General features: G+C 34.9%; 2 protein-coding genes across 3 annotated transcripts; one reads left to right on the top strand and one right to left on the bottom strand.

Moving 5' to 3' along the window:
* Positions 1–41043: 41043 nt before the first annotated feature.
* On the bottom strand, positions 41044–71476 carry LOC138694645 (DC-STAMP domain-containing protein 2-like). The gene is made up of 12 exons (XM_069818624.1): positions 71382–71476; positions 62068–62207; positions 61496–61631; positions 60299–60449; positions 60042–60201; positions 57362–57625; positions 56089–56302; positions 53593–53746; positions 49054–49222; positions 45006–45170; positions 42483–42729; positions 41044–41341 (listed from the first exon to the last, which is right to left on the bottom strand). The coding sequence occupies exons 1-12, from the start codon at positions 71474–71476 to the stop codon at positions 41116–41118; spliced, it is 2121 nt and encodes a 706-aa protein (XP_069674725.1). The 3' UTR covers positions 41044–41115.
* Positions 71477–74039: 2563 nt separating this feature from the next.
* Positions 74040–264250, top strand: didum (dilute class unconventional myosin). Of its 2 annotated transcripts, none has more exons than XM_069832090.1 (32): positions 74040–74302; positions 183331–183435; positions 185861–186029; positions 189837–189981; positions 193354–193510; positions 195352–195571; positions 198683–198924; positions 202443–202574; positions 203168–203383; positions 204046–204186; positions 205741–205947; positions 208131–208259; positions 210132–210328; positions 212265–212376; positions 213690–213901; positions 215903–216077; positions 217442–217663; positions 220756–221074; positions 225143–225387; positions 226895–227038; positions 229329–229472; positions 234086–234185; positions 243249–243438; positions 246150–246348; positions 248525–248618; positions 248707–248874; positions 251067–251416; positions 252958–253215; positions 255489–255623; positions 257419–257541; positions 260488–260604; positions 262778–264250. In XM_069832090.1, the coding sequence occupies exons 1-32, from the start codon at positions 74276–74278 to the stop codon at positions 262901–262903; spliced, it is 5520 nt and encodes a 1839-aa protein (XP_069688191.1). In that variant the 5' UTR covers positions 74040–74275; the 3' UTR covers positions 262904–264250. The 2 variants fall into 2 exon arrangements, with proteins under 2 accessions (XP_069688191.1, XP_069688190.1); XM_069832089.1 differs by lacking the exon at positions 74040–74302 and adding an exon at positions 151109–151308 and having other exon boundaries at positions 262778–263050.
* The last annotated feature ends 3200 nt before the right edge of the window (positions 264251–267450 follow it).

Here is a 267450-nt window from a genome sequence, read left to right as displayed (position 1 = left end):
ATTTTGCATTATCATACAAACGAAACAGACGGGTTAAGTTGTGCTGTAGCTGTTAAGTGTCCATCGGTGGATCTTTTTATTCTTATTTTAGTAGGTTATTTTACGACGCTTTATCAACATCTTAGGTTATTTAGCGTCTGAATGAGATGGTGATAATGCCACTGAAATGAGTCTGGGATCCAGCACCGAAAGTTACCTAGCATTTGCTCATATTGGGTTGAGGGAAAACCCCGGAAAAAACCTCAACCAGGTAACTCCCCCCGACCAGGAATCGAACCCAGACCACCTGGTTTCGCGGCCAAACGCGCTAACCGTTACTCCACAGGTGTGGACCTGTAAGTGGATTTTTTTTTATTTTAATAGGTTATTTTACGACGCTTTATCAACATCTTAGGTTATTTAGCGTCTGAATGAGATGAAGGTGATAATGCCAGTGAAATGAGTCCGGGGTCCAACACCGAAAGTTACCCAGCATTTGCTCATATTGGGTTGAGGGAAACCCCCGGAAAATACCTCAACCAGGTAACTTGCCCCGATCGGAAATCGAACCCGGGCACCTGGTTTCGCGGCCAGATGCGCTAACCGTTACTCCACAAGTGTGGACTCATCAGTGGATCTCTTGCTGTAAGCACAACAGCAAAAATTACCCACGTTTGGGAGAAATTAATGTACTTCATAAAGTGAAAGTATCCAATATGTCATAACAACTAAAAATTAATCGTGAATTGCAGAACCTCGTATGTCCATTTGAATACATTTTTCAGAAGACACAAAAAAACTGATTATTATCTTTGGTGTTTTAGAATTACTATACTTTTTATTAAAGCATAATAATAAGATGTAGTGTTTGACATACATGGACTTGAATGTTTTCTTTAGTATTTTCTAAAAAAAAATTCTGAATTGACTGGACATGTGTAGTTTCTGCAATTCATGACTGGTAACAATTATTGAATTCCTTTAAAACAATTTTCAGGGAATGAATACTCAAGGGAGTCCGCCGAGTTAGCTCTGTGGTAGCGTTTCTGCCTCTAGACTAGCCGGCCTGGGTTCGATTCATGTAAAATTTCTACCTCGGGAAAGATGGCGTTCGGTCAGCGCGTCTGGCTGCGAAACCAGGTGGCTCGGTTTCGAATCCCGGTCGGGGCAAGTTACCGGGTTGAAGTTTTTTCCGGGGATTTCCCTCAACCCAATACGAGCGAATGCTGGGTAACTTTCGGTGCTGGACCCCGAACTCATTTCACCGGCATTATCACCTTCATATCATTCAGACGCTAAATAACCTAGATGTTGATACAGCGTCGTAAAATAACCCAATACAATAAAAAAAAAGATGGCGTTGCATAACTTCTAATCACTAAATTGTGCACCACTATGTATGTATTTATTTACACTGCAAGTGGGCAAGCACCCAGTGGCAGTGGTATATACAATATAAACAATACACAATAAAATTTACAATACACAATACAATTTTACAACACATATACAATTTTATACACAATACAATAAGAATACACAATACAATAAGAATACACAATACAATTTAACACAATAATAATAAAACATAAATAAAATACCTAATTTTACAATACAACCTACATAATTATGTATAGATCCTACATAAGATTCAATAGTCTTTCACTTTACTCTCATCTCATTCCCTGTAGTGGCACTATGACGCATTTCACTGACACTTTAGCACACATTTCACTGACATTCTGTAACACATTTCACTGACACTATAGAACACATTTCATTGACGCTATAAATTATCACTGATCGAAACTGTTCACTGCACTGTAAAACCATAACTTCACTGACTCACCTCGCTTCACTGATACAACAGTTCAAATAAGTCAAATAATTACATCCTTATGCATACTTATAAACAGAACTACATTTAAACTAAACATTTCTAGTCTAAGGCCCTCTTACACGCTATTTTTAAATAATTTACAATTCAAACCAAGGAAGTAAACTCGTCAGGCTAGATAAATACATGTCAACTTAAAAAATTAAATGTTGAATGCCACCTTAATTTTAATTTTCACTTTATACACAACTTTTTAAGTTATTCTTGAATCTCCTTAAGGAAGAACAGCCCTCAAAGACTGCTGCAGGTAGGTCATTCCAATCATTTATAGTTCTATTTAAAAATGAGAATTTACCTACATCCGTTTTCTGTTTCCTACATTTGATTTTAAAATCATGATCGTTCCTACCATAGTACGTTGGCTTTTCTATCCGAGCCGTTATGTCTACCCATACTTTCTGACCTAGATGTGCTCTATACAATGATGTTATTCTAGTTTTCATACGTCTGTTTTCCAAAGTTTCCCATTTAAGTTCTTTTATCGTATCGTTTCCATTTTCTCTTTTACCTTTAACAAATTTAGCTGCCCTATACTGGATTCTTTCTAAGGAATTTATCTGATATATTCTATAGGGATCCCAACATGTAGTTCCGTATTCCATTAACGGTCGCACTAACGTTAGATATGCTATTTCCCTCGATTTGGGGCTAGCCTTTCTCAAGATTCTCATAATAAAGTGAAGTGCCCTCCATGCTTTACCCGTAACATTATCAACATGCTCTCCCCAAGAAAGTTTGGAGTTTAAATACACTCCTAGGTATTTACAACATTGTTCTTGCGGAATTACAACACCACTGAATTCGTAATTAAGACTAGTTTCCTCTCGGGTTTTACAAAATGTTATAGATTTACTTTTAGAACCATTTATTTTCATCCTATGCTTTAACGCCCAGTTATAAATTTTATTCAAGTCTGTTTGAATAGCATCTACATCCGAATTATTTCTAATCTTTCCATAGATAATGCAGTCGTCTGCAAATAGCCTCACATTTGATGTAATATTCTGGCATAGGTCATTTACGTATATTATAAAGAGTAATGGACCCAGAACGCTGCCCTGTGGCACCCCTGAACTTATATTTCCAACTTCCGATATTTCATGACCTACTCTAACTCTCTGGGTTCTACCTTTTAAGAATTCTTGGATCCATAGCACCACTCTTTTATCTATTCCTAGCCTACTTAACTTATCTATTAATATGTCATGTGGCACCAAATCAAATGCTTTCGAAAAATCAATCACAACTGCATCGATTCTTCCGCCTCTATCTACCTCTTCAGCTAGATCCTGAACCAGCGACGTAATTTGACTATCACATGAGAAGCCTTCCCTAGAACCATGCTGGCGGTTGTAAAACCAGTCTTTCGCATTTAGAACATGACGAATATAATCCGATATCAAATGCTCCATGACTTTACATACGACAGATGTAAGGCTAATCGGTCTGTAGTTTCCGACATCTAATTTATTTCCACCTTTATGTATGGGTACTACTATAGCTGATTTCCAGTCACATGGAATAGGTGCATTGTTTATGGAAACATGAAATGTACGCATTAAGTATGGAATTATGGCCTCGGAACCTAATTTAAGAATCTCTGTAGCAATACTATCTGGTCCTCGAGACTTCCGATTTTTTAATTTCGTTATTCTCCCTCTAACCCCTTTTGAAGTTATTTTTAAAGTCGAATTTGGTTCACATTCACGGTCTGTGACACAACCACTCCTATCAGCGGGATTATTATTATTATTATTATTATTATTATTATTATTATTATTATTATTATTATTATTATTATTATTATTATTGAAAACCGAAATGAAATAGGAATTTAATAAGTCGGCCTTTTCTTTGTCATCAGTTATACTTTCTCCGTTCTGATTTCGTAAAAGCACTACTCCATTTTTTCCTTTTCTCCTGCGTACATAATTATAAAACTGTCTCCAATTGTTACTTTCATCTTCTTTTAAAATAGTTTTTAGAAAATTTTCCTGAGCTAACCTTTTTTCACACTCAAGTTTCTTAATTAATTCGACATATTTTTCCCAATGCTCATGGCTTCGTTTACGTTTACTAAAAGCGCGCCTTGTCTTTTTCTTTAAGTAGCGAATATAATTAGTGTAATATTCTGGGTCCGGATTTTTCTTAATTATTTTAGAAGGTACACATTTTACTAATGCCTCGAAAATTATACTCTTAAATTTATGCCACACATTTTCCATATTTCCTTCAGTCCTTAGAAAGTCATCATGCTTTTGTCGTAGAAACGTTTGTAATTCATGGACATCGGTTTTGTTAAAATTCCAGACAGACAGTGGACTTGACCTCGGATTTACTGTGTTTTCCCAGAAGATTTCTAATAAGACGCTATTGTGATCACTTATTTTATGGAGACTTTTAGAGTTGACAAAGAGAGAGACAGGTCTTAGTAGGTAAACATCTAAGAGGGCACTATGCCTGGGTTAAATCCCAAATCTCTCCGCTGCGCATATGAAGAGAAGGCATATGTCACTGTTGATAGTGATTCGTCCGTCGGATGGGGACGTTAAGCCTGGTGACTCCCTTGGTGTTATTCGACAGGAGTAGGCTACGTGCCGGCACCGGATTTCTTCTTCTCCCTCCCTCACATTCATCATCATCCTCACCCATTTCCTACACTACACTTACACGAACACTTACACATACACTCACCCTAGTACACGATATAACTCTTCACAGATGCATATGATGCATAACGTGGCCCGCCGAAGCAATTTGAAAATGGGTCACAATCCTGCCATCTATCCGCTATATGAGGAACCCGAATCACTTAAGTGAAGTGGGTAGGCATTAGATACACACACACAATATTGAGAAGGGCAATTTCTTTTACCTTCTTAACTACTTTAATGTAGGTGATAGGTCTATTAAGCCAAGAAATTGAAAAAGTACACAAATATACAAAAATGTAAAACTATATGATTGATATAGTTATTTAATTCCTAAAATTTCTTTAAATCAATAAACAAACAAAACAAAAAAAATCGAAGGAAAGTAAACTGAATTCTGTACTAATAATCTGCAATTCACAGTAATATATTGCCACAGTAAAATTTATACCGAACAATGGACGTGTGGGGTTTCTGTACCACTTGAAAGGCCTATGCATGAATATTTTTTATTGGGTTATTTTACGACGCTGTATCAACATCTAGGTAATTTAGCGTCTGAATGATATGAAGGTGATAATGCCGGTGAAATGAGTCCGGGGTCCAACACCGAAAGTTACCCAGCATTTGCTCTTATTGGGTTGAGGGAAAACCTCGGAAAAAACCTCAACCAGATAACTTGCCCCGACCGGGATTCGAACCCGGGCCACCTGGTTTCGCGGCCAGACGCGCTGACCGTTACTCCACAGGTGTGTACTGCATGAATATTAGGCGTACGGCCATATGAGGAACTGAATTTGAGAAAAAATGTAACTTGGGGGTTTCTGAAATTCACGATTCAAATGTTTTAAAGTGCGTTACAAATTCTCCGCAACAGCGTTTCGTAGCGAGTCCAGTGTAGGCAATGACTCATGCAAGCAACTCCTGAGTAAGAAAACTCTTCCAGAAAATTAACACCCAAGATTGCTTAACACTTCGAGATTTCCAAAACTTGTGCATCTATAGAAAATAGTTATTTATGGTACTTGTGAGGTAAGTGCATCTTTATTGCACGAGTGGAAAGATTTAAGCACGAGGCGTCAGCCGAGTGCTTAAATTACACGAGCGCAATAAAGAATACGCTCACAAGTACCATACGTAATTTTATCCATGACCATAAAGAAAAAAATATTTTTTATGAAAGAAAATATGTTGAAAATAAATCCTCATATAATCACTAGACCCCGGAGAAAGTATTGCTTACAGGGAAACGCGCGATGTAGTATAGCTAATGTTTATGAACCGAGGGCTCTTGCACGCGTCACTGTGCAGGTAGGAGTAGTGCAGGCGTAGCTTAGTACAATGCAGTCAAAAGTAAATGAACACGGGTCTTCAGAATGCCGAGACCTAAAGTACGCAAGATAGAAGCACTAAGGAAATACGTTCGTCAATAAAATGTGTTTTCCATCCATGGTAATGAACTGTTTTGTGAATTGTGTCACGTGAAATTGGCAGCCGACATGGCATGCAACGTTAAGAAGCATATAAATAGCAATAAGCATAAACGCGCATGTAAAAGACAACAGAATTTAAGCAAGGTGCAGCACGAATCTCCTTCACAATTAGACTACTTGAACGAACATTTTACGATTATATGTGTGACGCGTTTATTGCTTCAAATATTCCGTTAAACAAATTAGAAAACGCGAAACTCCTTGGCTTTTCAGAAAAGTACACTGGAAGACAAATTCCTAAAGAAGCAACACTGCGGAAGAAGTATGTGCAACATGCATATGAGAAATGTCTGCGTGAAGTGAAGTGTAAATTACAAAATGAGAATATATGGTTTCTATAGATGATAGCATGGACTCCGTTGGACGTCACGTTGCAAATGTGGTTGTGGGTGCCCTTAGTGCGGAATGTTGTTGTAGACCCTATCTCTTAATGAGTGAAGTGTTAGAGAGGGTTAATTATTCCACCATATGTGAACTTTTTGGTAGTGCTGTGTGTGCAATTCAAAATGTGTTACTCTGCTGCTAGCGATATGAAGAAATCTGCTAAGTTTCTTGAAACACGTTATCCGAACATGATACACGTTACATGTCTTGCACATGCATATCATAGTTCATTGTAACGCATCAATACGTAAATAATATTATTACCAGTATATCAAGTACAATGAAATATTTAGGTCGCTTAATGAGAATAAAATTAGAATTGCACTTTGTAAGCTTCATAGCTAATCATTGGAAACCAGTCAAAAGGACGCACAAATAATGAAACTCTCATGTATTACTTTATTTCTCATGAACCAAACTGTACTACTGCCAACGTCACGCTGTCTAGCGTTATTTACCCCATCCCTCTCAAAGCAGGTATGCAATGTTGCATACTAAGCTGATAGCAATACTTTTCCTGGGGCCTAATAATCACGTATCATGGCATGGATTTTAGAATCGACACGTGTACTAGATAGGTTGTGATTTAGGAGGCCATGATTAGTGAAGAAGGGTATCTAAGGCGTTGGATAAATAACAAATTATTTATTTTATTTTTAAATTTATCATTGTTCCGTATTCTCTCCGCAATCATATTGTATTTTTAATTTAACCTCTGCTTTATATTCTGGATCCTAGTGGGCAGCTGTAGATTTCGGCCAGATGTCCCAAATTGTGGAATTTGTGTAATTATATATATATATTTTTTTTTTCATTTTAAACGTGTATTTTCGTCTTTTTGAAGTTTCAGGGATTATTTAGAAGTGTTCACGGGACTAATGTGATTAAAATAATTTCACATTTTACTTCTGTAAATTTAAGAGGAATATTAAAATGTAATTAATCATCATGTCTGTATAGTTCAGTTGACTAACGCGTGTTGTTATAAAATCTTGTAAACGCAATTTTTTACCTTTGTAATTTCAAGTCTCCTCGCCTCCCAAAAGGTAAATTATTACAAATTTAAAAAAACGTATTACGTAGATATGAATGCAATGCTCAAATTACGACGTAGTAGATAGAGAAAAGAGAAGGAGATTGAGTGTATGTATATTTAAGAAATGGTAACAAAGAAGTAGAGATAGTGACATCTAGTAACTAATATATTAACTTCTTGAGTAATAGTTGAATGGAAAAGTATACGTGTGTGCCCAGGTACTAGGAAAATACTAATGAACTGTGAGATAAAGTTCAAACTGTGAGGTAAAGTCTTTATCTCACTAGTGGAATAAAGTAATGTTGAATAAAATCCTACTTTACAAACGCAAAAGTATTTAGTAAAGACATGTTTTTCGTTATGGTCATGGATAAAAACTCTTACAATTGAAATCCTATAAAATGACTATCGTTCATGAACAGCGCAGAGTCTTCCTTACCTTGTTGTAAGAGCAATTGTTTGTAACTGAATCAGGTTCACGACGACGTAAACATTGACGTAATCACATTTTTAGGAGGAAACTTGATTTTACCATCAAGGAAGAGTAAATTAGCAAAATAACAGACAGTCTACTGGAATTTTGAAAAGCTAAATATTTTACAGGAAAGTGCCACTTCATGATTCTAAAATCGGATCTCATGTGCTATTCAAAGTGAACGAATTCGTAATTGTTAAATGAGCTTGTGCTGCTCACCTACACAGATGCCGCAGCATACATGGTTGTTGCAATGGCGTTGCTTAAGGTGTTCTATTCCTTTATGTTACACATGACGTGTCTTGCCAAATGAACCGCGTAGCAGAACAAGTAAGGGTAGTATTTCTTAGGGTCAATAAATTAATCTCTACGGTGAAGTAAGTTTTCATTAAGGCACCGTCAAGGATACAGGCTTTCAGAGAAGAGCTCCCAGATATTTCTCTGTCACTTCAACTAGTTCTTACCCGATCAGGTACATGGTTAAAAGCAGCAGATCCATAAATTCATAAAAAAAATCTAACCGGTCTCTCTTTAATAAGGGGCTGAAACATGGAACAGCTTTGCAGTTTTCATGGCATTAAAATAACATGCTTCAATTAAAGACTCAACTTCTTTTGCTTGCTTGTTTTCATTTATTTTTTAGAAAGACATTCGTCCATAACTTCTATGACAACTTTTATCCTGACAGAAAACCTCTTACATTGTCCTCACACAAATTCTAAATAGATTTGAAACCAGGAATGCATTTTTAGAGTGTAATGATATAAAGCAGCGTTTCTCAAACAATGGTCCGCGGACCACCTGTGGTCCTCGAGGTCTGCCCTTGTGGTCATTCAAAAAAGACAGAAGAAAAAATAAAATTCAAACGAATTGCATATCACACTATAGCTTAAAATCTCAGAGTTTGGAAATGACACATGGCAATCGAATTTCACATTTTCTCCCAGTACTGACATTTTATGAAATTTATTACCCTACCCGTCTATCGACTTTCCATTCTACTCTCTTTACTTTATAATTCATATATGTTTATTTTAATTTTCTGTCAACAAATTTATGTAAACATTTAATATTGTAAAATTCATTTAGGAGAGTATACTGAGTCCTTCTAGGCTACCTCCAATGGGAGACAGTTAACAATTTAAATTTAAAGAGGGATTTAAAGCACTTTACACGTGGTGTTTATCGCCATCTTTTCCCTGCATATCTGGCGCCGCGCCTGTAACCCAGTCAGGGACCACCCGAATTCATAAAACAGAGGACCAAAGTACCGAATCTTAATTCAATTTAAAAATATAAGTATACTGGTATTAAAATATGCTACGAAAATGTTAAATTTGCTTTCGAAGGGAACAAGAGTAAGGTGGTCCGCGGAACTGTTCTGACTTTAAAAAGTGGTCCACACTTCAAAACAGTTTGAGAAACGCTGATATAAAGTATTGTAGTTCTTGAATGTTCCGTTGTACCGTAAATTGAATTCTCAATATATAATTAAATAAAAATACCCTTTAAATATCTCTAAAAGACATCTAGAATAAGTGTCGCGGCCATCGGCGTGGCTCAGTCGGTTAAGGCGCTTGCCTGCCGGTCTGAAGTTGCGTTCAGGCGCGGGTTCGATCCCCGCTTGGGCTGATTACCTGGTTGGTTTTTTCCGAGGTTTTCCCCAACCGTAAGGTAAATGTCAGGTAATCTATGGCGAATCCTCGGCTTCATCTCGCCAAATACGATCTCGCTATAACCAGTCTCGTCGACGCTAAATAACCTCGTAGTTGATACAGCGTCGTTAAATAACCAACTAAAAAAATAAGTGTCCTCTTTCCTCCGAATTCGTACACTCCAGGTTAAAAAATCGACAGTTTCATAGGTTTACTATGCTGCATATGCCATCAACTGTCGATAAGGAAAATAAGGGGAATACAAGGGGAACGAGAGGGATAGATGGAGAACAAGAGAGATAGGAGGAGAACAAAGGGATATGAAGAGAGTAAGAAGATTATAAGGAGAATAAGGGAAAGACAAGAAAAACTGGGGGAAGATAAGGAGAACAAGGACAAGACAGAGGAAAAAGGGCAAGACAAGAAGAGACAAGGAGGATAAGGGGAAGACAGTGAGGAAAAGGATAATAAATGAAGGGGAAAAGAAATGAAAGAAGTTCAAGGTTAATGAAAGAGAACAAGGGAAATATAAGAATACTAGAGGAATGAAGGGAATACAAGGAGAATAAGGGAAATATGAGGGGAAAGGGGGAATACAAGGAATACAAAGAGAATAAGAGGAGTACAAGGACAACAAGGAAACAAGGAGAAAAGGAATGCAAGGAGAAGAAGGGGAATACAAAGGAAAGCAGAGAATATAAGAAGAACAAAGAGACGGCAGGGAGAAAGGGTAGACAGGGAGAACCAGTGAAAGATAGGGAGAACAAGGGAAAGATACGGTTCACAAGGGGAAGGCAAGAGGAATAAAGGGAAGTCAGAGAGAATAAGGGCAAGGCAGAGAGGAAAAGTGGTAGATAAGGAGAACAAGGGGAAGACAGGGGGAACAAGGGAAAGGCAGGGTTCACAAGGGGAAGGCAAGAGGAATAAAGGGAAGTCAGAGAGAATAAGGGCAAGGCAGAGAGGAAAAATGGTAGATAAGGAGAACAAGGGGAAGACAGGGGGAACAAGGGGAAGATAGGGGAAACAAGGGAAAGACAGGGTTCACAAGGGGAAGACAAGAGGAATAAAGGGACGTCAGAGAGAATAAGGGCAAGGCAGAGAGGAAAAGGGGTAGATAGGGAGAACAAGGGGAAAACAGGGAACAAAGGAAAGACAGGGTTGACAAGGGGAAGACAAGAGGAATAAAGGGACGTCAGAGAGAATAAGGACAAGGCAGATAGGAGAAGGGGTAGATAGGGAGAACAAAGGGAAGACAGGGAACAAGGGAAAGACAGGGTTCACAAGGGGAAGACAAGAGGAATAAAGGGACGTCAGAGAGAATAAGGGCAAGGCAGAGAGGAGAAGAGGTAAGGGAGAACAAGGGGAAGACAGGGGGAACAAGGGAAAGACAGGGTTCACAAGGGGAAGACAAGAGGAATAAAGGGACGTCAGAGAGAATAAGGACAAGGCAGAGAGGAGAAGGGGTAGATAGGGAGAACAAAGGGAAGACAGGGGGAACAAGGGAAAGACAGGGTTCACAAGGGGAAGATAAGAGGAATAAAGGGACGTCAGAGAGAATAAGGACAAGGCAGAGAGGAGAAGGGGTAGATAGGGAGAACAAGGGGAAGACAGGGAACAAGGAGGATACAGAGAGAACATGGAGAATACAAGGAGAATAAGCCGACGACAAGAAGAACAAGGGGAAGACTAGGAGACCAAAGTGAAAACGAGGAAACATGGGGAAGACAAGGAGAACAGGCGAAAGTCAAGGAGTACAAGAGGAAGACAAAGAGAATAAGGGGGAGACAGGAGAAGAGGGGACTACAAGGAGAGAGGGTGGCATTTCTATGTGATGGTCAATTCCAAAATTACGTCAAAACCATTGCGCAATACGAGCATACCGTAGATTCCAGGAGTTGTCAGGACACCACTCTTGAACCAAAACAGAGCAGAATATCACATTTACAATGAATTAAAATGTATTTTCTAGCGATATTGGAGTTTATACTTATTGTTGTTTCAACACAAATGAAAGTTACTTCTTAAAATTACATAAACAACGCATTTTTCCAAATGTATTTTTATACAGTAAACCTACGCAAAAAAGAAGGTTCTTTCACAATGGTATAATGAGTTCCGATTCTTGGTACAATCTGTGACATTTATGATGGATATAGAATTAGGAAACTTACAAAAATTCAATATCACATTTTAAACGTTTCGTCAGGGCCACTTAACCGGGTAATGTCGCAACTTTATGCACAAATATACATCAATATCGTTTCCTCATTTTGCTCGCGATTATTATTTATCACTACTTAAAAATCTGCCAAGAGATAGAATTATAGAGCTGTTTCTTAACATGTTGAGCAAGGCGCAAAGGGCATCAGAGAGAATTTTATCACCTGTAGAGCTGTTGTTTGGTCAACTGTCCAAAGACAGGTTTGAACCTTATAAGTGATACCAGTAAGGCATCACGTATGAGGTAACTAAACTAGGAGATAATGATGTCGAGGTTAGGTAATTTCGTGATAATTTAAGTTTATTAAAAACATTACAAAAACAAATAATACTGTCGATACGACAACATATCAGTTTATCGATCCTCTCGAGTGTTTGTTGCATAAGTTGTACAGATTAAAATTAAAGTAAGGAAAATTAGGCAGCTAGAAGAGATAAAAATAGTAACAGTGTTACAAAACTTTCGATGAAGTTGAGATTAATTTATTGTTGATCGAATGAAAGAACGAAATGACTGTTAGATAAATTCTTCAAGAATCCAGTTATCAACTTATCAGCTACCATAACAAGAGTTGTAAGCAATTGATATAGCGTTTCTCCGTGGATACGATTTTCACGTTGAAAAATGTTATGAGTATACCACAGCCTAGTATATACAGTTACGAAGCTCAATACGTAGTAAATATACATCCATAGATAGTTGCTAACCACTAGGATCGCTAATATCGCTTCATTACAGACAATACGAAATAGTACCGGCATAGTCTATTGTTCCTAGCACCCTCACAACTCAAGCTTCGTAACTGTATATACTAGACTGTGAGTATATAGTCCCGTCGCTCTAATTTCCGGCAGCCAATCGCGTTGCAGGTCGGCTACATTTAAATGTGTGCGTCTTGTGATTCGCTGATGAAGACGTTATTCATTTCTTAAGGCTAGATAAATACTTAATATAATCGCCCGCCATTTTGTCTCTTTCGTTGGCGTTCGCAGAAAGCACACGAAGACGTTATTTGCCGCTCAATTATTTGCTGAATTACAGTGCGTTTGATTTATTATCATAGGAGCTACGACATGATAATGTTTAACGTTGTGGCAAATAGATTCCTCGTCCGGTAGCTCGGCAACGTAAGAACAAAAATGGCGAACGATACTACCTACCTAGACTTTATAGAGCCTTCACTTCCTAAGACGTAAGCAAAGAGGAGGAGTCACGCTGGGAATAACAGCGTCGCGACTATATCAATACAGCTGCACCATCAGTTGACTGGGAGTCACCTTGGTAGCTCAGTTGACAAAGACTGCAGTCCGGAGCTCAAATCTAGACGATGACGGAGTCGTGTTTGTGGTGGACAATGCGAAAGTTGTGAGAGTTATTCTTGTGGTTTCTCCCGTTTTTCTCTCATCATTGAACATTCTCCACAATTCCCTTTTATTACACTAGTGAACAAAATAAAACTTCAAAACCCCGAATGAAATAGGCTAATTCTTATGCAAATTTACTCGATGATTCTCAAAATAGCTGTTAAAAGTATCCTATCACGTACTAGTTCTAAGATGTATTCGTACTTATATTTTATTATTTACGAAAATTCGTAAAATTATATGACCCTAAAACAGTATGCTTTAATTCAGTACAAAGGCCATTTTTAAAATAACAATGAAAGAAGTAATGCAATCATTGCAGGATCTGCACATTGTTTAATATGAAAACCATGCATTAACATACTTGAAGCTCTATCTCAGACGTGTTTCGTTGTGCACTACGAGTATATTTTTTAGCCCAGGCATGGATGTAAGGTAGGGGAGATAAAAATGATCGAATTCACTCCTTCACAATATTTCGGACGTAGCTGCTATCTTTAGGCTACATCAGCGGATATCTACTGTATATGAACTTACCTTCTCTTCCGCTTATGGATGTACAAAAATAATACGCCATGTCATTATATTAAACATTTCAAATCAAGTGAAATACGTAATATAGGCATTCATATGGTCACTGTGGCTTAGCATTCATTATAAATAATCACTTATAAACTCTAGATCGCCTATAGTGTTTGGTCAGGACGAGTCTGTCTATATTAGGATGAATACTATTACTACACAAACGTAGAGCAGTTACGGGTTGATAGGCTGTTAGACGTGTACGAACAATATTTTTCATCGGGTTCATTTTATATTTAAAAAAATGTTCGCAGACATAAGTGGATTAAAAAATTGCCAGCATCTTAGCTGCGAAATTATGTAAGTTTGGAGACTTGTCATTTGGTGGTAATTCATACAATTCCTTGTCGGTTTTACCCGGAATTTGAACTGTGTCTCGCCAATACGTTTGAAATGCGATAAATTGATCGGACTGCATTTTCAACTAGAAGTGTCTGTGAGTTGGCTTTTCCATTAAAACATTGTTTTTTTTTCTTTAGATTCTTGAAAACTTCCTCACTATTTCAACCTGCACAACAAATTAAATTGAAATAATATATTGTTTTATCACATGTAGGTAATAATTATTTTATTAATATAAACCATTTTAACAATTCCATTTTAAACTCTTACCTGTAAGTTTATGTTTTCAAAAATCCTTGTTATGTTCAAGATCGAAGTGCCGTCTGATATTATAATGTTTTTTTTTTATATAAACCTCAACTGAACAGTTGAGGCATTGAGCTTTGCTTTTATCTATAATAATAAAATAGTCTTGTTACCATGCTTCTTGGAAATTAAATCGAAACTTACAACTTATTCGCTATATTCCACCACTTTACACTTTCCTGATTAGAACGCTGTGGCGCATAGTTCAACCTCTGGCTGCTGTACATATACATAGGTAGAATACAGGTATTTGTGGAGGGAAAAGAGAAGGGCTGATGTATACAGTGTCCACGCGGGAACATAGTGTCCATGCCTGCTCTAGCCCCTATATTCACTTTCACCCTCCCGTTTGAGGAACCAGCAACAATTTCCCAACGTGCTGTATGCTAGTATCCCTGGCAACGTTCTTTTCATCTGAGGAATGTTCTGGTGGAAACACTCATTTGCTCATGGCATACAGCTCTAAGTTTTTTCCATAAAACTACCAAAATGAAAGAGAAAAAAGAAAATTGTAAAAGACATTCGACAACCAATATTTTTTTTTTAGCTTCTTGGTAGTTAAAACGCTGAAAATATTCATAATTTTCTTTCTTTTTATTCCCCAGATAGCATTTTCTACTGATTTAAATTATTGCCATGCGGATAATTCAGTACACATGGTTTTAATTAACAACCACAAATACTTTCAACAAAAAAAAAAAAAGCGTTTGATATTTACTCGCACGGATATTTTAATACATTAGTGTAGGTCCCCTTCCACTTGTTATCAATATAGCACCCTAGAGGTCCAGGTCGTAATACTTGAGAAACGGACCATTTTCCTAGTAATTCGTTTTGGACCTCTCGCATTTTGTTTTGGTAGTTAGTAGGCCTAGAGAGAAAGGAGATGTGCTTCCACTAGTGTAGTTCTTCTGGAAATTCTCCCATTTTCCACTCTAGCCTACTAATTACCAACATGACATGGGAGAGGTCCAGGATGAATTACTAGGGAAATGTTTCATTTGACAAAGATCTACGAAAACACAAACTTGTATTTTAAGAGTATAAACTCTGTTTCTTGTTTTGCGTTTTCTCTGTTTCGGCTTCAATTCGCCTCTTCAGCCAGAGAAGTGTGATGACAAAAATTCTGTCTATCACTACTCTAGGACAGAGTGGAAAAGGGAAAGATCTCTAACGAGAAATCCCAAATTGTAGAGTTTGATACACCTCCACAAATGCTATTGCTTTTCCTTTTGACTTACGTCTTTTGGCTTTGCTTTGCAAATGAAAAGATTTATCTTCCGTCTACGGAAGTGAGTGTTAGTTCCTTGTAGTGTGCTCTACTACGTTATCTCAGCGGTGGCCCTGTGACATATTGGCCATACGACCAGAGGGGTTCGGAATGTGTGCGTTTCAAATCAAGAGTTGGTGCACAGATATGCACCTTTCTGTACACTGTATTGAACTGTAAGTCGGTATGAAAGGAGTAGGTAAAACATGACAAAGAAAGAAAGAAAGAAAGAAAGAAAGAAAGAAAGAAAACTAATTATTAGAAATAATGAATAATTATTTTATGTGGATTTGTGCATATTTAATGACATACGTATACTCGCATAGTAGAATTGAAAGTAAAGTTATACAGGGACATCACTTTATTTTTACCAACATTTTTAACATTAACCTGGCTATACTCGGAAACACTGTTACCCCCTTCCATTACAGGAGTTTGATGTTACTAGTGCAATAAGTAAACAAATCATTTTACTAGCTATAGGAGGAGAGAAAAGTAGTGTAGCCATTTATGTTACAGGGAAATACGATATTAGGATTTTCAGTTTGATCATTACTTTTACGGTATTTTATCAAAATACAGTAGAGTAGTAACATTTTTTTTTTTACAAACTCAACTCTTCAGGCGGTTTTATTCATTATATAATGGCTACTTTATTCAGCATATTACCGCACTTTCGGTAACTCTAATCTTCACTTCAAAGTTATTCAGTCATGCTACAAACCGTAGCTGTGCGAAATAAGCAGAGCCGGGTATTTACGGAGATCGCGAAAATCACGACATAATAGGTATAAAATAGATTTTTACTAATCTTTACGAATTAAGTGATTCTGATTAATAATATGCGATAAAACAATCGCGAAATGGAGTTCTAATAGCGAAATATGGACACATTCGCGAATTATTATTATTATAGTGTCGTTTTATAGCGAATTTCATATTCTGAATTCTTTTTCCGGACATTTTTTTATTTGAATTTGTTGCACATTCAAGTAGGCTACATTACATGGTATTCCAGGTGTTCTCATTACATTAGTGAACTCAAAAGACGGAGAATTCAACATTTCACTAATAATTTGAAAGTATTAATTTGAGGGCTACAAGTTTTTTTTTTTCGTTTTTAATGAATATGTGTTAAATACAGTCTCAATCCAACAAATATTGTCTATTGGCCATACCGCACCTTTACCAGAATCCAATGAACCTTTAATGTTATTTATTTGGAAAGTATTATTCATACTGAGTTAATACTCCAATTTCAAAAAATTGTATTTTCCAAAATTTCCATTAATATCCAACAAAAGTACAAATCAATCTCCAACAATCTCTGCCGACACCAATATTAAAAAACACAAATGATAAAATTAATCTCAATAAATACCTGCCCCTGGAAATAAGCTTCATATAGCTCTTCCTTCTATGGAAAACGCAACCATATTTCTGAAACACACTATACTCTGTACTGTTTACTTCACTGCTAGCAGACTTCGAATGCAACAGCGGCCGTAAGTTTGTGTGGCTGACGGGAGCAAGGACATTACTGCAAGGGGTGGGAGTCAAGTACATTCAGAAACGCAGGTACAATAAAAATGCAAGTAAAAATAAAGTGATGTCCCTGTATATCTTACTCTTTAGGATTATGAAATATGTAGACTCCCTTCCAAAAAATTATTTTCGATTATTCACTCATTAAAGCGACTGAAGCACTTTCTTCCTGATAAACTAAAATTAATCCCTGTACAAACACTCGTGATGCCACATTTCGACTACTGCGATATTATATTATTAAGCAACCTAAATACAAATTTGAGCAGCAGACTACAACGTGTGCATAATGCGTGAGTCCATTACATTTGCAATATTCGTAAGTATGGTCATATATCCCCGTCTTTCCAAACTCTGTCTTGGTTAAGGCTAAGCGACCGAGGAGCCCTGCATTCTCTTATCCTCTTATTCCAAATTCTACGCATCGCTACCCCAACCTACATGGCTTCTCGTTTTCAAAATTTATTCTCATATCACCAGCTAAGTACCACATCTCATCACAACAATTTACTCATTATACCTTACCACAAGACATCTTTATATTTATCTTATACAGTTTCACTTGCTAGAAATTGGAACTCGCTTCAGAGTGATGTAAAGGGTTGTTGGACAGTAACTTCATTTAGTTCAAAATTACATAAATTCTTGCTTAACAGATTAGTTACTGATTAATATTTGTTATTTATAATGAAAGTAACATCTGTCCATTCTTATTATTAGCCCTACCATTAATTTCTTTAAATACGAGTAGAATACAAAACCTCTAATGACAAAATCTCATTACGTTGGGTTGGGGACAACTGGCCACATAGGCAACTCGCCACATAATTGAAGTTCGTATCAAAGATAATTCGCCACATAATTGAAATTCGTATCAAAGACAATTCGCCACATAATTGAAATTCGTATCAAAGACAATTAACCACACATTAAAAGTCAAGGCAATACTCAAATTCGCAACAATTTATAAAATATTTCTATGGTAACACAAGACAAATCCAGAAGCTGTAAACTAATTAGCAACTATGGCGGAAGAAATTCGCTTCGCAAAATCAGAAAGAGGCTCTGACAAATTAATATATCTTGGCTACATGTACACGAGACTCAGAGAAAATAAGAATGGAGTTGTTTGGCGCTGTGACATGCGTGTCGGGTGTAATGCAACAGTCACGTTATCAGAAGATGGAAGCAGTGTCGTCAAAGAACCGTCTGAACACAAGAATCATTCTGCAGACTGGGGAAGGTTTAAGGCAAAGGAATGTGTAGAGAACATGAAGGCAAGAGCGGGGTCTTCCCGAGAACCAACGTCTGCCATTATTCAAAATGAGTTACAGCGTATTGCAGCGAAGCCAATGTGAATCTACCGAAGAAACCATGTATTAAAAAAACTGTGCGCCGTGCCAGGAAGCTGCACCTACCACCTGAACCAAGGAATACTGACGAACTGAACGCTATAGCCGACAGATATACTACGACAGTACAAGGAGAAAGGTGGTTGTATTTTGAACCGGACGACAACGTGAAAGTTATCATTAGACTTCGTTGAATTGCCACACGCAGCATGCTATCAGGTTGCCGATGTACAGTATAGAGGAGGTGAGCGGCCGCCCGGTCTCGTAGTATAAGCAGTTCATGTTAAGAGTTGTGACCGGTCAAACTGATGTATACCTATGCAAGCACTTGTTTTTGCATTACTGTGGTTGGAATAGTCAAAGCTTAACATTTGTTCAGTGCAGACAAGAATTCAATCAAACATACTACAATGAGAGTGTTGCTGTTCCAAACAATTGCCCCTGGAATACCCTTACCCACGCAGCCAGTCTTGACCCGTTGGGGAACGTGGTTGGATGCTGTTAATTATTATGCTGAACATTATGGCAAAATAATGCAGGTAAATGATGCACTGGATAGCACAGACGGTTCCGCTGTTGTAGCTGTAAAATCATTGCCTTCTGAATAACTATTGAAAGATATTCTGTTAATTGATTCTAATTTTAAAATCCTGTTAGAATCGTCTAAACTACAACTCTCAGAAGCCCATAATATAATGGATAAAGTATCACAAACCGTTATCCAAAATAATAATTCACTAATTTCAGAAAAAGTGAAATGTAAGTTGAGAAATATTATTGCTAATATTCTGCCTCTTCACAACTTCGTATTATAAATTATGTACTATCAGGTCACGACAAGACATCTGAAGTTGGTGTACTAAAAAGTAGTGACTTTCCGTTCTTCAAATATGTATTACGTATTACATCGTGTGATGTTCAACGTACATTTTCCCTAAATAAAAACTGTTTAAGCGACCATCGGAGGAGGTTACTTCGCAGTCGCTCAAAATGTACGTAACTCTTCACTGCAATGCACATATTCAAGGATGATGTGAGTATCTTACATTAAATTTTAAGAGTTAATATATCTCACTATAAAATAATTGTGTATTTACATGTTTAGACATTTCCTACTTCAATGATCATTATATTTCTTGAATGCAGGGTACAGGTTTTATTGTAACCGCAGTATACTGCTCAGTGTTTACATGGGAGGCATACTCTATTCTTTACACGTCCCCTTCTCATACAGTCTATACCTCGTGCGCAGTAAACCTTGCGATTCTCGTGGCAATTCCACGAAGTCTGGTTATCATATTTGTCACTAATTCACATTTAAATAAACTGTTACAGTCCCATTTTTGGATAATGGACGGTGTGGCAAATTGTCTATCTGTGGCGAATTGTCCGTATTACCAATTTTCTGTGGCCAATTGTCCGGAACCGCATTACATTCAACGTCGCAAATTTCTAGCGCAATAATTAACAATAGATCCCTATTAGAAACAACAACAACAACCAAATTTCTTGGCTTAAAAATCGATAATGTGTTAAATTGGAAAAATCATATTAAAGAAATTACCCCCAAACTAAATTCAGCTTGTTTTGCTATTAGATCTATGCAAAAGATAGTAAATATCAATACCTTAAAAACAATATACTTTGCATACTTCCACTCGGTAATGAGTTTTGGAATAATATTCTGGGGAAATTCCACAGATAGTAACAATATATTTCTATTACAAAAAAGAGTAATTAGAATAATAGTAGGTGCCAAATCTAGGGAATCGTGTAGGACTATTTTAAAAAAACTACAAATAATGCCCATGGCTTGTCAGTATATCCTTTCATTACTAGTCTTCCTCGTATATAATCATGAAAACTTTGTAACTAATTCAACAGTTCATAGCATAAATACACGTCAACAAGTGACTTTCATACTCCATCGGCAAGTCTATCGTGCTATCAAAAAGGAGTGCGTTATATGGCAGTAAAAATTTTTAATAGCCTCCCTATCGATATAAAAAATGAAACTCAAAACATAAAATTATTTAGGGCCAAATTAAAGAAGTACCTAATTTCTCACGCCTTCTATTCTGTAAGTGAATTCATGACATTCAATAACACTTCATGAAATTGATACTAAAACTATGTGTTGTACTAGTAGACTATATTGTAAATCTCGTCTGTATATATTTCATCTAGACTGTGACTATAAATTAAGACTTTATAATAGTATTAAGTTTTTTGACTTGTTCCATATTCTAGCTGTAAGCATGTATGAATACCATGGAATGTTAATAAATACAATACAATACAATTAATATTATTGTCGTTGTATCAGTATATTTTAGATTTACATTTTGCTCCCTATAACATAGTCCTAGAAAACTACTATTAAATTAATTATCATCATTTAACCAACTAGCTATCTCAACTTAATTATATAATTCTTTACATATTGCATATAGAGTGAACAGAATTACATTAAGCCTTGGTTTTTCTGAACCGACGCATGCGACATGCGAGGTGCGAGGCCCCCCTCGCACAAATCTGGACTACAAGAGAGATAGTGAAAAGTAAAGAAGGTAAACTTGCGAATTCTAAATGAGGCAATAGAGCAAGTGGAATAAAACTTATCGGAAATCATTTTTAAACAAACTTTTGTTACGTAATATTTTTCATAAAAATCAATAATAAGCAAGATATTTCGATTTATTTATTTCAGGTCTTCTTATAACCCCCCTTTTAAATAAAGTATTTTGAATTTCATATAGCCTAAAATCTAAGTTAGAACAAACTTAATTTATATTCCAATTTTCATATAAATCGTTTCAGCCATTATTGCGTGAAAAGATAATAAACATCCAGGCAGAGACAGACAGACAGACGTAGAAACAAAAATGTCAAAAAAGCGACTTTTGGTCTCAGGATGGTTAATTACACATATTGACACCAATTATTTTTGAAAAAGCGAAAATTACCAGAAAAGTTTTGGTTATAGATTTATTATTAATAGGTATAGAAAAAAACTGTTATGTTTTATTTAACGACGCTTGCAACTGCCGAGGTTATATCAGCGTCGCCGGTGTGCCGGAATTTTGTCTCGCAGGAGTTCTTTTACATCCCAGTAAATCTACTGACATGAGCCTGTCTCATTTAAGCACACTTAAATGTCAATGACCTGGTCCGAGATCGAACCCGCAACCTCGGATATAGAAGGCCAGCGCTATACCAGCTGGGCCAACCAGGCCGACTTATTAATATAAAGGATTGTATTCTATAGATAGATGTATTCTAGGAAATAAAATTAATTTGTATTAACGTTGCGTCAAATTCATTTTTATAATGAATTAAAACCGTATAATCGATTTTTACTGTCAATAATATTCCTTGACTTTCATGCTCTACCTAAACATGATGTTTGCCGATTGCAGGAGACTTGCTCCGCGTGTTATATCTAAGTAGGTAAACATTGGCTTTCTCCTATATCGACGGAGAAGTGTAGTTGATACAGCGTCGTTAAATAACCAAGTAAAAATATAATAAAATATAGTAAGTGGTACATTTTGAAATCATATGTTTAAGAAAATCCCATTTTCCGCTTATAACGTAGGCTATTCTCTCTTATAACACGTTTTTCATCTTGATTTTCAAGAGCGTTATGCCGAGATTTTACTGTATATACATGTCGAAAACATGAGGATGCTTCACTTAACACCCAGTACGAGTCCATTTGGTGATTGCTAAATTGATAAGGTGAGTTCCTGTAAATATTTTTTCCAGCTAGGTGTGTTCCTGTAAATAGGCTGTTTTCCCAACTAATTCACCGTCTTTATGGAAAACAAAAACAGCCAACGTTTCACACACCTGCCAATTTATTGTATAGACTACTCCATTCTTATGACTCCGTGGCCGGTTTTGAGTAATTATTTTACGAAAAATGATGTAGGCATACTTTAAAATACTGATTGAACTATTGGATCACTTTTCTGCCAGTAGTAATTTCCCAAGAATTCAAATATTTACGGTTGGTTAAGAAACAGGAGGTGCTTTTCATAAAAATAGTTATTTATGGTACTTGTGAGGTAAGTGCATCTTTATTGCACGAGTGGAAATATTTAAGCACGAGGCGTCAGCCGAGTGCTTAAATTACACGAGTGCAATAAAGATGCACTTACCTCACAAGTACCATACGTAATTTTATCCATGACCATAACGAAAAATTATGTTTTATAAAAGAAAATATGTTGAAAATAAGTCCTCATGTAATCACATACCATGGCATGGATTTTAGAATCAATACGTTACTAGGTAGGTCATGATGTAGGAGGCCATGATTAGTAAAGAATGGTATCTAAGGCGTTGGATAAATAACAAATTATAATTAATTATATAATTTTAATATATATATTTTCACTTTAAAAGTGCATTTTCGTCTTTTTGAAGTTTCAGGGATTATTTAGAAGTGTTCACGGAACTAATGTGATTAAAATAATTTCACATTTTACTTCTGTAAACTTAAGAGGAATATTAAAACTTAATTAATCATCGTGTCTGTTTAGCTCAGTTGGCTAACGCGTGTTGTTTTAAAATTTTAAAATCCTATAAACCCAACTTCGTAGGTTCAAGTCTCCTCGCATCCCAAAAGGTAAATTATTACAAAATTTTAAAAAGATGCATATTAGATATGGATGTAATGTACAAATTACGACGTAGCAGATAGAGAAAAGAGAAAGAGATTGAGTGTATGTATATTTAAGAAATGGTAATAAAGAAGTAGAGGTAGTGACATCTAGTAACTAATATATTAACTTCTTGAGTAATAGTTCAATGGAAAAGTATACGTGTGTACCCGGGTACTAGGAAAATACTAATGAACTGTGAGATAAAGTTCAAACTGTGAGGTAAAGTCTTTATCTCACTAGTGAAATAAAGTAATGTTGAATAAAAGCCTACTTTACAAACGCAAAAGTATTTAGTAAAGGCATGTTTTTCGTTATGGTCATGGATAAAATAAATTATGGTTCATTTAACGACGCTCGCAACTGCCGAGGTTATAATATCAGCGCTCGCCGATGTGCCGGAATTTTGTCCCGCAGGAATTCTTTCACATGCCAGTAAATTTACTGACATGAGCCTCTCGCATTTAAGCACACTTAAATGCCATCGAACTGGAGCGGAATCGAACCCGCAACTTCGAGCACAGAAGGCCAGCGTTATACCGACTGCGCTAACAGGCCGACTGCTTTTTTTGACGTAACATTGAACAAGAGAGAACAATTCCGGTTAACAAATACTTGATACATTTTCTTCGCAGAAGTCTTAGCAATAAGACAAGCCCTGATTTCTATTAAAAAATACTACTAATTCAACAATTCCTTTATTTTCAGATTTAAAAAGTGCACTAAAAATATAGGATCTCCTAAAATAGCCTAGGTTGTTTAGAGATTACCTGCAAATATTTTGTAAATATACTGCACCAAAAAATAATCATATTCAATTATTCTGGATTCTAGGCCATAAAAGTATCCCGGAAAACGAGATAGCAGACGCCTTACCTAAGGACGCGATCAACCTCGATGTTGCTTGTAATTTCCTAACTCCCATTAATGACTTGTTTAATTTTTTTGTAATTAACCCAAAACACTTACACAGGAATAAATAGTCGTATATCATAACTAAGGTTCGGATAAAGTAGCTGTATCAGGATAGGCTGTATAGCTGTATAGGATAGGGTCTTGATTTGTCTTACTTCAGACTAAGTAAACACTACCTCCTTCCACTAGCTAAAACTCTTATCTGCTGGGAAGAGCACTGCCTACCCCCAGCTAAAACATCAGTGCAGGACAGTATATCCGATAGGAACTGAATGTATGTCGTCACTACTGTCGACTACAACTAGTTAATGTTTGTAAACAAAACACACGGACCAAGGATGCCTATCCGAACCTTAATCATAACATAATATTCTCTTTAACACTGACTCCGGAATATTTATTCCGTATCCGTAAGTCTTACACTGCTATGTGGGAGTGCGGAGAGTTTGGAGATTCAAATCACAAGCCATAGAGAGAATAACAGCATAACACTAAGCGAAATATTATAACACCCTGGAGTATTCAGGCTCTGATACATAATCAAAAATCAAGACACTAAGGGCCCTATTTATAGACATTCATAGCGCGGGCTTTCGGTGGATGATCAGCGAACTAACGTTTTTCGTATTCATAAACCAGTGTTAGCGATATGATATTAATCCTGTTTAGCACGCTCGTAGCGCGGGCTAGCGAAATGTCTATGAATAGCACCCTAAGGGTCGTATTCATAAACATTCTTAACGCGGGCTTCCGGTGAATGATCAGCGAACTAACGTGTTTCGTATTCATAAACCAATGTTAGCGATATGATATATGAATCCCGTACAAGTAAAGGCTGGTTAACAATAAACCGGGAACGGAAACGACAACGAGAACGAGAACGGAAATAATGTTAAAATAAATGTATTTAAATGTCAACATTCATAATTAACTATTGTGAATGCTCACATTTAAATACATTTATTTTAACATTATTTCCGTTCTCGTTCTTGTTGTCGTTTCCGTTTCCGGCTTATTGTGAACTAGCCTTAACCAGTCGATAGCCGGGGCTAGTTTAGCACGCTTGTAACGTGGGCTAGCGAAATGTCTATGAATAGCACTGTACGATGCAAAATGAAACTACAGCATAGCATAGCATAGGCCTACGCCATACATAGGCTACCTACTTAAATCAGACACACGAGACAATTTATTAACTTTACATAAAGTTCAAACAGTTCTAACGGACGTTAATATTGTTCGTAGAACTGATAGTGCGTCGATAAAGAAAGTGAAGTGAAGCAGTCTTTCATTCGTAGGCCTAACAGCTTTGAGATGATGAACCATAGGGGATAGCACAGAACAAGGGGAGAGGGAAAAAACACGAACATTACATGATGCAGTCCTCCTACAATTTCGACAGCACATACCATCTATAGGCTATACTCAATTCCAGATCAGAAAAAACTAACAAACAAAAATTTTATTCGAAATATATTACACTGTTGTGATATGTAACGTGATTTGTGATCGCGCAGCGCGCAAACTACAGATATGACAACCACAGCTACTAAAGTCCTGCCGCTCTTATTTCTGGCAGCCAATCACGTTGCAAGTCGGCTACATTTAAACGTGTGCGTCTTGTCATTCGCTGCTGATGATGTTATGCACTTCCTAAGGCTCGATAAATACTTAATATAATCGCCCGCCATTTTGGCTCTTTCGTTGGCGTTCACAGAAAGCACACGAGGACAGTATTTGCCGCTCAGTTATTTACTCAATTACAGTGCGTTTGATTTATTATCATAGGAACTACGACATGATAATGTTTAACGGTGTGGCAAATAGATTCCTCGTATGGTAGCTCAGCAACGAAAGAACAAAAATGGCGAACGATACTACCTACCTAGACTTTATAGAGCCTTCACTTCCTGAGGCGTAAGCAAATAGGAGTAGTCACGCCAGAAATAACAGCGACGCGACTAGAAATAGAACGTCTGTAACCATTGTTGCATATAGTAAGCTTCGGCCAGCATTCATATTAACTAACCATGTAGATTGCATATGAAAGTGCATGAATAATGTGAAATACGTATTAAATTAAACAGTTTTGTTTAACAGATGGATTCTAAAAAGAGAGAGAGAGAGAGAGAGAGAGAGGGAGAGAGAGAGAGAGAGAGAGAGAGAGAGAGAGAGAGAGAGAGAGAGAGGAAATGTATAAAATGTGTAGTGTGAAAAAAAAGACTATGAGAAACCAAATATTTAGGTTCCTTTATCATTTTCTTTTCATTTTCGACGCAACATCATTTCATCACAGAAACAGATGTTAAATAGAGCATTATAATACTTTTACTGCCTGTAGAATTCCCTAAACTGATCATATGTTTAAAATAAAATTGACAAAAGTTATTTTAGCTCTTTGACAACGTCCAGATGAAAAAATTTTAATTGTTGGAAACAACATATTTATTTACACTAATATTTGCATAACCTTCTGTAACTGATGATAAAGAAATTATATTTAAATGATAATTATTCATAATCCCTACATTAACATTTTAACAAATTATTTTTTTTTTCCTTAAACGTTACAATTGAGTTGGTCATAAACATTTTGTTGAATACGTTACTTTCTGCCCTTTACCTAACTTGTCTCTTGAAACATGTATTATCAGTGTAATTACATTAACAATGAATAATATTATCACTATTTAAGGTTCATATTCATTAAAATAACTAAATACCACCATGTCCATTTTCGTGCAGATAGCCAAATCAGTTAATTTGTTCCTCATCATCTGAAACACGATCATTATATTGATGAAGGGTTCCGGATTCGTAAGATGACCTCCGACTCTTAATTCTGCGTCTAGAAATTTGATTGTTTGGTATTTGATGCACATTAACACTTGTACTGGGTGAGTTGATGTTTTGCTCAGAAGTAAGTTTTGCTTTCTTATCTTGTTGGATTGCTTTCTGAAGTGGAATATTTCCTTCCGTTCCTTTTGTATTAAGCTGCTGACACTTGTTATTGGCATACTGCTGACTTGAACTTGGAGTCATTGCTTGAATCTCCACAGCTTCTACAGAATCATGCACCCTTGGAACAATGTCAGGTGTCATCTCTGTGCTGGCAGACGGTTGGATTCTGTTCTCTGTATCTTTTTGAGGTATTATTTGTCTTTTGTCAGACTGAATTAAATCGGGTGGCATTTTACCATAACTATGTTTTCTTTTACGAAGTTGAAGTTCATCTTCTAATTCGTTAACAAGATTGAAATACGCTTCGTGACCCTGATAGGCAAAGCTATCAAACGAATACAGTGGAGGTCTTCCTGGGATGGGTGACTGTCGTGAGCACTCTTCGGTCTGTATGCTGCAGCTTGTTGTATCATCTGATGATGTTGGATATTCTGAACTTCCCATATGACTTTTGTTTTCCTGCTCACAGAATCTTGCACCAGCCCCGTCATTATATTTCATACCTCTTAGATCTGATCTTCTAATACTTGAAGTTGCAGATTTTTTTTCACCGAAATGTTGCAAATATTTTCCTTTATTACTATTCTTTTTATTGCTTTCTTTCGAGGGTAGTTTTCGTGATTTTTCCAATTCTTGTAGTGGTATACTTGAAAATGTTTCCTGTTGTAGTGGTTCGAAGCTTGTGATGTGTGGTAATGTTGATGAAATCGGGTATTTGCATTCTGAAGGTGATTTGGATTCTTCAGTATTACTTATTTCACTGTTGGGTGAGGTAGTCCTTACAGAACTTAACTTATATTTGTCATTTCTTTCAGATGTCTGCATTTCAGAACTTTCAGACGATAATATTTCTTCATTACTATCATCTCGGACTTCACCATAACGACTTTCAAACCCTGAAAATGTAGACTGTGCTCCCTTCAATTTCTCTAAATGTTGTTCACTGTTGTGTCCTGAAGATATGGATTCCACTTCAACTAGGTCAGACCTGAAAGCTTCCTTTTGCTTGAATCTTGGGTCACATTGAGTTTTGTGCATGTATGGAGCATGTGTTGATTTGGTCACTCCCTCTCTTCTCTCCTTATTAAGAACATATTCAGTTAAAACTTTAGGTGGGTTTTTATGTGTCTTGGCTATTCGTATGAACATTTTCATGAGGGAATTCTTCAATTGAGCCCTCTGTAAATATTGAAAGAAACTAATATGAGCTAAAATATAAAATTACATATGAAATGTATTTACGTATTTACTGTATCTCACGTTAAATTTCACAGAGCATGATAACAGTGATGGCAATGATACGTGGTGGTTGTGGTGATGGTGGTGGTGCAGGAAGAGGGACAAGAATAAGGAAAATACAAAACAAGAATAATGACAACAAGAATATGAAAATTATCAAGAACAAAAATAAAAACAAGAGTTAGACTAATGGGTAATATATAGGCTAAACAAAAAAAACAATGAGAATAAAAACAAAAATTCATTCATTCATTCATTCATTCATTCATTCATTCTTTCTTTCTTTCTTTTATTTATTCATTCTCACCATCCACCCACTTATTCAACAATACAATAATTTATTTGGTGTAATTAAAATTTCTGTGTATGGTTGTGAAACTTGGACCCTCACTTCGAGAGGAGAACAGAGGTGTAAGGGTGTTCGAGAATGAGGTGCTTAGGGAAATATTTGCGGCTAAGAGGGATGAAGTCACAGAAGATTGAGAAAGTTACACAACGCAGAACTGCACTCATTGTATATTCTTCACCTAACATAATTAAATCCAGACTTTGAGATGGGTAGGGCGTGTAGCACGTATGAGTGAGTCCAGAAATGCATATAGAGGTTAGTTGGAAGGTCTGAGGGGAAAAAAACCTTTGGGGAGGCCGAGACGTAAATGGGAAAACAATATTAAAGTTGATTTGAGGAAAATGAGATATAATGCTAGGAACTAGATAAATCTTGCTCAGAATAGGGATTGAGGCGGGCTTATGTGAGAGTGGCAATGAACCTCCGGGTTCTTTAGAAGCTATTTAAATAAGTACGGTAATTAAAATTGTATGACTACTGAGTTTTTACCAGTCCTGTTTCTGTTTCTTGTGACGTTGATGCAGAAGATGTCGTTTCAGTTTTTCCTAACTTTGCTCTGTCCAGTTTCATTTCATCTCTTGAATGCAATGGCACCGAAGACATTTCACTCCGTGTTTCATTTTCGTTATCTTCATCATATTCATGTAAAAGTGATGTTTCCTCAGATTCAGAAGCTGCAACATGTTCTTGGCGCTTTCTTCTATAGCTTGATGCTAAGAGACTGGAAGTGCTTCCTTCAGTGTCAGAACTCGAACTGTCAGACTGCATCAATATTAACAAAAAGTAATTATAATTAAGCTTATATTTAAATTGTGGTTAAAGGCACTAAGTGTTTCAGTACAAACTATTTTCATTCATACTCAAATGCTGCTGACATAATACTTTTTGAGAGTAAAAAATACATATAATCCATTGCAACATTATGGCTACGAGGATAAATGTGTGGTTGCGCGGTAAAAAAGGCATGTCATAAATTGCGAGTTTTTCTAGGGTAATTCTTCTTGGGTTCTCAGCCAGGTAAGTTGGATAGTTGCTTCCAAGTTTTCGATGTCTAGCTCTGCCATCTTCTTCAATCCCTGTCATTGAAAGCTTGGGAGCAACTATCCAACTTATTTGGCTGAAAACCCGAGAAGAATTATGATATTCAATTCGGGAAAGTCTACAGCAAAAACAAAGTTTGAATTGAGGATAAATATCATTATGATGAGCTGAAAATCTGACACTTTACAGCATTATGGAAGAGGATAGACATATGCCCTTTATAACATCTGAATAAGTACATATTTTTAATCACATGGAGGTCATAACTCAAACCATTAATTTCTGGCTTAAGTCCTCTTTTTACTGCGCATAATAAAAATACGGATTGAAAATTTGTCTTTCTCATGGTTATTAGTAATATTTACATATATACTTTTTTTTTTAATGGTGCAGGTGTTACGTGCTGTCTCTTCTCACTTTATAGATCTCTTGAGTATGGAACAACAAGTTTTGATAGAGAAATCATTGCAATAAGTGAAAGTCTCAGGAATCTTCTATGCCACATCAGTAAATTTAGGAATGCAGTTATATTGTCAGACTCCAAAGCAGCTATTCTATCAATAGTCTCTAAACACACACCTTCATCTCAAACAGCAGAAATAACTAAAATGCTCTCTCAATTAATATCACTCAATAAAAGAATTTTATTCCAATGGATACCATCCCATTGTGGAATCCTGGGAAACGAGAATGCGGATGCTTTAGCAAAGAAGGGCAGCACTGCTACTTACAGACCTGTTACTAAATCTACGTATTACTCTGTAAAAAGATTCATTAAATCTACATACTTAGACTTCAACAAACAAAATTTGATAACACAATCCCAAGGGAAAAAATGGAACTCTCTGTATCAAAATCCACAGTTAATTCCCGATTTACCACGAAAATCGTCTGTAGCTGCATTTAGATTGGCAACAGGCCATGATTGTTTGGCCAAACACCTGCATAGAATTGGAATATATCAGTCCCCTAACTGTCCATTGTGCAACTCAAACCAAGAAATGGATTCGGATCACCTCAAAATCTGTGCTTCAGTGGCTGGTCACGATAATATCTTTGAAAAATATTGGAGTGCAAGAGGTCAAATGACTTTATTGTCAAACGCCTGGCCTTAGAAAACAACAACAACAACTTTTTTTTTAATTTTCAGTGTAATAATATAGAAAATTTCACTTTAAAATCATCTTTTCTTTAGGTAAGGCTTTGTTAATCACTGATAAATAATTTTCACTTTGTAGACACTTGATCACAAAAATACAGGAGACTTGGTCACGACAATGTTTAGTGCAATCTTTTTGATACGTGAAGCCAGGATTTATTGATGGTGTGATTTATATTTATAATATAAAACTATTGATTTAATTATAACACAAATATGATTTAGGCCACATCATTGAGTAAAATAATATTTAAAAATATGCATGTTTTTTTAGTTTTAACTTATTTATATTTGTCACCAGGATGCGACAGAACATTATATATATATATATATATATATATATATATATATATATATATATATATATATATCTTACTGTTCAAACTAAAGAAACTCTTCACAATCAGTCACAATTTTATTGATTAATGAATGAATGAATGAATATATTTGTCTTTAAGCAATATACCTTTTGGTGAGGCAGCACTTCACATTATTAGTATACAGTGCCATCTCCCTGTTTTATAACGCCTCTCATACAAATCATTTAGGACCAAAAAAAAAAGTTCCTGGAAATAAGTTACCGGTATTTCCTATATGTAAAGTAAAAGCAAACAATGGTAGGTAGTTGAATCTGAAGAAAAATTAAATTATGGTTTATTTAACGATGCTTGCAACTGCAGAGATTATATTAGCATCGCCAGTGTGCCAGAATTTTGTCCTGCAGAAGTGCTTTTACATGCCAGTAAATCTACTGACATGAGCCTGTCGCATTTAAACACACTTAAATACCATCAACCTGGGCAGGGATCGAACCCGCAACTTCGAGCACAGAAGGCCAATTGAATCTGAAGATGTAAAACTATTTCACTTCAGATGATCTCATAGAGTGCAAAATTAGTTAGGATATTAAGATATATCGATCATATGAGAAGACAAAGAGGAAGGCAGAAAATAGAAAAGATTGGAGAAAGCTGGATTTGCAGTGAAAAACCTACCCTTGGGCAGAACATTGACTGAATGAATGAACATAAGCTTGATGAAAACTGAGTAAATATAGGAATCTTTTCTACTAAATGACGTCCACACGGCTAGCACGTCTGGCCGTGAAACCAAGTGGCCCAGGTTCGAATCCTGGTTGGGGCAAGTTACCTGGTTGATGTTTTTTCCGGGGTTTTCCCTCAACCCAATTTGAGCAAATGCTGGGTAACTTTCGGTACTGGACCCCGAACTCATTTCACTGGTATTATTACCTTCATCTCATTCAGATGCTAAATAACCTAAGATGTTGATACAGCATCGTAAAATAACCTACTACTTTAAAAATCTACTAAATGACACACTATTCCACATTGAGGTAGTCAAGGAAAATGTATACAGTACTTAAATGGAGACATTAACAAATATAAAATATATGAAGTACTACTTTTCTCATGGTTTTTGAACACAATTTACAAATGCAAAAACTCCTTAAACTTGCACTACCACAAATAACGACTTTTTAGACTTCACATGAAAATGATCTTATACAATATTTTTTTGCTACAATTTATTTTTTTTATTTTTTTGCTATATTCATGAAAAAATCACTACCGGTATGCGGATGACAAATGCGGAAATCTGAAACAATTCACCACTGGATTTATCTCGAAAAAACTAATAAAGATAAGATATAATATGATTTCTTTGTATGTAAGGAAGATATGGCTGAAGCACGCAAGCAGCTAAAGCTAAGTGTCATTTCATAAGATCATTGACTGTTTGTAATATCGATAATCGTAGACTTGTTCATTTTGCCTCTAATCCATATCCGGACTTTTTATCAAAGCCAAGTCGTACCGCGGACATTTTGTCACACTTTGACAGAAAGTAACAATGAAAATACGTCACTAAATTGTATGTTTAATCGGACGTTCTGTCATGCTTTACCAGTACTGAACTTTTGTTACAGTCAGGATATACTACTAACAACAAAATGGCTGTGGTCACTATCGTCACACCTCCATTTAATACCATCTTTCATGGATTTGTGTTTCAGGAACATGTACCCTTTATAAATTAGTTTCTTACCCCAACTGAGGTAGGTATAAACTTTGTAATTACATCCATTGCCATAGCTCTGAAATTTCGTGTCTTTGCAACTGTGAATTTGATATACGATCTGAAATGTTTTCATGGAAGATATTCACATTTCCCGTTTGGGGTCGTTGCAAAGCTGAGGAATGTAAAGAGGAAATCAAGAGATTAGCTACCAGTTCGGTACAATCTACATCTTTCATTGTGCAAAATGTAGTTGCAGGAAGATCCAGCGAGACAATTAATATAAAGTTTTCTAAGAAGGAATCATTGAAGTGAGCCTAAGGCAGATTAAAAGGCTTAACTTGCCTCCTGAACCAACTTGTATTAAAGAAATTGAAGAACTCCCTCAGAAGTATAAGGAAACTAAAGAAGGGAAATGGTGGCTGCTCCATTTTAATGCATACACACAAGTGTTAATATTTTCTCGGACAACGACATAGATACCGTATGTTAGGAAGATCAAATTACTGGATTTGTGATGGGAATGTTAAGGTTGCACCCAAAATAACCATGCAGTTGTATACTATACATTGCAACATAAGAGATTCATTTTTCCCAGTTGTTTTGGCCTTGACAAAATGAAGGATAAAGAAACGTGTAATGAAATGTTCCGTGTTCTTAAGCAGAAAATTACTGGATTTGTGATGGGAATGTTAAGGTTGCACCTAAAATAACCATGCAGTTGTATACTATACATTGCAACATAAGAGATTCATTTTTCCCAGTTGTTTTGGCCTTGACAAAATGAAGGATAAAGAAACGTGTAATGAAATGTTCCGTGTTCTTAAGCAGAAAACTTCACAAAAGCTTGGAAAGTCTCCAACCTGATTGGACTACGAAATTGCTGCCATATCAGATATTCTTATCTCGGAAATTGCTGGGTGTTTATTTTATTTTTGACAAAGTACGTGGCGTAAGAATCAAGTTGAAGGTTTAATGGCGCAGTACATGACTGAGGACAACGTAGAAATTCGCGCACAGTCTCTCTCTCTCTTTCTCTCTCTCTCATTGCTTTGGCCTTTGTTCCGATGGAGCAAGTCCCTGAGGTGTTCGAGATGTTGAGAGACGAAGTCAGTGATGACTTGCAAGTAATTTGGGATTTCCATGAGGTGAAGTATGTTCTTTATGCCACTTTATGGTAATTTGTTAAAAACTCATCAATCAATATAACAATATATTGCCCTGGATGATGATCTACGTTGACTCAAGCGTAAATAAGGCCATTACATTTAACAAGAAAACCAACGTAGAACTGCTTACACTGAACACTAGTACTAAATTGTTTTGAAGAAGATTCAAATGAGAGGAAAATTACTATTGGCAGTGGATCTATTTTGTACAATGATGACATGTAACGTACAAAGAACGAATATTTTTAAAGGCTTTTTTACCCGATAAGGAAGGAATTATGTAATTTAGCTGATTAAAATAGGATACACGGCATTAATAAAAATTAAGCTCGACAAATTTTTGACAATAACAACTAAAATTTTTTAACTATGGACAGAGAGGCAAAAGGGATTTTCTCCTGAATATTTTCGTGTGTGTATGTCTGAAAGAGACGACAAGTACAAAGTTAAAAGCTCTCTTTAAATTTTATGGTTTCGAGATTTATATCAGTGGTTATGCTACAAAGAAAATTCAATATAAATTATAATTTATCATTACATCCAGCCACTGGAACTACGATACCTTGAATAATTAATTTGTAATTAATCATATATTGAAGACGTAAGGCAAATGCCAGATAATCTTTTGGCGAATCCTTGGACCTCACCTCATCTCACTACATCTCACGATGAAAGAGTAATGGAATGGAGAAAAATTCTCTCCGGCGCCGGGATTTGAACCCGGGTTTTCAGCTCTACGTGCTGACGCTTTATCCACTAAGCCACACCGGATTCTACCCCGGCATCGGAAGAATCGTCTCAGTTTTAAGTTCCAACTCTTGGGTTCCCTCTGGTGGCTGCCCTCTGCACTACGTCATAGATATCTATGAACCTAGGACCGAAGTCCACACATGTGCTGAGGTGCACTCGTAATGAGTGACTAGTTGGCCGGGATCAGACGGAATAAGCGCCGTCTTAAATCACGAAGTGATTTACGCTTATCATATATATTATTATCAGGGAACGGATTTATATGGACTAAAAATATATGAAATATGTAAATATATATGTAGTTATTTTTACCAAAATATGGAATTAAATATGGATTTTTACCAAAATATGGAATTAAATATGGACTTAAAATTATAAAAAAATGACTATGTACGTTAAATATTGGTACATTTTAATCAAACTAAACAAAAAATATAATGGACGTACCTTATCTTCCAATGTAGTTTCAACAAAACACAATTTTTATTGTCTGTTACCATAACAATAGGTTACAAACATTTCTTTCAAGTGCTGAAAAGTGAATCTTCTTCTATTGTCTCTGAGGATAGATTTATACTGACTAAAAGAGCGTTCGACGTCACAAGAAGTAACTGGTACATAATTCAATTTCACAATGTCTGCTGGGGATAAGTCCAAGTTAATCTTCACTGTTGATTCACCACTCATCACAGCAACAACCTTTTGTAGTTCTTCATATCCAGGGTTTTTTGAAAGTACAGTGTCCACCTTAGCTCTTACTGCATCTGCAACTTTACCTCTACCACGATTCAGTTGTTCCACAGTACTATTTATAATTTCAAAACTTTCAGATAGTGAAAGGTGCCTATTTTGGAGACTTTTGAGCGTTTTTATGATGCATGAAAATGTATGCTGAATGTGAGCTAAGTCATTCTTCACACTTATGTCACAGGTAGCTGTTTTCGCAGTATCAATTGAGACTGCATCTTCAGAGTCCAATGCAAGGAGAACATTGTTAATAGAGTCTATATGTTCGGCATAATATTCAACTGCTTCTAGCCATGTACCCCATCTAGTTAAAATTGGCTTTGGTGGCAATGGAATTTCAGGGTACATTTCTTTCAACACGTTAACTCTACTGGGAGCTTTGAGAAATACTTTTTTCACTGATGAAATCAACAAATCTACTTTAGGGAAATTGTCTCTGACCACTTCTGCCACACGATGAAATGCATGCGCCACACAAGTAAAATGAGTCAATTTAGGATATACAACAGATAATGCTTGTCCAGCTTTGACCATATAAGGGGCAGCATCGCTAATAAAGAATAACACATTATCGTACATAATACCCTTTGGCCACAGGATACCCATAGCTTCGTTGAACAGTTTAACTATAGTTTTGTTATTGCACTTTTCTAGAACATCACAATGTAAAAGAATTCGTTCAGAATATTGTTCACTTAACAAACCGATAACTACATTACCAACAAGTCTACCTTCTTTGTCGGGAGTCTCATCAATGGAAACCCAAATTGAACTATCTTTAATTTCATCTCTTATCTTCTGTATTGTCTCATCGTAGATGGATGGAGCATACGTCTTCCTAAGTGTTGACTCATCCGGGATTGTATGTTGAGTATATTTTTCAAGGAATTCCCTGAAGACCTTATTCTTTAGTTTGTAGAGAGGAATATCAGCAGAGATGAGAGAACGGCACAGGTCGATGTTAAACTCAGATCTTACATTCGATGTTGTTGGTTGTGTTAAAAACAATTGTCTCTGCTTGGAATTTAGTTGTTTGTTGGCCTGATGTTTACTAGTTGTAATGTGTTGTTGCACCAGGAACTTTTGTGTAGATGATACTGCACACTGACACAAATTACAAAATAATATTTTATTGTCAGTTGATAAACCATCTTCTTTAAATTCTGAAATGTAACTTGTTAGTTTTGATTTTAAATTGACTGAATGACGTACTTTTGGCATATTTACCGTCTTTATAGTATGATTTACAAAACTGAACCTATGTGTACTCTGACTGGCATTTAACTGTTGAGCTGCACAACTGAAGTCTGTTAAAAATTTTAAATTAAATTAATACAGTTTTGTAACTTACTTTCCCATTGTTGATAGGACTGCTAATTTTCAAATAACTCTGATGTTAAAGGGATTACTGAACATGTGTTTAAATCTCTATTGTTGAAATGTATTTTTAAAAGTTAATGGAATTTTGTTTTGTTTTATTGTTAAACCTAATATAATATGGACTGTTTTATATGAAATATGGAAAATATATGGAAATTAACGAAAATATGTACTAAACTCTAAAATATGGAAAAATATGGAAAATAAAAGTAGGATTTTTCAACCCTACACATTGTGAAACATAAAGATAATGCAAAATATAAATTATATTAGCTTTATAAGTAAATATGTATTTACATATAAATCCTTTCCCTGATTATTATTATAATGTACCGAAGTACATATGATATTTCCATGCAGATATTCTGCGTCATCATACGATGAAAGAGTAATGGAATGGAGAAAAATTCTCTCCGGTGCCGGGATTTGAACCCGGGTTTTCAGCTCTACGTGCTGACGCTTTATCCACTAAGCCACACCGGATTCTACCCCGGCGTAGGAAGAATCGTCTCAGTTTTAAGTTCCAACTCTTGGGTTCCCTCTGGTGGCCGCCCTCTGCACTACGTCATAGATATCTATGAACCTAGGACCGAAGTCCACACATGTGCTGAGGTGCACTCTTAATGAGTGACTAGTTGGCCGGGATCCGACGGAATAAGCGCCGTCTTAAATCACGAAGTGATTTACGCATATCATATATATTATTATAATGTACCGAAGTAAATATGATATTTCCATGCAGATATTTTGCGTCATCATACGATGAAAGAGTAATGGAACGCCAAAATATTGTAAAAAATTGTAGAAAATTGTAAAATATTGTAAAAATTGTAATTGTAATTGTAATCTTGTAAAATTTTGACTTGTTCCACATCTTAAAGCTTCATTGCTAATGTAAGATCTATGGAATATAATAAATTAAATCAAATGACATGAAATGTGCAAGTATGTACAGATTATACAGTAAGTAGTTAAGCAGAATTTAGCTAGTGATACTCTTCTTTTCTGCAATACCTTTAACAATGCAGTATGATTATCTGAACATTAACTACTGACTGGATCATTTCTATTTCATTTTTATATTTTTTTGTTTACTGTTTTTTAATTTATATTTTTAGGGCTGCATTGATTTTTAGAAATTCCACAGTTGTTCAACTCTCATAGCAATTTCTAGTCTGTCTCCTTAATTAATTATATTACTCAGCATATTATAATGTTTCTTACCTTAACTGCCAACGGGGGATGAATCCGTATTTTAGAACTACTTAAAGAATGATGATTTCTTGAAGTAATTTTTGTTGAAGTAGTTGCAGGATTGTATTCTGCATTATTTCTTAACCTTTTATATTCTTCTCCTTTCATCAGAAGACCTTGGCATCCACCATTGGCGTCAGGATTTTCTTGGAAGAGGTTAGGATGTGTTTCATTTTCAGATTGCGGAACAAATTCTTGGTTGCTTCTCTGTGTCAGTTCCGTTTCATTTTTGCAAACTACAGACGTGTCTGCTCTTGGATACAAAATGTCCCTGTGACCATAAATAATCGACATTTCAGATATTTCTTCTGGCTTTCTGTGTGTATAATGTGAAGATAAAGTTCTTGATACTGGACATGAAGTTTCCTTTTCCATTAAAATGTCGAATGAACATGTTTTTAATGTTTTAGGCTTGCCTTCTCTTATAGAATGACCATCTAACATTCTTGGCATTATATGAGGAGTATCACCAATAGCCATACTTTTCAGATTTTCAGATCTTAAAAACATTTTCGATTTTGCTTGCAAAGGTTCTTGCGTTTGAAATTGCCTTAGAAATGAAGACGATGTTAATTTTTTCGAGGGCTCTTTTTCTTGTAAAAGTGCAGTAGGTTGTGATGTTATTACATATTTAGTAGTATGCTCTGTGCTTACAGATGCTGGTTCAATATTTGCTGCTAAAAGGTCATAGTCTGATATTTCTGTATCTGTTTCACTTGAAATTGTTGAGATAGAAGTTTCAGTGTCAGCTTCAAGCATTTTTTGAGTTTCCTCATCTGTTCCTTCCTCTTTTTGCTTTTTACTGAAAAACATGAACATTGTTGTAATAGTGGAAGTGTTTACAGGAAAGGGAACTTTCTTTTTCTTTTCCTTTTTCGAACTTTCCTTCCTCTTTCTCGAGCTTTTCTTTCCGATCAATCTTTTCCTTTTATTCTCTGTATCCGTAAGCTTCTTTTCTTCATTTTCTTCTGCCTAAAACAGAAATTTAACGTCTGAGATACTAATGTTAATGACAATCTTCGTACTACTTGTTTCTATTCTAATATAGGAGCTTGAACGTCTATGATAGGAGATGGAAATTGATTAACAATCTGTGAACTGGCCGAAAGATTATGAGAAGAATAATTTTGTATACAAAATTGGATTTAAAAAATGAAGATATTCTGGAAGAACTCAATTTTAAATTAATTAAATTGGAAACAATCATCTTCAGTGATTTAGTTATAACAGAAAAGCCATGCTGAACTATAATCCACATGATTTCAGCGGGCCATCTGCTGAAGACTAGGAGTTGAAACCAGGGGCGTATTTTACGGGCTACCGGGGCTCCCGGCGGTAGCCCAAGGAAATTACAAAAGAAAAGGTTTATAATATAACATAATGTAATAATTTTGTATTATTAGTTTTACCATAGTAATTAAAATTAAAGTAATTGTTAGATATATTTTGTGTAATAATAGGGTCAGTGGTAGTCCAAACCCTTTAACCAGTATACGCCACTGGTTGAAACAAATGTTGGAGACCCAACCGATGCAATCAAATCTGTTCAGCAGCCTTCCACTCAAGAGTCTGTACCATATTATGCAGGATACAAAGCTTTGGACTGACTGTTAAAATGAATTAAACCCCACATTTATCTTTTCTATCTCCGGTGTTCTTTTGGTTTTTCTCTACTTTAATTTTAACGTTTTATATAGAAAAAGTACTCTAATTTATACAATAGAATACATCCAATTGCATTTCATTTTTCTGAGCGTTCATTATAGAGGTATGGAGACTTTTGCAGTGGTGAAAATCTTTTAATATATTTGACTATGGACTTACTTCTGTTTCAGAAGGCTGCAGCTGGTTGAATATTTGTGTGGATGTGGGCTCAAAAACAGACTGTGCCTCCACATCTCGGAATGAAGGACGAGTTGCCAGTGCTTCCTTTCCAACATTGACGTCATTATCAATGTCATATTGATAGCTGTATGAAAGTACAGATGAAGCCCGGCTTCTATTAGATTCATCTCCAGATACTATTCCAGTCTCAGTGTTATCTGGATGTTTCTTCTTTAGAGTGCTAGACCTTCTTCGATTTTTGTCATAGGGCTGTAATCCTTTGTCATCATCATCATCATCGTCGTCTGATGAATCTCTTAACAAAGAAAACATTAGAGAGACATGAATAAATATCTCATATAGGTCTATCTCCATCTAAGCAATGAAAATTAAAATTACAATTCTTCGATATAGTCAAAACACAAACTTTAACATGGAGTTTTCATATGCACAACGTTTTGAAATATTTCAGTATGAAAGTTTCTCGTAACAAATCGAAAGTAATAACTACGGTTTGGATAAAGTAGCTGTATCAGGATAAGCATCCTTGGTCTGTGCGTTTTGTTTACAAACTTTAACTGCTGGGAAGAGCGCTCCCCACTTCCTAACTAAAACAGTGAATGGACAGTACAGCCCTAGTTAATCTTTATGTAGAAAAATCATTATTTTACATGTAATGATAGTGAGGTATTTGATTGTTTAATAGATGGATTTTGAATTTCTTTTTGAATTTTGACAACTCGATTAGGGTCCATCGGAATCCCAGGAGTAACTCCCATACATTTTCGAGAACTTCCATAAAATTATACCGGTACTAATTAAATTCGCGAACTCACGGACTTATGACATTAATATGTTTTGAGTATTATTGTGATTTTATATCAAATTTTTAAAAATCGATTTGCATACCAATACACATAGGTAAAGAGGACATATACACACAAGTGCGTGCACTCTGGTGAATAAGTTGTTTCTTGGAAAATATCATAATATCTGCGCCATAAAGGCGTGAGATATTTAGCGTTTACATATATATCATTAAATTTCAATGATGTGATTATATTTTATCTTTTACCTTTCAATGCTTATGTCAGACAGATCTCCATACTCTATAGGCTTCTTGCAAATAGGACATATGTTCTTGAGGTCAGCAAAGCACGCCACACAATACTGACCAATGCAGTTTGGTGTAGGACAGATTATTAATTGTTGTTTACTTCCTTTCTTCACAACTCGGCCACATAGAAGACAAGATTTCTGACTGCTCTTTCCAAGAATGATGTTAAGAAAGGGAAACCTTCAAATGCCAATAAATAAAATAAAAATCTAGTCACATTTTGCAAAATGTTACTGTACATTTGAAAGATCTGTGAAAAATTAAATTCTCAAACCATGAGAAATGCGACACGAGGGTCACAACCTAGTGCTGATAATTATATTCACAAAAATCTCTTAAATAAGGTCTAATGATTCGTAAGCAGTGTGTGCAGTTGCAGAATCCTGCTGAGAAAAAGAATCATCAAGATGTTGCTGAAATGACAAAAGATGCTAACAGAGAAGGAAATCTAGTACCAGTATGTTTCGGACATTGCTAGACACCTACAAAAAAATACAGATGGTCAAAGGCAGAAGAAATAAATGACCGAAATTACAATGATTTTAATGTATGGTGTGAAGTAGGGAAATTCCAGCCGCAGAAATGTTACAGATAAGAAACACAGAAGAAGGAGTACTACCCTCATCGAGGACAGTTCGAATGACATTGAACATTGCTTGCAAAATTCTTTTAATAATTGCTATGTCGTCTTTCACAGGAAATGAGTATATCTTACAGTTCTGTCCGAAATGCTACAAAGCTTTTTAAGTTAAAGCCTTAAACATTTACAATGGCGCAAAACTACGACGTGGTGATCCTGTAATGAGGTCTTGTTTTTGTGAGTAGGTTTTAAATGGAGTGCATGACAGCGAAATTGACCCTAATCTTCTTCTGTTTTCAGACGAGACTTGGTTTGTCAATACACGAAGATATGTGGAACAAGAAAGCAGACAGTTTCAGTGTTTCCTTGCTTTTAGTTATATGAGTAAATTACGTTTTAATTTCTTATAATTAATAATATTTTGAATTAATAGTCAGAGGACTGTCGAACCACTGATAACTCATACTCTCCATAACCTGCCCTTGGGAACTTTATGACAGATAGTGAAGTATCCGCTTTGTAGTAAAGAAGAAAATAAATAATTAATCAATTTACTCTGTATGTTTTATTTACCATAACCTACCGGTATTTGCTTCCTGATGTAGGATTTGCTCATAATATTCAGATCTAATTACTACTGAAAAATGTATTTATAATAATTGTAAAATGGCATTCAGTAATAAAGAATGATTCTATTGTAGGCAATTTTACAATATTTCATACAGTCAAAATAATACTGACCGTTCACGAAGTCGGTCCAAGAGGCTCACTTTCTCAATGGCACCTTCCTTGTCCTTCCCGAACTTTCTCCTGAGCTGTCTTCTGGCAAACTTGAGGAAACCGCCACGCGACCTTAGGATGTGATTGTAAAGCCACACTGCTCTCTGTCTAGCTCTATCTGGATAGTAGTAGCACATCACCACATGTCGCATTCTTAAGCCATATGGCTCCAATAATGCCAGCAACCAGCATAGTAACATTACAGCCACTGCCAATTTGAAGTACGACATTTTAGTACAGAGAAAGTATTTGAGTAAATTTGTTTAAATTGTAGTTAATTAAAAATATTAACAAAATTGTAGTGGTGATAGCAGCAGTGGCGGTGGCAGTGGCTTTTGTCGAGCTTGTCATTATACAGATGAATTAAATGACGTCGTCTCTGAATGCTACTCTTTATCGAACTTGTAACTGACAACTGGAAATAATCATCTGTCGACATTTAGCAATAGCATTAACTTAATCAACATTCCTACAAATTTTAAAAATAAAATCCTTCATTAGTGCTCAAAAACAACCTGTATTGTAGGTGGCATTAATTTGTGAATAAACAGTTCACTTTATGTAAAAAAGACAAAGACACAAATTGTTCATCTTTTTAATAGATCTTTATCAGACTAGATCAGATATACATTCCTTTAACACTAGAAATAAAGATAAATTAGAGTACACAAGGTGCAGATTGAGCGTGAGCTCAAATACTTGCTTTTTTAATGGCATAAATATATTTAACATGTTACCATTGGAGACGAAAAAGATACCGATAAATAGGTTTAAGTCCTGCATACATATATGGTTGCTGAACAGACCTTTCTATTAAGTGAATGAATTCATGGAGTGTGATGTAAATATTGTATTTTAGAAATGTAACTCTTTCTTTATATTTTAATGTTTCTCTTTGTATTTTAATTATTCCTTTCGTCCTTATATAAATGTGTTAACCTACAGCATACTCTGTTTATCTCTCAGTGTTTGTTTTGTTATTTCTCAGTGTTTGTTTATTTGCCTATGTATGCTTCTTTGCTTATAATTATTTATTTGTCTATATTTATTTGTGCTAAGTTTGTTTGTGCATGTGTGAGTGTATGTGTGCGTGTGTATATTATCAAACCTGACGATGTCATATCCAGGACTTGTGCACTGGTTTCTGACAAATTATTATTATTATTATTATTATTATTATTATTATTATTATTATTATTATTATTATTATTATTATTATTATTATTATTATTTATCGCAACATTCATAGTAAACCTTAAATTTTTAATGAGATATGAAAACATTGGCAACAAAATTTTTCACAAAATTGATTTTTTATTGGTTGAACTACGCATTGCAGAAATAGTTATTTATGGTACTTGTGAGGTAAGTGCATCTTTATTGCACGAGTGGAAAGATTTAAGCACGAGGTGTCAGCCAAGTGCTTAAATTACACGAGTGCAATGAAGATCACGCTCACAAGTACCATACGTAATTTTATCCATGACCATAACGAAAAATTATGTTTTATAAAAGAAAATATGTTGAAAATAAGTCCTCATGTAATCACATACCATGGCATGGATTTTAGAATCAATACGTGTACTAGGTAGGTCATGATGTAGGAGGCCATGATTAGTAAAGAATGGTATCTAAGGCGTTGGAAAAATATCAAATTATAATTAATTATATAATTTTAATATATATTTTTTCACTTTAAACGTGTATTTTCGTCTTTTTGAAGTTTCAGGGATTATTTAACACGAGTAAGTCCACTAGTTCATCAATTAATTTATATTTAGAAGTGTTCACGGGACTATTGTGATTAAAATAATTTCACATTTTACTTCTGTAAACTTAAGAGGAATATTAAAACTTAATTAATCATTATGTCTGTTTAGCTCAGTTGGCTAACGCGTGTTTTAAAATCCTATAAACCCAACTTCGCAGGTTCAAGTCTCCTCGCATCCCAAAAGGTAAATTATTACAAAATTTTAAAAAGGATGCATATTAGATATGGATGTAATGTACAAATTACGACGTAGCAGATAGAGAAAAGAGAAGGAGATTGAGTGTATGTATATTTAAGAAATGGTAATAAAGAAGTGACATCTAGTGACTAATATATTAACTTCTTGAGTAATAGTTCAATGGAAAAGTATATGCGTGTACCCGGGTACTAGGAAAATACTAATGAACTGTGAGATAAAGTTCAAACTGTGAGGTAAAGTCTTTATCTCACTAGTGAAATAAAGTAATGTTGAATAAAAGCCTACTTTACAAACGCAAAAGTATTTAGTAAAGGCATGTTTTTCGTTATGGTCATTGATAAAATATTTTATTAAAAGTATTGGTTTTATTTCATACAAAGAACCTACTGTTAAAATTAATTCACTCAAACTCCTAACATCCTGTATATATATATATTTAATTCCTAATTAATAATCTCTTTTCATACACATGCTATGGAAGATTTTTTCATTTCATACAGTGACAGAGACATACCTATCTGTATGTATCTTCCATAATCTGGTGGAATTGGGTCAGGAAGACATGGCACTGTATCAACTTCCATCTTGATACCAAGTGGTTTAAATGCCTTTGCTACACTTCGAAGAAGATCTGCCATTAACCCTTCGCCTTCTATATGGACTCCTACTGTGTTTGGAGCTGAAACATAGACCTAACCATGAATGCCAAACAAATTCATATATAAATATAATATACACACATACACACGAAACCATGAACTTCAATAACACTTACAATGGCTTATAGAGAACCCTGAGGTTTATTGCTGTCCTCACATAAGTCCGCCATGCCTTATAGAGAACCCTGAGGTTTATTGCTGTCCTCACATAAGTCCGCCATGGCTTATAGAGAACCCTGAGGTTTATTGCTGTCCTCACATAAGTCCGCCATGGCTTATAGAGAACCCTGAGGTTTATTGCTGTCCTCACATAAGTCCGCCATCAGTCCCTATTCTGAATAAAATTAATCCAGCCCCTATCATCATATCCCATCTCCCTCAAATCCATTTTAATATTATCCTCCCATCTATTTCTCGGCCTCCCCAAAGGTCTTTTTAATTTCATCACTTGCTACACTCTATTTTCTTGCATTTCTTTATGAATATTGCAAGTGTTGACTGCACAAACCCATAGTTTTAGCCACTTAAATTTGTTTCAGTCCTATATTTAAATCACTAAATGCAGCTAATTATGTCTTCAAACTGATGTGTTTTCGTGTTACACCTACCATTACAGTCGAATGTGAAAGGTGCCAGGCAGTCAGGAAGACAGTCGCAGAAATCATAAAGGCAAATTCATGCCCTTGAAACAGGTAGAGTTCTAGTGTAACACACTCCTTGCTCGGAATGCTATGCCAAGATCGATTAACGAAAATATGAACGAAAGTAGACGAAATAACGGAAAACATCTTCAAGAGGGCGATACCAAATAAAAAGTGAATAGTATTGAACATGAAAACCAAGTAAATTTAAGAAATATATATTATAATGCTCTGGCATTCCAACAATATTTCTCCAAAATTGACCATCGCTGTAATGATGGATAAAACCAGTGCTTTTTTTCTGGCCCTTTTTGCTGTACTTTTCATCATGGAATCGTTAAATGTGTTAATAATTAGGTGTTTAACATTTTTCTTTGAACTCCGCTTAGGCACTGAAGTTGTTAAAGTTAGACGAAAAGGAGATTAAAAGCGACAGAATTCCCTTGCACTGGATAGTAATCATCTCCCCAACCACAATAATGTAATTTATACAGAGTTCTACCATCTTTTGCTCCAGAAGAAAAGCATTGGATAAAACATATTGAAAATATAGGAAATTTATTGTTGCAACAGGGTTTATCGTTATATTGAGGTTTTCATTGTACAGAAGTTCGTATGTATCCTACTAAACTCCATGTCATCTTTATCATTTTCAACAGTTAAAAGATTGATCAACTCAAAATTTCAAGATATGACATCATACCATTTCCATGAAATTTCAAATAGTAAAGAAATGGGAGTATCTCAATGTACAACAAAATATAATTCCTAAGTACCGTAGATGGAAGGATAATATTAAAATGGATTTGAGGGAGGTGGAATATGATGATATAGAGACTAGATTAATCTTGCACAGGATAGGGACCGATGGCAGGCTTATGTAAGGGTGGCAATGAACCTCCGGGTTCCTTAAAAGCCATTTGTAAGTAAGTAAGTAATTAAATACTGTACCAGTATCCAAGAAAAAGTGCAATTGCATCCTTTTAATTACTCATAGGGCATGACTATTTGTCCAAAATCTTTAACAAAATTGGAATTATTTCTTCACCACATTGTCCACTGTGCAGTCTTCAGGAAGAAATGGATCAGAATCATCTTCAGCAATATCCAGTCCTTTCCTCTAAACCCACTGTGTGAGAAATATTGGACAGCAAGAGAATTAATGGCTTTATTGCCAAGAACTCAGCATAGTTAACAACAACAACAACAACACAGCTGCTCTAGATGCTGAGTTATTACTGTGAGAGGCCAAGTGGCACGACTAATTTTGTACTCAGACCCATAGCAATAAGAGGTGCGTCATTGGGTGTGGCCACACTTTGATCCATGGCTTAACTACTAACAACATTAGGATTCGACTTTGGCTCATAGTCTTGGTACAGTAAGCATTTGAAATTCTGTTATTTTTCGTTTCCTCACAGATCCTGAAATGGGTGCTCATACTTGGTAAATATTCTAGGTGAAAAAATGTGTACCGGTATATGTTGGGGTAATTATTTATCATTATCTTTAACGCTGTTGATTGCTTCTAAATAGGCCAAAAGATACGTATTTTATTTTTATTTTTAATGTAATGACAACTAGTGATAATAATGATTGATCATGTAGAACTATTTAAAAAACTGCAAATAATGTCCATGGCTTGTCAATATGTTTTTCATTAATAATCTTCCTCGTATGTAATCGTGAAAACTTTGTAACTAATTCTACAGTTCATAGCATAAATACGCGTCAAAAAATAACTTTCATACTGCATTGGCAAGTCTATTGTGCTATCAAAAAGGAGTGCGTTATATGGCAGTAAAAATTTTTAATAGCCTCCCTATCGATATAAAAATGAAACTCAAAACATAAGATTATTTAGGGCCAAATTAAAGAAGTACCTAATTTCTCACGCCTTCTACTTTGTAGATGAATTCATGACATTCAACAATGCGTCATGAAATTGATACTAAGATTTTGTGTTGTACTAGTGGACTATATTGTGAACCTCTTCTGTATATATTTCAACTAGACTGTGACTATAAATTAAGACTTTATAATAGTATTAAGTATTCTAGCTGTGAAGCAATGTACGAATACCATGGAATGTTAATAAATACAATACAATACAGTACCGGTACAATACAATACAATATAACTGCTACTACATTGCAGGCCACATGATGTGATGAAAGCCAGTTGTGCAACTGCAAGTAGGCCTAGTTAAATATGCTGCTTAGCAGTATTAAATTGGGTACACTGTACATTTCAGAGTAAAAATATGTCCTTAATGGAAATGAAACAGAATGAATACCTTGTTTACTTTACACTGTCAGGAAGTTATAAGCTTAAAGTGATTTATTTTCTTTTATTTACTCAAGCACAAACTCTATAGAACTGCAAAAGTACGCGTCAAAATGTAAAGAACATTTGAATTATTTGTTACACGTTTGAATAATACGAGTATATACATACCAGTACACTAAGTTTCCTTAATTTTGTTAGCTTTTAATTTTAAAATACATACTGTATTTTAGTACCCCACTGTTTATATAAAGCTATGTATCTATAACACAATCGTATCACCCATAGCGAAATGCAGGCCATCAGCATAGTCTTGGGTTAACAATTTGTGATAAGAGAACTTGTGATGTGAGATTGTGTTCAGGCATGGGCTGGAATCCCATTTGGACTGATTACCCGGTTGAGGCTTTTTCTTTGTTTTTCCTACCAGTAGTAATCTCACAGCAAATCCTTAACTCACTTCTCTAATTACGGTAATTTACATTTTAATACAAAAACGTACACAGAAAACAATGGTACCAGTAAGTTAAGAAGCTGCGGGCTCAGAATGACAAGGTTCCATCTGACATTTTTAACAAAAATGATATTTTTGTTGCATTGAATTCTACTACTTCACAGCTATCTACCATATAAATTATATGTTGATTTCCCAATTATTGTTCGTGATAAAGTTAGTTTGAAAAAGTTCTTATCTGCATTTATTTTATTAACAACCAAACTTTTAAAATGCTCTCCTGTAAAATTTACTAAACACTAGATAGAACTTTGTCATTCTGAACCCTCGAAGCCACAACAAAGATACGGTACCTTAACTACACATTCGTGAGTTAGTTATTTTGTAATTCTAAAGAGAAAGTATTTTAATGTGTCAACTTGCTTATTCATCAAGCAATTAAAATTCTCAATATTAATATTCTGATTATGCAGTGTAGAGAAGAGAATGAAGCCTTCATATAAATATACGGTATGAACTTACCTTCTACTGTTGTCTGTACACTGCCATGTTGTCGAATAAGCGATAGAAGCCAATAAAGGCAGTAATCAGTCAGCATATGAATGCAGAGTTTGAATGTTGTAATTCCCAGAAACACTGCAGACTTGGCCAATTGAACCTTCTCCGCTTTTGCAAGACGAAAAGACTTCGCCTAAATGTTGAAAATACATTGTAAAATGAAGTGACTTTGCCTGAATTGTAATATGGGTCATTCCTTATTAAATTAGCAAACGAGGTGTAGCAACTAAATTTTATATTTAATTCAAAATTGGTATACATAATATGAATTCACTACCGGTACCTACGTAGGTTAATAACATTTTTCATTATAAAATGTGCTGATGTTTAGGAATGGGATACTTTCTGTAAAGAGAAGTGTCTGCTAAACATTCAGATAAAGTAACGTATTTCAAATTTAATTAAATTATCTCTATGAAAAACTGGCCTGTAGATCTTGTATACATGCATTCAACTACTGAAATAGTTAAATTCATCGTGATTTGTAAATGTAAGATACTAGTACAGGTATTTGGAGATTGGTTAATTAATATCTGTTATTTCGAATAAAAAATCTTTCATGTTCATAATAATGCTAACAAAGCAAAAGTTACTGAAAGTTGGCAGAGTTATTAAAAGGTTTATTTCTGCAGCAATTTCCAACTGTTTGCAACCGTCATCAGCATGTGCATATCAACTTTAGTATACTAGTAATGTAATTCGTAAATAAAAAAAAAAAAAATTCAGACCCTTTTCTCGCTTCAAAGTTCATATAATCACACTTTAGCGAAATTATTTTCAGACAGATTAGTGTAACAGTGACATTTCAAAAGGAATGAAACTTGTTACTTTCACATAAGCTGGTACATGAGCAATAAAATATATTTTATTCGATCTGAAAAATTAAATATCTTAGTCTGGAAATATTTCGTGATTCATTGATGAAAAAAGTCTGTTATTTCTGGATGAAATCTCAAACAATTCGGCCAAAACCACGAGCAAAAAACAGACAAACATTTAACACTATCAAATGTGAACATTTAAGCTGTAGGAAGTCTTTTTTATCTAGAAAATATTCATTTTCGCATTTATATCTGGAATGTTTTAAAAATGTTAAGATATAATTGAATTAACTAAAATACTGAAATTCTATGTTGGACAAAAGATGCAAGGTCAAGTATAAAAAAATATTTTGAGATTTCTTCTGGAACAATTACTGATTTTACTTCTACTTCAGACCATCTGTAATAACAATCAAGCAGAGATGGTCATTAAGACTTTTTTTTTCCTCCACACAAGCAATTTCTGCATTATTTCTGTCTCTAAATCATAAAACAATGCTGTAAATAGCACTACCATTTAGGCACTTTGGCAGTGTTTGCTTTCATATAGTTTGCATAACTGTCGCTTCTTAAAATTTTCTTGTAGGCTGTACCTACCATTGTTTTTAAACGTTTTCTAAATTAGCAAAAACCATACATTTTAAAGAAAAATATCTGCAGAAATAAACATAAGAAAATAACTATTCTTTATTTTGCTTCATTATTTTATATCCCCTCTGCGATTTTTCAAATAGGCTAATGTTATCCCGTAAAGATATAAAATTTTCTTCATTATATGAGACTCATTCAGAAAATAATATTTATGCAGCTGGCGAAACCAGGACTGTTTATACATAGTTTCTTTCTCCACTCAAGGACAAAATGACCCAATAATAATTGAAGACCTCTTTTGAATAACGGTGTAACCAACAAATCTATAATACACATTTCAGGATAAAAGAAAATAATTTCATGGGCATATTTCGTTGGGCCTATTTTTACTAGCAGAATAATATTTGATTAATCAAAGATACAAGTTTATTCAGCTATTAGATGCATTCATTTATTGTTATAAATGACTGTTTCAAAATTACTTTGTCCACTGAAGTCACATTTTTCATTTATTTGATGTTACACCCTTTTGCGAGGGAGGTCTTCAATTCTGTTTGTTTTTGATCGCACTGGAGGTTACTACGAGTTGATACGTCATGTTTAAATTAATGAGTCTACACCTTTTGTGAAATATGGTCCGTAATGATGTTTTCGAATTTAAGGAGTTAGATACAGCTTACAGCAGTAAAATTTTGGAAATATTCAACCTTTTTTTCCTCCATTACTGTATCTGCTATATGAAAAAAATATTTTTACGATTAAAAAAAATTATTTACATTTTTTTTTAATTCAGTTCATTGTGCAATGATAAAGCGTTTCCCACATAACTCAAAAACGATCCAACATTCTGTTATTAAAATTTTTGTGTATATTTATGCATGTAATATCTTCCATTATGATGCAAGATCACTTTTCTACCATTGATAAATTGTGTGATAAAAAATAAATTCTTTTAAAAAATGGTCAAATATCAGTATTTTCTTCTAACACAAAATAAAAAAAAATATATTATTTATTAAGGAATGTAGTTGAAAGAGCATGGTATTGTAAACATGAGTTTCAGCAATAAAATAAAAGAGAGAAAATATGAAAAAGTTAACAAGTTTATGAGTTATGAGGGAAACGCTTCATCACTGCACAGTAAACTGTCACCATTTTGAATTTTGAAAAAAAAAATATAAATAATTTTTTTAAATCGTAAAAATATATTTTTTTAATGTAGCAGAAGAACAGTGTTTTACACATACCAATTTTAATTATTGTACAAGATACAGTAATGGAGGGAAAAAATGTTGAATATTTCCAAAAAATTTTACTGCTGTAAGCTTACCTAACCTCTTAATAAGTATTATCTACATAAATGAAATTCACACTCAAATTTTGTTAGGTTTATGGATAGAATGTGATGAATTAAAGTATGGTGAGAAAATGGATTAGAATGTTTAATAAAGAAAGAAAGAACGTTCATGAAAGAGGGAGTAATGATCACCCATCTCTGATCGATTTACTGTAGAAAGTTTATGACTAAAATTTCTTTGGATACACGATTAACGATTATTTATAAATTTCATTATTTTGTTGTGTGACATTTTAACTGAATACGTGCACGTCAAAATTCTGTATGTTGAAATGGCTGCTCAAAATGCTGCAATATGTCCACAAAATAAAATATATGGGATAAAGAAAATACAAGTAAAATCTTTGTGCAAGAATAATCATGTGCGCCGTTTTCTGGGGATGTCAGAAAATTTTCTTGGTAGCTTTCATCCCACAAAGCACGACAATCAGTGCATTCTGAAAAAAGTTACGACGTGCGATAGAAAAAAAGGAATAGCCAAGTGAGTTCCGGCTAATGTATTGTTGCATGACATCACACCACAGGAATTTCTCGATATCACAGTCATCTGCTCTACAACTTGGAATTTGTGTAGAACAATTTCCATTATTTCTGCACCTCAAGAAAAATCATAGTCAGAGGTTGAACAGTGATCATCAGGTGAATAAGAGCATCAACAATTCGTTCATGTCACAGGTGGTCGATTTCTGTGCAGAGAATACCTTCAAATTACTGGTCAGTTTTCATTATCGTGATATTTAACTGTTCATCTACCTATAATAGTATACCAAGGTACAAGATAGCCATAACATTCAAGGGAAAATAAATTAAAATATTTTTCTAGTAGATGTTCTGAAGTGACTAAATCTAATGACTAGGGACCGGATTTTAAAGGGAATCCCTTTTTTTTTTATTTCAACACGAAACATGAAATAATTAATTATGATGTTCAAAAAATTATCTTCCACCGATCAAATTATGTGGTTTTGACTTAACTTTTTTTCCCTTTTGCAGTCTATATTCCCTTTTTCTCCCCTTTTTAAAAACATCTCTTATTTTGGTCCTTTTTTGACAGAATATCGCAAACATTTAGATAATTTTCCTATATTTTTTCCGATAGGCCTACAACTTCCTGAGCAAGCGAAAATAAAAATATCGTTCTTCTTCTGATTCCACACATTGAAAAACTAATAAGTGTGCTGATATAAAGTTCAGGATAAAAATAAAATTTTCACCTCTGGTTTCAGTTGATAATGAGAGATCATTTTCTGTTTATAAAGACATGGTGCATTCAAAGAGACAGAATCATATTGAAACATGTTAAAATGTTGAATGTGATCAAATACAACACTTTCCTTATATTGTGAAGCGATAAATATAAGCTTATGTGTGCTATGTGTATCCATGAATGTGCTGAAGTGTATTTTCAATTAAAATAGCACCCTCTTGAGAGAGTAATATAGTCCTTTTTGAAGTCCTTTTTTGACCATATGAAATACAACACTTTCCTTATGTTATGAAGAGATAAATGTAAGATTGTGTGTGCCATGTATATCCATGAATGTGCTGAAGTGTGTTTTGGGGAGTAATATAGTCCTTTTTCAAGTCCTTCTTCTTTTTGGCTATAACTTTCCCTTTTTTTGTCCTTTTTTTTATGAAAAATTTTCCCTTTAAAATCCGGTTTCTACTAATGACATCAATCTTTTATTCTTTTTTTAAACTAAAATCCAAATATTTTGGATGATTATAACTTACTATGATGTACTGGCTCTTTTCTCTTCTGTTGAGTGGTATAACTGTTTCTAGATCATTTTTAGCACGTTGAAGGTCTATATCACGGAAATCCTTAGTAATGAATCGATTGTCAAATCTATCATTTTTCATAAACTTGAGTCGATACTGGATCACCCTGAAACATAGTTTCGTTCATAACATCTTGTAGATTTTTGAATTGATCACCTAATTGTATTCAGTACGGTACTGGTATTCAGTATTTTTATGAATGCAGAAACTAGAATGTCGCTTCACATTCATAATAGTTTTCAGAGAACTGAGGTGTCCACGATTGTTGGTTTGTGGAATGTTTTTCTTACCCATTACATCAACATTTCGGCATTTCGTGATGCTTTCATCTTCATACAGATGTGGATAACTAAAATGCATTACATGTATTTCAATCACTACTTAAAACATCTTAGGAAAGGAAACCATTCATTATAATATAAGAGGTCACACAAACTATTATAGAGAGAGCATAAACAAAGCAGCAGCAGAAAACAGCTCTTAGATCATAGGAGTAATATTTTATAACAAATTACCTAAATATTTAAAGAATGTACAGTATAATACTTTTAATCTGAAACTCAAAAAATACTTACTAGAAAAATGTCTATATTGACTACCACAGTTATTGCATTGAGTTTACTTTGTTTCATATTACTATTATGTTCTGGAGTTGTGTATTTTTTTATATTGTATTAATCATTTGAAATGCGTGTTATTATTCGGTTGAGAAGCTTGTCATCTAGTCTGCTGTCAAAAAATCTGAAAGTTAGAATTTATAAAACAGTTATATTACCGGTTGTTCTGTATGGTTGCGAAACCTGGACTTTCACTTTGAGAGAGGAACAGAGATTAAGGGTGTTTGAGAATAAGATTCATAGGAAAATATCTGAGGCTAAGAGGGATGACAATACAAGAGAATGGAGAAAGTTACACACTGCAGAACTGCACGCATTGTATTCTTCACCTGACATAATTAGGAACATTAAATCCAGACGTTTGAGATGGGCAGGGCATGTAGCACGTATGGGCGAATCCAAAAATGTATATAGAGTATTATTTGGGGGACTGAAGGGAAAAAGACCTTTGGGGAGGCCGAGACGTAGATGGGAGGATAATATTAAAATGAATTTGAGGGAAGTGGGATATGATGATAGAGAGTGGATTAATCTTGCACAGGATAGGGACCAATGACATTTATGTGAGGGCGGCAATGAACCTGCGGGTTCCTTAAAAGCCATTTGTAAGTAAGTAAGTAGTAGACCTACTCTTGCAAATACAAATATTAAGCATTGTCAGTGCAGCTTAATATCAATTAAAATTACCGGTACTTCTCTAATACTAAATACTTACAATTAAATACCAGTACACTTCTTAAAAATATGCTTATACTACAGAGTAATTGATACAATATTTATAAACATAAATACAACTCAGTAAAATTAACACAATGTTAGAAATATGTATATTATACTAGGCTATAAGCAATAAGGAATTATTATTATTATTATTATTATTATTATTATTATTATTATTATTATTATTATTTCTATTTTATTATTATTATTATTATTATTATTATTATTATTATTATTATTATTATTATTATTATTATTGATACAGATAGAAGATTTCTGTACTATATTCCTTCTAAACTTAATCACTTGGCTACCTACAGAACATTGTCATGCTATCAGATTCTAAAGCAGCTGTTCAAGCAATAGCTTTTACTGCTTATTCCAAAATGAGGGAAGGGAGGAAGGGAAATACAATGCATGATATAACAATTTCAGAACTTAAGGTAAAATTATGGCTTATAGTGGACTCCGGCTTATTGTTGAATAAGAAGAAACGAAAAGGCTGTTGCACTGGCTAAGAGGGGATTTAAAATCATACAAGAACAGAAATTATCATATAAATCTATCAAGGGAATAATAAAAGAAAACTACTGGTAACCGCAACTTCAATTTTCAACTGCTAGCAGAAGAAAATATCTAGGTGGATAAAATTTTTTAAGGAATCTAACTTAATTTTGGAATTATCTCTATAATCCGCTGTTATCAAATTTAGACTTATAACTGGTCATGACTGCTTGACATAAAATTTGCACTTTTAATTTACCAAATAGTCTACTGTGCAGTACCAAAGAGGAAATGACCGTGGAGTATTAGGTAGCGTAAGGTATTTGATAAATTCTAAAGAAATAAATTATATGACGATATCACTTTTAAATATTGGGAAACGAGAAAGAAAATGGCTATTGTTAAATTCAGAGCATTACGTACATAAGTACATAGAATACAGTATTATTATTATTATTATTATTATTATTATTATTATTATTATTATTATTATTATTATTATTATTATTATTACAACTTACTGTATAACATACCTACACTAGTAAATAATTAAAGTGTTACTACTTAGATGTAGGCTAATTTATGTTATACATTTTTCAATACCTACTTGAAAATCATTGTTAGGAATAGAAGACTAAAGGCAAAACCCATCCAATCAAAGATAGTGAGAAACTTTTCTGTACGTTGACGTATTTCAGCCACCAATGACGCTGCAATCTCTCTCATTGAGATTGATTGTTGTGTTTCAAAATGAAAAGAATGTTTAAAATCCACTGAGACGTAGAAAATGTTTCGAATATGATCCACAAACGATTTTACTTCTGAAAAGTAAAGAATATAAATGAAAACCCAGTTAGGATTTGGATAGCATACCGATATTGCTTCCTGAGAACATTAGCCGGCAAAAATGTAATATAGCGAACGCCAGTAGGGGAAGTTATCCCCACCCACATGAAATGTGCATTCGACTCAACACTAGCCTATCACGTAGAGTGTGTGGTGAGCTTGTAGGGGAAAAGTGGAAAGGGGTCATGGGCGGAGCTTAGCGTTCGCCGTATTACGTTTTTACCCATTAGCTTACTATGTTTTATCATATGTAGGCTAATCATCAGAGAAATACTGATATTAGATAGGTACTATAAACTTTGTCTTTTGTATAGTAAATTAAAGTGAAAATACCATTTATCTATGATTAGTATCTAAACTAGTATTTCTTTCACCATCCTTAGCAACCTAAAGATAACAGTGAATAAAATATTTTACATCACTCACTTCATGACAACCAACACATTAGCTACAAATAGCAAAAGCCTACAATTTGAAATTAAATTTAGATACCAGTAATGGATAAAATAATGCATAGCATACGAGAGTAAAAAGAGATTTTATGCACTAGTGGAAATTATCATCCTCAACTTTGCCTTGGTTGCTAAACTTCCCACTCAATGATAAAATCTAATTTGACTCTCTTATGCTATAAATTACTATTATACACACTGGAAATGTACTGTAAATTGGCCATAAAACAAAATAAATATCCTAAATAAATAAATCATAAGATCATCCATGTTTCTGATTTCAAATAACAGAAAGTAGGCTGCTTATGAAATTGAGAAAAAAATAATAGGTACACTTTTAAAAATATGTTCAGTGCGTCTGATATCATGGTTTAATTTTTTTTAATGATCAAGTTTACCCAGTTTACGGAACACAAAATAATTAATTTCATAAGAAATAGAAGACATTGCCCCACCCCACCCCAGAAGCAGGAACTGAAATGACGCCCTGTGTTTGGTGAAAAGAATTTTACATTAAGAATAAAATTTACTTATTTTTCTTCACTACACTAATTACATTGTTGTTAATGAAATCCGACTTACTTTTTTTAACTACACCAATTACATTGTTGTTAATGAAATCCAACAGCATGCATATTAAATCAAAAATCTTGACAACGTAGCAAACAATTGAAACTACATATGTAAGTGAACACATCCAATTAAAAAGAGGTCCAAGTTTGGCTTGGCAGTCTGTAACTGCACCATCAAATACTCGCATGCATCTCTGAAATGGCGTTCCAACTTTCTTGTTACAAATATTGACAATGTTTCCAAGCCACTGAATCACAGATTTAATAACCCGTACTGAAAAATAAAGAAATAAATAAGAACTCTTTACTCAGTCATTTTAAAGTTAATTGAAGGATAGCAATCTGACATATTTGTAGGATTAATATTTCATTTACTGTCAGGGCCGCCTAGAAGGGGGGGCAAAGGGGGCAAGTGCATATGGGCCCGTGAGAAGTAAGGGCCCGTCAGATTAAGTGAGTCTGATTACTTTCTATTACCACGAATAATTTTATTATTCACAGATACATACCGGTATTATAAAATTTTGTAAGAGCATTATTTGTTACATGAATCTGACATATTAATCAACAATAGTAGAATTAATACAAATTAGCACTTCATTATGTAAATATTTAACTTTTATATAGTAGAATATTGGTTTCCCACATTAACAATCATCGACACGACACTTGAGGGCTCCGGGATTTTCCTGAAATATGTTCCCATTGCTTGTACCGAATACGTTCAATTGGCTTGTCCTCTTAACTACCAACCCCTGTCAGCTCACCGCAATATGCTAGTGGGCTTTTCCAAATCCAAGCCGGAGGATTACGTTTCCTTTTCAGTAGAGCCTATATAGTATGTTTCGTGACGAAACTTTCGTCTTTTCGTTGTCGTTTTTCTAGTAAATTCTGCTCATTAGTGTTACCAGTGGACAATGGACAAGCAGAAGGATAAGTCAGGAGCTGAAAAGTGCAAGGAGAGACAGAAAAATTGGAAGATATTAAGAAATGAAGTAGAACTTTGTTCGAAGTTGGTATGAAATTGACCGACCTTGGAAAACTAAAAAGTAGCAGACAAATTATGTCATTGAATGTGTTGTTCGAAAACAAGAGCCTTTCCAAAAACAGTATTACAGTATTTTCAAAACTCAAGAATGGAGAATGTATTCCCAGGGACTGGCTAGTGTGGAGTGAAACAAATCAGGGAAAATAGTACAGTGACTGATTTGTTTCTTTCCACACTAGCCAGTCTCTGGGAACACATTCTCCATTCTTGAGTTTTGGAAATAATACTGGAAAGGCTCTTGTTCCGTCACTTAGAAGGTTATTAGGCAGGTTGTGGGTAATTTTTTGAACAAAACATTCAATGACACAATTTGTCTGCCACTTTTTAGTTTTCAAAGGTCGCATATTACTTGCCAGGACTCAGAATTAGGAACTGGTATGTGTAAATTTGTTTCACTTGCACATATTAACACATCATTTTTACTATTGTTTGCTTGTTCTGATTCAATACCGGTACTACTGTTATTAGATTTTTTTTTCTAAACAGCCACAATCATCAGTATTCATTTCTAAGCATGAACTGTCTTCATATTTGACAACCTGAAAAGACGGGCTTGAGATTGGTTTATTTCCTGCATTTTCACTACCAATGCTCAATTTCACACCAACTTCAAACAAAATGAAGGAAATAAAATGTATTCAGAGTAACAATATGCCAAGAAAGACTGAGTAACCTTGGCCTCCTTAATCTGGAGAGCGATCTTGCTAGGTCTTTAAATTTTGATGATATAATTGATGATTTTGCATCAATAAAGTCAAGGAGAGTTGTTTGTTGATGTTGGCCTGAAAGTCAGAAATTACAGCTGTTTAAGAATAGTGTTTTATGAAAACGAAAAGACGAAAGTTTCGTCACGAAACATACTATGTAGGCCCTACTGAAAAAGAAGCGTGATGAATATAATATATTGTGCTAATGTGAAGTTTTGCTAAAAGGTTTCAATGTAACAACAGTGTATATTTTTAAATTCGTATCTGTGTATGGGGTTATCTTTTATTTATTTTGCAAATAATTATTATGGTCAGAATAAATTGGTAACTTGTCATTTTTAACTATTTTTCAATGGGGCCCGAGCACAATATTGCACAGGGGCCCATAAATCCTGTTGGCGGCCCTGTTTACCATATAGGAAAGGTTCTAGTATCAGTTTTTTGGGGACAAACATGGAATAGTTATAATACAGTACTAAGAAAAAGATAAAATTGTGAAGGGAACGGATTATTTTTCATTATTAACTAAACATCGGAAAAAAAAATTGTGGAGAAATGGATGTAGCCTACTCTTCTTACAAGAAAATGCACCCATTCACAAGTCTGATTGCATTACAGAAAATTGATATGTTTATTTTGAATTTATTCGTCAGATTTAGTCTACACAGATTAATTTCCAAAATTTAAAAAAGCTTTCATTGAATTAATCAGTAATAAATACTACAGAAGAGTGGTTTGCAGGCTAAAACAACATTTTTTAAAGGCTTAGAATTATTATTTTATAACCATTGTGCTAAGTGTATAGAATTGAAAGGTAATTACCGTATATGTTAAATAAATAAAATTTTGTTTTGCAATATTGGTAAAGTAACTTTTTCCTTACTAGGATAAGAACTACCAGTAATCAATACCACGTCATATTATGTTTAGCTTACATATGCTAACAATGATCCTCTTAATTGCCAGTAATATATCTTTTATCTTCTTTACTATAAGTTTTATTATCTTCATAACTTTACGAAAAGCATCTTTTATGGCCATAAATGGTTTCTTGATTGCTTCAATAATCTGTCGTACAGCTACTTTGAGTTGTTCCTGAAGTAAAGTAGACAAACTTGTAAATCTCTTGCATTTAAAGAAATGTAGAATTAAAATTATAATGTATTAATGTCGTACCTAGTAAATTTATTACCTGTCCACAGGCTAAAGATTCAAACATTATTTCTGTATTGCGTAGGGTATTTTTAGCTGGACCAGTCAGTGCTAGCACAAATGCAAAAGCCATCAGAGCTTGTCGACCACGTTTGGAGAAGAATTGAGGTAGAAGTAAAAACACTATCACTCTAAACAGAGAACAACAGTACAGCAATATTTGATCAATTACAATGAAATTTGTAAAAATATTTATGTTTTGATATTAGTTCACTCTTTAAGAAATGTTTATCTTTAAAGAACAAATAAGAATGAATAGACCTAATAACATTTTAGAACATCGGTAAGGTAACAATTTTAAAATCAACAACGTAGGAAAATACTACTCGTACATTATTTCGTTAGTCATAATGTAATATCAAGACTTCTCTCACTTCATGAGAAAATCGGTACTGAGTAGCAGTAGGGACGTTAGTCTTAGGCCTACGTTCTGGTCACCTTTGATCAGAATGAAACATTCTGCTACGGTATCATAAATTTTTCTGTCAGAGGCTGAATGAACCCCAGGACCATATGGACCATAATGTGGCCAGGAAGGATTAGATCATTGGAAAAAATCCATGATTCTATCGGGAATCGAACCAGCGACCTTGTAACTTATATTGAAATGCCTTACCCGAGACACTTACGCACGTCTCACAATTTACTTGTGCTAATTATACATATTAAAAATTAAATGAACCATTAGTACCTGCAAAATAACACGACATTGAATGTGTAGGCAGTCAAAAGATGAAACTTTCATTTAGTAGGCCTACTAAAAATGTATTTTAAAGTGCAAAGGTTAAAGCGTACGGTCTTACTATAGAGTAACAGACAAAATTAATAATTCATATCTTTAACTTTTCATATCCTGTGACTTAGATACTTGAATTTGCATCATTTTATCAGTAAGATTTTCAATTTCATGTAATCTAATTCAGACATGATCATGTCAGTTTATGGAACTTGGTATTAAGTACCCATTGTCTTTTATCCAGAATTTTTAATGAGCTACTTACTATTGTAGCTATACAGTATAAACGTCTCCTACTGTTAGAAGATCCCGGGATTAAAAAATAGTTGTGATATATTGGATATAATTTTTCAAATATTGTTCACTAATTTTGGAACATAAAACCAAATTTGCACATAGTACAATTATTTATAATGTCCTGTTACGTTGCACTTTACTTACCTTACTACGTGAGAGAATGCCAAACCCAGAGTAAGAATGAGCCCAAAAAACATACACCATAAAGTTGCTCCAGTCAGAGAAAAGTTCAACTGAATGATGAAGAACATGAAGAATACGTATGTGAGAAGAATACCACCTGTGTGCATAAACAATTAAATCATATGATTGCAAACCATTTAAAAATACTCTAACCGAGCAAGATGGTTCAGTGGTAAAACACTAGACTTGCTTTCGAGAGGTCTCGGGTTCAAATCCCGGGATTTTTGGTGATTTTTCTCGATCATAAAATAATTAGAAATTTAGTTATTTTAAGGCTAAGTGCCTGTTTGGTCCCCATTTCCATTGTAAAACATAGACATAGGCTTAATGTTTCTCAAGATCTCAATCCCTACTGATTGTAGGGCCTACATGGTTGACATGTCTCCTGATATGGCAGTTATCCATTGTATCAAAAACAACGCAGTACTACCACTTTAGTCAGTCGACAGTAGCGAAATGATCTTGCAGTTAAACCAACTACAAATAAAACTCTGGATTAACATACTACATGCATTTTCTTTACGTTACCGTACCAAAAAATCCCAAAATACTCTTTGCAATATAATTCTCGAATGATCCATCCATACGCAGTTTGGTGCAAAATTGCTGTAAACGATTGTCTGGTGACAACATGCATATTCGTCTCAGAAAATAGCGTGTGTTACGGCGGCATCTGTGAAGTAATGAAATTTTATGTCAGTAATTTTAGTGATGCAATGGAATACATTTCCTTTATGCAAGTTGGATTTTAGTCTTTCTTGCATGGAACCATATTAGGCTATATGCCTTTGTATACTTATCGAATATATTTTATGAAAAACAGACAGCATGTAAGTTAAAAACTGAGTAGAAATAACAGGTCGCGAATCGTTCACTTAAGTGCCTACTAACATAGTGCATGCTAAGCTAAGCGAAAATAAGCTTAGAAACAATCTATCCTACAGTAGCAAGCTTCATTTACCTTACCAGTACCGGTACTGTAATTACTTTCACTGAATATTTTCATCATATAAGCCTTCAAAAGCAACCGGGATGCCATCCCGCCCCGCCTCAAGCTCTGTAAATATATACCGGTACTAAGTTTATTTTCGTGTAGCATACACTCTGCTAGGGTTTACATAAACGATTACTGACCTGTTATATATATTTCAATTTTCATATCCGTTACAGTATTCAGTTTAACAATATTAGTGATGAGATTGTGGAATCCCCAACATCACTAATTTTTTTCTAGCTTTTATACGTAAATAGACCCATACAAGAAAGACTTAGAAACATTCGCCATAAAGAAGAGGTACCGTAAGTCAAATCGCTTGTCAGTGATTAGTAAACAAGTAAACTAAAACTATGGTACAGTACCATAAACAAAAAACAGTGACAAGGTTTCATTAACTTTTGCAATATTTTATTTAGGTAATTACGTATGTTAATCTATAATCCAATGTTAGAAATGAGTAAAAATAATTAGGATTTAAGTTTATATTAGGTATAATATTTCAATGTGGAATAAAAATCAATACCAGTAATTTGATATTATGTGTATTTATAAATGTAGTAAAAAACAAGTAAAATGTTAAAGTAAGCAAAGAAGCTGATCACTTTTGCACTATCAAATATCCTGTCTTTCATTAAGTAAATTATAACATAATATAATTACAGTATGAAATTTTCGTCACTTGCTACATCTAAAATTATTAGCTATAACTTAATGTAGGTATTTTCTGAAGCAATATAAATCTTAACGTTAATACCAGGTAAATGGACACATCTGCTACCATTTTCCAAATATATTTATGAAAGTAGCTTTGAAGTGATAATAAATTTCCATCTAATGTTCAGGTGGTAATAAATTTCCATCTAATGTTTAGAAATATCATATACCTTGACCAGAAATGATGATACTTATCAGCTATTGTATAAACTGGTGTAAGTCCATCATGGATCCTTATCGCATTTTCTTTTTCATGCTCATATCTCTTTAACTTTCTTCCAATTCTATATGCTTTGTAAGCTAGAATACAAAATGACATTCTGAAAATTATTATATTAGTCACGGAAAAATGATATACAGAGTATGCAGATGAGTTTCTCTCATGACAACAACCATTCAAGTTGCTATGGCAATAAGTTTTCGTTAATTTTGACAAATTATTTCTTTCATATTTTTATTTTAAACACTGCCTGCTTGAACGCATCTGATGGCTGGTTATATTGCCTTCTCGTAAGACCATTCAACAATGCTTTCGCTGAAATGGTGTTTGGCAGCACCTAATATACTATGTTTATCTGTATGTCTGCTCCAAACTACGTAAAAAAATAAAAAAAACTAGTTCTATCTATTTTGTGTCTTAGGAATAATAACCATCAGAAACTTGTGTCAGAAACTCTTGTGGATAAATTCGTGAAACCTCTGCTTAGTAATGTAAGAAAGTTATACGTAGAAAAAGTTTTACAGTTTTCTTGTTCTTTCAAGAGCAAAGAGTATAATGGATTAATGAAGAGGAGGAAGAAGAAGCTATTAGAATCGAGAAACAGAGTAATATCACAGTCTAGTATATACAGTCACGAAGCTCAATACGTAGGGAATATGCATCCATAGATAGTAGCTAACCACTAGGATCGCTAATATCTCCTCATTACAGACAATGCAAAATAGTACCGGCACAGTCTATTGTTCCTAGCACCCTCACAACTCAAGCTTCGTGACTGTATATACTAGACAGTGATAATATTTTAATTACGTGCTACAAACATAAAGCATAGGACCTATATCCACAAGCAACTTTACTGGCAAAGTCTGTGGATACCCAGAGTACCACAATTGGCTGCCATTATTATTCCATTTCAACAAGCTTGGGATAGGAAAATTTAAAGTAAACCTCATTTGAGGCCAGTGTTCGTGGCCCTTAAAATTTAAAATATTTGACTCTGATTTAGGCTACATTCATTCCCCATACAACTATATACGTCAAATAGCGCATGCTGGAATAACAATGGCTGATTTGTCGGCATTTCCAATGCAAAGGATTGCAATACTCTGGATATCAATGGATTCTATTCACTGGTTGGCAGGAGCAGCCATCTAGCGACAATTTTTTTCTATTCATGTTACATGTTCGACCATTGGATGAACAGGCAGTATAAGCAGCCATCGAATGCATGGATGCGTTCGAGCAGATGGTGATTTTAAATTATAAAATTATTAATGTCATAACTAATTACCACGACTAGGTGGGTTTTTTTTTTTTAGTGGCATCAAAATTCTGGATTCAGGCCATTTGTTTTCTGGCATCTCAATATAAAACCCACCTTTGGTTAAACTTTTATAGGTCACCAGTGTAGATCAGGCTGTAAATGTATTTGCTTGATGATTCGGAATTGCACTGAGATGTGGGTACAATTTCCGCTTGAACTGATTATCTGTTCCCCCCCCCACCCCACCCCAAGGTTTTTGCCAGCTGTAAGGTGATCCCGATAATCATTTGCGAATCTTCGGCCTCATCAGGCCAAATATCATCTCACTATCACCAATTTCATTGAAACTGAGTTAAGTGTTTAGGATGTGCTCGGGGTGTGTTTGTATGTTTGCAAATTTCATATTGTTCTAGAGTGTCAAGTTTCTGGTTTTTGGGCTAGATGTGTAGTATTTTCATGTCAGTGTCTATGTTGCTGTAGTTTTGGTTGGAGTTTGTGATGTGTTCTGCGTAGGTTGAATTGTTATGTAGTTTGCTTATGGCTGTGATATGTTCCTTGTAACGTGTTTGAAATGATCTTCAATACACACACCCTTTTCGACACAATCATGAACACATCCTACCATATAACAGGAACCAGAAGATAATGCGGGATCTTCACTAGGCTTTGGACAATGAAGAACAACACTTCGAAACTAGTCAGCGAGGTAATTTCCTAAAAATTAACACAGTAAAAAAATTGAAAAGTTAATCAGTCAGTAGTTATTTATTAGGGGACAATATTCACATTCATGTTCATATTCATTTATTGCATCCAACTGATCACATACATGATATGGAACATGTCAAAAGTAACACATAATTACTAAGCTACAACAGAATTAAAATATAACATACAAAATTTCAACATTAATTATAAAATAATTTCAACATTAACAAATACCAGTAATAACCACAAGAACAGATATAACACTTTACATGACAAATCACATTTCATTTAGCAGTCTGGAGTCAATTTCGACCAATGCATCCTTCATGAGAAGACATCCTTCTCGAAGTCAGGATCTGGAAAAGAGAAAGTAAAATTTTTTAAGTAAGGCATTCTCTTTCTATTCAGTTATGGTAATTTTCAATAAATTCTTCCATACTGTAAAAGCATTTTTTGATTAAAATTTTGTAAACAGCTTTCTTAAATTTTTGATGTGCAGATATTTCTTTAAGATAGTTTGTTAGGCCATTATACATAAGAAGACCAGCATGAATGAAACTGTTTTTATATAGAATTGTGTTAAAACTTTCAATAAAAATATTATCTTTATTTTTCGTATTGTGCTGGTGTGTGTCTGAATTTGTAGGAAAGCTATACAAATTATATTTGTTAAAATTTAAGGTTTTATAAATATAAATACAGGATAATGACAAGACATGTAATTTTATGGCCTGCTGGTGGTAGTTTGAGATACTTGAATTATGACTCTAATAGCTCTATTTTGTAGTTTAAATTTATTATTTATTTATTTATTTGAATATACATTTTCTTGAACCCTATTTTACCCGAAAGTACATTAGGGTTATAGTTATAGCCTGAGTTTATATTATTATAATGAGAATTCATTTGACGTGGGTAACCCAGTCTTGCTACTTAAAATTAACACATATCTACTACAATAATTTGAATTATTTACAGGTTCTTAAATTAATTACATATAAAATTACATTGACGTGGGTAACCCAGTCTTGCTACTTAAAATTAACACTTATATATACTACAATAATTTGAATTATTTACAAGTTCTTAAATATATTACATATAGACTTACATTGACGTGGGTAACCCAGTCTTGCTATTTACAATTAACAATTATATATACTACAATAATTAGAATTATTTACAAGTTCTTAAATATATTACATATAAAATTACAAAACTCTTTATAGCAGCACGTTTTTGTGAACAAATTGAATAGTGGTTTGTCATATATTATATTGCAAAAATGTAAATGTCCGACCAAAATAAATCTTTTGTTTTCGAACACTGGACAATGAAACAGAAGGTGATCCACAGTCTGCTCTTCCTCACAGATACATAAATAGCCATTGTCCTTATGCAATTTAAATCGTTCTAGGTAAGCCCCAAATTTCCCATGACCCGATAAAAATTGTGTTAATATAAAATCCGGTATAATTTGGTTTCTATTTAAGCGGGTGTTTAAATTTTTGGATTGCATTAGGTGAATTACCCCAAGAGATTATGTCATACATTAGGATAGAGAGAAAGTATGCAAAGTATAGTGTGCGAGCAGATTCAATAGATGCTGCTCTTATTTGTAATCGCAAGGCAAAGCAAATTTTACTTAATTGTTTCCCTAGTTCCTGAAGGTATAATTACGGACCATTTTAAATGTTCATCTAGCCACATACCAAGAAATTTTGTATTGTTAGAATATTGAATTGTTTCTTTTTGACACTCTATGACTGGCCACTCAGAATTATTGTTTTGTGAATGATGACTATGGTTTTCGACTTATTGATTACCGGTACCTACCCATGTAGGAAATATGTACTAACCCCATTTCTCAATTCCAGTGCTTACACTGAAGAATGCTACAATGCAGCATACATTGAAACAAGATATGTGTGAAACATACATTTGACCTGTGGAAAAGAAGATAACCCCTGCTTGTCAGTACGCCTAAGACTTAAAGTTCAAACAGCAATATCAGTAAATTATTGCAATGGCTGTTCTTCATAATACTGCAAGAGAGAATAAAATGCACCAAGAAATCATACCAGTTGAAGATAATCAAATGTCTGTAATTATAATGGAGATATGACTGGTGACATGATTAGAAGAGCTGTCATTACCAGTGTTTTCATTCATATTAAAAAAATAATAGCCACAAATCTTTTATAAGCTACATTTGTGTAAAATAACACGAACAGTTTCAATGGTAGTTCACCATATAGAATACTACTACATAGTCAATATACATTGCTGCAAATAATTATAAACTATAATTTTATTGTTACATGTCTGTTACAGTACAATGATTATTGCAACATTATTCATAAAATATCATAAATACGTAAAATTACATGGGAAGACTATATATTTTACAGGCCTACTGGTGATTTTCAATGTTGTTTATCGTAAAAATTATTACCTGTATCAAGGCTGCTTGGAAAAGAAGTTCAGTGATAAGGTAACTAGTTATAAGTAAAATTTGTGAAAAAAAATACTGTTGGTAGATAAAACCTACATAATTATTCAGTAAGTGGTGATTATTTTTATAAATGATTGATTAAATGGCAAACTTACTAGTGTTAAATTGTATAAGAACTTGTGGCTTACAGCTGTTTCGGTGCATCCTTCACACCATCATCAGAGCCTACTAGATCTCGGCGTCATCTCGACATCGCTGCCTGCTGTAGGGGTGCCCTCAAATTAGAAAACTTCTGCTAGATAAAGACTTTGAGAAAAAGTTAAGTGCTAAGAAACTAGTGGCTTGGATGGTCTTTTGTGCTGTAGTTAATGGTTTTCTTGGCAATAATAAAGCTGAAAATTGTATTGTATTGTATTTATTTATTCCCTGTACAATCAATTGAGGGGTTTGCCGGAAGAAAGGCAGATAGACCTCTACACCCTTCTTCAGGAAAACGGTTTAAAATCTAGTGAATAATTCGCTAATTATAGTAGCGAAATTTTGTTTTGATTGTACTGTACATACCTGCAGGACAGGGCTGCGTGCATGCGTGCGTGCGCGATTTAGTCAGTCAGTCTACAAGTAGAGCTAGTGCTGCGCGTTACCGCATACTGTACTGTGTGTTTTCTCTTGGTAGAGACTAAGCAAATATATATAATTCAATTTAGTCAGTCCAGTTGTTTCCTTTGACTACTTTTTATGTTCATTATTGTCCTTACTTTAAGAGTAAACAAACTTATGAAACTCATAGATTCAGACGGAAATATTTTATGTTCTACGAGTATAAAGAGATTTGTTACAATATTCAGAGTTTTGGGCTTATTGTTACCAGGATTATACAAAGAATAAATATTATTTATTTATGTTCACACAAAATGGAGATTTTCTTTTTCTGTTATATTCAGAGATTTTGCTTTGCGCACTTAATGTCTACTTCAGGATACTGAAATAATGTAAATTACTTTAGAAGTAGATAATAAATGTCATAAAATGTATTTTTGTTTCAATTCCATGTGAAATTTAAACCTGAAATCTACATTAAATCCCCTAAGCAAATCATTATATGGATAAAGGGCTTATAGACCGAAGTTTTATATGGGACAAATATAAGGAAATTTAATAATATAAATTGCCCAAATGCTACAAAACATTTATACTCGCTAAGATTTTTAATTTAATGTATAATTTTGTTCACTATCTGTATAACATTTCATTCAGGTGCGTTTTAAAATCTTAGATTGCCTGTATCTCAATTCACCATATTGACGTATATGCCCTTTTTCCGGCAAACCCCTCAATTACAGATTATAGGTTCGTCATTAGATACAAACACAAAATACAAACACACACACAAAATAAGATTTCTAGTACTAGTATGAATTTAATTTTAACACTCTTAAGTTTTCCAAAGAACAGTAAAACTACCAAAAGACACAATAAATAACAATATACAGGTACATAATACATTTTCAGTTTACAAGACATTAAAATAAATAGACTAACATAGATTAGGTAAAAACAAGATAGGCCTACACAATGAGATTACATTAAACAAGTTTATCATCTGAGGTGATTTATTTGGAGAGCGATTGAATCATTAAGAACAAAGAGACTTCACCTTAGTTATTCTGTACATTTATTATTAATATTGTTTGGAAAAAAATAATGTGCAACAGTAATGAAGGTAGATATTCTACTTTATAGCTTTAATGTAAGAAATCAGTAATTTTGAATGGCATGAACTGGAGCAAAATAGTTTTTACCCTGGTTTTGAAACCTTCATAATTTAAATGTTTAATATCCCCAGGTATCTTGTTATATAATAAGATACCTGTATGAGAAGTACTGTTAAGATTTTTGGTAATAGTATGAAAATTTATATGCAAGTTGTTGGCAGTTCTTGTGTTATGGTTATGAATTTCAGAGTTCCTTTTAAAATAGTTAAGATTTTTATGAATGAAGCAAACTGTTTCTAGAATGTAGATCCAGGGGAGTGGTATAATATTTAATTCTTGAAAAATTTCTTTGTTTGGAGTCCATAGAGGGACTTGTTTTATTATTTTTATTATTTTCTTTTGAAGTTAAAAATATTTTTATAGCTTCAGAGGACATACCTCAAAGCATTACACCATATGAAAGAATGGAATGTACATGGGCATAGTAACCTACTTTTAAAGTTGAAAGAGATATGCTTTTCGTATTATATAAAATTAGTGCAAGAACTATTAGATATCAACAACTAGGATGTCGAATGTCGCTAAAAATACATTTCCTGCATTCCCATCTTGATTTTTTCACTCAAAACAAGCTGTGTGCACAACGAACATGAGAAGAGATTCTATCAGGATATTAAAAAAATAGAGCAAAGGTATCGAGAAAGATGGGATCCTCACATGATGGGCGACTACTGCTAGTTTTGGTTAGAGAAAGTGACAGATCCACAAAAAGCAGCGGCGTGCAGTGATGACGTTTTCAGGGAAGCAATTCCATGGAAACACTGTATGTAGGCAACAGGCATCGAAGTCCAGTCGAGCAATGGCATACATACAGGCACCGCTTCCCTTTACATCACGCTACCGCAAGCCACTGACAAAAAGGAAAAAGTGTCTAACTGTAAGTGTTCCAGTTTATACAAGATAAAAAATAATATACGCTATATACTTCAGTTTACTGACAAACAGCTGACAAGAGTGTTCTTTAGACGATACTCTTCTTTTTAATCATAATTTAAAATAATTTATATATAATTAAATTACAGTTTAATAAGTTATTAAAGAACTAGTGATTTTTACTACATTAAATGGAAATTCATGACAACTCTTTCGATATCAGCATAAATTTAGAGCTGTCTGTTATTTTTTCTGTAAAATTCATGTATTCTCTTACTTATACTGGTTAATAAAATAATTGGATTGATGTTAATATCAATATTACATGTAAAATAAAACAGAATTGTGTGTTTTTGGGCGAAGTATACTTCACCTCTGTTACACAAAAACGACACTTTTTACTATCATTTCCATGTTCAGGAGAATCGATTTAGTAGTGTTGAACCGAGCTCATGCGTTTCGCATGGGACTCACATTCGGGAGGTCTGTGGTTCGATTCCCGGACCGATCAACTTGACTGATTTTTCCGTGGTTTTCCATATGGTAGTTACTTAGGCAAATGTCGGATTGGAATTTTCATTGCCACGGTCATTTCCCTTCCCCATCTGTGTAGAAAAAGAATTTAGATTTCATATCATTCATTTTTTTCATCTCATTCCACAGACATATTCAGGTCAAGACGCATGTCTTCATCCGCTTACGGGATGGGGCATCCTCTCTGCAACCATCCCTGGGTTCCCAGTCTTCCGCAATATCTCTGCCAGAATTCATTCCTTAATTGCAAAGGGCGTTTCGACACCTTGGAAGGGCCGTTGGACTGGATCCTGTGCTGCTTAATCACCTTGGCGGTATGAACTTAGGGTGGGGGAGGTAGGGGGCCCCCATTGGGTGAGCAGGTGAGAGGTCACATGCGGCCAGTGGGCTGGTACACTTCATTCTCATTCATCCCATAAATTCCGGGTGCAAAATAGGCCTCAGCATGGCAAAGGATTGCTCCTAACCTAACCTTCCCCTAGCCACCGTTACCTAACCTAACCTAGTAGAGATGACCTGATTTTTTTTCCATGTTACAGACAAAAAGTTGAAATTTGCCGAGTAGTGTTATTAACGAAAATTCAAGAAAAAGATACTTATCATTTTCTGTGAAATTACTGGCTCGTTTTACACATTTATTTTCCATATTTGCGTAAATACAGACACAAGGACCAATATGTGCGCTTGGCATACTGTACGTCACAGCTACGTCACACGTCGTGAGTTTGCTTATCTGTTACATGTTAACACCTCCCAGTGGAAGGCAATGTTTGTTTCCAGAACACTATCTGCTCGCAGCCCCCTTGCCTCACTCCACTCCTTCACACAAGCGTTGTAACAGTCAACAAGCGCAGAGATTGGTCTCTGGTATTTATAACACAGACTTCCAACTTTACAAAACTCGCGCAACAATGCAAAACAACCAATTACATTAAAATTAAATAAACATGTTTCAAGTATGAATAGTGTCATCTAGCACCGCAAAAGAGAATGCGCGTCCGGAAAGTAAGTTCCCTTGGGGCCATTTAGAGAAAGAAAACACAATTTCATGGACAGATTTACTGGAACAGATACAGCGATTGTTGAGCTATTTTTCAACATATTTCCCACCGAAACTGAGACATTCCTCATACCATGGGATCAACTTTTGTATCCCCGTGTCGTAGAAGTCTGCTGCCTGAGATCAGAACCAGTATGAGACAGCTGTCTGCACCTCTCTAATTCTGTCACTGTGAATATGCTGCCAGTGTTATTTTTCTGCACGATAACGCTCAGCCACATACGGCTCGGCACATAACATCTTATGCGCGAGTTCCACTGGGAGGTGTTTCAAGATCCATCCTACAGCTCGGATATCGTTCCCAGTGATTACCATCGTTTCTTACACTTCAAGAAATTCCTGCCTGGTAGCCTGGTTAACATTTTCACAGTGACAGAGATGTGCAGACGGCTGTAACACACTGGCTCCGATCCCAGGCGGCAGACTTCTACGACACAGGGATACAAAAGTTGAACCCACGGTATGATGTCTCAATTCTGGTAGGGAATATGTTGAAAAATAGCTCAACAATTGCTGAAGGCTACCTGTTCCAATAAATCTTTCTGTGAAATTGTGTTTTCTATCTCTAAATAGCCCCAGGGAAACTTAATTTCTGGACGTTCCTCGTAATTACCAATCCATTAACTACTGTTTATGCCTATATTGAAGCCAAGTTAATTTTCTAACCACTATAAAAAAGAAAAAGAAAATACGCTACCACTACTAAAAGTATGTGAAGGCATATAATGGCTTTGCCTACGAGCACAGCAAATGGTTTTCTGTTTGCTTTAGTTGGGAAATTATTTAGTCCAATTAGATCTGTTTAATTTTATAACTGTAATTTTGAGTAATGAAATATTAAAGTTTTGCTACCGTGTGTATTATAGTCAATTTTCGAAAAAAAAAAAAATCAAACCCCCCCCTTCCCCAGAACTAAATTTTGGCTGCACCACTGCAATTACAATAACAAAATAATCAACTCTTTGGACTAGTGTAGGCCTACATTGTAAGCTTAAATAAATACCAAGAGGAGTAGAATCTATTTCTACTCCTCTTGATAAATACCTACAGATAAATACATGTAATATCATAGTCAAACTTATGAATTGTACCGTAATTGCTATTGACTGTTAAAAAAAATAATTTTGTGATAAAGACCCTCTTAACACAAAATGTTGTTTAAACTTAACTTCTTATGAAAAGATAGCCGTATTAACTATTGTTATAAAAATGAATAATATTTTTCCAGTCGCATGGTCGTAAGAATGTTGTTATTACTTTATTTTTAGATAAGTAAATGGATTTTACAGTAATATTGTTGGTTGCTATTGACAACGGGACGTAAATAACATTGTCTTCCCTAGGAAAGTAAAGCAAAAATATGTTTCGTTCAACAATCGTAAAGCAACAAACAGAAGAATACTACTTGAAACTCAATGATCCTTCCAATAGTTATGGTATTCTATACGATGTAGATTTAAGAAATATATTTTTATTACGTAAAGTATGGGGGTGGAAAAAACATATGCAATTCGTGAGTTAAGTAAAATTTACTAGTCTCGAACTATATGAACTGTCAATATCATATGATCTTTACTCGGTTTATGTAGTACTTGTCATTTGTTTTGTTTTCTGTTTAACAGATGTCTCTAGTTTCGTTTCAAAGATTTAAAGAAGGAAGACTGTCAATATTGATTACTGAACAGTAGATGTGGTTAGAAGCGTTTATTATTTAACTTATTAATACCGTACAAATGCATGAAATGTATAATTTTAGAAATATTATGCGAAATTCATTCAGTATATTTACACAAATACCTATTATTATCTATCATATGTTTTGTTGAGTGTGTAATATCTTGCCGCTGATACTACGACAGTATTTAAACAGCTGCAAAGATACGTTGACTGTTGTCAGGTCACTACTTTAGTAAATGTAGCTCGTTTGGTATAAAGGCAACGAATCGTTATTTATCGTATCTTTTTGAGTGCTGAATTGTGTTCGTGTTTGTGTATGGAGTGTGTATTTATGAACTGTTTGAAACGATGAATCTTACGTCATACGGTATTATGTGCAATATGTAGGAGTTAATTTCGGCAATGGCCCACGCACACTTCGGCAAATGGACAGGTGTTTAACATTTTCCATTATTTGAAATAACATGTCTACAAGGGAGTTATATACGAAGGTAGGTTTTTTTATATCCATATTAGCAGTAGCCTATATAAAGATTGGGTCAGCATTTGTAATGTTATGTTTATGTCACGAATCAGAAACTCAATTAAGCGTCTCATGTAGACAGGCATGGGGTGGCTTTGTATAGCAATTTTATGTTTATGAGATTGACAATGTAAGTAGCAAGTGAATAATTATCATTATTTTGAGACAGTTTTTGGTTGGTATACGTAGGTAGCGTGTTCAAACAATTTAGGCCTGCAGGTTTAATATGTAGTCAAGTGAATTTTTGGGAAAATGGGGGGGGGGGTATCATACAGTAATAATTATGCAGAAAATTTAATGACATAGGCTACTATGATACAGGACTTAAATCTGTAGAGGTTCTGATGAAAGTTCTCACTTTTAGAAATCCCCGCTTCAGAAATTAGGTTTTGACATGCGATTTGTCAGCTTCAATAATACCGGTATCGGTACAGTACTTTTTATTAATTCTGGAGGAAAACCTATCCCTGAATTTTAGAAGTTCTGAGCATGTATAATTATTTTTTATTAAATTTTAATAATTTATATGCGTAGGTGGTGGGGGCGGACTATGGTTTTACATGTTTTTAGATTTTTAAAGTTTTACGTACTTTAAGGCTTAGGTTTAGGTTAGATCAGGTTAGTTTTGCTTGGGTTGGGTTAGGTTAGGTTGTGATAGGTTACATTAGGTTACTTTCGAAATTATGTTTCCGAAATTTTGTTGTATTAGCTACCGTTCGAAAATCTAGCATATAATGGTCGTTTGTGGGGAGGGGGGGGGATGAAAATCGTGGGGTGGTCGTCCTTCAGAACAGCCTACCATCTAAATATCGTCTACCATCGGATATCTTCTTCTGCCTCGAACTTTTCTCCCATTCACCATTCCTTCCATTGCATCCTTTAGTAGGCAATTGCTTCTCAGCCAGTGAGCCAGCCAATTCCCTTTTCTCATCTAGATCAATTTCAGCATCATGCTTTCTTCAGTCACCCTTTCTGACACAGTTTAATTTCTTATTCAAATACTCTATTCACGCTCCATATCCACATTTCAAATGCTTCTAGTCGTTTCTCTTCACTTCGTCGTATTGTCCATGTTTCTGCACTATACAATGTCACACTCCACACAAAACATTTCACTAGTCTCTTAGTTCTTTTTTCAGATGTCCGCAGAAGACGCTCCTTTTTGTAGCGTCTGATCGTGAGGATTGTATTGCATAGCTGTTAGTTGAGAGGTTAGCAAAGTGACACGAGGTCGAGGAATGTGACAACGTTAGAGTGGATTGAATGAGACGATAGCTAAGTGATGTGAGGCCGAGGAATATAATCCTGCCAGAATAAACAAGTGCCGAGTACGTAGAAAAATGGGAAAATGTGACGATGCAGTATAATCTATATAGTTCATAACTTATCTATCCCCTCATCTAACCAACCCTAACCTCGTCACATTCTTCGGCCTGCTGTTACTTAGCTAATCCGTCGTCTAAACCACACTAACCTTGTTCCAGCCCTCGATCTTCTGTCACTTAGCTATCCCCTCATCTAACTCACTCTAACCTTATCATAGTTCTCGCCTCCTGTCACTTAGCTATCCCCTCATCTAACCAACCCTAACTTTGTCATAACCCTCGATCTCCTGTCACTTAGCTATCCCCTCATCTAACACACTCTAAACTTATCACAGTCATCGCCTGTCACTTAGCTATCCCCTCATCTAAACCTCAATTAACCTTGTCACAGCCCTCGATCTCCTGTCACTTAGCAATCCCCTCACCTAAACGACACTAACCTTCTTACAGCCATCGATCTCCTGTCGCTTATCCTCATCAAACCCACTCTAACCTTATCACAGTTCTGGCCTTCTGTCACTTAGCTATCACCTCATCTAACCCACTCTAACCTTATAACAGTCCCCGCCTCCTGTCACTTAGCTATCTCCTCATCTAACCAACACTAACCTTGTTCCAGCCCTCGATCTTCTGTCACTTAGCTATCCCCTCATCTAAACCACACTAAACTTGTCACAGCCCTCGATCTCCTGTCACTTAGCTATCCCCTCATCTAACCAACCCTAACCTTGTTCCAGCCCTCGATCTTCTGTCACTTAGCTATCCCCTCATCTAACTCACTCTAACCTTATCACAGTTCTCGCCTCCTGTCACTTAGCTATCCCCTCATCTAACCAACCCTAACCTTGTCACAGCCCTCGATCTCCTGTTACTTAGCTATCTCCTCACCTAAAAGACACTAACCTTCTTACAGCCCTCGATCTCCTGTCGCTTATCTATACCCTCATCAAACCCACTCTAACCTTATCACAGTACTCGCCTTCTGTCACTTAGCTATCCCCTCATCTAACCAACCCTAACCTTGTTCCAGCCCTCGATCTTCTGTCACTTAGCTATCCCCTCATCTAACCAACCCTAACGTTGTCACATTCTTCGGCCTGCTGTTACTTAGCTATCCTCTAATCTAACCAACCCTATCCTTGTCACATTCTTTGGCCTGCTGTTACTTATCTATCCCAACATCTAACCAACCCTAACCTTGTCACATTCTTCGGCCTGCTGTTACTTAGCTATCCTCTCATTTAACCAACCCTAACCTTGTCACATTCTTCGGCCTGCTGTTACTTAGCAATCCTCTTATCTAACAAACCCTAACCTTGTTACATTTTTCGGCCTCCTGTTACTTAGCTATCCCATCATCTAACCAACCCTAACCTTGTCACATTCTTCGGCCTGCTGTCACTTAGCTATCCCATCATCTAACCAATCCTAACCTTGTCACATTCTTCGACCTGCTGTCACTTAGCTATCCCCTCATCTAACCAACCCTAACCTTGTCACATTCTTCGGCCTGCTGATACTTAGCTATCCCCTCATCTAACCAACCCTAACCTTGTCACATTCTTCGGCCTGCTGCCACTTAGCTATCCCCTCATCTAACCAACCCTAACCTTGTCACATTCTTCGGCCTGCTGTTACTTAGCTATCCCCTCATCTAACCAACCCTAACCTTGTCACATTCTTCGGCCTGCTGTTTCTTAGCTATCCCCTCATCTAACCAACCCTAACCTTGTCACATTCTTCGGCCTGCTGTTACTTATCTATCCCAACATCTAACCAACCCTAACCTTGTCACATTCTTCGGCCTGCTGTTACTTAGCTATCCCCTCATCTAACCAACCCTAACCTTGTCACATTCTTCGGCCTGCTGTTACTTAGCTATCCTCTCATCTAACCAACCCTAACCTTGTCATATTCTTCGGCCTCCTGTTACTTATCTATCCCCTCATCTAACCAACCCTATTCTTGTCACATTCTTCGGCCTGCTGTTACTTAGCTATCCCCTCATCTAACCAACCCTAACCTTGTCACATTCTTCGGCCTCCTGTTACTTATCTATCCCAACATCTAACCAACCCTAACCTTGTCACATTCTTCGGCCTGCTGTTACTTATCTATCCCCTCATCTAACCAACCCTAACCTTGTCACATTCTTCGGCCTGCTGTTACTTAGCTATCCTCTCATCTAACCAACCCTAACCTTGTCACATTCTTCGGCCTCCTGTTACTTATCTATCCCCTCATCTAACCAACCCTAACCTTGTCACATTCTTCGGCCTGCTGTTACTTAGCTATCCCCTCATCTAACCAACTCTAATCTTGTCACATTCTTCGGCCTGCTGTTACTTAGCTATCCCCTCATCTAACCAACCATAACCTTGTCACATTCTTCGGCCTGCTGTTACTTAGCTATCCTCTCATCTAACCAACCCTAACCTTGTCACATTCTTCGGCCTGCTGTTACTTATCTATCCCCTCATCTAACCAACCCTAACCTTGTCACATTCTTCGGCCTGCTGTTACTTAGCTATCCTCTCATCTAACCAACCCTATCCTTGTCACATTCTTCGGCCTGCTGTTACTTAGCTATCCCCTCATCTAACCAACCCTATCCTTGTCACATTCTTCGGCCTGCTGTTACTTAGCTATTCCCTCATCTAACCAACCCTAACCTTGTCACATTCTTCGGCCTCCTGTTACTTAGCTATCCCCTCATCTAACCAACCCTAACCTTGTCACATTCTTCGGCCTGCTGTTACTTAGCTATCCTCTCATCTAACCAACCCTATGCTTGTCACATTCTTCGGCCTGCTGTTACTTAGCTATCCCCTCATCTAACCAACCCTATCCTTGTCACATTCTTCGGCCTGCTGTTACTTAGCTATTCCCTCATCTAACCAACCCTAACCTTGTCACATTCTTCGGCCTCCTGTTACTTAGCTATCCCCTCATCTAACCAACCCTAACCTTGTCACATTCTTCGGCCTCCTGTTACTTAGCTATCCCCTCATTTAACCAACCCTAACCTTGTCACATTCTTCGGCCTGCTATTACTTGGCTATCCTCTGATCTAACCAACCCTAACCTTGTTACATTTTTCGGCCTCCTGTTACTTAGCTATCCTATCATCTAACCAACCCTAACCTTGTCACATTATTCGGCCTGCTGTCACTTAGCTATCCCATCATCTAACCAACCCTAACCTTGTCAAATTCTTCGGCCTGCTGTTACTTAGCTATCCCATCATCTAACCAACCCTAACCTTGTCACATTCTTCGGCCTGCTGTCACTTAGCTATCCCACCATCTAACCAACCCTAACCTTGTCACATTCTTCGGCCTGCTGGTACTTAGCTATCCCATCATCTAACCAACCCTAACGTTGTTACATTCGTCGGCCTCCTGTTACTTAGCTATCCCCTCATCTAACCAACCCTAACCTTGTCGCATTCTTCAGTCTGCTGTTACTTAGCTATCCCCTCATCTAATCAACCCTAACCTTGTCACATTCTTCGGCCTGCTGTTACTTAGCTATCCCCTCATCTAACCAACCCTAACCTTGTCTCATTCTTCGGCCTGCTGTTACTTATCTATCCCCTTATCTAACCAACCTAACCTTGTCACATTCTTCGACCTGCTGTCACTTAGCTATCCCCTCATCTAACCAACTCTAACCTTGTCACAATCTTCGGCCTGCTGTTACTTAGCTATCCCCTCATCTAACCAACCCTAACCTTGTCACATTCTTCGGCCTCCTGTTACTTAGCTATCCCCTCATCTAACCAACCCTAACCTTGTCACATTCTTCGCCCTGCTGTCACTTAGCTATCCCCTCATCTCACTCACTCTAACCTTGTTCCAGCCCTCGATCTCCTGTCACTTAGCTATCCCCTCATCTAACCCACTCTAACCTTATCACAGTCCTCGCTTCCTGTCACTTAGCTATCCCCTCATCTAACCAACCCTAATCTTGTCACATTTTTCGCCCTGCTGTCACTTAGCTATCCCCTCATCTAACCAACCCTAAACTTGTCACATTCTTCGCTCTGCTGTTACTTAGCTATCCCCTCATCTAACCAACCCTAACCTTGTCACAGTCTTCGGCCTCCTGTTACTTAGCTATCCCCTCATCTAACCCACTCTAACCTTATCACAGTCCTCGCCTCCTGTCACTATCCCCTCATCTAACTAACCCTAACCTTGTCACATTCTTCGGCCTGCTGTCACTTAGCTATCCCCCCATCTAACTCACTCTAACCTTGTCGCAGTCCTTGCCTCCTGTTATTTAGGTATCCCTCATCAAACCCACTCCAATCTTATCTCAGGCCTCGGCCTCTGGCCTCTGTTGCCTGGCGGTTATCCCTTCGTATCTAACCCACTCACTGTTTCATTCTAATTTTATCCGATTAAACTGCCTGTTACATTAAAGAAATGGTAGACAGGTTGCATCCTTTACTACGGTTGATCAAGCCATCTATCTAATTAGGGAAGCCCACAATGTAGACTACCATAAAAGAAGACGGGTCAGACTGAAGAAGTAAAACCTTTTGAGAAAAATGTTCGATTTTTGCTACATCGGATGTAAACAGCCACGGTAGGCCTACAGGTATGCCACTGTTTCCAGTTGACCATGACTATCAACATCCGCGAAAGAACATTCAGGAGAAGGCTCAGTCAGTGCTGGAGAGCTACCACAGGTCCTCTTCTCTGCACATCATCGCAGAAACTACGAGTTTACATTTCCGACTTCATGCAGTCACAGAGAAAGAAGTCCAATGGTGTTAGGTCTGGGAACCGGGCTGGCCAGCCAATGGGACCACCCCTTTCAATCCACATACCTGGAAAATGGTGATCTAACCATTGGCATACTGGAAGTCTGAATTGCGCTGGAGCACTGTTTAGTTGATACCATAGTTGCCTGGCCAGCCCGGTCCCCAGACCTAAAACCATTGGACTTCTTTCTCTGGGGCTGCATGAAGAAGAAAGTGTACCAAACGGCGATAGCAAGCAGGGAAGAGCTCGTTGCAAAGATTAACACGGCTGCAATGGAGATACACCAGCACGAATTGGATAATGTGCAGCGACAGGGGAGACGGCATGCTGAAGTGTGGGTTCATGCGAGAAGGGACATTTTGAGTGAGAACTGACAATTAGCCTACCTTCTCTCAAGCAGACAGGTCCATTAGGTGTGGAATCAAATGGGGTTAGATACGGTATGTCATATTCGTGTAACTCGGAAACGGGGATGAATATTGAAAAAGTGTATTAGGATTTTTTGTTGCAAATAAGGTCCTGAATCACCTCTCTGAGGATTGACCTGACCTTTTGATGCACCCTGTACAGTATTTTAGGCTTGTTTTGATGTTGGTATTCCCGAATTGCAGGAATGGGTAGTTGCACATACCCATATACAGTATTTCGATATTCAGAGGAAGTAGTAAGTCATAAAGCTGTGTGCAAAGTGGAACATTCATTTCAATTTAACTCGAAATGGAGATATTCAACTTCTGGCTTCTGAGGTAAGATTTGGAGGCGGCTGTATTATGTTATGATTTCCAACGACAAGGAAACAAGCTTTCCTCTGTCGATAATGGGTCTATCACAGCAGCACGCTACATCGTTGAGCGCCTTGCTTATCATGCGATTGCATTTTCAGTAGGTATTCGTACAAGGAAACATCATCCTCATGCAAAATAATGCACATCCTCATGCATCTTTGTGTGTGTCCATCGGTAAAAGTCTACTCGTAAAATGCGACTTGAGCCATTGTTGCTCGAACGCAGCGAAATATACGATAAAACATTTGAAGCTTAGGATAAAAGATGTCTGTCTCAGAATCATACCTAATCTCTTCCCTCCTCTCACTTCTTGTCTCTTGTCTGTCTCCTTTCTTGTACTGTACTATCTAAACTGTTACATCTTATGTCACTCACAACCCTAATACAGAGCGATCTAAAAGTCGCGCACATTTTAATAATACGTTCACATATATTTGTAAAGATGAATTTATTACGTTTACTTACATCAGTTTTCACATGAGTTACATTATTTTTCACAACATATGCTAAATATGACAGTAATGCATGTAAGAACTCTTTTTTACCATGCGGCCACTTTTTTGAGCACGCGTGCATTGATGTTGTTACGTTCCTCTTTAGTTCCTCGTGTGTGCGGCCTGTTTTTGTATATCCTTCCTTTAAGATAACTCCACAGGAAGAAATCTGTGGACGTCAAATCAGGGGAACATGGGGACCATAATCCTTGAGAAATGATACGCTCACTAAAAAAACTCGCGCAAAAACTGCATGGTTTCATTAGATGTGATATGTGCATTGTCCTGCTGGAACCAACAATCACGTTCATCATTGTCAAGAAGCGCTGATCCACATTTCTTAAAACTGGCGATTAATCTCGTTATGGTTGAATTGTTAGACACTACCACATCCGGATAATTTTACGAAATCCGTCTACAACACGTGCATAAGAACGACTGGAAAAATAATGTTCAACAATGAAAACTCGTTGCTCTTGGGAAAAGGACATGTTTGCCGAGCAATAAACAAAGGACTACTTCAAGCGTCAATGTATACATATACATCACAATGACGTCTAGGTTTGTGCTGTTAATACCCATAATGCTACTTAGCGGTAGCCGATAGCCCTTTCCAACTGCACTACTCAATATAGACACTATAATTTTAATGTGCGCGACTTTTGGATCGCTCTGTATTATATTCTATCCACAGTATACGGAACCCGAACCATGCAAGTGAAGTGGGTAGGCATTAGTCACACATACACACATAATTGTAAATGTACTTATTAGTGAAGGTGATAGGATTCGAACCAGCACTGCCCATACGTCAAAACATCATTTCAAAGCTTTAGACCACTGACCTACAGAAGCAGTTGAGGAAATGATAAATATTTTCATATTTCCTATGAACACCTATGTTTTACGTCACAGCTGACGTACGAGATTAAAGTAATATGTCAAGCTATTATTGATTAAAATAGGAAAGAAATAGGCTTTATAAGGATAGGAAATATTAGTCACAACTCACACAGACAGCATTGAATACAGGACACATAGGCCACTTAACAATGGCAGCTACTTAGGCTAGAGACTGACAAATTTCGAATGGGTTGTGCGGGAGATTAACTAAATGACTCGTAGTCGAGGCCTGGGACAAGGCTAGAGTGGGTTAGATGAGGGGATAGCTTAGTGATACGAGACTGAGGACTGTAACAAGGTTAGAGTGTATTTGATTAGGGGATGGATAAGTGACAGAAGGCGAGGACTGTGACAAGGTTAGAGTAGGTTGATGATGGGATAGTTAAGTGACAGGAAACAGATAAGGTTAGAGTGAGTTAGATGAGGTAATAGTTATTGGAAAAGGCCTTATTTCACCTTCACTTTTTCCTAGTTTCGAGCTATTCTAGTAAGTAAAACAAAAAATCTTTTTATTCTTTATGTAAATGCTCGTATTTTAAACATAGTGCTATTAAAGGCATGCCTTTAGGCAATGTTGCATCCAAAAACAGCATATTATGTGCCTGTCTCGTACATAATCAAGATTAGTTGTATTGTGCCAAAATGCTAGAAATATATAATTGATTGCAAGACTTGGGATTTTCCACGAGTCCAGAGTATTCATTCAACTCCCATGAAATTGTTTCCCATATCAGACGTACGCGGTAGGTATACCTGGTACTAACCCCAAGCAGATGGTCCTAATTCTCATGTGAAGCGACGGAGTTGGTTTAATTCAACCAATTAAACATACATATCGTCGTTGTTCCTGCAATAATTCCTATGTGACATATTTATCGATTTTCGGATTTTTGCTCTATTAAATACCTTAAATAGTGATACAGCAAATAATAAAATCTCCTGTATGTAATTATCAGGGAAAGGGATTTGGAGTATTATAACGAATGGTGAAACGTAGTATAGATATTCGTAGCTCAGTGACTGTCAAGCGAGCTGCGTGGACGAGTACAGTCCACTTCATACAAACTTACACGCAACGTGCTGTAAACGTATTTCAGAATAAACATATAGAATAGTTTAATGACACATAATCTGCATTTCATTTTGAACTACATGTGCTTTTCTTGGCAATGCACAAGACACCAATAAACAACTTTACAAATATACATAGTTAAATATCAATCTCTGCGTCCTCGCGTGTCAGTGGAAATGTTGATGGCTGATAGACAGTTGTCTTCTGTGCGGAACTCGCCTCTGAATATGTGTGTTTTTCTGTCAGGAGCGTGTTAAATTAAAACCTTTATTTACAATATCATGAAATATGATAATATGTATACAACGTATACTACAATATTTATAATATATGTAATATACTACAATATTTACAATATAGCCTAATATAGTATCATTAAATGTTGAACAAAATGTAGAACCAAACGAAATGGCATTTTCAATTAATGCTTTGTTTTGTTCATGAAACAATTATTCCTGCTGTGCCTTGTTATAATAAATTGTAAATATTACTGTATTTTCAAATTTTCAAAATGCAACTTTGCTCTGTTGCAAGGAAGGAAATTTTTTAACATGGAAAAATTCCGCTCTACATCTGTAGGGACAATTGGAGAGTACTTAAAACAAGATATGTCAATTAAATTCACATGTTGAATGACGTGATTGGGACACGTCCTTGTTAGTACATCTGAAATCCGACTAAGGATACCGTAACCATAATTTTTAATCAAAACTCTTTTCGTTTTTTTTACCAACACGCTTTCCTACTTCACCTTCTACTGCACTCAGTTTATTTAAAATAGTCCTCATAATATTTATTTGCTCAACTAGTTCTACTCCTGACTTTTCTAATTGAATAATGGCATCCGGTAAATATCCAAAATTTGGCTTAATATCCACGACTTCTTTCTCGACTGTTCTATCATTTAGCAGTTCCTGGCGTATTTGAATCGCAGCGGCATCATTAGGATCGAAAGACTGGACCACTTTCTTCACAGATTGAAGGTGATGTGCGTAATAATTGCAAGCTTCTAACCATGACCCCCATCTCTTAAGGACTGGACATGGGGGAAGCGACAATTTAGGGAATTGTTTCCTGAATTTTGATACTCGATCTGGAGATTTTACAAATATAGTCTTTCAATTTTGTATTGTTAGTTGGTTTCACTTTCCGCATTGTACCCGCACTTCACTACTCTGAACTGCAAACCTGCATGTTGAAGTTCTTATGCGACAACTGTCCCGTTCACCTGTTGTTGACGTGCAGAGAGCTCCGAATGTGGCATGGAGGAGACGACTTGATATAAAGGGTTGTAAACAAATGGCTGTGTAGATGCCAATACTAGCTTTTACTGCTCCAAATTCCGTTCCCTAGTAATTATATTTCTTTGTTTCGAAAATGTAAGAATTCACAGTCTCCTATGTACGGCTGCCATAGGATGAATAAATGTGTTTTCTCTTCCTACAGAAAAATTTTATATTTTGCACATGGCGTTATTGCAGGAACAACGACGATAATATGTACGATAGTGAGATTCGAAACATTCCTGAAAGATGTTGCCACCGTACGCACACCACATACGTCTGATTAACAACCTATTTCACCCCATCCCAAAGTAACGTTAAGTAACCTTAAGCTAAGTTAACCTAATCTTTCCTCCAACAGATACCTATTCCGTAACCAAACCATCCAACCCTATTACACACCTCGGTGCTATACAAATCCAAGGTAGCCTATTCTTTGCACAAGAGATAGTTTTGCCCTGATGAAACCCTCTAACCTTGTCATTGAACTAAGGACTGTAAGCCAAATCAAGCTAATCTAATCATTTGTACAGGGGAGACCTATCTTCTCAACACACCCTCTAACCTGAACTAGGGACTAAGCCATACAAGCAAAACTAATCGGTCTTCAAGGGATAACTGCTGTGTGCAACTGCAGGTCAGTGCGTGCATTAACGACGGATTCTAGACTTTACCCCAAGTTGTAGTGCAAGAATGGGACAACATTCCTCAAGACACGGTCGCCTCTAGTAGAAGGTTGAAAGGCTCAACTTAGCAACACTGTGTCGTCTGCTCCTGTCAGTCATACTACTGTCACACTTCACTAACAGAACCGAAGAGTTTTAATGTTAATATCAGAAGAAAACTGTTAAAAAGTTAATCATATGTCGTACAAGGAGTCAGTATTGTCTTATTTTTTATACTCTGTATGCCTCATTTATTTTTGACCTGCTGTTCACATTTTATTATGCTTTTTTCTTTCTTTCTTTCTCTATGTTATATATTATGTCTGATTTCTTCTTACTTGTTGTTTACATTTTATTATTATTATTATTATTATTATTATTATTATTATTATTATTATTATTATCATCTTATTCAGTTTTGTGTGTAAAATTGTAGTGTACTTTGTAAATTTGTAGTGTTTTGTAATGCAGTTTTTACTCCTGGTTGAGTGTTAGAGAAGGCCGTATGGCCTTAACTCTGCCAGGTTAAATAAATCATTATTATTATTGTTGTTGTTGTTATTATTATTATTATTATTATTATTATTATTATTATTATTATTATGTATTTTGGTTTGTAGGCAGATATATACATTTGCAAAAAAGTAAAGTAATCGTTTTATATATTTTTAAAATTTTGAATAATGTCATCTCATAAAAAATGCTGTAATTTAATGCGAAGATTCCTGAGGGGTATGTCACGTCTTCATTATTTTTCACGTTATTTCCTACATGCTATAGTTACATATTATTTATAAACATATTCCGTTTCATTATGTACAAAATTCAAACACGTACAATTCATAGGCGTGAGTATTAAACATTTTGTTACATTGTACTTTATTTAGGTCATAGGCATATGTCGGTTTTCCGCCAGAATTAATGGATCTATCCAGTTAGGCTAGGCCACCTTTTTCAAACTTCAGTAATGTTAATAACACTTACGAAAAGTCACTGTATATATCTTAAAAGGAGTGATCTTGTAAATCGTGCGCTAGTTTTTTAAGTGGTGGTTAAGAGGATTAGAGACCTTTAGCGGTACCGAAGGGAAAATACTGAATGGCATCTGAAAGAAGTGGGGCATGGCTTTTATATTTATAAACTATAGCGAGGAACAGTATTAACTTTTAGCACCTAAAATTCCGGAATCATGACATTTGGTCGCCCATGCATATTAATATATCGAATGCTACGTGAGAAGCATTATACTGGCTCTCTGAAGAGAGTAACACGCATTATGGGTCTATTAACTTTCAAACGCATGTTAGGCTAATTGTGTTATATTAAAAAAAAAGTAACTGTAGGAATAAATTTGTTAAATATATATTTTTAATTTGATAATTCTATAAATAAACAGCTATTGGTAACAGCTAACTTACGTAATCCACCACTGCCACACCTTGTGATTTGTATCAGCTACTTCTCCATCCCTACTCTTCAAACGTGGACTGAAGTGTTTGCGGGCTGCATTCAGCAGTGTTTGGGTGCTATCTATTGCTTTGGTCACCATTCCCTGATATGCTTCTCTTCAGAACAACTTTAGATCAATACTGTTAACACATTATTAATTAAGAAAACGTGCTCAATGCGTTCATTCATAATTCCATATCGTGATCAGATCAGCAATCATGAGTTAAGCTTAAAATACCCGTTCAGATCTGATAAATGATGAAAATGTTCAGTGTAGTGCTTTCTTGTCCATGTGGACTATTTTGATCCTTGACATTCTTCTGTTTGTGACAGCCAATTTATCCTTGGGTAGGCCTTCTGTTTAATTTTGTTCATTAGTTTAAATATAATTCTTTCATCTTCCCCGAGTGCAGTTGGGGTTCAAAGAAGCCACGGAACTGCACACGAGGAAGTTGTATGAGCTATTTGTATATGTAATTTTGCTTTGATATCTTTTTTTTTGTTAACTCTATAGCATCTATTAGTGCTTTATGGTTGTGCTAATAGATGGAGTTACTTGTCAACAATATGACTCTGAAACTTGGTTGAGGTTACTGTCTAGCGACAGTCAAGATATATTGTATTTTTTATTTATTTTTTTTTAAAGATTGGCTAATTAATATTAACCCGGCACACTCACATTACACACTCACATTCATACAAATTTCCAGACTCTAGACACCCAGGTAATTTTTCTTCTTGAAGAAAAATCTTGATCTTGATTTTAGGCCTATATTTTATGTAGAAGTGTATAGGGTAAAGGTTGGTAATGTGATACGAGTAATATTGTGATAGTTCTTTTTGAGAATTTATTGCAATTTTACTGAGCGAGAGAAGCACCGGTTTTGTGCAGAAACATGTCCACGAAGATTCCCTTAATACGTTGACGCAAAAAACTGATCTTCCTCTCTCTCAGTAAAATTGTAATAAAATCTCAAAAATAACTATCACAATATTACCAACCTTTACCCTACCCTGGTACACTTTTTAAAAGCCTCATTCCTACCACCACAATTTTTTCGGTCATACTCGTTTGTTCTTTTTATAATTTCACAGAAATATAGAAGTATCGAAACTGCTATAATTTTATACAACTGTAAACGTGATTCCATATCCAATTTTATCAGTGCAAAGAATTTTTTCGTCTTGGACGATAGATTCAGAATTAATTTCGGTGCAGAATGTGTATTGTTTTAAGGGGACCTTACAGTTGGACAACCTGGTATTACAGGTAACGAAGAGGCTGATGTTTTGTCTAAAAATGGAATTTTAGCCCTCCTCTTTTTGTATCAATGCCTTTCATTCTCTTTACAGTAAGTAAAGATCATATTAAGAGATTCCAAAGGGCTGCAATGAAAAGTATCAGCAATGAAACTGACTCTATCTTTCTTAATTGTAAGAGATTGAGCAGGCCTCCAGTTATGGACGACAGATTTTCGGAATGACGATAAATGCAAAATGTACCAAAATGCTGTCAAAATAAGTAATTTTGTGCTTAAAATCATGTTAGGCCTAATTACTGCAGTTTTTTAATCCGCGATAAAATGCGAAATGTGGTTTTTCGAAATAACATTTTATGAGACTTTTTGTGTTATTGTAAAATAAAATCTGAATCTTGGTTAACGGCCCTGCCACATACAGGTTCTTACATTTTTTTTTTTTAGTTTGGTTACTTTTAGAGTATGAATAGTGCAGGAATGTAGCCTACTTGAGACTCTTTGTTGTTATCTGTACAGTTATTTCGAGTTTTCAACTAATCTGTCTGGTGCTGGTGGCAGAATATTGGCTGCCTATGTGATCTCTCTCTATGTCCAGTGTTCACTCGTAAATAAGTTGGGTGATTGTGATTAATGAAGTCCGGAATTTTAGGTGCTAAAAGTTAAGTATGACACTGAGTGTAGATGAATTGATGTGGGTCAGTGAGGAGGGTTTTAAACCTAGTTCATAAGATTCCGATATGTAATAATTGACAACAGAGTCACAAGAACTGGACAATGGATCTTATGAACCGTGCGCTAATTTGCAAGTGGTGGTTAAGAGGATTAAAGACTTTTATCGGTACCAAAGGGAAAATATTGAATGATAAGAATGGGATCTCAAAGAAGTGGGGGCATGGCTTCTATACTGTATTTATAAACTATAGCGAGGAACAATATTAACTTCTAGCACCGAAAATTCCGGGCTCTAATGATTAACAAGATGAATACGTTTCTTTGGTTATTTATTATTTTCAAACATTTTAACTGGAAAATGTAGAAAAGTACCTGTTAACGCATTGATGACATTGAATTTCTACCACCAAACTTTCCATAAAAAATGTTCCATCCCAAAACCCTACAAAATGGTAAACTATGTCATAGAAAGTGCTATAAAATAGTAAATTTTATTGTTAAAGTGCTAAATTTTTTATTTTAAGTTGTTAAAATTTATCATCTTTACCTATAGATATTAACAGGTCTCTGTCACCTGAAAAAAAAAAAAAAAAAAAAAGAACACGCGAGTCCTGGACGTCATCGATGGTCATGTGTGTAGGCGTTATGTAAAGAAAAAAGAAATTCCTTCACTCGACTCTGTACTTCAATTGTCGTACTTAGGATGAAGGCAGATGCAAGAATTTAAAGAAGATTAAAGTAATTAACCTCTGGGTGTTTAGAACTGATTTTGGATGTACAATGGGCCAGATTGCTCCAAGACAATACTAAGTTGCCCTGGAAAAGAATAATACTAATAATTGCGATAATTTTCAGCTAACGGCTACAGTAAACTCGAATCTTTTGATTTTGTGGTCACATTGTCGATTTATTTTAAAGTGTCTTAAGGAAGATCTTCCTTTTCAAGTCTACATTATTTTAAGGCTTTTTCAATTTCTAAAATTATCTACTGAATTACGACAAAAGTGGTTTCTATTATGCGTAATTTCAGAGATTTATTTGCAGACTGTATAGAATGGTGGATCTGTTCCCCCATTATTTCCAAGGAATTCAAGTAGTCTAGAAAACAATAGGGGAAAGTGTTACATTGTGGCTGAGTGCAGAAGTAGCCTGTACTTAACAGACTGTGTTTCCTCACAGTTTCCTACTTCATGTTATAATATGTTTGAAAAGTCGAGATAATGTGCGATATCTGAAATCGATTTGGCAATATAGGTGTATTAGAATCCTTCAGCATTTTATTCATACTGTACTCGAATCCTAAGTAGAGGTGGCGAAGCCAGTATTTAAAGAGTGGATAGGCAGAACGTAGTATATTACTGTGTTATCAGTGGAGAAAATTTTATTCCTGTCGCTAAGAGACTTTTAAAAGTAGCTAAATTATTGAAAGTCGCTAAAAATTACATTTAAACAATTCACAATACAAAAGTTTGCCGCTGAAAAATTGGTGAAAGTTGTTAGATGTACTTACTTATTGGCTCTTAAGGAACCCGGAGGTTCATTTCCGCTCTCACATAAGCTCGCCATTGGTCCCTGTCCTGAGCTAGATTAATCCAGTCTCTATCATCATATCCCACCTCCCTCAAATCCATCTTAATATTATCTTCCCATCTACTTCTCGCCCTCCCCAAAGGTCTTTTTCCCTCCGGCCTCCCAACTAACATTCTATATGCATTTCTGGATTCGCCCATACGTGCTACATGCCATGCCCATCTCAAACATTTGGATTTAATGTTCCTAATTATGTCAGGTGAAGAATACAATGCGTGCAGTTCTGTGTTGTGTAACTTTCTTCAGTCTCCTGTAACTTCATCCCTCTTAGCCGCAAATATTTTCCTAGGGTGCTATTCATGACATTTCGATAGCCCGCGCTACGAGCGTGCTAAACTAGCCCCGGCTATCGACTGGTTACTTGTACAGGATTCATATATCATATATCATATATCATATCATATCATATCATATCATATCATATATCATATCATATCATATATCATATCATATCATATATCATATCATATATCATATCATATCATATCATATCATATCATATCATATCATATATCATATCATATCATATATCATATCATATCGCTAACATTGGTTTATGAATACGAAAAACGTTAGTTCGCTGATCATCCACCGGAAGCCCGCGCTAAGAATGTCTATGAATACGGCCCCTAAGCACCTTATTCTCAAACACCCTTAACCTATGTTCCTCTCTCAAAGTGAGAGTCCAAGTTTCACAACCATACAGAACAACCGGTAATATAACTGTTTTATAAATTCTAACTTTAAGATTTTTTGACTGCAGACTGGGTGATAAGAGCTTCTCAACCGAATAACAACAGGCATTTCCCATATTTATTTTGCGTTTAATTTCCTCCCGAGTATCATTTATATTTGTTACTGTTGCTCCCAGGTATTTGAATTTTTCCACCTCTTCAAACGATAAATTTCCAATTTTTATATTTCCATTTCGTACAATATTCTGGTCACGAGACATAATCATATACTTTGTCTTTTCGGGATTTACTTCCAAATCTATCTCCTTACTTGCTTCAAGTAAAATTTCCGTATTTTCCCTAATCGTTTGTGGATTTTCTCCTAACATATTCAGGTCATCCGCATAGACAAGCAGCTGATCTAACCCGTTCAATTCCAAACCGTCTCTGTTATCCTGGACTTTCCTAATGGCATACTCTGGAGCAAAGTTAAAAAGTAAAGGTGATAGTGCATCGCCTTGCTTTAGGCCACAGTGAATTGGAAACGCATCTGACAAACTGAACTATACGGATTCTGCTGTAAGTTTCACTGAGACACGTTTTAATTAATCGAACTAGTTCCTTGGGAATACCAAATTCAATAAGAATATCATATAAAACATCTCTCTTAACCGAGTCATATGCCTCTTTGAAATCTATAAATAACTGATGCACTGTACCCTTATACTCCCATTTTTTCTCCATTATCTGTCGAATACAAAATATCTGATGAAGTAGTTAGATGTAGGTACGCTAAATTGGCAACACTGACTTCAAGTGCGGTGTTGTGTAAAATTGTGTGAAATTAAAATACATTTAAAACTACACTACACACTAGAAATAGAAAACAATAAATCCATAAATTTCTTAGACGTCAGAATAACAAGAACAGACAACAAACATAAGTTCAAAATAGACGGGAAACCCACTACTACGATAACGCTTACACACAACACCTCCAATCACCCCACACAACACAAACACGCAGCATTTCAATCCACGATACACAGACTCATCAACATTCCTATGAGCCAACAAGACTATAAGGAAGAAATACACACTATCAAATAAATAAATAAATAAATAAATAAATAAATAAATAAATAAATAAATAAATAAATGAATAAATGAATAAATAAATAAATCGTTATTAATTTTCACGGGGTCTTGCAGATTTGCGACACCACTTTTTCCACTATTTTATTAGATCCAGTTGAAGGCCACGCGAGCTTAGCACGCGACATGGTTTTGATAGGTACTGTTAATTTTTAGAAAGTAATTGCTCAAATGAATATAACATGAACACAAGCTATCTACAACGCAAAGTAAACAAGAACTCAACTGTAGTAAAAACGGCCTACTGGTATAACCACAGATCCTAAACATGCGATATGACCACAGATGTTAAAGCGTGTATAAATAAAACCTAAAAAATTACAGTAGGCCTTGAATGAGTGAAATTATGATAGTCTGAGTCATAGTACAAAGAAAAATTTTGTAAATGACAAGAGATCAGAGAAAGCCTAATCTTACAAGATGTGTGCAGATCATTTCACACCTTGCCGCGATAACAAATTAATATACAAGATCTCCGGGAATGAATGGTTGGTTTCCATGAAGTTATTGTGAAATACTTATTATGCATAATGGATTGAAAGTGCGTTTATTTAATTCAGTAGGTAACTAACAACATTAGTTGTAAGTACTGTATGCGCACCATAACAACACGATAAGCATCGTAAAGATATTAAATTTCAGTTCGCACGCAGGAATTTCTGGAGTAACGCTTGTAGTTGGTTGTCTGATTCTTTCCTTGAGGACAACATGCGCAATGTTCTCACTGTAAACTTCATTTTTGATATAACCCGGATGAAGAAGTCTAATGGGATAAGATCAGGACTATTGCAGGTTACGGAATGGGTACATTTCTGCCAATCTAACGCTCTGTAAATCGATGACTCAATTCTTCTTGGACATGATTCTCAAAGGGGGGCGATGCTCATCTTCTTGAAAGATGATCTGAAATCCAGCGTCTTCCATTTGTTTGGTTTGAGGAAACAGAAATTTCTGTAGCATGTCCATATAAGCAGTGTGGTTAATGTTGATTTCAATAAAGAAAAAGGCTCCAAACCTTAGGACAGGAATGCTGAACTGGCGAGAGAGGGGTGGAAGCATTGGGAAAGCGTTGGTACCCTGTCCACAGTCCACCGGCGTTGAATGACGTCTCTGTAACTCGTATACTCTATCACATAACATAGACACTGAATACAAATCCCCTCCCCTCCCCTCCCCTCCCCTCCCCTACCAAGTCATTGACGCGTAGGGTGAAAGGAAGGGATTAGTGACGTATTCCGGCTTGTGACGTACGCTCCAATTGATGTCCAGCTCTGCAAGCCTGTTTTAGGAGTATTTAGAATGTGTTCGTGTGTGACGTATGGATTTTCGGTGTTCCAAATGCGGTAGTTATGCCGAGTCACACACTGTTGATACGGAATGTTGCCTCTTCTTATCTAGAAATCCTGATCATCGTCAGTTCTTTGTAGGCCTAGTCTCGTCTGAATCGCCGTTGTATAGTGAGTCGCGGCCTCCATTCATTATACACGCTGAATCAAAGTGATCTCTTTTCTTTTATGTTGAGATAAACACAAGATAATATTTGTTACTCAGTCAAATGACAAATCAATGTAAAATAATGACTTATATTATATGGTCATTAAGTTTTATATATATGAGCTGCAAATTGCAAACTTTTTCGCCCATTGAGACATCTTCAGGCACAATTATACAATATCTCAATATCAAACTATGTAGCTATTACATTGATGGTAGATAAACTGTTTGAGATTAATGGTGTACAAAACATCTCATAATTAAAATGTAATATTACAAGTCATAAATTAAAATAATGTTAAAAATCACGTAGTGTTGTAATTAAACTTCATAATATTCTGTAGAACTCTTGTTCAGTAGAGTCCAATAAGTGATGAATTATGTGTCGTTTGAACGTGGCAACTGTATAGATCACTATAAAACAATATGTTAAAAACCACGTAGTGTTGTAATTAAACTTCAAAATATTCTGTGGAATTCTTGTTCAGTAGAGTCCAATGAGTGATGAACAAGAGTTCCACAGAATATTATGAAGTTTAATTACAACACTACGTGGTTTTTAACATTATTTTAATTTATGACTTGTAATATTACATTTTAATTATGAGATGTTTTGTACACCATTAATCTTAAACAGTTTATCTACCACCAATGTAATAGCTACATAGTCTGATATTGAGATATTGTATAATTGTGCCTGAAGATGCCTGAATGGGCGAAAACGTTTGCAATTTGTAGCTCATGTATATAAAACTTAATGACCATATAATATGTCATTATTTTACATTGATTTGTCATTTGACTGAGTAACAAATATTATATTGTGTTTATCTATATTAATTGACAATCTGAATATTTCCAACATGCTTTCTAAGTTTTATGTTGAGGTTGTGTTATAATACTTCTCTATTTTTTTTCGCTCCAAACAAAAGAAAGAAGTACCGGTTCTCTAATAATAAACTTTCAGCATTTTCAAATGATATGTATTTGTCAATTCCACGTAGATAACAATGCAAAAAAGGTAAAACACAAAGCGGACCGCTTGTCTAATAAATGAACGCGGCTACTATACCAGAATCATCCTGTACGATACCTATCGCATCGAATCGGTGTGCTTCTGGGAATCTATGAATATTCGTCCCGGAAAAATCGTACCGCGACAGTTCGTCCCAAACTATTTGTCAAAACGCGTTTCGGTACCGCTACAATATTTGTACCATGACAAATCGTTCCAAAGTATTTGTTTGTACCAAGTAAGTCATAAATATTGCCAGTTTACTGTCGGCATTGAAAGAGAGGAGCCACCGTCTGCCGTCCTTATAAATTTGGAAACGGTCTGGTATGACTTCCAAATTATCCAAGGATTTAGGCTCGGGAGATAAATTTCCTTTACGAACCCTTTGCACCAAACGATATATGGTTCGTACGTCTCACTTGACACCACAGTGAAATGACGATTCACTATTGAAGTTGTTGCTTTGTTGGATGACTGCGCTCACTCTTTGATCTCTGCTAAAACTTCGATTGCTCTACACTTGCCCCAATCAGGAGCATGCCTATGATCATTTTCGTTTAGAACTTGATGTGATCCTACTTCTAAATGAACTCTAGCAGAACATTCTCCTCTTCTTTCACATCTCAATCCTGTTTCCTTCCTTCCTTCCTTCCTTCCTTCCTTCCTTCCTTCCTTCCTTCCTTCCTTCCTTCCCTATGCTTAGTGTACAAATATCCTTTCCAAATTAATTTGGTTTTGACTTTCTGAGATTATGGTGAGATATGGACGGTCCATGATGTTTAACCAGTTTGTACAACGAATTTTGATTTTGTTTTAAATTTTCGCCTGTTGTTAAGCAACCGCTAAGAATTATTGCTAGACAATTGCTTAATTATTGAAATTTCTTACTTATTGAAATTTCGCAATGGGACAGTATATCGTCGTAAGTCGTAGATTCGGGACAAATATTCTTGAAACAGTTTGGGACAAATTATTATTCTTGGGACGAATTGTCGTGGTACAAATTATATTCTTGGGACGAATTGTCGGGGTACATATTTCTCGGTAAAATTTATCGGAATTCCGCTTCTGGGCTATCCGTTTCGTTTATCGTACATTTCTCAGCCCCCGCAAATGTGTGTGAATTTAATGTTAGTCGTTAAAGTAGTTTGTAAGTTGGCAAATATAATTCCAATTTGAAAAACGTTATGTTCCTTGCATTTTGTGAATCAGTAAAGATTCTAAGGCGTTAATTCAGAACAAATGTAAAGGTGCTTTATTGAAGATGTTTAATTGTTGTAAACGACCTATAAAAACTATACAAATGGCTTTTAAGGAACCCGGAGGTTCATTGCCGCCCTCACATAAGCCGCCATCGATCCCTATCCTGTGCAAGATTAATCCAGTCTCTATCATCATATTATCCCACCTCCCTCAAATCCATTTTAATATTATCCTCTCATCTACGTCTCGGCCTCCCCAAAGGTTTTTTTCCCTCCGGTCTCCTAACTAATACTCTATATGCATTTCTGGATTCGCCCATACGTGCTACATGCCCAGCCCATCTCAAACGTGTGGATTTAATGTTTCTAATTATATATCAGGTGAAGAATACAATGCGTGCAGTTCTGCGTTGTGTAACTTTCTCCATTCTCCTGTAACTTCATCCCTCTTAGCCCCCAAATATTTTCCTAAGAGCCTTATTCTTAAACACCCTTAATCTCTGCTCCTCTCTCAAAGTGAGAGTCCAAGTTTCACAACCATACAGAACAGCCGGTAATATAACGTATTTTCCATATTTATTCTGCATTTAATTTCCTCCCTAGTGTCATTCGTATTTGTTACTCCTATAAAAACTGTGCGTTACTAAAATTGCAAACGTTTATTAAGTCTCTTAAAACAATCCATATAGACTCGTGGCACAATTAAAACTACACTAAATTTGAAAAGTTGTAGAAACAGAATACAAGAGAAGGAAACCTTTAACATTAATTTTCCGAATCCATTCATGCTCCCAAGGTCTCTCATAGGACACGATAATTGCTATTCCCTTGAAGTGGATTGAGATATCCGTGACTCTATGTAATTGTTTCTGTTGTGAATCGGTTCATTAACCTCTCCCACTGCTGAGAGTGTGGGAACGAGCTGGATATGCTAAATAGCAAAACAATGTCTACCGTTATGATGCATGTATTTACTAGAGCATCACTTTTTCCACCTTGACTTTCTCTGCATCTTTCCTTTCTTTGTTCTTCACAAAATTATCTTTTGTAGATGTCTACTACTTTCGTAAAGACATTGTAATACTGCAATAAATCTATTAAAGTTTTATTACATTCAATTCAATTTGGACAAGCCACTTCTAAGTTTACTGAACTGCTGAACTAGTTCTTGAATTGATGAACAGCAATAAAGGAGTTGCTTTGCTTAATTACTTCTCCAAATCCATACAACCTTTAAGATATTGAGGGCCATAATTTTTTTCCAGAAGAACCAGAGGAATAAAAATAATAAACGTAGAGAATCTGAAATACTTAAATCAAAAGTTGAAAATTTTATTCTTGCGCAATAAGTTAAAAAAAAGAAAAGAAAAATAAATTATACCAAGTTACGAGAATGCCTGAATTCCATTTTCAGCAGATATATTGTGCTATGTCGAAAATGTCTATACATTCTAAATTTAATTTTTTTTTCCAGTGATAGTGTGTTATAATAAAATGTAAATTTAAGTCTTATAAAGGTTGCTGCTATTGAAAACCTATTCCATACGAAAATGGTTTTACTGTTAATCCATGGCTACTCTCTGTAAACTTGAAAGGTAATAAATGAAATAGTTTCATTTTTTCGTAATAATTATTCTGAATGTAAATAATTTAAAGACAATCTTGTAGGCCTATCTTTCTAGACGAAAAGTTACATTTTCTTTTAAAAATGTAGTGTATATGCATTTTCTTTCTTAGGAATTATAACCATTAAGAGCAAATGCTGGGTAATTTTCGGTGCTGGACTCTGGACTCATCTCGCTAGCATTACCACCTTCATCTCACCCAGACGCTAGATAACCATAGCAGTTGATAAAGCGTCGTAAAATTAATTGTTTTTTGCCCAAGGGCAGATATTTCACTGCAAACCCAGCATCTACAATCTTTCCTATTTACAATCTTCCTCTTAGTCTCCGCATACGATCAATATATCTTAATGTCGTCTATCATCTGTTATCTTCTTCCGCCCCGAACTTTTCTTCCGTTCACCATTCCTTCCAGTGCTTCCTTCAGGAGACAGTTTCTCCTCAGCCAGTGACCCAACCAATTCCTTTTTTTCGTCCTTATCAGCTTTAGCATCATTCTTTCTTCACCCATTCTTCCCAACACAGCTTCATTTCTTATTCTGTCTGTCCATTTCACATGCTCCATTCTTCTCCATATCCACATTTCAAATGCTTCTATTTGCTTCTCTTCATTTCGTCATAATGTCCATGTTTCTGCCCCCATACAAAGCCACACTCCATACAAAGCACTTCACTAGTCTCTTCCTTAGTTCTTTTTCCAAAGGTCCGCAGAAGATGCTCCTTTTTCTATTAAAAGCTTCCTTGGCCATTGCTATCCTCCTTTTGACTTCCTGGCAGCAGCTCATGTTACTGCTTATATTACACCCAAGTATTTGAAGCTGTCCACTTGCTCTACTACCTCCTTTAGAATCCATAAGTTTACCTTCTTTATTTTTCTTCCGATAACCATAGTCTTCGTCTTATTTGCATTTATCTTTGTCCCATACTGCTTACAGCTGTCATTCAGCTCCAGTAGCATATGCCTTAGTATTGTCTCCTCTTCTGCTAACAACGCCGTATCAACAAATCTTATACACTTTATTCTTCTTCCTCTTACTATCAACCTTCTGTGTTCTGAAAACAACCAATTAAAAAGAACTTATTTATGTACTGAGATTAGAGGTCATTTTTTAAATTACTCCGCAAGACCTACGTATAAAATTCGAGGAACACAACGAGAAGATTTAGATGTAATTTTCATGAGAGTGATTCTTGTTTTCATCTGTAAAATCTGAGTTAACAAGAGACCTCTGTAAGGCTTCTTCGGGATAATTTCGTTCTCATTTGTCATTTTATTTTATCCTTCCTACATTATTGCCTTGTGTCAAACATCTGTGTCGTTTCTTTACTTAAATACTACCTACCGTAAGGCGATGACAAAATATTATCGGAGTAGAACAATATTGATTAATTTCAGTAGTAGTATTTAATTATAGAACTAGACATTATATATACACACAAAGAGCCTTCATCTCGGCTCCCGGTCGGAAATACGCGCATCAGACATGCTTGGGTGGCCGGCATACATTGCTTCAATATCGATCCTTAACGTCCCGCGTATTTTTCACTCGTATAACTTCGATTAATAATAACATGCACACGGTTATGTAACTGTTGCGTATACTATGGTCTCCTAAAATTGTAATAGTTAATTGATTTTTGACTTACGAGTTTGCAAAATTAAAGAATTTGGATTGTCCTCTCTACACGCTCAGCTTAGTGTAACTATAGGCGATAGAAATTCCTGTAGATGCTCTTGTATTTAGAAATTTGCTCGGTTCGTATTTGTCACATGCGGTTATGCAAGAACATGACTCATAAGTGGTTAATGCTCTGATAAGATTGTGCACGTACCTTGAAGTACTTGTATACAAAGGTAAAACTCTGAAAGTGAGCACAACTGGCCACATGCTCGTGGAGAGATGATTATGTGATCACAGTGACGTAGGAGCACTGTTGAGGAAAGTGCAGGACATAAGACAAGGGCCAGTCCTTGGCGAGAATCGAACCCAGGGTCTCTAGATTTATAACTGATAACGATACCACTCGAGCCACAGACCACTCAACTCTCACTTAGCCTATCCCTTATATTATGACTAGGACCAGGAAGTTCTTGCCCTAAAAACCTACTAAATATGCATGCAAGTATTCCTTTGAAAACCTTAAAATATGTCAATAAATATGCACTAATAAAATTCTATATTTCTTGATATTACTAATAAATAAATAATTAGCGGTGGTGGTGGTGGTGGAGGTAGAGAAGAAACTGCCTATTGAAGGTTGTACTGGAAGGAACGGTGAACGGGAGAAGAGTTCGGGCAGAAGAAGATATCAGATGATAGACGACATTAAAATATATGCATCGTATGAGGAGACAAAGAGGAAGGAAGAAAATAGGAAAGGTTGGAGAAAGTTGGGTTAGCAGTGAAAGACCTGCCCTTGGAGAGAACAATGAATAATAATAATAATAATAATAATAATAATAATAATAATAATAATAATAATAATAATAATGATAATACATTAATGTACTAACATTAACTTATAGGTTAAATTAGATGGGATTAAACTTGCTACATTATTGTTGAGAGCGAGATATTACCACAGTCTAGTATATACAGTCACGAAGCTCAATACGTAGTAAATATGCATCCATAGATAGTTGCTAACCACTAGGATCGCTAATATCTCCTCATTACAGACAATGCGAAATAGTACCGGCACAGACTATTGTTCCTAGCACCCTCACAACTCAAGCTTCGTGACTGTATATACTAGACTGTGATATTACTGTGCCGTGAGATTCGCTTGGTGTGCTGCGAAAGTTTCAATAATTCTCTGGTAAAAATAATTATAATAATTTCACTCAATACCAGTTTTCAAAAACAGAATATGATGCTTTTATTTTAAAAATCAAAACTATGCATTTTTATGCAACAAAAAATCAGCTTTAATGAGCTTAAACGCGAAAATATGCCACAATATGCTATCTTGAAATATTATGCATTTATAAAAAGAAACAAAATATACAAATAAATACAACATAAAATGTGGTTCGATAAGCTTAAATGCTGATGAATCGTGAAGATAATTTTATTAATCAGAAATTAATTACAGCCAATGGAAAAAATATATGCAAATGCATGAAATTTCTGGCGCTAATTATGACAATTCGAAGTAATTAATTCGGTGCGAAATTACGTTTCTCTAGTCGTCGGAACTATTTGGGTATAACAGATCTGAATATGCTGCATACAGTAACAGTGAGTATCGATGATTGCAGTCCATGTGAAGTGCTACCTTTATCTATGTATCTTTACATCAGTGCTATAAAGGTATTCTGTTTGTTGCCACTAACGAGGATTTAATGAACATAGTGATCGTGACGTACCATATACAAGCCGGAGTAGATAAGATTGCTTGTGCGTTTACTATATGGACGGACCACTTGATGAAGATCTTTTGTTCCTTGTAAAATATAACACAACCTGAACCACACCCATCGCTGCTTATATATGGCGGCCGGGTAGCTCAGTTGGTAGAGCAGCTGGCTACGGACTGGAAGTGACAGGATTTTTTCTAGTTGCCAAACTTTCAGAACGGCCCCGAGGTTCACTCAGCCTCCTATAAAATTGAGTACCGGGTCTTTCCCGGGGGGTAAAAGGCGGTCAGAGCGTGGTGCCGATCACACCACCTCATTCTAGTGCCGAGGTCATGGAAAGCATGGGGCTCTACCTCCATGCCCCCCAAGTGCCTTCATGGCATGTTACGGGGATACCTTTACCTTACGTTATAGACTAACTTAAAAGACTGAATTATACTAGGAATTAATCGTGTAGACTTTAGATCGTATGAATATCGACATTTGCCTGAAAGTATTATGTTCACGTTATGGGAGCCCAGGCTACCTTCCAAATGTCCAGTGGCCTCGATGTTGGAAATCACTCCGTCATTGCCTGAGAAATTGCTAGCCAGTTTTCTGGAACTCGAAATATTCTCTCGAAGTGATGACTTCTTTCTTGAATGAATGTTTTGAATGTTGCTATATATTCCCATAAAACGGCGAAGTTTTTGTAATGCTGACAGTTTCAACATGTGGTAGCATTATCCTGCTTGAAATATCGGCATTTCATTAACACATCCAAAAATTGACTGCATACTCGTAGAAAACTGGTTAAATTATTTTACGTGCACTGATTGCACTCTATGTTCTATTTTCACATCATGGAAGGCAACCTGTTGTCACCCGAATTCTGATATTGCGTACGAAATTTTTTACGATATGTTTTTCGTAATTTATGCTTAAAAATCGCATAAGTCTATGAATGTCTGTGTTGCCCAAAATACATACTAACGTCGCTTTTCACCTGATCACACAAAAGATTGCAATGCTTTATTGTTTTTATATAAATACAAAAAATAAAAAAATAGGTGTTACTAGTAACTTATACAATAATGAAATATCTTAATATGTCCCACAGAGTGCTTCTTACAAGTCTCATATTTTTTATTCCAAAAGCAAATACAAATATACAGGGTGATTTCGTTCAAAGTGTACAAACTGCAGGAGATGATTCCTGAAAGGATAAGGAACAAAAATTGTATAATGAATATACGTCGGGAAATGCATAGGTTCTGTGCTATAAGCATTTATTTATTCATTCCTTCAACAATACTACAATGCAATGCACGACACAGTGTCATTAGGCCACAGTTAGAGGAGGTGTTCGAAGTGACTCCCACGGGCCTCAAGGCATGCGTGTACGCGCCATAGCAGAGACTGCTGCACACGTTCAAATATTCCAGGCTGCATCCAGATGGCGTCACAGGCAGCGCGAATGTGCTGTTCCAGTGTCTGCACATCCGGGATGGGTTCAGCATACACGTATGCTTTGAGATGCCCCCACAGGTAGAAATCTAACGGGTTGAGGTCAGGTAACCGAGAAGGCCATGGAATTGGACCTCCTCGTCCGATCCATCGATCGGGGATGATGTTGTTAAGATGCCTACGGTCCTAGACAAACACGTCCACGTTAGATTTAGTCGGCACTACCACTGAAGCGGATGTTACCGATACAAATGCTCGCTACCGTCATGGGGAACAGTACCGCTCTCTAGTGAGGAAAACATGCATTCCCCGACCTACGTTCATTATACAAATTTTTGTTCTTTATTCTTTCAGGAATCATCTCCTGCAGTTTGTACACTTTGAACGAAATCACATTGTACATATATTAAGATTATTGTCCTATTTGCAGAGTTCCTCGTGCTTGTGATAGATTGCATAATTTAGGAATAACAGATATAATTATATTTTATAAGTCTTAAACAGTTCAAAGACATCAGCTGTGATACATTTTTTAAAATAATATAGCTTATTTACATTGTGTTGGCTTGTATTACGATTATTGTTGTGTTAAGAGTATTATTGTATTAAGATTTATATTATATTTATATTTGGATTTGATGTTTCAACTTCTGTTCCTTTATATCTTTATATGTTGAAGTCTCTTGTACTTATATAATTAGATTTGCCTTTGTCTCCATAAATTTATAAATATACATTTGCAATTTTTTGTATGAAATAATTCATATTGTGTTGCGTTTATCATGTTTATGTTAAGATCTTAAAATATATAAATGATAAATAAACAAACAAATAAACAAATGAATAAATAAAAGTAAATAAATAAATACATTAATTAAATATGCATAAAATAAAAAGTTAAAAATAATAAATTGAATAAATAAAAAATAAATAAAATAAATACTGGTACTGCTTGCTTTCCTGATGCAGCCCCAATTAAACACTGAATGGATCATATTATATGTGCTGCGCGGTTTAGACTTTGTGCAATTTCTGTGTTTCAGATTAACTGCGTAACAAAGTTTTAATTTGTCCTCTGAAACTGGTTCACTTAGAAGGAAATTAAATTCCAGCCTGTCTAACTTTCAAGTTGGAAACATTCGTTGAACGCCAGCATTCCGTACAACTAATAGGCTTATGCTGAGGCAAGAAGTACCAGCATTTTCCTATTACAGTACATATTTTATACTCGGTAACATTTATCTGAAGATACTAATTTTATATATATTTCAACAAACTATGTTTTTTAATGGGCATAGGTCTATGTTGACATTAATTCCTCTTCAATCTTTTCCTCCCCCTTCTTTTATCTTGAATTGGGAATTTTTTATCGGTGTTCAGTTCTACCATGTTAGCCGTTGGATCCAAAGCTCGCGGGTTGAAACCCGGTCGAAACGATGAATTTTAAAGGTCAATTAATTAAATCCTTGGCATGGTTCTCTCGGAGAAGCAACTAAATCTATGGGTGTCGACTCCCAAGTCGTAATGTAGGCATACTGTAAATGAAAGAACTCTGTTCATGGATAAATGGTTTCAGGTAAAATTTGTTGGCTATGGGGCGTTCAGAGCACAAGGGAATCAAGTCCACTTTTGGTCAATTGGGAGAAATTTGTCTGTATATACCTTAGATGAGGCTACTTTCAGAGCATAACAGAATCATGTCCTTACAATCTATGTAATGGTGCAGATGTTTAAAACCACACTTACCTTTAATGGGTTATTAACTATACGTAAAGATTTAAAGTCTAATTTTCTGGGAAGTTTATTTTTGTGACTTGATTCCCTTGTGCTCTGAACGCCCCATATCTCGCTCACGTGAAATTTCGATAAGAATAACCTCTGCATTTGAATGGGTCGTTAAGATTTTATACTGCTACCTGCGCTACTGCTGTTGCTAGTTGAAGTATGACTACCACTTTGTGGGTTCGGTCTTGGGTCTCTAGCACACTGCTCAGAAAATCAAACACGTTGTAAAAATACTGGTTGTCATCACTGTCATCAGTAGACAGTGGATGCGGGATGACTTAAGGAAAAGTGAAGTTGTTTCGTATCGGAGTATATGGCACGTGCCGCGCCGTCCGTCCTTTGTGTACCTAGCGAGTACAGCAGCGTACAAAACGAATGAACCCCGATCTGTTTATAGTAGCATTGCAACGCAATGTGTGCAGTTGTGTTATCCTGCTCAATCTATTTAGTATGCGTTGAATATGTTGTGCTGATCCATTCATAATGGCAAAACGTTAAATTCGCTCAAAGATACGAAATGCAATTAAGAAGTATGAGAGTGACATTTTATGTATTAACGAAGACAATATCGTGTGTAATGTATGTAAAATTGAAATGAAAACCAGAACAACTCAGGCTATAGAGAAACATTGCAACAATAGATCGCACAGGAATTGCGTTGAAATGAAATCTGAGGAAACATCATCATCATCCTCATTTAGTTATGCGGGCCTAACGACAGTGCAACATGATGTTCAGTACAAATATTCCTCTAAAGAAATTGAGTGATCCCCATTTTACAGGTTTTCTTCAGAAATTGTCTCGATACAAAAACTGTTTAAGCGATAGGCGACGACGATTCAGCTGCGACAACTTACGAGAATATATCGTCGTTTACTGCAACGCTGGTAAGTGCATCGATGATGACGAGGACTGAACCTTGCAAGGTATGTACTACAGTACGTTATTTTTCTTTTCCTTCTGACTGTACGGAGATACAGTAACATGTTGGCGTCGTCTGTTTACGTTTAAAACCTGTTCAGCCAATGGTCTGAATGAAAAAAATGTAACATATAGTAAATGTGCACTTACATTCAACGATAAGTCATCCAGCATCCACTGTTCAGTCATCAGTTTGTTACAAATAATATACTTCACTGCTACATGGACATTTCCATCGTTTTATATGTACTTTGAATTATACGATTTATACGTCATAGTCCTTGCTCGTTTTACTCAATGGCCAATAGAAAACCAGCATTTATTACCGAACAATATTGTGGGCTTGTTAACTTGTGGTTTGAAATCCAATTTCAAGTTGACGTCACATGATGTCTTTTGCATAATCACTTGCAGCGCTAATATTTACATAATCTTGAGCTTGTCATTGTTTAACTATTACACAGAGGATGCAGTCTCAGCTTATTGCTGATGTGGGGAATCTGGTCAGTGTTTGTTTTGATGAATCTGTTGTCAGAGCATCCGTAGCTTATGAATTAAGGATACGAGTGAAGTTCTGTTCCTTTGTAATTGATGTGATTATAAAACTTTGTCTCTAATTTTAAATCTGTCTCTTGTAGTTTCTGCTCGTTAAAACAGTGCTTTTGACGTTTCGTTTTTTTTTTTCAACTAATGTTTCCGAATCTCTGAAACTTACAGCAGAGTTCGTATAGGCCAGTTTCTATCTGATGCTTTTCCAATTCACTGCGGGCTGAAGCAGGGAGATGCACTGTCACCTTTACTTTTTAACTTCGCTCTAGAGTATGCCATTAGGAAAGTTCAGGATAACAGAGAGGGTTACATCAGCTTCTTGTCTATGCGGATGACGTGAATATGTTAGGAGAAAATCCACAAACGATTAGGGAAAACGCGGAAATTCTACTTGAAGCAAGTAAAACGATAGGGTTGGAAGTAAATCCCGAAAAGACTAAGTATATGATTATGTCTCGTGACCAGAATATTGTACGAAATGGAACTATAAAAATTGGAGATTTATCCTTCGAAGAGGTGGAAAAATTCAAATATCTTGGAGCAACAGTAACAAATATAAATGACACTCAGGAGGAAATTAAACGCAGAATAAATATGGGAAATGCATGTTATTATTCGGTTGAGAAGCTTTTGTCATCTAGTCTGCTGTCAAAAAATCTGAAAGTTAGAATTTATAAAACAGTTATATTACCGATTGTTCTGTTTGGTTGTGAAACTTGGACTCTAACTTTGAGAGAGGAACAGAGATTAAGGGTGTTTGAGAATAAGGCTGTTAGGAAAATATTTGGGGCTAAGAGGGATGAAGTTACAGGAGAATGGAGAGAGTTACACAGCGCAGAGCTGCACGCATTGTATTCTTCACGTGACATAATTAGGAACATTAAATCCAGACGTTTGAGATGAGCAGGGCATGTAGCACGTATGGGCGAATCCAGAAATACATATAGAGTGTTAGTTGGGAGGCCGGAGGGAAAAAAACCTCTGGGGAGGCCGAGACGTAGATGGGAGGATATTAAAATGGATTTGAGGGAGATGGGATATGATGGTAGAGACTGGATTAATCTTGCTCAGGATAGGGACCACTGGCGGGCTTATGTGAGGGCGGCAATGAACCTCCGGGTTCCTTAAAAGCCAGTAAGTTAGTTTCCGAATCTCAAAATGTTCACTAGCCTTGGAACAGTTCCTATACTTGGAGCATTAGCGTTAGGAAATTCACCTCGAAACGGTTTCAATTGTCCTACCAAATGACCCAGTTGTAACAAATTAATGTATTGTACAGAACTCGTCGTAAAGAATATTTAGTACGCGGTATTTCGATGTCTTCATCACTAAAACTCTAAGCCCGTACACTATTGGATAACTGAATTCTTCACACTAAAGAAACATTACTTATCTCACAAAGACAGAAACACTAAAACACTAAAATCATGCAACTGTAAGCTTATTCGCTTAATGCAGAAATGATTGAATACTGCTGAACAGGCAAGGCACTCGATTAAGCGTAGCTTGACCTTGCCGGCTGGCGATATGATCACACCCGAGAACATCAGGATAGGTTACTTACAAATTAATAATTTCATTGTACTATTACGTAGGTTTACATTAGCCGAGCAGCTGCAACGCACTACGTCGAGTATCCAAGCTCACGACCGAAATCTGCAGTGGCGAAGGGTGGTATATTTACTAGGTAGGCAGTGGCGTTTTAGTTTTTCTTACCATCATTACTGAATATTTTATAGCTTATACTGCAGTTATCACTAATAAAGTCTATACTACTACTGTCACTAACATTAGCCTGCTGCTACAATATTATAGGCCTACTGTACTCTAACCAGGAGAAAGTCTCAGGGGAATGTGACGCAGAAGAGTAATGCTGTGAATGAATGTCATAAGGGCACATATGTGGGTACACGCATCTCCATTGGCTAACTCTCACAGCACAAACGATAACACTGATACATATTTATACTACCCTAGTTACAAAATTAGATCACGGTTAATTTCCTGGTCTTTTAATCCCTCCATACAGGAAATAACATATACAGGAGAGCGCATGTTTTTTAAACTGACGTTATAATGGTAATATTATCTATCTACTCCGCTCCAATAGATGACGCAATAATAAGCACATTCCTTTCACGGTTAATCTCCTGGTTGGAGAACAGTATATTATAATTATTTATCATTATCGTACCGGTAATGCAGTTCCATTAATTCGCTCTGCTACACAGATTCTAAGGAAGTACTTTCGGAAAAGGAAATCAAATTAAGGTGTCTGAATTTTGACATCTCATCTTAATTAACTGTCTTGTAAATAAGTGTAACGCGCCTATCCATTTCTGCAAAAGTGGCTATTACACTGTCTTTGAATTCTGGTAGTCTGGCAAAGTTTCACAGTAGTTCTTTTTCTATAGAGAGCATACTTAGATTCGACAGTATTTTGTTTGTCATATTATAGTTCCTTAAAATATGTTTTCACCTTTCCGGAAGACTCATTGCACGCTTAAGCCTTGGTTTTTCTGAACCAACGTATGCGACGTGCGAGGCCCGCCTCGCCTCGCACAAATCCGGACTACAGGAGAGATAGTGAGTGGTTTCTATAGCTGCGAGGCGCGCAGACCTCGTGTAGTCCGGATTTGTGCAAGGCGGGCCTCGCATCTCGCATTCGTCGGTTCAGAAAAACCAAGGCTTTACTGGAAGTAGAAGTAACAGGGACGGACTGACAACAGTGGCTTCAATAATTTTATGGTTTATTTGTAAATTTACGAATAGATTTTTCATCTTTCTGGTACAAATTTAAACTGGTTTGCTTATTTTTTAACACGATTTTTTTTCAAATGTTATTCAATAAATACGCCACAGAGTCGAAACAAGGACTGTTAAAATCACAAATCATCGTGAAAATGTCTGATAAATAACTGATTAAGCAGAAAGTTTGGTTTAACTGACAGAAGCAAAGAGCAGAAAAACAAGTCAACAATATATCAATAGACACGTCTTTTGAGTGTCATAAACCACGTGCTAGCAGCAATGAGGCAGCAGAGTTACGAGTACCAGACCCGCTTCTTTTTCAATGGGATTTGGGAAATGTTCGCATTTCACTTAGATGTACGGCAGTTTGTCTTACTCACCGTCTCACTGTGAGGGATCTAGTTTCATCGAAGTAACTAAAAAAGTAAAATAAATGAGTAAATAAATTACTATTACGCAACGCACGTTCTATTTTACTTCTAGACCTACATTAACGTAGCAGATGCTGTCTACCCTGTCTCCCCGTACGTCTCACTACTGGAAATCTGTATGACCGGAATTCAGAATTCGACGAGTAAAACGTTGAATTTGTTGTAAGCAAAGACGGTGGGACAGGTTTTCTCTTGGTAGACTACTCCTATTTCTCATGTCATTGATCATTCCGCCATTTCTGCAGTCATTTGTCACCCATAAAATAAAATAAATGGACGAAGTCATACTATTCTGCATTGTGCCCACTGACCTCTTGTTTTTCGTCAAACCCAAAATATTAGGATTTATTATTTATACTTACCCATGAGTTTGGTATAATATTCTTACGATGTACCGAAGTATATATGATACTTCCGTGCAGGAATTGTGCGTTACCATATGATGAAGGAAGGGTAGAACAGAAAAATTCTCTCCGGCACCGGGACTTAAACCCGGGTTTTCATCTCTATGTGCTAACGCTTTATCCACTAAGCCACACCGGATTCCAGTTCCGATTCCGGATAGAATCCCCTCCTCAGTTTAAGTTCTATCTCTCAGTTTTCTCTTTGGTGGCCTACCCTCATGTACTGTGTCACAGAATATATGACAGTGGCACAATCTCCAACGCACTATGTACAGAGGTGCACTCATTACGAGTGACTAAGTGGCAGGGATCCGACGGAATGAGCGTCGTCTTGATTCACTAATTGATTACTTACGCATATCATATTATTATGATGTACCGAAGTACATATGATATTTCCGTGCAGGAATTCTGCCTTGTATGATGATGTAATTTAATAATTTATTTTTCCCGGTAAAGAATTTAATTTATTAATGGAAATTTAATGGAAGTAATTCTGATTTATTATTGTTAAAATTTTGCTGTTGAACTCGGTTAAAGATGTTAAAAATACTTCATAGCGGTATTCTTTTAACGTGGGGCACAAGTGGGCACCTATTCGAGAAAAATGTCGGTTACCATTTCTGTATTACTCTAAACGCAAGTTGCTCCTTACCGGAATCACGCCGATACAACCCGCAACATGTTATTGCTCCCTATCTAGGCCGAAGGATATCATTATTAAATAAAATAAATGAAGTTTGAATAGCATCGCACTGTAGGCTACATGCATTACATTCAAGATAATACAGTATTAGTAGCTTGCGCAACGAATGCTGCATTTATTTTCTTACGCTGGTTACAATATTGTTGTTTAATGATTATGCTAAGATGATTCTCATCAAGCATCAAGCGGTGACCTACTAATATTTTAAATCACACAACCGCCAACCATTTAAACATTCCATGCAATTCTAGAGATTCTTGGTATTAATGTATCTCTTTTCAGTTTTCTTGTTCTTTGCTTTGTGACATCCTTGCCATTCTGTTTCGTTGTTCTTTATGCTGTTCCTGGTCTTGGCATTCTTCTTCTCCCCCTGCTCAACGTTGTTCCCATTCTCCTCACTTTCTCCATTGTCGTTGTTCTCCATAGTCTCGACATTGTTTCACTTTCCGCCTGTTGCTATTGTACTCTTCCTCGTCGGTCTCGTCACTTTTCACACCAACACTCTATTTGTACGAGACTAGGGAGACAAAAGTAAATTTATTGATAATTTGATTCCGTCCGTTGTCTTTGAATACTACTTAATTTTACTTCCCATCATGCTGAATACTTTGCAGTTTCAAGGATGATTCTTGAAATAATAATAATAATAATAATAATAATAATAATAATAATAATAATAATAATAATAATATCCGAGATAAAAATTCTTTTATCTGAAACATTTCATAGCGTGTTTTTGGAAAGCCATTGATTTAATTCCCAATATGTTCAGTCATTTTAAGAGACCAGTGTTTTATGATAAACTATTCAAAGAATTTTAGTTTTATCAACAGTAATCTCACTAGAGGTTTTGATTTATCTAGAGAAAATCAAAACTCGAGTGGGATTTAATTGGCTACTACACGATTAGAAGAAAGTATATAAAGATAGAAGAAATAAAGTACTCTAATACAATAAAATATTAATTGACTTACCGAAATTCTACTTCACTGATGTTAGCTTCACAAAAACGTTTGAACGGAACCGTCATTTTCAGTTTACTGTCTATGCTGTAAACAAATGACGAGCGCAAAGCATGTTTTATAGTATCATAAAGAATTTGCAGTTTGAAATGTTGGCAAACAAAGAAACAAATTGTAGGAAGGTGATAAAAACAGGAGAAAGTATATAAAGATTAGAAGAAATAAAGTACTCTAATACAATAAAATATATTATTAATTGACTTGCTAAAATTCTGTTTCACTAATGTTATCTTCACCAAAATGTTTGAACGGAGTCGCCATTTTCAGTCGATTATCAATGCGGGAAACAAATTACGATCGCAAAGCATGTTTTATAGTACCGGTACCGTAAAGAATTAGCAGTTTGAAATGTTGGCAAACAAAGAAACAAATGCTACGGTAGTGGTAAAAACAAATGCTAGAAAAGCGATAAAATTAAACAAATGCTAAGAAAGCGATAAAATTGTGCGATAAGCAGCCATGATTGGTTGAAAGAAGTCCTTTCGTACCGTTTTATTGGTCAAAAGTAGTGTGACGTAGTAAAAGTTTAGTAGTATTTTAAACAGCTCTCTTTTTTTATTTATCCTACAAAGGTCAACTGCAAATATTCAATGCTCGGTTTTTTACCTTCAACTTCCGATGCACGATGTTTTAACAAAAATAATTAAAATTTTGTGTAGTCTAGTCATACATTTCTGTACTAGTTTACGTATATACCGATAATAATATGACCTATTCACTGTTATAGTTTGTCAAGTGCTTGGCTTAGGGAAGTTACACAGATAGAAGCGTAACTTTTCACATATCAAATATCACATCTCAGAATGCATATATTTTTCAACTTCAGTGAATTCAGAGAGATACCGCACACAAATACTAGCACCGTGTTTTTTTTTATCGTTGTTAGGTAATATACAAAATGCATATTTTTGACTAGATTCTTTCACAGCACACTGTCCGAGATTCTTTGCAATTAATATAATTATTATTATGTTATTATTATTATTATTATTATTATTATTATTATTATTATTATTATTATTATCGTTGTTGCTATAATTCAATTCAATTTATTAAGCCATTAGATATACAGTGTTAGGCTTCGTCACAAATACACATAAACACACATAATTGAAAACAGTAACGTTAGAATGAAAACACAAAACATTTTGAAACTCTAAATAAAAATTAATTAAAACACTTCACTCTTAATGTATTATTTGTAACTAAATGTAAATAACTTTATTTATTAAAAAACAATTTCATATGAATTTATGTTAAGAAACTCATCTACAGAGTAGAAGGACTAATTAAAGTCAATTATAAAATCTAGTTTTGAAACTATTGTTTGGCAACTTATTGACCGGGAAGCTTATTATATAATTTCATTCCCATGACAGAAAAATTTGTACTAGTTTTATATAATCTACAGTATGGAATAATATATAATTTGTTCGCTATTTCTAATTTCATGATCATGTATATTGGCTACTAATGAGTAATTGTCTGTATTATGTCGCGTGTAAAGGACTAGGTCGTATATATAGCCTATAAATTTATGACTGTAAACATCTGTGATTGCTTGAAAAGTGGTCGACAGTGTTCAAGATAGTTTGATTGACGTAGAATTCTAATGACTTTCTTTTGCAAAATCAAGACACTCCCAATTTTTCTACCATTTCCCCAGAAAATTAAGGCATACCGGATTATCGACTGAAAGAACGAAAAGTAGGCACATCTTAAATAATTTTGAGAAACGCAAGTCACTAATTTCTTTAATAAATATATAACTCTTGATAACTTTGTGCATATATATTCAATATGTACTTCCTAAGTTGAATTGGAGTCTATAAAAAGTCCTAGAAATTTGGTATAGTTTTGTATGTTGAAGTTACGTTGATAGTCTTTCTTTGATTAAGCAAGAATCCATTAGATTCAAACCATAAAGCCATCTGTGATAGAATATCGTTGGTTAGAGCATGTAATTCATTCAGAGCAGAGCTAGAACATAAGAAAGTAGTGTCATCAGCATACATAATTGTTATAGCTTTAATGAAATCAGGAAGATCATTAATTGCTATTAAGAATTGCTATAATTACTATAATGTAGCGCATAAAGGAAGCGGAGGACAATGCTTCTACAATATTGGTATTTCATGGCATTGTGCCAAAGGTGACAATATTACCGTTAAAGGTACATGGTTGGCTGTAAGAACCTGTGGCATAAAATACTGGAGCCCCTTTTTATCTCTCTGAAATTTATTGTATCCCACGAGGTAACTTTTAAGGTTTTTACAGGCATTTCTGTGCTTTCCAAGTTATATCATTAATCATTTGGCTGATATTAGTTGTACAGTATATAGCGTGTTTCTAAGAGCTCATGCTACAAGCACGCCTGAAAAAAGTCATTTCTAGGAAAAGATTGTACTGCAAAGTTAATGAGGGAATTACGCTGGCACACTGACGCTAAAGAAAAGGAAACGTAAAGAGTTGTAGCAGTACAGGTCATTAGGAGAGAACGAGGTGAAATGGAGAGTCTTCCAGCGTTAGCCTATGTGGCATTGCATACCGTCCGGGCTCTTGCGATGGTGGGGGCGGTGGGGGTGAAGGAGAAGAAAGACACGTAGCAATGTGGGCGGTGAAGGTGATGGTGCATACACACACTGGTCTGACAACTAGTCACCCACCTTCTCTACAACCTGTCAGCTGGTATTGAGCATGTGAAGCAACAACCCATGAGAAAAGATGTAGAGCTATATTATGTCTTCCTTTTCCTTATACAGTAATTACTGGATAGGTGGTTGTAAGAACCAATCAGTAAAGAGAAACATTGCAAAATGGAGAAATTTCACCATAATGAACTGCTTTTGAAATGGAGGAAAAACTGCATGTACACGAATTGTAGATGATTCTACGGGAGAAGTGCTCGTGGTTTACGTTCCTTCCATGTACAAAGTTCTTGGAGTCTAACGATATTGTTAGATGCCTACAGACAGGACTGTGCAGTCGGAGTCTGTAAAAATGTTCAGACTTTGACCTGGTTATAAAATTCCGAAGAAAACGCTATTTAACACTTTCGCTATTATAAGAACCGCCAGCGGAATTGAAGAATACGGAAATTGTTTTGCTCTATGCCTCTTATGTGGGAATAGTGGTTTGTAACTTAGTAGATTTCTGCTGTAACTTACAATAACCATTATATTTGCACTTGTATAATTGAGGACCGTTTTTGCAAAACTTGCTAACTGCAAAATTTTCAAAATTGTGATTTTGATGGATTCGTTAACATAAGGCAGACCTCTACATGATGTTCAAAGCGTCTTAGTAAAATTGGGTTATTTCTCTTCATTGCAGTGTGTCAAAGTGTGATCGTTTTTTCAAAACTTGCTTTCTCCTATAAGTAAGACATACAGCAAAACTTGCTTACTCTAGTGTTTTGTCTCTCCTGTGAAATTTAGTTTTTCAGTCAGCAAGTTTTGCAAAACGGTCCTCAATTATAAACTAGATGCTTAGAGCAACGTGACAATTCAGTGGTAGTGGTGAAATGTCACGTGTATTCCTTCAATTTATCACTGTACGGTTACTGTTACTGACAAATAAGGAATGTTTTTGAAAGACCGTAGCAGACTCTATCGATCTCTATATCAGAATGTCTTTTGTGTATTTGGTTTTGTATACAGTTCTGAAAGCTGTATTGTATACGTATATAAAATATAAAATTGATATAAAAGTAGTACTGCTAGTTTTATTATGTTTAAATATCCTTTTAAAATTAAACTATAGCACATAATACAGCACTGAATTCTGTACGTTCCAATGAAGGTAAAAAAGCAACATCAACTATAACAAAAATCATTCATAAAATAAAAACAAATAAACTAAAAATTACCTTAAACATAAATACTATTTATAGAATATATATAGGGTGATTCATAAATACCTGTAAAAATTTTGTGGGTGTAATGTAAAGGTAAAATTAAAATGTTCTATACAACTTTTCCCAAAAATCCTTACTTTCAGAGTTATGATGCAAAATGTCCTATCTTGGTAAGTGTCAAAAACATGGACCAGTAAAACATTCGGATGTGTAATACTCGCCTACATAGCGACTGCGTTAGATGTTTGTTATTCGTATACCCCTATTACGTACAGTTGATTTCGACCTGATAAGACTTCGTTTACTGTACGTAGGTATTTACTGACCTTAGCGTTTTACATACCCCGTTCAACTCATTCCGAACTGTTTCATAGCTATTTTGATGTCACTGCTGTAGTTATGCTACGTTCAGAATTTGAGTGGCATAAACGAGCGCCTTCAGACGACCTCAAAGGTAGAAGTCTGGTGATCTGGCTGGCCAAGCAAGTGGTGTTGCAGATCTATCTTACCGTACACAACTGAAGCCTACTGAACTAACAACAAAATGAATGTGTAGCTACGGGACGTGGTGACTGTAGGAACTGCAACAGTGCCATACAACTGAACATACCTACGTACAGTAAACAAAGTCCTATTAGGTCGGAATCAACTGTAGTGGGGTGAACGAAAGAAACATCTACCGCAGTCGCTGTGTATGCGAACGTGACACAACCGAAGGCTTTACTGGCCCGTGTTTTTTATGCCTGGCAAGATATGGCACTATGCATCATAACTCTGAAAGTAAGTATTTACGGGAAAAGTTGTATAGAACATTTTAGTTTTATTTTTACCTCTATATTACACCCACAAAGTTTTATAGGTATTTATGAATCACCCTGTGTATATACATGTGTGTGTGTGTATATATATATATATATATATATATATATATATATGTGTGTGTGTGTATGTGTGTGTGTGTGTGTGTCTGTTGTTTGAAAGGGACATTAAAAGAAATTATGAGGAAAAAATGCTTGTGGATAGGTATCTTCGGAGTACTTCAGTTTTAGAATGCTCTCGTAACTTAAGAAATACTAATGACCATCATAACAAAATAGCATTAAAAAGAGATATTTCATTGTGATAACTAAGCTGCGGATTTATGCCTATATGCCTATTTTAATCCTTAACCTGAAGACGCAAGATTTTAGGTTACATATCCATTTTATGGCATTGTGAGTAATGTGCGAATTCTATAGTGCCCATAATTGCCTATTTCACTAGTAAATGTCTATTTGCTTATAAATAACTAAAATTTGCCTAAATATCCGAATTATATATTATACTTGAATTTATTGATCATTATATCTATGTTTTTTTAATCTGTAATTTGTTTATTTTTTATCCAGCATAGGGCAGTGATATAGAACTATCGATAATTCTGTGTGTTACGTTTCACTGCCACCAGAGTGCGGAGAAATCTTATAATTTAAAATCAACCAATAAGAAAAAATTGTATTTCGAAAGCCGCATGAATCATTGGTGGTAGTTGACTAGGGTAGTTGTTTTAAACTGTGTATCCGTTTTGTGAGTTTGTGAGTTGAGTTTTCTGCTGTAATACGTGGAGATATGCCAAAGCAAAAGTCATCAGAAGCACTGATAGGAGAAGACATTGACATTACTGCGTTCTCACTGGTTTGGTCCCCAGTAGAGATTGGATCCCTGAAGTATTGTCCCATCACTTCATGTGAAGTGGAAGGGAGTTTCTCCCAACTTAAGAACATACAGAGAATAAACATCAGTGCTCATTACAACATTTGGAGGAATATTTAGTTATTCACTGGCATAATGACATTCCTATAAAAACTAATGTATAATGCTACGCTATGATCGTGTTAGCCATTAAGAATTAGAAATTGTTAGTGCCTTTTTAAATGCCTATTTTCGAACTTTGAATGCCTATTTTGCCTGCCTATTTCAAATGTTTTTAGTGCCTAAAAATCCTTAGCTTAGTGATAACCAAGATTAGGATTTTTAAGGGCAATTTTCACAGGGGAAAAAGGGAGCAGTAAAGGTGCTAAAAAAAAGACAAAAGAGAGAACAAAAAGTTGCTGTTTCACGCAACTATTTCGGCAAATGCTCTTTCTCCTATTTTATCTAAATCAACTCATTCGAAACTACGTACGGTCTTAGAAAAACGTTTTTTCAGACAGATACTTTAGAAGTCCCAGAAAGGAGGCAGTGCGCATGATCAGAGGACGAGCGACCTAGTTCACAAGAGAAGGACTAGTTGAGGTAATAAAATTAGTTTTGTTTCGTTGTATGTCTGATCGTGCGCATGGCCTCCTCTCTGGGACTTATAAAGTATCTGGTCGACGAAACGTTTTTCTAAGACTACATCTCTATAATATAGATTAGGCTGTATTCAGTAGGTTACATACTACAAGCATAATTCACCAGAGAAAATAGTGCTTCGTATAACAGTTCCATCAATTTCGATGAAATCCTGCTTGAATTCCTAAGCCAGGATGTAATATCGACACGACAGAATCTTGTATTAAACTCGTTAAGCAACAAATTTGCATTCACTAACAGGAAACTACTGATTCCAGTGTAATTAAAAAAAAAAAGAAAAAGAATAAGTTCGTTAAAAGCACATTGTTTCTTCATAGATAGATCTAGTGGAGGGGGCATTCCATATCAAATCGGACAAAGGCTTGAAAAATTGACCTTTATTAAAAACTTTGAATCTTTTTATATCGTCGTCGTTCCTGCAATAACTCCTATGTGCAAAATATAACATTTTTCAGTAGGAAGTAAAAACACATTTATTCATCCTCTGATAGCCGCACATAGGAGACATTTTCGAAACAAAGAAATATAATTACATATAGGAGATTTTATTATTTGCTGCATCAATATTTAAGTTATTTAATAGAACAAAATCTGAAAATCAATAAATATGTCACATAGGAGTTTTTGCAGGAACAACGACGATATACATGTAGAAAGGAATCAAAATAAATATTATATAAAATATAGATCCATAACTGTAATAGATATCATAGAACATTTTCCTAAATTTATCGCATAAACGGAAAACCCGCTAATTTGGATGTCTATATTTCAGTTATCCTTAAAGACGGGAAATTAAATCAGGTATTATTTTCATACAGATAATATAGACTTCCTAAAGACATATACTCCATCTGTGTTGTTTCAAAATTTTATTCATTCATTCAGTTAGTGTTCTGTCCAAGGGCAAGTCTTTCACTGCATACCCAGCTTTCTCCAACCTTTCCTATTTTCTGCCTACCTCTTTGTTTCTTCAGATGATCCATATATCCTAATGTCGTCTATAATCTGATATCTTCCTCTACTCAGAGCTCTTCTCCCGTTCACCATTCCTTCCAGTGCATCCTTCAGTACGCAATTTCTTTTCCTCTTCCTGATCAATTTCAGCATCATTCTTTCTTCACTTTTTCCAACACACGTTGGCCACTTCACACGTTCCATTCTTTTCCATTATCCAGATTTCAAATGCTTCTATTCGCATCTCTTCACTTCGTCGTAATGTCCATGTTTCTGCCCCATACAATGCCACACTACATACTAGTCTCTTCCTTAGTTCTTTTTCCTGAGGTCCGCGGAAGATGCCCTTTTTTCTGTTAAAATCTTCCTTGGCCATTGCTATCCTCCTTTTGACTTCCTGGCAACAGCTCATGTTACTGCGCGAGTGTTTTTATCGGGGTTCTCCCGTTTTCCCTCAACATTTTTCTTTCTTTCCACGAATACTTCACGATGATCCTCACTCTACGGGGTCCCGAGTCAGACATCCAGAACAAATAAAAATATTTGAAAGTGGTACGCATTTGTATTTAATGAAGGTTATTATATTATGGGACTTTCTCCACGATTTTCTAGTTACAAAAATTTTTAACACATTTTCTCTTTCGCTCGTTATAAATGACGAGCAGGTTATTGTACAAATGAACTATTAATGACGGTAACATGTGAATAACGTCACTTTTAATAAAGACACTTTACCTTCATGACAAACAATGAGAGAAATGAAGCATTCTTTTTCTTGCTATGAATTCGTAATTCCATACGTTCTTTTGTATGTGTAACCTAGAACGCTAAACGTCTGTCCAGTCGTGAACTCTACACGCTTTGTACTGTAGCAACCAAAATTGGCACGGTATCAAGGAGGATCAATAGAAAGGACATTCACTGTCTTCTTGTACATGTGGATTTGTCTGTTGGTTTTTCTTAACGATTCTGCTATGAAAAATCTAAGCTTAAATGAGATGTAACAAAAGCAGCGCCGAAATTATTTTTCTAGAGAGAGAATATCCGAAGAACCACTGTGATAGATTGTGAAAATATAGCGCACAATAATTATGAAGTTCTTGTATTGCCTAGGGTTGCTTCTTGAGAATTAAATACTTTCAGATAATTATTTGTTGAATGATTTAATTTAGTCGTATTTACATTGCTGCACAAGAGTCAGTAATGACATAGGACCAGGGTTGGGCGAGTAAATTACCTGTACGTATTTTACGTGTAATTTATATGTAAAATACGTAATGTAGAAAACTGTTTTATACACGGAGTAACAAGCTAACATTTATTGATTTTGACAATCTAAACATCAATTACTTCATTCCTTTTAAGTCCTGATAAGAAAAAATGTCTTTGCAGCAGAATTTTTTATTTGTGATTTTATGCTATAGTTTTTTTTTACATAGATTGTAACATTTGTTCATACTTACAGTACTTTCATTCACTTTAATACGTAGAAAAATAGCAATGTTTTGCTTACTTTCAGTTTGCTTGTTGGAAAAACCCCATAACATCCTACTTGGGGTACTTTATATATGTTAGGTTTATTGATTATTAGTTGTGTTTTAGGCCTATAATGTATATAGCAACTAATATCACTTGTTAAATACATTTTGACAATAAAAATAACAATAATTAAAGTAAATAGTTTTTATTGAATTCCCGAAAGTTTTGTTTTTGTCACTTGTGTTCAAAATATCAAGATTTATTAATTTTTCATTGTAAAACTTGAAAACAAAAAAAAAAAAAGAAAGTATTTTGTACTACTGTAAAGCATAAATTTCGAGATTTTTAAAAAGAAATACGCGTTTTCAGCTTTCCTAATAATGAAGTGGTGTCCACACCTGTGGAGTAACGGTCAGCGCGTCTGGCCGCGAAACCAGGTGGCCCGGATTCGAATCCCGGTCTGGGCAAGTTACCTGGTTGAGATTTTTCTCCGGGGTTTTCCCTCAACCCAATACGAGCAAATGCTGGTAACTTTCGGTGCTGGACCCCGGACTCATTTCACCGGCATTATCACCTTCATTTCATTCAGACGCTAAATAACCTAGATGTTGATACAGCGTCGTAAAATAACCCAATAAAATAAAAAAAATGAAGTGGTTTTTGATAATATGGCGTTTGTGCTTTGTTTATTTAAGAGTCTCGAGTCGATTCATCCGTGAGTGATGCACATTGGATATAATTTTACAAAAAATATAATAATAATAATAATAATAATAATAATAATAATAATAATAATAATAAATATTTTCCTCGCTGTTATTTATACTCGCTTTAACATCTTTGGTCATATGGCGAGTTAATCTTTGGTTGAAATCCGAAGGCCTGTATACTATTGTTGAGACTGGTTCTATTGTTGTGAACTAGATGGCGACTGTATATATATATATATATATATATATATATATATATATATATATATATATATATTACTGATTTGTTATGAATATGATTTCGGTGATGAATGAGGCCGGTGATTTTCAGGGATGTTGTGGCCCGAATTTCCTGGAATTTGCCTTATGGTTGAGGAAAAACCCTGAAAAACCTCAACCAGGAAATTCAATCCTACCGGGAATCGAATTAAGGCCCTCTGCGTAAGAGATCAGCATGCTGATCCCTACACCACAGAGGTGGTCAATAATAATAATAGTAATAATAATAATAATAATAATAATAATAATAATAATAATAATAATGCTTGAAAAGAAAATCAAACGAGCGATTTAAGCAAAATCTGCTGAAACGATTCTCTTGATTTTTTTCACAAGATGAAGTGACGAATGAAACTCTGTAAATCGTTTGTCTCCAAAAGTGAATGTTTGGAGAACTTAACTGTTATCTCCTTAGAAGCACAGCAAAAAGTGTTTTTCGTATAAATTGCTGTTATTTCTTATCTCAGTAGACAAGGTGTTTGAAGTCTCTGAGTTGTCGTTCATGTTAGCAAGCTTATGCTTCTTATTATGCGCTATGGGTGAGCCGGTCAAGAATTCTGACGGTGCATATTTGAGAATTTGGAAAAGGAAGAGATACAGTATATGAGCCGTTCAGAGCAGAAGTGATGTAAGTCAAGAATGGGTAATGAGTGTTGAAGTAAACATTCTGTAAAATACAGCTTAAAGTAGCAATTAATATTCACTTTATTTAAGCTATTAGTAGTCAGTGGATAGCAAGAACGACGTATTAATTGCTACTTTGCGCTGTATTTCACATAATTTTTACTTTAAACCTCATTATCCAATTTTGACTTAACCACTTTTGCTCTGAACGGCTCATATAAGAATGTAACCGCGAATGTAACGAAACTTTACATAATATGGAGATTATTTCAATTTATCCACAGGTATAATATGTATTATTTAATGACGCTGATCTTTAAGACTTCACGATGTCAAATTCAATTTTGTACTTCTTTTATTCTGAAAGAATTTTATTGATTTTTATTATTATATTAAACTGTTACATGCCTTGAAAAGTCCAATAATTTTCTGGACCCTTGAATGCGTAAAATGCATGCGAGTTGTTTCCTCCCCTCTCCACGCTTCCTATTTATTGCAGTGATTGTGAAGCTTGTTTGTGTTCCAAGTTCTTTAGTTAAATACTCTATGAGTTTTGTGAAGTGATGGAGAGGGGATAAGGTTTACATGGCACGGGTAGGGGAATGCAGGAACGTTGTGTGTATGAAGCGACTGGGAGGGGGATACAGAAAGAGATGGTAGATGGATCAATACCTTCCCCTGGTTCAAACATGACATGGTAGGGGTTGCTGCACTAGGGTAGTAGAACTGGACCATTCTCAAATGCGCACATGTTCTCGTGCACAAGTAACACGGGCGCTTCTGCGTACATGCTATAAAAACCACACCACTATAGTATATCGCCTTCTGGATTTCATTTTCTAAATATACTCCGCTTCGCTGTTAAAGAGCTGTGATTAAACATGTCCTTGTTAAATAACGATTTTATGGTGGATGACTTTTTGGCAAAGGTTCCACACTTTATATGGAGGTCTACAGTGTGGCCCATTTAACGTTGTGACTGGTTGTGACCTCTGATATTAAAGTCAGTGTTTCAAGTTACTGTATTAGAGGCATATAAACACTTCGAGACGTGTGAAGAAAAACTATGAACTCTGTTTAATAGAAGAATGAAGTGCTCTCATTCGGTTATTTCTCACTTCTTCGATTTTACTTCAAGCTTTACTACGTATATAAAATAAAAAAGAATAGATTGCTAATAAAATAAATTACTTACATAACAACTTGTAATACAATACAATGATTTCTTCTTTTCAGATATACGTAATTTCAATAAAGTATTGTCCATTCTTCCAGTTCTTATTATGAAAGTCATTTTAATATTCGGCCACCAAGCGAAAAAAGGTAACGAAATAAAATAAAACAAAGTACACTTGGTCAAAATGAATATGGCCGGCGTCTGAGAGACTAAGTTCGAATCGGGTATTTCCGTAAGCGCTCGGGACAGCCAGGCTTTGTTCAGAAGACTGCGTATATTCTTCTAGTAGTTGGAATGGGGAACATAACTATTAATCACTAAAATATTCCGAGAAAATAATTCATATACGAGATTTAAAAGAGACATCGTTCAGAGTGTTTAAACAGTGAATATTGTAACACAAACACTATATACTGTATAACAGGTTCTCAAGTGGAGTATGACCATTGCTCGTTACAATGCCAATCTAAGTACAGTAAAATTCTTAGCGTAGTTTATAGAGCGATAGCTAAGAATTGATGAGGATGTAAGTTCAAGTCTTCGTGGAGTTACTAAACTTTTTTTTTGTTGCCTTTTAAATGCATCAGTGAAAATATAACAGGTTTTCGTCATTTTTTTAGTCTTAGAATACTTTTCGCTTTATTATTTTTTTCGTGTTAATAGAAACTTTTGACGCTAGTTGGAAGTAACACTAAAGACGACAATTAGGGGCTTTCGTATTAAATTGTGTTAATTATTTTATTAATCCCTGCTGATTTGCACTCTATTGTCTAAGAAACATTCAATAAATATGTTGACGGTTAAATATAATTGGCAATAATTAATTTGTAAATTGTGCTACAGGGATTATGATTATTATACTAATCTAAATCCGTGATCATCAGGGCCTAAACGTAGTAATTGTAAACAAGAAGAAAAACCATAATTCTGATCAATTTCATGTTGTAATATGCCGATGAGCTGTTAATATTTGACTATAATTATTTATTTACTGTGCCACCTGAGCGAGCCCACCAGTTTAGTATCAGCCAGGCATCAAGTAGGAGCAGTTCAACACACGTCAAATCGTAAGTCAATCTCTCGCAATAGTTATTACCCCAAGCAGTTTCAACCTAAATCAAAACAACACCAGCCAAATTCCAATTCAATTTATTAATATTTATGCGTATTGTTACAGACACGCAAGGCTGTATTAAACTCATGGACTCGACAACATCCATCTTGTACCAGTAGCATATATCTACGATTTTCACATCAATTTATCGACCACACCTAATGAAATGCTTTAACAATATAGATTTAATAATATAGACATGTTATTGATAAAATTGATGCTGTGTTTTAGTTCGTTGTTAAATATCAAGAACAACAGAAGCAGCCCCATCTAACATAGTCAAAAACTGGCTAACACAGTCAACAAGTGTTCACAGTGTTTTTAAAAGTGTTTTTACAATGTTTCACATTTCTCTGATCACATTTGTAGTTTTTTTATAACTTTTAAATAATTTTAAATCTTTTAATTGTACTACATGCACTGCAAGTGATCTTAACATAATATAACAAGTGTATCATAGACCAACCTAAGTTAAGTTAGAGCAATTCACACTAACATGATCCGAAAACCATCACAAAAAGTTCCATACCATAAGGCAAGGTTTTCAACATAAATGTTCATTTAATACTCTGCATCTGAAGATGATACAAATGTATCGAAAACGTTAATGTGAATTATTAATTTTTAAGATAAGCAAATGTGGCACAGTAAATAAATAATTATAGTCAAACATAATTCTGATGACAAAATATATTCTGATTTCCTGGCATTATAACCACAAAGTTTCACCAATTTTGTAATTATCTGTAAGTAACATGAATTAACATAAGCAAAATTATTTGACTATATTACACTAAAAGGAGTTGTAAAAAATAAAAGAAAGGACAAAGCAAAAAATTCACTACGAAGATTCGAACTCTGTCTGCATAGAAGTTAAATAGTTTAACCACTGCTCCATGCCAAGCATGATGTGGGGGTATTAAAATGCTGTATTAATTATTTTATTAATCCCTGCTGCTTTACACTATTGCCTAAGGAACATTCAGTAAATAATACGTTGACAGTTAAATAATTGACAATTTATTAATTTGCAAGTTCTGTTATAAGGAATATGATTATTATACTAATCTAAATCCGTGATCATCAGGGCCTAAACGTAGTAATTGTAAACAAGAAGAAAAACCATAATTCTGATGAAAAAATATATCCTGATTTTCTAGAATTATAACCACAGAGTTTCACCAATTTTGTAATTATCTGTAAGTAACATGAATTAACATAAGCAAAATTATTTGATTATATTACACTAAAAGGAGTTGTAAAAAATAAAAGAAAGGACAAAACAAAAAATTCACCACGGGGATTCGAATCATGCTGCGGCGGTAGCCCAAATGAGCGCCTTGTGTTATGGAGTTAACTAAAGCGGCCTACAGAGGTTTACGGTAGTGAATTCCGCGCTCACCCGAAGGAGAAATTTTCGCTACTCAAGAGATCGGCCACTTTCATTTTGACGAAGTGTACAAATAACCGATACCATGTTGCTTACCTCTTGTAAGCTCCTTTGCATATTATACTCATACGCACTCACGCACGAAAGTTCTGAAAACAATTATGGGTTTAATATAATGTGCCACATACGAGATACACTGTTAGATTCACAAAGAAAGCCTAGTTGTTCACCTGATGTTAGTAAGAAATGCAATATCATATTTCAGATTTGCTCCTATAACGTCTTGTGACGTAGAACGAATATTTTCAGAGTACAATTAATATTATATACTGTGTGTGTGTGTGTGTATATGTATATATATATATATATATATATATATATATATATATATATATACAGGGACATCATTTTATTTTTACTAACATTTTTAATATTAACCTGTCTATACCTTTAGAGAACCGGAAACACCGCTTGCTCCCCCTTCCAAGACTGGAGTTCGATGATACTGGCGTAAAACACAAATCACTCTACTAGGTATAGGGAGGAAGAAAAGTAGTTCATCCATTTACGTAAACTAGGAAATATCGCGATTTTGAGTTTGATAATTTTCATTAGGTTTTTCTGTAATGAAAGTACAGTACTGTATTAAGAATAAGTGTTTTTACTCACGAAGTGAGTTATCCATGCGAACTATTCATTATGCGGTGTATATTATACTGTCTACAGCACATTAGCGTACAATATAGAGAAAGAAGTTAAATTGAAAAAAAAAATCATAATATGAATATTTAAACACAGTTTTGAAAATGGTGGCCGTTCATTTCGATACAGGCTTCAGTTCTTTTGTGCATATTATCGCACTATAGACTATTGCATCTAATTCCAATTGCCAGTTTCATCCTTCGTACTAGTAACTCATGTTGAAATAATTCTATACCTACTCTACGTACTGTTAATTCAATCTTCACTTCTGCCCGACCCGAAAATATAAAATTACTCAGACATGCTATCTGCTGTCCGTCCAAGTGGTTATGCCGCAGGATTGTAGAAAGGGAGGAAATCACGTGACAGTTAATTACTTAACGAGGCCCTTTTATTTAAATTAAATTAAACATCTGTATAATATTACGTAAACGCCCAATTCCTAAGATAAATTAATGTTTTCAGAAAAGAGCTAAGACAGCCCAGCTTTTACAGAGGGGCGAGCAGAAGCAGGTGGGGGAAATCGGGATGCGACGTAGGCAAACGGACAGTACCTGTGCGAAAATATGATTCAATATTGAAAGCTCTTTCGTCACTGGAAAACGCGAACATATTTCTGGAACGTACTATACTCAGTAACTCAGTACTGCTTACTATCTGCTGTCTTGGCTCTGTGTGGAGTTGGAACTTCATTAGTAGAAGGGGTGGGAGTGAAGTACATTAAAAAACTCAGCTACAATAAAAATTGAAGTAAAAATAAAATGATGTCACTGTATATATATCTGAACATAAAAAGGAGTATTTTTTTGATAAAATGAAAATATTCATTGTTATAGATTTGTTATAATGCGGATAGAATCATAACAGTCTTGCTAATAAACCGTGTATAGTTTTTATACGAGTCTTATGCAGAGTTGAGACAGAAAACGTTACTAATAAACCGTGAATAAGCTATGGACGTAACTATACAATGGGAATTGCTTTGCAGTAGTTATATATACGAAACCCCTTGTTTAAGCGTTGTATATAGGGAAAAAATGGTCGCCCCTTTAACAGCTGTTCTTATCGACTGTCATTTTATGATGCTGTTTACCTTGTAACCACAGAAGAACAAACCAAAGATCACAGAATTATTAGAATAATATTGCTGTAGCTTGTACTCTTTGACCAAAATGTAGTGTGGTAATCGATTAGAGCCAGTTGTACTATCGATATTTAACACGCCACACTAGAGCGCTCTACCGGATCCAGTAGAGAACCTCAGATATTCTATTGCCTTTCGTAACGAAGTAATGACGAAACTATGACGTAGCTGTGTAACAGTTATACTCTTATACACGACGTATGTAGTGATTATTAGTAAGGAATTTACACACGACTTATAAACGAGCTACTCATTGTATAAGACAGTTAAACGTCTGTATATAGAGTTTTTATTAGTAAGACCGTAATTGTATAATTTTTATGTTATTTTTATATTATGGGTAAATTATTTTCGATTGGAACTTACGAAGTTTGTAATTAATAATTGTTTTTTTTAATATTATTCGTTTATTGGGGCTTTAGGTAACCATAAGTGAACCAAAAATATTGGTATTTTAACCAAAAATGCCATAATTATATACAAATAAAACAAATTATTAATATAAAAATTATTTACTAACAGAGGAATATATAATATACATAGAAAACTATAAACATAAAATATACCAACTAATAAAGGTAGAGATGCCAATAATGTATAAAATAATTCGTTTATTATTTTCTTGTGGACAATAATTCTGCAGTGCTTGGGAAAAGTGACATAAGTCAGTTTCCACAAACCTTTTTTGATAATTTATTGACGACTTACACTGGTTTATGTCGATTTGATTTTTTTTCTGTATGAATTATTGTAATGGGAGAAATACTTATGTATTTTTTTCCAAGCTAGCAGATGTTCGTAAGTTGTCAAAAAATTATCAAAGAACGTTTGTGGAAACTGACTTATGCCACTTTTCCCGAGCACTGCAGAATTATTATTGTGGATAATTATTGCAGAACGTATTTGGTTACCACCCGTCTGTATGTGTTTGTCGTTCTGGTTCACTGACATTGAAAGTTGCGATACTGCTTTCATTCGGTAGAGACATAGCCCAAGCTCACACAACAGTTTCGATACCAATTCCCTAGCTCTGCTCACTATATTGTATCAAAATATTTTGAAATGAGTCGGTTTTGTACAAGAGAGATCTACGTGATATCTACGTGAAATCGAAATCTGTCGTCACGGCTACAGTCACAAATTGATCACAATTTCTTAAGGGATGAGGTACAGCTTACTGTACAGCAGTAAAATTTTTGGAAATATCCAATATTTTTTTCCTCCATTACTGTATCTTGTACAATAATGAAAATTGGCAGGTGTAAAACACTGTCCTTCTGCTATATGAAAAGAAAAAAAATATATATATATCTTCATGATTTAAAAAAAAATTATATTTCTTCAAAATTCGTAGTGGTGGCAGTTTACTGTGCAGTGATGAAGCTTTTCCCTCATAACTTATAAACTTGTTTACTTTTTCATATTCTCTCGCTTTTGTTTTGTTGCTGAAACTCATGTTTACAATATCATGCTCTTTCAACTACATTCCTTAATAAATAATATGTTTTTTTTTTATTTTGTGTTAGAAAAAAAAACACTGATATTTGACCATTTTTAAAATTAATTTATTTTTATCAGACAATTTATCAAAGGTAGAGAAGTGATCTTGCATCATATTGTAAATATGACATGCATAAATACACACAAAAAATTCTATCACAGAATGTTGGATAGTTTTTGAGTTATGTGGGAAACGCTTCATCACTCCACAGTGAACTGAATTTTGAAAAAAAAAATAATAATAATTTTTTTTAAAAATCGTTTATATATATATATATATATATATATATATATATATATATATATATATATATAAACGATTTCAATTAGAAGGAAAGTGTTTTACATATACTAATTTTCATTGTTGTACAAGATACAATAATGGCGGAAAGGAATGTTGAACATTTTCAAAATTTTACTGCTGTAAGCTGTACCTAACCTCTTAAGCGCATTATGCCATATGAAGAGAGTTGGGTGAGAGATGTTAGTTATGAAGTGATTCAGCAGTTTTTGGTTAGTTCTAACTATGAAAGAAAGGCGAGGCAAAAGATCTCGAATTTATCATGCTTCTTTATTTTTATGAATCTGACCGGAAAATTGTCAGCACGTGTTTCAAGAAATGTATAGAGCGTTGTGAGAAGTACATTGCTCCCCAAGCAGTATTTCGAAAAAAGGAAGATCATCATTCTTATACCAACCTTTGATTCTGAAAAATAATGAGAGTACACGAATTTATGGAAGTAGCTTAGTACTTGGCTTGACACTGATGAGAAATATGAGAGGTCGCACAGTTAAGTGTACAAGTAACCAGTAATTGAACAAGTGTTCGTATCTAGCATATAGCTGTATATAACTTCCATTTTATATGGAAGGAAACTCCGTAGCAACTTTATGGCCACTGCGACACCTATAAAAGTTCCTGAAGTACAGCATGATTCAAAAGCAGGTCTCTGGATGGATCATCTGTCTGTGTTTCGAAGTCAATTAAATTTACTGTAGATACGAAAGATTTTTCTATCTCAACTGCATACTTATGTTGCATGTGTGAAACTTTTGGATGTTCTCTTCAGACTGTTAGGCCTACTAGTAACTGTCTCCATACAGTCTCAAAAAAAATCGCGCTTTATGTTGATTTTTAAATAAACGTTGCAAAATAAGAAACACACTGCCCATTCTGTAGACTTGTAGACGACCGTGGTGTTGTGTTGTGTTGTGTTGTGTTGTATTGTATTGTATTGTATTGTATTTATTAACATTCCATGGTATTCATACATTGCTTACAGCTAGAATATGGAACAAGTCAAAAAACTTAATACAATTATAAAATCGTAATTTATAGTCACAGTCTAGATGAAATATATACAGACGAGATTTACAATAAAGTCTACTAGTACAACACAAAGTTTTAGTATCAATTTCATGAAGTGTTATTGAATGTCATGAATTCACGTACAGAATAGAAGGCGTGAGAAATTAGGTACTTCTTTAATTTGGCCCTATTTAATTTTATGTTTTGAGTTTCATTTTTTATATCGATAGGGAGACTATTAAAAATTTTTACTGCCATATAATGCACCCCTTTTTGATAGCACGTAGACTTGCCGATGGAGTATGAAAGTCATTTTTTGACGTGTATTTATGCTATGAACTGTTGAATTAGTTACAAAGTTTTCACGATTACATAAGAGGAAGATTATTAATGAAAAGATATACTGACAAGCCATGGGCATTATTTGTAGTTTTTTGAAAACAGTCCTACACGATTCCCTAGATTTGGCACCTACTATTATTCTAATTACTCTTTTTTGTAATAGAAATATATTGTTACTATCTGTGGAATTTCCCCAGAATATTATTCCAAAACTCATTACCGAGTGGAAGTATGCAAAGTATATTGTTTTTAAGGTATTGATATTTACTATCTTTTGCATAGATCTAATAGCAAAATAAGCTGAATTTAGTTTGGGGGTAATTTCTTTAATATGATTTTTCCAATTTAACACATTATCGATTTTTAAGCCAATGGTTAAGATGCATATCTAATGCTTGATGTCATCTCTGGGGAACATGTCTATCTATATCAATAAAACAAATTGTGCACAAAATGATGATTGATGGGAACTTTTAATCAACTCGTTGGCCTATTCTGCCCTTGTTTCTAATACAATTATACATTAATATTAGACACAAGCAATGGGATTCCCTGTTTATGTTATCGGCATGGTACAAGGACATCGCTTGACTGAAAGAACAAAATTTAACTCTGTACTAGCAACACGCAGAAGATAAACTTTTCATTTTCCTGCTAGGAATCTTAACATGAGCGCACTGAATTTATAAGTATGTGTAGGAACGCTAATGGTAGAGGCATGTTTTTTTATTTTAATTTATTGTAAGTACGTATTTTTGTATTATTGACATTAAAAATTCATTGTAATTGGTTTCTAATGCCGAGCACTTCGTAAATTTGTCAGTGGTTGTTTTCAGTATAGCTATTGATATGGGCTTGATTTATAATTTTTGCATATCGTACACCAACGTGACCAAAGTGGGTGTCGTGATTACATCGTGTAATCGTAAGCAAGAAAAATCGTTTATTATTCACTGGTTCTTGATGACAGCAGTGATGTTATAGATATAGCAAAGCTTGAGATTTTTATCCGCGGGATTGATCAAGATGTCACTACAGGAACCACCACTGGTTGTAGTTTTCATGCCAAGTACCTTTCCTCCGTCTCCTTACTTCATAGGCTGTCTGTCTCATGTAATCACCGTAACTCGAGTTTTGGTCACCGCTGTCGTACACAGGGCTGGGCAAAATACTGTATCCAAGTATTTGAAATACAAATACAAAATACTTAAAAAAAAATTAACCAAAATACATTTGTATTTCAAATACTCAAAATACATTTGTATTTCAAATACTCAAAATACATTTGTATTTCAAATACTCAAAATACATTTGTATTTCAAATACTCGATACAATATATAGGCCTAAAGAAATAAGAATGTTACTGAAAATCTAAAATATTATATTAACATTAAAAGAATTTTTACCTCGAAATTTTATATAAACACTGAAACTGAACATTCTTCCTTTTCCCAGTCAGCAATGAAATTATGCTACATTTGAATAATTACTGCTCCCTTAAAAAAAAGTTTCTCAAGAAGTTTATCAGATAAAGATCCCCTTGCTTGTGAATGAAATAAATCCTGCAAAACAGAACAGTCTTTCTACTGGTGCAGAGGTACACAAACTTGTATTATACTTTATAAAAGCTTGTTTCCCTGTTGGGTAATTCTCTAGAGTGCACAGGGTTGTCCCTTTGCCATTGAAGATGAGATGGCTATCTGACACTGCCTCACCAAATGATAAGAAGAGGACACAGAATATGTGTGTGAAACCAGCTGAGCAGTTCTCTGTTACACCTGTTTATAACATTTTGAATTGCAATATTTGAGAGATTGAGTCATAAAGAGAAATCCATTGAGTTGGGCAAGGAAACTTTGATGAATATTTCAAGATATCTGATATAATTTCTGAGGATTTGAGTCTCCTAGACGCATTCCATAATGCTGAACATTTAGCAAGTGTTGGGTGATGGATCCTTGATGTTGTTGGAGATTTCTTTATGACATTAAGGGAATCAGTTGTGGCAAGAAAACTAGCAGATCTGAAATGGATAGGCAAATAAGACTAAAGTTCATTCTTCAAATTCAAATCCAAAACTTGAAGGACAAGAAGAAAAAAAAGTATTTTAAGTATTTGTAATACAAAATACATCAATTTTATGTATTTAAATACAAAATAGAAAATACTTTTGAAAACCCTTACAAATCACAAACTACAAAATACAAATGTATTTCAAATACTGCCCAGCCCTGTCGTACACGTACAGTCTTAGAAACAAGTTTTGTCGCACACAAGGAGGCAGTGTTTCTAGCTTGAAATTATTATTTTTTAATTCATAGATCTCTTCTTTTTTTTTTACTTCCACCTCTTTCTCTAGCATGAACCATATCTTTGTCATTGTTTCATCATCTGTATTTCTGTCTCGTTTTACGTCTCATTTCTATATTGTCTTTTTCCTTTGTAAACTTTTCATTCTTTATGTCTCTCGTTTTTTATATCTTTATCATTCTGTCTTTATTATCCAATATGTCTTGGTCAAGTCTTTATATCCTCCCCTCCCCCCATTACTCCGTATTTCAATCTTAGCCTTGTCCTTATGTCGATGTGACAGCTGGTGGAATCGTGACAGAAAGCACTCAGTTCGTAGAGAACAAATCTTTGAAGAAGATTCTCTCAGTGTGTACTGTTTCATCTGTCCTTTAGGAAGGACAAAAAAGTAAGATTTGAGTCAATTTGTTATAATTCTGGTTTATTAAGTTACGGTCCCTTAATTGAAACAGTGTTCCAGGGTCAGAGAAGATGCGTCGTTTTTTTATAACGGCGACATCTGAATGCTGATGGAAATTGATAGAAATTTCACACATCAGTGAATCTTGATACGTCTTAGTCATCTGCTATCTTATAGTCGCTGTGGTCAGAAACATGTAATCGTACTACAAGGACACGAGTCTTGCTCAACTAGTTAGCCTATATCTGTATCAGGATAGTCTGTGGACAAACTGTGTGTGTGTGTGTGTGCTCCTTTTCGTAATAATTTTCAATTCAACATTCATTAATATAGTTCTTTCAGTAATAGGTTACACCATGTAAATTGACTTTCATTGTTCTATCATACGGTAGAATTGTCACCATCCACCACCGTCATCGTCACCATATTACTTCCCTCAAGAAAATTAGGTATTTCCGTTCTCCTTTAATTAATTGATAGATTAATTAATTAATTAATTTTGATAATAATTGTAACATGGGTTTGGAATTGAACGGGTTACATCAGCTTCTTGTCTATGCTGATGACGTGAATATGTTAGGAGAAAATCCACAAACGATTAGGGAAAACGCGGAAATTCTAGTTGAAGCAAGTAAAGCGATAGGGTTGGAAGTAAATCCCGAAAAGACTAAATATATGATTATGTCTCGTGACCAGAATATTGTACGAAATGGAACTATAAAAATTGGAGATTTATCCTTCGAAGAGGTGGAAAAATTCAAATATTTTGGAGCAACAGTAACAAATATAAACTATACTCGGGAGGAAATTAAACGCAGAATAAATATGGGAATTGCCTGTTATTATTCGGTTGAGAAGCTTTTGTCATCTAGTCTGCTGTCAAAAAATCTGAAAGTTAGAATTTATAAAACAGTTATATTACCGGTTGTTCTGTATGGTTGTGAAACTTGGACTCTCACTTTGAGAGAGGAACAGAGATTAAGGGTGTTTGAGAATAAGGTTCTTAGGAAAATAATACAATTGTGGCTAAGAGGGATGAAATTACAGGAGAATGGAGAAAGTTACACAACGCAGAGCTGCACGCATTGTATACTTCATCTGACATAATTAGGAACATAAAATCCAGATGTTTGAGATGGGCAGGGCATGTAGCACGTATGGGCGAATCTAGAAATGCATATAGAGTGTTAGTTGTGAGGCCGGCGGGAAAAAGACCTTTGGGGAGGCCGAGACGTAGATGGGAAGATAATATTAAAATGGATTTGAGGGATGTGGGATATGATGGTAGAGACTGGATTAATCTAGCTCAGGATAGGGACCAATGGCGGGCTTATGTGAGGGCGGCAATGAACCTCCGGGTTCCTTAAAAGCCAGTAAGTAAGTAATAATTGTAACATAAAATATAAACAAACAGAAAAACTTCAGCTCGCCCCTGAAAAAGCAGAACTCGTGCTCAGGGGCGGATTCCTGAATTCAAATTAAGAAGTATACAATACAATTTGTCTTATGTCTATTACGTAAGAATATATAAATTTAAATTTACAATTTTTCAATTTTTATAAAATCCATACATAATTTTTAAATTGAATACTAGAACTATTAGAATTGACAAGATTAGGATATTTAAATATAAATTTGTTATATATTCTTGGGCCTAAATACTACTATGATTAAATACTGTAGCAATTTGCATTTTGGTTCATACAATCTTAAAGAATTCATACCTTTTGTTTCATAACTATGCGAATACAATTCAAAATTATTTAGATTTTTAAGTATGAATTTTATTAATACAATATAATAAATTTGTCTTATTTTAAGAACATTAAAGTCTAAAAACAATTTTTGACATGGAAAATCAATAGGTTTATGAAGATATATTTTAATTATTTTAGTCTGTAATAAATGAAGTGGATTAAAATTGGATTTAAATAAGCTACCCCATCCTATAATTCCATACTTAATTACCGATTGAAATAAAGTTAAGTATATTGTGCGTAATAAACTTATTGACAAGTAATTCCTCAATAAAGCAAAATAATATATTATTTTACGTAATCTATTACAAAGGTAATTAACGTGTTGGTTCCATTTTAAATGATTGTCAAAAATTATGCCTAAATACTTAACTTCAGAGGACTCCTTAATAATTGGACATTTACACTGTATAAGACAACAATTAGAGTTATGTAATTTAATACTTAATACAGGGATCCATATTTTACAGTATCACAATGCTTTCTCTCTATACGTAATAAAACATGCGTTTTCTTAAATACAGAAACCTATATTTTACATTTATACAAAATAAAACATTTGTTTTATTAAACACAGGGGTCCACACCTGTGGAGTAACGGTTAACACGTCTGGCCGCGAAACCAGGTGGCCCGGGTTCGATTTCCGGTCGGGGCAAGTTACCTGGTTGAGGTTTTCCCGGTGTTTTCCCTCAACCCAATATGAGCAAATGCTGGGCAACTTTCGGTGCTGGACCCCGGACTCATTTCACCGGTATTATCACCTTCATCTCATTCAGACGCTAAATAACCTAAGATGTTGATAAAGCATCGTAAAATCACCTACTAAATAAACGCAGGGACCTATGTTTTACAGTATCACAATACTTTCTCTTTATACGAAATGAAGTATCGGCCTACATTATGGACTTTGTGATCTGATTGTAATGTTTGTATTATAGTAGATTATTATTTTATACTAGCCGTACCCGTGCGCTCCGCTGCACCCGTTAGAAATAAATATAAAGTAATTACATAATTAAAATAGGACATTTGATCCAGGGAACATTCGTGTTTGATAGAAGGATAAATCGTTTATTATATTACTTAATTTAAATTGTATTAAAAAATTTAAATGCGATCATTTTGATCCAGAGACCACTCGGTTGGTCATAAAAATTATTTTAGGAAATACAGGAAACGAATGCCTATCAAGTTTTCTGTGCATAAGAAGCTATTTTAATCTTACCTGTTCTCGATTCAGTCAGAAGTCACTGTAATATTATAGCATTATGTCCATCTAGAGGAACTACACTTTCCAATGGTGAATTAATAATTAATTATATAAATCGGTTAATTTAGCTTCTGATATTACTTCATACAAACACAGAAACATTCTCTGTAAGCTACCGTATGTTTCATAGCTTTCGATTGTTGTTGTCCACGGCCCCTTATAGACGAAGTCATTTGTTTTTTATTTCATTACACCGCCTTAGATGGCGTTGTTATTGTAATTTTGAAACTCATTTATCTCATTAAATATCAATCCTATCAAAATTTTGCATGGAATAAAACTTATCGGAAATTATTTTTAAAGAAACTTTTGATATGTAATATTTTTCATGAAAATTAATAATAAGAGAGATATTTCGATTTATTTATTTCAAGCCCCCTTATAACCCCCCTTTTAAATAAAATATTTTGAATGCCATATAGCCTAAATTCTAAGTTACAACGAACTTAATTTATATTCCAATTTTCATATAAATCGGTTCAGCCATTATCGCGTGAAAAGGTAACAAACATGCAGACAGACAAAAATTTCAAGAAAGCTATTTTCGGTTTCAGGGCGGTTAATTATATATGTTAGGACCAATTATTTTTGGAAAATCGAAAATTACCAGAAAAATTTCGGCTACAGATTTATTATTAGTATAGATAGGCTGTATTTTGAGAATGTAAATACATTTGATACGAGAGAATGTAGGAATATTTGAAGAAAGAGAATAAATTTGGGCGTGACACATTCTTGGGCTACCTAAGTGAAGCCCTGCACCATGCTCCTCATGTAGTCTGTGATACTCCTCATCCCTTTCTGGAGAATATTGCTGCTTCTTGTTACTTTTCATTACTGCCGTGTCATCCATCACTGTACTCGAGGACGTCCTGAAATGGGTTCTGGTGGTAAACTTCCCCTGCTCGGTAAATGTAGGGAAATTTAAAGTAGTTGAGTAATATGCAATTTCTAACCCCTCCGTCCTCGGGCTAACTTGAAAATCTACAATCGATTATTATCGACGTGGAGAAGAGGCTGGCGCCTGCTTGTTGAGTTGAATTTTGTAAACAAGGGGAAGTTTGCAGTTTCGTGGCGGAAAATGGTAGAATTGCATCAATTTATCTGATGTAACTTGTGGAGTGTTTAGAGTGAGAACATTTATTTGTACTTTTGCTTTACGAACTTCATAAAGGTTTCTCATATTGCAAAAAATCACTTGTGAAATTTTAAAAGGATTTTGTTCTTGCACCCGTAATGCAAAATAAAATGATTTTCGACACACTGTCTGTATACTTGCCTATTTACAGCCATTTATTCCAGACTGTTTAGTTCATAAAAGGTAATTTTACACGAGAATTGTATAGGCCTATGTAATAATTTTTATTAAAAATTATTCAGAAATGTCTGTTACCGGCGATTTTTTCGTAACTAGGTATGGTCAAATTTTGTTCGTGATAGTATGTAAGAATCGGTCCGTAGAGGTGTTCATGAAGTTTATAATAATAATAATAATAATAATAATAATAATAATAATAATAACAATAATAATAATAATAATAATAATAATAATAATAATAATAATAGCTCATACTGTCAGGGTGCGAAACTTGTTTTAATAAAATATTACCTGAAGCGAGTAGATAATACTTACTCAGCGCGTATATAATAATAATAATAATAATAATAATAATAATAATAATAATAATGATTTATTTTAGCTGGCAGAGTTAAGGCCGTAAGGCCTTCTCTTCCACTCAACCAGCAAAAAGAGTATATACATATGCATGAACTTACAAAGAATTCAACAATTTGATTTAGATGAGAGTTACATGTATACAAGAGTTATTTACGAATTAAACAACAAAATACTATGAACTATTAATTAAACACTGAAATAAACTGTGTAGCAGAATTAAGCTAAAATACATAGAATGTTAATATATTTCAAATAATATTGGATAATAGAAAGAGATTATTATGAGACAATTTTGAAAATACAGCACTATCAGTATGATGTCTAAAAGAAAGAAGTAACAATGTAGTCAGTGATAGTTTAAATCAGTATGATTGGAGTGAAATGCTAATAAGGTTATCTTTTGAGCTGTTCTTAAAGGTGTTTATTGTCTTGCAGCCCCTAATACTTTGTGACAAGGAATTCCATTGACGCGAGGTGGGTACTGTAAAAGATGATGAATAACACGACGTATGCATGTCATGTGATAGCATAGAGGTTATCGAGGATGACAATGAACTATTCTTTCGAAGTGCGCGCTGTTTCTCAATGCAACATTCTAAGTATGTTTTCACACTTTGATTGATAATATCAGCACCTAGTTGTTTATAACTACCTGTTGTAGACATATATTGTGTGCGCAGTCTGAGGGGAGATTTCGACATGAAGTCATTAACGGTTTCCTTATTAATAGCAGTATATAGACAGTAGTTGTGCTATGCAGTAATGAAGCAAAAATTTATAGAGTTTAGATAAGGTATATTATATTACTCGTAAGTATATAATTTTTGGTTTTACTATAAAATGTTACATGGATTTTTTTTGTAAATAAATGATTGTGCCAGTTTTCTAGTATATAAGTTCATTGAGGTATGCAGAATGTGACAAAACTTTTTAAATGATACCCTATGTAATTTTAAATTGATTTATTTTTACGACGCTTTATCAACTGCCGTGGTTATCTAGCGTCTGAGTGAAATGAAGGTAATAATCCCAGCGAAATGAGTCCAAGGTCCAGTGCCGAAAATTACCCAGCATTTGTTTTTATTGAGTTGAGGGAAAACCCCGGAAAAACTTCAACCAAATAACTTGTCCCAACCACGATTTTAACCCGGGCCCACTCGCTTCATGGTCAGGCATGCTAACCGTTACTCCACAGCGGTGGGCGATATCCTGTATTAAGTTTTTACCTATTTGAAATGTGTTAAATTCTGTGTGTGAAAACTGAAACATGTAATTTGATGTCACTGAATATTATTTTAAATAGCTATTAATGAAGGTACTTTTTATGGCTTTGAAAACGTAAAATAAGTCGGTGTATTCATATAAAATAGGCCATAAGAAACTAATAATCTGAACAGAAAATTCACTAAATCAACGATGAGAAGTTTTCATTCCTGAGTTAAAAGTCGTTCAGCATAGTTTTTCTCGCTTAAAGAAAAGAATTCAAGTCTAACGATAGTCTGTTATAGGGACTGAAGTCACAATAGATATGAGATTTGTTTAATGAAATACACGCGGATAGAAACAAAATATATTCAACAGTTTCAAATATAGACCTAGAGCAAAAATATTATGAAGCAGGAAGCGTAAAAAGAAGCCAAAATCTGGAAGAAAAAATGCAGGAGGAGAAATTGCCATTGATATGATGGTATCTATTGAAGAAGTTCCCCATCGTTCTATAATGTAGGTGACACTTGAGTACCATGTTAAGTCATATATCAGTAAGGAAGTTGTTGAAACGAGAGATATGGCAGCCATCAAATCCTGCTTTTGCAAGAATTTCTGTAAAACACCACTATTTTGACAGGAGGAGAGTTTTTATAGCTTTTGAATAATAATAATAATAATAATAATAATAATAATAATAATAATAATAATAATAATAATAATAATCATCATCATCATCTCATCTTGCAGACAATTGTTTCCCGATGTTCTTCTGGAGAATACCTGGTTTCAGCAGGATGCTATTCTTCCTCATTTTGGGAAGGAAGTAACAGATTTCTTGAACGAAATTCTCACTAGTAAAAGGCTCGGAAGAAAACATATTGAAAGGCCGCCTAGATCACCTGACTATAATTTGCTGGACTATCTAAGGGGGGCACGTGGAGTCCAGAGTGTATTGGGATAAACCAGAAGATGTTGAAAGATGTGGAGGAAAGAATTAGAAACGAGATGCAACACACCTGTGGGAAAAATAATGTACAGATTCCGTGATAGATCAGGAGTTTGTTTGATTACGAACGGTTGTCATTTTAGATAATGTTTTGTAGAATAAACTCAGGTTACAATTTTATTAATGATTTTGTCAGGTGAATACCTTTAAAATATGCAGCTAATAAACTCAACCACCTTTAGATTAAAATTGATACAATTTGGCAAATCTTCCTTTCCAGTCATAACATTTAATGCCGATTCCAACTACTTTAAAGTTGTTATAGGTATCTTTAAAATGTTGTCAGGCTCTATGTACTTAAGTACATTTATCTTCTAAAACACTGGTATAATATTGCTTGGCTTATTGTATGCAATATATTGAAACTAAAAATTAAAAAGTTGCGTGTTAGTCCATATATATTTTTTTACTCTCTGTAGTATAAATATGATTTGAAAATAATGCAAATTTTGTTCGTAACATTAAGAGTTTTTTATTCTAGTAAACACCGTATCAAAGTCTAAATTTGTTTTTAATCACATTTGTTTTGCCTTTTTTAAGCTTATTTCGAGACATGCAGTAGCCTATATCATGCATGAAAGCTCTTGACAACTGACCGTTTTGCTTCCCTGTACTAAAGTACTTCGCTATCTCTTGCATAGAAACTCACTTACTGTGTCAGAATAAGTGTCCATAAAATCCTGTTCTGAAGTGCCTTTCGTTACGTCACTATTCCTGCCTATTTTAAAGCAATATTTCCGTCTTTGAAAATTTAATATTTTTTTCGAGTTACGAACTGTTACGGCAAAGTTGAAATGTTGAGGTGATGTGTAATTTAAGTATTTCCTATTTTTAAGATTTTTACTTTTTCAGAATTGTTAATTTTCTCGATAATTATGTAATAGGATTTTACAACGATTATATCGTGTTCGAATTTTCATGCGAGGAGAGGATACTGGAACACATAATGTGAGATTTTCGGTACCAAAAGATGGGACAATTCTCCCGAAAAAAATAGAAAGTCCTAAGAATTATACGAATGTTTTGCAATTTAAGGGACAGAATTTTGAATAACTATAGATTTAATTTTACAGCGAGTTTGTGATGGTTTGACTACTGTTTGTAATTAATTTCAAACCATCCCTGCACGAACGCTCATGTACTGTAAAATAATTTACTAATCTCATATATTGAAGAGTCGCCCTGGGTAGCGCAGTCGGTATAGCGCTGGCCTTCTGTGCTCGATGTTCGGGTTCGATCCCGGCCCAGATCGGTGGCATTTAAGTGTAGGCCTACTTAAATTCGACAGTCTCATGTCAGTAAATTTACTGGCATGTAAAAGAACTCCTGCGGGACAAAATTCCGGCACACCGGCGACGCTGATGTAACCTTGGCAGTTGCGAGCGTCGTTAAATAAACTATAATTAAAAAAAATATATTGAAGAGATGTTATTAAATTTCACAGTATGTTTTAATAACCAATATAGATAAGCATGGAAACATAGAATATAAATGCAAAAAGTAGATCTACGTCTGTAATCAGTCAGTGAATAAAAGTAAAGCACAACTAGTTTTATGCGCATGCGTCACTATGATTTGAGATTGGCTTGCTCCTGATCCGCAAATTTTTCTGACCGTCAGGAAATGATTTGATGACGGTTTGATTTGCTGCAAGAACGCCTGATTTTAATCAGCAAGTAGTCAACAGTGTTGCCAACACATGAATTATCCCCGTCAGTCTAACACCTGGAAATCCGTCAGAATTCGTCAAAATAAAAAAAGACTCACTCAGTATATCTATATATAAATAAAAAACAAATTTTAACACAACTTACTTACCAACCCTTATTAAAATAATAATTCGTCAACCTCTGATTTGATTACGAGGAAATCTGAAACATGGGATTCTTTAACATGGTACGGCACATGTTCAAGTAAAAAGTAAAATCCCCCAAAAATTAAATAATTAAAATAACAGCTAAAAATGTCAAGAGACGATGTAAATCGTAAATTCCGCCAGAAAATCCGTCACCCGTCAAAGCCATTATTTTCCCGTCCACTACGTTGAAATTCCGTCAGTTTTGACGGAATTTCCGTCCAGTTGGCAACACTAGTAGTCAAGAGTTTGAAGTTACCGCAGCACGAACAGTAAAGTCGATGTGCGCATGCTCATGACGGTTGGAAACGTAAAGTGCTGCAGAAACAAACCTATGTTAGGTAGTAAGGAAATCTGTAGACAGATCTATATGGCAGAGAAAAAAACACATTGTTATAGGTTATTTGTATTATATCCTAAAAGTCGGTTGTAATTATTTTTCCGTAACCCTTATTAGTTTATATAAACCTTATCCTAAACCACGAGTGAATTCCGTTAATTTCCACCATTTGTGGGTCAATTTATTCACAGAGTATTAGTGGAAGGTCATAATTAATCAATGAAGATATTTGTAAGCACATGGCGAATTTATAACCAGAGAAATGTGAGGATCCGGTGTGGAAAGTTGAGGGACCGCTGGTTGAACATTCTGGTTGCAAGGCCACCGCCTGAAATGATATACGACAAAATGCAAAACAAGGAACACACTTCCTGTGTCTATAGCGGGAAGATACTTCTCACTTCCTGCCGGAGATAGATCTTGGGTCCACTTGATTTTTAAATACACTACATGCAAATGAAAAACAGAAGAAGTACGTAATAAATGAAAGCAATGTGAAACTGTCAGACGAAAATGTAAAAGTGAATAGGTATTCTCTTCTTCCTCTTCCTCTTCTTCTTCTTCTTTCAGTGGGAGAACACAAATTTTCATCGGGCTTTTCTCTATATAAAAATATAAACTCGCTTAGAAATTAAGTACGATCAAATATGTTTTCTGTAATGTTGATTTTAATTTTAATTCCGCAGTATTTTACAAGGAAAAAAAATCAATTACTCAGTTTTTCAGAGCTTATTTGCTGAAATAAAGGCATTGAACATCTCTTCATAAGGCATGTCCCCATTGAGACAAAGACATTCCAAAATTATTAATTTATTTGTAACCTTCGCTTTCCTCACGAGTTTAACGACTGAATGAAAACTTTGGCCTACTGTCTCAAGATATCTGAAATCTCACAGTAACGAATCGGTTGATTAGCACTGGAAATATATCTTTCACTAAAAGGAATATTTTTATAAGATATGCGTAAATAAAGTACGTATGAACATGATACGTACATCTTCGTTGTACACAGGGTGCGAATTAAGATTTCTGATGAGGGGGGATAGAAACCTAGATAGAGAATACCATACATAAAATTATTATCATCCTCATTCGATACGGCTCAACGCTTGGTCGCACTGAGTTGCTTGTCTTGCATCTTGATCATAATAATAATTATATCCATGAGCAGGCTTAAGATAAAATGTGTAGTTCCTAAGTTATTGATTGTTGTCAGCTTGCCGGTGATAATACATCAATATTATTTTCCTTGCTTTATAAAGTACATACAGGTTGGAACATAAGGTAGTACATTAATTGTAGGATGTGATTCCTTAAAATATAACGAACAAAAAGTCTAATGCCATTTTGCTCGTTTTTGTGAAGTTTCTGAAGAAATAATACTTTTATCCCGACATTTCGATCGCGAATTTTACGAATACTGTTTAAAATACGGTTTAATTTCTTGTATAACAACGAAGAGAACGTTTGTTATGTTCGCTTTGCAGCAGTATTTTAATTAGAAAATTCACAGATAACGAATTAATCGATTGAAGAAATATTGATTGTCGAGTCACGCACAGAAGGTCTAAAAATCTGACATCGTTGTCGAGACGGCAGACGGTTTGCGTAGTACTCGCAACTGATCATCTGTTGTGATGTTTACATTGCATTAGTGTGCAGTTGGACGTACAGCATATTTTAAACAGTATTCATAAAATTCGCGATCGAAATGTCGGCATAAAAGTATTATTTCTTCAGAAACCTCGCAAAAACGAGCAAAATATTAGATTTTTTTGTTCGTTATATTTTAAGGAATCACATCCCACAATTAATGTACTACCTTATGTTCCATCCTGTATACTAGTATTAAAACAATTATATTTTGTGAGGGGGGCGATAGAAGTTATTCCTGGCAGGGATGTTAATATGAATTTATGAGAGGGGGATAACTTTCCAACGGGGGGGGGAAATTTCCCCCATCCCCCCGTTAATTCGCATTCTGGTTGTACACCTAGGAAAACACTATTCTTTCGTCAGTAAGCAGTGCTGGTTAAATCTTTTATCCACTTCTGAACAGTTCATTTTTAGCAGTCACTTAGGCGACACAGCGAACCAGACTAATCAACTTCAACGAATACTTCTCCCCCCCCCCCCTCCAAATTAAGATGCAATCCCAGTTTCTAACTTTCGCAGTCACTTCCTTTGGCATTTCAAAACAAGGTACTTAATTAAAAATACAGCACGACCCAAAAGCGTTAAACTGATGTTCAGCTTTCAAAAAATCTCCAGATGAGTCTCTCTCCGTATTCGGAAGTCGCGAAGCGTCCTCGGTGGTCTCTTGGGTACCATGCTAATCGTTGAATGCAAGATTCGTAGATTCAAGTCCAGCCGAAGACAGTGGATTTTAAAGGGCGATAAAATCTTAGCTGTTTATTTTAAGTAATAATGCATTTAACACCCCTGACTTGTTTGCTGATTTTTCATTTCTATTATTTTCACAAACTATTTTACTAATGTTCATTGTTAATTAATTATTTGTTTTTATATTAGTGTGATAAATTAAATAATTAACGTAAAATTTTCATAATTTATAAAATATAATTTCAAACCTGTATGACAGTTTAAAATAATACAAATTGTTCGAAAACGAAATGGCGTATGTCGGATGCCTGCGCGAGTTTCCGTGTCTCTGATTTGCCGCGATCACAGCTGAGGTAAAATAGCTAGGCCCAGTTTCTTCAACCTTTGTTAAATTATAACAGTGTGTAAACTTAACAATTGAAGCATTTCTTCAACTACTGTTAGTACTAACAGGCTGTTAAAACCCATTTTAATCTAACTGCTCAATTTCATGCAGTTAAATCGTTTAACTTTCTGTTAGCATAGAAGTATTCAATATGGCGGTAGATGCTGAACTTCTATATCTTGATTATTATTTTATAAAATGATATCCATGAATACATAAACAGAGCGGATGATTTCAGTCATTTGACAGAACAGAAGTTCATACAAAGGTATAGGCTATTTTCTGCCAAGCTTCACTTTTCGCAGTCAACACAGATCCGTTTGTTTGTTTATTCTCAATAATTGGGTCCACACCTGTGGAGTAACGGTCAGCGCGTCTGGCCGCGAAACCAGGTGGCCTGGGTTCGAATCCCGGTTGGGGAAAGTTACCTGGTTGAGGGTTTTTTCCGGGGTTTTCCCTCAACCCAATACGAGCAAATGCTGGGTAACTTTCGGTGCTGGACCCTGGACTCATTTCACCGGCATTATCACCTTCATTTCATTCAGACGCTAAATAACCTAGATGTTGATACAGCGTCGTAAAATAACCCAATAAAATAAAATCAATAATTGGTTCATACTACGTAATTGTTTCCAGCAGAAGGCTTCTCTCGAAGGAAGAGAAATTAGTCCCATGATTTGTTTTTGTTCCAGTGTTTTCCATTTCACAACAGCAATACCAATGATGGAAAGAAGCAGACCTGAGAGAATAGAGAGACTTTTATTCTCTCTGAATCAAACAACGGAAACAAGCGAGAATCGCAACTGTCAAAGTTCAGAAAGCAGAATTATTGAGCCTATACTTGGTTATAGGTTATGGTTAAATTCTAGAATGTCTGGTCCTAACAGAGTGTTAACAAACAGAAAGTTAAAATGTGAAATGTAAAGTTGAAGAAACGCAATATTTTTAACAACAATTTATACTTTTAACTTACAGTTAATTAACGCTATGTTAGGTGCATTTTAAAAAAGGTTGAAGAAGCCGGGCCTTAGAGTATTATGTAGAATGAGGCCACATGGAACTCTTACTTCAAATCAACAATTATTCACACATAAAGGAAAACGGAATGTTGACAGACAGGGTAAACTCTGGGAGGACCTTTTTTAAACTGAACATTGTGATGCTGAGGGTGGTGGTGGTGGTGGTGACGACGGTGAGATCGTTCTGTTAATATATAATATTTCATCATTGCCATATTTGCCCTTGAGACAGACAAAAGAAACAGAGTGCTAACTTGCAGGTGTAACTGTGTGTACAATGCCTGCATTAGGGGGTATATTAATATCGCGGTCGGGTGATCCAGTTTATACAAATACAAGTGTGGTGTTTACGTACACCTTCAGTTGAGCCTAGTCAGTGAATACAGACACAAGTGAAGCTTCTTGTCAATATAAGTGTGCAGTGTTATTTTAGAGAACTTGAGTTATCGTGATACTCTGAATTTGTAAAACGAAAGTTTCAATTTGACTGATCAACTCGTCAAAACTGTTGATGATCTGTTATTTTATCGGAGAGTATAACTAACTGAATCTTACGAGTGAATATTAATACGTGCTTGAAGTTTTAACATCATGATAATTATGCGATAAAATTAGGTAACGTTGTGTGAACTTATTTAACGGTGTTCGTTACATTTTAAAAATTGTGTGTTGAATACCAGAGTTTGGATGTTAGGCAGTCACCTTTCGTTTCGTATTTTTCAGGCAGTTAACTTACCTATAAATTCTGTTTGGAATCTGTTTGCAAAAAATATAATAAATAGTTGCAAATATGAATAATAAACAAAAAACATTTACTATTTTTAAGTATTTTTCTCGAGTTTTGGTATCATTAGTGTGGAATTTTACCCCTTTTTGCATACATTTTCTTTTTTTTTAAATATAATTTACGGTTCAGTTTGAATGTTGTGAATCTCTGAGCATAGGATGACAATAATGTTCAAAACAAGAGACCGAGTATTGTATTTACAATTTCTTGAACTAACATCGATATAGGTAACATTAGACAATACATTTGTATTATTTATATTTGAACCCAGATACTCGTATTTTAGCTTGACATGTAATCACAAAGCCATATGAATTTTAATCCTTAAATTCGCAAAGTATCCTATATGATACTACAGGTTAGTAGTCTATATGCTATAATTTTAATAGTACAATAGAAAAAAAATTGGTAGGAAAATTAAAATTTCACAAAACTATAATATTGTACGGCATATAAAATATGGACGTTGCGATAGTTGTTTTCTTTACAGTCCGACACGGTTTGATAAACTAGTGTGAGAAATGAAGTTTTGCCAATTTAAGCAAATGTTAAATTCTATCATTTCAAGTGGCTGAAAGTTCAACGGTTTGTAATACATTTTGAAAGATAATTTCTTTGTAGGATCACTAATATAGCTCAGATGGTAGCAAATACCATACTATAATAATACCGGACAGCTGTATACTAGCAGCATTGACATGAGTGCGAAATATCGCGGACTTGACATCTAGCGGAAATCGGACTATTGTTTAAAACGTGAGGTACTAATGTGGAATAATATACGAGACACTTACGAAATGTTGAATAGTACCGTGTTTAATGTAATATTATTTTATATCAAAGCTGCATATTATGACAAGTATTGCATGCTTCATATTATTTTCCGTAATAATTAATGGTTGCGTATTTTTTCTTTGCTTTAGTGAGACAAAATTAATTCTGACATTAAGAATGAATTCACAATAACGCTTTAGCCTACATACCCATTGCTGACAACTGTAAAGATAAAAATGGTAGTAATCTGATGCTTGTGATAATTAGTAAAGGCATGTGGATAACAATAAAACTTAATTTGCTAAAACCTTAACATTTCCAATATATATATAACTTTTGTTCATTTATTAGGTCTAAATAAAAAAAAGATAATTTTTATTGTTCTATCAACACAGAGACAAAGGCATTAGGCCTAATACAGAATTTTGTTGACTCACGTTTTATGAACTCTCGGAAATCGAAAGTACGATTTGGAGCAATTTGTAATACTGTAATTGTAGCAATTATAAACAGCACATATACACCCTGACATTTTAACACAGCACTAATTAATAAAACTATTAACTAGCCCAGCAACAATATACATTGCAGTTGATTACAGCTTATTTCGCGAGTATCGCCACACCAGCCGCCTAGGAGCAGCACCAGTGTTGTTCGCGCGCAGAACTGCTAGCTGTCCGGTATTATTATAGTAAGATATTTGGTGGTAGTGCTTTTGAAAATATTTCCTTCATAGAGATAAAATTAGTGTACAAAGCAAGAAACAAAACAGCTTCACAACAATTCAACAATGATCTAGATTCACACATACGCATATACAGAGCGTTCGCCTACGGGTGAGGCCAGGAAAGCTGCATGTACTGATACGCCGCTTTGTACGCGCAGTTGTTGAGACACGCTCGACAATCAAGGACATCAAGGTCGACAAGTTATCAGTTGTGAGCCAGGTGTTGCAGTATTTAACACGTACAGTGCAGTTTCTTGACACAATTGAATAAATATTCAGCTTGTGTGCAAAATTTGTCAACAATGAAAAACGCAAAATTCACTCTTGAACAGAGTTTTTTTATGTATGATGCATAGGCCTATGTGAAAACAGTCATGTAGAGAGGTGCGTAGGCAATTTGAAGTGAAATATCCGGGTGCTCCAATTCAGGATAGAGAAACTGTTAGACGTCTTGTTAACAAATTAAGGACAACAGGGTCGATAAATGCTACAATTCCTAAGCGAAAACAGAGAGTATTGACGGAAGAAAAAATTGATGAAAGCAGTGCATCATTTACACGCTCTCCTAATAAATCTCTAAGAAGTGTTTTACAGGAAGTTAGTGTTTCAAAAACATCAGTCTTTACTTGTGCTAAACTTTTAAAATTAAAACCCTACAGAGTATAGTATAGAAAGCGGAAGTTTACGGATAGACGATTCCCGCAAGCGACACCGCAGGCAGGCCGTTTTCCTGGCCCCACCCGTAGGCGAACGCTCTCTCTCTCTCTCTCTCTCTCTCTCTATATATATATATATATATATATATATATACTTGTTACAACATACACCCTTTCGTCATCATTTCAGTCGCACACAATGCACAAACTGTGTATTTCCGCATTGTCTACCGGTTAAATAATATTGTATTCACACGTCTGAAGATGTCGTAAAGTGAAAATTTTTATGTATAAACTAGCTTCAATAAAACAATAATATAACGTTAAACATTATTGTGTTTTAATATTAGTATTATAATTATATTAGATACGTCATATTGACGGAAATAACAAATTCTGAAAATATAGTTAGAAAACTTGAATGTCGTATTACAACGATATATCATGTGATGGAATGCTACAACATTTCTGCAGTCATTCTCTTTTCTCAGGAAACACTACTTGAAGTAAATACACAATTCTATTTTTTTTTTTTGCAAAAGCTATAAATAAAATAAGTATCGAAAAAGCATTCAAAGTTTGGGATATAATACACACACAGATAATTTTTTTCCCTTGAAGAAATTATTATTTTATATAGAATTATTTCTGCTCGTCGTAGGCATTTTTGTCCCAAGTTTTTTACATCGTCCGGCCACATGGCTACACAAGTAGAGGAGTTATTGTCTTGTTTATTCCAGAATAAAGTGCATAACGGTCACCATATTTCCGCTACCCAACCACACTTTTTATTCCTCTAATGGCATTTTACAATGAGGATATTCACTAAATTAGCTCTCAACGTTCTAGCTTTGAACAACTGACCCTTTCAGCTTTGTTCTTCAGAGGGGCGAAAACATCCAGACACTATGCACTAACATTATCTGTTGTTGTTAGACCAACTTCAAACTCTTTAAATAGAGTTAATTATATTTTGAAATACGCAGAGCTAAGTTTTTAATAAACTTATGTATAAAAGTCAGCACTGTATATAGGCATATTTGTATTAAAGTAGTTTCGTGCATAACCAAATAAAATAGTGTATTTGGCATAACTCTGTAGTTTGATTTTAAATGGTGGTTGGAGTACTTCATTACTATGTCGTTCCCACAAACGTGCACTGAAATCTTTTAACGCAATAAACATTTAAATAGAACTGTAAATTTTAAAGACGAAATGTATGCAAAACTAGGATGTGACATACTGACACAAAACTTAAAAGATATTTAGGTAGGTAGGTAGATAGGTAGGTAGGTTGGTAGGTAGATAGATAGATAATTAGATAGATAAGTAGATAGATAGATAGATTATTAGATAGATAGATTATTAGATAGATAGATTATTAGATAGATAGATAGGTAGATTATTAGATAGATAGATAGGTAGATTATTAGATAGGTAGGTAGATGGATAGGTAGGTAGGTAGATAGATTATTAGGTAGGTAGATACATAGATAGATTATTAGGTAGGTAGATACATAGATTATTAGGTAGGTAGATACATAGATAATTAGGTAGGTAGATACATAGATAGATTATTAGGTAGGTAGATACATAGATAGATTATTAGGTAGGTAGATACATAGATAGATTATTAGGTAGGTAGATACATAGATAGATTATTAGGTAGGTAGATACATAGATAGATTATTAGGTAGGTAGATACATAGATAGATTATTAGGTAGGTAGATACATAGATAGATTATTAGGTAGGTAGATACATAGATAGATTATTAGGTAGGTAGATACATAGATAGATTATTAGGTAGGTAGATACATAGATAGATTATTAGGTAGGTAGATACATAGATAGATTATTAGGTAGGTAGATACATAGATAGATTATTAGATTGATAAATGAATGAGTAAATAAATAAAAATATAGCCTATATATAAGAAAAGTACCAAAACGATCTAGGTCTTCTAATCTATGCTTTCGTATACAGTTACCGCGATTAGGTTTTTGATGTTAAGAGAACATTGTCTATAAATTACCAATAAAATATCGTAAACCAAATAAATTACACTTTATTCTCAACCCTGTTCATCATTTATCGTCCCTGAATATATGATTGAAATGAATGTTAAAATAATTACTATATTAACTATGACTATAATATACGTGCATTGTGTCGCTTTCTCTTGTGATAACGCTGTTTAAAGTGGAGCAGTGATATGGTATATTTCTCGCAGGTAACCTCAGACCCAAATATATTGCTTTCAAAGCACCAATACTGTGACTCATTGGAAAACAGTGGGGAAGCCCTAGTAAATATCTGTGAGCAGATCCCAATACATGTAGTGTAGAACTTGTCCTGTAAATAGGCCGGCAGGATCGTTCGCGTACCAACAGCGATTGCAGTACGCCATGGTTATTGTTTACAATTGTGTACATGTCATGCGGTAATACGTGATATGTTGTAACTGTGTTCTTTGTGTGTTTAGTGTGTAATTGTGTCTGAAAAAGTGCCTTCATGTTGATATTTGTTTCTTCTCTTGTGATGGCGTATATTTATGTGAATACAACATGATTCGTGTGATATTGCGAGACTATGTGCCTCCTAGTAAACGTCCAGTAGATGCTTTGAATGAAGAGCTTGCTAAAAGAGAAAAGGAACTTGAAGCTGATCATATTCGTAGGTTTCAACAGTGGCAGTCTGCGGCGTCATTCCGTGAATTTTACACATGTGTAAGTGTTCCAAACCATTTGATGCTCTATTCCTTTTTCATTGAAATGTAGGTCATGTTCAGATGATAATGTTATGCTGTGTTCCTTTCAGCTTTTCTATATGGGCCTTAATCTTCTGTTATTTTGTGTCATCTAAGCCTAAGGGCCGTTTTCATCAACACAAATGTTAAAGATACACGGACGTGTTGTTTGTTGCTAAAATTTCAACAATCGTGTTAACAATCTTTCGTGCATTTCGATTCCATCAACAATTTCCAGATGGATGTTAATATTTTGTCAAGTCTCGCGAAAATTGGGGATAAATAGTATGAATCAGGAAGGTCACGTCAGCGTATAGATAATTATACAGTATGGACACTTCGCGTCGGTACCTTTGATGCAACAGGACTGATTTAAATGACCTTCAAACCAGTTTGAGCGTGAGATTCTGCTTTCTCCCAGGAGGTGGCGCTGACATCACACCAGCTAGCAGTTGACACAACGGAAATATAACACATACAATTAATACATGTAGGTACATTGTGTACTCAAATAAAATAAATTGGACCGATGAAATAATAAATCTGTCATTAACTGTAATGTCTAGACTCTAGAGTTCCTTTATAATGAGAGTTGAGACGCTGACGCCCATCAACAATTAAAATATGTAATGATATGATAGCGCTGAAAATGGAAAAACAAAACTCCTATGAGAAGTAAACCCATATACCTATATTATATTGTATACAAATATTATACGAATTTGATACATAATTTTATAATGTATTATATTATTTTATAATATAATTTATTATACAGTATATAAAAAAAAATAAAAATAATTATTACAACTAGTTTGTCACTGAGAAATAACGAAAAGCTGTTAACTTGAATTTATTTGAAGCAAAGCGTTAGTGGATTATGCAATAAGGTAGGCGATGTTTGGATCCTGTGTCTCAACTCTATTCTCAATTATTATCTTAGCTTGTGCTCGATTACACTAACCTCTAGCGTTTGAAAGTGGAACTAAACGCCGGCGCACAGAGAAACAAAACACAGGAAAATTCGCTCAGTGTCCATTCTATATAATCCCTATTCGCTAGTCACGTCAGAACCAAAGTTTTTCTGAACGCGTTTTACCCGCTTCACATTGAAAAATCCTGCGACCATCTCTTTGGCAATTATAACTTTTTATTGAAAATAAAAGCGCGAAACTTATGGTGCAAAAGAAATAAAGGATCCAGTTTTACTAATATCTTTATTAGTGGAATTGGTAACCGAATATAAAGAGTTTGCAATGCAAGAAAACAGATGGTGTGAAAATCAAAGCCAAAGATGATTAGTGGGTGCCAGTTATTAATGCATTCAATTACCGTGTGGAGATTACCGCAAGAAATAAGCAATGCAACGTTTTGGGTCGCTCTTCAATTGATAACATTATATATTTTCGCCGCATTCCCACTGTAGCATTAGAAGCTAACCTTAAAGTAAATGTCAGATAATACCATGGCGAATTTTCGTCCTCATTTATTCAAATGTCATCTCGTTATCACCAATTTTTATTGTATAAACCCGAATAACCTAGTTTATATAGCGTCGTCACATAAGAATAAAAAATAGAAGTCTGATGTATGAATTATAAGTCGTCTCATTGTAGTAAAAGAAATATGTAGGTCTATACAAAATATACAGTAAATTTATATAAACTAGTATAATTTTTCTTGAATTGTTAAAGAACTCAGAAAATAACTTCATGTATTGTAACTAAGTTGATTAATCGTTAACTGAAGTTCAATAAATAACTAGGTATAGGAAGATAGTTTAATGCATCAGTTTACTGGCATCCTTGTTTATTGTTTATTGTTAGTAAAATAACATTTACAAAAATACAGTCATATTCTTCCCTGAAGGAGTAAAAACTCGTGCTCAGGGAGTTATCTAAAGACATACTTAACACAAACAAAGATAATTATTTGACACAAAGTGGGTCAAGAAAAAAATATATAGGAATAAATTAACTTTAAAAATACAATTTCAACAATTTAACTCACACAAGTACATATACATACTAAATCAACATATATTCTTTAAAAAATTAAATTTCTAACGCTATTTTTGAAATTTCTGATACTAAAATGTTCCAAATTTGGGTATTTTTCAATTATTTTATTATATAACCTTGAACCAAAGTAGGTACCATGGCTTAGAGCTGTGCTTGTGAAACACTTTGGTTTCTCTAGTCGTATAAAATCGGATCTTTTAGTTCCATATTTATGATGATACAATTTGAATTTATTACGATTTTTATGTATGAAGTTTAATAAGGCAATATAATAAATCTGTTTAATTTTCAAAACATTAAAATCAGTGAACAGAAGCTCGGATGAGTAATCAATTGTTACGTTCTCAATTGTCATAAATGCTTGTAAATTAATATAACAAAACTAAGATCTTAATTGTGTTACTCTCTTACCAGTATAATCTGCCAGTTTCAACGCCTGAAAAAAAAAAAAAAAAAAGGCGAAATGCATTCTTTGCTCGAGAAGCGTTGAATTGTGGTGACCTTCCTCGCTAAGTGAATAAAATTTGCTCAGCCTTAAACTATAACTTGCTGAAACACCTTCATAAGTTAATGTTGATTGTTTTTTAATACATTGCAGACAAGTTTATTACTTGGGTTACACAACTGGCTGGAAACGCTGAGGTTCGTAATTTTTTTTTTTTTTTTTTTTTTTTTTTTTTTTTTTTTTTTTTTTTTTTTTGTGTACGATGAACATTGTGGTTGTCCTTTAAGGAAATAACACAATACTTGCGAGTCAGCCTGCAGAAATGATAGTTCATGATGGAAGAGATGCTTTTTTGATACTCAGCAAATGCTATGAGGTAGTCATTTGGCCTTACACGGATTACTTGTCTCTCTCCATGATGCTGCAGAAAATATGCAGGAACGTTAATGTTGATGTTGGTCCGCCTGACTCATATAAAAAGTATTCAGACCTATGCGTTATGCGTTATTAGTTATTACGCTCCGGGCTGCTGCGCTATGAATTTAAAATGAAGACATTGAGGTTTTTTTTTTTTGTCTAGGTCTGTGTAAGGAATTATTTTCTTACAAAAGACCTTTCTTTTTCTTCTAAATTTCTTTTGAAATCTATGCTGTAGGTCTAATACATATTTTTTAAAGATACGTTATAAAGAAATATCTCATCCTACTCTGATTATTTAAATACACCAATCAGTCTAAAAAAAGTCTTACAAGCAAACATTCTGATGTGGGCAGATAAAAAGTTTTTTTTTCTTCCACCATGTTAATAATGTCAAAAGAAGTGCTTACACAAATTTTGGCCACTCGACCGCAATTACAAGGCCGTCTAAAAAGTGATTTTCTCTGGGGCCGTTTACAGAAAAAAACACAATTGCATGGAAAGATTTATTGAAACAGTACAGCAATTATTGTTGCGGTATTTGTCAACATATCCCCCACCGGAGTTGAGACATTTGTCATACCATGAGATCAATTTTTGTATCCTTGTGTCGCAGAAGTCAGCTACCTGAGCTCGGAACCAGCGTTTGACAGCCGTCTGCATCTCTGCTGATCTCATGATATGACAGATGTCTCAGTTCCAGTGGGGAATAAGTTGAAAAATAGCTCAACAATTGCGGTGTCTGTTCCAATAAATTTTTCCGATGAAATTGTGTTTTATTTCTGTTAACGGCCTCTGGCGAACTTATTTTCTCATGGTACTCGTAATTGCGGTCGAGTGGCCAAAATTTGTATAAGAAATTCTTTTGACATTACTAACATGGTGAAAGAAAAAAATTAACTATTTTATCTGCCCCGATGAGATTATTTGCTTGTTAGTCGATTTTGAAGAAATACACTTTTCTGTAATTTGGGCTGTTCTTTTATTTATACAGTTTATAACTAATAATGCATATTTGTTCACAGTCTTTTGGATAAATTTCCGTTATTTCTAGGTGAACATGTTGAATTTCTCCAAGGCAATGTGAAGAGATGTTATAATAATCATAATAAATACGAAATTAAGCATTTCCAGACCTAATCTTCTCCCTCTATCCCTATATATTAAGAATCTGTTCCCGAAATTTTACTCTCTATTTTAAAGACTCTGTTAGGTATATATTATAAATATATTTATATGGTTCCAAGACGAAAGGTGATATGCCAATTTTTGGCGAAAATGAGATTTTGCGATATGTTATGCATCCTGATGGTATCTTTATTGTGACGAAAGATGACATGCATATTTCTATTAGTTTTTTCTCTAATAATTTGTTACTAAACATGATATGATTTTATAAGCCTTTCAAACTTTAAATTCTCGCTCCTAACAACTACAAAACATGACATCATATTTTACCTTAGAACCACATATTCGTAGATTTCGATGTGTAGGTAGATGGATTGTGATTGTTATGTAGACGCAAATTTGAGTTAGCTTTATCACTTCCGATGTAAAGTAACGGAAAAGTGAATTTTCTCAAAAATCTCGCGTAGTTTTGTAGCATTATGAATTTATGGCACTACCTCTATACCCTGCATGTTGATGTAAAAAAAAAAAAAAAAAACATAAAATATGTAATAATCCTGATGTGTCTCAGTATAGTACCATCTTCAAGTAATGAGAAAAGCACAGAAAGAAAGTGGTAAAAATTTAAGTTATTTCATTTATTTATTGTATCCCATAGATCTTACATTAGCAATGAAGCTTTAAAAGATGTGGAACAAGTCAAAATTTTTCAAGATTACAATTACAAGTTTTTACAATTTCAATTTTTTACAATTTTTTTGACGAGATGTAGTGAGTTGAGGTGTGGCCGAGGATTCGCTAACAGATTACCTTATGGTTGGAGAAAACCTCGGAAAAAATTCAACCAGGTAATCAGACCAAACGGGGTGAAGTGAAGTGAGGCCGAGGACTCGCCATAGACCACCCGGCATCAATCCCACGGCTGGGGAAAACCTCGGAAGAAGCCAACCAATTAGACCAAAGGGAGATCCAAACCAAGCCCGAGCGCAGCTCCGGATCATCAGGCCAGTGAGTCTGTCGACTGAGCTACATTGGTGGCTCTACTAAAAATATACAGTACAAAGCAATCAGATTATTAAATTTACAATACTGAAATTAACAGCATGTCTGTTAGAATTTGTATATTCATTTCATTCATCACTCTCCTTCACAAGAATTTAAAATAACTGGATTTCGCTATGGCAATTCCTTAAAAGAAAAGAAAAACTGTTGATTGTGAATATGGCTAGAATATTCGGAGAGTAAACCAGTGTAAAATAAAGCCCAAATCTGTTACTGAGTACGATTCACGAATTCATGGTTACACTTGAATTTAACGTTCTGCATTATGTGCATGTCGATATTAATTTAAGTGTAACAGCAGCGTTATCTTTTGATTAGAGGCTAAAGAAGCTGTTCTCGTAATTCTGGAACGCTGGATGCAGGGGAGGAGAGCTATAAAACATAGGCAGTAAAGAAGGAAAAGATATAAGAACAGAATTTCACATTTTTATGCATGGCATCGTCAGTAATGAAGTCGCTATAATACGTACTAACATTCCGAAATATTTATATAAACCCATGCTTACTGTATTGTTTTGATGAAAGCAGTACCTACTCAATTGAATCGTATTTGTATATCTGCAGTGTTGGTTCTTCTTATAAGTTATAAGATAAATATTTTGGGACTTTAGTGGACATGGTGGAAACTTAAAGTACGTCCGGTTTTGCTTTTCGTTTATTCATTTTAAGGAAGTAAAGTATTTAACTTTCAACAACGCAATAAGAGCTTAACGGACTTGATTTTGTGAGATCTGTTGATTGTCACATTTTTGTGAAACCGATTGTCACATTTATCTCATTTGTAATATTTATTGCTTTATTTATGTCCTGGCATTAGTGGCAAATTAATAGGTACCCTATGTAAGAAAAAGGAAATAAAACTTCGTGTCCACAAAACGGGATAAAAATGAAATAAAATGGACAGGACAAGAATGAACGATTCATCTCCATATATATTTACATGAATTGTCGGTTGATTCTTTAGAGGAACAATTGATAATGAAATTTAGGCCTAAATTGAAGGGTTCATAGTTATAGTGGGACAAGCGCCATTTATTAAAAACGGAGAAAGATAAATGAATACCATAGTTTAATGAAGATTGGTACATTATTTAGTTTTAATGTGTATACTTTGTATTACTTGCTATATGTTTCATTGAATTATGCTAATCACTTAATTTTAATCCTTGTTTTCTACGCTTTTAATATATGGCGCTTGGCCCACCATGGCTCTGAACCCTTCAATTATGGTTTATTGGTTTATTTAACGACGCTCGCAACTGCCGAGGTTATATCAGTGTCGCCGGTGTGCCGGAATTTTGTCCCGCAGCAGTTATTTTACATGCCAGTAAATCTACTGACATGAGCCTGTCGCATTTAAGGACACTTAAACGCTATCGACCTGGGTCGGGATCGAATCCGCAACTTCGAACACAGAAGGCCAGCGCTATACCGATTACGCTACCCAGGCAGACATTAATAATGCAATAATACATTTAAGTAGCAGTACAATAAACCTAACTGTACAGTGGAACCCACCATTCCCACTGAGATTTATTTTTACAAAAATATTCTCTAAGACAGTGGTCGGCATTTCTTGACTCGCGATTCAACTTTTTAGCACACAAACAGGGTGAAGGGGTAAGGCATGATCTCCCTCTCCTTAGCCGTTACTTGTTCATTCATACAGGGTGTTTAAAATACGGGGCATAATTTCAGGTATGTATTTCCCACATGTAGACAATCAAAATAGTTGAATAATTTCGAGGGAAAAATTATTCAAATTAACTTTACAGGGAGTTATTCCTGAAAGCTTAATTTGAATCAAAATAGTTCATTACAACATGTGTCCGGAAATGCTTCATTTCCGAGTTATGGCCTTCACAACATTGAAATTCGCCTCATTGACCTGCGAACACGATCCCAAACTCCAGGAGTATTGCGTATGTCCTCAGAACATGCCACAATTCGATCCCGAAGGGATTCCAAATCAGGCACCGGAGACGAATAAACCAATGATTTTAAATGGCCCCACAAGTAGAAATCGAGAGGGTTCAGATCAGGTGAGCGTAGAGACCAAGCAAATGGGCCACCTCTACCTATCCATCGATCAGGAAACCTTCGATCCAAGTACCGGCGAGCCGTACGACTGAAGTGTGCAGAAGCGCCATCATGCAAGAAGTGAATGTGTTGACGATTGATCAGTGGAGTGTCTTCTAAAACATGAGGTATGGTGTTTTCCAGGAAGTTTGTGTACGCCTACCCCGTAAGTCTGTTTACAAGTACATGGGGTGCAACTAATCGATCACCAATGATACCGGCCCACATGTTGAGGGAGAACCGCACCTGGTGATGAGATGGAACAGTTGCACGTGGGTTTTCATACGCCCATACATGCTGATTGTGGAAATTTGTTATGCCATCTCGTGTGAACTGTGCTTCATCTGTAAATAATATTAAGGCAGGAAAGTTCGGATTTACACCACACTGCTGCAAGAACCACTGCCAGAACCTAACTCGACCAGGGTAATCTGCTGGTGACAGGGCCTGTACACGTTGCAAATGATAAGAATACAATTGATACTCTTTCAACAGTCTCCAGACAGTCGTATGTGGAACATTGACTTGCAACGCTACCCTTCGTGTGTCACAGCCTCCAGAATCTCCTTCTGTACTTCTGGAGTTGCAGATCTTGGTCGTCCCCTTCCCAAACCAGGAGAGTTAAATTTTCCATACTCGCACAGACGGTAATGGAGACGTACAAATGTCTTCCGATCTGGACATTGTCGCTGTGGGTACCTCTCCTGGTACAAACGACGAGCCAGCGCAGCACTGCCGTCCGCCTTACCGTACATGAAGTGTATCTCTGCCAGCTCTTGATTTGAATACACGTCGCACAGTCTAACGCCTACACAACACTGAATGTAACCTTCGCCTCGGAATGAACTGTCAGAGTGCCCTCTTAATGTCTCCTTTGACGGCAACGACCTGCGGAAAAAAAAACTTTCCGGTGAATTTCAATGTTGTGAAGGCCATAACTCGGAAATAAAGCATTTTTCGGACACATGTTGTAATGAACTATTTTGATTGTCTACATGTGGGAAATACATACCTGAAATTATGCCCCGTATTTTTTAAACACTCTGTATATTCTACTATATTTGTGAACATTTTTTTTTTCTAAAATGAAAGTTGTAAAATCAAAAAGAATGTCTCGTATGATAGACGAACATCTCGTTGCTCAGTTAAAATTGGCCTCATGCAGCGTGACTCCTAATTTTAATGAGTCAATTACACATCCATCATAATTTTTAAATAATTGTGTATAAAGTAACAGAAGAAAGAAATCAAATCAAACAAAAATGAAAAAGAAATGAACAAATATACACTGACGTAAACTTAATTGGACTTTTCTTTAGTTTGGGTACCGTATGTTTACTTTCCGTCTCTGTGTACGTAAAACTTGCAATACTGAAGGTGTTCCGCAACTTCTCCTCTTAAACCTCCATGCTTCCACCTCCCCCTTTGCTGTGTTTTGCGGACTATTTCGTATGACGTTTAATTGTTGACCACTGCTATAGATATACAAACATCAGCGCAAAAATAATGTTTGATGCTTACATGGGAGACAGAAGGAAGGCGGTATATACAGCAGTGGCAAAAAAAAAAAATACGGGACCGACCCTTGTAGCTGATTTCAGAGCCTTGTTCACTCCAGAGCACGATAGACTGGTAACTAAGACTTTTGTGGTTCGAATCCTGCCTGGGAAGGAAACTTTTTTTTTTGTTCCTTATTCAAATTTATTCCCAATACTTTTCGATTGCAGCGATATTTTACTACTTAATTAACTTATTATTCCCAGAACATGAATTTTGGCAGCAATCGAAAAGAATTGGGAATAAAATTGAATAAGGAACAAAAAAAAGTTTCCTTCCCAGGCAGGATTCGAACCACGAAAGTCTTAGTTACCAGTCTATCGTGCTCTGAAATAGCTACAAGGGTCGGTCCGGTTTTTTTTTTGCCACTACTGTACACTTCTGAAACGAAAATTGAGGAGTTACAGGTTTTAAAATGACAAAAAGAAAATAAATAATTAAAATGTATTTTTTTTTCAAAATAGGCAATGTGCTTCTGAATACGCAGGATATTAAATACATCAAAATATGTAAACATCTGTAACTTAAACTTCGGATTAGCGATCTTTTTTGTGTGATTCGCCGACGTTTTTGTTTTTCTCTTAGCTATACATACATACTAATAATAATAATAATAATAATAATAATAATAATAATAATAATAATAATGATAATGATAATCTATACTAATAATAAATCTGTAGCCGAAACTTTTCTGGTAATTTTCGATTTTCCAAAAATAATTGGTCCTAACATATATAATTAACCACCCTGAAACCGAAAATCGCATTTTTGAAATTTTTGTTTGTATGTCTGTCTGTATGTTTGTTACCTTTTCACGCGATAATGGCTGAACCGATTTATATGAAAATTGGAATATAAATTAAGTTCATTATAACTTAGATTTTAGGCTATATGGCATTCAAAATACTTTATTTAAAAGGGGAGTTATAAGGGGGCCTGAATTAAATAAATCGAAATATCTCGCTTATTATTGATTTTTGTGAAAAATGTTACATAACAAAAGTTTCTTTAAAATGATTTCCGATAAGTTTTATTATTTACAAAATTTTGATAGGACTGATATTTAATGAGATAAATGAGTTTTAAAATTAAAATAACTGCCATCTAAGGCCGTGTAATGAATTAAAAAACAAATGACTTCGTCTATAAGGGGCCTTGGACAACAACAATCGAAAAAGGGGCTTTGGACAGCAACAATCGAAAGCTATTAAACTTTGCCTACAGACAATGTTTCTATGTTTGTATGAAGTAATACCTATCGGAAGCTATATTAACCGATTTGTATAATTAATTATTATTTCACCATTGGAAAGTGTAGTTTCTCTAGATGGACATACTGCTATAATGTTATTGCAGTAACTTCTTAGTAAATCGAGGACAGATAAGATTAAAATAGCTTCTTATGCACAGAAAATTTGATAGGCTATTTTGTACATTAGTTTTCTGTATTTCTTAAAATAATATTTATGTACACACACATTTTAATCTTAGAGAATTAACGAACAACGAGAGTGTATTGATTTAGTATGCAGTAATAGTACGTTAGCTTAGCAATCCATTATTTTATAATTCAAATTTTAACTATGCTCAATCGAATCGTGTTAAAATACATAAAATAGACTATATAGCCTATATGCAATAAGTGCAATGCAAAAAAAATTGGGTAATGAGCCAAGCAGATTATGTTACGCTGTTGTAAAAGTTGTTGCTTCTGAGATTCAAGAGCCCCCACAACAAATTAAAAACTTTCTTATCGGAGTACATCCGTCATCAACGCACTTTTTATATAATATAAAAAAGGTAAAAAGGTAAAGGTATCCCCGTAACATGCCATGAAGGCACTTGGGGGGCATGGAGGTAGAGCCCCATGCTTTCGATGACCTCGGCACTAGAATGAGGTGGTGTGGTTGGCACCACGCTCTGACCGCCTTTTACCCCCCGGGAAAGACCTGGTACTCAATTTTATAGGAGGCTGAGTGAACCTCGGGGCCATTCTGAAAGTTTGGCAACGAGAAAAAATCCTGTCACCACCTGGGATCGAACCCCGGACCTTTCAGTCCGTAGCCAGCTGCTCTACCAACTGAGCTACTCGGCCGCCATTTATATAATATAATATAATAATAAATATGTAACCAAAATTTTTCTGGTAATTTTCGCTTTTCCAAAAATAATTGGTGTTAACATGTATAATTATTCATCCTGAGACCGAAAATCGCTTTTTTGAAATTTTTGTTTGTATGTCTGTCTGTCTGGATGTTTGTTACCTTTTCATGCGATAATGGCTGAACGGATTTCGATGAAAATTGAAATATAAATTAAGTTCGTTGTAATTTAGATTTTAGGCTATATGGCATTCAAAATACTTCATTTAACGGGGCCTGAATTAAATCGAAATATCTCGCTTATTATTGCTTTTTTTTGTGAAAAATATTACATAACAAAAGTTTCTTTAAAAATGATTTCCGATAAGTTTTATTCTATACAAAATTTGGTAGGTCTGATAGACTTTTAAAATAACAATACAATACGTTTTCTCCGCCGCCTCAGATTGTAGCGTTGTTGTTCCTGCAGTAATTCCCATGTGCAAAATATAAAATTTTTGAGTAGGAAGAAAAAACTCATTTATTAATTCCATGGCAAAGGTACATAGGAGATCGTGAATTCTTACATTTTCGAAAGAAAGAAATATAATTACATATCACTGTTTATGCTGTATCACTATTTAAGTTATTTGAAGGGTTCAGAACCATAGTGGGCCAAGCGCCATTTACTGAAGACGTAGAAAACAACGGTTAAAATTAAGTTATTACCAAAGCTCGGAACTTGGGGACTTGTGTCTTTGAACGTGGCTAAGCGACCGGACTTCAATGACAACAAACTCCTGCTTCCAGCACAGAGGTACTGTAAGGTCTGCTATAAAAGTGGTTCCTGGCTGGAACAACATAATGATAATATTATGGTAGGTTGAAACAAGTAATTTTATAACATATATATAAATAAACATGCAAAATATATAAAATTTACAGTTCTGCTCTGTATATTTTATTACAGTGTATGACTACATACATTCGAATATTTTTCGAACCCATACCTTCTTCGTCTGTTAGTTAAACATGATTTGAAACGAAAGAAACTTATTTCCACGTCACATGAAGTGACGGGAGCAAAATTATTTTTTTTATTTTATTTATTTTAACTAGCTACCTACTGAATACAAATTACATTTATAAAACAAAAATGTTTCTAGCCACTACCGTAAGAGCCAGGCTCGTGTACGGTATGGTCTTAGTCAATAATATAACATAAAATTTACAAGGACACTTTACTAAATACAGTAAGTAACTTAATTCAAACCAATAAATACAACATAAGAGCAAGAATAAAGAAGAAAGAGAAAAAGAGAGAAAAATACACATTTAATATAAATTGACAATTCGACAGAAGCCAGTGACATTCAATAGAAACAAGAATATAGTAGACAGAAATAAAAGGTAAAAAAATACATTTGTTAATATTATATTATATCGTGGATAATTTTACAAATTTATTTTTTAAAAGCTTCAATTTTAAAAAATTTCAAATTTGGAAAATGGTTTGTAATTTTATTATAAAGTCTTAGGCCGAAATAAAGTATTGAATGTTTTCACTGTCACTGTTTCCTGTTCGATTTTCAGTAGTTGCTAGCTGATCTCGTATCTGAGAAAGATAAGTATCCTAAATTTGTCTCGAAAATAGTTTTCAATTTCTATGTTACTACTAGGGAAGGTTCCACTACGACTTGATCCATGGCTATGGACAAATTTTCCACCGTTTTAAGGGACTGAAATGTATTTCAATGAATGCCCGTTTCCAATCTCTAGTTTGTGTTTGACACAAGTTACAAAATATAAACTCTCCATTCGAAGAAAATAATGTACCGTCTCAGAATTCCTCCGCGAAATTCTGTACCTAAATTTTAAGAAATATATTTTCAAACGTATACAATACCCATTCGAATAATACGTATTTTCTTATTTTCAAACAGACCGTTTACCTCTAATTAATTATCTGAATGTCATTGGCTTCGACACGACACAGTTTCCTCGTCCGTCTTCCTGTCATTCGATGTGACCACTTTCTTAGTACACACGACTGTCCCTGAGCACTTGCAGCGTGAGCTTTGTGTACATTGTACCTGTAACCTTACTCATGCACACGACACACAAGTCCCCAAGTTCCGAGCTTTGGTTATTACCTTAATTCAATGGAACCATATAGCAAGTAATATAAAGTTTACACATTAAAGCTAAATGATATGTCAATCTTCATTAAACTATAGTTGCATGTAATAACAAATAAGAAACATGTTAAAGAAATTGTCATTGCACCAAATGAGTGCTCTCTGGACCAAAATGATCGCAATTTAATATTTAAATACAATTTCAATTAAGTAACATATTAAACGATTTATCCTTCTAACAAACACGAATGTTCCCTGGATCAAACGTCCTATTTTAATTATGTAATTACTTTACATTTATTTCTAACAGGTGCAGCGGAGCGCACGGGTACGGCTAGTAATAATAATAATAATAATAATAATAATAATAATAATAATAATAATAATAATAATAAACAGGGGAGACAAATAAGAGGTAGAAAAGAAATACATTAGATAAGGGGAAAAGGACAAAAATTTAAAGTAAAGAAAAAGGGAAAAATTAAGTGTGAGAGAAGTATAGATGAAAGGAATTAGAGAATGAGAGAAAATAAATAGAGAATTAATGGAAGGAAGAAAGACAGAGATTAATGTTGTAATAATGTATTGGGCTTACTTGACCTGAGATTCATTCCATACATAAAACATCGTAGTTGATTGGCATTAATACATTCAGTGCTTGGCGCTCAGCTCCACTGACACAGTTCCTGTTAAACCTTGCGACCTTTTAACTGCAGTGTCTGTATTGTACACGTCTGCAACCTTGAACTGAACACGAGTACAGGATGCAAGACAACCTCTGTCTTCATGCACTCCTTTGTCACCTCGGTGACTGGTACGTGGGATTACATGAGGATCTTCGACTAGTTCCTGAAAATAAAATTTTGTTTATGCGTAATTAATTTGTGATAACATAATTATATATTTTTTTTCAGTACCTAATTTTGTAACAATCTTGCGGTAATGTTTCGAGCATTGTGCTATACAACTTTCTGGTGCGGCTGTAAATAAAGCTATTAACACGAGAGCAGAATGATCGTCAACTGTACACGTTTATCAGTTGACCAAAAGAATTGCGGCCATGTTGTTGATCTGGCCTAGTGTTACAATTCTTCATGTATTAATTTTTATCCTGATAATCAAAATGGCAATGCCGCTCAAATAGCATTTCATCATTTTGTCAGTAAGATATATAGTTCTTTCATACCATACGTACATCACTCTGAAACTGTGTACATAAATTCAATGTTTAAAACAGGCCTGCACAAGGTTTGCGCTCTCCGAGCCGGCTCACAGCTCATGAGCGGAATGCAGATATTAGCTGCGCTCTGTATGAGGGTGAACTGAAGAAGGGGTGATCTCGTACAGAATATACACAAAAGGAAGTACTATTACGAGTGTTTATGAAATAAATTCCCGTTCAGTGTTTGCAAAACTATCTTGGACTATTATTAATTATTAAAGAAATATTTATTTTACAGAAATAATAGAAATTCTATAGCTACTTAAATGTACAATATCATTTTGTTATATTTTTATTTATCAGTAGATGAAAACGAGGTTTTATGCTGTTGGCAGCTGGAAGGAACAGTAATCTACTGATCGTAATGAAACATCAGTTACAGAAGCTCGATGTCTGCCTTTATTAAAGTTGATTATAGAAAACAGTTGCTCACAAATATAAATTTTGAGCCAAACCTAGCAATCATTTTCACAGCCAGCCTGTGTAGTCGTGGATATTATTGCTAATGTTTAGTCTTGTAAAACTCAACCAGGCTAGTAGTATTATTCAAACGATCTTTAGCCCTTAGGTCACATTGAAGATCAATAAGTTCGAGCTGTAAATCGTTAAATGTTATGTTCCGTCTTTTAGATTCCTCCATACTGTACTGTAGCAGTAGGTAAGTAACGTGAAACAGTTACTGAGAATAGGCCTACACACTGCACTTCATTAGATAATTGAGTGGTCGTTTCCCCTCTCCTCTACCTATAGCAAGTCTATGTCATTCTGACGTATCTTCCTCTCCGTTTCGGCGAGCGGTAAACACAGCTCTCCCGCTCCGAAGGAACGCGCGAGCTCGTTGAGCGCTGTTTGTGCAGGTATGGCTTAAAATTTAATACTTAATTGAAAACAGTGAAATGCTGTCTTCTTTCATCGTTTTCTTGACTTAATCCTAATCGTTGTAAGGGAAAATGGTGGAGAGTATTGGAGACTACTCAGAATGCTTGAGCAAAAATTTAGTGCGTCTCTCGGAATTGTGGTTGAGTAATGATTCGAACTCTTCCAAGAGAGATATTAGAACTGCTTGCGGCACTATACCATTGTCATTCGGAAGCCTGTTAATGTTACAGGAAAGACACATTATTAAATGATGATCAAGTAGACAGAAATTTTTCCATTTTCAGGTAAAATTTTCTGTCTCATTTAATTTGTTGTAGCAGTTTTACTCTGTGGGGACTATATTTGGGTTCGAACCTGCCTCGAGCACGAATGGCCGCTGTCCCTCATCAGAGTGGTTTCGTATACAGGGTGTTAAAAAAGTATCCAATATTTCAGGAGGTGTTAGTATGCATCAAAACAAGAAAACAATGTCTAATAAACATGGGTCCTACAGCACATACTTTCTGAGATCTGAACACTTGTTCATAAGAGGTGCTCAATGTGATGTCCATTCATGGCAATGCATTTCTCAGCCCCTCGGCGTAAAGAATCACGCACTCTTTGAAATTTGTTTTAATACGTTAATAAGAAAGTCCTGATAATGATTCCCAGTTAATCTCTGTGGTAGCAAGTATGACCCTATTAATCTATCACAGTGGTCGTCAGCACTCGCTGAAATGTACAAAGCGTAAGCGGTGCCGTCCCGTGTGCACCGTCGTGCAGCAGGAAGAGGTAGAGAGCATACCTGCTAGCAGCTACGAGTGCACCATGGTGCACTGTGTTTTCCGTGGGTAAGCAACGCTAGCCCCAGGGTGCTCTGCGCTGAGGAACGCTGATCTATCACCAAGAACGCCTGTCCATAAGTTGATTGAGAATCGGTGCTGACGCCTTGTTTCTTCAACTGCATGGGGATTTTCATCAGCCTACACATGCTGATTACGAAAATTCACAACACCATCTCTGCTGAACCCCGCTCATATCCGCAACAGACTTTTGTTTTCATTATTCCGTGCGACGTATCAGTATTCCATGCCAGGGGTGTCAACTACGGCATGATTATCTGGCAGTCTGCTGTATTGTAGGGCAGAGAAATGCATTGCCATGAATGGACGTCACATTGAGCACCTCCTATGAACAAGTGTTCAGACCTCAGAAAGTATGTGTTGTAGGACCCATGTTTATTAGACATTATTTCCTTGTTATCATCTCCTAAAATATTTGATACTTTTTTTTAACACTCTCTATTGTAGCAGATGGATTTTTTTTATTTTATTGGGTTATTTTACGACGCTGTATCAACATCTAGGTTATTTAGCGTCTGAATGAGATGGTGATAATGCCGGTGAAATGAGTCCGGGGTCCAGCACCGAAAGTTACCCAGCATTTGCTCGTATTGGGTTGAGGGAAAACCGCGGAAAAACCTCAATCAGGTAACTTGCCCCGACCGGGATTCGAACCCGAGTCACCTGGTTTCGCGGCCAGACACGCTGACCGTTACTCCACAAGTGTGGACTAGCAGATGGAGAACATGTGTAGTGTTAACCCACGTTACTGCAGTTTTGTCACTTAACGCCTGGTATCTGTAAGATTAAAATTAAAAGACCTGAAATGGTCGAAAGATCAAACTCTGACGGGAGTTCATTGCCCGAGCAAGAAACAGCATTTACAGTATCGTCAATTTCTGCATGTCTGTGTCTGCGATCTGACATATTGCATGCCCGTCAGTAAGCTCTATCAAATTTTCTTACAAAGAGATCCCTGTCAGGTAGTGCTACATCTGAAGACAGAAGCAGCCTTGTTGCAGATTTTCTGTTAGTGCTTCGATTTTTCTTGGCGTTCTTGTTCCAATCTTGTTTCATTATTACTTATCAACTCATAGAAACAAAACCACCTTTATAGTTAAAATGTGTCGTGAATTAAAATAATTAGACTGTCGTCCTTGGGATTTGTTTATTTAAAAGGTTAAAAGTTCAGTCGTTAAGATTGGGCAATTTAACTGCTGTATAATTGTTATAAATTTATAAAGGAATCCAGAACTAAGATAGACTGGTTATGAACTGAAAGGGCATGGGTTCAATGCCGTGAGGAGGGGAGAAAATTTTCCTCTGGGCAATAACGTCCAGAACGACTGGAGGACTGTTGGTTAAGGTAGCAGGAGCGCAATGATGGCCTTTACGCAATGTCACAATATACATTGCTACACTTCATGCGCCTTGGCGACATACAGCAGAACGTGTCTTCTCTTGTTGAGAATTTACATTTAGAAACATGATAATAAAAAGGTAAAGTCATTTTACACAGGTTATGATGTAGTATTTGTTAGAAGATTAAAATTGAGATAAAACCTAATAATTTTATCCTTCTAGGGAGAAGATCTAAAAATATCAATATTCATGCACGTACAGAAGAATTATAGGAACACATACTTAGTGGTCAGTAATAATAATAATAATAATAATAATAATAATAATAATAACAATAATAATAATAATAATAATAAGAATAATAATAAATTATTCAGCGTGGCAATTAATGTTTCTATATACTCCTAACTGAACCGTTGAGTAAACATATTACATTTTGTCCGACAGAACAACAAAAAAGTTCTCCTTATAATTTACAAAACCACCTCTTACTGCTTGTAGAGACAGAGTTTGTAGAGCGACATGATACCGCCACTGCTTGCCTTCAGTACGTGACTGAAACACACAGCAATGTACAGGAAACTCCTCGTACCCGTTTGAATTCAATTAAATTAAATTCAATTCAATTTATTTGGCCATTAGACATACAGTTTTAGGCTTCGTCAGAATACATTGAAAAAACATATAAATACATTTAAAAAAACACTAATAATAGAAACAGTAAAATTTAAGTAATACAATGAAAACATGAAATAATTTGTAACTTTTAAATTGAAGAGAACTAACTAAATTGCAATTAAACTTATTTATTAAAATACAATTTCATACAAATTTGTGTTGAAAAACTCAGCAACAGAAAAATAATTGTAACTAATTTAAATAACTTTATTTATTAAAAAACAATTTCGTGTGAATTTATGTGAAGAAACTCATCTACAGAGTAGAAAGGATTAATTAAAAGCCAATTATAAAATCTAGCTTTGAAGCTATTGGTTGGTAACTTATAATATTGACTGGGAAGCTTATTATATAATTTCATCCCCATGACAGAAAAATTTGTACTAGTTTTATGTAATCTACAGTATGGAATATTAATTTGTTCACTATTTCTGATTTCATGATCATGTATATTGGCTTTTAATGAGTAATTGTCTATATTTTGTCGAGTGTAAAGGACTAGGTCGTATATATATATATATATATATATATATATATATATATATATATATATATATATATAAATTTATGACAATTAATATCTGTGATTGTTTGAAAAGAGGTCGACAATATTCAAGATAGTTTGATTGACATAGAATTCTAATGGCTTTCTTTTGCAAAATCAAGACGGCTCCCAATTTTGCTACCATTACCCCAGAAAATTAAGGCATACCTAATTATCGACTGAAAGAACGAAAAGTAGGCACATCTTAAATAATTTTGAGAAACACAAGTCACTAATTTTTTTAATAAATATATAACTCTTGATAATTTTGTGCATATATATTCGATATGTTTTTCCCATGTTAAACTGGAGTCTATAAAATGTCCTAGAAATTTGGTATAGTTTTGTATGTTGTCCTTTTTTATTACATGATTTAGGGTAAAAGTTATGTTGATAGTCTTCTCTTGATAAAGCAAAAAACCATTAGATTCAAAACATAAACCCATCTGTGATAGAATATGACTGGTTAGAGCATGTGTCGTGATTACACGATGTAATCACGACACCCGCTTTGGTCACGGCTGCTGTAGAACAAAAACAATCTTTACATACTACCGAATTCCTTAGGTTGAGATCTGTCTGAAGATATAACTTACTCTGTTATGTCCTGGGACGACGATTTCGAATTTAATAAATTAAAAAAAAAAAAAAAAACTTGATCATATATCAGGCTTATATTTCGATAATTCCCGTATAACTCACTTTACTTCTATACATACCTTATAATTTTCAAGGTATACTCACAGTCTAGTATATACAGTCACCGAAGCTTGAGTTTATGAGGGTACTAGGAACAATAGACTGTGCCGGTACTATTTCGCATTGTCTGTAATGAGGCGATAGTAGCGATCCTAGTGGTTAGCAACTATCTATGGATGCATATTTACTACGTACTGAGCTTCGTGACTGTATATACTAGACTGTGGTATACTATGGTTCCGCTACACCAAAAGTAAAATAAATAGATCTGTAACTTTACCAGCTATGAAAGAAAAACGCTTCTAAAATTTGTTTTCTGCCTCTATCCTAAAGTTGATAGATCATGCAATACCTCTGAAGCACAGAAATGCTCATAATTATTTGCTGAAATTAAAAGTTCCTAGACATCCTAGTAGACCCTAAGAATTGAAAATAAAAAAATGCCCATACTTAGATATGGTGTTTACTATTTTTGAGGGCAGTATAGGCTAGTTTCATAGTTCATACACGTTATGATTATTACGGGCTAAGTATAGGGTAGATTTTAGTTGTAATTCAACACCTTCGAAGCTGCAGAGACTGTTCCGAAACGGGATGAGATGAGGTGACGGTTAGTGGAATGAGAAAGCTGAGGAAACCGAAGTATTTTGGGAATGTGTCATACAGTCTCTTCGTCCTGCATTAACTCCATAGCAACTTGCCGGAATCTTAATTAGGTCTCCTTTGGTGGTATATCGTAAACTGAGCTGGGGTGGATCGATGAAGCTAAGTGTAGATTAAGCACTGAATGTTTATTTTATATATCTTAATTTCCTGTACACTTCATGTGATAAAGAATTTTAAACTTCATGCGCTATCTTATCTGCGACATGACTAACCCATCACTTATCTTGTAACGAAAAATCCCATATTTACTACTGTGTCACTAATAATGAAGTTTGAGCTAAATAAGCTCACCAAAGAATTTGAGGTTCAATCACAGGCAGATTCTGTAAGATTGTGATCGATTTTTTTTCATTCTAATTAACAGTGCAAACTTAAACATGATGCTGTTGTGAAATATAGGTACACTGTCAATACCCATTAACTCATTAGCCTCATTTCATTCACAATATGTTCTCGTATACGTAACCGAAATGACGTAAACTTAGGAACTTCTATATTAAGGTCTGTACATTGTTTGCCCCAAAATGAATAATTCGGCCTATCACAAGACAGAAGGGATACAGTTACGAAAAGTAGAAAATATAAATGAAGATGAGATCTCGCTATGCCTTTTTGGTTTGTCCTTCGTCCTTGAAGGCATAAGACAAAACAGTGCTGTAAAACTTGCTTGCGACAAATAAATCCATAATAATACAGGGTGATCCATTTGGAAATACATAAAATAAAATAAGCTGTAACATAAGAGCCTGTGGACTACTATTTATATTTCAGTGATCTGTAAATAATTCCAATAAAATTCTAGAAGAATAGGAATTTTGATCACATTAGATCACAACGTGTCCATCATTGAGCATAAAACATCGTGAAGCTAAGTCTTTATCTAAGAGTAATTTTTTCAAAATCTGAAAGATTTTCTGCTTTGAAATCATCAATATCCCTGTGTTGCTGTGTATAAACATCTTTTATAACTTAAAAAAAAAAAAAAAAAAAAAGATCGAGTGGTGTCAGGTTTAGAGACCACGTAATTGGCCTTCCACAACCGCATCAGTTGATGTCAGATGTTATTCAGAAAATTACGGACTTGCTTTTGTCCATTGAGGTGGTACCACAGTCTAGTATAGACAGTCGCGAAGCTCAATACGTAGTAAATATGCAAACATTAGATAGTTGCTCACCACTAGGGTCGCTAATATCGCCTCATTACAGGCAATGCAAAATAGTACCGTCACAGTCTATTGTTTCTAGCACCCTCAAAACTCAAGCTTCGTGACTGTATATAGTAGACTGTGGTGGTACGCCATCCTGCTGGAATACCGTATCCATGTGGTTTTCCTGTCGCAGCAATGGAATGAAAAGCAAACGTGACCCATTTCTGCAGATCGCATACTGGTAGAGTTTTACCACAGTCTAGTATATACAGTCACGAAGCTCAATACGTAGTAAATATGCATCCATAGATAGTTGCTTACCGCTAGGATCGCTAATATCGCCTCATTACAGACAATGCGAAATAGTACCGGCACAGTCTATTGTTCCTAGCACCCTCACAACTCAAGCTTCGTGACTGTATATACTAGACTGTGGTTTTACACAATGCTGACGAGTTTTGCATGGAAAACATCTTTGCATCTCTGAGGTCAGCCGTGTAAGATTCTTGAGACTTGCTGTCATAGCAGCGCTAAAAACAGTTTCAGTTTAGAGAACACACCTACATCCACTAATGCGTGAGAAGTTAACAGACCAATTTCCCTTAAACGTGCGATATCTTAACATTATCGATTGTAATTCGGAGCTCTCCGAACTCCATACTCATGGCGAAAACGACGTTGAATTGAATTCTGTAAAACATAACACGAATTTAGCTTGTTGCCTTCAGTAAACGACATTTTGTTTATTCAGTTGTTGCTAAGAGATAATTAGATTTCTTTTGTTCGTAAAAAGAATGATACAGAACCCTTGTGTTTTAACATTATTTTGAAACTGAAATAACTGTTATATCATTCATAGGCCTAATATAATTTTTATAGCAATTTTATATCTTCTCAAATGAATCAAACTGTATTATCAGACTCCATGATACATAGACCCTACTGTAAACGTAACTTATTGCCATAGCAACAACATTCCGGTAATCTATAATATAGGTCATTCGTTATCTCGTGGAGCCAAATGCTTATGTGCGCCTTAGCTCTCAGTAAGAATCTTATGGTGGGGGTAAGGGAGCTAAGCTACCTCCAAGTAGAAGTGTAGCGAGGGAGGGAGGGTTCTCAGTCCATTTTTTCCCCTTACGCGCATGTTGGTTTCACGAGATCCCGAATGGCCAATACCACTCGATAATCCGTAGAATTTATACATACCTTATTCGGGATGTACAATTTACATGTTAATATTAGGCTATGGTGTTCATGTTTATATGATATGGACTACATAACTGTCAACTTTTTTTCTTCACTGGCGAGTACTTGACTTACCCCATTGTTTCCCTTTAGGCTAGGTTAACATGCCGTACTTGTAGAATCTTTGCAACAGAGCGTTCCCTTGGAAGGTGGTCTACAGCGTACCAGTGTGATTATCATTAATGGATCAATATTATTGTGGAATGCCGGTAGGGGGAACTGGAGTACTCCGCAAACCTAGCTACCACCATCTTTGTCCACCACAAATTTTCCATGGACCCGGGATTCGAACTGGAGTTACCAGCGTAGAAAACTGATGTTCTAGCCGTTCGGTGCGCCGTAACTGTCAATCTCGAAAGGCTGAAAATGCGGGAGATGAATGTCTAAAGAAATATAAAAACACAAATACGAGTAATATATATATATATGTATATATATATATATATATATATATATATATATATATATATATATCGCATCAATATGTGAAAAGTTGCTAAGCTAAGCAGTAATGATTTAAAGACTGAATGGAGTTACTAAGCCATGGGTAGAGTCTTGTAGAAATGGTTTTATTTTTAAGGAACATTAATTTTAAAATTTGAAGATTTCGATGTTATTACCAATTTCACGGTGTTAAACCCGGTTTATTGAACACGATATTCTTATCGTGTATACATGCAGCATTTTCTGCATTTTTTTTGCAACTTGTTTATACAGTATTTTAATACACGGCTACATACATTTGTTGGCAAAATGGCTGAGCGAAGTGTTCCACCGAAGAAAAAAAGACGAATAGGCTATTACGACTATTACTTGAGATTTCGCGAATAATAGCAGTATTGCTAGAATTCGTGAAAAAACTTGAATTATGTTTATTCGCATTATTTCGCGATTCCAAATTGTGTGTGTTTTTTAAGGTTGTAGAAAGTACGTATATAAGAAATGGTGCAAATGTAGGTAATAGGCAAAATGGAGAATTCGTGTTATCGCGTCTCTTGAATTACACGGATCTCTAGCCATAGGATATTTTGTTTGATAATTCTTTACGCTTCCATTTAAGAGCGTATTATTATTATTATTATTATTATTATTATTATTATTATTATTATTGAACTCATTAAATCCAAATTTTGAATTTTCTCTTAAACGTTTTCCTTTAATTTTCCCTTCGGTTTATTATTTTTAAGAAAGACTGCACCTGGCGGGGATATACTCGTATATATTTTTTAAAGTTTAATCTGCTTTTTCGCTTTCCTCTCGACTGGAATAAAAATGTTTCGAAACTTTGTCTTCAGAATTATTCATTAAAATGAGGGTTATATCCGTTTATAACTTAGTTTCTGTATTCAATTTTAAGGATTGAACGTGAATCTATTTAAATTATCATTTTGAAGCTTGTATGTAAAAATATTGTCATTGTGTATGCAACAGTCTGTAGAGGATTAATGAGTGCCGATTGGAGTAGTTACATGAAAAGTGCGTTATGGATTCTTTTAAATTATACATAAAATGGTCTTGCCTGTGTTTTTTTTATTGGAGATCTGCGGTTCAATTCCAGGGATAGCTTATTCAGTTTCTTGTAGCTATTCTTCAAGCTCCTTAATCTGTTGAAAATGATTCGTATTACTGTTGATATTACTACTGTTATTATTGGAATGCATAGGCATTGTCACTTCTGGTAGTGTGAAATAGAAGGCCTCATGGCCTTAATTCTGCCAAAGTAAGTAAATGGGTAAATAGATATACAGGGTATAAGGGGTATAATTGCCGTCCTTTTCACAGTCGTCGGAGACGGTAGGCCTATACAGGATCAAAAAATGTCCATACAACATAGGGTCAAAAAATATATTTATTTTATTTTATTTGCGTTGTACTGCTTATATCGTTAGTAAAATTACGAAAACAATTACATCAGTAGGTATATCTAACACCTAGTATATGTGCCAATTTCTCAAACGAATTGACTTCTAAATACTGAATATGAATGAAATCTTTCCAGTTAATTTACAAGAACTGGCAATACACGGACAGCCTAATAGACGAACAGCAAAGCAGAAACCATATTGTATTACCAGAGACTATGAAAAATGCTAATACAATAATTTGGATTCAATTATTTTAGAATTACACTAGTTTCTCTATTCTCCGTATAATGAGAGCGTAAAATTGAAACACAATACGACGTTATCAAAGGACTATTGTCTTGTAATGCAATAGGAATTGATGACAAGGCCATTATATCTACCTATAGAGATACATTCCACTTATATAATGGCGTGAATCATATTTCAGTACCGCAAATAAACGATCAATTTGTCATTTATCACTAATGAATAAGCACATTTGCCATAGGAAACCTTGCAACCTCCTATATAAAGTTATCAGATAATTATATCAATCACTCAGTCGTACCGTAGTCTGGTCTGTTGATGATTTTACACTAAATCAGGAGAGGACAGAATATTTATTACATTAACAGTGCAGACATAGAGCAACTGACTACGAACTGTTAGATCCCTGGTTCAATCCCGAATTTTTGTCATTGCCGAAACTTTCATAGGGCCCAGAGGTTCATTCAGCCTCCTATCTGATTGAGTACTGAGTCATTCCCAGGGTTAAAGTCGGTCGAAGCGTGGTGCCAACTACACCACGTCATTCTAGTGCAGAAGTCATGAAGCATGGAGCTCTACCTCCATGGCTCCAAAGTGCGTTACGTGAATTGGGAAAATCATATGAAAACGAAAGTGTTCTGAATTAGTACCAATTGCTTACGTTGTGAACAAAAGTTTCGTATTTGTTCTTCCTCACATAAGCCCGCCATTGGTCCCTATCCTGAGCAAGATTAATCCAGTCTCTATCATCATATCCCACCTCCCTCAAATCCATTTTAATATTATCTTCCCATCTACGGCTCGGCCTCCCCAAAGGTCTTTTCCCCTCTGGCCTCCCAACCAACACTCTATATGCATTTCTGGATTCGCCCATACGTGCTACATGCCCTGCCCATCTCAAACGTCTGGATTTAATGTTCCTAATTATGTCAGGTGAAGGAGACAATTCGTGCAGCTCTGCGTTGTGTAACTTTCTCCATTCTCCTGTAACTTCATCCCTTTTAGCCCCAAATATTTTCCTAAGGACCTTATTCTCAAAAACCCTCAATCTCTGTTCCTCTCTCAAAGTGAGAGTCCAAGTTTCACAGCCATACAGAACAACCGGTAATATAACTGTTTTATAAATTCTAACTTTCAGATTTTTTGACAGCAGACTAGATGACAAAAGCTTCTCAACCGAATAATAACACGCATTTCCCACATTTATTCTGCATTTAATTTCCTCCCGCGTGTCATTTATATTTGTTACTGTTGCTCCAAGATATTTGAATTTTTCCACCTCTTCGAAGGATAAATCTCCAACTTTTATAGTTCCATTTCGTATAATATTCTGGTCACGAGACATAATCATATACTTTGTCTTTTCGGGATTTACTTCCAACCTTATCTCTTTACTTGCTTCAAGTAGAATTTCCGCGTTTTCCCTAATCGTTTGTGGATTTTCTCCTAACATATTCACGTCATCCGCATAGACAAGAAGCTGATGTAACCCGTTCAATTCCAAACCCTCTGTGTTATCCTGAACTTTCCTAACGGCATATTCTAGAGCGAAGTTAAAAAGTAAAGGTATAGTGCATCTCCCCGCTTTAGCCCGCAGTGAATTGGAAAAGCATCAGATAGAAACTGGCCTATATGGACTCTGCTGTAAGTTTCACGTTTCGCTAAGACACATTTTAATTAATCGAACTAATTTCTTGGGAATACCAAATTCAATAAGAATATTATATAAAACGTCTCTCTTAACCGAGTCATACACCTTTTTGAAATCTATGAATAACTGATGTACTGTACCCTTATACTCCCATTTTTCTCCAATATCTGTCGAATACAAAAAATCTGATCAGTAGTCGATCTATTACGCCTGAAACCACACTTATGATCCCCAATAATTTCATCTACATATGGAGTTAATCTTCTCAAAAGGATATTCGACAAAATTTTGTACGACGTCAACAAAAGTGATATTCCTCGAAAGTTACTACAGTTAGTCTTGTCCCCCTTCTTAAAGATAGGTACGATTATGGACTCCTTCCATTGTTCTGGTACAATTTCCTTTTCCCAAATTGCAAGTACAAGTTTATAAATTTCGCTAGATAATACGCTTCCACCCACTAGTATTAATTCTGCTGGAATTTGATCAATACCTGGAGACTTGTACTTTTTCAGATTTCCTATCGCAATTTCGACTTCAGAAAGTGTGGGTTCCGGTATAAATGGCTCAGAGTTTGTATTTGAATTTCGTCCCGATCATTTCTACTTGGCCTATGTATATTTAGTAGTTGCCCAAAATAGTTTTTCCATCTGTTAAGGATTGAATGAGAGTCTGCAAGCAAGTCACCATTCTCATCCTTGATCACGTTTACCCTTGCCTGATATCCATTTTTAAATTCCTTTATAAAATCTCGAATGTTTTTATTATTACTATTTGTTTCTACCTCATTAAGTTTTTCTTTCAAGTAATTCCTCTTTTTATGCCTAAGTGTACGACTTGCTTCCCGTCTTTCATTGAAATAATTATCTCTATTCTTCTCAATTGGATCCTGTAAGAATTTCAATTTTGCCTGTTTCCTTCTATCTACTGCAATGAAACAATCTTCATCAAATCATGGTTTCTTTTTCTTAGTTTCGTGATAACCTATGCTCTGCTCAGCTGAAATTTTGATATTATCTATCATCATAAAAAACAGCTTGTTACGAAACCTAACAATAAGCCACGCAATCTATAGGCCCAATAAATCACTCATAGGCTATAATGATCATCCCAGTGTTTTCTTTACTTAATATGCGAGTTCGTTTTCCGTCAGTTTTATGGGCTAATATTTTTCTGGTTTCTTTCTGTAATCCAAGCAATTAGTATGAGTAATTAGGATAAATACTCCAAATTATCAAGTACAAATCCTGCTTAGAACGCTAAAATATGGTGTCATTTTGGAGTCTTTGCTACAGAAACTGAAACTATGTTAGCTGATATCCATCCTTCAGTTCAGATTAAAGTAAAGTAAAGTAAAGTAAATCCATGGCGCTACAGCCCATGAAGGGCCAAGACCGACCAGCTGGCTGCTGGCCTCACGTCCACATGCCAAAGCAGAGGTGGACGATCATCCAAACAGTATGGAGGTATCATGTGGTTAGCACGATGATCCCCCCAGCCGTTATAGCTGGTTTGCGAAACCGAATTTTCGCTACCTATCGTAGCTCCTCAAGTGCATCACGATGCTAGGTGGACACCGGTTCCATACACTGGCCGAAATTTCATGAGAAAATTTCTTCCCCCATCAGGACTCGAACCAGCGCGCATTCCGTAACGCGAGTGCTAGGCAGGATGGCTAGACCATGACTCAGTTCAGATTAAGAGATTTTAAATGTTGGTTGGTGATTTTGTAGGCTCGCTACTGAGGAATGTGGATTGAATAGTTTCAAAATGCAGGATAAGCAGGTATTAGTGGTGTTAGACTGTGACTTCCTGAGGTTATGAGGGAGAAATGCGTATTGAGAAAATGTAATTACACTGTTAGCAGCCATGTGGAAAATTAACATCGCTCTACCGAGTCTCTTCCTTGTCTCGCGACTTAATACTGTTTCTAGGGAGAACCAGTGGTATAAACAATTTGTTGTCAAGTTAACGTGTGGCCTTGCTTTATGGCAACGTAGTTGTTTCCTCACGAAGGCTGTAAAACATTTAAACAACTGTTTAGATGTGGCCATTATAAAAGCACACTTTAGCTTAGTTTCTTTTTAATATCAACATGACCTCAATACGACAGGAAATAAAATGTTCGTAAAGCCAATGTTTTTCAAAGTTTTGACGGTAACAAATACACATTGCTCTGAGAATGCCAAATCTAAGATATCTAAAAAATATTTGTTTAAATTACGGTATTTTATTTTCTTTCTTTTCTGATAACTGTAGATAGGTATAATATGAAATATCATATTCTAAACCAGTGGTCGTCAGCACTCGCTGAAATGTGCAATGGGTACGCAGTGCTGTCCCCCATGCACTGTCGTGCAACAGGGAGAGATAGAGAGCATACCCGCTAGCAGCTACGGAGTGCACCCTACTGCACTGCGTTTTCCGCGGGTAATAGAGACTAGCCCCAGCGTGCTCAGTGCTGACGACCCCTGTTCTAAACCATTCCTGCTAGCGGTATGGGAACAAGGATTTTAACAACTCACTACTATCTCTAAAGTGTAATTCTGCAGTGCTTGGGAAAAGTGACATAAGTCAGTTTCCACAAACCTTTTTTGATCATTTATTGACAACTTACACTGGTTTATGTCGATTTGATTTTTTATGTATGAATTATTGTAATGGAAGAAATACTTACGTACTTTTTTCCAAGCGAACAGATGTTCCGTAAGTTGTCAATAAATTATCAAAAAAGGTTTGTGGAAACTGACTTATATCACTTTTCCCAAGCACTGCAGAATTAACGTCCAAAATATTTTCATATGTCATAATGTTTTCGTAAAATTTTCATATTTCATAAAAGTCGCTTTTATTTTTCGTATTTTACACGATCCCCCCCCCCCCCGCATAAATAATTCTATAACCACCATTGAACTGGCTTTCTAGACATACACAATAGAAATGTTTTCCTGGGAACACTTGTAAAAATCCAAGCCACTCATTCGACAATATTCCGGGATTCCCAAGGGCAAGAGTTAACTGAAAAGACTTTCACTGGATTCAAAAGAACGAGCAACAGTGGAATAGGACCCATTTATTTTGTTTAGGCTTATCAAATTCATTGGCGGTCTCTAGTAGTAACACATATTTTCATTCATCATCTATGTCAATTTTCCAGATCTGTTAACTTGAAAACTGACGTACCGTACGTAATGTTTTTATTCGTTCTGTGACAGAGGAATGAGCTGTTCAGTGCACTATAGTGTGAAGGAATGCAAAACATTTGTTCACTTTTCTTTGTTTACATTTTTCTGCAGCGTCATATTGACCTTCATTTCTTCAGACTATAATAATGCCAACTGCAGTAAACTTGAACAGCTGTTCTGATTAAAGATAAATTAATACAGACACCAACAATTCTTACACAATTTATTTCTCTTTCCTTCCATTTCTTTTGTCTTCTCCTTTCTCCAATTTTCTCTGGATCTTCTTGATTTTCCTTCTTTTCTTCTCTCTTTCCATTCATTTCTCTTTCATTTGTTATTTCCTATTTCTTTTCAACTCTTCCATAATTCCAGTTTTCTTTGCTATCTTCACCCTTTTCTTCTTTCGTACTCTCCAAGTCTTTCTTACTCCCCACTTCTTTCTTCCTGTACTCTTTACCTCTTCTTCTTTGCTCTTCATTTTTCTTCTTCCTTGCTCTTCGCCTCTTTCTTCTTTCTTACTCTTCACCTCTTCCTTGTTCTTCACCCTTTTCTTCTTCCATGCTCTTCACCTCTTTCTTTTTTCATGCTCTTCACCTCTTTTTCCTTGCTCTTCAACTCTTTCTTCTTCTTTGCTCTTCATCTCTTTCTTCTTTTTTGCTCTTCACCTCTTTCTTCTTCTTTGCTCTTTACCTCTTCTTCCTTGCTCTTGACTTCTTACTTCTTCCATGCTCTTCACCGCATTCTTTTTCTTTGCTCTTCAACTTTTTCTTCTTCCGTGGTCTTCTTCCTTGCTCTTCACCTCTGCTCTTCACCTCTTTCTTCTTCTTTGCTCTTCACCTCTTTCTTCTTCCTTGGTCTTCACCCCTTTCTTCTTCTTTGCTCTTCACCTCTTTCTTCTTCCATGCTCTTCACCTCTTTTTCCTTGCTTTTCACCTCTTTCTTCTTTGCTCTTCACCTCTTTCTTCTTCCATGCTCTTCACCTCTTTTTCCTTGCTCTTCACCTCTTTCTTCTTCTTTGCTCTTCAACTCTTTCTTCTTCTTTGCTCTTAACCTCTTTCTTCTTCTTTGATCTTTACCTCTCCTTCCTTGCTCTTCACTTCTTTTTTCTTCCATGCTCTTCACCTCTTTCTTTTTCTTTACTCTTCAACTCTTTCTTCTTCCTTGCTCTTCGCCTCTTCCTTGTTCTTCACCTCTTCTTCTATGTTCTTCACCTCTTTCTTCTTTGCTCTTCACATCTTTCGTCTTCTTTGCTCTTTTTCTTTCTTCTTCTTTGCTCTTCAACTCTTTCTTCTTCCTTGCTCTTTACCTTTTTACTTCTTTGCTCTTCCCTTCTTTCTTCCTTATTCTTTACTCTTCACCTATTTTTTCTTCTATACTCTTCACCTCTTTTTTCTTCTTTACTCTTCACTTCTTTCTTCTTTCTTACTTTTCGTCTCTTTCTTCCTCGTTTCTTTTTCCTTACCCTTTATGTCGCTCTTTCTTACTCCTTTTCACCTCTTACTTTTTTGACCCCTCACTTTTTTCCCCTCTCCCTCTCACTTTCTTACTCCTCTCCTTCTTTCTTGCTTCTCTCCCTGTCTGTCGTTCTTGCTCCTATCCCTCTGTCTTGCTTCTCACACTTCCTCTCTATCTCTAGGAGGATGACTAGAAATTTATTCACCGAAAAGAATATGTAGATAAAGGGTATAGTTGCGCATGCACAAAGCTTTGTACTGTATGAAAATAAGGGAGGCATTTTGGTAATTGCTACCATTATACTAGCCTATAACCATCTAGCATCCCATAGGAAAGATTGGAGAATGCTCGATTTGCAGTCCCTTGGGCAGAAAACTATGAATGAATTAATCAAATAACTTATAGGCGCGTTAGGCCTTTATTACCGCCATTCACTAGTGACCAAGAGAGCTAGACATACAGCCGTCTTGCTAGTGACAGTGAAATTCACGATTGTAGGTTCTGTTGCACGTCAGAATTAACTGAATGACTCATACCTCAGCATCTAAACAAGTTTAAGATTTGATTATGTTTAACTTTTAACTACATTCCTTGTATACGGAGTTTTAAAATTACAAGGAATTTGGGAAATACATACGTTAAATGTTAAATGAAAGTAAAAATAAGCAAAAGAGTATAATTGGAGATTTTTTGAAGAGAAAACAATAGAGAGTGTATGAACCTGTAAAAGAGTATGTCTGGTCACTCTACCACAGTCTAGTATATGCAGTCACGAAGCTTGAGTTGTGAGGGTGCTAGGAACAATAGACTGTGCCGGTACTATTTCACATTATCTGTAATAAGGCCATATTAGCTATCCTAGTGGTTAGCAACTATCTATGGTTGCATATTTACTATGTATTGAGCTTCGTGACTGTATATACTAGACTGTGATTCTACTATTCCTCTTGCTCTTCTCTACTCTCTCATTTGCTCTTTCTTTCTTCTCTTCCCCCTCAATCTTTCATGCTTTTCTTCTCCTTCTTCCTTTATAATCTTTCTCTGATGTTCCTTGTACTTGCTGCTGTTCACTCTTTCTGCTTCTCATGGTATTCATATTTCCTGTTTTCTCCTTTATCCTTTTTCTTCTTCTTTTTTCAAATTCCTTGCTTTGCTAATTGCAAAAACTCCCGTTTGCATCTTGACCATATGTGATATTGGCTTTGTGGAAGGTTGTTGTGTTGAGATGCATTAGTTTTAAGACAAATTTAACAAACAACTTGTTTCAAATTCGAAAATCTTTTCAATTGTACGTGTTCAACACAATGTTTTTTTTATTATGGAATTGTGAACGATATTAAATTATTTAACTCCTGTGGTAACTTGGAGATTGTCTTGTTATATAACATTTAATTTTTTTCAGGGTGCTCGGGTATGGATCCGACATCCTACACAAGTCTGGGAAGGTGCCGAAGTTGTTCAAGACTATAAGGGGTCAACGATTAAAGTTCGAACTGAAGATGCAGATGTAAGTTACACAAGTACTATGATCTTAATGAGTTCATCAGCTCTTCAAATAGGAATTTTAAAAATATTCAGAGAATATTGAATATGAAGAATTAGCCTGTCTAATATATACAAGGTGAACCATAAGTAATGTCATTAATTTCGGAGGGTTATTCTTTGAGATATTTAAAACTAAAAACTTTAATACAATTTTGCTCGTTTTTACTTCCTTTCCGAGATAAAAATTGTTTTACAGTATGTAAAACATTTCATAGCGTGTTTTGGGAAAGGCATTGATATAATTTCAAATATGCTCGTCAATTTAAGAGATCAGTATATTATGATGACTATTACACTCTTACTACGTCATACTACTTTTGACCAATAAAACGGTACGAAAGGACGTATTTCAACCAATCATGGCTGCTTATCGCACAATTTTATCGCGTCCCTAGCATTTGTTTATTTGTTTGCCAACATTTGAAACTGCGCTGGTCTGGACGTCAAAAAAAAAATATATATATAAAATTACAAACCACTCCAGTCGATGCACAGCAGTTTCAAATATGACTCGCATTGGCATTCAAGAACAAGAATTAATAAAAATCACTGATCATACCTATGCATCTTCTGAAATCCTATTTACAAATAAATGAAGAGCACCATTCGGAAATCCTGAATAGGTTGAATACACCATGTAGGCCTAAATCAACGAGTTCCACTTCTATTACGCACACGTCCAATATAACATCAATTGAACCACCAACCACATTCAAATTTGAAAATTGTACATTGAATAATTATTCCTTTTAAAATTATTCATTCGGAAATCCTGAATAAGTTGAATACACCATGTAGGCCTAAATCAACGAGTTCCACTTCTATTACGCACATGTCCAATATAACAATTGAACCACCAACCACATTCAAATTTGAAAATTGTACATTCAATAATTATTCCTTTTAAAATTATTCATGTTTATTTTTTATGTCATCGTCGTTAATTAAAACTTTTCTAACACTTGTGTATATTATTTAGGTTATGTTATAGCTTCTGCTATATGATATTATGGATAGTCACGTATCAGAGATTGTTTAATACTGAGATTTATTGAAAATCATCTGTCAAGTGACGTTGATTACTGGGATCCGGATGATTGAAGTGGAATGCAAATGTTTTAATAAAAACGAAACTGAATCATCAAACTCTTCTTGACTAGTAACCGTCTACAGAGTTCAATGGAGATCCCATAGTTGGCCCAACTGCCATCTTGCGTAATGGTGCAATAATACATTTGAAGACAGGTTTATTTTCGTAAGTCAATTAATATTTTATTGTATTGGAGTACTTTGTTGCTTATAATCTTTATATACTTTCTTCTAATCGTGTAATAGTCAATTAAATCCCACTCGAGTTTTGATTTTCTCTAGATAAATCAAAACCTCTAGCGAGATTACTGTTGATAAATTATTGAGAGAAGTTTAGTTTCCTCCTTTAAATCAGAAATTTGGACCGAAGAAATGTAACATTTTAAAATTCCTTTTCAGAACGAAAAGTTACATTTGTTTAGATCAAATTTCTCCACATTTAAAGGACAAAACTAAAATTCTTTCAACCATTTATTACCATAATATACGGGTCTTTTAATTGTCTGAGTATATTGGGAATTAATTCAGTAGGTTTTCCAAAATAACACTATGAAATGTTTCATATAAAATAATTTTTTTTCTTGAAAGGAAGCAAAAACGGACAAAATTATATTTAACTTTTTTGTTTTAAATATATCTCGAGAAACCAACCCTAAAATTAATGATGTTACTTACGGTTCTCCATGTGTAGTAAATAACTTGTGTGGTATTTGGTAATATTAAATTATCTTCATTTTTTCCAATAAAATTCTTTGAAACATGATATCCATATGTTATAGTGGAAATGTCTACAAAATATTCCGTCAGTAATGAAATTGCTGCAGTTATTTGACTTCGGATTTTGATGTGAAACATTTGACGAAATATTAGTTTACTTTTTCAGACATTCTTAAAATTAACTTTTCTCTGAAGATTGTGAAGTTATATTTTCAGGATTTTTGATACGAAGTAACTGTTCAAGAAAAGAATAGTTATTTCTCATACAGTGCGTTCGTAGCTCGGCCGGACCACTAAAACATTCAAATTTGAAAATTGTACTTTCAGTAATTGTTCCTTTTAAAATTATTCATGTTTATTTTTTATTGCATCATCCTTAATTAAAAGTTTTCTTGTTTATTTCATCATCCCTAATTAAAACTTTTCTAACACTTGTTTATAATATTTAGGTTATCTTATAATGGTCCGGCCGAGCTACGAACTCACTGTATAATGGTAATTAATAATTGCAGAATAAAAATCCTGCAGTTGTGATAATCATGTTAACTAATATCTTGCACTGTTTCTTGAATGTTCGATAGGTCTACGACATTGATGTAAAATCAGATGACGACTTGCCTCCTTTACGAAACCCGGACATCTTAATAGGAGAAAATGATCTCACATCACTTTCTTACCTCCACGAACCAGCTGTGCTCTATAATCTTAAAGTTCGCTTCTGCAGGCAGAGTGCTATTTACACATATTGTGGTAAGCCCTGAGGAATTAAATCGTAGTTATTGTTAATATTTATGTACCCAGTCAAATCATAAGTTCTGTCATCCCTGACACCCTTGAATTCTGCCGTAACTATCCATGAGCGAAGAGTCTGGAACTATTTGGCTGACATAAACATTTTTACCGCAGTATTATCAGTGTCCCTCTTCTCTGTTCTCTTGTGTTGCATAAATATAAAAAGGTTTAAAAAACGTTATTTTCACACTGTTATAACTACTCAATTTCAGTCTAAGATTTGTGTACCATAATCATGAAAGCGATTCAAGCAACTTGGTACATTAGTTGACCATCTGCCGTTCTTGCGTAGTTTGAACCCAGGGAGAGGAAGAAAATTTAGAAGGGAGTCAGGAAAAATTCTGTCAGATAACAGATCTAGCACAGCAGCATCAAATGTCAACATCGAGTGTGTTCAGGACATTACATGAAGACCTTAAGCTCAGGGGTTATCGCCACAATGCAGGTCACTTACTCATCTCTCGTCTTCAGAAGGTCTGGCTGGAGAGAACATGGACCCTACTTCGGAAGTGTACCAAAAGTAAATACCGAAGCGTGCTTTCCACAGACGAGAAATTTTCAATATCGAGGAGAAATTCAACTGTAAAAATGGTAGTGTACCGGTGTACCTGCTGTCGCATTGACGCTACCAGACTGCTCCAAAGGTTCTCTTCGGTAATGGTTTGGTTAGGGATGTTCTAAAATGGCTCTACTGAGGTCCATTTTTTGTGACAAGAGGTCAAAGTTAATGAAACAGGATATGCTGGAGAAGGCTGTGAATTGGATTTTCAGCCACTGGCGAAGCTCAGTTTGTTGAGGTGCTTGCCTGCCGATCCGAATTGTGCTCGGGCGTGGGTTCGATTCCCACTTTCCGAGGTTTTGCTGAACTGTAAGGCGAATGTCAGGTAATCTTTGGTGAATCCTCAGCCTCATCTCGTCAAATACCATCTCGCTGTTACTAATCCTATCGACGCTAAATAACCTAGTAGTTGATACAGCGTCGTTAAATAACCTAGTAGTTGATACAGCGTCGTTAAATAACCAAGTTAACAAATTGGATTTTTCAGCAAGACTCTGCTCAACTTAAAAGGCAAAGTGAACACAAGACTGGATTAAGGAGAATGTGAGGGGCTTAATCATCATAAAGAATGACTGTTATCAAGCCCAGACCTCAACACCCTGTACGACATTTTAGAAAGTAGTACCTGCTCTTCCAAAAACATATGCATAGACATTTTGCTAGCCCTTGCTACGAGCGTGCGAAACTAGCCCTGGCTATCAACTGGTTACTTGTACAGGATTCATATCATATCATATATCACTAACACTGGTTTATGAATACGAAAAACGTTAGTTCGCTGATCATCCACCGGAACCCCGTGCTAAGAATGTCTATGACCATGGCCCATAGAGTCCCTCAAAAAATTCCCGAGGCAAGCAGTAATCAATTTAGATAAAAACATACGTACATGGATAGATGAATGGCCATGATGTGAAGGATTGTGTTAATACTAAGGGTGGACATAAGTCCACCACTGTGAAGTAACGATTAGCGCATCTGGCAGTGAAATGAAAGGGCCTGGGTTCAGATCCTGGTTGGGGTTTTTTCCGGGGTTTTCCGTCAACTAATTGAAATAGAATTGCTGGATAACTTCCGGTATTAGACCTCGAACTCATTTCGGCATCATTAATTCACATATCATCATCCATACCATAGCCTGGGTTAAGTTTACGGTGCAGAGTACTATACTTGTACAAAAGTGCGGCTGTTCGGCTATGCAGTCATTCACAGAATAGGAGTTGTAAGCACAATAAGCCTCAGAGGCTGCAGTACAAGCCTTTGAGTTTCTCCTGCCTACAAGATAGAGAGATAAAAAAAAGATGGACATTTCGAATGAATTTATGCTTCAATTTTTTTTTTACAAGAAATGCTTTACTACGTGCTTACAAAAGTTTAATCACATTGTTTTCATTTCCTGTAATTATTCTTCAGAGTGATGACAGAACTTATGAATTGCATAGGTATATTTTGACCATATGAAAGTTATACTGGGAAGTACTAATACTCGTATATAATTATCACAATAAAAGAAAGCTACACGTGAGATAACTATTGTGCATTTCTTTACATATCCAGGAAATCACTAATCTGAAGAATATATTTTTCCACCTTTTCAGAAAAAAAAATCTTGTGTTAGAACTTCGGTTTGGCATTTAATAAGTAATGATGTGAATCCATTGTAAATCTTCATTGATCTCGTATCTCATCCTGTATAAAACTAACATATGTTTGTGCAGTGGTTTCGGATCCGAACTGTATGGTGTGTGGGATAGAAATTACCATCATTATTCTGAGTTGTTCTACACAAAAAAATGCATTGCAAGACTAAATCTATTGAATAAGTTTCTCTCTCTGTAAGTTTGCAGTAGGGTTCACAACATAACTTCTTCAGTTTCTTTCTATCATATTGCATGACAAATATGCGGAGGAAAGAATACATAGTATCTTAATAAAATAATGCATTGCCTCATACGAAAGGAGTACATAGTTTCTCATAATGCATGATCTCACATTGCACGTCTCTGCAGGTAGAGCATGGAAAAGAATTGTTGGGAACATCTGACTCATTTCCCTACAGTCTGGACTGGAATGTTAAGCCTGTCATTGACTTCATTAAGGATTAGATGATATGGCGAGCAATGACAGAATGAGAATATCAGGGCAAGCCGAAGTACTCGGAGAAAACCTACTCACAGATGCTTTGTCCACCAAAGATCTCTCATGATCTGTTCGGGGTCAATCTTTTGACGAGTAGCTGTCACCTGATTTAAGGAGTTAGGTACAGCTTACAGCAGTAAAATTTTTGGAAATATTCAACATTCTTTTCCTCCATTATTGTATCTTGTACAATAATGAAAATTGGTATGTATAAAACACTGTCCTTCTGCTATATGAAGAAAAATATTCTTACGATTTAAAAAAACTTATATATTCAAAATTCAAAATTTGCAGTTCACTGTATAGTGATGAAGTGTTTCCCTCATAATTCATAAACTTGTAAACTTTTCACGTTCTCTTTCTTTTATTTTATTGCTGAAACTCATGTTTACAATATCATGCTCTTTCAACTATATTCCTTAATAAATAATATATTTTTTTTTATTTTGTGTTAGAGGAAAATACTGATATTTGACCATTTTGTAAAATTAATTTTTTTATGAGACAATCTATCAAAGATAGAGAAGTGATCTTTCATCATATCGTAGATACGACATGCATTAATACAGACAAGAAATTTCATCACAAAATGTTGGACAGTTTTTGAGTTACGTGAGAATGCTTTATCACTGCACAGTGAACTGAATTTTGAAAGAAAAAAAAAAAAAAGTAAATAATTTTTTTAAATCGTGAAAATATTTTTTTCTTGTAGCAGAAGGACGTGTTTTACACATTCTAATGTTCATTATTGTACAAGATACAGTAACAGAGGAAAAAAAAATGTTGAATATTTCCAAAATTTTACTGCTGTAAGCTGTACCTAACCCCTTAAGTTACACCTCAACTACGTTGTAAGTCTTTGGCTTTGATATGATTTTGTTGAGATTTTAGCCACATATGTTTAATCGTTATTGTTTATATAAACTATTCATTAAAACACATACATTTTATTGACTTAACCATAAGTGTTCTTTAGCTTAAAACAACACAATGTTCATGCAAAAGTATAAGAATTTTTACTTTATATGTGTCATTGTAAAACTAGATGGATCATTGTGATTAAACAGGAATTGTGTTGGTTGCCATTAACCCTTACGATGAATTACCAATATATGGCGCTGATACTGTGTGGGCCTACAGAGGGCAGGCAATGGGTGATCTGGATCCCCACATCTTTGCTGTTGCTGAGGAAGCCTACACTAAATTGGAAAGGTGAGCAAACATAAAATCAATTTTGTGAATCCATGTTTAATCTTTCGTACACCACTTTTAACACTTGAATATAAATAATTGATTAAATGGCGATCTTACTCGTGTTAATTATGTAAGCATGTGTGGCTTACAGCTGTTTTGCTGCTACTTGACACCATCCTCAGAGCCTACTAGTTCTCGACAGACACACTAAAACACACCATAATCAAATTCTCAACACACAGATCAATTTCAGAACACACACACTATTTGACACAACTCTTCATCACACAAACGCACCCACACAACAGGCAGTGAAGTTGAGATAGTGCCGAGATCTAGTGGGCTCTGAGGATGGTGTCAAGTAGCACCGAAACAGCTGTAAGCCACACATGCTTGCATAATTAACACGAGTAAGATCGCCATTTATGAATTATTTAATTTTGTGAAATTCTTACATTTGAGTCCTAGAGGAAGAATATGATTCTGTAGTTGCTGAAGTAATTTTGTGGCTATTACTATAACCACATTGTACGAGCTGAAAAGTTCTTTGTAAATCCTCAACGCTATTTGGTAGAAGAAGATAGATTAGGTAAAGTAAGTGTTACCACTAAAACATTATATTCATTTCCAAAAACATACCCCACTAATTACTGAGAAGGTCGATATACTACAGTGTATTTGAATGACTGTTACCAGTGTAGACTAAAATAACAAGAGAGATGCATTATTAGACTCGTCTGATAGATTTTCAGTATTAGTATTTTGAAAACTCCAATCGTTAATAGCTCTCTCTAATTTCATGTAAGAGATCAAGCTACTGAAATTCAGAGTACCTATTTGTATGTTAAACATCGGCTGTGGCTGATACAGTAGTAATTGTACAAATTTGGTTTAAGTATGTTTGTAATTGGAAAATAACAAATTAACCTATGCTTTTATTGGAATCATTTTATGTTGATTGCCTTGCATTTGTTCCATTCATTGATGGTGTTCTTTCTGTCTACATAACCTCGATTATTTAATTTTTCTTCATAATAACACGAGGGAGAACAAAATGATGAAAGTAGTTGATGTGATGTTTTGTAATATTCCATATTTTCCAGTTTCCGTCCACACCTGTGGAGTAACCGTTAGCCCGTCTGGCCGCAAAACCAGGTGGCCCAGGTTCGAATCCCGGTCGGGGCAAGTTATCTGGTTGAGTTTTTTTCCAGGGTTTTCCCTCAACCCACTATGAGCAAATGCTGGGTAACTATCGTTGCTGGACCCTGGATTCATTTCACCGGCATTATCACCTTCATCTCATTCAGACACTAAATAACCTGAGATGTTGATACAGTACAGCGTCGTAAAATAACTTAAAAATAATAATAATTTTCCAGTTTCCAAACTCCAGACCCATTTGTCCACAGAATTTCGGGTGTAAATCTTTCATTAATCTCTTCTTGATCCCTCCTTTTGATGTAGACTCTGTCTTGCACACTTTTAAAATTTTCTAGCGACTCAAAAATGTCTTGAATGTTGTGTGCTATGATGAAAGAAATGAATACTGCATGTTTGAAGAATGTGACAGTTGTGAGTACGTTTGTTAGTTTAAAAATTAAAGTTTCAAGACCAAATAGGATTTATTGAGCATGTAAAACAGTTATATTACCGATTGTTTTTTATGGTTGTGAAACTTGGACTCTCACTTTGAGAGAGGAACATAGGTTAAGGGCGTTTGAGAATAAGGTGCTTAGGAAAATATTTGGGGCTAAGAGGGATGAAGTTCATTCATTCATTCATTCATTCATTCATTCATTCATTCATTCATTCATTCATTCATTCATTCATTCATTCATTCATTCATTCATTCATTCATTCATTCATTTTATTCCATAGATCTTACATGAGCAATGAAGCTTTAAGATGTGGAACAAGTCAAAATTTTACAATATTACAATTACAGTTTTTACAAATTTTTTTATAGTTTTACAGTTTAGTAATTGTCTACAATTTTTACAATTTTGTGCAATTTTTTACAATATTTTGGCGAGATGTAGTGAGATGAGGTGAGGTCCGAGGATTCGCCAAAATATTACCCGGCATTTGCCTTTTGGTTAGGGAAAACCTCGGAAAAACCCAACCAGGTAATCAACTCAAAGGGGGGTAATCAAATCAAAGGGGTTGATGCCAAGGACTCGCCATAGACTCGTCATAGACCATCCGGCTTCAGTCCCACGGCTGTAACAGGAGAATGGAGAAAGTTACACAACACAGAACTGCACGCATTGTATTCTTCACCTGACATAATTAGGAACATTAAATCCAGACGTTTGAGATGGGCAGGGCATGTAGCACATATGGGCGAATCCAGAAATGCATGTAGAGTGTTAGTTGGGAGGCTGGAGGAAAAAAGACCTTTAGGGAGACCGAGACGTAGATGGGAGGATAATATTAAAATGGATTTGAGGGAGGTGGGATATGATGATAGAGAATGGATTAATCTTGCTCAGGATAGGGACCAATGGTGGGCTTATGTGAGAGCGGCAATGAACCTCCGGGTTCCTTAAAAGGCAGTAAGTAAGTAAGGTATATGTTATGTTTATTAAGAAAAAATTTAATTTATCTTTGTTTATAATAATATATTTTATCTATGAGACATTCATTAATAATCAGTTTCAGTAATATCTAACCTATTTCATGTGTTATTGCAGCCAGATTATTCACAATTAATTTGTGTTTTGGGAATGAAAATTAATCTCTCATTCTTTTAAATGTTAATTTTACTTCATATAATCTACAATATCGTGTTTAACACTCTTCTGAAAAGAAGAAACAAAGCAGTAGAATGTGAATGTTAAATCTGTTACTATGCCTCGTCACAGCCCTTATCCAAAAGAAAATTTATTGATAAAATTCTGAGAAAATTGTTACTGTTATTGTACCAGCCACTTGCCTACTTTCAGATTTTGGTAAAAATAAATCTGCTTTTCTAACTCTACAGAATCACAGAAACTTAACTTTGAGTTACCTAATGAGAAAAGTTTCATCTGTGGAAGTCACGTTTGTTACCATCTGTAATTTAATATTGTGGTTCATCTTTTGCTATACAATTTTTTAAAATTTTAATTAGTATTAGATCATGGAAAAACTATACCTGATTCGTATCTTGTAGTATTCTATATGAAAAGTCTTCATGAAATTTTTAAGTGTATACGGTACAGAGTCTGAGTGACTGTCTTAAACTATAAGAGCTGCAATAGCATGCAGAAAAGAAGTAAGGAATGGAACACAGATATTCTGCGAAATTAAAAATGAGAATGATGGCATTAGTGATGACTGATGGTTAATTACACGATTATGTTTTCTTTTCTCTGTTCTTTGACTTTGTCTTTTTGTTGATATATTTAGGGAAGAAAAGGACCAATCAATCATTGTGTCAGGAGAGTCTGGTGCTGGAAAAACTGTATCTGCAAAATATGCTATGCGATACTTTGCTACTGTTGGTGGTTCATCTACAGAAACGCAAGTTGAGAAGAAAGTGCTTGCATCTAGTCCCATCATGGAAGTAAGTATGGAGGATGAAGCATTAGAAATAATGATAATCATAATGATAATGATGATAACCATCACTATCATCCATTTATGAATTTAAGTCGAAAGTTGGTCTGTTCGGTTACAATATAACTATCAAAATGCTCTTGGGAGATTTTTCCAGTTAACTTTCTCCCTTTCGATTAATAAGTTTGTATCTGGATTAGATGCTTATGCTTTCCATCATTATGAATTTAATATTAGTTCATCAAATAATATAGTCATCTTATTCATGATTCAAAATGTATTATTGCGCAATGTTTCACTTACTCTTATCGAATTTGTAATTTATACAAATTTTATACAAAATTTTACATCAGTCACAAGGGATTGAAAGACGTCAGGCTTTTGAAATGACTGATTAAAAGTTAAGAGGCAGTAGATTGATTGATTTCATGAGGGCTAGATCCGAAATAGATCCTTGCACTTAGAAACAGCCTATTGTATGATGATTATATGAGTCCAACAGATGTCTCGGGTGACATTCATGAATCTGACACTGACAGGCAGGCCATCCTTCCCGGAACTCAAAGCCCTTAGAACCTAGGTCAGTATCGGAAATCTATACTACCCTCAGACATCACTTTAGCCTATTTTTACTATTACAGATGATAGATGAAATGGGGGTGGGGGAGTGGAGTGTGTTGGTGGAATGAAAGAGGAAAACGGAAGTACCCCAAGAAAAACTCTGCATAATATATTTTTTGTCCACCACAATAATTTCATCAAGACCTGGACTGTCTGGATGGAAGGTCAGCATGCTAACAGTATAGCCACAAATGCAGAAGGAGGCAGTATACTTGTTTTTTTTAAAGATGGGACATGACAGGAGCGTTGCGATCAGAGAAACAACTGAATGTCACATAGCGTGGTAGTCCTGTTGCTATGGTAACAATGGTTGAGTTGCCAAATTTACAGTTCCTGCTTGGCGAGTGCTTAATAGCTCTCTTGGCGACATTTATTGTGCACACAATGTTAGCATTGGTACGTTTCGTCTTTCATTCTCTGTCGATTTTTGTATTGTTTTCTTACCTTTGCGCCAATTGTCAATGAATGTTTTAATGTCAGCCATCTTAACGATAATTGGCAGCTTCCATCAGCTGGCAGCGTGATAGTCATATTGACAACATGGCACTGTAGTTCCAAGCTCGGCTGCTTAACTGTCATGTCCCATCTTTAAAAAAAAACAAGTATAGAAATACGTTATGTTGTGAACACCTTGGTTTGGCTGCATTTCATCCCCAGAAAAACCTGATATTTAATTTTATAGAAGTTTGAGTAGACCTCAGAATTATTTTGGAAGTATGGCGAAATGAAAAGTACTGCCTTCATTTGGATTTGAACCCGGACTCTTCCAGCATATGAAGAAGCTTAATGGACAAATACAGCGCAGTTTCTAGGAAGGGATTAACTGAAAATCCAAAACAGACCATCTTATAAATATCTGTATAATAAATAGTGATGATGCTATTGTTACTGCTACTACTGATATGGTAACTGCAGTGATTTAGCTCTCTTCTGGCAAACTTTGTGTCGAATATATCTTTTGTACACCCATCATTACTTGTAATGTCAAGCAGTGATGTCACGTTTTCGTTGTAAAGATTATCCTTAGTTATTTTTACACCGACAACAGTACATTGATTTCTACCACAACCAACCAGAGTGAATAAATTGTAAGCTAGAAAATGACTTTTAATTAAAATTGAAATTAAAATTACTAACCTTTTTTGTTGTTATCAATCAACTCGAGATATGACAACGCTGTTTTGTAAGGTAACATGTTCTAAATATGTGCTTGTTTTTTTTGTACAGGCAATTGGGAATGCAAAAACTACACGCAATGACAACAGTTCACGGTTCGGAAAATTCATCGAGATTCATTTTAACAAGCAGTTCCATATCCAGGGTGCAAGTATGCGAACATATCTGCTGGAGAAGTCCAGAGTAGTATTCCAGGCAGCTGAAGAACGAAATTATCACATATTTTATCAGCTATGTGCATCAAGGGATTCATTACCAGAATTACACCTCAGTAAGTCACGTAATTATAAATTTTAGATTGTAAGAATCCTCATATGAACATGAATAATGGAACTGAAATTGTAAATAAGTAATAAATATTAATTTTGTTCGATTTGTGGGTTTGGAGGCTTTGTATTAAACTGTAGAAGAATGTGATTGAATAAATATTAAATATGTGATGTATGTGAAATACCATACTCATAACGTGTGAAAGTAGGAAATAAAATGAATTATCTCTGCAGTAAGATAATGTAAAGGCAGTGAGAAATGGCTTACAATGCTGAAAGAACAAAGCACTAAAATACCTTATTTCCAGGCATGTACAGTGAAACCTCTCCTTATGGACACCTCCAAGAGATGGATGCTCCTCATATACGGACAGATTTTTATGTCGCAACTGAAATAATATATAAATAATGATAAATTTAACTCTTCGTTTACGGACACTCTCAGACACGGACAGCTGTTTCACAGTCCTAAAGCTTGCTTCACCTCCTGACTGCGGACAGAATTTGGATTTCAAGATCTAACGTGTTACAAAAATGAAAAATTTAGTTTTGAGAACTGTACAGAAATTCTTAAACATGAAAGAAGACAATAAGGGTCTCGTAGGCTACCACTAGCCCAGCCGGCTACCCCTTGTTAGCTGGAAGTGGGTGGATAAACAAAATCATAAAATTTAACCTGTCTGATGGGTCCAGGGTTTCCGCGATCGTGAAATTGTAATGTATTCGACACATCATAGACTTAATAGGATTATTCTCTTCACTTCAATCAGTTGTTCTGTTTCGAGAGACATGGCACCTGAATGTAAAGGTTAAGTTGAAAACTGTAAATTACAGTACTGCATAACTGTAGACCTAAAATAAAATTGCATGGCACAGTACTGTATTTTCCTTTTTAGGTCTTATCTGCTGTAGTTCAAATTTGCAAAGAATTTACTGTAGTACAGCAGACTGTATTTAGTATTAAACTACAGTAATGCATTTCATTTAAAGCGTGAAGGGATATATAATGCATAGGCTATTATAAATTTACTGTTAGGTTGGGGAGCCTCCCTCTCAATAAAGGACACCTCCTAGATGCGGACAGATTGTTACGTCCCTTTGATGTCCGTAAATGAGAGGTTTCACTGTACCTTATTTCCAGGCATCTAGAAAATTATCTTTATTACATTACAATTTACCAATCATTATTGTGTAATACACTTGTTGAAAAAAGATGTCAAGCAATGGATTCTTTAATGTGATGTTTATAGCAGTATAAGCAGGTAAAACATTTTCTGCAAGACAAATCGCAGTTGCTTTTTTCTTGAAAACTACATTAATTAATACTATTTGTGCATACATATTGACTTATCTTCCTAATAACACAGTGTCTGAAACTTCAACTCTTCATGCTCGAGATCCTGATTTAAATGTATCTTGAATCCAGTGGAATTTCTGGTGGGCTGTGATGGTGTTGGACAAGCTTGCTTGGGGCATTTCAATTACCTCTGCTGTTACAGTACCATTTCTCCATTGATTGCGATTGTTGTTGTTGTTGTTTAGTCAACTGTCTGGGGGCAGGTTTGGACCTCATAAGCGACATCAATAAGACATCATTCATGAGGCAACTAAGCCTGGAGATAACGGGGTAGGATGACCAGTTTCTTTTCTTACGTTAAATTGGAAAGTGTAAAGTCACACTGTCGCTGTATATGCCCTGGCTCATATGATTCATGAAAGAGATTCGTGAACTTGGTGCTGTTGAAGACTCAAATCTTGGAACCTGGCGGGAATGTGATGCGACCCTACAGTTCACGATAGTGACCCCTATTAGTAATGCTAGCCTGCTACCAGCTGTCTAAAAATTGTGTTCTGTTCCTACCTCATAGCGGAAGCTGTTGAGCAAGTCCCATGTCAGCGTTACATTCAGGTGCGTGTCACTGATCTCACTACCACTACTGCCATCACCGTCATCTGTATTATTAATGTTATCACAATCACTACCACGGTCATAAGCCCCCTTAAATTTATAATAATTAGGCTTGTAATGTTGGGGACCGATAGGGTATATTTCATTGGCTTCAAATTGACTATCCGTTCACCAGTCAGTATTCTAGCATACATAAACAGTGCACCTGCTGAATACTCCATTCGCCAGTCACTACCGTAGCATGTGTAAACAGTGTACCTGCTGAATAATAATGCCGAAAGTTGAAGGTTCTCAGGCGCATATTTTTGCAGCGGAATTTGTTGAGTGTTTTGAAGTGAATGACGGGAATATTATACCGGTATGTAAATTATGCAATACAAATATACGAAGTTACAAGCGATATTATATACAGATACATTGTAGCACAAGAAAATCAAGGAGGTAACTCAAACCCACGAATAATTCTATGATAATTCTTCTGCACATAACGAAAGGTACGTAAAAATATATCTTTGTAATGTTATATAGAGTATATTTACTTTTAGTCTTGTCTAGATTTGTTTATGTGCACCTTATTATTCATGTAATCAATCGCAGAACCAAGTCAATGTCCTCGTACTAGCTCACGTCCCTGGCCTATGTACCATGCTGCAGTCAACCTGTATAATCGGTCCCCAACATTACAAACCTAATTATAATTTTATTAATCGCTTATGATTGGATTCCATCTTTTTCCCAGTATTGTTTTTCTATATTTTCAATGTGTCTACAGAATTCTTCTCAGTTCGTGTGGACACTTACACTCTCATTTTGCCAGCATTTTCGAAATCTCATATTGCTGTTCACCCAGGTCTCGTCTATATTATATAAAAATTAATTGTCCCTTGCTCCGGAATTCATTTATTTGCATGAGATATCTCGATCTCCAGTTTACGATGGGTGAAATTATTTTCAGAACGTCTTATAATATTGAACACGTGCAATGATGATACAAAGCCTCGTATGTTATCTGTTGTTTTTGATTCCCCCTTAACCCTGCTTCTTCACACCGCAAGTTCCAAGATTGGAGTTTTCAACAGTACATTGAATTGAGGAAGAAGTCTCACATACACACACTCACGTGCATTAAAATATGAGTGAATGAATTAAAAATATTAACCAGTGAAGTAGATATATTAATTCAATAGCTCAATCATGTTCACAGGTCACCAAGATGACTTCCATTACCTGAATCAAGGGGAGAATCCAACGATAGAAGGTGTAAACGATGCTGAAACATTTAAAGAAACCACCACAGCTTTATCATTGCTTGGCTTCAGCCAGCGAGAACAAGCAGATATGTTTAGAATTCTGGCAGCTATTCTTCACCTTGGTAACGTAACCATTATGGATGCTGTTACTGAAGAAGATGGAGGAGGTGGTGACAGTGAGGGTAGTGCAATTCCTGTGAGTTGTTTCATTTTACGAGTACATATCTGTTAGTATTAAAATGAAAATGTATGTTTCTGTACTTCAGTACAGTTTAACAGCTCAGTCATGAAAGAAGTAACTACAGTGCAGTCAAAATCTCCTGATGTTTGGGCATGTTTACTTGTACGCCAATAGTCAGTAGTAACAGGGCTGCATTACTGCATACAGATATTCGTTGATGCTGCTTCTAAAAACAATATGTGTGCTCGGACAAGTTCTTCGTAACAGGGTGTCTACATGTGATTAGGTTGAATGACATTTTTATGAATATATAGAAACAAGAATATCATTTCTAGGCCGAGGTTCGCATTTTATGCATCTTAATCGCGTCCAGCTGATTAATAGTTTTTATGGTCTTTCACGAGTGATATTTACACAGCTGCCTGCCGATAAGAAAGCCTTTGGAAGTACTGTAAATAGTATCCATTCAACTACATAAACATTAGATAAAATAATTATGAAGCCAGAACTAAAAAAGCCGGCTCGATTTCTGTTTGCGTTGTGTGTAGGTATTGAATGTGCTTTGTGTCTGTCAGTGAAACCAATAATTCGTTTGTAATAAAAATTTTCTTTGTGTCCTTTTCAGTTTATTACTTTATTTGTTTATTAATAATATGAAATTCGGTTATGCCATTCAGGAGGGCCAGTACTAGTGAAGGTAATAGGTCTTGTGAATATAGTAGCAAAGTTCGGAAAATTTTATTTAATATCTACAATTTCTTCAGAAAATATTCGTTTGAAGAAAACCGTAAAATTCTTAAACTTTTTTAATCGTCAAGAATTAACTGCCGAGGATTATTCGATAAATGTATTAACCGTGTCACGTGTATACTGAGAAGTGCAAAAAGTGGAACCACAGGGTGCTAAGAAATTATTCATCTCGCCTAGAAAACATTAATATACCTAAAAGAGTACGAATTTAAATGACTTCGAAAATACTCCATTGTCTTTTCTCTGGAATTGCAAACATCAATTTAAAGGCATGATTTCTTAATAAATGATTTATATTGTATGTATAAATGATTTATTATTGTATTACACTATTTTATTAATGAGAACGGATCCTGTTTTCAACATCGGCTGCCCATCCCTCCTGCCAGATGATTTTGGTGAAGCACACATCACCCCCTCTGTAGGTTTGACAACGTTGCGCTTGCACGTTATTGGCTCTCGTGAAACGTCAGGAGATTTGGACTCCACTGTAAAGTATTCACAATACAAGAATAAGATTCTTCTTCTGTCATTCTGTAATTCTTTTGGTACAAGGTTAAACTCCTTTGACAGTCATTCAATTATTTCAATCTTGATTGCAATCTCTCTGTTATAATTTTCCGTATTTGTGACTGAACAGAATCAAGTCATCGCAATTTGGACCCCCCTTTTCCATATAACTTTTTACATATAAATGAGGGGTTGGAAAGCAATGATGGATCATTAATGTTTAGAAGAAAGTTGATATGGCCAGAGGTTTTGGCTAAAAGAATGTGTAATTTTTCGAATTTTCGAAAAGTAGAATATAGATCAGTCATACAGAATAGCTGTACATAACGATCCCAACAGTAGGTTTTTTCCTCTCCTACCTTCCACCTGAAGACGAAGGGAGAACCACCCTTCAAAATGTTGTCTTAATTTTTTGATTGTGACAACCAGCAATGGAAAAAAAAGTCCAAACCCCTCACCTAAACATTTACACATATAGAATAAATTTTTGGATTCCACTTGTATCCATTCTAATAAATGTAGCTCAACTACTGAAGTGTTTTTATTTTTATATCAGTAATCGCTAGAGATTCAGTTTATTATACAGATCGGACAAGACAAAATGCCATTACTCATCTGATGGTCTAGCAGTGGCCTCCATGTGCTATAGGCATAGCCTGTCTCCCACCGAACTTGACTGAAATTTGTAGCAAGACAAAATCACATTAAAAAACTTACCTTATAGTTATAAATGGTGGAAATGGTGACCTGCATTCAAGCATGCTTCACATCTCTTCAGCATATTCCCAGACACTTTCTGTAGTTCATTTTGACTTGTGCTCCATATTTCTTATCAGATGTTTTTCTTCAGTTCATCCAAGATTCGAGGACTGCTTGCATAACCTGCACTCTTTAATCACTGCAAAGATTTTCGAAGTCTTTGTTCTAATTGAAAACCTAATCAGTCTGATTTTTCCTCTTTTAAGACCCTGTTACATTTGAACAGTGGTGCCAACTTATATGGGCCCTTGGGGCCAAAGCCCACCCAATAATTTATTGTTTTAATATTATCACTTTTATTTTTGAGATTTATTGATTTTAACTTAAAATTCAAATATTCAGCCCACCCAGTGTTTTTCAAAAGTTGGCGCCACTGCATTTGAATGAAATCTATCCAGTTATTTTTTTTTATTTTATTTTTTTTTTAAGAGTGTATATTGTATATGGCTTCAAAAGAAATGTTGGTAAATTCTGTATAGTCTTTCTTAGATGAGCAAATATTCTTGCAGATCTCCACATGTGTAATTTGTGATTGTACTATTCTCTCCCTTATGGAAATAGAGAAAAATGAAGACTGTTTTTCTGTAAAATGTATACTTTTCTGTAGGCGAAATCGCAAATCTAATATTTTAGAAATAGTTTCTCGCATTCTCGCCACAACTAAAAGCCAGGCAATATACATGATCACTCTGAGTTTCCCAGGAAGGAGGAATTAACTCCTTTTCACATTTTGGAACATGTGAGTGATATTCTTAGAACGTCATTATAAGGCATAATAGTACTGTAGCTTTTAATATTTCCATCATTTTTAAATACCAATTTTTGTAAATAGCAAATATTAGGAGTGATTGAATATTCATACTGGTATAACTATTTTAGGCTATATTAATGACATATATCGTCGTATACTACACAATATATAAGGGAAATGCAATATACTTTTGAAATTACAAAGAATGCCTTATGTGCGTTGCAAAAAACTAAAATTTATTTTATTTGGTTGCACAGAAAATAATACCGGTACTTATGTCTTGCATATAGGTACAGTACCTAATATAATATATAGTCATATTGACGGCGTTTTGTAAGAAGGGCATTATCAACAATTTTGTAGCTTTATGTTAATAAATGGTTATAAATCATTTCTCTATCGAGTCATTTCTTTGATGTATGAAAAATTTAAAAAAATTAAAAAATATTAAAAATACTGAGATAAAGTAAGTGACACATTTTATAAAATGATGGGTCTTAAACCATTTTTTTTAGATATCCTGATTTTGTTGATAGCCCCCTTTTTACAAAACACCATCGATATAATAGAGACTGTGAATTGAGTCATTATTACGAAATTTATAAAACATGAAACGAGAAATTGTGTGTTCATGACACGAATATTTTTATTTGTCATTATTGCTAATCATAATACTATTTAAACATTCACACTAAGAAAATTTTATCTAATCCAGCAGTAGATAGTTGAGTTTTAAATTAGGCTAATTTTGTGCCTTTTACAGGCTGACGACAGACACCTGCTGATTCTTGCAGAATTACTGAAGCTGGATGCAGGTGAGATGAGGAGTTGGCTTTGTCATAGGAAGATCGTCAGCATGCGGGAAGTGTTCTTTAAACCCATGACAGTTACAGAGGTATGACTTTTCTAATTAATTTTATGCTGATTTTATGTGTGTTGCATTGCTATTGAAGCCTGAGATGGGATTGGTTTACAGTGTATTTACTAGAAACTAGAATGAATGGAGCAAATGAATGAGTGAATAAGCAAACCATATAAACAATAATAAATAGTATACACAATACAGTATATAAGTATGTACAAGTATATAAACTCAAATTTTATTAATGTCACTGCTTTATCGTGATAATGATCTCCTTTTAATTATGTTATTTAATGATTAAGATTCTAGGTTTTCCAAATGTGTGTCGAGATTTAATTTCTCCATCATTTCGTTTTTACTTACAGCTTCATTCTCAGGGATTTTCGCTCGAGGCCTGAAACAAGTCATTCACTTTATTGGGTTTTAAATGCTTGATTTCTCTAAACCGAATTCTTCCAAATCTCGAGCAATCTTTCCTGAGAATGGAACATGGAAGCAGTTCCAAAATGTAAAGGAAGTTAAATTACATCACATTGTTTTAGAAAATGAAAAATTGCATAACAACCCAATTGCTGTAAAAGTCTGAAATGGAATATCATTTTGGTTTTCGTTTTATGTTATTTTAGGCAACAGGAGCTCGAGATGCCCTCGCAAAACATATCTACGCCGAGTTGTTCAACTGGATCGTGATGATAATTAACAAAGCTTTGGAGAGTACTGGTACATCTCAGAGGTTCATTGGTGTGCTGGACATTTACGGATTCGAAACATTTGAAATTAACAGCTTTGAGCAATTTTGTATCAACTATGCTAACGAGAAGTTACAGCAACAGTTCAACCAAGTGAGTAACCTGCTGTATTGACCCATATGAAAACGTAAGGTTTTTCGTTGAAGGGACCAGACTTTGATTCCTGTCAGATTACCTCTTTTGGTGATGGGAAAAACAGCTGATCTAATCTGTTTCCAATTGAGAGATGTCATTTTTCCCCCTTTAAGTTTGTTTTCTTGTGCACGTCACTATTATGGTGTTTGTCAAATGAATATTTCATTTCTCTAGGTCTAATAATTAAAAATATTATTGATATTACAAACATAAGAACCAATAAAATAAATCGATTAATATTTATATATCCACTTATATAATCATCACTATACAAAATAGTGACTCTCTCTCGTATTACAGATTTTTCATTTCGCATCAGAAACATAAAATCTTTCTTTTGCATAATTCTAAAGCATGATAGTGCATTGTGATCGTGAATAGTTTCCTCATACTCAAATAGTACTGCACCAAAACTGTGTTTGCATTCAATTATTTCCCTACATGTGCTTTCTACTGTATATATGCCATTGGTTCTGATAACATAAAGAAAAATTATTGGTGCTGGTATATTTAGTTTAACTTAGCAGTATTGCGTAATAGCAAAATTGAAATTGAAAATAATGTTACATTTAATGTACACTTAGGTTTTGAACTAATGCATCTTTACTTTTTCTATGCAGCATGTATTCAAACTGGAACAAGAAGAATATTTGAAAGAAGAAATTGAATGGAAATTCATAGATTTCTACGATAACCAACCCTGTATTGACTTAATAGAAACCAAGCTTGGTATACTAGACCTGCTGGATGAAGAATGCAGGGTAAGTGCTTGAGAACATGATGGCTGTTTTTGTTTGCCTTTAAATATTTTGTAAGTTTAACATATGAAATTAAGGTAATGATTTTTAATCGAAATATTAATATAATCTGTTCTGATATTGAAGTAGGTTTTTAAGTCGATATTACTTTTTCTCTAAGCTCATACAGCTATACAGATGGATCAAAGATAGATATGAAATAACAAAGAAAAATATTAATTTTAGCCTAGATAAATTTACCATTGTGTACTGATAAAAATGCTATTTTATGTTACATCAAAATGCATAATTATATGAAAATATAATAAATTAATGTTTGATAATTCGTGTTAGGACTGATTTGTCTCTCACTGTAGCTTGTGGTCTAAGGCAACATGCCTAGAAGATGCATAATGAAATGAAACGCTGGTTTGTGTCCTCATGGCAAAGAGATTTTGTCATAAAATTTCGGTCAATGTATGGGACCAGTGCCTACCCAGCATCTTGATAAATTTGGGAGCTACAGTATGTAGAGAAATATAGTTACGAAAACCAGCTATAAGGGCTGGGGGGGGGGGTTCATCATGCTAACTATATGATACCTCCGTTCTGGTTGGATGATCGTTCACCTCTGCTGAGGCATGTGGACGTGAGCCCAGTAGCTGGCTGGTCAACTTCGGCCCTTCATGGGCTGTCACACCACGGATTTAATATTTAATTTAAAAATCGTAATTGCCAGCTTTCTCTGTTAAATGGCCAGAGAGTGAATTTAGACTGATTTCTGTATGTCTAAGAGAATTTGATGTCCTGACAGGCAGAAATTCATAAAACTGATCTGTGTGCCATGATGTTACAGAATTTCAGGCAGTGAGAAAGCAGATGGACTTACAAATGAAGGGTCTTTGATTCCATTTGATTGCCTAGTTCTGGCACTTAAGGTACCCTAGTGTTCTACAAAAAAACTTCTTAACTGGATGAGAAACATTTAATTCATTGTAATAATAAATCAAAGTATATAAAACTATTTATTAAAGAAACAAATGCAAAGAAAACTGAGGAGTTGATGTTGCTTAACAGGTATTGCATATGAATAACAAGTGGGTTTCTTACAATGTAAACATCTATGTAACATGGATCTGTTTAATGGTAACCTGAATTGTTAGACTATGCAGGAGGGACATAGGAGTAATGACATAAATTATGCTTTTTCTCGGAAGCTGTACTCTTGAGGCTTAACTGAGTGGTTCATAGGCTAGCTAAATAAGCAAAAAAAAAAAAAAAAACCTTATAATTTTGAGTCCTAAATATGCTGTAATATAGACATCATTATAGCGATGAAAAGTTTTGTTAAAAACTAGTAGTAGTCTGAGATAATTAGTCCAATGTGGAAATCCAAAATGGACTCAAATTGTTTTTAATAACAAATATTAAATTAAATGTACTTGTTATATCGTATGATATTTTAAATTATTGTTATTTAAAAAAAAAAAGCTATAATGTTAGGTTGACAGAACAAGTTTATTGTAGAAAAATATGTGTTATGCATATTGTAACAATATTCTCTGTTTCTTTTTGTAGATGCCGAAAGGTACAGATTCGTCCTGGGTTGAGAAGTTATATAACAAATGTACAAAGTGGAAGCATTTCTCAAAAACAAGGTTTGGTTCAACTGCATTCTTAATTCATCATTTTGCTGACAAAGTGACGTATCAGAGTGAAGGATTTTTGGAGAAGAATCGTGACACTGTTCTTGAAGATCAAATTAATGTTATTAAAAATGGACAGGTATGTTAAAATTGCATAATGTAGTTTATAATAACATGAAATATTCGTGATGTGTTGGACTTCATTTCGTTACTGCTTTAAATACAGCAATGAATTTAATTATGTACATTTGAACCATTATTCTGTTTACAATTAAATCGGAGGCTTCACGATTTTAACATACTAGAAATCTAGAGCAGTGGTTCCCAAACGTTTTGAAGGTGCGACCCACTTTTGGGAGAGATATTTGTTTGTGACCCCTACTACCATACTGATATTTAACACCAATCGAAAGATACAAATCCGTGTAAAATCGAAAACAACGATAATTTTACTTAAAACCATTGGATACCATTCAACTTCTAAATACTGATATCTGCAAGATGAGAAATCGGAATATGCAAAACTATTTTCCAATTCCCTTTGGATTGTGACCTTCCTTGATGACATACTTTTCGAACACTTAAGCACTTTTAATAGTTTCGCAAAGCCAAGATGTTAACATAATAACAGCCAGAGATAAAATCGACAGATTTATAAGGGAATTTTATTTGTGGTCGATATATCATTTGCCAAAAACAAATTCGATTCATTTCAGTGTATTAAAGAACTCGTGGAAAATTTTGCTATGTACCATATGATACGACAATACTGGTATTAATTCAATTCAATTTATTAGGCCATTAAACATACAGGTAATAGGCTTCATCACATATGATACATTTGAAAAATACAAAATATGAATGAAATTAATTGAAACAATCAAAATTAGTTGAAACATTTCACACACGATATATTAATACTAAGCATGTTTCTGCAATTAAAGCCAGTTACATACTGTGCTGTATTATAAATAAAAATTAGTTTATTATGTACATGTGAGTAACGTCTTTCTACATCACTGATTTTGACCTTTGTCCCTTTAAGGTGTTAGGTACAGCTTACAGCAATAAAATGTTTGGAAATATTCAAAAATTTTTTCCTTCATTGCTTTATACTGTATAATAATGAAAATTGATATGTGTAAAACACTGTCCTGCTATATGAAAAAAATATTTTTACGATTTAAACAAAATTATTTATATATATATATATATATATATATATATATTTTCAAAATTCAAAATGATGGCAGTTTACTGTGCAGTGATGAAACGTTTCCCTCATAACCCATAAACTTGTTAACTTTTTTTATGTTCTCTCTCTTTAATTTTATTGCTGAAACTCATGTTTACAATATCATGCTCTTTCAACTACATTCCTTAATAAATAGGCTAATATTTTTTTGTATTTAGTGTTAGAGGAAATACTGATATTTGACCATTTTTTTAATTAATTTATTTTTTATCAGACAATCTATCAAAGACAGAGAAGTGATCTTACATCATATTGTAGATTGACATGCATAAATACACACAAAACAATTTCATCACAGAATGTTGGATAATTTTTTAGTTATGAGGGAAACGCCTCATTACTGCACAGTGAACAGAATTTGGGGGGGGGGGGGGGGAATTGTAAATAATTTTTTTAAATCGTAAAAATATTTTTTTCATATAGCAGAAGGACAGTGTTTTACACATACTAATTTTCATTATTGTACAGGATACAGTAATGGAGGAAAAAAATGTTGAATATTTCCAAAATTTTACTGCTGTAAGCTGTACCTAACCCCTTAAGATTACAGGATCAAAAACCACATAGCGCTCTCATGCTATTGTCATAACTTGGCAACTTATAATTACAAAATAATCAAAGTAGCCCCATGCTATGGTATTTTCATAAGACTTTTATTATATAAATCATCTTGTGATGTCCCAAGGGATCGTGACCACACTTTGGGAATTACTGATCTTAGATTAATGGATTTGTAATTTTTATAAAATATCTTATTTTGTCTTTATTCAAAATGGAATTAAAGCTAGAGAACCAGTGTCATATATTTGTGGCCATTAAGCCTGAATGAAAAAAAAAAAAAAAAAAAGTACTCGTATTTGTTTTACTTCATGTCATATTAAACTCTGCATCAACCACCAATCTATTACATACTGCTGAAATTTTTAATATAAGTGCATTAATAATTAAATCATTGAATTAGTAAATAAAAAGTAATAAAACTTCAACAATACATGAAACAATACGACACATTTTGTATATTAAATGTACTTGTTTCTTTGCTTTAAAAATTGACATTGAAATTTCAGAACAAACTTGTGCGAAAATTGTTTGTTGAGGAGTCTGAAGGAAGAAAATTGAGTGTTCCCACGGCCAAAGTAAAGGTTACTGTGGCAAAACCAGCTGTTGTAACAACGTCCAAACAACACAAGAAAACGGTAAGAATTTCTTCAATATTCAGAGTCAAAAAGTTAATTTGTAGCATGGCAAATTAAGATATCCGCTTTCCAAAATGGTCACTTTGTCGTTAAATACTTCAATTGTTGACATCTAACGTCTTGAAATTAAACATTTTGAAATACTGGACATAGGAGCAGACTATAGGCTAAAGGAAAGTGCTGCTTTCTCAGATCATTGTCATCATCATGATAATAACTCTCCTCTCTTCATTTTTATCATAATCATCTTCCTCTCCACATTATCAGCACAATATTCGTATCTTCGTTATCTTTCTCTTCTCATTATCATCCTCTAACTATCGTCACCCTCATTTAATTATCTTCATTCTCATTATCTCTTTAATTATCATCCCCTTACCTTCATTCCCTTCTCACCACTTATTCTCTTCCCATGATCGTCTTCTTATTATAATAATACTCATATCAACATACCACTGACATAGTTCTGGGTTTGCATTGATACTCCTGATCTAGACTGCGTTTGAATATGGATTCAAATCCTAGTGTGACAAATACTCCGTCTAATCTCACCAAAGTATAGTCTTGCTATTATCAATTCCTCCAATGCTAGTTAACCTTGTAGTTGATATAGCGTTTTTAAATGATTCTTCTTCTTTGGCACTACGGCGCTTGTAGTCTAGCCTTGGCCTCCCTTAGGATTTTGTTCCACTCCTGCCTAACCACAGCCTTCTGCCTCCATTTTCTCACTCCTAGAGTCCTCAGATCATCCTCTACTCCATCCAACCATCTTAGTTTCTGTCTGCCAATATTGCGTCTACCTTCAGGTTTTGAATTTAAAATCTTTTTGGGTATTCTGCTCTCATCCATCTTGATTATATGTCCCAACCATTCCAATCTGCGGGTTTTTTAAATGATTACTGAAACTAAAAATTATCATTTCCTTATTATCCTCCTCATACTATCCTTATTTTATAAGTTTCCTGTTTTATCATGTCCTCTTTCTAACATTGTCTTTCTCTCTTTGTCATTCTTTTCTCCTCATCTGACATTCTCCTCTTCCATCATCATCATCATCATCATCATCATCATCATCATCGTCCACATTCTCTCTTCATCCTTCACTTTATCATTATCATTCTTATCTTTTGCCTCGTTATCACTCTCATTCTCCTCATCATCATCCACCTCCATCTCTTCTTTCTCCTTCTCTTGCTCCTCCTCCTCCTCCTCCTCCTCCTCCATCATCATCATCATCATCATCATCATCATCATCATCATCATCATCATCATCGGACTATTTTTATACATTTTGATTACACACTTTTAATACTATATCGCTTAGGAATATATTTATGATGATCACTTTCATATGTTAGATGTATTGGTATTTACAAACTTAGTTTATGTTTAACACATGAAAGTGATATCATAAAATATATTTTTAAGATCTGTTTTTATATTTTTTCATTCGATAAGTAAATGAGAATTATTTATATGATAGAAAGGTTATGAAACTAATGGCAGCATTGAAAACATTGAAAACTATGTCACAAAATATGAAAGTGTTTTCAATTTATGTCAATTTATAGCCTACTACAATGAAATTCTGCTCCAGACGACAGATAGCAAGCAGCTTTGAATGTTTACCTGACTTGCAATGTATCGTTGGATTGTGGAGATCATGTGTATGCAGTAAAATTCTTGTGTCCAGTTATTAAATGCTGGTACTGAATGTAATTATTCTTATTCTTAGATTTATCAACATAGTATTGTTAAAAATACTCGTACGTACTACATGCAGCATGCAAGTACTGAAGGGTTAAGAATCAGCAAGAACAGTATGCAGAGATATAATTTTTTAACTTTTTATATGCATCTGTTTTGTTGCAGGTTGGGTCTCAATTCAGAGATTCACTAAACAAGTTAATGGCGACGCTGAATGCCACTACACCTCATTATGTTCGCTGTATCAAACCTAATGATAACAAGATACCCTTTGAGTACAATCCTGAGCGAGCAGTTCAACAGCTACGGGCATGTGGTGTACTTGAAACCATACGAATTAGTGCGGCTGGCTTTCCGTCAAGGTAGGTGGAACAATAATTTGAATCTCAAATATTTTCATCATCGATCCATCCATCCATCCATCACAGTAACAATCTTCATGTTTCATGTGCTAGGTTGTATATCGGAACCAATATAACCTTAGTTTTGCACAGTTTCTTAGGTCTTTTCAGATATCTTCTTTAAATTGGTATATGGGAAGTGTTTTGAAAGCCAATACGATATGTGAATATTTCTGCTGCAGAGCTATGGTCATGATTTTCACATGCACGTTGGCTTCTCACATTCTTTGTAAACCAGAGACTTCATTACGAAAACATCATATTGTGTTTACATATTGTTCTGTGCATTTAAGAAAGTTGAGCAATCTGTCAACTGTGAAATACGATCTAAAATCATATTTTTTTAATACAAGAAATGTTAAACTGATTGACATTCGTCAGATTTCTGATGTCTACAGTCACAGTGCCATGCATGAATGGTGTAATGGTGAGGAAATGGGTCGGACAGTCGATAGCATAATGTATGCTTTTGCAGTGGGAACACCAAGACTCTGGTGAAGGGGGAGAAAGCTCAGTGACAGATTTCTGGATCATGAGTCGCTAACCTGAATACCGTATTTCATTGTGTAGTTGTTACCATTACATAATGGTCTCACGCTTATTTATAGACAAACTGATCAGGACTTTATAATAATCATTGCATGGATATTTCTGTTTATCACGATCAAGAATATTACTAAAAGTAACGTGCATCCACTGCAACACAAAGTACCATTATGCTCAAAGTCGAATGTGAGAGAAACAATAGTGGCCGCTGACGAAAGTGGAGGAGAGATGAGAGATGTTAGCACCAAGTCAATAGCCATAAATGCCTTCAGATCAGTACAATTATAAAAAACATCCACCACAATGTCAACATAAATATGCGGATTGATTAATCAGGTAGTAATAAAATATATAATTACTATATTTTTCTTTGTTGCCTTTGTCTATTTTTTGTCCATAATGCCTTTTTGTCTGCCTATTTCAAAGATTTATAATGTCTGAACTTTCAGTCTTTGAATTATTACAGACAGTCTCAGTCTCGGAGCTACCAGATCTCCAATTATTGTTTTGATCAGACACTTAAAGAAGAAGAAGAAGAAGAAGCCTATTTCCTGTCTCGTTCTCTTAAATGCCTTATCATTGTTTTTGACGAATGCAGTCATTCATTTTTTTGAGTCTATGTATATTTAGTCGTCCTTATAAACCTCCTGTATGCAGCTGTCAACTTTCTTTTCGTCTTCTGGTCACAGTCCAGACAACTTTTGTAACCAAAACTGGCGATGTTTTCTTTGTGTAATTTAAATATAACAAAATGTCTCAGGAAATCTTGCAAGGCTTTTGTTGGCAAGTTTAAGTGATGGGACTGTCACTTAATAGTTTCTGGATGAACATAACTAGCTCTACAATGGCTATGATTAGTCCCCAAAGCCTTGTTTGAAAAAGCGAGTTGCATTATGTTAAAGAGAAGATGAGATTTCAGATTGAAAGGTTATATACTGGACGTCACTGTATCCTTACAACTCCATTGATTTTGATATTAGATACAATTATTTATTTGCAATAGAATTTGTTGTGTTGTCATGAATTTAATACGGTACTTCCATAGACTGAATATCTTATTACACGAAAAATGAGAGATAAATGGTTTCAGTGGTGAATACATCACATATTCATTATGTATGAGGTCTCGCCTACCTCATTGAAAGAGCGCTCAGCGCGCAGAGCTGAGAGGTCCTGGGTTCGATTCCCGGTGCCGGTACGAATTTTTCTCGTATTAAATAGTAATAATTCAGTGGTGAAGTTGAAAATGTATTACAAGATAAAATATGTAATGTAATGACAACAGCGAAAAAAAAACATAAGAAAAACTTATTTTTAGATTAATAATTTTTTTTGTTTTTTGTTTATATAGGTGGACATATGCAGATTTCTTCCATCGATATCGTGTTTTATGCAAGTATAAGGACATCCAGAGGAATAACATGAAAGCCACCTGTGAGAAGATTTTGGGAAACATCATAAAGGTTGGTATAAAAAATTGTTCTGTAGTTTATGCTCTCTTCTCATCAAATCATTACATAAAATTACATGTTGGCTTTGTTTTATAAAGCAACTATAGTTTGTGTAATTCACGTTATTGTTTTAAAACGCTGGTCAAGTGCCACTTGTAACACTTTAAGATTCGTCTTTGTGGATTGTAGTCGTTATTGTCTTTCTCCAAGAAAGAGGTGTGTAAAAACGAATAAGAATTTATATTCAGATGAAAAGCTTGAAATTGAATTTGAGTATCTATTATGTCTGCTTATGTTTTATAGATTTTGAGTATGTTTTGCGTTACCAATCACAATTTAAAGTATATCAATAGGTTTAAAAATAGAGTGAATTGTCATCTTTATATGTGATATATTTTCGTAGCTCAGTCTATCAGCTGAAGAACTCTCACTGAAGAGGTTGTAGTGCGATCTCTGGTCAACAGATGTGGGGAGATTTTTGGAGGGCAAAGAGGGTGTTAACCCTTTCAGATCTGAATTTATATTAAAAAAATTGGAAGAAAAAAAAAACTGGTCACATAATCATTCTGGGGATCCAAAATTCCCAAATCAAGTCTTCACAGAAAATCAAAATTTGGGGACAATTTTGACTCCTGGGGCCCCAAAATTTTAAATTTTATTTTTAATTAAGGTATAGAAATATTTAAAAAATAATATTCTCCATTTCTATCACATTGAATTTTTCAAAATATTTAAAAGTATCAAAGACATTCCAAAAAAGAAAAAAAGAAACAATGTACACTATAATGTACATCAGGCCTGAAGGAGTTAAGTAAGTTTTCTCAGAGAATTTAGATTTCCCTTGTTATTTTTATTCCACAAATGATCCATTACGTTAATTTTTTTATATAAAGGGTATCCCCGTAACATGCCATGAAGGCACTTCGGGTTAGAGCCCCATGCTTTCCATGACCTCAGCACTAGAATGAGGTGGTATGGTCGGCACCACGCTCTGACCGCCTTTTACCCCCGGGAAAGACCCGGTACTCAATTTTATAGGAGGCTGAGTGAACCTCGGGGCCATTCTGAAAGTTTGGCAACGAGAAAAAATCCTGTCACCACCTGGGATCGAACCCCGGACCTTCCTAACTTCCTTAATTGCAAAGAGGCATTATTTAAAGAAATATAGACTTCAAATATTTCACATTTTAAAAAATCTGCCTTCTCTTATTCTTCTAATTATAAAAAACTGTGATTATATTGACTTCGAATTACACAAACTGCCGAATAATAATTTTTCGAGTTTGAGTCGAAGCCTATAATTTCATTTGTTTCTTTTTTTTCAGGATGGCGACAAATATCAGTTTGGGAAAACAAAAATATTCTTCCGTGCAGGCCAGGTAGCATACTTAGAGAAGCTACGAGCTGACAAACTTCGACAGTGCTGTATAATAATTCAGAAACAAGTTCGAGCATTTATATGTCGTAAGAAATATTTGCGAAAAGTTAAAGCTGCTAAATGTTTGGAGCGATATGCTAGAGGTTTTATTGCTAGGAGGTGAGTATATTGCAAAGATCACAACTTTTATTTTTGTAATACTTTTGATCAGTGGCGCCAACTTTTGGAAAACATTGAGTGGGCTCAACACCTAAGTTATAAGTTAAAATAAATAAATCTCGTAAATAATAATGACACGACAAATTATTGGGTGGGCACGGGCCCATAAAAGTTGGCATCACTGCTTTCAATCTCAGTTTCGAAGCTTGCATATACCTTTGACATGAATGAGGCTCACCACCCACTAGAGTAGCATAATTTTCTCTGGGATAACCTCTGAAATTACAAGGTTATATAAAATGAAATTATTACATTATCTGCTAGATAAGAGATGTAGTGTCTCAAATTCGTACTTAAGAGTAGAATAGACCTACGCTGTGTATATATAGTACTAATGTGCTGCCTGATCCAGCTGTAGCTCTATGAGTTAGAGGCTTTTCACCAAAAGATAGTAAGAGTCTTATTCCCATCGTATTCTCTGAGACTGTGGTGACAAAGGAGATGTAGATCTGGTTTTCTCAGAGTACTTTGGTTTCCCTACCACTCTGAAAATTACACTTTGCTCTATTATTATTACCTTATTGTTTATGAATAGTAGCCTCAACATAAAGAAAGGGGAAGAGGAAAAATTAAAAACTATAAATACAGAAGAAATGCGACCAAAATTGCAATAATCGTAGTTCAGAAAGAAGTTACAGTGAAACTTAGATTATTGACGTCTTCCTTCAGCTATAATTGTTTTTGCAACACCATCAGTACATTTCTCCTGGATGACTTAACATTCGCACAGTCGCGAGCATTCAAGTCACACATTTGAGTGAGAATGTTTTATTTCATTGGCCCAATGTCCCTGTGACCTAAGTGTATCAGGCCTTCTGTGCCCAGGTCGATGGTATTTAATTGTGCTTAAATGCGACAGGCTCATATCAGTAGATTTATGTAAAAGAACTCTTGTGGGACAAAATTCCGGCACACTGGCAACATTGATATAACCTCGGCAGTTGCGAGCATCATTAAATAAAACATAATTTACAATTTTAATTTTAAGTGTATCAACTGTTAATTTGAATATCAAAGTCAGTATAGAAACATGGCATCCTATTGAAACACGCGACTTCACTGAATTTTGGAGTATGTATTGAACTTTCCTGCTAAATCCTATAAGAAATGTAATGGATTTAATCATTTTTATTAAATTAAAACAGATTGGCAGTGTTAAGGGATGATATTTCTTTTAATACATAATTTTGTTCAAAATTACAGGTATAACCTAAAAAATGAAGCTTTTGACACATACACTATTTAAAATTTCAGTTTTTAGTTCACTTTTAACAAATAACATAAGTTCTGGGTAGTGCTTATTTTATAAGTGATTACATTAGTGTGTAGTTCTTAAAATAGTGATAATATTAGTAGACCTACGTAGTGTTTAAATAGTGATAATATTGGTATGTAGCGAAATTATTGATGTATCATGAATAGGGTAGATACATTTCTGAAATATCCATTCTTTTCATTAAGTTAGAAGAAAAATGAGAAATAAAAAGATATGGCACACACAATTACGAAAATCAGAACAAAATATTTGCGTTATCTTGATTCTTTTATAAATTTAGGTACCGTACCTAAGTTTTAAAGTACCTTACTTTATTGTTAGCTCGAATTACAGTCAAGCATGCTTAACTATACTGATATTGCCCATAAAAAATATATCGACAGTGTTTAATATGCAAGTGCGTATATACTGCAGTAGCAGGAAGATCAACAACATTAGCCCACCTTTACTTGAGCCACAAGCCACTTCTGTCGTCTGGTACTTGACTACGGTATTTTGAGCTGAAAACACAATTTATAATAAATTGAAATAGATGTTATCAGAGTGGTAGTTTTTTTAATTGAAGACCATTTACTGTTTGAAAGTTAATATGAAACATGCGAGAAAGAATCAATATGACGCTTTTAATAATAAGAGTAATAAATTACATTTGTTTATTTTGCCAGACGTGTGTATCATATCCGTCGCAATAAGGCTGCAACGACTATACAACGATATGTCCGAGGATGGGTCAAAAGGACACAGTTCAAGAGAATCAAACAGTGCATGCTGGGTCTCCAGGCTAGAGCAAGAGGGCTTCTTGCAAGGAGACGTTATCAACAGATGCTATACAACCATAAGGTAATGTTCCTGATGTATTGTAACACATTTTATGGTAGCAGTTTTTTTCATTGTTATGTTATTTTATGTCTGTTGTTGATAGTCCTATGTCTGTGTGACAATAAGATTTCGCTTTTATTTTTTTCCACCATTGCATCAGGTGCTCAAAAATGGACCTTTGGGATAAACGATCAGACGTCATAAAAGTAATCTCATGGGCATAGTATAAATTAGAATCAAAGAATACACAGACACGCACATGGTGCACTCACAGTATAGCAATTAGTAATATGGAAAGGTGTCTTTGCGAGAGATGAAATTGCATCTCAGTGTGTAACTTCGTAAATCAATTCCATTGAAATGACTACCAGTAATATCTTAAATATTCAACTTAACAGAAAACTTAAATTCCGAATGTTAAATATTTTATATTATTCTATATACTTGTTGGCTGTGGTAGCGTAGTTAGTATAGCACCGGCCTTCTGTGCTCGAGGTTGCAGGTTCGATCCTGGCCCAGGTTGATGGCATTTAAGTGTGCTTAAATGCGACAGGCTCAAGTCAGTAAATTTACTGGCATGTAAAAGAACTCCTACAGGACAAAATTCCGACACACTGACGACACTGATATAACCTCTGCAGTTGTGAGCGTCATTAAATAAACCATAATTTAAAATTTTTCTGTATACTTTCTGTTCTAGAGAGTGTTTGGATCTGTAATTCTCGAACTAATATCTCTGAGGAAATTCCATTAGCACAGGGCAACTTATTAAACGTGATATTTATGGAGGCACTGACATTAGATTTTCTGTTATTAAAAAAAATTACAGTATCATCTTAGATATATTTTAAATGGAACATTACCTCTTTCTATCATGCTTCTTATTAAATTTGTCTATCTAAACTCTGAATTTTACAAGTTAAGTCATACCATTAACATTATTTGATGGGGATCTAGAAACGTTAAAATTTTCAGGAATACATGCAAAATGCAATACGTATTAACTGTGTTTGAATGAAAATGCCCGTCAGGCTGTGGTTTAGAGCAGATGTTCCATTTTATACAGTTCAGTACGCATTCTAAATGTTCTCTGGACTAGTTATATTTAAAGTTGCTGGCATGGATTGACAAATTGCTCTGATGGTATATTTGAGATCATCTAGTGTTACGGGTTTGGTGATGGAACTATGGTCCGTCATTTACTGTCACAAAAAGAAGTTGCCTGATGTTAAAATCAGGTAGTGGCTAAAGCTCTGGACTTGTAATCCTGTGAACCCGGCTTTTTGTCTTGTCTTTTCATAACCTCTTCTTTTCTGAGTAAAAGTAAAAGGAGAGACATTGTCATATTTTTGTGCATATTTCAAGACTGAATTTGTATTTTGCAGGCCGTCATCATTCAGAAGCACGTGCGTGGTTGGTTAACACGCAGAAAGTACCTGAAGACTTTACATCACATTATAATTGTTCAGTCAGTAGTAAGGAGGTGGATGGCAAGACGTCTTTTCAAGAAACTGAAGCAGGAAGCCAGGTCTGTTGAACACGTCAAGAAACTCAACAAGGGGCTGGAGAACAAGATCATCTCACTACAGCAGAAGATCGAAGAGCTTGTGAGTATTATGTGGTACAATAAAACTCTTGGTCATATCTTTCATATTAATGCAACATTTTTGTCGTTTTGTATAGTGAGATAATATTATGTTGGTTGGTTAGTACTGGTATCTAATGTTGAGCAGTGGAAGATGTCATTTGTTCTCCAGTATTTAGCAGGAAGATTGGAAAATTGAGTAAAAGTTTGACAGTAGAGATGATCCTCCTGATCCGTATCTTTGTTAAGATTATAGAAAGAGAGACTGTACAGTATGTAAAAATGTCAGTAACTGTTGTTAACTCTTCTAAGAACATTTGCTGATATTGCCAGAGTAGTAAGAAAATAATAGTCTAATTGCACCCAGTACTTAACAATACTGAACGAAATTTCTGAAGTAGGAAATCAGAAGTGTATCATTTTGGCATTTTTCATAATAAGTACGTGAAAGATTGTGCTGGTTGCTATAGTTTCCAAATGAATTTGTCTGCTCAACTAGATAGGACACAAGAAACAGATATAAGGTGATGACAGGAGTGAAGTGAATGTGCAATCTTTCACCATCCATGTATCAGTTTCCAGTGGAATGTATATTGTCTATCTTTATGTAAATGATTGCACGTCAGGAATCTAGAATTGAACGAAGAGTATTCGTCATGTTATTACAAAATCTGTAGGGGAGATAAAATGACTATTTTTACATAGTACATAGTACATAATCTATAAAAAAATAGTAAATATTAAGACAAACTGAGTTCATATTGAATAAAGAGCCAAACGAGAAAAGACTTGTAGTCACATCTCATTGAGGAAAAACTTTAAATTTTAAATATGTAATGAATAATCCTTGCACAACACAAGAATTAAAACATATGCAAGAAATTTCAATTACCTCTAACTTGAGAGGAGTCTTAAAATAATACCAAGAATACGTGTGAATGGGTAGCATTTTTAACTGTTGCTGTGATCAAAGTTAGTGTCTCTCTTAAGACTTAGGCCTAGGTTATTTTACCAGTCTTATATTTTTTATTTCTATAATTTCGGTAGTATTGATTTGGTGCTGCAAATTCAATGCAGCATATATAGACAATCGAGAGAATGTTGCCTCGAGAAGAACTACAAAACCTTCACTAGAACTTTAAACAACTTCTACCGTAAAAGATGACAACTATGACGAACCACCATGTCTTGGCTCATGTGATCTGCGGAAGTCTAAATCTATTATGTCTTGGGTTCTAAAATTATCATTTATGAAAATTTTTTTAACCAGTTATCTAACATCATATTGAAACGTGACACAGCCTAAATGCACGAAGTGTAGATGAAGCTGGCAAAAGAGAGAAAAAGGCTATATAGGAGACATTTCATTTTCTTCTGTAGTGCAGTCATTATGATGCTAATGATAAATGATCATGATAATAATCTGTCACTGTCGAAAGTGGTCTCTAGCATCTTCTGATATCCAATCTCCACCGTTTCTTTTTATTTTATTCAAACTCTGTACATATTATTATTTATGCATACATTCTTATGTTTTACCGTACTTTCTTCTGGGATTTCATATTTTTTATTAATGAAACACTTTTATTTACAACTTAACTTCATTATTTGAGCCGTTCAGAGCAAAAGTGGTGTAAGTCAAAAATGAGTAATTAGGGTTAAAGTGAATTTCTGTAAAATACAGCGCAAAGTAGCAATTAATATTCAATTTATTTAAACTATTAGCAGTCAATGGATAGCACGAAGGACATATTAATTGCTACTTTGCGCTGTATTTTACAGAATTTTTACTTTAAACCTCATTACCCAATTTTGACTTACACCACTTTTGCTCTGAACGGCTCATTTGTTGGATATGGCTGTACTACTGAGTGTTCAGTTCAAAGTGTGTCATGGCTCGCTGTATGCCGTCATGTGGCTAGCCGATGAGCCTAGAGAATTCAATCTTCCTACACTTCCGCAGAGGTGTATATCCTATGAAGCAGAGAAGTTGGCTAGCAAGTACGGTGTTCATTCTGAAGAGTACGTACCGATACGTATGGTAACGCCGGTAGTGGCAGGAATGTGAACTGTTTGGAAATACGTACTGTCGGGATATGGGGAGAGGGTTAAGACGATGACTTACGTATTTGTTGACATTAACTTCGACGGTCAACATGGACACGGAGCATTTGATGTGTTGTGGAATGTTACCGTATGCAACCGATGATAACAAATACCCTGTGTATGACTTGCCGGCACAAAACACAGTTCGAAAGAGGTTATGGTAGCACACAGATTGTACAGACCTCCATCTGTTGCTATGACGTTCAAGTTATACCATACACGTTCACAAGTTCAGATTGAAGAACGCCTTAAATAATAGGCAACTTCTCTAACATATAAGCCGAAACTCGCTTCAAATCGGTGACCCAACAACAGTGATGTCATGACACACTTTGAAATGAACACCCAGTATAGAAGATGGGTTTCATTTCCTGTGATGTTTTATGTGGAGTATTTAAAATACTTCGGATTCTTCTTTACTAAGTCTTTGTCTCTTACATTTTCTGTCATTTTGTTTTAAAAATTACTTCTGTTGCTCTTGCATTCAGCATTTTTAATCAATGTTTGTTATTAATAGCGAGCACAGTAGAAAGCCTTGTAATAGGGCAGAGTTATTCTTTGTCTGCTCTTTTAAATTTGTCTTAATTACTTTAATTAATAATGCACTTGGTAAAGCTATAGACTTATTAAAATTATGTAATTTTAGTATGATGATGTGAGAGATGATTATATACCTGGAAAGTAATTACGTGATTATTAAGAATAACTTTTCTAATAATAACAAAAGTAATTTATCAGATACCGTACCATATATTTAATTTAATATATTTACTTAAATTACTTCATTGTTAATTGTCAGACATTAGAAACGGTCATAAATTTGTCAGATATTTTTTTTATTCTTACTTAATGTAAAATCAATTATATTCATTTACGTAACGTATTGTTATGAAGAGAAATTGATTATGCAAGAAGTTAATCTTATTGTATCCAGATTGAAATTACTATAAATGTGATACATGGTTTTATTTTAATTTATCAAACATAATCTGAATTCTCTCGTTTCAGATAAAAGAGAACAATATCCTAAAGTCTACGCAGCATGAACTTGCGGAACTGAAGGTTAAGGTAGACTCACTAAAGGGACTGGAAGCAGAAACAAAACGCATTAATGTTGTGTTGAGTGAGAAGGAGCGCGAGTTGGAAGGACTGCTTCAGTCATTGCAGCATGAACGAGACGAAAAAATGGACTTGATGAATGAGAAAGAGCGAATTGAAAAGGAATTAAAGAGCGAGGTGGAGAGAATGAATGAAGAAAATATTACGCTAAAATCAGAACTGAACGAAACGAATGAGAAGATAAAGTCTAATCAAATTGGGGCAGAAGGTGAGTTACATGATTTTTTTTTCAGGCCTGACCAATTAATTCATTCTCTTAGGTATTATCACAGTTGCTTATTCAAAATTTAAGAAGAAGACTATATTACATATCGTTGCAGTGCCTCCAAAATCCTCTATGTGCATTTAAACAGATTTTTCAGGAGAAATAAAAAAAAATCACTTTTAATGCCCTTGCTTTTCAAAGCTACTTTCGGTATAATGTCATCATTTTTCATGTAATGAATGAAATTATACCGAAAGTACAGTAGAGCATTGATTATCCGAATACTGATCAACCGGAACATCGGTTAACCGAAAGCGTTCCAGTTAGGAAATTCAAATTTGCGTGTGCGCCATGTAGAACTTCTGCTAGCACTGTTTGCGAAACTTAGGAGCAAAGAATGAGTCTCAGCTCTGAAGCAAAAAAAATTTGGACTTCTTTTCCTAAACAGTAGGCCTACTTTAATGGCCATTTTGAACTTGTCAAACTAGGCTAGTCAGTTCTCTGTGTTATTTGTAAGACATGTGATGCGAAATATATATGTACAGTTTTGTGTTTTATACTGCTCTTATGACATCGATACAATTTAGCTATCCAAAAAATCAGTTATCCGAACACACCCCGTCCCCAATTGTTTCGGATAATCGATGCTCTACTGTAGTTTTAAAAACCAAGGAAATTATGTGATAATGCTTTTTCCTTTCTACTAAAAAATTAGTTTAAATGGACATAGCAGATTTTGGAGGCGCATAAACAATATATACAATAGTAAAAATTGGTGAATTTATTTAATTCTACTGAAATACTGTATAAGAATGTAGTCTTCATAGAAAATCATTTAGTAACTAATATTATTTTCAACTCCTTCATGTAATTATAAGGTTTCCTGAAATTGAAATGAAATCATATAAAATCTGGTTGAAATGAAAATTAATGCTACCCTTATTTATATCTGATAAATTTATCACATTGCTTGAAGAATCAAATACTAATATTGTACTCCTCATAGCTCTATGCAAACAGAACATCCTTCTTTTACTTGTAAATTCTATTTATCTGTACAGTGATACCTGCAGCCTACTTATGTGGCATATACGTAGTTATCAACTGCTCAGTATTGGGCCCATTACCATTGTGCATGTTATAATACTCATTTCTTTCGAACTTGACATTCTGTGTTGTGAAAAATAGTTACTGTACATATATAATTCCTTGTATTAGATTTAAATTCTTCTAATTTTTCATTTATTTTAATTACAGTTTGTAATAGCATGTACCGTACATGATACATACTTTTTTTTTCTGGGAAAATTTCGATTCTTTTGCAAATTCAGAAACTATTTGAGGTTGATCATATTTTGAACATACATTCACGAAAGATCCAAATGACTAGAACCTCTTATTTCCACGTCTGAGATCCAAGTTTGAATTCTGGCGAATTCAAGTGAAATTTCTGGTGGTTGAAGACTGTATTTGGGGCCACTTATACTTCTCTTGCTGTTATTCCACCAATTATCCATTATCTCATAATCATTGCCCTGTGACTAAACACTTAGTATAGCCAGCTAGCACTGCAGCTTAGATTCCGGCACATAAAGGGGTATTAATATCTGCCCAATCACTTCAGTTGGAAACAGAAGATAAATAAAAATACAGTTGACGAAAGCTCACATACTCCGGACACATTTTAATTATTATTTTTTTTTTTAATTTCAATGCCAGAATCTTGTCATTAGGTTTAACTAGCCTATAAACTCGCTAATTTTTCTGTAATGCATGTGAATTTTTCTTTCTTTTGTATCTTGCAAATTGGTACCTTATATAAAAATAATAATAAGAAATCTAATTATTGCTACACAATAGTCTCTGAGATCACATAATTACTAGTCATGCGTGTTCATAAGATACAAGCTAGGTGAAAGTAATGAAGGAAACCAAACTTTCCATGACTGCATTACTTTCACTTTGTTCTCATCCCAAGACCGCATCTTGAGTTAGTTCTGAAGTTCAAGGTTGAGCTGTTAGCATGTTTCCTGGAGCATCTTAAGTTGCAAGGTAATAGAGTTGTATTTGTCGTATGTATTTATATTTAATTTTAAAATTGTGATGTATAAATTGGAGTATTCTTCTAAAGTTATACAAAATAATTTATAATTTAGAGTGAAGAATGATTTATATTATCTTCATAAACTAAAAAATGTAGCTTAATAATATTGCAACATTTTCGAATTAATGTCTTTAAGATAATTATTTGTTTTCTTCACTATTTAAATGCAAAGGAAGGTTATTATGAGACGAATAGTTCTATTATTTACAAGTGAAGCATTGTGTTAATATTGCACTTGTGGATAAGACAGCATTGCTTGCACCTGGCGATGATTCAGAGATAATACATATTAATATTAATGACTTTTCGTGCATAATTAGCTCAAGATGTTTCTCTCTGTGGCCTTGTTTCATATGCATCTGTAGATAGATAAAGCAAAGTTAATCGTGAAATATTTGTGTGATTAACTTAATATGAACAGTAGGAGTGCTGCGTGTTTAAAAATTTTGAATGCATTAATATCTTACTTAGTTCATACTTGTGTAAGAAATGCGAATGAATTGAAATTGAGGCAAACGTTTTTGTGTTGGAATAGCATTTGTGTCTGTAATATTCCAGTATTTTTGTGAAATTATTCAACATATTAATGAATTTGCAAGAGCACAAAATTTTTAATAGTGGTTTTTGACTTATGAAGTTATGATACTGTGGTTGTGTTATTTTATTATTGTTTTTATCCATTTTTATTTGATCTCATTTCATCACACAAAATAGCACTGTGGTTGACTACATGATAGTAACAGTTTATAGGATCATTAAGAAATTACATCATCATCATCATCATCATCATCATCATCATCATCAGTTAATGCTACAACCCAGGGTAGGTTTTGGCCTCCTTAACAACAGCCTTCCATCTTACTGTGTCCTTCACCATGTTAGTCCATCCTCTCACTCCCATAATTTCAAGATTTTTGGATACCCCGTCCATCGACCTCAACTTTGTTCTACCCTTTCTCCTCCTGTTATATAGTCTCCCCTTTAACATTCCAATAGGAGTGCATCTTTCAGGCATCCTATTTGTATGTCCCAGCCATCTCAGCCTTTGAGCTTTTATAAATTTTACAACATCTTGACCTCCTGTCAGGTTAAGAAGTTTATTGTTGTGAGTGTATCTTCCATCCTTGACTGGGCCAAAGTTTCTACGCAGAATCTTCTGTTCAAAACTTCTTAAGGAGTTCTCTTCTTTCTTTGTAAATGTCCATGTCCCTGAACCAAAGGTAACTACAGGACGAACTAATTATAAACTTTAATCTTTGTCATCCTTGATAACAACTGGTTTTTAAACAGTGGAAGATTAGCGTAATAAGCCCAGTTTCCAGCCTGATTAAGAAATTACGTAAGAAATAAAATCTAATGTGATAAAATAGAAATATAAATAAATAATACATTGCTTGTTTACAAACTACAAATGCTTAGAGTGTGCAACTATTTTTAAAACGTTGTCTCCTATAAAAATAATTTAGAATCTATAGAAAGCTTTATAATAAGATGTTCATTTAAAAAGATCACATATGTTGCATTTTCAGTAAGTAAGAATTAGCACAATAGAACGCAACAGGTCACAGTCCTGGTCATTGTGCTCTCCTCCTGTAAATTCCATTCCATACCGTATCTTCGATAATAATGGAGTGGCAAATAAGATAATGCGTACTTTGTCGATTCTGAGTTTCCTTTTCATCAACAAATACACTCCCCCCCATCCTCCCGCCCCCCCTCCCCCGCAAAAGAAAATTACTTGCAATTTTTAAACCACTTTATATGTATATTCTTTTGTTGTTATTAAATTTCAAAATATGTCCTGTATTAAAATCAATATTTGTATATGAGAAGAGTAACCACAATTAAAAATTTTAGCATTTACAAAGTTTAATAGCTCTGTTGTTTGTTAATTACTAATAACTTGTTGATCATATGTAAGATATATACATACATATTAATTTCCGTGTCATGTTTATTATGTACAGCAACAATGAAAGCACGCTTGGAAGAAGAGAAGTTGTTCTTGATTCGGGAGCATGACCAGGATAGAGATGCTTATCAGAAGCTTTTGACAGACTACAATTCCTTGGAGCAGCGTAACGAAATTCTTGAAAAGGAAATAAATCGTCTTCAGAGGGGTGGATCTAATGCTTCTGGTCTCAAGAAAGGACACCAAAGAAGTCTCTCCAATGCCAGCACAGCCAGTGCTACATCTGAACTACCAGACGATGCAAGTTCTTATTTTTATTTCTCGATAAATTGTCAATACAATTTACATCTATATATTTTAGGAAGAGTGGGGGAAGGAAACAGAAAATTGAAATTAAAATAAATCTGTGCACATAACATTGAATATTTTTACATGACTTCAATTAACAGAATTTTTACATTTTCAATTTAGATGTTGCAATTTTATAGGTATATAAAGGATTTGAATTCGTAAATAGTATATTTTATGCTTATGACTTTGGTAATGTGTGAAACCCATCTCATTTGTTTCATTGTTTAGCCATGGTCTTAAATTGAGTCTAGAACTCATGTCTTCTTTAAGTCATATGTCACGAGAGTCAAAAACTGTCCAACATTCTGTGATGAAGTTTTTTATGTGTATTTATACATGTCATATCAAAATCACTTCTCTACCTTTGATAAATTGTCTAATAAAAAATAAATTGATTTAAAAAAAATGGTAAAATATCAGTATTTTAATCTAACACAAAATAAAAAAAAAAATATTATTTATTAAGAAATGTAGTTGAAAGTGCATAATATTGTAAACATGAGTTTCAGCAATAAAATAAAAGAGAGAGAACATGAAAAAGTTTGAGTTATGAGTGAAACGCTTCATCACCATTTTGAATTTAGAAAAAAAAATATAGCCTAAATAAGTTTTTTTTAAATCGTAAAAATATATTTTTTTTCATATAGCAGAAGGACAGTGTTTTACACATACACAATTTTCATTATTGTGCAAGATACAACGATAGCGGAAAAAAATGTTGGATATTTCCAAAAATTTTACTGCTGTAAGCTTGTACCTGACCTCTTAAAAAAGACAAATGTCGGGTTGGTTCCCATTTTTACTACGAACTTACATATAATGTTTTGCAAGATAATTCCTGCTGATTGTACATGGTTTGCACACATTCTGATGGAAGACAATAGTCCAATGTAACAACGTCTACAGTTGTGTACTAATGACCTCACAGTTAATGTGACTATAAATAAAATCAGTTAAAAATATTAGTTTTTAGTTGCATTTTTTATGACAATTATTCTGAGAATAACACTCCATTTCATAGAATGGAGTAAAATTTGCGTAATATTAATTTCAACGAAAACGTTTTTACCATCCTCCTCCTCCTCTTCCATCTCCTCCATTCTTATTCTTATCTCACCACCTTTTTCTGCTTTCGATTATTAGGCCCTGTTACCTGGATCAATTTAATGAAACCATGGCAAGAACACATTTTGTTAAAAGTTAAATTAACCGGTACCAGTACTTTAGAGCTTTAATCTACTCTTTACATAAAATATAATTGAATAGAAAATAATTTTGTTTACTTGTTTATTTATCTGTTATGAAACTGAAGTTTTGAAGCAATAAAAATGATTGGCATTAAATTTTGTTATAATTTGAATGTGTGTGTTATGATTTATGTGCAATTTATAATAATTATAGTTTTTTTTTTTCCTTTCATTATTATAAACTAAACTAATAAATTGTTTATATCTAGGATTACGGCTATGGATCAGTGAGGTCGACAGTCAGTGCCTCGTCATCAGGCAGCCACCAGAAGCTCGAAAACATAGACTGGAGCCAGCAACAAGGACGCAGATCTGAGACAGTGAGCCCTGAAGGACAGAAGCCTCCAGAAGAGGTTAGGACTTTTTTCGCTAAATTTTCTGCAGTTGAACATTAAAATTTATTACACTTTAACATAGAGAATGTTGAAGATACCAAACATGTTGTTTTATTTTATGTAGACAAATGTCAAGTATCTTTGATTTGTCATTATTGGTTATTGCGATAGTTACTCTACTGAAGACTTCAATGATTTTTGGAGAGACAAGTATATAAAACGAATATCGCTGAAAAATCGTTGATTCTAAGTGAGATTGAAATTGGAGCAAGAATTTGGCTTCTCATGGGGCTTGTTCTTTTAGAGAGACACCTATACAGTGTATGTATGTATTGTGAGTAATTTTACGGCTGTCGCCGTCTCCCGCTTCTCAACTTCCAGGTACTCCGGTTTTGCCAATCGCCCATTTGTAGACCCCTGCAGACCATATCTTCCTGAACCTCCTTGCTCCATTTTTTCATTGGCCTTTCTCTTCTCTTTTTTTCCGGGGGAGTCCAGTTGAAGACCTTATTAGGCCAGCGGTCGGCTGACATTCTCTGGAGATGCTCATACCATATCAGGCGTTTAGTTTCCACTGATTGTAAGATATCTCCTGATACCTGCATTATATTACGGACATCCTGATTCCTAATGTGGTCCATCCTCGAAATTTGACAACTACGGCACCAGTAATCCATTTCTAGAGCCAACAATTTCTTCTTCATTCTGTCTCTCATTTCCCAAGTTTCAGTACATATACTTTCTAATATAGTTTTATATATACTTGTCTTAGTTTTCCTTGTTACCTTGTCATTGCACAGGAGTGTATTTTATTGTCTTATGGCCCGCTTTCCTTGACCAATCTTATTATTAATATCTTCTTCACTTTTGGCCTGACTGTTGAGGGTAACACCCAAATATTTGAATGACCTATACAATACGAGTATTTTAACCTTAGTGTGAAATAAGGTTTCACTTATTGGATAATAAATAATAATGTTGTTGTAGTTGTTTTCTAATGCTCTAGATTTTGGATTTCATCCATTTTCCATCTAGCATCCCAATAGTACTTAGCTTTACCATTAATATATCTTATTTTCATTTGGCTCTCTCAATACATAAAATAACAGAACAGATTTTAGCTAATAAACGCTATTTCTTCTAATACGGTAATTAATATTGTGAAATGCTATTTTTTTAAAACATTTTTACTATAAATACAAAAAATTAATGCTATAATTTTCATACCTCTACTCATAAGACATCATGTTGATTTGCTTTTGTTTATGTAAAGAATAAAGGACCGGTAATGGAGAATAATAACCTTTATTACAGGTTATGTTGCATAAGTGTCATTGACGTTTTTAAATGCAGTACTTACGAAATGTAGGTGTCCTGTAAGACAAATTTAAGCTCTTTACTTAATCCTGTAACATGGTGAAGGGAGATTTTTTTTTTTTTTTTTTTTAACTACAGTGAGGTTATTCAAAATTTTGAACTGGAACATCTTAGTAACAGTTTGCACGCGGATTTTGGCTTCGGCAATCTTTCAGATTTTTTTTTCATATAGGTACATTGTGATTGTTGTTCCTCAACACGTATAGTACATTAAGTACATGTCATTGAGCAAGAGATAGTCTTCAACTCTAGGTTGAGAAATGTTTATATGATAGTAATAGGTATTTGAACTGTTGATTTTGATGTAAAGTGAACTGTTACCTAATGACAGAGATTTCACATTGTATCTTGAGTACTCCTATAAAGAGTACGAGTTGTGGAGAGAGTGGAAGGATCTAGTCTAAACTGATGTTTTCCATTTATTCTCTAATGTTTTCTATATTTGAAAATGTGACATTTTTGTTATAAAATTTCAGTTACGACATAGAATATAAAAAATTTAATTTATCAAGTGTTTGTGTGCACTTTCACTCCACTTTTGAAAATAAAGTAAGCTGTTTGAAATTCCAAAGAAAGTAGGCCGTTAAGAAAATGTGTTTTATCTGAAGGCCATGTATTGTATAATTTTTCATTCTTTTCAACAATAAGTATTACGTAATTGCTTGTGTATTTCATAATAATTTAAAATTTGCTATAAGTTATCATTATGTTTTCTTCTGGAATGTGTCTCAGCTTTTGTAATGTCGTGTAAAATAGCGTGGATTTCAAAATACGTGAGTGTGATATTAATATCGCAATTTTTTTAATGTTCCACTTTTCTATTGATTCAATTTTTTATGTAATATGAAGATTCTAGGCTAACAGTAAGTTTCAAAGTTTGATTTTGCAGAATTTTAATTTTCATTACCGTAAATCTTTCACTGTTTTCTAGATTGATGTTGGTTTGGTACTGAAGCTGCAACAGAAACTGAAAGATGTTGAAAAGGAAAGAAACAGACTCCAGAAGAGAGTAGAGTATTTGGAGAAAGAAGATAGTCCAAGTGACGATGCATCAAGGACTCATGACAGATACAAGGTAAAATTTAATCCTGAATTTATTTTAGATTGGAATAATTCAACTTGTAACAGTGCACCTGACACATTCAGTATTGTATAGTGCATTAAATGTTCTGAATTTTTTTCCGGAACAAATGTATTTTAGAGGCCACCCATCATTATAGTGCACAAAAAAATATCAACAGAAATAGCAGTTGATCAGTAATCAGTATTCAATAAGCGTAAGTGCTACCAAAGCAAATGAATTAAATAATACATTTTTCATTTCTCGTATTGTATTTTTGGTCCAGGAAAAGTACTTTTTTTTACACAAACACTCTTATTTTTGCGATTGTTTTTGTAAAAAAAATAAAGAGAGAATGAGAGAGTGGTCCCTATAATACATCTGTTTCATTCCGGACTTACAAACTATTTTACTTTGACACATGAACTGGTATGTAAATTTTCAATATGATTCCCTTCGAGATCAAATCCAGAGTTTGTTGAGAATCAATTTATTTTAGAATACAGTAGAACCTCTAATGATTCCATCTGATATCAACAAGATGGGGCTCCTCATTATGCTGTCCTGTATGGCAATACCTGAATGAAGTCTTTCCTAATAGATGGGTCAGAAGAAGAGGATTTGTAGAGTGGCCTGCAAGATCGCCGGTTCTTTCCCCTTTTGATTACTTTCTGTGGGGTTATTTGAAATTTAAGGTATTTGCTATGAAGCCTGCTGATATTGATGAGTTGAAAAGAATACAAGTGAGTGCAGAGATATACCACCAGCAGTCATTGAAAATGTTAAACAGGAATTTGTTCAGAGTCTTTCACATTACCAGATCGTAAATGGGCAACATTTTGAACATTTAATTAATTGAACATTTGCTTAGAAGAACTGTAACACATTTATTTTAACTATTTATTTTGTTACCATAGCAACGTTTATTGTATAAAACAATTGAGACGGTAGCCGGTAAAAGGGCTCATAAGCAAAAGTTACGTTTCTAGAAAACAAAGATTGAAAGATTTATTTTTATGTAATTTTTTGCGATTTGAATGCACTTTTATCAAGATAACAATTTGGTTACTGTTACAATAATAACACTATCTACAAGTTTTTGTTAAATAATGCATTTATATATTTTATTGGGGCATTTTATAGGTCCTTTTTCCAGAGAACAAGTTTATTTTATCAAAATACTTTCAATATGATTATATTTTAGCAGAAATTAATCAGCAGCATTGAACAGCACACATTACAGAGGTTTACAGCTTCATAATCATATTATATTTCTTACATATATCATAGTTACGTCATAAATTGTACCGAATACGTAAAAATCAAGAATATCTGTTGGGTACGGAATACAGATTACAGGTTATTTAGTATTAGTCTAGAATGGATTCACACTTACTTAAAACTTTATGTTCAGAGTGCAGTTTACACTTTAGTGCACATCCTGGATGGACTCACACTCACTTTGAGGATCATCTTCACTGATGTTTGCTGAGTTCCACAACTACGCAAGGGTGCATAGGTTCATTCAATTAGTTATCCTGCCCTCTCTTTACAAGATATTGAAACGAAACTACGTAAGCAAGCAGATTTTAAAACGGAGAATCGAATTAAACTTACTTACAAATGGCTTTTAAGGAACCCAAAGGTTCATTGCCGCCCTCGCATAAGCCCGCCATCGGTCCCTATCCTGTGCAAGATTAATCCAGTCTCTATCATCATATTCCACCTCCCTCAAATCCATTTTAATATCCTCCCATCTACGTCTCGGCTTCCTTAAAGATCTTTTTCCCTCCGGTCTCCCAACTAACACTCTATATGCATTTCTGGATTCACCCATACGTGCTACATGCCCTGCCCATCTCAAACGTCTGGATTTAATGTTCCTAATTATGTCAGGTGAAGAATACAATGCGTGCAGTTCTGTGTTGTGTAACTTTCTCCATTCTCCTGCAACTTCATCCCGCTTAGCCCCAAATATTTTCCTAAGGCAGGGAAACTAGTCAAACAAATTCTGTATCACTATTAATATTTTAAAAGATCCTTGGTTAGCTATCTATTCAGCACTCTTTTCCACCTCGGACTACAGAGGAACATGCTTCAGCAAAAGCCCACTAGAAAATATCTTAAGTCCTTGAAGTGTTTGTTGCACAGCATTTCTAAATATTTTACAGTTTTCATAAAAAGTTACTTCAGTTTCTCCCACATTTTCTTTCTTAACTAAACCTTCTTCATTTTTCGGAGAAGAGGGACATTTGAAGTTCATATTCTACTAAAGGAGGACATTTTGGCATCCTGCCAGACTCACAGAAGATGGAAGGACAAACATCCCCAAAGCAGGACTGTCCTGCCGGAGGGACAGGGAAATGACGATAATGAATCATTTAAACTTATGTTATAGTGACAAAAAAATGTAGCATTATGCAAACCTATATTTCAGAAACATGGATTATATACAGAAAGTGATCTAAGTAGACTACAGATGTGAGAGTTTCTCATGGGATATAATACACAGGGACAAAGACCAAATAAGTAAAGGCCACATTAAGAGCACTCTAAATATAGGAAAAATAACAACAAATTTAGAAAACAATAGGCTCAAATGGTTCAGACACACAAAAAGAAATGGGAAATGCAAGATTACCAAAGAGAATTTAAATCTAAAGGTAAAAGGAAAGTGCGCAAGAGGAAGACTTCGGGAAAGATGTATAGATCAAATTAAAAGAAACCTTCAGAAATGGGAATATGAATGGGAAGAAATATACAAAGGGAAATAGTGGAAAGATTGGAGGCATATTTGGAATCTACTTCCTGAAAGGAGGACATGATAAGAGGAGGAGGTTGAGGATGATAATATTGACAATCAGTGACACCAATAAGATTAAATGCTGTTTTAAAATTTTAATTTTAGTGACATGGTATTTGGTTCAAATATCATATAGTAATGCATTACTAAACTTAATGCAGGCTGGGCAAAATACTGACATCCAAGTATTTCAAATACAAATACAAAATACTTCAAATAATTGTATTTGAAATACAAATACAAAATACTTTAAAAAAATTAACCAAAATACATTTGTATTTCAAATACTCGATAAAATATATAGGCCTATAGAAATAAGAATATTACTGAAAATCTAAAATATTATATTAACATTAAAAGTATTTTTACCTCGAAGTTTTATATAAACACTGTAACTGAACATTCTTCCTTTTCCCAGTCAGCAATGAAATTATGCTACATATGAATAATTACTGCTCCCTTTGAAAACAACCAGTTCCTCAAATGTTCATAAGATAAGGATCCCCTTGCTGGTGAATGAATAAATCCTGCAAAACAGAACAGTCTTTCTACAGGCGTAGAGGAACACAAACTTGTATTATATTTATAAAAGCTTGTTTCACTGTTGGGTAATTCTCTAGAGTGCAATTTGCCATTGAAGAATTGTATGAGCTCATACTTCGCAGCAGACAAGTTCTTTTCTTTTTCCTTTTCAAAGTCTGTTTTACTTGAGTTGAAGACATAAAAATTGTTTTCATTGTCTGAACTGACCAAAGATGTAGCAGACAACTGCTCAGCTGATTTCACAACACATATTCTGTGTCCTCTTCTTATCACTTAGTGAGGAAATGTCAGGTAGCCATCTCATCTTCAATGATGGGTGGAGCAAGCTGCCAAAATAGCTCACTTTTCTTCTGGGATCAGATCAAACATAACTTTAAATCTTGATGAAAGTGAACTTATTAGGATTGGAGTTACTTGGAATAGATGGCGTAGATTACTAGGTAACAGAATATGTAATCTGGTTTTAAGGGAAATTAATGTGGACAAAAGTTGGCCGCAATAGCACGTCTTCTCATTTGCATTAAATTAAGGGCTACGGCAATGAGTTTCAGAACTGCACAATATTCTTCAAGGTACTGAAACTCAACATCTTTGAAGGTTGGCAATCCCAGTTTTTCACATATACTGTTTATATCATGTTTGAATTGCAATATTTGAGAGATTGAGTCATAAAGAGAATTCCATCGAGTTGGGCAAGGAAACTTTAATTAATATTTCAAGACATCTGATATAATTTCTGAGGATTTGGGTCCCCTAGACGCATTCCATAATGCTAAACATTTAGCAAGTGTTGGGTGATGGATCTTTGATGCTGTTGGAGATTTCTTCATGGCATTAAGGAAATCAGTTGTGGCAAGAAAACTAAGTGTATGGCTAACACATCTGAAATGGGTAGGCAAATAAGACAAAAATTCATTCTTCAAATTGAAATCCAAAACTTGAACAAGAAGAAGAAAAAAATATTTTGAGTATTTGAAATACAAAATACAAAATACATCAATTTTATGTATTTAAATACAAAATACTTTCGAAAATCCTTACAAATTACAAAATACAAATGTATTTCAAATACTGCCCAGCCCTGACTTAATGTAATAAACATTTTCTTTCAGTGTTACAACTTACTATGACGAATGTATTAGATTAGATAAGATTATCAGTTTGAGTTATCTATAATTTGGGTAACAGAATTCCTGTGTACCTTTCGTTTATAATGAGTGAAGGAATAATGTAACACATCAGTTCAAGAGTTAGCAATGTTTTCATTGAGGTGGCGGTACAGTTGCAGGAGCTGGAGATGGAGAATGACAAATTGAAGACGGACCTGGCAGCTCTTAGAACAGTCACGGCAGATGGAGTCATAGGAGGACAGGAACTTCTCAGTAAGTTCCATAATATCTGTCTTGAGTTTTGTATATATTATATACCATTATAACTTCCAAGGAAGAAATAGTATATTACAATACAAGGTTGGCAAGTGCTTTTTATAAAATCGAGGAATAGTTTAAAAACGACCAGAGCGAGTTTTTCAGTTTCTGAGATTTTGTAATGCGCTTCACAAACATGTATTGTTCAACATTTTTTGCACGATCATATTTTTAAAATTGCAAATACAATATATTTTGCATTGAAAATTTAGAGGAATATGTGACCTGTTGCGTGAAAAGGGACCTAAAGTCGGGAAAGTAAATTTTACAGGAGAACAAAATAACTAATTTGCAGTGTAAAAACTGCATTTCTATGTTTTGACATCTTGCGCTACCTGTAGGCTTTTTTACATACTAAACTAGGACGTAGTTTTACACAGTGCTTCTTAAATTCCTAAATCTTTCTTATAGTTGCTAAGAAAACAAGTGAAAACTTTAATTTGCATTTTTTTCGAAAAGTACATAATGTAATATCAATATTCAGTAAGTAATATATTAAGAACTATGACATCTAGAACCATGATTTTTTTTTTAAATGCTCAGTATTTCATCCTCTTTTTGGGGGGGGAGGGGGAAATCCGACATTAGGTCCCATTTCCTGCAACTAGTCACATATTATTCCAGTCTTCGCAAAACTGCACTGTAATGGTAACTAAGTAACAATAAGTGCACTATAATGGGTCTATTTCAGTTTAGTTTTATGTTATGAAGAATGGTTTCCCTAGCAGCAGGTTTTTCTGTGTAGTAATTCTGATTTTCAAGGTCTAACAACAATAGCTATAAATACAACAAAAAACACGATCGTGCAAAAAACAATATTTTGCCACAAAATATTTCGTAATTTATTTCAAATCTGCTTACAATTGTTATTTTAAGATTTCCAAATTGTTGGTACTGTGTTGTGAGACAGAAAATATATATATGAATATGAAATTAATGGAATTTCATTACATTGAGGATATTGTTAAACATGTAACTATAGAATTTGGTAAATTGTTGAAAATTTAGGTTTGGTTTTTATTGTGTGTATACAACGTGGCATTTAACTTCTATAACAATGTTCTTAAATGTTGAGCGTAAATATTAATTAGGAATATTTAAATGACATTAAGATTTATTTGCTTCCACTAAATCTTCACATTTTGCAATTTTTTTACTGGTGCAACTTCTGTAGGTTTGGAATGGCATTTTCTGTTAGGTATGTTGGTGCTATTCCATTCCAGTCAAGCCAACAGAAACTGAGTAATAAGTTACTCTGGCAACAGGTTTATAGCACTTCTATATGAAATGAGGAGCACTTTTTCATTTCTTGGTTGCATTTGCTATCGTACATCTACAGTGTTTCCTAGATAAAAAATTGTCTTAAATACAACGGTTTTTGAAAGCCTGGATCTTCTTATCATCATCTTCCCATTCTGCTTCCTTGTATTTTACCAGAGTATCTTTACTTTCTTATCTCGGAAGTTCTCTATAGCCCAGCTATTTCTTTTCGTCTTTCTTTAGGTTTACTGTAACATTTTTATATATTGCTCTTTTTTGGCCCTTTCTTGTTATAATTATATTCATTTCATTCTTTACTCTTCTAATTTTGTTGCTGTCTTCAAGTTACTGTTTTACATTTTGGCCTGGAGGCCTGGAATTAAACCTTAATCATGTCATTATGGAGCCATAGTGACATGGTTAAGCTTTAATTCCTAAAATATATTATCACACCATAAGTTCATATGCTTACTTCAGGATTTTCCTTTCTTTTGTGTTCTAGCTTATTTTCTTTTCTATGTATACCATGTCTTAATTTCATTCATCACATCTGGATTTATCATTGCTTTATTTTAGATTTATCTTCTTTAATCCTGCTCGTTGCCAACATCCAGGGTTTACTCAGCCTCCTGTTAAAAATCGTGAAACAGCGAATGCCAGTAGGGGAAGTTATCCCCACCCTCGCCACTCGACACCTCGCTTGTGTTCTCTCTCTCTCTCTCTCTCTCTCTACTATCTGCCCCGCTTCGGTGGATCACTGTCTACCGCCTCGCATGTATTTCATATTTTACAACACAACACAATACAACCAAATTGATGTGGGATGCCCTTGATGTGCATTAGACAACGTTTGGATCTCGAACTAACACATACTTTGAATAAAACAACACTGGTGGATCACTGCCTACTGCATCGCACGTATTTCATATTTACGTTTCATATATAAGTTTTTTCCTCGAACTAACACATACTTTGAATAAAACAACACTCACCTGTTAACTTTGCACTGTCCTTGAAGTAACACAATAATCACCAGAGCTTCGTTTGCCGTAATCAGGACCTGCCACGTGATGGCTCATCACAACACGTCGTTCTGTCTGTACTCGTAGCTGGACATGGACACAATGAAGCTCTACCAGCGCGCGTTAACACTTATGCCACCCCCGCAGTCAACCCACAGTAAATTCACAAGCCCGCTATTCGGTCATTGTCCTGAACATAAATAGATTCATTTTCCCTTCTACCACCAACTCACCTTGGCAGCCGAGAGGTCTAAAGCGTGACCAAAAAGCGTGCATGCGTGCATGTGTTTCGATAGGAACATACAAGACAGGACAAAGTTCCTCTTTTGCTTCGTAGATGCCGCATTCACTCTTTTTGTTCCACTTTCCTCCACTAGATGTCACCCCCACCCTAAACCCCCTATTTCCACTCTTTCCCGCTAGAGTGTGTGGTGAGCTTGTAGGGGAAAAGTTGAAAGGGGTCGTGGGCGGAGCTTAGCGTTCGCTGTTTTACGATTTGCCCAAATTGAGTATAGAGTCTTTGCCAGGGATGAAAAGGTCACCACCTCATTCTAAACGACATTTCATACAAGTTGAGAGGATGTGAAGGCATTTCTTTCCCCTTCTACTTGCCCCGAGTCAGTCAGTGACAGATATGGTAGCTGTTACCTTTTACACCTGCACCCCCAAACTATAAACACGAGAAAATAAAATATTAATAAAGTAGATAAGTAAATATAAAATACAGCGCTGGCCTTCTATGCCCAAGGTTGCGGGTTCGATCCCGGACCGGGTCGATGGCATTTAAGTGTGCTTAAATGCGACAGGCTCATGTCAGTAGATTTACTGGCATGTAAAAGAACTCCTATGGGACAAAATTCCAGCACATCCGGCGACGCTGATATAATCTCTGCAGTTGCGAGCGTCGTTAAATAAAACATAACATTTATAAAATACAGCCATATAGATGTTTGACAATTACATGTTTGAGTATATTTTAGTGCCACTCTAACAATATTTTCAACTAATAATTAATTAAATTAAGGAATGTTAGTTTGTATTATGAAGTCAAGGGGGAGTGACACAGTGCAGATTGTCCCGTTGTGTATGTTGTAGACTAGCAACTAGCGGTGAAGAAAACATTATCTTCTGCTGTCAGTAGCTTTTTAATGTGCCAGTTGATTTGAACAGCAATAAAAATGAAGTACAAATGCAAATGCTTAGTGTAGACTTTCGAAATATAGATTACTGGTACAAATTTTAAATAATGAAATTTGTCACTGTGTTGAAAGTCAATTAGTCGAACGTTTGTGAGATGGACAGTAGCATCTTCTCCTTCACTGATGGTAGAGAATGTGAGTAGAGGGGAAAGGCCTATCAATCAAACTGAAATGGGGATTAGTGCCAAGGCCATGAAGGCAAGGAGCTCTATTTCCGTGCTTCCCATACCCATTCAAATCCTCTAAAGAGAAAATCTTCATCTTCACCTTAATCCTGACTCTAGATTTAAGATAGTTTTTTTCTTGCTTAGAGAAACCTTGCTCTTAGATGACTGTATTCTTACACATTGATTATCAGAATTTGTGAATAGATGATTAAACATTTTGATTGCATCTATATCTTAAAATTATCAAGGAAATACTGTATAACTTAAGCCACCTGCATTTTCTCGTGATTTAATCACGTTGTTAAATATTTTAATTCATTTAATAACTATTGTACTGCCCTTATTATTGTATGCGATGTTTCCTTTCCACTTGCAGATAAAGTTACCTTCACATGAAGGAAATTAAAAAAATAAACTCGCTTTTCCTCGTTACTATATGTCAGATCCTTTGTTGTCTGTTGAATAAGTATGGGCAGAGGAGCTGTAGATTGAACTTTTTCCATTGCTTGTAGTAAGAAAAAAAACTTGTTGGGGTCGTTATGAACTGTTAAATCTGTTTAACTGAAGATTTATATTTAAGCTGTTTGTAACGACCCCAACAAGTAGGAATCCTCTTCTCATCCTACTTTTTGTCACCTGAACACCCAGGTAGAGCTAATCTCGAAACGTGATTTCCTTTTTTCGTTATCAGTAATGGAAATAGTCCAATCTACACTTGTTCTCAACAATTCGTCATTGCTTTCTCCCTCTTTTAAATCAAGTATGGGCACATTCCATATGCATGTGCACGGAAATATTTCGGCATATGCAATTTTTTTCATGTAACTAAAAGAAAGTGCTTTTCTTGCTAAACATATAGCTTCAAGAAGTTTGTATTTTTTACTTCATCGTTATCTTCCATAAATACAAATAGTAATTTCAGAATATTGTCTACTTACTTTTATAAATAAAAATGTATTGTATTTCAGTGTAGAAAATAATTGTGACGTGAAATTCAGAAGGTAACCTGAACTTCACTAAATATAGGCTATTTCTGTTTTTGACTGGAACAAATTAGAAAAAAAAAATTGATAGAGATCACATTGTTAGATGTTCATTTCAAAATGCAGACTTTTACTGTTACCTTATTAAATATCTGTAGCATGGCTCGCAACTCTGAATTTTTAAGTATAGGAAGCAGGAAATAAAATATATTATGATAGTGTGAGGAAAATTTTCAATGAGTGATAGCATCAGATTATAATTATTCTTTTTTATTAATGATAAAGTAACAGTTATTATTAATTATTTTAGTATTTTATTTATATGAAACATAAGGTGGCATATACTTTTTTTCTTAGAATTATTTCGTTGGAATTAAAGTGCAGGGAGTTTCTTCTTCCTCTGTGTTTCGTCCATTCAGAATTTCTTTTAATACATATAATTCGAAGAGTGTAATTATTTGTACAGTAATATGCAATTTGATTTTGTAATTTAATTATTTTCAAGAAAGAATTAATTTCTAAAATAGTGAACTCGGAATAAAATGACGTGGAATAAAGAACTCTTTACCTTCTGATTGCTTGTCATGAAGTAAGCTATTGCATTTACATATCAGTGCTGCCAGACTGGCATGTTTTATGAGTCATGATGATGTTGCTTACCCTGAAGTTAGTATTAGTTGTATAGCTCAACTTTGTTACTTGCTTTGCACTGTTACATAAGTACAGGGTGCAAACGATATAAACTGCCAAAATTATAGATGGTACATATCTATCTACTGAACAAAATGTATTGTGAAATTTAATTATTTCTTATAATTTTACTTTTAATTTGTGAAATACCACGTTGTTAAGATTGGTAGTAGTCTAATGTTTACATTTCGACTGAACATGAATGCAATTGCCAATGACCTTGCGCTCAACACAGCAGAGTATAGGTCTAAAGACTGCTTCAGTATATGTATCGAGCAACGTAAATAATTACTGTCTATTCTCATTTTTTTTTAAAAGTTAGATTCACAAAACACATTTTTTCTGAAAAAACCTTGACACTTACAGGAAAACATTATTTGATTTTTTCCTTCAGTTATTTATCTATGTATGTACTTATTCACACTGCAAATAATAATGACAATTGATAATAAATACAATTGAATCAGTCGGAGCTAAAAGGAACTAAATCAAAATATGCAATTTTTTTGGTTATGCAACCATTTCAACAACGGATGTCATGTGCATCGAACGGTGGATGAAGGAACTAAGTCAGACTTTCAAATGTTCTTTGGTCTTCTATAACATAAAAATATTAATATAGTGGAATGTGTTTTGCTTTTCCTGAAAAGTTGTGAAAAGTGACTTAGTTCATTTTAGCTCTGACTGATTCAATTAATAAAAAATTCAATTATTAATAATAATAATAATAATAATAATAATAATAATAATAATAATAATAACAACAGGGAGCATCCTAAATTAAATGAAGCATGATCACTTAAAATAACATTTAAAGTAAATCTAATTTGTATCTTAACCCTAAGTTCGAACTAAAACCCACGAATATATCGTCACCTGAATGCAAGAACTAGGTAACTCAATGTTTCCTATTTTGAGATATGGCCTATTTACTTATTTATTGTACTAAGGAATATGTCTCGTTTTCTTTTACTTATTTTTTACATTGGAAAACAGATGTCGCTGGTATCGTTCGATCAGTTACCTGGTTCTTGCATTACATTTTTATCGATTTTTGATATGCACTAACAGAGATAACTAAAAAACGCAAATTTCGAGTTATCTACTTCTTGCATTCATATGACGATATGATGTTCATACCTGCACAAGTACCTTTCAGCAGTACACTCGTTTTGCTGACAACTCACTCACTGCACTGGAACTACGACACATTTCACTGATTCCATTCAGATTTCACTAACACCTCAAAAACATTTCACTGTTCAAATACTTTGCACTGCCAATATAAACTATGAAACTTCACTGACACAACACACTTCACTGACACAACACACTTCTTCACTAATACAACACTTCAAATAACAAAATATCAATTACACCCTTTAAATAGTGTGTATACTATACTACCATCTATTATTTAAAGTCCTTAAGCCTATTTTTAAATACATTTTTGGTTATTCGTAAAGCCTTTAGTAAGTCTACAGGTAAAGCATTCCAGTCCCTGATAGTACAATTAAGAAAAGAAAACTTTTTCAGTGTCCGTCCTCTGTCTTCTTTCCCTCAATTTATATGAGTAGTCGTTCCTTGAAGAGTAATCTATGTTCTACTACCAGTGTTTTTGGTAGTTCATATCGTTTACATCCTGTATAGTTCTTCAAAATGTGTAAGTAATTTTCAGTTTAGGAAAATATATGTATGAGGGATGCTCAGAAAGTATCCAGCCATTTTCAATATCTTGAGAAGACTTGCGCGGCTTTGTATGTAAATCAAGTTTGGCTGTCATTTGGAAAACATGTCATCCATGGAAAACTATTAGAGTGATTAGGAGAACTTCTGGGGATGATTCAATGAGTGAAGCCCAAATAAAATTATGGTATCAGTGCTTCAAAAATGGCCAGGAATCCGTTTAAACTTAAAGCAATCCATGCTCTGGAAAGCCTTCAACAAACATAACACCCAAAAATGTTGACCATGTGCAGACTGCAATCCTCAGAAATGAGCGATTGAAAGTGCGGGAATTAGAAGAAGACATGGGGATTCTGTGGACTATTATTTCAAAGATTTTGGCGGAGGGTCTTGGCATGAAATGCTTTCCGTGTCTCCTGTTATAAGAACAGAAAGAATTTCATAGTGAAGTTGCACACGACTTGCTTGAAACTCCTAACAATGACCTAGATTTTCTCTAAATGGTCGTTCACACTTGGGATATAATCACATGTCTACAATGATCATCCTGAAACTTTTGTCAGTCTTCCCAATGGAGGTGTTCTGATCTCCACACCTGAAGAAGGTGCAGAAAAGTCGGAAAGAAATGTCAAGGTCATGTTGAAGGTCTTTTATCACAAAGATGATATCCATCACGATTACACTCTTTGAGACTAGACAAAGAATTACTACAGCGAAGTTCTTGGCATCTGAGAGATGCGGTAAGAAAAAATGGCTGGAGCTGTAGGCAAATTTTAAGTATATTTTGGCAACATCGCATTATCAAAGTCTGTCAGCCCCATACAGCCAACATTTTGTTCCCTGTGACGTCTGATTTTTCTCAACGCTAAAATTGCCGTTGAAAGGGAGGAGATTGCAAACCATGAAATAGGTTAATTAAACTGCAACTAGGCAAATGAAAGCAATTGTGAAAGAAAATTTTGCAGAGTATTTTGGAAAGTGAATGGGATACTGGAAGGAAACATTGCTGTGGGTAAGCTACTTCCTTCCCCCTCCACCTTCTAAATATTAAATGGCTGGATACTCTCCTGACAGACCTCATACAGGTTGAATCTTGTACAGTATAATTTTCTGGTTTTGAGTGTTAATTGCTAAAATAAATCTCTATGAAGGAATTTAACTGTTAATACAATTATATTTTCACTAGTGAATGTTACAGCTTAATTTAAAAAATAATTTTAAATGTTTGTGTGTAATTTATACTTTAATGTATCAGTCCTGCAGAGAACTGATTCTTTTCCAGTTGCATTTGCTACATGCAGTAAATATGTGATCTTAAACTTCGTAGAATAGAATATCAGAGAAGTAAAAATAAGCACGTTTTTGTTTATATAATACATTACCGGTACCTAATGTATGATCAAATGGAGAATAAGTAGTTATTTGTAACAGACTAGTGAAAACATAATTTTTGTGGGTATTAAATATTAAAACTGAAGAGAAAGATGACTTATATTGAATTGCATGGCATGCTAGTTGTCTTGGATTGTTATTTTAGTTTATGACAAAAGTACTTCAGTTTTGGATCTGGAAATCTGTAGTTGAAGCCTACAGTATTTCTGGAAATATGTCCAATTTTCGGTAGCAAACTCAATTATGTCAGATTACTGTTTTGTAAATGAAATTATGTAAATAATACTCATACAAAAGGTGTAGAAATCCCATGAACATTCGATATTTAAATCTGTCCTTATATTCTTTTGTTTGTATTTAATATTTTCGAGTCTTAATCTCTTAAACTTCGAAATGAGAAACTAACAGATTTATATAAAATGAATGAGTTCCATTATTTTGGTTTGAGTTTGTTCGAGTGTATACAAAATTTTGAGCAGTCTAAATGATAACATTAAAATCAACGTTTCTCGCAGTGAAAAAGTCTTCAATCCTGTTTTCTAAATTTTCAAAATGTTCTTTAGTTTTTATGTAATAAATACTGATTGTATACTATTTATGTATGTTTGAATATTTTCAGAACAACTGGAAGCATCTCAGGTGGAGTTGGATCGTCGCAGAGATGAATGCATCCAACTGCGAAGTGTATTGGCCAATCAGACAAAAGGACTTAATAGTCTTGCCAGCAACAACTACAGCAGCCATGTTGATATTATTAATGAAGATGGAGAGTTGGTATTGGCATTTGAGGCTCAGAAGAAAATCAATAGGTGAGTGAACGTTGGTTATATTTGTAAAACCAATATTATGAATGAAATCAGATTTTGGATTATTTATTTCTTAATTTTGAATTGCATATTTATTGTAATATGTAACTCAATGAGTGGGAAATCTCTGGGATGAACGGTTCCTAAAAACAAGCAGAAACCTTCATACGAGGATTATTTCGTAAGTCAACTATTTTTTTCCCTTCCGAAAATGCGTCAAGAATGAAAGTTTAATACGTAGGTACGTTTGAAAGTCTGTGGCATGTTCTTAATGTTGCCATCAGATATGGTATGGATGTAGGCAATACGGATGGGGGAGAGCTGAATGTGCGCATATTGAAAGCAACCTTTTTCTGCGACATATACATTCATTCATTTGACCAGCCTCATGGTCTAGTGGTCAGAGCTTCTGGCTATAGTTCATGAGGTCCCGGGTTCGATTCCCGGTTAGAGCACAGGAATTTTTCTTTAAAGGGGATTATTCCTGTGTTCGTCCATGGTCTGGAATTTAGGTTAAGTTTAGATTTAAAGACCTCTCCTGGCACCTCATTATCATAATCATCCTATCACATCATCGGGGTAATGTAACTCCGCCTTCCAGGCGCCCTAACCTCAGAAGTGGGTTACAACTAAGCCATGGCCAGGAGAGAAGACCAGAAATGTCGAAAAGACAACCTGGTGGCATTGGATTAAAAAAAAAAATATTCATTCATTTCATTCATTTATTTTATTCCACAGATTTACATGAGCAATGAAGCTTTAAGATATGGAACAAGTCAAAATTTTACAATATTACAATTACAATTTTTACAAATTTTTACAGTTTTACAATTTAGTAATTTTCTACAATTTTTACAATTTTGTGCAATTTTTTTACAATATTTTGACGAGATGTAGTGAGATGAGGTGAGGTCCGAGGATTCGCCAAAATATTACCCGGCATTTGCCTTTTGGTTGGGGAAAACCTCGGAAAAACCTAACCAGGTAATTAAATCAAAGGGGGGTAATCAAATCAAAGGGGTTGATGCCGAGGACTCGCCATAGACCATCCGGCTTCAGTCCCATGCCTGTGCACGATACAGACATGAAACTACAAATAAAACACAGCAGTGCATAATACAATTACATAACTACGTACGAATACAAACTGTAAACTGATAAAAAACCTTCAAAATAGTCCCCCAGGTTGTCCATAATTCGTTGCCACTGATTGAAAAGCCAGTGAATATACCAGTAGCATGTGTTTTGCAAATCTCTGCCACTTCTCATTGAAGTGCTGTTAAAATGTCCTCTGTCTATTTGCAAAGCATTTCACATGTAACTGCTTCTTCACTTTCGAAATCACGTCGATCATGAGGGCTTGAGTTCAGAAGAATAGGGAAGGTAAGACTTCCCACCCTATATGCCGTAAAAGATGCCAAACAATGTCAGCTGTGTAAGCTATTGAGCTGTAACATTATCATGTACGACATTATTAAGCAGTTCTGCACATACTTCTGCCAAATTATACAACGCAGTTGTTAGCCTGTAGCAGAAAAGACTTGTAATAATGCACATTCACATTGTGCCTCTCACGAACTGGATAACACACTTGGTTGGTGTATTTTGTCAAACCTTGTGTTTTTGTGTGACTGGATGACGTCGTTCAGAGGACTGTTATTTAATATAGGTCTGAAAAACAGGGTTCGTCTTAGGCAATCATTTAAGAAATGTGGCATTAGTAATGCACTGGATGGTACAGAGGACAATTTGTTGCATGAGGACTCGGATTCTGATTTAGAAGAAGAAATTTCATTTGCTTCGCCATGTATGGTTCATGAGTGTTGGGGCACACTCTCATTTTTGTACTGAAATTGAAACATTGCTAATGCATTCATTTTGAATCTTGCGTACACCACTTTTAACACTTGAATATAATTAATTGATGAACTAGTGGACTTACTCGTGTTAAATATGTAATATTTGTCCGGCTTACAGCTGTTTCAGTGCTTCACGCACCATCATCAGAGCCAGGGTAGGCTCTGATGATGGTGCGTGAAGCACTGAAACAGCTGTAAGTCGGACAAATATTACATATTTAACACGAGTAAGTCCACTAGTTCATCAATTAATTATAATGCATTCAGTTTACCTCGGCTTAGAATCTCCTAACTCTGTTAAATCTTTAAAGACTTCTTTTATTTAATGCATTTTAGCATCTCTGTTTCTGAGAGAACATTTGAGGTTATTTTTGAAGAGTCTTGATGGCTTTGATTTTGGCTTCAAAATCTTTATTTGTAAATTATTAAAATGTTGTCATAAGTTTTCAGGTATGACAAGTAGATTCTTAGCGAAAGCAAAGCTAGACTTGATTGCATTTATTGTTATGTTACTTGCTAAGTTTTAAGTTGAACTTAATTGAATAAAGTATTTTTAATTTGAATTTGGTTAATATGTAATTTGGCTACATAAATTTGTTTTCTAGTAGCCTGACAGAACCTGATGCAAGAAAAACGTAGTTTTCTTATCATAAAATGTTTCACAGATTTTCTGAAAAAAATTCTTATTTTTATGAACATTGTTTATAACATGACTTTTGGAATTTAATTTGATTTTAATGGATCCCTTCTTCTGTTTTATTTCCCCATTACACGAAGTATAAATATGTGGATACTGTCCTTGGAATTAAGCAACATATAAAATGGAATATTTTCGTTTGTTGTGTCATTATACAGGCAGCTGGAAGACGAGCTCCAGGCAGAGAAAACTCGATGGCAGGCTGAGCGTGATGAATTTATGCAGGAGATCGAAAGGTTAAAGGAAGATAATGATCGTCAGCAGAAGCTTCTTTCTGTTAATTTGACCAAGAGCCCACAGTCTCAAACAGAGGCATTCATGCAGCATGAAATTACACGCCTGACGTCAGAAAATCTTGTATGTATATGTAACTATATAACCAGAAAACATTTAATAGTAGTTCAATTTTAATGTAGTTTTTCTAGCTACAAATTGTTACCTGGAAAATTGTTTTCTTCCTCACCATTCCCATCCTTACTTTTCACTTTCTCAGTCCCTCCACTCAACTTTCCTTTATGTTGTCCTCTCTGCCCTGTCTTTGTTGTATTTTTCTTTCTCTTGTTTTTGCACGAAACTTTCCCTTATTTTTCCTCGATGTTTTTTTTTTCCCTTGCTTTTGCCCATTGTTCTCTTTCCCTTGTTTTGCTCATTGTTATTTCACTTGCTTTTCCCAAGTTCTCTTTTCTCTCGCCTTTGTTTATTGCTCTCCCTTCCATTGCCTTTACTCGTTGCTCTCCCTTCTTTTGCCTTTACTCGTTGCCCTCTTTTCTCTTGCCTTTACTCGTTGCTTACCCTTCCCTTGCCTTTGCTCATTGCTCTCCTTTCCTTTGCCTTTGCTCTCCCTTCTCTTGCCTTTGCTTGTTACTCTTCCTTTCCTTGCCTTTGGTCGTTGTTCTCCCTTCTCTTCCCTATGCCTGTTGCTCTCCCTTCCCTTGCCTATGCCTGTTGCTTTCCCTTCCCTTGCCTTCCCTTCCCTTCCCTTTGCTCGTTGCTCTCCCTTCCCTTGCCTTTGCTCGTTGCTCTCCCTTCCCTTCCCTTGCCTTTGCTCGTAGCTATCCCTTCAGTTCCCTTGCCTTTGCTCGTTGCTATCCCTTCCCTTGCCTTTACTCGTTGCTCTCCCTTCCCTTGCCTTTGGTCATTGCTCTCCCTTCCCTTGCCTTTGCTCGTTGCTATCCCTTCCCTTGCCTTTACTCGTTGCTCTCCCTTCCCTTGCCTTTGGTCATTGCTCTCCCTTCCCTTGCCTTTGCTCGTTGCTCTCCCTTCCCTTGCCTTTGGTCATTGCTCTCCCTTCCCTTGCCTTTGCTCATTGCTCTCTCTTCCCTTGCCTTTGCTCGTTGCTCTCCCTTCCCTTGCCTTTGCTCGTTGCTCTCCCTTCCCTTGCCTATGCCTGTTGCTCTCCATTCTCTTCTTTTGCTGCTCGTTGCTCTCCTTTCCCTTCCCTTGCCTTTGCTCGTTGCTATCCCTTCCGTTCCCTTGCCTTTGCTCGTTGCTCTCCCTTCCCTTGCCTTTGGTCATTGCTCTCCCTTCCCTTGCCTTTGCTCATTGCTCTCTCTTCCCTTGCCTTTGCTCGTTGCTCTCCCCTCCCTTGCCTATGCCTGTTGCTCTCCCTTCCCTTGCCTTTGGTCATTGCTCTCCCTTCCCTTGCCTTTGCTCATTGCTCTCTCTTCCCTTGCCTTTGCTCGTTGCGCTCCCTTTTCTTGCCTTTGCTCGTTGCTATTCCTTTCTTTGCCTTTGGTCGTTGCTCTTCCTTCTCTTGCCTATACCTGTTGCTCTCTCTTTCATTTCCTTTGCTTGTTGCTCTCTCTTCTCTTGTCTTTGTCCATTGCTCTCTTTCCCCTTGCCTTTGCTCATTGTTCTCCTTCTCCTCCTCCTCCTCCTCCTCCTCCTTCTGTTTTCCTCCTATGCCTCTACCTTATCTTTTATCCCTCGTTTTTTCAGTCTTGTTTTTCTTTCATTTTTCTCTGTTCTTTTATACTACTGTTATTTTGTAATTATATTTAAAAATTCCGACATGTTGTAGTCTCTCCAAAAATTGTCTCTCTTTGGATTGTAACTTGATAGCATGTCCAAATTCTTTCTAATCTGAACCATCTGTAAACTAACAAAGAAACTGTTAATGAGGTCTTGTTGAAACCTGTCATCAAACTGTGCACATAGTTAGTTCTCCACAGTAGATAGTCAAACATCAAATATGGCTGCCCATTCTAACTATAAGATTGCGAAATTGGAGCTGGAATAAAGTATTTCCGAAAGATTGAGTAACTTTAGATCATGATTACATAGATGTTACTTAGCTGACATAGCAATTTATGTGCACGACATTGCTTCGCATGCCACATGACAGGGTAGGGATTCACGAAAGAAGGTAATTTAATTACCCTCTCCAAGTACTCGTTTCTTAACGTAACATTCAGAATCATTTTTCACACACTTCCAATTAATATGTATAATGAAGGGTAGGTTTTGACATGAGCTTATTAACAGTTCCCATGTGAGATCTTTCTGCAACTTAATAATTATTGTTTTTTAACAGGATCTGCAAGAGAAATATGATGCTTTATCAGAGCAATGCAGAAAATACAGAAAACAGATAAAGCTTCTTGCAAAGAAACTCAAAGACGCAGGAGGTAAGGATTTGTCAGTCTTAATGACATCTTTAGAAACTGCTATAAATTAAATTATATTTATTTAATATTGATGTATCATGGTTCACAGTGATAGAAGCTGTGGAAAGTGGCGAAGCTGTTCCCTCTCCTGGTGGACAATTGCCTCAGGATCAACGAAGTAATTTGCCTGTGGTACGAAAGAAGGAAAGGGATTACATGGGCATGTTCGAGTATCGCAAGGAGGATGAACAGATCATAGTCAAGCACCTTGTTTATGGTATGAACACATCAACTTACATGTATTCTTCGTTTGTATGTTACCTATTTATTCCAAAGAAAAGCTGTCTAGAAAGCGAAGTTATCGTGCTTCGAGCACAATTTCCATAAAGACAGAATTGCAATAACTGCAATCTGCATGGAGTAAATTCAAATTGCTGTTTCAAGTCTCAGTTTTCAGAATTGATATGTTCCATAAAATCTACTTCTAACACGAAACCACGTAAATCTGAAGTAAAAATCCTTATTTTATTAGTAAAAGTGATGTATTAGAACAAAGATTTTTTTTTAACCTTTTAAAATGTGTTGTGTACAGTGAGCAAAAGATTAAGACAGGGAGGGATCTTAATATAATTGTAACAGTAAATCAACAGCGATCCTTGGATAAACATTGTAAGACTGACTGTTGTATTAGTTCATTAATGTAATGCATATGGAAGAATTGCAAATACTGTGTTAATAAATTCATGACGTTACATACTTTTCCAATAAGATACAGGTGAAAACATTGCTAATCCCAGAATTGACGTGTAGACATTAAATTACTATCAATGTAAAAGGTAACACTTCATCAGATACTTAGAACACAAACATCATAAATTCTTTTTTCATTTCTGTCTTCTCTTCCTCCCTGTCTTTCCCGCCTCCAACTATAAATGTATGGTCACACGTCGCTACTTTTGCTGCGCAACTTTTGTACTGCAGCTGCAAAAGTTGCGTGTCATGTTCACACATAAGCCAAAAGTAGCTATAAAGCTATTAAAACGCCCATATACTTAAATGATAACCAACAGCATATTCACGGAATCAATGCTGGCAACCCTCCTGTTTGAAACTACACTACGGAAAATTAAAAAAAATGAATTATATCGTCAGCAAATATACTCAGATTGTGTTGTACGTTTAGTAACTGTTACAAATAATTTATTTTCATCACATCTAACTTTAAAATACTATATCCAAACAATAAAAGTATCATTGACACATTTGGGTGGCGACGCTGGTCGCAACAGCAGCAAAAGTTTCAACAAAGTTGATATTAAAAATGCTCGGCTGCAACCCTGAGAATCCTGTTCACACGTCGCTACTTCTAAGCTGTGCGCAGCATGAAAAAGTAGCGGGCAGCAGGTTTGGCAGCTGCTACTTTTCGGGTTGCACCATTGTTCACACTTCGCAGTACGAGAGTTGCGCAATTTTTTGTACTGTAGCGCTGCAAAAGTAGCAACGTGTGACCATACCTCAACTTACTTTACATTGTCAACTTTTTTTTCTTCTCTGTCTTCATCTTTCTTTTTACTATCTCTATCATTGTCGTCATTCTTATCCTCCTTCTTCGTCATCATCTCCTCCTTTGTCTTCATTATTCTTTTCCTTTAAAAAAATTCCATTTAGTTTTACTGTATTTTCCTTGATTGTTTAAGCTCTTTTTTTTTTTTAAGACATTTTAAAAAGTTGTTGAAATGATCCTGTGTACTACATTCTATGTACAGCAGGCGAGTTAACTTCAATTAGTTTTCTTTTTTTCTTTTTTCCCCCCTTTTAAATTGTTACATGTAGTTAATATTCATTGTATATTTGTGTAAGCCTACTTTTGTAGCATTCTGGTCTCTTTTGTGTCTGGGCATCTTTATTAAAAAACTAAATTCAAATGTTTGAATTTTGTCTTTTTCTCGTATCTAACTTCGATAACTCAGAATAAAACAGTCAGTGAGAATTAATTGAACTGGTGTTAACATCTGAAACCAGGTAAGATGTTTGAAGAAATAACGGCTCATATGTTGTTGTTGTTGTTTTCTAATGCCAGGCGTTTGACAATAAAGTCATTTGACCTCTTGCACTCCAATATTTTTCAAAGATATTATCATGGTCAGCCACTGAAGCACAGAGTTTGAGGTGTTCTGAATCCATTTCTTGGTTTGAGTTGCACAATGGGCACTAAAATCGTCCTCCAGTGGCTTAAGGAGGGAAAGCTGGTGATCAACAAGATCTCCCAGCTAGGTCCAATGGACCTGTCGACCAACAGCAGGTGTGGTCCTCCAGACATTCTGGGGGTTGTGTGTGAATGAAGTAGCCACCAAAACGTTAAAATATGGTGTTCACTTAAATCGGCTACAACTTGCCATTTTCACTCCAATATGAAATGAGTACCATTAAGGTAAAATTATACGGCTCATATGTTGTGTACTGTTTCAGACCTCAAACCTCGAGTGGCCATGAGTCTCCTTCCTGGGTTGCCAGCATATATTCTGTTTATGTGCATAAGGCACACAGATTTCACTAATGATGATGAAAAAGTTCGTTCATTATTGACTGCCACCATCAACACCATAAAGAAGGTGATAAAAAAGAGACATGAAGATCTGGATACTACTGTGCTTTGGCTATCCAACACACTGCGGTTACTGCACAACTTGAAGCAGTACAGTGGGGACAAGACTTTCCAGTCAGAGAACACCTCCAAACAGAACGAGCAATGCCTTCATAACTTCGACCTGTCGGAATATAGACAGGTCTTATCTGACATCGCTGTCTGGATATATCAGGTGAGTAGGTTTATATAATGTTGACTTCTAAAATGGTGCTTCTCCAACCTTTAGGCATACTCAGGATGTTGCAAAAAATCAAATTGAAAATTTTAATTAGAGAATTTGCTGTTATTCTTTTTCTTCTCCTCTTTCTACTTTTCCTTCCCCTGTTTGAACCCCTCCCCCTCTTTATTCACTACCACTACTGGTGTGACTTATGGTCTCATGCCAGCATTTCAGTGATTCACTAAAGTTTCTTTACTTTCTCTGTGGCATGCGTACAAAGTGTTCCTTTCATTTCTCTTTGTAATTGTAAATATAGTCTGTAACAGATAAACTTAATTCTTCGGTACCGGTAATAACTGAAGCTTGTGTTGTCCTCTGTTCTAAATGTACAGTGTTTTAGAAATACTTTCTATGTTTAAATGTTTGAGACTTTCATTCCTTAAAAAAATACTTTCTTTGTTTAAATATTTGTAATTTTTGTTTCATTATTGCACTTTCACAATAACATGTTGCTAGAATGATTTTTACTTCTGACCCAGCCTTCTGAATTTCTGCATATCCAGATCATGTCCATTCCCAATTACTGTAGAATTCCTCATATCCGGCAACTGTGGCACAAAGCCAGTGCCGGGTAACTGATTTTGCTGGATAATTGGAAAATACGTTTCTAGGTTATGTAAAGACACACTGCACTGCACAAACATTTTTTTACATGTTTAAATTTAGTAATTTTCATATAGATAATTAAAAATGAAGTTTTGAAATACTTATAATGTCTATTTTTAGTACTAAATATGGTAATGTACATTCATCAGTTCATAATTATTGTAATATAGTAATACATAATAGCGTAAAAAATACTAAAAGTTTTCGTAACCTTATGACAATTTTAAATGGCGGTCATGTGAGTCATGTGACGTGAAGAGCAGTGTAGCCAACATGGCAACTATAAAGACTATGAAGTAGCACTCGATGGTTTGAGCGTAAGAACATTTTGCTTGTGTTTCGTGGACTCAATTGTGCAACAGCAGCGCATAGCGGTAATAGCCATTATACTATCCATCACGCGAATGAAATTTTTATGTGCAAATTCAAGTGTTAAATTGAAAGATATCGTCTCTGCGCATTGTTTGCAAGCTCTACCGATGCTACCCTCTATTCCAGGGACATAACAGGTTTTTTGTCTGTTTTCATCATGAACAGTGTAAAGAATAAACACAATATGCGGGTTGTGCGATCTATGAAAACCACTCACATCTTCATCAGACTCTTCTCTTTCACATGAATCACTATTTTTTTTTTTTTTTTGGCCTAGCCAAAAGTGCCGTTGTTTTGGTATTGCTAGTTATTTGGGTGCCGGATACGAGGGATTTTACTGTAGTTCGGATAATTGGAGTTCTACCATATGTGGAAAAACAAAACTAATTGTTTGTTTTCACGTAGATCAGCAAAGAAGTCGAGTCTGTTGAGAAAATTCTGTTATACTGTGTTGCACCATTTGAGAAAGTAGACATTAATATTAATAAGGAAATCTAACCCAATTTTTCTTTCAGGGCGTGATTAGACACTTGGAGGAGAGGGTGCAGCCTATGATTGTGCCTGCAATATTAGAGCATGAGGCGATCTCGGGACTCTCTGGGCAGAAACCTGGAGGCATGCGAGGCAGAGCATCGTCTGTTGTAAGAGAACCAGAATCACCTGTGGACATCCAGAAGGCTCTTGATACTTTACTTCAGGAGTTATCAGCATTCTACCGCAGCCTTGGTTTTCATGGGGTGGATCCTGAACTTATTGTTCAGGTGTTCAGACAGGTCAGTGTTGTCTTGTTTCCTCTTTTCGTATCTTGAACTACTTACTGTTATCCCTGCTTCTACTCTGTAGCTATTATACTGCTGCTGCTATTACTAGCTTCTACTATACTGACACTGCCACTACTGCTGCTGCTGCTGCTGCTCACAGTCACTCTTACACTGCCACTGTTACTCTGATACAGCCACTAATATTGCTACTATACTTTTGCTGCTACTGCTACCATCACCATTAAGGTACAGTCGCATGTTGCTACTTCTGCTGCGCAACTTTTGTACTGCAGCTGCAAAAGTTGCGTGTCGTGTTCATATGTAAGCCAAAAGTAGCATGCTGCATGTTACTTTTCGTGCTGCGCAATCTGAGTGTTGCAAAAGTTGCAATTGGAGGTTGAAAATCTGTTCACACACACAAAGCGCTGCTTTTGCAGCCGCAGTCTTGCTCCAGGTTTCCAGCTCCATGTTGACTTCTCAATATACATTTTGTGGTTATGTTCGCATTATTATGAAATTCATGCGATAGCTTACTTATCTATTATTTGCTTTTCTGTCCTAACTAGTATTCAGAAATTGGCATTATTTTTACTATAAAGCTATTAAAACGCCCATATACTTAAATGATAACCAACAGCATATTCACGGAATCAATGTTGGCAACCCTCCTGTTTGAAACTACATTACAGAAAAAAAAAAATGAATTATATCGTCAGCAAATATACTCAGACTGTGTTGTACATTTAGTAACTGTTACAAATAAGTTATTTTCATCACATCTAACTTTAAAATACTATATCCAAACAATAAAAGTATCATTGGCACATTTGGGTGGCAACACTGGTCACAACTGCAGCGAAAGTTTCAACAAAACCGATATCAAAAATGCTGCGGCTGCAACCCTGAGAATTCTGTTCACATGTTGCTACTTCTAAGCTGCACACAGCATAAAAAAAGTAGCAGGCAGCAGGTTCAGCAGCCGCTACTTTTCGGGTTGCACCGTTGTTCACACGTCTCAGTACGAGAGTTGCGCAGTGCTGCAAAAGTAGAGACATGTAACTATACCTTTACATCTACAGCTAGTCTCAAAGAAAAAAATGTTTCTCCTTTGATTAAGAAAACATACGAATAATGTATATTTTAAAATATAAAATGAGTGATCATTAGGCTACATAAGTTGAGCATCCCATGAGTGTTTAACAGATGTTTTCGATATTCGAGATGTTCGTTAAATGATAACCATCTTTCAGTGCTGTTTGATGATCTGATGATATGGAGAGAACAGGATCATATTTCGGATCATTATTTCTGTAGTGTTTGATCAGAACGCTGTTTTGAGGTATAAACAATTTTATTTTCACTTTTCCTGTAACCTTCGCATTACTGAACAAAATTATTCACAACTTTCATTGCATGGGGTCCATTTTGGACCCCGTGTTTATTTATTTGATATGAGAGTAAAATACACAGTTTTACATTACATGGCTTATTTATATTAGGTACACCTACTTTTAAATCGTCGAACAGTATTTTTTGTGTTAAGAAAGGATTATCTATACTTCACAGGAGTTCACAAATCCACCTAAATGAACCCAGGATTTCATCTGTCAAAAATGTAATTTCAGGGCAAACAACACCATATATAGACTGGTTAATCTAAGTTGAAATTCTTACTTTTTATTATAACGAATAATCATTCTGCACAACTCTTACAGACGTAAAGATTGATACACTAATTATTAGAGATTATTATTATTACTAGAAAACTTGATACGGTTCTTGCATTATCGTGATTGTGTTCTCCGTTTATAATAATTACATTTACATCTAATAACATCTATCAGACGTGGCAAAAACAGAATCACTCGTGTGTGTGTGTGTGTGTGTGTGTGTGTGTGTGTGTGAGTGTGTGCGCGTAATAAGAATGAATGCCTAACGCTCGGCTTACACCGTTCGAGGATTTATTGCTCGTGACAATTTTACCCATCATGCATGTGCGCTATCCATCGGATTATGCTATGAACTATTTGGCGCTCAAGCAAAAACGTCTGATGCAGACCTCTGGTGTATATGTATCATACATAAATATTCGTTCCTCTAATGCACAATGTTAACACTACATATGACCACAAAAAGAATGACGACATACCTTTTATATTTTAGACGATAGCTTGTTTAGTTACATTAAATCCTATCTTGCATGCAGGACGCGACATTTTTTTTTTTTGTCAGAACAAGAATATAGGGTACTACTGTATAAATACCATGCATATTTAACATTGCAGTTGTTCTACTTCATCTGTGCGAGCTCCCTCAACAACCTTCTGCTGCGAAAGGATCTGTGCCACTGGACGAAAGGAATGCAGATTCGGTATAACCTGTCGCATCTAGAACAGTGGATAAGAGACCATCACATGCAGGTGAGCCACTGTCTACTGCAACTGATATTGTCACTTGTCCTGCAGTGCCGTAATTATAGGGTTCACATTCTGTTTACCAGTTTTTCTTTCTGAAGATGATCTTCTGTTACTACAACTTTTTTCCTGGCAGCTGAATATTTTAACGTCATCACTATCCTGGCAAGTGGACGGAAAATGCATGTATACATATATCCCTTTCCTTAGAAGTAGGTACACAGCAATGTTTGAATTGATGATTTAACTTCTCACAATTTAATTTCTTCTAATAAAAGGCGACTTGTAGCTGTATTTGTAGTAAGTTGAACCCCAAAAGATGACTCAGTACGGGAGGGGAAGAGCACCTAATTTTCGAATACGCCGCTGTCTACTTTGTATGTGGAGAGATAAAGCTAGTAGAACTCTGAAACAATGAATACCAAAGGTTAATGGATCAAATACAAGGGAATTGTTTTTCTCTACATTTTTTTGAGGAAATCAGTAGTTTATTTCGTTCAGGCTTTGTTACCGGTACTAGGTACAAAGTCCGGATATTCAGGGTTCAGTTTTTTTCTTGCTTTATATGTGTAAAATTTCTGCATAGTTTCTTATTTTATGTTCAATGGATCCAAATGTGTAATTTTATTAAACATTTTAAATCTCATGTTGAAACAGTTCAAACTAAGCAAACTTATTTATTAATCCAGCTAAAAAAGTAGTTATTTTCAAAATTAATGAGTACTAAAATTACATATAGAATGATAATCTTTTAAAAATGTTTTAAACCATTACGTCCGAAGTGTTTATCCAATGCCTACCCACTTCACTTACGTGATTCAGGTTTTATGTGCAAAGTAAAATAATGTATTTGTACATTATGTACTTTTTTGAACATCATTTTAGATATAGACACAAGGGGCCATATTCATAGACATTCTTAGCGCGGGCTTCGGTGGATGATCAGCAAACTAACGTTTTCGTATTCATAAACTAGTGTTAGCGATAAGATATGATATGAATCCTGTACAAGTAACCAGTCGATAGCCGGGGCTAGTTTAGCATGCTCGTAGCGTGGGCTAGCGAAATGTCTATGAATAGCACTCAAGGATTCTAACACTGAAGTAAGCATAGGGAAGATCATTGTTGCGTCTTAACTTTCAAGAGTTTTTCGTTTCATGTTTTTCATGCAGTTAACATCTGTGAGTCAACGTATGTTCTAGAATCTCGAATCCTTAAAAACTAATTGTTGCATCAGTGTGAGCTTCTATTGAATTCTCACGATGCAAGGTCTTATTTCTGAACCACACTTTATAATTTTATTATCTGTTTTTCCGTTTTTGAAATAAATCTTTCGAGGTTATGACTCTATTTCTTTTTGCATTTTTTTACACGAGGCCATATTGAACCAAAGATCTGAACAGAAGTTAACATTTGCCTTTCGTTTCACCACTCAACAAAGTAAAATAAATATGAGCACCAATGTTGGAGAGAATTTCCACATAGTTCCCTAGTTTCACAACCATATGCTGAGTGTCTTCATTGCACAGCACGTATAAGCAGAAGAAAACATATATGAAGATGTTAAAATATATCTTATATGGACGAAAATGTATCATATTACCGTTTAATTTAAAGTGCAAAATGTGGATGTTGAAAATTGTCAAATTATTTTCATTGTGATGATGAGCTGTTCGTACTTAAATTTGCATGTCATATTTTTGGGTAGCAGTATTATATGTAGCACTGTTATATTTTTTTTCTATGTTACGGATGTAATTTCTTTTAAATAAATAAGCTGAAACAATAAAAATTGTTCCAGGAAACAAATGTGCCAGATACCTTGCAACCCATCATCCAAGCTGCCCAGTTGCTGCAGGCTAGAAAGACAGACGAGGATGTACAGAGTGTCTGCGATATGTGCGACAAACTGTCGATGTTCCAGGTAAAATTGATTGTTAGTTTTTGGAAATTAGCAAAGAGAAGATTTCGATAGAGTTAACTTTGAAAGGCATTGTTTAACATCCCTATTCGAAGATGTAAATAATATGACACTTCCTTATTTTCAGTATTTTGCTTATTTCCTGCATAATACGTATGTACCTGGTATTCAGAAGGCCTGAGGTCTGTTTGATCCTGTTAATTGGTAGTATTAACTATGTTCATTCTTTAATAGAAAAGATACACCTTCATTTTCCTTTCCTCTTCTATCTGATATGTATAGACTCAAACTTGTTTCGTTTGTCTTTATGTTTTACATTTGACTGTGTTCTTGAAGTGAAAAACTTGTACATATTTTTTATTTCCTCATCATCATCTCCGCACTACAGCCACACATGGGCCTTGACGTCCTCAACAATTCTTTTCCATGTTTGTCTTTCCTGTGCCTTCCTCCTCCAATTTCACACTCCCTATGCCACCAAGTCATCTGTCACGCCATCAGACCATTTGAGCTTAGGTCTTCCCTTTTTCCTTATCCCTCCAGTTTCATTAAAAAGCAGCTTTTTGGCTATTTCTTCTTTGCTCATTCTCATGAGATGACCAAGCCATCTTATCCTTTCTGCTTTTATAATCGCCACTATATCCAGTTCTTCATATAACTTATATAATTCCCGGTTAAACCTTTTTCTCCATATTACTCCCTCATTAATCACTCCATATATTCTTCTTAAGATCTTTCTTTCGAAAGTTCCCAGAGAATTTTCTTTTTGTCAGGGTCCAAGTCTCCGCTCCATAAATCAACACCGGTCTTATAATTTTTTTTTATAAATTTTAGTTTTAATCGTACAAGGAACATTCTTTTTTATTTCCTATTTCAAGAAATGTTCTAATTTTAATTTTGATACTAATGTGCATATTGCACTAATATTGCATTGTAATACTTCAAGTGAGCTAATGTTGTAAAGATTGTAATGTATTTATTTAAACTGCGTCCTCTTCTGAAATACAAATCAAAGTTTTTTAAATATAATCACTGCTACCATTGCAGAGTAGGTAAAGTAGATTTATGCAATAAAATTCCAACTTCTCGTTGATATCTTTGTATGTAGATATCTCTTGTAAAAGAGTCGCTGCTTGGAGAGAAAAAATGACTGATTCTGACTTCAAAGAAACTTATTTATGAATTTAAATACTATTATAGTCACAATCATGTCATGGTTATGTACTGAAAGACAGAAAAAGGGATGAAGATACAAGACAGAAATTTGAATTGTTATCAGATTCTAAAAAGATAAACGAGCAAGAGACAATGTTCGTCAGAAGAAATCTCCAGAAAGAAAAAATACTTGCTTCCATGCAGCAACCACTTAGCAATAAATGTCGCCATTGAGTTCATATCAGTCCATTCATTTATTCAGGAAGACTGTTAGCAGAGTGAAGAGTTCAATGCCCAAAAGTACATCGAAGCAGCAAGCATGAAATTAACATCGGAAATTCCACCTGCGTTTAAGAAGACTGAAGGCAGCAAACGTAGTTTCCAAAGAGCTATTAGAAAAGAACAAATTGAACTCTTGTTCAACTTTTATTGCAGAGATGATATTAGTTACCAGGCTCTGGGAAAAAGAGATACAAAGTCTGTCGAAGATCCAAAAATAGGCAAGTGACATATTCTCCAGAAGAAGTACATGGTTGTTATTGTCAGGGAAGTCTTTCAGTTGTTTACAGAAGAAAATGCTAAGCGCAGTGAAAGCAAGTTCTATGAAGTACGACCTCATTGTGTTCCTACCCTCAGTTATTTCACAATGTTTGCGTCTGCCACTAGCATGTAAATTTCGACTTTAAAAAGTTGAAGCTTTAAAAAAGTAAGTAGGCCTACCATATTTTCTAGGAACACCTGGCGAACTTTTGAAAATCTTACCTTGCGACATTACTGGAGAAAAATGTATGACTCGACTGTGTTATTTTTGTAAAACTACGATTTTTACTATATCTTTCAACCTGAGACAAATATTGAAAAGAATGTTACTTAGAGAAAGTGGAATAAGTAGCCTACAGAAACTGTCGAAACCTGAGAAGTGGAAGCCTCACTCAAAGATGTCATCAATGAGCTGAATGATCAACTTTTAAGGTTCATTACATCGTTAACAAGATCCCGACAATTGTTGACTAAATGTTATTACTGTTTATTTTGTTTTCCTAGTTTATAAGTAAAATAACATTTCCCATTTCAAACAAATCAGTTAAGTAAATCCTCTTCGTGTCAATTTTTTATCAATGTTTTACAAGGTAGTTGGCCTACAAAGTCCATGGGAGGCTATAATTTGCAATTGTGTGACCTACTTACTGAAGGTACTTAACTAAAAGATAAGTTTCAAAACCTATTCCTGACTTTAATTGTACAGTACCTAGTTATTGTTGTAAAATAAAGTATTTTTTTCCTACATATTACACACTTAATTCAACACCTTGTTGCATTCGTCACACCCGTAACAAATGTAGGTCACACTTGTAACAAACAAAAAAATCATGTTTAAAAGAATTATAATCCAAAATTAATTTAATACTATGGAATAGATACCTCATTAACTATACATTCTTGGAAAAATTGTGATATTTACTACTCTCAACGTAATTCAGAGTTATTTCTTAGAATGTTTAAGGTCACAAATCTATGTCCGAAAAATGTCACACCTGTAACCAAGGTTTAAAGTTAAATACTTAATTTGTTACAATAATTTTTCTAAATCTATTGGAGGTGTTTGCTCTTCTTGAGAAGAAGACTTTGCAATAATTGGTGTGCTAAAATAAACATTGTATATTAGATTAAACTTAATTTTAAAACAAAAAATTGAGTGCAGATGTCACACCCATAACCATGGAATGGCCCTTATGTGGTATAAGAATAACTTTGTTTCACATTAATTTCTCATTTTTGTCGCACTTGTTGCAGATTATAAAGATTCTGAACCTGTACACTCCTGCAGATGAATTTGAGGAACGTGTTCCTGTGACATTCATCAGAAAGATACAGGCTACATTGCAGGAGCGTGCTGAGTCACAAGAACAGGTAAAATATTCGGAACTTTACTTGCTTTTTGTAAGAGCTGTAGTCCATGTCTTTCTCCTGTAATTCCTGTAATGTTTATTAATAACTGGCTAAGTTAGTCAAGATTTAATTTATTATGTTTCCTTCAGAGACCACTATTATTGTCTTTATTTGGAGTCCATTTTTACTTATTGATAGTGTGTTATAAATCTTTCCTGCTATCTTCCTCCTCCCCTTCTCTCTTTCTAGCCCCTAGTGATCTCTTAAGGTTCCATCCTGACTACTATTAGAATGTGTAGCTAATGGAGAATGATTGAGGACTTGAAGTGAATAAGGATCTAAGTGTCATTTTCAAATTTTCTAATAAAATGAGTCATGTTATATGTTCAAGCTGTTGGCACACGAACGTCCTGCCATCTATTAACACCTAAAACCTAAAAAAAATGGGACGCGTCTAGATTTTGATCCTTATTTATAGGGCTGGGTACATAAATTGTTGTTGTTTAGTATTCAAGCAATTTTCACAAAATATATGACATACAGATACTTGTGTTTTTGCTTGGTAACTTCTGTACAAATTTTGTCTTTCATTTCGTTCAGCCTACCTGGATTGTTGGCATACACTCTGCCTTCAATGTTCCCCATAAATATAAAGTGCAAGCATTTAAATGCTTGTTTTTGTGCAGCCTCAATTTTAACAGTTTTGTTTCAAATGTGCAGATGTTATTGATACCCCTATTTGTTGTGTTAACTTACGAATATAGTAGTAAGAACAAGTCTAGGTACGTTTAGTTTTCTTTCTGTTCAGCAGTGATTCTGTCGTACGAAGTTTTGCCCCTAATTTATAAATTATAGAGGTACTAGGTATCGAGGAATTTGAAATTCTACGCAAATGTCTTTGAAATCTCCAATTTTCACGTTTAGCTAGCAAAAATGTTGTATATAAACAGATGCTGTTAAACTAAATACATGCTATCACAACAGAGTCAGTGGTGCTACTGAACTACTGAGCGAGCACAGTTTGACTTGCCAGCAGAAATGAGAGCTTGTTTATATCTATGAGTCACGCAGTAATTGCGCAGTTTCCAGGATTTCTACCGATAACGAAAGTAACCAAAAAGTAACTAATTTAAGCAATTGGTAACAAAAGTACCTAACTAAAATTAATGAATTTAAAAGATTCTAATGATCGTGGGTTACGAAATCACGCATATTGTTCTGCTTCGCTCATTTAATCTTGGCTTAACCCAGCTCTACAAGAAAATCACCACGAATATTAAAACAGAAACAGAAGGCAAACTCTTTGCTCTGGATATTACTGAAATCTGTATTGTATTGTATTGTATTGTATTGTATTTATTAACATTCCATGGTATTCATACATTGCTTTACAGCTAGAATATGGAACAAGTCAAAAAACTTAATACTATTTAAGGTCCTTATTCATAGACATTTTTAGCGCGGGTTTCTGGTGGATCAGCGTTTTTCGTATTCATAAACCAGTGTTAGCGATAGGATATGATTTGAATTCTGTACAAGTAACCAGTGGATAGCCGGGGCTAGCTTAGTAAGCTCGTAGCGCGTGCTGCAAAATGTCTATGAATAGGACCCATAAAGTCTTCATTTATAGTCACAGTCTAGATGAAATATATACAGATGAGATTTACAATATAGTCTACTAGTACAACGCAAAGTTTTAGTATCAATTTCATGAAGTGTTATTGAATGTCATGAATTCACCTACAGAATAGAAGGCGTGACAAATTAGGTACTTCTTTAATTTGACCCTAAATAATTTTATGTTTTGAGTTTCATTTTTTATATCGATAGGGAGACTATTAAAAATGTTTACTGCCATATAACGCACTCCTTTTTAATAGCACGATAGACTTGCCGATGGAGTATGAAAATCATTTTTTGATGTGTATTTATGCTATGAACTGTTGAATTAGTTACAAAGTTTTCACGATTACATACGAGGAAGATTATTAATGAAAAGATATACTGACAAGCCATGGGCATTATTTGTAGTTTTTTGAAAATAGTCCTACACGATTCCCTAGATTTGGCACCTACCACGTAATAAACAACATGTGATTATCTCTTGAACAATAAGACTTAATCCATTCAACATACCAATACTCTTTTCTTCAGAATATGACAATATTAATGTGTGTGTTTTTGTCTTTTGCAGGCTGCACTGCTCATGGAAACTAAGTTCAGCTTCCCTGTTCGATTCCCATTCAACCCATCAAACATTCGTCTAGAAGATATTGAAATTCCAGAGTGTCTGAACCTCCCCATGCTGAAGAAAGTTTGAGGGAATGCATCTGTAAACATTACTTCTTTTAATAACATGAAATTATTTTTATTTTATTTCTTCCTTTTTAGAAAAATTCGAATTAAAAATGTTCCACACGCTACAGTTCTTAAAATTTGGTTCTGTATTTTGTTTCAAACTATTCCTATTCAGTGTCTAAACAAACTGACATGTGTTTTTATTTTCTTAAACTTCAGTCAGTGTGATATTTAATTTGCATTAATTGAATAACTGTTAAGTTTACCACAGAAGTAAAGCACGTGTCAGTTTCTTTATTATGTAATCACATTATTTTAATGACAGTTGTGAACAAAGTTTAAAAGAGAAATACTAGTAATGTTAGTAGACATGTGTTGACAGGTGACATGAACTATTTCATTGAGCCATAGTGTTGGCCTTCCTGTGCATTCCACGTTACTGTGCATGTTGCCTGCATGGCTCCTATTAACGTGTTTACACTAAAATTACTAGTACTTCTCCCTTAAAATTCTTTCATGCTGCCATTATAATAGTGTTATTAATATACTTAAATGGTAGTGTTAATTTATTCGTGCTGGTACGTTAGGTTTGTTGGAAGGGGGGGAGGGAAATATTGCTTTATAGCTACAAAATTTCTGTTGATATGTTAATCATTAGGTTAAGAAAGAAGGTGCACAATTTCTATAGCTAGGAATTTATTATAAATGGGTATAAGAAATCATTGTTTCCATTGTAGTGGAAGTTCTTATACAGTATGAGGAAGTTTTTTCATATAATACTTCTAATTTCTGAATCTCGCATAATTACCACTAGGCCTATCAGTCAATTATAGATGGATAAGAAAGTAGTTGTTCAGAAGAGGCGAGATTTTGTAATGAATTTGAAGTACCGGTACGGTATGTCATTGGTTCTCAGATGATGTCATAAATGTGAAACGTTGCAACTGGTATTCTTCCTGTATACATGGTGGATTTGGCATTGGAATACTTACATATTAGTGACTGATTCATTCTTAAAAGTTATTATTTAAGAGTACCTAGCTGTGACTACGGCTTACTCCATTATAGTTGTTGGTAAGATGAATATAAATTTCTAAATAGCGAGCACAAACAAAAAAACCTGGTCATTTTCTTCAAACGAGTTCAATAGCAATATAAAAATAGAACTCTATTTAAATGCATGCATAGAGATACAAAATACGGCTATCTACTTCTATGATTCCTTATGCAATAATCGCAAGAGCAATACTAAAATAAAGTGCATTAATAAATTTATAAACATATCTCAATATAAGATATACACAATTTTCAACATTAAATCGTGTAACTGCAGATATAAATAAGAAGCAGTGTGATTGTTTGCATAATTTAACAATCTGTTAGAAATTACTCTTAAATAGCAACAACAATTTTTTTGCGAGCATAAAAATTATCAGTACAGTACTTCAGTTAAAAGTATCTGCCAATTTGAGAGGCTCTATTTTATACATGTTTTCCATTGTTAACTGAATCTATGCCAATCAGGACTACTAAGGGAAGTAAGGACGGAAAGGTTTAAAAATGTATAACCGAGAATGCAGCAAAATTTATAACAAAAATCGTGGTAGGTACATAGAGTTATTCATAAAATCATCTGCACTTCAATGAGGATGACCCTTAGAAACAAGAAGATTGTGTAGATAAATAAAAATTAACTTTATACAAAAATTTAGAATCATAATGCAAATACAATTAAAAGAACAAAATATTGTTGTTATTGTTATTATTATTGTTATTGTTATTATTATTATTATTATTATTATTATTATTATTATTATTATTATTATTAAAATAAAGATGGAAATGCAGAATCTACAGAGAATCTGCAAAGTTCTGCATAGTCATCTTCTTCATAGTGAAGAGCTTGCATCCCAGAAGTTTTAGCTGGTCGTAGGTTATGTATTTAGACATTGATCCTTTGACACCCTGGTGTTCGGAGTTCGCAAATTTTAATAGATTTTGCTAAAGATAAATTTATGAATTGCTAAACATAATGAGACGATTTTTCTTACAAATTCAGCTGCATTCTAGATTTTAAGTTCGTAATTTTCCCGTCCTTATAGTACAGTCTTCAGCAATACCGTATATTTTAACATTAATCTTGAAGCATTATCTAATTTTATAGTTCTGTTTTGTGTTCAGAAATTAACCTCACCATCATCTTTAGTACCAGTACATGTTCTTTCATTTCGTGAAAAGGCAAAATAATATGGGCTAACATAGGTTATTCACTGAATGAAAAAGTGCCACCTTTTCCAAGAAATAATTTCCGAGCCAGTTTCCTAACTCAATAATAATAATAATAATAATAATAATAATAATAATAATAATAATAATAATAATAATAATAATAATAATAATAATATAGTAATGATGATAATAGTCATCTTTATATACACAGACTCGAAAATGTGATTAAAGGAATTTTCCACTGTATGGAGTTTCTTGTATCTTTCATTTTTATATTGGATATCATGGAATTGATTTGGATTTCGTTCTGTAGATAAATATGGAGGAAATTTTGAAGACTTTGGACATTCATCTAATTCATATGCAGAGTTGCCTATGTTTATTACTGACTGCAGAAATTTTGTAGCTATGTTGCAAACTGCCACCATTTCTTCCACGTGCAATTGAAGATACGGTAATGTATTATGTGTTTTAACCACTGTTTTCTATATTTTCAGAAGTTTCTTGTTTTCTTCCTGTGTGAGTGTATTTTATAGGTTAATGGGATGGAGTATGTCAACGAAAATCACATTCCATAGTTAAACTGTCTTGTTAAATATTTTTTGATCCTTATATTTCTACACATTTGTTTTTTAAGTCACGATAATTTATTAATGTTGCAATATAATTTTGTTTACTTCCTGTATGAGATGATGCGCTTATGATTGCATAAAGAACAATTCGATGTTTTGTGTTCTAATTTTAAATTCCACTATTCACATTCCAATAGTATTGGAACATTTTGTTTGTAAAATTTAACCCCAATGCTGGTCCTCCTTTACATTTTAGATGGTGCTAAGTAATGTAGAATAGGATGACCAGGCATTAAAGACTTGTACGCAATGTCTCAGAAAGCGTTAGTTATCACCATCATGTTAAATCATTGTTATGATATTTCTAACATATATTTCAAGATAACGCATATATCAAAGTAAACAGTTCATTATTGAATCTGAAATGAATATAAGTTTTTCTCAGTTCATTTTTTCTGACCATCTTAGACTTAAAACAAAAGTCGTTAAAATTTTTAAACTGTTATAAAATTGAAATGTTTCTTGCTCAACAGTTTCTGTTCTTAAGTTCTCGAATTGTGTGCCATTGTTCATGAATATTGTTACTTTACTATATTTTTGTAAACATTATAATATTCTTAAAGGTAATAATTGAAACATTATTTGACATGAATTCGTTGATGATGGTAGAAAATGGCGATAATTATTTAATTAAATAGTTCAACAAAATTAGTTTGTTAATAGTATAATATTAGTGTTAAACACGATTTTCAGTCAGTTTGAATCAACTGTATGGTTCCGAAAAGCATAGAGGCAGCTGAAATAAGATTATTAACACCATTACCAGGACATACTGTAACATAAGTGAACCACTAGAAGAATAAGGCTATCCGACAAAATTTGAATGTAGAAATTTATGTAAAAAGAATTAATCCAAAGAGACAACCATGCAAGTCTTGAGTCTAGATGTCCAATGGGAAATGTACATTCACTAAAATGTCAATATATGCTAAATGTCCACAGCACCTAGTTCGAGATATATGCCCATAAATGTCCACTACATAAAATTGCCCAATAAGAAAAATATCCAAACTTTATTTATAACATTACTGTTCATTTAATAGTATCTTGGAGTACCTATCTGATATATATTATGACATATGACCTGTAGGTAGCCGAGAACATCATTATCTGTTTATAATTTCGATAATAAATTACCGGTATGTAAGATTTGATAAATTATGATGTCAATATGAATGTATTTCTTCCTCTTTTAAGGGAAGAGTGCTCAACTTGTACCTTTCTGTGTGTCCCTTTATTTCTGTCACCTTGAAGTGTTCAGTTGCATGGCACAGAGATGGGTGAGCCTTGCCCTTTGTCTTTGCGAAGCCTCGCAGGTGTTTTTGGTTCTAGGGAGGTTGTGTAAGGAATGTAAATAGCAATTTCAGGTACCTGGAGAAAACCTCGCTTGTTGTCTACCTCTTCTGCCTCGCAAGTAATATTATCCTTGATGTAGTCTGTGATGACTGACAGTTCTTCTGACACAGCTTCCTGTGACTCATCGAAGGTTCCGAAAATATCATCCTGGAGCACGAATGCCAGGGCTAGAAGTAAATGAAAGTGTGTGCTCAAATCTTCGTTTTCTTTTTTATGGTATTACTCCGCAGATTGTACACATCTCCAAAAGCACTGGATAAAATTAAACAAGCCAAAAGCAATGGACGAGATGCAACAAGCTATCTGTTCCTGTAGCAAAATCTCTCTCCTTAATGTACGGAGTGTCGATTTT

This window comes from Periplaneta americana, chromosome 1, assembly GCF_040183065.1.
Source record: "Periplaneta americana isolate PAMFEO1 chromosome 1, P.americana_PAMFEO1_priV1, whole genome shotgun sequence".
Lineage (NCBI taxonomy): Eukaryota > Metazoa > Arthropoda > Insecta > Blattodea > Blattidae > Periplaneta > Periplaneta americana.
Note: the sequence above shows the minus strand (reverse complement) of the source record. Positions and strands in the feature narration are given on the sequence as shown.

Excerpts from the sequence above, each read along its gene's own strand:
- LOC138694645 (XM_069818624.1), bottom strand. The coding sequence starts at position 71,476 with ATGAAGTGTACCAGCCCACTGGCCGCATGTGACCTCTCACCTGCTCAC. Across the intron at positions 62,208-71,381 it reads CCTAAGTTCATACCGCCAAG|ATGCCGCCGTAACACACGCT; the intron begins GTGATTAAGCAG and ends ATTACTTCACAG. Across the intron at positions 61,632-62,067 it reads GAGTATTTTGGGATTTTTTG|GTGGTATTCTTCTCACATAC; the intron begins GTACGGTAACGT and ends TTATGCACACAG.
- didum (XM_069832089.1), top strand. The coding sequence starts at position 151,147 with ATGATTCGTGTGATATTGCGAGACTATGTGCCTCCTAGTAAACGTCCA. Across the intron at positions 208,260-210,131 it reads CCAAACAACACAAGAAAACG|GTTGGGTCTCAATTCAGAGA; the intron begins GTAAGAATTTCT and ends GTTTTGTTGCAG. Across the intron at positions 221,075-225,142 it reads TAATCAAATTGGGGCAGAAG|CAACAATGAAAGCACGCTTG; the intron begins GTGAGTTACATG and ends TATTATGTACAG.